General features: G+C 40.5%; 1 protein-coding gene across 5 annotated transcripts; it reads right to left on the bottom strand.

The window, feature by feature from the left end:
• Positions 1-74,016: 74,016 nt before the first annotated feature.
• On the bottom strand, positions 74,017-187,672 carry FUT8 (fucosyltransferase 8). 5 transcript variants are annotated; one of them, XM_064144467.1, is made up of 13 exons: positions 187,402-187,672; positions 166,106-166,215; positions 162,468-162,544; positions 141,773-141,859; positions 133,147-133,566; positions 123,674-123,789; positions 123,379-123,544; positions 114,095-114,209; positions 109,328-109,565; positions 86,844-87,090; positions 85,439-85,615; positions 78,928-79,078; positions 74,017-74,962 (listed from the first exon to the last, which is right to left on the bottom strand). In XM_064144467.1, exons 5-13 carry the CDS (start codon positions 133,347-133,349, stop codon positions 74,645-74,647), a joined length of 1,731 nt encoding a protein of 576 aa, XP_064000537.1. In that variant the 5' UTR covers positions 133,350-133,566; positions 141,773-141,859; positions 162,468-162,544; positions 166,106-166,215; positions 187,402-187,672; the 3' UTR covers positions 74,017-74,644. The 5 variants fall into 5 exon arrangements, with proteins under 5 accessions (XP_064000537.1, XP_064000527.1, XP_064000546.1 ...); XM_064144457.1 differs by lacking the exon at positions 166,106-166,215; XM_064144476.1 differs by lacking the exons at positions 166,106-166,215; positions 187,402-187,672 and adding an exon at positions 164,965-164,983.
• Between the last annotated feature and the right edge of the window lie 45,067 nt (positions 187,673-232,739).

A 232,739-nucleotide genomic window follows, 5' to 3' on the forward strand; every position in this document is an offset into this window, starting at 1 on the left:
CAAGCAAATATACACAACTATATGCAGTTATATATAAATTAAAAGTAACACAGAAACACAATACCCCTCCCTGAAACAACTGGAGTTCCCAGGAGGGCTCCCGACCCAAATCCCCTTTCCCATCCCTCTTTCCCTCACTTCAGAAGTAACCAGATCAACCTACATATATCTGACATGATAAGTCTGGAGATCTGAGGAGAGATGTCAAAAAAAAAGACAGCAAGCAGGTTAGAGGAAGAAGGGGTTAGGTGGATTAGAGAGATAAAGGCAGAATCGGCCAGAGACCAGACCGCCAGAAAGAGGGCACAGCCCAAAGTGAGAGCTGAGCAGTCTGTGTGTGTGAAGTGCCTGTCTTATGTATATTTTGACAAATTGCATTTCTCAGCAGAAGAATGGATGATATAGGGCACATGTTTTTCTTCTTTCTTCTCACAGCTAAGGATATAATTTCTCAGTAAAAATTAGCCTCAAACCACTACAATCAGCCTTCCCCTTGCTGCTTTCTCCAAACACAGCCACCAGGGCCCCTCTGACTCAGGAGCTGTGTGAGGTCTGACAAGCAGGAGAACAAAAAGCATTCTCTGCCTTTGCTCAGCATTGGGGCTGATGCATATTGGGAGTAGGGTCCTGATTAGACTGAACTGTTCACAATCCATTCTGCTCTCTGAAAATTCCCCTCAAGGTAATACTGCCAACAACCCCAGGTGAGCAGTTCTGGGACCCGTCATAATTCACTCGTCCATGTGAGAGATACAGCATGGTTACATGTGGTACACTTGTGAAATATATGAGCAGTGTGGTCAGAGAAAGAGGCACAGAAGACACTGCTCATTTCCCATCTCCATCAAGATTCAGCCTGGTGACTGTGACAGCTGTAATCCCAGCCATGTCTGCCCAGAAAGAACTAAACCGAGTATCATGTTCTCTCCTGTGTGAGTCCTGAAAGCTGTACAGGCAGCTTTCCTTCATTGCTGACCTGAAGTAGGTGTGAAGCAGAGCTTAGAGAGAAAGGAACCTCTGCCTAACCCCCAATTTCCCTCAAGATGCACCACAAAACAAAAGGGCTACCAAACACCAGATCATAAAGTACAAGTTCTAGGACTAGAAAGCTGCTCGTGGCATGATTCCACCCTAATACAAATTCTCCATCCTTGTCTGCTGCCTTTGGTTCTCCACTGACAAAGGAAAGTAAAGAAAATACATTTGGCTATATCTCTCCACATGACATCTTCCTCTACTGGAAAAGGAGTGGGAAGGAAGGGGAAAGAGTAGTGGGAACAAGAAGAGAAAATTGTGAAGTGTTTTAAAGTCCCCACAGGATTTGCCAGGAGCAGGTTTGGGTAAATGGGCAGAGAAGATGACAGAGGACTGGTGTGAGTTAAGTGAACACCCTGTGCCATTCTGAGCATGCAAATAAAAGTTGTTACCAAAAAAAAAAAAAAAAAAAAAAAAAAAAAAGGCAAATTGCAGCACAAATCTGCCTGCAACAGTGTATCCTATGGCAAAAAGAAATACATACCATTTCCTACTCGGCAGCAGCAGCAGACATTCTTAGGAAGGAAAGCCCCACGTCCTGCAGCAGCTGGCAGCCAGAATGCTGCTGGGGCAGAAGACAAGGCAAATGAGGCTGGATACACTCATTGTCAGTCTTGGGCTAATAGCTCTTGGCTATCAGACATGATTTTCATGGAATCATTTTAGTTGAAAAAGACCAACCATTATCTAAGTCTAGGAAGTCTGGTGCTAAACTATGTCCCTCAGCACTAGAATTAAGGAGGGAACTGGACCTGAAGGCATTTAGCCTGTGAAATACTTCTGTCCTGCAACCACACTGGAGCTGACACCCTGCTCTGTACAGCACCCAACAGCAGTAACATGTCCAGAACTTGAGGATTAGAGACCTACACAGTGTAAAGGACTCCTTCACCTTACTCCTCCTTGCAGTCTCCTTTCCTATCATTCATTTCAACACACTAAATAGCATCCCAACTCCTTTGATCAGTATTTCCATATCTGGACATAAGGATAAGGGACTGTGGTGAGTTAATCCTAGTAGCCCCACACAGCCATCACTCACCTCATCAGGAACCAGAGGGGGCAAAAGCAGGAAGCCTTGTGGGCTGAGCTAGAGACAGGTGAAGCAAAGATGCACACACAAGCACAGCAAAGCAAGGAACACATGCCCTGATCATGGCCACTCAAGCACACAAGGATGTCTGCAAGGAGTCATCACTGTCACTTTGTGTTTATATTTTGCAGAAGGAGAATTTCTGCACAAAGGAGATCAAGGTAGCACAGGAAGGCAATGCAGATCTGGCAGTGGCATAAACTAACTGGTATTAATGGAAGCCATGGAACCAGAAAATATGTAAAGGATTTTAAAAACCCAAGAAAGCTTAAGGATGCCATCAAGTTGTTTATACCAATAACTTAGAAATGTGCACCAAAGAGGAGAGGCTGTCCTCCTGTGATGAAAACTCTTCTTAAAGGCAATGGTGGCAGGACCGCAGGGAGGACAGTGTTGTGCTAACACAAGGCACTGACATGTCAGAGCATGCACTCCCAAAAACAGCAAACAGGAGAGCTTGGAAAAGAACAGCCCAGAAGATGGAAAAGGAGGAATAAAACAGTAGCTCTGTGGCTGATAGAAAACAAACAGAAAAGGGCAGTCTGTAGATGGCTACTTCTTCCCACACACAGAGACCTGCAGGAAACTGACATTCAACACCCACTATCATTTCTTCTATTTTTTTTCTTCCATTACAATGATCTTCTCCTAGATGATATTTATTATTGGTAGGTTCATTTCAGCACAAGGAGGACACTGCAACTAGAACACTCAGTAGTTATTTTCTCAATTAACTCCCCAATGTTGCAAACCACATGGCAAAAAGAAAAAAAACACATCACCAGATTCCACCAAATTGTAGCCTGCATTTCCTTCAATTGCCATGTCCAAAAGTTGATATTAAATAATAATAAAAAAGCATACAAGATTATCAAACATTTTTGCAACTCAAGCCAAAATGCCATGATCGTTGCCCAAACACTGGGGAAAAGCAACATTAAGATTTATGTGACTTCCTATTGCTGGTGACACATACACAGATACAAAGGTGACTTTTGGATTGTATCTGTCACAAACAATAGAAGCTAAAAAGCAAATCTTTGAGTTCCCAACAGCTCTGGTTTCCCCTTGGAACTCTTCCCCCCCAACTTTCATCTTCCAATAAGACTTTATTCCACTCTTTCCAGAGTTTACAAATTAATAAGGTTGGGTTCTAAGCGTGTTCTCTTTAAATGAAGGAGTAAAAAGATCCAGAGGCAGCAGTTACCTGCTCCAGTCCTTTGGTGGGGACCGAATTGCAATGTTTGTTTTCCCTTGTTCTGCTGCATTTATTTACACCTTAAAACCTTAAGGCACTTCACTCACCAGGCCATGGCTCCACAAGACCCAGTTCTTGAAAAGCAGGATCAGGGATCAAATTTTAAATCCCTTTGAGTCACACTGTGGAAGTGCCTGGAAGTGACAATAAACCCACAGGACAGGCTCTCTCTTTAAAGCAGCTGGTTTCTCAGTCTCAAAAGAGGTCAGGTAAGGACATGGGTTAAAAAACCCAAACAACCCAGCAGTAAATGTCAAAGTGATATTTCCTGGAAGAGTCATGTAAATGTTATTTGTTGTGCCAAATACATCCCCAAAGCAGATGTCTTCCACAGCCTATTTTACTCAGCCACACCAAAACAGAACAGTTGCCGTTCCAGCCTTCTGGGCAGTGTGACCATCCACGGATCCCTGCAGTTCATCCCAGCACAAACAGGGCAAATCAGATCATTTTCCTGTGCTGTCCCTCAGCCTTATCTCAGCTGTACAACACACCTGTCTATTGCAAAGCACCAAGAACCAGCTCTTATATGGGATATCCCATTCTACCCTTGCAGGTACAGACCTCTCCAGAATGTTTGTCACCCTAGATTCTCCTGTCAGAGGCATTCAGCCTAGTTCTGCCTCTCCCTTTGGTGTTGCAATCTCTGCTGCTCACAGGTCAGCTTTAGAAAGTTCAGCATTTGAGTTCAGGCCCAAAAGCTTTGGCATCAGGCATAGAAGTTTGTCAAAACAATGAGACACTTCAAATAAGTGTGATTTGCTTATCTGACAAAGAAGTGACATGTAGCTATCAGATTCATTTCATTGCAAGCAGTTCCTTGCATTGCCCTGCCCCTCATCTATTTTTATATTTAGACTATGTAGATCTTAGGGCAGAGATTTACTCAATGTGAACATTTTCACAGGGCCTTGAGAGATGCCAGACTGGAGTGACAGACCAAGCTGAACAAGTTTTCAGTAAAATATCCTATTCCTTGAGGGGAGTTTTCTGGAGCAACATTTTGAAAGACAAACAGATCTACAAATTCCCATCAGTAAAGCCTAAAGAAAAAATATCTGAGCCAAGATGATACAAAACAGAACCACTCTGATTTTTTTCAGGCAGAATCAGCTATTCAGTTGGGGATGAGCTCAACACTAATCGTCATCTGTTTGAACACTCTGATAGACAACCTTTACCACCTCAGGGCCCTGCTTCTCCTCTGCTACCCAGACATCTTGCACAGTTCCTACTCCCCTTCCCTCCTAAGCAAGTACAGAAGGGAGATGGTCACAGCTATGGGGGCCCTCCTGGGGGCTGAGGTCTAACTACTGAAACCAGCCTTTAGAGCTGCAAGAGCTCAGTCACACGAATATCAAGCTGCTGATATTCTGTATTTGAAGTGTGGCCAAAAGTTAAATTCAAATAAAGCCCCTAAACTAGTCATCATCAGGTCCCCTGCCCAGGAAAGCAAGTCAATTTGCAAACGGATCTACTTAATAATAGTAATAATTAGTAATTTAAGAGAGGACCTCACCTACCAGAGCATGTTATTGCCACATAGACCATTAATACATTGCAGCAGCCTCTCAATTTCTAAAGTCTGCCTTCTTGACTGACATGTGGCTGCTGCATGCATCTACCACCAATAAACCTCTGAAATTAGAATAAGGCAGCACCACAATAATGTTCGTTTGTCCACCCCTAAGAAGCTTTAATCTCTGGTACACTCTCAGTACTCTATGTTGAAATGTGCACCACTCAAGAACTCTTTAGTCTGAAGGTCCTCCTGGCTAGTGGTGTGCAGCCCTGGGGACAAAGTCCCTTTCAATCTGATCAGACTGTTTTCCATTCTTTGCTCTACAAATATCACCTGAAGGGAGTAATACCAAGGAGATCTGCTTGAGTCCATTAGCTTATACTACAATTTCCAAAACAAAATACATCCTGAAGTTAGCGCTAAGGAAAGATCAATGGCCCTGGAAATTCTGAACTGCACAAATGAACAGCATCAAAAAATGGAGCTTCTCACAAGGGTGTGGGCACTGCTGTTGTGGAGTGCAAACAGAGAGGAGATGGGAACAAAAGTTGCCCAGCTTTTTCATCTACCAACACTTCCAAGGCTTTCTCTACAGGGCTGCTCCCCCAACCTGTATTCATGCCAGGCATTGCCCAGACCCAGCTGCAGGACCTTGTATTTGGCCTTGCTGAACTTAACAAGTTTCACATGAGTCCATTTCTTGATCTAATCCAAGTTCCTCTGGATGGATCTTAACCCACAGGCATGCCAACTGCACCACTCAGCTTGATGTCATCTGAAACCTGCTGAGGGTGCACTCAGAATCATAGAATTGTTCATGTCACTGATGAAGATATTAAATAGTGCTGGTCCCAGTACAGACCCCTATATGCCCACCTCTTTTGCCTACTGCAGCAACACTCCTTTACTGTGCCCCTAACTCACCCCTACATCAGACAGCTGCTGTGCACAGGCTAATGTGGCACTGTACAGGGAACAATGTCATGAGACATGGAAGTGAGGGTCGCACTGTAGACACATGCTTACAGGTGAGTTAAAGTGGCACAGCCATGCTTCTCTATGGAAATACTTGGGGCAGCTTTCGTGTTCCTGCTCTTCTCTGACTTGACTGTTTCCAGCTCTGGTAGAAATTCATCTGTATCCCAGATCCAGGGTTTATTTTTGCTTGAAGGGTAAGCTGGGCTCCCTCATGGCCTGTTCTTTATTAAGGAGCACAGACGATATCCAGAGAATTGTCTTGGCAGCACTCTGCTGCGTATAGGATTTTGCAAGATTATGCACAGTGATTTGCTGCCTCCCTCCCTGTAAAGTTATTGATTTCTCTTCCCTCTCTTTCTCCACAGGATAAGAGGACAATTTCTGAAAGGGCTAAGGCTAAGCTTCTCCATTTTTGTGAACACACTTTACTTAAGAGAGAGAGAGAGACAAAACAGGTGCCTGAGAAATCGGATGCCAATGAAAACAAGAGTGTTTACACCTCTGACAAAAAAAAACCCCAACAAACAAACAAAAAAAAAGACGAGCCGGAACCACAGATCTTTCTGATAAAGAAGTGACCTAACTGGGCATTCACTCTGCCCAGCACAGCAAACATCAGGGGCGGGGCAGTAAGGGAGAGACAGAATGAGGGCAGGATCAAGGAGAGGTTAAGTTGTGCATGAAGGAAGGCCACCAGCAAAGGACTCAGCTGCAGCAGACAGCCCTGGCAGGAGCTGAAAACAGGCTGAGGGTTAAACCACGGAGCCAGTGCTGAGCTGCACCTGAACAGAAGCAAAGCTAGCCATAACAAGGACGAGCCCAAGATATGTTGCTGCCCCAGAGGCAGCAGTACTGAAGCACTCCTATACTACCACAGCTGCTAGAAACAGGATCTACTAGAAATGTCTCTTGGATGGGCACCCTATAGCCACCGAAAATCAGGGAAAGAGAGGTTTAGTTTCTCTTAGACTGCTCCCGCCAAACAAAGCAGGCTTTAATTACAAGTACTCGAGCCCTTATAACTGTAGGATCTGGGGGGTGAGATAGGAATTACAGACAATGACAACAAACAGGACCACATTCAAGTATTTGACCTTTGTTGCTCATTAAAAGCTGCAAAACAGCCACTGTGCCCGTGTCCCAGCTTGTGGCATGCAGAGCCTGTCCCCCAACACAGGACAGGGAGGAAACTTCCTCTAGCCATAATGACACACAGGGGAGATGCAATCAGCTCAGAAGCCATCGCAGGGGACAAAAAGCACCCATGAATACCAGCTCCTGAACAGAGGGATGACTGTCATTATCATGGCCCCAACCACCACAGCAACCTAAGGACGGCTGACACAATGCCATTTTAAACAGCGTTAGAAGTTTTTGCAAGTTTAATTGAGCCCCTGCAATAACTTAAAATGCAACAACTAAAGCTTCTGTTCATGCATTAAAAAAAAAAATCTAATCACACCACAGCAGTTCTCACACTGCTCTGATGATACATAATTCCCATCTCCTCCTCAGACTGCATGCACTCATTCGTGCCACTGAGTTTACAGTGATCTGTTTGTAAAGCTGATCTGAACTGACAGCAGTTCCACTGCACAAATTGATAATGCTGTACTCCAACGTGTAACACACACACCCCCCTCTGAAAAGCATACACAGAAGAAATATACACAGGGTCCTTGAGTTCAGCAGTCAATAAATACACAATATAAATGAAGAGTTACAATTGTGTTCCATTTACTAGGCAAATACAGAGAAAGATGAGGAGTGCATGATTATTGGGGATGTAGTATAGAAACTGCTGCTTTTGAAGATCCTGTGGCCCTGTTTAGCCATAATGGAGGTAGTTAAGGGCTGATTGGAACTCAGGCCTTGCTAGATTGTCCATATGGCACTTAACATCCTGCACTTTGGGAGAAATGTGTGGATGGCCACATTAACAGCAAGACTGACCACACTGCTCTTCAGTACACCTTGCTTTAATGCATTGCATTATCCTGAAATGCACTTTGTCACTTTGCTTTTGTCCCAAATAGTCAATGATCTACCAATAAAGAAAAACACACACACACAAAAAAAAACAGAAACAAACCACAAACAGAAAACAAACCAAACAACAACAATAAAAAAGGCAACAACAACAAACACCAAACAAACCAAAACCCAAATAGAACTGTGTCATAGCCTTTAAAGCCCTGGGCACATTTAGGGGCAACACTGGTCAGAGTGGCAGTTCTAGATAAAAATCAGAGAGGATTAGAATCTACAGAATGGAAAAGTTAAATTATATATTTAGTTTACCCTAGAATTTAAATATGGCACTGATTCTATGCTGCTTTTTTTTCAGATCAATGATTCTCACCATTTATTAAAAAATAATATCAATATGAATGAAATTAAGGGAGCTAGAACATATGAACATCAGAAAACAAACATTGCAAGAGTAGAAATACCTCTCAAGGGACATAGTGGAATCTTCCATCTCTTAATTCCTTTATTAGTAGGTTGGATAAGCCCTGAAAAGCCATTATGGGGAGGGTAGGAGAATCCTTCAATGGACCATAGGGATGGATTGACATCATCTGTCTACACCTGTCTTTCCATCTTTGAGGCAATTCTGTGGTGACCCTATAGGCACCACTGCAGGTGAAAACATATTGTTGGTACAGCAATAACTACAGAAATATTCTGCTGTGACGTTTCTGATCAGCTAGGTCTAAGTTTCTGCTAGGCTGCATCCCTGCAACACTTGGCCAGTTGATAACTGATCAGAAGATAATTTATTGCACGCTGGAGTTTAGTGGGCATGGTCACCACTGAAACAACAGATGAACAATCAACCCTTTGGGGAAACAACAGACGCAGCAACATGTTTATACACACAGAGGGAGCTGACATCTCCAATGCAAACATTCGCAAGCAGCTTTTGTAACTACACAGATCACAAGGACTGATGAGCTCAGGGCCCAGCACTCTCAACAAGGGGGACACAGAGATATGCAGCCTCCCAGTCTCACTGGCAGCTCACTCCTCTGGTACACACTGAGCAAGCCTTCTCCTGCTGAGAGAGGCTTAGGCTGTCTACAATGCAGCCCAGTGTGGATTTAAACTGGCTCACCGGGTTAGTGGTAGCTATGCAGTTGTCACAGCATGGACTGCAAAACTAACACAAGCAGCTGAATAAATCCTTCAGGAATTGTCCTGGGTGGCTGCAGCTCATTTGGCACCAGCTCTGACTGAAGACCTGTCTGTCTAACCCTAGCTTTTGTGATGCACTCTCAAGAACTTCAGTCCAGGCTGATCTTCAGAGTGCCACATCAACTACTGGAACCTGCAGTGGGCAAAAGATACCTCATGGCTTTGAAAATAGGTGAAAGTCCTGGGTACACTCGAGTTTTCTTCTGGTAGCTTTGAGACATTTGGGGTTTTCTGTATTTGGGGTTCTTCTGAGTGAAAAACATTCCCACTTCTAATGCAGCTGCTTTCAGAGGCTAATTTTGCCCAGTGAGTACTCTGGATGCAGAGTGCTGTGTTGCTATTAAGTGCACAGTGGTAGTCGATTCAAACTCACTTGCCATGAGGGGGAAATAAACTTGCATAAAATCTGCTAGAGAGGTTTACAGTTCTCAAATGCACAGAAGCTTTGAAGGCAGAATCACTTATAAAACTACCTGGAAGACAGCAGACAGTTCAAGCCATGCTCTTCAGGTAACACAACTAACTGGTGCTGTGGCCTCATCATAAATTTATCAGGAGACGAATGCACTTCCTAATGACCCTCACTAAATCTTTAAACAAACATCTTTGCAATCTTTTCCAGCTGTCTTCAGAGAAATTCATTCTTTTTACTATAGCATTAGCTAAATTGAGTATAACCAAAGGCAAAATGCGTTCAACAAGACCCAAGCAGTAACAGAGCAGAAGACAGACAAGCCCAGAGCATGGCCCAGAAGCTATTAGCTAGCCTACAGGTTCAGTAAGAACAATCTTGATCTGTGTGAACAGCCTAGAATGTAATAAAAGGCAAGCAGCAGTATTTTTATTTACACTTCAGGTTTTTAAATATCTTGACAAAAAGTAGGCTCCAAAGACCACTTAAAAGGTTTCATCCTACTTGCTTCTCTTAAGACCAAGCCAAGCAGTAAAACAATTGAGATGCATTAAGACAGTAGGACAGGAAACCACAAAAAATGTCTTTAGACACTAAGAACCCTGCAGAGATAACTGCAACTAGCAGCATCTTCTTTGACAGGAGCCTACATCAAGACATAAGTCTTTAACAGAGTGCAGCCCAGATCCAACAGGTATTCAAGGCAAAAAAGTGAAGGTTTTTTTTAATACCTGTAAAACTAGCCTTGACTGTTACTGGAGAGAAATCCACAAACAGAGGTGGCTTGAGTATTCTCAGAAACATAAGTACCACCAGAGGAGGAGAAGACAGGTCTGGGTTACCACCAGAGCAGGCAGGGCAGAAGTGTGATGAAAAGCAGAGCTAAATATTTGAGATGAGCAGCTTTTTGTCCATTGATTTTCCATTACCTAGCTTTCACTACCAAACTGTACATCCCTACACCTCTGTCAGCAGCAGCTGATTTCACCAGGTCCGGCACTGGTGTAAAGCCAAGCAGGCAGCACTCTCCATTTTGCCTACACCTACAAATAGGGGAAGGCACAAGCAGAAGGAAAGTACAGAGATAACTGCTCTTTGAAGGAAAAAAAAATGAAGAAAAGAGACAGAAGAATTAAGAAGGCCAGTAAGGAGGAAATGGACTTGAAATCCTAAGCTCTACCCTTTGGAGCAATTAGGCAGCAGGTCTCAGGCTCATTCTCAGGCCTCAGCAACTAAAAAGTCACATTAGCAAACAGCATCTAAGAGAGAGAGAACTCAAGAGACAGCACTCCTTCCACTCCAGTAACAGCACTATGCAATTACCTGTCCCAGGCAACAGAGCACCTCAAGGCACTTACATGATCAAGAGAAAGGGAATTTTGATTATAAGAACAAACTGATAGCAGCTATCTGCAAAACATGCAAAGAAACACCAAACCTCACACACTGCCCAGCACTTTCCTCAGCTCAAGTTCAAACAGATGAGCAGTCCTTCCAGCTTGCTAACCAAGCTCACAAGCATCCACCCCTGAGCTTATTGAAAAGGGGACATGCAATGAGCGAAGCACAAGAAACAGGAGTGGACAATATGAAGTCCCAATCAGAGAAGGTAGGTTCTTGTTTTCACTGCTGTATGGCAGCTGGTCACTTTGATTTGCTGTAGCTGAGGGCTGAAGATAACCCTCCTCAACCCCCTCACCCCAGCTGCACTGTGTCCACTGTCTCCACAGGAGATGTGCTATGTTATTTGCTTAGCTTTTTCTTTTCCTGATACTGATCTGAGAGTACTTTTGCATTTGTGTCTCCAGAGCCCTGAGAGGAGATTTTCTTGCAATTTAAATATATATTGCTTTTGCTTTTAAAGATTTTTTGGGATATACAGGTTTTCTTCTGCAGCCTTTAAGTTATTCTGCTCTACTTTCTAACCAAGATTTTTAACAGGGCATGAGATGATTTTTACTTGCCTTATGCAAATTGCACATTCCAACTTGAGCAGCAGACATCACTTGGCAAGGAAAGCAGGGCCATGAGGTCAGTGTTCTGACAGAGCACTGTAAAGAAGACAGATAAAACAAAGTCAAAATAAACCCCACAGAACTGATGGTTAATCTTGGCAGGAGAAGTTAAAACGCTGAGCAAACACAGCAGAGTAAAACTGGGATCACATAGTAAGGACATGTTTTAGGTCCTCAGGTCCCCACAGGAATTGTAAAAATGCTTCTGAGGTCATTAAGTGTTAACCATTTCAATAAAAGCTGTGAAAAAGAGCTAAGATATAGACTTTATGGATCAAATCTCCATGGTTTTACACTGCTTTCAAGGAGAAAGTCCCCATACTTGCAGGCAGTTAAATCAGTTTTATTTCCTGTGAATGTAGACAAGGCCAGTGAGCTCAAAGGATGGCACAGCATCTCTGCAAAGTGACCCACCTGCTCCTTTTCTGGATGAAGCTGCAAAAAATGAGATTGAGAAGTATATTCAGATCCTTCACAGTTTTGTATTCCCGATAAACATTTACATCTCTGCAAAGAGGCTTTAAAGATCTGCTGGAGCAGTGCAACTGTTTCATACAAACTTTGTGCACAGGCAGCTGACCACCTGTAGCACTCAGGAATAGGAAGTGTGGCTGTTGTGCACACCAGCCATGCACAATGCTCAGAGGGCTTGAACTCCTCTGCTGTGAGCTGGGGTTCTTATCCCAGAGAATAGAGGCCTTCAGGGAGACCTTGTGGCCTTTCAATGCTTAAAGGAAGCCTATAAGCAAGACAGGGAGGGACTTCATCAGAGAGTGCTGTGACAGAACAAGGGGTAACAGTTTTAAGCTGAAAGATTTAGATTAGATGTAAGGAAAACAATCTTCACTGTGACAGTGGTGAGGCACTGGAACACGTTGTGCACAGAGGCTGTGGCTGCACCATCCCAGGAACTGCTGAAGGCCAGCAAAGCAGACAGGCTAATCCTGCTGCATCATTTCCATCATACTACTGCTGCCCCCAGAGCAGAAGGTTCTTAAGGACACGAAGATGCGTACACAATGATCATGATGTGATACAAAGAAAGAAAATCTTTTCACTGGTCCTTAACATTCTCAACACTCAGGCATTTTCCCCCACATGTAGCATATTTACTCATTCCTAGGGATTTCACACTTATTAAGTCTTTCAGTATTTGGCTATTCTCTTTCTGCAGAAAAACCTGAGACATCCATTTTGATCAGGTCCAGTGAGGAGCACTGCAGAAGACAACTGCACTTCCAAATGAGTAAGTAGGCTACAACTGTGCCGTGTATCTCTGCAAGCCCTGTTTGTGCATGCTCAAACATGCTGCACTAGAAATGGTGTTCACTGTTCAGGTGAACTTGCTGCCAAGAGGGACCCAACAAGCTGTCTCCAGAACAAGTGCTCTCTCAGAACTGCAGCACCTACACTCTCACTAGCTGTTCTTCCCATTCAGACAAATCCAGAAATCTCCATCCAGTCTTTAACCCTTAACTGCACATCTAGGGGCACATACCTGGATATATTCAAAGTGAGGCCTGACAGGGCTCTGGGCAGCCTGATCTAGTAGAGGATGTCCCTGTTGACTGCAGAGGGGCTTGGACTAGATGACCTTTGGAGGTCGCTTCCAACCCAAGCTGTTCTATGATTCTGTGATTATCTTGCAGCTGGCAGAGAACTCCTGCACATCACTTCCTGCATGTTTGAATTCTAACCTCTCCCATGACGGCAAGAACAACGGCACATTTCCAGTACCAGGATACATTGCTAAGACAACCTCATTTAACATCAGATAGACTTCTTTATTATGAATAGCTCCTGAATCTCTCACTTTGCTTTGATGTGAAGAGCCCATAAATTATGCTGAAGTCACTCCATGTGTAAGAAATGCTCAAATTCATCAGCTTTAGTCTCTGTGCTTGGTGAAACAGGGTATGCCCACAAGGCACTGGAGCTGGTAAGGTGAAGCTTTAAATTAGGTACATTAGATGCTCAGGGCAGGATGTAAAATGCTCCTGAGAAGGAAAGCAATCCTGGGTCAAACTCATTGCAGCCACCTCCTTGGTTCTCTCTGTGGGATGTTTTGCAATGTAGAGGTACCTGCAATTTCAGGAAGTGCTGGGCCCAAGCTTTGTGTTCTGTTAGCTGCAGACTCCTCTGCAAACACTCTTCTCCATAAAACTCAGCACTGCGCTGGCTGGATGCTCCTCAGCTCTCATGTCAAGTCCCCACCTCTTCACCTGCCCCTTCTCTGCACACTGCCAAGAGCTTTGATTACAACATGCTTCTCTCTTTGCAGGTGGCACTGCTATAGTAAGTTGGCTACAGGCAGAAAGTTGCATCTCCATGTGTTAATATCTCATCCTTAGCTACTTAGGTGAGACTTTTTGTTTCTCATACAATGAATGTGAAGAGGCACAAACTGAAATCTAACACAGGAAATCCTGATTTAGAGTTTGAAAATGAGCTTCTGCCTGTACATTGCCACATGGAATAAAGAACAATTTAGTGTCTGTCCACACTCTTCTGATGAGTCTTTCATGCATCACCTCCTAACTTGAACCTCTGTACAAAGATCTGGGACATTTAGATATATTATTCTAACCACAGTTGCCCATCTTGACCTGAGCAGAACACCCTTGAAGGGCACACGTGGAGCAGAGCTGATTGCTCTCTTCAGACACACACCCATTACAGCAGAGCTGCCCTGCTCCAGCCCTCTGTACCCTAGAAGCATCATCCCTGTGAGCAGCCTTACCTGCAGGGAATATCTTTTCAGTTTTCAAAGTCAGAGGTGTAATAGGTCCTGCCCATGGATGCAAATATATGGGGAAGCAGAGGATCTTTTGTGGTCTTTAATAGCCCTGTTTTCACTACCTGCGCTGAGCTTTCAATTACTTATGTAAAACCCAGAGTAACTTAAGGAACATGCATCTGCAAGAAATCTGGTTTAATCACTCTGGGAGAAACACAAAGAACCCCCACATATAGGCACTATTTGTTTCAAGGGCCACCACTCAGCACAGGTAAAATTTTAAAGCCAGCTACGAACCTTTTGAAAAGTATTCTCCTGAAAAGATTATATTCTCTGCTTGTATTTAGCAACCTTGAAAAACAAGTCATCAATGTGATGTTATTTCCTGTCTACCCACAAAATCTTCCATTGTAGAAAAACTGTTAATTCACTTTCATTCAAGACATTCCTCCCCCCTTGCACTTATCCTCAGAACTCCCCAGGAGAGAAATAACACTTCACTTCTGTCTTTTTAACTTGCCTGATTTACATAACTCTTATGATATTTAACTGCTTTTGGCTGCACTTTCCTTCCTTTCTCCATTTCTTTATTCCCAAACTCTCGAGGCGGATGAAGTAACAGTTGGCAGACTCTTGCTCATTGCAGTGTTGCCTCTGCTGCTCTCAAGTCACAGCTCCATGGTTGCAGCTGGCTGAGAGGATCTCCAGTCCTCCCATGAATTCCAGGAATTTGGGAAGCCTTTTCTAAGTATCATCCCCAAATAGGGGAAAAGAGATCTTCCTTGGAGTCATACTGGTTCCTCAGGAACAAGGGCTGGAGGAGAGCTGAGAGGCGCAGATCAAGCCAGCTCCGGTTCAAGCCTGACCTCTCCTCTTGTACAAGCAATGGGGACATGTCCTGTAAGCCTTTCCACACCATCCATGCCAGGTATGAGAAGACACTGACATCATCCTACTCAACAAAGCCAATGAAGAGAAAAATTGGAACAAAGCCCAACAAAAAATAACAGGACCGAAGAGATGTGGAACAGGACAGATTTGGATTTGGAGATTGGATTTATAGGTTGGACATGGCAGAAGTGGATATCAAAAATGGATGAAAGGAATCTCAGTAAATCTGTCTGATCTTCAGCTATGCTCATTTCCCTTATTCCCTAGGGCAAAGAGTTGGGTGGTGACCTCAGATCATGGCTTTTAGGGATGGGTACATACTCCACCATCAGCAGCTGATACCTGACCTTGCTCAATATTCAGCTTTACTTTTTGTTCCTGTCTGGCACATGGTAACTTTCCATTTTCTTTTCTCTTTACACAAAGGAACTTGAAGGATGGGAAACAGCAGTGACTGTTTTTCTTCACTGCTTCCCTGACAGCCCATGTGGGGAAGAAAGAAGCAGAAAGCCGTTCTCTCTGTCAGTCCCAGTGCTGTGCCAACAGCCACACAGCTAGACAGTTTCTGCTCTTTGTGCCCTCGCCGCACATGCAGGCAGGAGATGAGCCTCACCAACCCCTGTGATCGTCTCCAAGTGATGCTTTCCAAACGAGCATGCGGACCACTACTGATTTTTAAACTGTTTAAAGTGCCATTGCAAAACACCCTCCACAGTGCCTAAAAATATCTTTCAATCCATGCTATCTTCTCTTCAATTTGGCTGCAACAGCCACATGCCACCTTCTGCACTGAAGCCTGCACGGTGGTAAGAGCTTCTGCTGTTACCATGATAAAGCACAACTCTTCCCATCATGAAGATCCAAGCATGTTGCATCCAAAACACTAGAACTACTCAACTTCTTTTGCTTCACAGAGAACAGGTATAAGAGACTCAGGCTTGCAGCAGCACTCATCCAGGGTTTCCTTAAACAACAATGCCACTAGAACAGAACAGCCACTGGGAACAGTGACATTCCCACAATGATATCCTATCACAGACATCACATCTATTTGCTTTTAACAGCTCCTCCCCTTTTTTTAACCCAGACTTCCCAAGAAACATTTAGCATTTAAAAATTCACAGCTCCATTGCTATCAAACAGCTCATACAAATGCCACCTTCTAGCAGAGGGTGACAGTTTTCCATGAAAAAAGTAATACATATACAGACTGATATTTTCATTTTACAGATTACAATAGCATCTTCTAAGCATCTGTGAGGACTGGCCCACTTTGCGTGACTACATTTAACCACTACAACCATCTCTCTCAGAAGTTTAGCTGGAATAGGACACTACAGAGTGTTCTCCACATTACCTTTTTGGCCAGTGTGAATTTACTGTTTAGTTTAGAACAGACCTCTGTGGACACACTGGAGAGTCTTTTATTTCCATGTTAGAGGAAAGAAGTCAGAACAATCATGTAACCAGACCCAGATATTAGCATGTGACCTTGAAGCCACAACAAAGGTACAACCAGAGCCATCAGTCACACCATGTGCTATAACATGACCCACTGATTGTCTCTTCCCATGGTGAAAATATGCAGTCCTTTGGTTGAACAGCCTTTGCACTGCTGCATGTTCCCAGATCAAGGGGAACCAGAAATCAAGGCCTGAGCTACAACAAATGTTTTGTTTTGCTGTGGTGTGCTTGTTTGTTGTAAAAAATATGGTGCTCTTAACAGATTGCAAGTATACACACATCCTTGGTTATCCCTGGATCACCTATACTGTCATCTCCACAGCTCACATTTTAAAACAGAAGCATTTCTCTTTTCCTGTCTCCCAGATCAATTCCCTTCTTGTCGCAGCAGATGGCAAAATGCTGCCTGGGTGCAGACTCCACCAATTCCTGTGAGCACATGAGCAATTTTATGGTCCAGAAGCATAACTAGGTCTAAGCAGAGCTTCCAATAGTACCCTGAATATAAATATCAAACTTCCTGCCACCTCAGAGCTCCTTACACCTTCTATTGAGAGTTAATATAAGCCAGTTTTGACACGTCTCAAGCAATCTTAAAGCCTCCAGCAACCCATCTGGCTGTCAAAGCCATTGCACAGCCTCCTCAGTGCAGCACACCATCAGCATGACATTGTCTGACCTCACACCCATCTCCTTGCTGACTTGCACAGAGCAAAGGGTTTATGGCTCACAACAACATTTCAGCACCTATGGATCATAAAGGTAGAAAGGGCTGGAACTCTGTGGGCTCTGCAGTTCTGCCCCTAATACACTTTCACCTCCTCTAACAAAAGAAGACAGAGAATTACTAATCTGAGACCCAGCAGCACATGTCTGCAAGTACAGTCTTATTGCTTAAATTATTTTTTTATTATTTAAATTAAATTGTCTACCTATTACTCCAGAAACTGGCTAAATCCACCACATTCTACTACATTTTCATTTAAAGAGCTGTTTCTTCCTCACTTCCAATCCCCATTGTTTAAGCAGCTGCCACAGAACATAGCAGGAATTATGCCCACCCTTAAGGACAGGAAGCAAAGCGGATTTAGTGAGAAGATCTTCGGACTCCTGTGGGGTGGATGTTACCATAGGACTGGCAGACACAAAGATATTTTTAACAATTCCTGTTTTGTAATTAGGGAGAAGGAGTTTTTTTATCTCCTTTACGTCCTTCTCATCTTCCTCTTTCACTTTTGTTCTTGGAACTACAGCATCACACAAGCCCAGCAGGACAAATTGTTCTGGTGAAAAACTGATTTATTCTCTCATCTCTGACAATCTAAGATGGAAGAATTAAATGATGATCCTCTAATCTCCCTTCTCCCTTGTCTCCGCACATACACTTTGCTCTTGCTGGCTTGCTGACCACTCTTCAAATATATTGCTTGAATGGCCCCATTCCATTAGGGAACTGACATCTCTCACTTCAGAGTGTTATTAATATCAGTCCTTGAAAGCATTTAACCAATGACAATCTAACATTAGCTCACAATGGGATTTAAAGACATTATGGTTCATTAATTTATAGTTTAATGCTGGCTTCCTCCAATCTGTTGTCCTTTCTCATTACAAACGGCAGAAAAACAAGCTATAAAGTCCACAGTATCCAGCATAAACTGCCACATAAAGGCTTCATTTATTTATTTATTGGTATGATTTAAACATAAAAACCCTCTCCCTCTTTTGCAAGTCAGTTGTCAAAGAACTGCTGCTGGACTTCTGGCAAATACTATTTTTGCTTTGCTTCCCCTCATCATTTTTCTTCCTGTACAGGCAATTTAGGCATTCCATTTTCCTCTCCCATTAAATCTCAGTATAATATGAGAAACATAATGCACATTTCAATCAAGCTGAACTGAATAAATGCAAAAATATTAGTTAAACCTTTTGAGAGGATATTCCTGATTAGGAGGACAGGTCAGAACTTACAACTGACTCAAGAAATGTAGAGAAAATGATGTTCATTTCTGTCATAGCTCTAGCTCTTTGCAAAATTGGCTTAGTGTAATTCACTTTTAATGATTGTTGGATGAAAACAGAAAGGACAAAAATATGTCAAAATATCTTGTTCGGAAACTGGAATAAAATATTTCACGTCTTCGTTTCACGATCTGGATTTCCTTGGCAAGGTCCTGGGAGCCCCAGTGGACACCACACTTAACAGCATGCTCTGCCAGCAATGGCAGCCAAAAGCATCCCAGGCTGTTAGCAGCAGCACAGGCAACAGATCACATAAAGGGACAGATTGCCCCTGCCAGGCACACGCAGACCACATCTACAGTGCCACATCCAGTGCTGTCTTGCCAGGAAAGATGAGCGAGTTCAGCAGAGGGCCACCAAGATGACTCGGGGCTGCTTATGAGGTGGCTGGGCTTGTCCAGATGGAGAAGTAGCAGCTTCTAGAGGCCAGCACCTCTAGGAGGTGATGGGAAAGACAGACAAGCTTTCCACAGTGCTGCACACTGGGAGGACAACAGGCATGAGCTAGAACAAGAGAAGTTCAGGCTGGATACAAGGCAACACCATTCTGCACGAGAGCAGCCAGAAACAGGCTGCATTGAGAAACTGTGTGGCCGTTGTCTACTTCCCAGTCCAACTCCATGTCTGACCTTGACCTGAGAAGGAAGTTGGATTAAATACCTCCTGTGGTCCCTTTCAGTTTGGATCGTCTTGTCATGCTACAAACATAGCTGACTTCCCCATCCTGTCACATATATTCCACTGATAAGACTCCAAAGAAGCAAGGCCTGGCACTAAGAATCAATTTCTTTGATAAATCAGTAACATACTCTGGAGTTCCAAGATCAGAAAGAGGACATAACTATCCTTGATTTGTCCTTGACTACAAAGTGTCATTTTTTCCTCTTAATTTCTTCTTCACTGTGAGCAACTGCTGTATTAAAACTTCGGGAATCAAAACCCTCTGCTTTTGTTGTTGTTGCTGTGCAGGGATTTTTGGTTGGTTGGGGTTTTCTTTGGTTTTTTTTCAGTATTTGAATTCTGTAGTTAATATCCTTAATATTTAAAAGGTAACAAGGAACATTACAGACTATTGTATGGCCAGCTAAGACGTTAATATGCTAATGTAAGCATTAGCAATATCAGCCATAGGCTGTATGACAGAACATCTCCCTGAATTAAGATGCTTAAAAATAGCCAAGAGGTTTTTTAAGTTGATACTAAAGCATACAATAAGAAACATATTCAGTGTTACTTATAAATACATTTAAAACATATTTTGTATTTAAATAAGCCTCTAAATTGATGTACCTAAATAAAGAAAACATTTTGATTGGAGGAACGAGGTTATTTAGCAAGGTTTAGATGTGAAACAAAAATCTGAATGGTGATGTGGATCACTGTAGTGTAACTGTGCCATTTGTGGAGCACATTCAGTTCATACTCAAAACTCCAGCTGCTCCCCAAGAGATCAATAACGTGCACTACTTAATGGAAATGCTTTTTTCTCATAAAGAAGCAGTAGAATACGTTTGTGGGCGACCTGGGGCAGTCTCTTAGGTCTGCAGTACCTTAGCAAAAATGGACTCCCATACAGGTTCCATTGCCTTTATTGCTGTTTTTCTTGCTGTTTATTGTCTCCTGCTCTGATTGAAATACACAGGTGTAATGAATAATTTATAGCCCCACACATTTACTCTTCCAGAAGATGCAAATCGTAACTGTGTCTGTATTGGTGATAAAATGGGTAAGTAGCTGTGCTAAAAAGAGATATACAGCAACTGCTTGCAGAACTTCACCAAAATTCCCTGCCATCCATCCTTCCTAACTGGCTGTACGGCTGTCACTCACCATTGATTCTTGGAGAGCCACAGAGCTACCCAGATCAATTGCTGCAAATGCTGTGACCAGGCCAATCTCCTTTCAAGACTCTGAACACAGCCAAGGTGAGACTGTAAAATGGAAATTTTTATATTCCTTTTAGCAATTCCCTGACCGTACAGAGAAGCCTGAGCACAGTCTACACCTAAGGTCTGCAGGAACAAGCTGTTTTCCTTTCCTCCTTAAGAGCTACACAACATTCTGATTTGTTTCTTTATGGGTGACTCTAAAGGCTGTTCTCTGTGAGAAAGAGAGGACCATAGAAGAACAAGAAGGAAAACAAAATATGCTCTGTTTACTAGAATATACAGCATGGCCAAACCCAGACAGGCACAAAGAATATGAAACCTCCATCAGGCCTGCAGTGATTCACCAGTGTAAGGCTTGCCTAAGGCTTGCTAAGGCAGTCAATACACACTGCAGCCTACAGCAACAATGTATTAGCATATCTTGCTGTTTTGATAAGAGCTGTCCCTTGTATCTATCTAGGAATCATTTTAATTGACTCTCTCACTCTCTCCTGGATTACAGCATTCTAAGGTGCTTGATGCAACCCAGAGTCCAAACACATTTTTTTTACAATGTTCTTCCACAAGCTTCATATTAAACCACCCACTTTGTGTTAGAATGAGGCCAAAAGCTCTTGACAATCTGGCAACCCATGAAGCTTTTTTGTGTCCCAGGATTGAGGTTCATTTGCATGTGGAAACTAGGATAAGGTAGGCTACAGCCAGTCGCTTACCACAATGCAAGTCACAATGACAGACCACCCCTTGCAGAGGTCAAACTATTCTTGACTTTTCCCACTTCCACAAATGACACTTCTGTCTCCCAGACTTCTTACAGCAAATTCAGAAATGTTTGGAATCTGAAGAAATGCCACAACACTCACAACCTCAGTATCCATCTCCCACTGGACACTAGATGTCTAATGTGCTTTTTGAGAGAATTTTCAAAGTTTAATTACTGATTAAACAGTAGATCAGAAGATGCTCCAGTAAACTGATCATTTTTAATCATGTGCAGGCTAGAGAAATATGGATTTATTCAACTGTAGTTGATGTTTCCATTGAAAATAAAATGCCAAGATTTGTCACATGTCTGGAGTCAAAAAGGTTCATCACATTAAAAAAATATTGTTACTTGAAATATGAACAAGACTCGTTCAATGAATATTCTATTAATTCCTTCCTGTAAAAGCCAATCCAGAGTACTGGAAATAGAAAATTAAAGCTTACTTACTTCATCTTGCTGACTCAGATCTGATCAGTTTGGTACTGATTCAGCTATTACTACCTATCTAATTTTGTGCACATAAAACTTCACTAAAGAAGAAATATTAACCTCAGTATTGATTTTTTTAAAATGTCAAAGAATTAATACTTTGCATTTTTATAGTTCCACCTATTCAAGAAGTACTTTGTGTTGGCAAGGATCGATACATTAAATCTCCTGTTTTCTCTGTGAGTTAGGTACCTTGCAAGGAGGAACACTTGGCTTGTTGAAGGTTACTTAAGGTGCCTGTAGCAGAGCAAGGAACAGCACTCATATGTTCTGATTCCTCACCCTGTGCTTCTCCTACCAGGTCATCCTGACTGAAACTCTGTTATCTCTGCTTCTGCAGAGTCTGGAAAACATTCAATGTAGAAATTCTCTGTTTCACCAAAAGAAGAAGAATTTCTCTGCTTCACAGGGAAATGGCTATTGGAATGTTCCAGTAGGAAAGTCAGCCTGATCCAGCCATCTGCTTCCAGTCTCCTGCTTTCTTTGAGAGCAAGCAGGAAGGTCTAGGAGCCTTCTGCTGTTTTTCACAGTGAGAAGTTCAGATTGCTCCTGCTTTCAAAGGCCCTGAATTACCTGACAGAATTTATTCCCTAATATCCCAGGGGTTACATGAATGAATGATTAAATTAAAAAAAAATGCAGTCACTTGTTTAGGATGTTAAGTCACTGGAGAAGCAAAATTTTTTAAAAAAAAAAAGAGAGAAGAAACTAAACAGTGAGTGATGGGAGTGTGAAAAAGATTCAGGAGTTCAGGCTTCATTACAGCTGGGATTCCTACACAGGCTACATTGACTTAAATACTCTTAGATCTGGTTTTGTTTAAAAACCTACATGCAAGATGCCCAGGCTTGGGACTGTGCTAACAGCAACCTGACATCCACACAGCAAACCCAGATTTCTTTGTCCTGCTCCGAGATGGAATATTAGGCTTTACATGCCCAGTAACACTTACAGCACTACATCTCTTCCAAGTCATTTTCCCAAGAGTAAATGTGAGTTGTTTGCCACTCAGGACAGCTGGTACCACAGCAAGACCCTCAGCTGCATGGGGAAGTGCAGGTGAAAATTGTGAAATACCTTGAGGCAGGCATTCTAAAAGGAAGTTCATTTTATAAACAATGCTTCCTGATTCCTATACTACATTTCTACAGCTGAGAAAATACAATAAATTCGATATTTACAAATGTAAAAATTCTTCCTTAAACTGTAGGAACTGCTAAAAAGATACTGTCTTCATGCAAAGAGTAAAGCAAGAAAATCTGTGAGCGCTTCTGCTTCATCCAAAGCTGACGAAATAGAAAAAGAGAAAGGAAATTAAAAAGGTGATGGTGAAAGGAATGGGACTGGTTGAAATGACATTGAAAGAGGGGAAAAAAAAAGAAGCTGAAGTAGCTTGAGAAAAGCACTTCAAAGTGGAACAGTAACTTTTGGAATTAACCTTATCCACAGATAGCTTGTCTCAGAGGAAGCTGCTGTGAGGCAGCCCAGTGAGGAAACTTGATGAACAGATGGGAGCAGCTTTAGGGAGAAGAAATCAGAATAGGAGCAATGAGAATCATTCAACCTTTTTTGATCTTCAAGGGCAGGCCTGAGTCAAGATTGCAACCACCTTCAGCGTCCCAAATAAAGTATCTCTGCACTGTAGTACCACTAACCTGTGGAGCTCCCTAGACTTTTTAATCTGAAATGAAGCTTTAATTTGAAATTCCACTTCTCTCTTATGAGTTAAGAGGAGCAATTATGAATCACCAGGTTGAATAAGGTTTACTCTGCCTATATTATCAATGAGGATATCCATTTCATAACCACAAAGGAAACAGGACACCTGCCAAAACCAATTAACCATTCCTATGTAAAAAAGAAACAAACAATCCCCCCCAAACTAATTAAAATATGAAAACAACAAACCAAACCCACAAAGATGAATCAGTCAATATTTCTAGAACATTTCTGTTGTGATTTAGACTCTAAACATCCCTCCTGGCTGCTTCCTTTTTTAGTTATGATTTTTGTACTCGTTCAAAGCACGCGATTCCCATCAGCTGGTAATGAACTCTGATAACTGCACCATAGGACTGCAGATTTTCTAGACTCTCAGCTCATACAAATGCAGATACATGGTTTGCCTCTCTCTCCCTTACATGTTCTTAAACACAGAAAGAGCCTCTGTTTACCTCCTTGAACAGATTTAATAGAGCTTCACACTAATGTTAGTGAGAAAATCTGACATCAAGTAATGGTCTTATAATCAATGCCCCAAAAGGGTGAAAACTACGTATCCACAACATTTGCTTTCTGAACTATTTGAGAATTAGTCTATAAATGCTGATTAGTCAATTTTTGTATACTACTTATGAGAAAGAGAATGTCAGAGAGGGGTTTAGTAACTTACCAATTTTCCATGAGCACTCGTCTTCAAAGTGGGGCTGCCTGGTCCTGGATGCCCATGCTTATCAGCTGTGAAGCATCTATCGCACCCTTTTAATTATCTAGATATAATCAATGGTGAAATTCTTTATCAAAACACACATTAAGAAAACAACATCAGTGAAGAAAAAATACTATTTTCAAGTGTTCTGTATATACAGGTCATGATCTGCAGAAGGCAGCAATGAGCAGTCCACATCTTGAGTTTATTGACCAGTTCTGGGCTCCTCAATTCAAGAGACATGTTAAGATACTGGAACATGTCCAGAGAAGGCCAACAAAGCTGGTGAGGAACCTGGAACACAGCCCTATGAGGAGAGGCTGAGGGAGCTGGGGTTGTTCAGCCTCAAGAACAGGAGGCTCAGGGGGGAATCTCATTGCTGCCTACAACTACTTGAAGGGAGGCTGTAGCCAGGTGGGGGTCTGTCTCTTCTCCCAGTCAACCAGCAACAGGACAAAGGGACACAGTATCAAGTTGTGTCAGGGGACGTATAGGCTTGATATTAGGAGGAAGTTGTTCACAGCAAAAGTGATTTGCCATTGGAATGGGCTGCCCAGGGAGGTGGGGGCGTCACCATCCCTGGAAGTGTTCAATAAAAGACTGTGTGAGGCACTTCTTAGTGCCATGGTCTAGTTGATGGGATAGGGCTGGGTGATAGGTTGGACTGGATGATCTTGGACGTCTCTACCAACCTGGTTGATACTGAAATGCAGCCATAAGGTTTCCCCAGAGCCTCCTCCTCTTCAGGCTGAAAAGCCTAAATTCTTTCAGCCTGTCTTCATAGGAGAGAGGTGCTTCTACCCTCTGATCATCTTTGTGACCCTCCTCTAGACCTGCTTGAGCAGGTCTATGTCTCTCTTGTATTGGGAGCCCTGGAGCTTGACACAGTACTCCAGGTGAGCTCTCACTAGAACAGAGTAGAGGGAAATCAGCAAATGCATTTAGCTGACCTGCTCAGTGGAATAAAGGGCAAACACATAGCAGAGATGGCAAAGTAATCAGCTCTGTAGAATACCACAAAACCGCTATTTAATAGATGTGGGTGCTGGAGGTGCCTGCAGGGCCCACTCTCAGCGGTTGGCCTAGGTAACAGGCTGTCAGCAACAAGGATAAACCACATAAAGTCATGGGGTATCTGAGATAACTCATGGTGATATGACAACTCACCAGTGAATGTATCAGCAAAGTGGAGCATGTAGCACAGTGGCAGACGTCTGACTGCATGGGACATGTGTCTGTGACCCTCAAGACACCCAGATGTGTCAGTGGACAGTCAGGTGTCATTAGAACTTTTACAGTCAGCTAAAGAAGTGTATTTAGCCAGTTGTGGATGTTCATTAACATCTTTTAAAGTGCCTGATGCTGTTTTGTATTGCTGATAGAGCTCCTGTGTGTGTAGTTCAATAATTGCCTTTTAACTACATATCATTAATAAATCAACAGACCACTTCCATCCCACTGGGATTAAACTAATTGAAATGAGCAGTTCTTCCCTTAACAAACACATATAACATTATGTCACTGCAACATTGCATCCCCTCAGCCTCATTTCACATTGAAGACAGAACAGCTTTTTCACTCAATGTTCTCTTTCACTTGAATGTTTCTAGTCTTTTTTTTAACAATGTATGAAATAAAACAATGGAAAAGCTGAACCATGCATGTGCAGGTTTATGACATAATAACATGAATAAAATGTAAATGAAAAAGAAGGTTTGATGACAATGTTTTGGCATAAATACAATTCTTACCTAAAAAGCTCATCAAAGAGGAATAAAACTTCAAAAAGATTTCACTCGCCAGCATGCATTTGGCTTGAAAAACTTCACACTTTGCTTTCAGAGAATAAAACTTTAGTAACTTTGGTCAGTGGCTGGTGGTTTGATGATATGGCTGAAGCAATCACATTGAGCATTACTGCTAAGAGGAACTGTGCCTCCTTCACTCCCAGACATGCCCTCCTGTCTCACCCACTTGCCAGCACGCATCACCCGATTGTCTCTCTGTACAAAAGAGGAAATCTGAACTCTTCGATTTTTTCCTAATGAGTTTAGCTCCCTGAAGCAGCTCATTGTGGGGTATTGAGAGACTGAATAATGAATCTGAATGTTTCTCAAGAGGTCTGTAGGAACTAATCTAGCTCTGCCTCAAATTTTTAATTCTCTCTCAAAGTTTGAGAAACTTCCTCAGTTCATTCCTGCCTCAAAAGTATCAGCTCACATAACATTTCCCTTCTTTCTACAGGTCTGGGTAGACTGCAGAGACTTGCTAAGTTATGATTTTGTTAAGACAAAAGTTCAAATTAAAATTAACTCCAGTTGTACATACAAAGACTTGAACAAACTGACATTAACAGTGTTTGTATAATTTAAACAGTAAACTTCACCTCTCAATAATTGGACTGAAACTTGGGAATATTTAAGGGAAAAGATACGACTTGTTTAAATTGATGTTGCTTCTAATGATAACTCCTAAATGAAACCTTTCCCCCGACTTGTTTTTTTGTTGGTTGCATTTTTTGGAGGATTTTGTTGTTCCCTCCTTCTTTCCATTACAGAAGATAACAATCTTACTTCACAGATGCACTTGACCCACTTTCTCTCCTAGCTCCACCTGATAGCCACATTTGAGGTCTCTGTTCCCACCTGTAACATAGTCAGAGTTCATGGAAATCCGGGCTAAACAGTTCCCACACACAAAAGCAGCCCACTACCAAGTGGCAATTTCTCCTGCACAGAAATCAGAGTCTTTGGCAATCATCACAGGATTGTGTAACCACCTCCCAAAGAACAGAAGACTTATCATAGAATGGACATTTTCTGCTCAGACTGACAGGCACAGATCTGCAGCCTTCCTTCTCTCAGAATCACACATTATAGGATGTACATTTAAAACAGCAGGTCACCTTTTCCCCTCTGAGAACAGAAATGAACTACATGCACAACTTGCACTTCCCAGAATGGATTAGAGAGAAGCATCTGTGCCTCACAGTCCTGTTACCTAGCTTTCACGTGGTGAGTATCAGCTTCGACTGGAGTGCTAGCATCGTGTTTAGAGCAGAACATGTCACCATCTCTGTGAATTGTAGCTCTGGTCAAGGAAACATGCACAGAATGATTTGCTCTGCTTTCAGAAAGTCACCAGTGCTGCAAAAAATACACCTAAGAGGAGTTAACTTGGTGTGCATTCTCACACTAACTGGACAATTAGGGCTCAATTTCACCCTCATGAACAGTTTTAACTCATCTGATTAAAGGATCTTGGTTTAGCTGCACTTAAGCTGCACCTGAAAGGCATTTTATTTTTAGTCAGCCACTGGGTAACAGTGAGGATTATTCTCAGCTAAGGAGCCAAATCATAAATAATTTGGTACATAACAAAGCCTGACTAAATTTTCCTTCATGAAAGGCTATACCTTTAGATCTAACCTTTAATCAGAGGATTCAGAAATGGCATACAAGAGCAGCTGAGAATTATTACCCATTGTCAACACTTGAAGACAATATGGTGAGGAGGCTGGTAGTGATTTTTTTCAGTGTCAGTGGAAAAGCAGAGACTAAACAATGGTGTCCTGAAATTCAAGAGCCTTGTATCAGCTGTTGTATTATATTGCTTTTCTCTTGCCTGTGTGGTCTGCACCTTAGAGCAAAAAAAGCCATAAGGTATACAGTCATCTTGCTGGGGTCTAACTGGCTACTGTGACTCAGCTATGCCACACTGTACATTTACCTTTATTCTGCTCTAAACATGAGGAAATCTGATTTAGTTCAAGATGCCTTCATTGCTGACTAAATCAAATCAGATCTGCTTTATGTTTGCCATGGGCTAAGAATGAACTTAGATGTGAGGTCTCTTCCAACCTTGGTGATACTGTGATACTGTGATACAATACAGCAAGTCCGGTACCATGCAGTAACTTTGTAAACCACAAGACTTTGCTTACAGGGATAAACCCTTATTTTGGGGAGGTAAGGCCTACAAAACCTTACCAAACTACTCCCACTACTTATACTGACTGATCTATCAGTGATCACTGTTTTGATCAGTGTTGGCTTTCCAATGTGTGTATAATGTGCATATATAGCATACATTTTACGTGTGTGTCATGTAGATAACAGGCATAGTCCATACTGTGCCTATCACCACATCACTGGACTTGGCATCCCAGATTTTTATGTCCCTGCAACTTGTAGCTTTACAGAACACAGAGAGTAAATATCAAGGAGGACTCAACAAGATGGAGAGTTGAATATTCACAATATCTATATATTGTGAATATATAGATAGACGAGGCATAAAAGCAGATTTCAGCTCTTATCTTACTGTCTCCCTAATTCACTCAATGTCACCTTCTGGAACCTGTTTTGCTTTTCGTGCTAAAGGATATCAAGAGCTATTTTCTAACTGGTCCATTTTCATCTGCAATAAAAAATGCCTGTTACTCATGGGGTCAGACTGTGTAGGACTCTCCACAGAGAAGCAGCAGAAATTTTGTTTCTTAAGCTCCAGACTGGACAAGCAACTACAGCATGTATTAGTGTGGCTACAGAAGACAAATTAAGTAGGATGCAGGCTTTACTGTCCTCACATTTATGACAGGGTGATTTGGGTTATTCCAGTTACACGATGCCTTCTACGAGCAAACACAAACAGATGTCACAAGAAGACATATTTAGTGTAGTACCAGCAGATGGAGGATAGTCACAGAGCCTGCAAGGTAGGGCATACATTTAATACCAGCTGATGCTTCCTGATCATGTTCAAACTTAGTTTGTATCACCTTATCTGTTGTTTCTCTTACCCTGTTTCTTTTTTGTTTTATTTTGCTTGGAATCACAGAGAATGAATAGTTTAATGTGCTAATCTTCTAGACAGAAGCCATGGATGGAATGCTTTCCCTTTGATGTAATTAATGGACAGCACACTGTCTGGGGTCCCCAACAGTCACAATTTCTATTTACTGGGAGTCCTTTAACTCTGGGTGAGAAGGATCATTATCTGATACTTTACATGTGAAGTGTCTGATGAGAAGAGCATAGTTAATCAGAAAGTGTTTTGAACAGCCAGGCTCTCAGTGACAGACCAATAATCTAAGAGGCAATAGGAATGTGCACTAGAGCAATTTTGTGATTAACACAGACATGATTCTGGCCACTGCTGCACGCAAGGCAAAGTGCTGAGGACAAATGGATGACATATAAACTAAATTTCTTATTTCCATAACTTATCTTGCCTGAACTAGGCAAGAAAAAAAGCTATAATCACCTTCTGCTTTGGCCTATGAGAAAAGTAGATGCACTATCTAGCAAGTAATAAATTCCAAACCTAATGACACTCCTTGTTCACTTCCTCACAGCACAGAACGTCATGTCATAAGATTTTTTATATTTAGTTGCAAGACAAGCTGGGCTAGGCATGGCAAACAGGCACTGATTAGTGCCACTCTGCCAAAAAGAGTCTGCAAAGATCTCCTTGCCAAAAAAATACATACTAGCACTGTGCTAACTTGATCATTTTCTCATACCTATTTTCCTCATCAGTTAATTAAGATGACAGTTTGCCTTGCTGTCTTTCCAGGCAGCCTAATGGAGAATCATGACAGAGAAATGATTCTATTGACCTGGGACGTCTGGAAGGTCTCCAGAAGGTAAATGCTACTGGCATGCTCACAGCTAAAGGCTTCTCTCATGGAAATGCTTGCTGAAACACCACCTCAGAATAGACATCCTTTGAGACTCAGGCTTTCCACTCTACCTTTACAATATGCCAAACAGAATGAAAGAAAAGAATTTTGAACCCAGGAGGCCAGGTGGCAGGAACAGAGTTATTTGAGGACAAGGAGCTTCTCAAACAAGAAGAAAGCAAGGACCAAACCCCCAGAGTTTTGACTTGTTTTGGATCACTGAACTCCTGTATTCCACACCATCTCTAAAACACTTGGTACAACACTTGCAGCAAAAGAAGTAAAAATATGTAATTGCTAAGCTTACCAAAATACATGAATTTATGAAGGAATTATTCCAAGTTAAGCAAGAGTATTCTTTTTTACACTTCAACCATAAATAAATTCCACTTTATACCTCTTTTACATCAGATAAGCTACCCCAGGTAGCTTGCTGTGCAGTAGTGTCCTGCAAGTTTGTACCTTAACTAACACCACCAGAACTTTTCTGTGTGTCATACTATAATAAGTGGGGCTGCAGATGTATGTGTCACAGAGCAGGTCTATACCTACAGGCAGAATTATCTTCAACATTTCCTGCGACAGATCATCCACAGCTGCAATCCTTGCACAGCCCTTCACACCAGGCCACAGGGGGCACAAAACACAGCAGCACTTTTCAACTGCATTGTCTTCATTTTGCCTAGGTGTGAATGATGCCAAAGACGCAGAGCAATGGATAATCTGGTACTTTATAAATATTAATTAGGAAAGAAACACACTGCCCCTTTGTGGTGCTAAGCATCATCATTCCCACTTTACAAATGCTGCTGCAGTCCCAGAATAAGGTTAGTTTATGAGTTCACAATAGCACAAGACAATGACATAGCCAGAAATAGAACACAGGCACCTCACAGCTATTTACTAATCCTGTGGAGCTCACAGTTCTACTTTTTGTTTGCCTTTCTTACTGTGCCTGCTCCCCAAACCAGCTGAAATTACATCACATTCCTTTCTCTTTACCTGGGGAGAATATGTGCAGATTCCCTGCAGCAAAAAGCTGTCAGTGTCACAGTACAACATAATCAGCCAGGGATGGTGGTTTCCCCTGGGACAGTCAACAAACCGACCCAGCAGTTCCACAAGGGTTTTTGTTAAGAAAAAGTTGGTTTTAAAGTAAGTATTGTCATGTTAATTGTAATATTTTCATCAGCTCTCCAATACTTAAAGGCTTATGAACATACCCTGCACAATCTGATGACTGAGATAATAGTATAAATTGAAGACAAATCTCCAAAGATTCAAAGACTTGACTGTGCAACCAGAAATCTTGGTATTTTGATGACTTTTGTTTTTTTTCAACTGTCAGTGCAAAGCGAGCTCTTTTGTGCTCTGGACAGAAATACAGGTGGGGATGAGGAATGAATAAAAATAAAAGCAACTTTACAGGGAAAAAAAGGTGTTTTCTCAGTACTTGATAGTATCTGTCACATCAAGGCATTCTTCTACAAAAGGGACACTGAAAATGAAAGGTTTAGGAGCATAACAAGTCTACACAACTATGATTTAGTCTCCTCCAAAAACCAAATCACATTGCTGTTTTAGAGGTGGTTTGTGAAATCTGTTTCTTCATTTGAGGAGCCTGAAAACTACCCCACTAGAATTCCACCATCAGAAGTTTGCTAATTCCACAAGTAGAGGACAAGTGTGGTGCTGTGCTTTGTTCAGCTAAGCTCACAGCCACGCTTGGTATTAGTAGATGGTTAATGTCACCCTGATGCAGAAACCTGAAAGCCCAGATAAAAGGACACCACAGACCACTAATGAGTATAGGAATTCCTCCACTCCTCCTAGAGCGGAAGAGGACACTATTGTGAATGCAACTTATTGCTGAAGACAGTCTTCTGAGAACTTCTAAATGGCCAAAATTCAATGATTTCAGGTCATCTCAAAATATCCAGTTGCCCATATCTAGTGTGAACTGCTAGAAAAGCCCAAGACAGAATGAGTAGCAGCAGCTTGCTTTCTCACTTCTACAGCTGACACTGAAAATCTCAGCATGGGGTATACAAACAAGTACTTGCCTATTCCTGCAGCAAACAGAAAAGATAACTAAACCTAACATTGCTCACAAGACAAGTAGTCAGGTGAAGAAAGAAAATCAAAAGCAACAGCATTTTATAGCCTACCATCAGTTACCTGACAGAGGATTGTCACAGGAACTCGCATGAAATGATAAACTGACAGATCTGAATATTCATTTCCATTACATTATCACTATGAGTCAAAATTAAATAGTAGGGAATGTGTCTTAGCAATCTATATCAATGCCCCAAGGCAGGGTGCAAAGGAGTCAGGCTCTTTTCAGTGGTGCCCAGCAACAGGACCAGAGGCAGTGGGCTCCAAACTGAAGCACAGGAAGTTATCTCTGAACAGCAGACACCCATTTACTGTGAAGGTTACTCAGCAGTGACACAGATTAGGCAGAGTTTACATATCCACCATCCTTGAAAACATTCAAAAGTCTTCTGTGCTTATTCCTCATCAGCAAGCTTTATATGGCCCTGCTTTAGCAGTAGAGTTGGACCAAATGATTTGCAGGGGTCTCTTCCAACTTCAATTGTTCTGTGAAATATGAAAAGTCCTATCATTACTACCACTGCTATCTGTCATGGTAGGCCTGAATAGGCCAAAATAGGCTTGAATATGTCCTGGCCTGTCCAGACACGCTATTCTACACTCCTTCCTACCATTCTGGGGAGAATATGTCCTGGCCTGTCCAGACACGCTGTTCTATACTCCTTCCTACCATTCTGGGGAGAATATGTCCTGGCCTGTCCAGACACGCTGTTCTATACTCCTTCCTACCATTCTGGGGAGAATATGTCCTGGCCTGTCCAGACACGCTGTTCTATACTCCTTCCTACCATTCTGGGGAGAATATGTCCTGGCCTGTCCAGACACGCTATTCTATACTCCTTCCTACCATTCTGGGGAGAATATGTCCTGGCCTGTCCAGACACGCTATTCTATACTCCTTCCTACCATTCTGGGGAGAAGCAACCACAGGAAAGATGACAAAGAACCTGGAGCCACTGAGTCTAAGGACAAGGTTTGCTCAGATTTGCTTTGCTCCTTTTCACATCCTGTGGTAAACAAGGTACATACACTTGGCTTGTGCCTGCCTCGTGCAAGGCCTATGTTTTCCCAGATTTGAGTAAAAGTAAGCCTATGGCTTCACCTAATAAGGTTAAGTTTGGATAACTGCCATACTGATTAGCTATTCTGTTTCCAAAGGCCCTTTAGTCTCAGGCTGTATTGATATAAAGAGATGAGCAGGTAACACAACATGCTGTACCACTGTATTCATGCTTGCTTGCTGCTGCCTTAGTTTTTGCCTTATCATGCTCTCTTTGCTTCTAACAGGGATTCTGCCATTGCCTTCTACAGCATTACGCTATGCTAAGCTGTAACTTAGCTCTGCCACAAAGTAACAAACCCTGAAACTTCAGGTTTGTCCAGATGGAGACTGCTTTAAGTTTACCAGAAACAGGTGTAAATGCCTTCATACAGTAGGCCTGCATAGTCAGCATGAGACTGTGCTAAGACTACGCATTGCAAGACATCCTGCCTACAGCAAGACAAGGAACACTGGAAGGGACACACAGATTGTCCGGAGGGGCTCGGGTAAGGTCAGAGATATCTGTCCCCCTTCCCCAGCACCCTGTGAAGCCCAGGAAGAATAAGAAGACTCAGTGGCTGGCAAGGCATTGACAAAACTCTCTGAAAGTGTTTGGGTACTGTCTGAAACTGTAGCTAGTCCCAGGGCATCAGGAGATTAATATTTCTGAGTAAATACTTAAAGCCTCTTGTAATTTACTAACTGCCTTCTGCCATAAGAAGAAAGGATCTTCCTGAGATCATCTAGTGGGCAAGTGGTGTATTGACTGCAAGGACCTTCTCTTCCAGTTCAATTAATGTTTGTATTTTTGCTAGTACTTTGTTAAATGTTCTAGATACTATGTTATCTCCGGTGTAATGCTTTCCATGACCACTGCAATAGAACCTGATTATTAAAATTAGTGAAGGGGGGGGCAAAACCCTTGAATATTGAAAATTAATAAACAATATTAATTTTGAAAAAAATCCTATCTCACATCCATTAATTACTCCTCCATTACACTATCAGTGGTTCTTGACAGCTATATGGTCCAAAGGTGATACTCAAAGCATAAAAAGACAGCAGTGTAAAGAGCCATTTATTGGCTCTTTAGAGACACAATGTAAGAACATGCAATGAAGGATTAATTTTTACACCATCTGCATATCAGTTCCTGCATTTGAGAGGAATTTGGTTTGAGAGATGTTTCAACTAGTGTGACTTGTAACAATTTCTCTGATGATCCTCCACTTCCTGGAGACAGTTGGAACAAGAACCCAACTTTTACACAAGAAGATAAGCCAGCTGCTGTAACTTCCATCAGGAACAGCCCTGCCTTCCAACCAGTCACAAATCTGAGAGACACCGATCTTTAGTATTCTGTGCTGCATTTACCTTAAGCAGAATTTCTGTTGGCACAAAAGGCATAATGCATCTGCTGGATACCACTGGAAATATTTTTTGTGGCCTCAGCAAGCAGCAATCAGGTACAAAAGTTCTGAAAATTACACCTGGAAGACAGAAAAAATAGTCAGATTTGGTGGACTCTTCATTCTACAGTTATGCATGTTGTTTAAACTACCCAGTTCAATTTGCCTAAACAAATAAGCAAACAGACAACACAGAATAATGTGTTTCATTCCTGGTGTTATTTACTTGGGATCCCCAGGCAAGTCATTAGAAGAAATGTTTGGTTGTTTCATGACAATGTTCAAAAGCTAAATGTCAGCTGAACTATTAAAATTTCTTTGTTGATCATTTAAGCAGTTTTAGAACATGATGGAAAACAGTGAACAATCCCCAACATTGCTTTTAGTTGTAAAATTCCTGTAATGAGTCAATAAACATTTATCTGAAAAGGAGTAGGGGGCACATTAAAGCTCCAACTAGACAGTTCATAAAATAAACAGCACCTGCAGCAGCAAAGATTAGGTTATCACTGGGGGTGTAACTCAGAATAACAGCCAAACCAAAATACACTTCCCTGGTTTTTGTCCCAGGCATCCAGTGCGTGTTTCATCCAAGTGACTGAACACTGGATCTACCATTTAATTTTTTTCAGCTCTCACCTCGAGCAACCCCTGTGATGTATCTCCTGGGTCTCCATTTGCTTCTCCAATCTGACAGTTTAAAAATGCAGCAGTGTTATCAGTGAAAGATCCTGCATACAAAACATAACTCAAAACTTCATTGAGACTTAGATTAAACATGTCCTGACAATGCAGGAGATCTTACACTGTTGGTTCAATCTGAAAAGCAGCAAGAAAAACGGTATGCAGGACCTGAATGTTTAACTGAGTCTCATTACCGATATTGAAAATGCTCAGTGCACCAACAGAGGTGCACATCATTCCCTGAGGTTACTTAATCCTGCTAAACAATGAAAGCAACAAGGCTCATGAAAGTCCTGGAGCACCTGGCCTATGAGAAGCACCTTAAGAACCTGGGGTTGTTCAGTCTGGAGAAGAGGAATTTGAGAGGAGACCTCATTGCTCTCTGTAGCTATCTGAAGGCAGGTTGGAGCAAGTAGGGGACAGCCTCTTCTCCTTGGCAACAAGCAACAGGACCAGAGGAAATGGTTACTGTAGTGGGCTGAGGAACTTCCCCCCCTAATTAAAGTTACAAACTGTACCAGAGGAGGTTCAGGCTGGATGCTAGGAAAGCATTCTCAAACATTGGAATGGTCTGCCCAGGGCAGTGGTGGAGTCACCATCCCTAGAGGTGTTTAAGCAGCCTGTGGACCTGGTGTTTCGGGACATGGTTTAGTGGTGATCCTTGAGTGCTGGGTCAAGGGTCAGACTGGATGATTTTTGGGGTCTCTTCCAACCAGATATATTCTGTGATACATATTCTGTAAATGCATCTGAAACTTCATTCAAACAATGAACTGAACTAACTTTTCATATACATAGAATACCTCTGCACCACCAAATGAAAAACCTTAAGTGATGGGGATCTGATATGATTCTCTACACATCTACTAGCTAGGATTCTGCTAGCAAAAAAAGATATTTTGATTAAGATTCAAGATCATGGCCTGAGTCTGTCAGCTGCCAGAGCTGTGCTGTGCAATCAGAAGAGCAAAGCAGCAGACTCTATAGATCCTAGTTCAGAGCAGATCAGTCTCAGTTCCTCACTCAAGGCAGCCTACAGAGGCAGGACACTGCTCTTTGCCCATGATCTCAGACACAGGCAAAAAGCCATGGAGTGCATTGGTACACTGGCCATTCTGCCCGCACTAAGAACTTGTGGTCATACTCCATGGTACCTGATAATCACCTCCCAGCTATCTTAACCCTAATACCAGCTGTGACTATTAATGGCTCTTATTTTTCATAAGTTATTAATTAACTTATTAAATAACACCTATTTAATGATGCCAATTATCTTTTTATACTTTCCTTCATGTTTCCTTCAGTACTTGGGAGGTGTCTTTAAATGTCTGTGAAATCTTCCCTGCGTTTTTGTTTTTTTTTTTTTTACATTCACAGAAATCTTCACCTGACTTCAGCTACTAATTCTTATATAGTCTGCTGCATTCTCTTCATATCCTCAACTTCCTTTCTCTTCACCATCCATATTTTTCTTATATTTAGCATGCCTCTTGTAATGGGGAAGATATTCCTGCTCTCAGTTTGTGTTGTTCAGCAATATGATGACAAACTGCAGATTCTGCAGGAAGCAAATGATTCAAACTGCTCTAATATTATTTGTATCATAAAAAACTAGCAAGCAGGTTTGAAAAACAAGAATCAGTGAAACTTCTAAACCAAATATAACACTACTTCATATTGGAGCATTAAACGACATCATATCTACAAGCAGACTGCAACAACAAAACAGAAGTGTTTAATCACACTGATTTGCTAATTCTTTCCTGGGAGAAATGGCAGGGCTGCCCAGTGTTTAATTTTGCAAGTTCCCTATTAGTATCCATCTCAAGAGTGTTTGATGCTGGGTTGCAACAAAGGGTGATGGTACTTTAGAGAAAACTGTGTGTGTCTCTGAGCTGGTGACAGTCACTGATGTTTTGACTTAGGCAAACTCATTCTAGAGTTGCTCTGCATCTTTTATAGCGCTCCTATACAACATTAGAAACGAAACATTCAACATCAGAGAATAGAAGTGGTTACATTTCAAACCTCTGCAAGGAATATGCAAACAGCCAGATAGAAAAGACTCAAGACACATTGTGTCAGAAAGTTGCACAACGCTCTGTGTTGCAGGAAATACCACGTGAGTGCCAGCGACTGATACTTTGAGGGCAATATACTTCTACGTAAAACCACACCAGCACATTCACAGGGCTGTAACACAGTGGAAGGGTTTGGGCTGTCATCTTCTCAGACGCTATTAACTCCCACTCTGGGCTTAAAAACTGAATGATCTGACAGCTTTCCTGTGTCACTACAAGCACAAACCTTACAGGATAGTCAGTCATTTGATGCAGGCACTTTCACTTCCTTTACTAAAAATATTAAAACCCAAACATTGACTTGAGAGTCACTTCAGATTCCCTGAAAAAAAATCCAGTTCTTACCTCCATCCAGGAGCATAAAGAAGCAGATGGTGACCTCAGTGTTAATGGCTCATAGCAGGCAGAACTTGCATTGGCAAAAAACGGGTCTGAGACATTGCAAAGAGTGCGTGGCATTTCAGAGAGCCAGTGCTAAGCAGCACCACAGTGTCCTACTCACTGCACTTAGAGGAAACTCATCAGCCCAGGATAACAGGCTAGAGGCAACATTTTTGTCTTTCTCAGCTCACAATCTCATTTCTACCTTCCTTGCTGCAGTGTAGCAATGCAGCCACATCTCCTTTTCTGCATCTGTGTAACACACAGACATTTAAGGCCTCAATGAATGGTTAGCAGCGAGAACATTGTAAGGCTGTGGCTGAAGTGATCTACTTTCCACCAGTATTCGATCCAAAGGCAAACTGAGAACTGTGGATTCAATGGTACAGCCTAGCACTACGTTCAAATTGAGTAACACAGCAAAGAATGAGGATTAACTGCTACACAAACAATGCATATAACCACAAGAAGCACACTTTTGGAAACACAGCATTGCTTCTCCACAGAGATAACCTTCACCAACAACAAATGCTGTTGATAAAAGCAGCCACCTCTCAACAGAAGATGTATTTTCAATACTGAATTAGTAACAAGAGGACCTCCTTAGCTCCCTACTGACATGGCAAGGAAAGGAACAATAATGCTGTCATTGTGATTACTCATTCTTCAGCTCTGCATTGCACTTACTCAATATTCAAACATTTAGGGCCTCTTCTCCTGCCTCTTCTAAATGTCATAACATCACTGTTGTTAATGCAATGTAAAAATGGTTATGTTTTCTGAATTTAACTTATAGTGCGGGTGTTGCACAAGTATTGTGACTAAGCTCAGTGACAGACCATAAAGGAAGGAGAGGGAATTTTAGTTCAGACAAAATTAATTTCACTCACTCACATGCATGTATCTCATTCATTCCTTTATGATCACACTGAAAGAGTGGTCAAGCATTGGAACAGGCTGCCCAGGGAAATGGCAGTCACGATCCCTGAAGGAGTTTAAAAAATGTGTAGACATGGCACTCGGGGACGTGTTTTAGTGGGTATGGTGCTGTTAGTTTGATGATTGTACTTGATTATCTTAGAGGTAATTTCCAATATTAATGATTCTGTGATTCTTTCATATCCATCCAGCACTAAGTAATCTGGCCATGATGGACAAGGACAGTAGTTGTCAAGTCCTCATAACGTCTTCCCAGAAATTTTACACCAGAAATTATGGCGTAATGCTTGGATATGCCTTTCATACCCTTGGCTTCAGGTTTTTCAACCTGAAGAATGACAACGACTGTGAAACATTGTCTCTTTGTGTTGTCCTATCCACCTGAATCAACAAGTAACACTGATGTAACTCACAAGTAACTCACTGGGTTTTGTCACCTTTTCTGGGTGTTTCGTAGCTCTAATTCTTTCTCTTCCTGCCATATTGTCTTTAGATAAGAAAAATCTAACAAGAATATATTTAAAGATGAGGCAGAGCCCTTTTTGAAAGGTCTTGTGAAGGGAGCTTTGCAAAAAACCAACAAACATTAACACATGGCTCCAGCTCAGGAGTAGCCCATGGCTGGAAAGGAGTCAGGAAGGAAGGATCCTGCTGCTTCAACTCCGATTTGTTCATAACAAGAAATGGCAGGTTTTATGCTGCCGTAGCTCCCAAGCACTAGGGCCAGATGCACTGAGCACTTGCAGTTCTGAGACCACCTGCCAGCAATAGAATAACAGTATCATTTGCTGAACACGGCAGGGGCACCTGCTGGTAAAATGCACTTTTGCATAACAAGTGACTACACCACTTTCCCTGAAGACCTACATAATCTCACAAGCAAAAAAGCTACTAGTAATGATTCATCCAGATCATCTCACTTGTGTGTGATTGTGCAGGTCTGTGAATGCAACTAGTGGGTGTGAGAAAACTCTGAACTGGGCAGCAAGAATTGCAATGAGCTGGGGAAAAAAATCCACCTTAAAGTGGCAGGATGAGTGCTTCTCTAGTCCCACATATGGCTGAGAAATCTACCCTCAAGGCCTCCATTTCCTCTCATAACCTACACATCCCATAAGATTTTATAATCCTGCTGCCCAAAATCAAAGTCAACTACATTGCTTAGGTTTCTTCCTACTTGCACCACAAAAAGAACTATGTATTTCAAACAAGCCATGTCTTCAACTATTTACCAGCTTCAAGCACATAAGCAGAAGAGCTGCTAAGAAAAATACAGAGGTCAGAAAATGAAACAATATGCATTTTCCAAAATAGTCACCCCAAACCAGACATAACCTTAGTGCAGGAGGAAGCACTAAGACAGCAGAAGCTGCAGAGCAAAGGTTTCATTTTCAGGAAGTTATTCTTAATTCCATTGCCATGCCAAAGCCAACAAAAATCCACCCCAAAGATCAGCTTAGGGTGCCCTTTACAGATAGGAACTATAAAAGTCATGAATTCCCAGGAATTATTGCTTTCTGTGAAGCTAGCATTGGTCAGAGATTTGATCTGGATTTGCCTACACTTCTTTCTACAAAGAGATAAAGTAAGAAGACTTAAACAGAAGAAGGGACATACTATATAAAAAACATAAGTAACCCAGCTTTTAAAGTGTAAAAATGCTCAAAGTGACCACATCAGACAGAATGAAAAGGGAACTGCTTCCTAAATGACTAACTTCCCCACTCATTTTGTCCTTGGAGACAGGTCCTTGCTTGCAGGCTCAGCTCTGGATAGTTCGGTGGCTTTCTGAACTGCATGAACATTTGTCAGCCTCCTGTGATCCCAAAGGAGTTCACTTGGCTATCTCCAGGTTCTGCTGAGAGCCCCTCTGAGCAGCTGCTGTCTCTGTGGGCTGCAGCCTTGCAGCCTCATGGTAACTCTCTTCCAGCCAGCCCTTGCATCTTCTCCCCAAAACAGCCCCACAGTTCCCTAGAGCCGCACCCAGCCCCTGCTGTCCTCTCCAAAGGCTCTCCTTTTCCAGCTGCTTGCTGAAGGGACACAGCATGGAACTGAGCACATGCACACAAAACAAATACCATCTGTCACATTGGGGGATTTTAATTTGTGTATGCATTGACCTGAGACAAGCTCTGTAGGCAAGAACAGAGCCACATGCAACGTCTCTGGCTAAGCTGAGAGGAAGAGTAATAAACTTGCTTCCTCCAAGCCACTTTCTTCAGCTCTCCTAGTAAATACAAGGAGCAAACAGGTACTGTAAACCTTATACTCTGCAGGAGTGACATATTTTTTGGAGCAAGCAAGCTACATAGACTTTGGTGGAAACACTTAGGGCCAGATCTCCTCATTCATCCTTTCTTTCCTAAGTGGTTAGGTCACAATTCTGTAAAGAGGCGTGGCCAGACTCCACCAGGGCAGCAGCAGAATCTCCCTTTATTACAGACAGAGCTACTTTTTCATACTGTAACATGAACAGGTATGATGGTTTGGGAGTTACCTGACTCCCCCCACCCCCCAAAATTAAATCGCCCAGACTAGATTCAGCCAGCTGTAAGCTAATGAATGAAGCTATATTTACAGTTTAGCACAATTTACAAGCAGATATATACAATATTTACAGTTATATATAAGTTGAAAGTAATACAGAAACACAATATCCCTCCCAGAACAATCAGATTGCCAGGAGGGCTCCCAGCCCAAAGCCTTCTTCCCCCCCCCCCCCTCCACCTTTCCCTCCCATCAGAAATAACCAGACCATTCCCTGTATATCTCATGTGATAAATCTGGAGAGATCTGAGGTGAGATGTCAAAAAAGACAACAAGGAGGTTAGAGGAAAAAGGGTTAGGTTGGACTAAAGAGTTATGGGCAACCACACAGACCAGACCACCAGAAAGAAGGAACAGAACAGAGAGCTGAAAAGTCTGTGAGAAGCGAGTGTCTTATCTATGTTTTGACTAGTTGTGTTTCTTAGCAGAAACATGAGGGATATAGGTTACTGTTTTGTTTTTTTTTCTTCTCACAGCTAAGGATTTAATTTCTCTCAGTAAAATATTCCAATTAGCCTCAAACCAGCACAACAGGACATTAAGATAATACATGACATACAACCCTGTTTTCTAACAGATTCTTCCCCTCCATGCCTTGGTTTTATCTCCTGGGCTGTTATCCTAGCTAGTCCTTTACCTCTTCCTCTATTCTTCTTCCACAGAAGAGCCTCTCTAACTCCTGGGAACCAAGGCCAATCACAGCTCTACACATCTCATTACTTTTCTTTATTGCATTTCTCCTTTTTGCATTCTCACACAATTCCACTCCTGCTGCGTTCCTCAAAGGTCGTGCAGGAGACTGGGAAGACACGAGCTTATACCAATATGCTACATAGAAGGTCAAACTGTTTATTGAAGCTAAGAGTGATACTTACATAGTGGATTTGATACGTATGTATGTAATTCTATTAGGCTCCACTAACAGCAACATTTCACTTGCTCCCAGGGCTGACCAGCCTGCCCCTCTTCAAGGCCCCCTTGCACAGCTCAGCTAGAGGTATCAGCTAACTTTCTCAGCTTCTCTTCTAGCCTCCCCAGGGCCACCTCCCTGCAGCTTTGCTTCTTATCAGAGTGACCTTAGCCTTATCCTGCCTGTTCTCCTTATTTTTCAGACTGTTCAGTTCTGCTCAATTCTGCTCAAACCCCGGCACACTCCAAATATCAGCACATTCCACATGCTATGATGATCATGTAACAGGCACACATCTAATGGCACAATGAGTGTCCCAATATTGCAGCTCAACAATCAACCAGTCCTCTTATATAGCCAAATCTATATCTGAACTACAGCTGTAGGATAGCTGTCACTTCAGCCATTAGTTGTGTGATGGCAATGGGGGAAGCAGAGCGGGCAAGGCTACTGAGCAACAGCAACAGGGTGACAAAAAATACACTGCCAGTACAAGTTATTCTGCCTATAGTCTACTGACATCTGGTTTCCGAGAGGCTTCTGAGAAAGAGACTGGTGGAACCAAGCCAGAATAATTGTTCTGGTATGACAAGTTTGGTTTGCATGACAGAAGCTTCTCATCTTACCCTATGGTGAAAATGAAAGTGCTATAATTCAGTTTTAATTCCCCGTGTTCCAATCACAACAGCTCCCCTTCAAGTAATGAATTGTATTAAAGGTGACAAAGGGAGGAAAAAGCACCAAATCACAGACAATCCTGAAAAGAAGATAAACAAATCCATCAGATTCAGGAGCCAGATTCTCATAGCTTGGGAATAAACCTGTGCTCAAGGAACAAAAGATGCTGCTGCTCCTGGAGAGCTGGGATAAGGAAGTCAGTTCCCTTCTGGAAGCTGTAGCTGGAGGCACACCTACATTTTTATAAATTAGAAGACTAAACCTTTGTCACGCCCTCTTCCATCTTGCAAGCTGTAATCTTGAGTTTAAACACTTTCATCTTCAGGTTGGCCAAAGAGGTGATCACTGCAGGTCCCTTTCAACTGAAAGTTTCAAGTCTAAAAGCTTTTGTCAGGAGTCATACCCTGATTTCATACTGTAGCACAGAATTATAAAGGGATAGCAACTTTTATTACCTGTCTGATTTCTGGTCACTGAGACACCTTTAGCAAACAATCTGGATATCTTCACTTCCATCAAACCTTTTTGCAATTGCGATCTTCTCATCTTTAGAAAAGAAAAAAAAAAGGTAGCAGTAGTAAAATAAAAAGGTAGATGACAAGAATCATGCAGGAAAACTCCACAGGGGATCACACAAATGGAACTCCAATAGAAAAGCAAGGCCATTCAGAAGTGTTGGTGAAGTAATGGTTCCAGCACATGACTTTCAGGTCTGGAGTATGAGAAAACTGCTGTGCTGACCTTGTGCTTTAAATACAGATACAGAAATATGGCGATATTTTTAACCTATATCTTTCACATAGATTTAAAATATATATAAAAGTACAAATATATAAAAATATCTTAATCAATAAATGCAAAGAGGAACTGCAGTTTGAATTGAGAAGCAATCTTAATCTTCATTTCCTCCTGGAATCTCTACTGAGACAGCTGTCTACAACAGCACTTCTTTCCAATTACAGATTTTTCCAGCATGATGACTTGTGTGGTAGGTTATAACTCTCCTCACATCATTCTACATAGAATATTCAACAAGCCATCACATCTGTAAGTCAGAAGAAGTGAGGACCTGACTTCTAACCAGGGGATTTAGAGGTAAATTTGTCACATTTGTCATTCTCAGTACTTCAAAATGCTGTAAGATACTCTGAGGAGTCCCATTAACTATGCAGCAGAGAGGTTTCATCAGCCCTCTCTTCCCAAATATTTCTGTTTGAAAGTCTGTTCACCTTTATCACCTGATAACCACTACATAAATTAGATAGAGACCTGGGTAACTGCTGCCATCCCTGTTTCAGTAACAATCCTATAAACACTCATGAACAGAGACAGACATCAGCTCCTAGTTGGTCAAAGTATCTCAAAGACCAGCTCTCAGAGAAAAGGCCTCTGCTTCAGACAAGCCTTTACTATGACAGCTGGATGACAGTGCTGAGGCAGCCTGTATGTTGCAGCAGGACTGAAGATGGATGATTCGACAGTCTGCCAAGCAGCACCAGTGATATCATTCTTCACTATGGACTGCAACCAGCTAGCATGACTCAGGAACTAGGGGAGATGTAAAAGGACCCTTCCATCAACAGCAGTGCTATGAAGAGCCACTGCAGAGGAAGTGTATTACTAGCATACCTCTTCAAACCAGGACAGCTCTGTTAATTAAGAGCTCAGAACACTAGTGAGAGAGAGAGAAATCAGTGTTGATCACAATATGCTTTGTGCCCATTTTGCAATTAATTACAATTTTCTATGATAATTTTTCTGACTCTTGTTCAGCAGCTGTGAACAGAGCCACAATACTCCACAGCGAATCCAGTGCCTCCTCATTCAGATATGCAAAGTTCCATGTCAGGTGACAAATATGACAGTTACATTGATATTACAGCCAGATGTGATACAAGTAGCCCTGCAGCTAAGACTGCTTTTCACTTGTTACCCTTTCTACTGAACAAAAAGCCAAGGAAAATCTAAGACTGTCCTTCTATCAATGAAAAATTACAGACTCATTCAGCAATTTCTTACAGCTCCAGTGCAGTGTCAGTACAGAAAACAGGCAGGTGGCTTGGCTATCCAGTTCTAATTAACCTGCCCTCTGGCATCTGTTAGTGCTCTGAGAGAACTTTGTATTATGGTTTGTATAAAGCACTCCAAGATGTATTGAATGCGTAAGCAATTCTTCACTGAAGGACATTTGTGTGGCAATCCCTAGCCATGGGATAATTATTTCTTCCTTAAGTGTTTTTTAAAGAATATCTGGCTTCAGAAATTCAAGAGTAATATTTTGTCGTCACTCAGACTCATGTTATTAGATTTCTTTGGTCTTTAGAGGAGAGTAAACAACACATACAATCCCATTTCAAAATGGAACTGAACCAAGTCCTTTAGGTTATTACGCCAATGTTCATTCAGCTACAAATTCCGGGTTAATTTAGACAGAAAAAGAAGGTAGCTCCCTCAACTGAAACACCAAAGAATATATTCAGGGTAATGTTATTTTTCATTTCCACAACTGCTTCCTTAATAAACAGTAAAATACTGATGAGAGGGAAGAGATGTACTCCATGAAGGCACTTCTTTTGCTCAGCTCTGGACTTCCCTAAGTCCATGTATAGGGTTAACACTCCTGGGGGAGTGACCCTGAACCTGACCCTAGGGGTCTTGGCCCCTCCTCAGGGGTGGGCCACACTCCAGGTGATGGTTAGCCCACTTCCCCCACTTCCTGTGGTATAAAAGACAGGAGTTCTCCTGTCTCTTTCTCTTTTCGCCCTCTTTTCTCCCTACCTGCGTTCATGACCGCACACACACACTGATACTGCATACCAGCCACGAGGCAGAGACACCATCACACTACTCGGGTTGTATCCATCCCTGTTTTGTATTTTGCTGTTTTCCCTTCCTTATCCTTTGTAAACTCCCCTACCTCCAATCCCTTTTTTCTAAGTTATTGTTAAACTTTTCCTTTTTTACTTCCAAATCGAGTCGAGATTGATTTATTGGGGGTGTCCCTACCTCTTATCTCTCTCCCTGTCTTTTGGGGAAAGGAGGGGGAGGAGGGGAGGGCACTCTATAAACTCTATAAATCCTATAAATTGTCATTGGGTCTACCAAATTTATAAGAGTCTCTGGGAACCTGCATTTGAACCCAAAACAATTTATTTGGCGTCTCAACGTGGGGCTAGGTAGAAAGAATTCTTTCAGAGAAGATTTGGAAGTTAAAAAATGGATATTCTGAAAGTCTTAATCATTAACGCATTTGCATGGCTGTTGTGGGGCTGGCTGTTAAAGTTTATAAGTTACCATGTCTTCTGGATTGTCATTGATATGCTCTGGGAATATTCTAAGCATTTGCCTGCCCGAGTCTATGCCTATTTCCTGAATTCTGTTAGTAATATCACTGTGTTTAGAAATGTTTCTGGAACATGGAATCAATCTGAGTATATGCATTGGAGCACAGAAGCTCCAGATATTTTGGGGGAAAAATGGTACTGGATAGCTGTTATTTCACTGTGTGTAAATTTGGGTTTGGGAATTAATAAGATAGCGGTGAACTGGGACACGTGGAAATATCGAGTGGGCGCCGCCATTAGGGTGCTTAGGGGGAGGGGTAGTCCTCACTGCCCCAGCTGCAGCTGCGGGGGATGGGCGACAGGGCAGACCGGGCAGACCGCCCCTAGCGCGGCTCCGCCCCGAACTCCGCCTCCGGTCCCGCCCAGGGCAGCCCCCCGGACCCTGCCCCCTCAGCCCAGCCCCCTTCACCTGGCGCCAATTACGACGCGGCCAGCAAGATCAAATCAAAACCCTCCCGCAGATACCGATCCAGGGCAAGGGACCTCTTCGGGAACCAGCACCCCCCAGCAACAGCAACCAGCTGGAAATGGACCTGATAATGGAGTGATCCTTATCAGCTCCACGCCCAGAAAGGAAATCAGGCACATAAGGCAGGAGTATGCAAGGGCAAACGGACAGTCCCTTTTAGCCTGGCTTTTGAAATGCTGGGATGCAGGAGCAGAAACAGTGGACCTAGATCACAGGGAGGCGAAGCAGCTGGGATCCTTGTCGAGGGATGGAGGTGTGGATAAGGAGCTGGGAAGGCTCGATGGTACCCACTCACTTTGGGCCAGGCTTCTGATAGCTGTGAGGTACAGGTACCCGACTAAGGATGACATGATTTTCCATCCCCTTAGATGGACAGATATGGAACAGGGTATCTCATACCTGAGGCAAATGGCGGTTCAAGAGATAATTTATGGAGCCGACCAGAGGCCCTCGGACCCTGATGATGTCCGCATGAAGCCAGCCCTCTTAAAGAAACTGACTCAGTGTGCCCCTTCCACATATGCCCCCACATTGGGAGCACTGCTGCTGGGCAGAGACCCCAACAACCTTCCCACAATCAGGGAGTTTGTGAATGACCTAAGACAGTTTGAAGACAGTTTGTCGAGGAAAACCTTAATTGCCACTGTAGAGACCCTCACCCAAGAAATGAACGAGCTGAAAGCCTCTTTCTCTGAAATGCAGAAGGCAGAGGATGACTGCTCTTCACCTTCAGAATGGGTGCAAGTCTCAGCTATAAGGAACACACGCCGCCGTGCTCCTCCTCCTCCCCGCAGGAGACCAGCCCAGAGCAGACAGGGTACACACAGGGGGTCACTCTGGAGAACACTGTGTGACCATGGGGAAAACATGGACAGATGGCATGGCCAGCCCACCTCAGCTCTATGGGCCAGGGTAAGGGAACTGCAGGGGACAAACACAGGGAATAACTCCTCCAGAAGAGGGGTTGCCCCAGTGTCCCGCAGGCAGCCCTCTCGCTCAAGGGGTGGTGAAGCCAGTAACTCAGGTCCATGTGCCTCATGCAGTCACACTGCTCAGAATTAGAGGTGCCCTGTCTCCAGCCAGGCGGAGGCCAGGGATAACAGAGTATATTGGGACGTGTTTGTGAAATGGCCTGGCACTTCTGAAGCCGAGAAGTACAGAGCGTTGGTAGACACCGGTGCCCAATGCACTCTGATCCCCTCCAGCCACAGGGGAACAGATACTGTTACAATTGCAGGAGTCACAGGGGGGTCTCAGGAGTTGACTGTGCTGCAGGCTGAGATAAGCCTCACCGGGAATGTGTGGGAGAAGCACTCCATAGTAACTGGCCCTGATGCACCTTGCATCCTGGGGATTGACTTTCTCCGGGAAGGGTACTTTAAAGATCCGAAGGGGAACAAGTGGGCTTTTGGCATAGCAGCTGTAGAGACTGCAGACAAAGAGCAGCTGTCTATCATGCCTGGCTTGTCAGATGACCCTTCCGTGGTTGGTACCCACAAGGTGGAAGATGTCAAGTTACCTATTGCTTCTCGTGTAGTTCATTGCAGGCAATACCGCACCAACAGAGACTCCCTGCTACCCATACAGCAGCTGATTCGCCGCCTGGAGCAGCAGCTTGTCATCAGCAAGAGCCACTCGCCCTTCAACAGCCCGATATGGCCAGTGCGAAAGGAGACAGGGGAGTGGAGACTCACGGTGGATTTCCGAGGCCTGAACGAAGTGACTCCTCCAATCAGCGCAGCCGTGCCTGACATGTTGGAGCTGCAGTATGAACTGGAAACGAAGGAGGCCAAATGGTATGCCACAATTGACATTGCTAATGCTTTCTTCTCCATCCCCATTGCAGAAGAATGTAGGCCGCAGTTTGCCTTCACCTGGAGAGGAGTCCAGTACCACTGGAACAGACTGCCTCAAGGGTGGAAGCACAGCCCTACAATCTGCCACAGCATCATCCAGACTGCACTGGAGAAGGGTGGAGCTCCGGAACATCTGCAGTACATCGATGACATCATTGTATGGGGTGAGACAGCAGAGGAGGTCTTCCAGAAGGGTGAGAAGATCATTAATATCCTGTTGGATGCTGGTTTTGCCATTAAGAGAAGCAAAGTGAAAGGTCCTGCCAGAGAGATCCAGTTCCTGGGAGTTCGCTGGCAGGATGGCCGACGCCACATCCCTATGGATGTGGTGAATAAAGTGGCCACTATGGTGGAACCCACTAACCGGGAGGAGACACAATCCTTCCTGGGGTTTGTGGGCTTTTGGAAGATGCACATTCCCGGGTACAGTCAAATTGTGAAACCCCTCTTTGACGTTACAAGAAAGAGAAATAACTTTGAGTGGGGACCTGAGCAGCAAGTGGCATTTGACCAGATCAAACGAGAGGTGGTCCATGCCATGGCCTTGGGACCAGTTCGAACCGGCCCAGAGATTAAGAACATTCTCTACACTGCAGCCGGTGAGAATGGTCCTAGCTGGAGCCTATGGCAGAAAGCTCCTGATGAGACAAGAGGCCGCCCACTCGGGTTCTGGAGCAAGGCGTACAAAGGCTCAGAGACCAAGTATACCCCCACAGAGAAAGAAATCCTAGCTGCCTATGAGGGAGTCAGAGCTGCCTCTGAGGTGATTGGGACGGAGTCACCACTCCTTTTAGCTCCAAGGCTTCCAGTCCTGACTTGGATGTTTAAAGGGAAGGGTTCGACTCCGCACCATGCCACAGATGCCACTTGGAGTAAGTGGATGGCTCTGATAACTCAGAGGGCTAGGATGGGGACTCTCGAACGTCCAGGCATTGTAGAGGTCATCACCAACTGGCCAGAGGGTACTGACTTTGGAAAGCCAGCAGAAGAGAAGGCAGTGACCCGTGCCGAGGAAGCCCCCCCATACAGTGACCTCCCTGAGGAGGAAAAGGCATATGCTCTCTTCACAGATGGATCCTGCCGCCTGGTAGGCAGCAAGCGAAGATGGAAGGCTGCCGTCTGGAACCCCACACGCAGGGTTGCAGAGGCAAGAGATGGAGAAGGTGAATCCAGCCAGTATGCTGAGGTGAAAGCCATCCAGCTGGCCCTGGACATTGCAGAACGAGAGCAGTGGCCAATGCTATACATCTACACCGACTCATGGATGGTAGCAAATGCCTTATGGGGGTGGCTGAAGGAGTGGAAGAGAAATGATTGGCAGAGAAAAGGGAAGCCTATTTGGGCTGCTGATCTCTGGCAAGACATTTCTGCACGCCTGGACAAACTGCCAGTTAAAATCCGCCACATCAGTGCTCACATCCCAAAGAGCAGAGCCACTGAAGAGCAGCAGCATAACCACCAAGCTGACCAGGCTGCCCACATCTGCCAGATTGACCTGGACTGGAAGCACAAAGGTGAACTGTTCTTAGCTCGGTGGGCACATGACTCTTCTGGTCACCAAGGAAGAGATGCCACATACCAATGGGCCCGAGACAGGTCCGTGGACATATCCATGGAGGCCATAACTCAGGTTATCCATGAATGTGACATCTGTGCCACCATAAAGCAAGCCAAGTGCATGAAGCCTTTGTGGTATGGGGGAAGGTGGTCAAAGTACAGGTATGGGGAGGCCTGGCAGATTGATTACATCACTCTGCCTCGGTCTCGTAGTGGCAAGCAGTATGTGTTAACCATGGTGGAGGGAAGCACGGGGTGGCTGGAAACCTACCCAGTACCTCATGCTACTGCCCGTAACACCATTCTGGGTCTGCAGAGCCACATCCTGTGGAGACACGGTACCCCAGAGAGAATTGAGTCAGACAATGGGACCCATTTCAAGAACCACCTTGTAAGCAACTGGGCAAAAGAGCATGGGATAGAATGGGTTTATCACATCCCATACTACCCACAGGCTGCAGGAAAGATTGAGCGACACAATGGCCTGCTGAAAACCACCCTGAAGGCTATGGGAGGTGGAACTCTCAGAAACTGGGAGAAGCACCTTGCAGAAGCCACTTGGCTGGTGAACAGCAGGGGATCAGTTAACAGAGCTGGTCCTGCTCAGTCTGCCCTACTGCCCACAGTTGAGGGAGATGGAGTTCCTGTGGTCTGTGAAAGGAATCTACTGGGAAAGACTGTGTGGGTTGCTCCTGCCTCTGGTGGGGGAAAACCCATCAAAGGGGTGGTATCTGCAGAGGGTCCTGGTCATACCTACTGGGTGATGATGGAAACTGGTGTTATCGAGTGTGTCCCTCAGAGAAACCTCTCTTTAGCTGAAAAGGTTTTGAAATCTCAGAGTTGATTCCATGTGTTCCAGATACTTTCAGGTTATCTTGTATTATAGTTGTATAATAGTTGTATCATAGTTGTGCAATACTTGTATCATAGTTGTGCAATACTTGTATCATAGTTCATAAGGGGTTACAAGTTGTTTTTGTAGTTATACCCTCACCACTACACGGCGTCCAACAGAACCTACATGACAGCAGCAGCTATCCAGAGTCCTACAGCATCGCATCACACCACGGCGTCCAACCAGAACCCTGCATCTGATTCGTCACTGATGCCCTGCAGTGAGAGACTGTTCCTGATTTCCCTCCAGAGGATGTCTACAGCCATCTCATCTACACCTGTTCCCCTGATGCCAGACATGAAGAGACTGTTCCTGATGTTTTCTTCGCAGAGGGAAAAGACTCTTTTCCTGAGTACCAACAAGAACTGTTCCTGATTCACTGACTTTTCTTCCGTTCCTGCCCTGCTCACATCTCAGCAACCTGCACCGGACCAGAGGAACACATCGCCTTGGGATACAGCCGGGGACCAAGAAGGACTTCACGAACTCTTAACCCATGGACACTTTTCCCATCTTTGGAGAAGAAGACTGTTCTTAGGAAGGTGGAAGTGGTCTAACCAAGGGGTGGAATGTATAGGGTTAACACTCCTGGGGGAGTGACCCTGAACCTGACCCTAGGGGTCTTGGCCCCTCCTCAGGGGTGGGCCACACTCCAGGTGATGGTTAGCCCACTTCCCCCACTTCCTGTGGTATAAAAGACAGGAGTTCTCCTGTCTCTTTCTCTTTTCGCCCTCTTTTCTCCCTACCTGCGTTCATGACCGCACACACACACTGATACTGCATACCAGCCACGAGGCAGAGACACCATCACACTACTCGGGTTGTATCCATCCCTGTTTTGTATTTTGCTGTTTTCCCTTCCTTATCCTTTGTAAACTCCCCTACCTCCAATCCCTTTTTTCTAAGTTATTGTTAAACTTTTCCTTTTTTACTTCCAAATCGAGTCGAGATTGATTTATTGGGGGTGTCCCTACCTCTTATCTCTCTCCCTGTCTTTTGGGGAAAGGAGGGGGAGGAGGGGAGGGCACTCTATAAACTCTATAAATCCTATAAATTGTCATTGGGTCTACCAAATTTATAAGAGTCTCTGGGAACCTGCATTTGAACCCAAGACAGTCCAACATCACACCTATTTCTGTCCTCTTTCCATATCATTAACTGGGTCCTGTTAGTAGAGCCCTAATGGTATTGTTTAGAAGTGTTCCACTCCCATGATTTTCCTTATTAGATCCATTGCCCTCTGCAGAATTATTGGTGTGATTCTAATTAGCTTGCAATGCCTTCAATTAGAGAACTCATAGTTGCCCCAGTTAAAAAACATCGCAGATCTCATCACTTCAGAGATTAATAAACTCTCAGTATTAATTCTCACTGTCTGCTGATTTCCAATGTAAGTTGTATTTGATGTGGAGAAAGGAGAAGCATGAAGCCACAAAAACTGCGCCAATTCAAGTGGCTGCAGCACACACAGATGAAGTGGCAGTTAAACAGCTCTGATAAATTTCAGTGTTTCAGAAAGGTCATCTGTTTTATTTCTGCTAAAGCATAGGCAGTTTGCCTGGCTTATGTAGTAGAGAAAAAGGAAGTTATATTTTACAGTGTGAGAACCATCTAAAGAAGGGAATAACCATTTAGCATGTCTGCCAAAGAGAAACACCAGAGGAAATATTTCCATGAACTATTTCATATACTTCTCTGCAATTATATTTTCTTTAACAGGTGCACTGCAGGACAGAAGTGTTCTGTCAATTCACTCTAGACTAAAATCAATAAATCAGACTGCAAATTCTCTTCTGCTTGAGCACTCCAAATTCCTTCCTTGTCCCCACCCTGTGAGTTTGAACGTGGAGGAGAAGGTGGCAAGAAAACTGCTTTCCTCCCACTGCAGGCTTGAAGTGGAAACAGCAAAAGGCATCTTTTCCACACATGTACTGACCGGTGTGGAAGGCCATGCTGGGAACTGGGCTGGTGGCTGGCTGGCTTTTTTGTGCACAGTATGAAGTGGAAAATGGACACTTCGTCTAGAACAGCATAAATAGAGCAAGGGAAAAAGGCACGAGGTTCCTGCCTTGAAACGGCTCCCAACAGGACAAGTTCCTGCCTTGAAAGAGTTCCCACCATGACAGAGTTCTCACTTTGGACGATCCCCACTTTTGGATGGCTCCTACGTTCTTATTCAGCTCTTGGTTTCTGCACCATCCCTGTTCTTGGATCGTTCTTCCCAGTTTTGCGCCATTCTGTGCAAATATGCAAGCTTGGCAAGTCCCGGGCTTCTTTGAGAGCGAGCTGCCAGCAGCACCTGGACCCAACTACTCTCAGAGCATGCCACAGCCTTTATTTCCTGGCTGCTATTCCGAGCTGGGGAGACCCTAGCAGTTTGGCTCTACCCTGCCACTGCTGAGGCGGCATCGCTTCCATAAATCTCTGTCTTGTAGCAGCCATGTCTCAAGACATTTCTGAGTTTGGCATTTTTTCCATCCACCTTGGACTTCTGCTGCGTGGATCCAGACTATTGGATATTGCTTGCAGCATCAGAAGGCTGCTTCCACAGAGATATCTAGAAAGGGATCATCTCCAAATTCCTATCTCACCTCCATGAGTAAAGCCTGTTGTTCCCTTAGATTCTCTGCTCAGTCTGATTTATAGTGGGGTAAAGTTGTGTTTGTAGCTTTCTGACTTCCTAAATCTCTAAATTTGCCCATAGCAGCCTGTGAAGATTTTTCCAAATTCAGTTGAGCCTGTAAATGAACCTGAACTAGGTCTGTGTATAATTTGGGGGTGGGATTTGCAGGAAAACAAAATAATTCTATTTTTACAATTCCTGTCTCAGCTATGTTAATTCCCTGACTCCACAACAGGTATGTCTGTGTCTCTGCTGCCTATCTCTCAAACATGTTTTGTTATTCCTCACAAGTGAAACTGTGAACACATTTTGTGCTTACCCAACAGGAGCGTGTCAGGCTAGACCAAACCTGTCAGAAAGTTTATGGTGCAGAACTGCATCCTTTTAAATTCACAACAGCTAAACAAAAGAGTTCATACCCTGCCTGTCCTGATGGCCCCTCAAGGCCTTGGGCAGGGGTGTTCTAGAGATTACAACAGTGGATACTGCTGCTGGCTTCCTTCTCCATAATCTTTACCATAACATCTTTAACAACTATTTTCTAGGTGAATTTCTGTATTTCCCTTGTTTTTCCTCTACTAGAGATTTAAGGTGCAGTTGGGAGAGGAAAATCAATGAATGACTGTCTTTATCCTTTTGTTTTTAAATACAATCCAAAGATTGAATCTGATGAATACCTGTCCTCCTGGTGTCCACTCCTCTGTACTGTAAGGCAAAGTTTCTGCAGACATTCACTTTCCCATTTCTAGTTTCCCATTACTGTTAGCTCTGGAATCCTATCCTGTCCTGTGAAGTTGATAGCTCAGAGCAAGCAGCACTCAGCTGCTGAGGAGATTTGTTTATCAATGAGACAATCAAATCAAGTAGCATTCAACAAAACACTGAGGAGAAATTGGTTTTGGAATTGAGGGGAATTACAAAACCTAATTCAAACCAAACTGCTATTCAGAGAGTGCTTACTCTCACAGCTTCATAAAGCAGACACCATTTGACATGTGGATGGACCTCCCAGAAGTTCACTGGCTTGCTACCCATTGTACCTGGCAATGCAGCTTGAGCAGACTCCTCTCCATTCACACTCATATTATCTCCAGTGCATTTGCCCCTCAGCTCCACCATTTCAGCTTTTCTCCTTGGTATAGGAAATATTTATCCAATGTGGTACAGGGAATATTTATCCAATATGAACTTGAAAATAACCATGGCCAAGTGTTATCTTTTATGAACTGCCTGACAATGTGCCCCAAAAACTCAATAGAAGAAGGGCTCTGAAAAACTGCACACACACCCCTGCTTTTAGATGACTCTTTACAATCTGTTTACCATTGCCATAATTATTACTTTACTCCTTAACAAAACTCTCCCCAGGTAGAACAGTCCACTACTTCTATTTGTAACAAGCGAGTTATGGAAATAATCAGAAAACAGGTCAGAGCAAAAGGTAAGCAAACATTGCCTAATCATTCCTTCACATCACATTAAGGTCCTTTCTTTATTATTACATTGTTCAATCTCTTATTTTTTTTAGATCTGTGACAAAATCATTTACATTATGTATTCTGGAAGGTAAAACGCTGAGTAAAATGAGAAAGAGAGTATCAGTGACTTTCAAGACTATTACCTTGAAAAGGTCAGAAATCTTTTGGCACACCCACACTACCATGGGTACTTACCAGAGCCTTTGTTTAAAATCCAGGGTGTGCAAATCAATGTTGCTACCTTCTGACTTTTCTTCAACTCACTGAGAGCCTCTAAGTTACTTCAGAAGACATGTGAATGGTTCTGTAACAAGAACAGAGAAGATGCATCAGGTACAGGTAGGTAAAGATGTTTACAGTATTGCTGTTGGTTCTATACTTTATTAAATTTTCACATTAACAGTGTCTCAGATGGAAGAGGAACAATTCAGACATGGACAAAAACTGGCTACTGATTTAGAACTACTACAGATACTTTATGTTCTCTAAAGATGAAAACAAAGCTGCTGTGGTATATATAACCTAGATGAAAGTGGCATTTGCTCAAACGCCAGCTATTTAGTGTGTTATGGATACAAAAATCAGGAAGGTTAAAAACCTAAAAGTTACTATTGTAATGCTCAGTCTCACAAATGGCACATTAACAGGTAGCCATGAAAATCAGAAGAAAGCTTTTTTCTGATATCAATGTAACATATGAAGCACTCCCACTCTCAAGCCAGTGGCAGGAGAAAGGTCTGTCCACACAACTGAAAAACACTGCTGGGCCTGCCCTATGTATACACAAACTGAGAGAGGAACTGTAATTGGCCTATAGCTCCCATGCAGCCATAAGGTACCTAATCTTATGTAACACCATCTTAGCAAAGAAAAGTAAATTATATTTATTTTTACTTAGAGGAATTTACCTGGAAAGGTTTACGTTCGTTTCACATCAGAGGCAACTTTGCAAGCGTCTTTGACAGCTTAATTGGGATATTTAGCAGAAAAAAATCCCTATTATCACCCCAAAGCAAACAGCTGAAAGGACATCCAGAGAAAGAAACTAAGTGAAAAGCTGGCTCAGTCACCATATGGCTGTTAATATTAATGAAGTCGGGATTTCACCCACTGATACAACAGAACATACAATGTCTGTATATGACAGTGCCCAGGATTATCTCCTCTGTTATAGGAGAGAATATAGATGAAATAACATGGACAGAATATGGGATTTTCGGGATAAACTGAAAATCCTGCAGAATTTAACCAGTCTATTTGCATTTAACATTTGCAAGTATCTTTGATATCCTTCAAGTGGAAGGCACAAAGAAACAGAGCAGAAGACTGCTTACACAGGATGTGCGTTTGTTAATTACATATGCATGGCGAGTCGTAGTGTTATGATGCATGCTCATTAATCAAGTGGATTACATTTTAATCCAGTGAGGATGCCCAAGGGGCAGAATACTATATTGGTCTTATTTAAAACATTCTTCCTCCAGAATCTGTGAATTATGTTAGAATGGCTGGGAGTTTTTTCTATTTACCACTTACTCCTTATAGAGAGAGTGAGTCAAGACATTCTTACCATATCAGTAGTGTCCTGCTGTGACAATTACGCTGACTGGACAGGTTTGAACAGCAGAAGGAGGAATTACCCAGAACTAGGTTTAATTTGAAATATACAAGTCACTGCAGTGTCAGAATCTAGCATCAGGGAGGCTACCCAACAACTGTTTATTTTTAAACAAGCTCACATTCTCAGTTGTTGTGCTCCCTGAAGTCAAGCCAAGCATTTCTGCATAGAAATATACATGCACAGATTGTGTATATTTTTTATTTCATTTGGAAACCAAATACAACCTGTTTAAAATCATCATGTTTTTGTTTGGGTTTGGTTTTCTTACATGAACCATACTAATACATTACTTTTCTAACAAGAGTGGACTTGTAAAGCATGATTATGTGCCAGTGCTATCTACAGTAGCTACAGGTAGCACCTACAGTACATGTTGAGTTACTGTAGTCCATGTTCTTATTCATCTTAAAATTTATAGCCCTGTGCAGCCCTATATAAGCACACACGTGTGGTCTGATCTAAATCTGTAGATTCTCTTCAAAGTCTGCAAATGAACCGTAAGAATGAGATCCATATCATCCTTTCTTCCACCTCAAAACTATTCATACAGCTTTGCTCCATGGCACACTGACATTCCAGTCCTAGGACTACTACTCTAGAGTGTGCAGGTCAGTAAGAACAAATGACATAATGATTCTCAGAGGCACACATAGCAGCTCTGTATCAACACCACTGTATTAGTAAAAGATAATGAACAAAACTGTGAAAGAACAGACCCTGCAGTCGCTGAGGATAGCCCAAATTCCAATAAAAAATATGAATAAAATGTCACTTAGGAAGCTTTGCAAATACTCCAACCATTACTGTATACCCTGTTGTTTGCTTCTGCACTGCTCTCTCATCCAGCTTCTTTCCCATACAGCTAAGCGTTGGTTCAGTATCACTGACCAAGCTGCAAAGACAGCAGAGCAGGCATCACTAAAATGAGCACAGCCAAGTATCAGCACTTGCTAACTGCATGGCTGATGGACCTGCCATACACATTTCTTGCTTTATATTACCAGCTGGATCAGAAAGGTTTTTCACCACACTGATCTACTTGCACATTTGACCTCCATCATGTCAAATCCTCTATCTATTTCAGAATAAACACAAAACCCACACAGAATTTATCATCAATTACTCAATCATCACAGCACGTGTCAAAATCAAGAGGTAAAAGTAACTTTGCCTTAATTAGTGCAAATAATATATGATAACAAACCTCCCCATACTGCATGCTGTCCCTGCTTAGATCTCGGCAGGTGTTTGGCAGTTGTCTCTCATTACTTATAGGTCCAACATGATCAAGCAGTAGGGAATCCTGACAGCTTATCCATTGCTTTGCTGGCATTCTCTGCCTCACAAATACCAGCAGCAACAACCAAACCTGAAGATTAAAGCACCAGACACAATCACATACTGGTCTGGCTCAGTGGACACTGCCTGGTTTCAGAGGACTCTGCTGCCTTTCCAAGATGTTTTGGTGCTCTAAGCTTTGTAACTGCAGATTAGTAGGGGGAAAGTAAGTATTTAAATATGCTCATGTAAGCATTTAATTGAATATGTTTTCAAATAAATTGCAAAATTTTAACAAATATATGGCTGTGTTTGTCTGTACATTTCTCTGATTTCCAACTAATAGAACTTACTATATATTCACTAAAAATTTATGATCCTGGTATTTAGAGGTCTCATTACTTTCAAATGTTTATAATAATAATGTACCCTACTACCATACCCTTTTTCTTTAAATTCTCACTAACTGCTGTTTCTTTTATCTTAATACTCAGTATTTCCTTCCTTGCCCCCAACTTTTTCTCTAAAGCAGGTTTAGAGAAATCAAACCCTTAGCCTGCCTATCTCTTCCTACATTTTCACTCTCCTTTGTGGCAATATTCTGCATAATTCTGAAACTGGAAAAGTGGCAAATGTTGTTATGCAGAATGATATTCCTAGTAGCTTGGGTTACCACATCTCTGGACTATTTTCCTTCTGGGAAGCAGTAAACCTCCCAACTGAACAGTGACTCTGTTTTGTAAAAATAATTATGGCTGTTATTTTCCTCATGCTGCCTCTTCCTTTAGAATGGGCATGTTAAGCAAACAGTAATACTCTCTTTACATTATTAAGTCCTTCTTTACATTAAATGTTGCATTAAAAATAAAACCTTGTAGAAAAAGTTCCTCATCAAGCTTTACCTTTTTCCCTTGTGTAAAAAAAACTTGTGTAGTGAATGATAGAAAATTCTAAACTAACAGTAACTCGATCATGTAATTAACAAGTATGCTACAATAGAGATTCAAATTAAAAGAATAAAACTGACATCAGCAACTATGAAGATACTTTAAATGAACAAAGTTTTTAGTACTAGACTGAATGACTAGCATGTCCTGTGCTTGGTCTGGTACCACAGAAGGAAGTACAAACTCTTTTACCCATTGAGCAGCCTCAGGAAAAATGGATGCACTGTTGAGTCAGATGATCGGTCGTGAATCCACCACACTCTGCTTCCAGCATTGTTCCTCTCTGGCGTAGGTATTTCTGAATGCTCCCAGTGCACACTGTTCCATCACAGCAGCAGCAGGGATGTACAGTCTCTATATTCAGTCATTTCTGACAGCCTACAAAAACCTCTTTCAGAAACGCAAATGAAAGAAGGACAACAGTAATTTGTAACATTTTTTCAATACAATGGAAGTCTCAAAAGATTTACAAAAGACCTGTCTCTAGCTGCAAGTCTTTGACACTGACAACCTTCAAAGGCTGGTGAAAACAATAAGGTATTAAAGCTTTGAGGGAAAAAACCCAATGCATTACAAAAACTTAGATAATGGACAAAGTTAGGCAATCCAAAGAGAAAGCTTTCTATCATCTCTCTGAATACTTATACCTCATTCCTTGTTTTGTTTCTTTCATAACTTAATTAGCAGTTCAGTGTTCATTTTTACTTTCTAGCTCAATAGGTCTATTCTTTGCTGGCAGTTTAAAAAATTGAAAGCCTTTTAGAAGTCTCATTGGAATATGTTGAGTACATGCTTACACAGTAAGGACAGAAAGAATTCAGGGGTTTTGGTCTGACACTTCATCATGACACTAGGTCACTGTAACTGTCCAACAAAGTTCTCTTTACTCTGAAACTGTACTCATGGGTTTATTTCAGATTTCTTTGAAGGAACTAAAACCTCTGCAAAGCACTGACATATTTTTGTTGCATGCAGACACAGTTCCCAAACCCTAGAGGCAAGCTCCTAGCTGTTCTCACAATGGTAAGGGGCCTGTACTCAGTGTGTTTTGTGAGCACACAAGGATATCACACAAAGCCTTTTCCATTTTCTTTCAGTAGTCCTACAAATGCCATTATCACCATTCATTAATATGTTGCTGCTTTATTTATCCATTGAAAAGACCATATTTTCTACTTATACTTCCTGGCAATTGCTCTGCAAACTACTACAGGAAAAAAACCCAAGAGTATGTGAAGTTTTTCAAATTAAATCCCAAGTTGTATATTTAAGTGAAAATGACTTAAACACTAAAACGCATGCTAAAGAGCTCTCCATTTCTTTCGCATGATCAGTTTTAGTTTTAGTTGAAAGCACACAGGGAGAAGATAGCTAGTACTGGAACATTTCCTCTTACTAAAACAGTGAGATGAGTGCATATGTTAATACCATTGAAGAAGCAAAATTTGTGAAGTGGAAGGAAAGAAGCAGATCCATGCGTCTATGGAGAAGCTCCAGCTTTAGATAATGATTTAAGAGCTTAATAATTCTGGTTCAGAGAGGCAAAAAAAAATATGCTACAACAAATGTCAGAACTGCTCAAATTTCTTCTCTCAGATACATTATGTTCAGTACACAATGAAATTTAGGGCAATACTCTTGTGACCAGAACTATCTGAAAGCATAAAATCCACTACAGATCTGTGGAGTAAGCAAGCTTGTCAGCCGCATCATTCAGCTGAAAGCAGAAGCGACCTAATGTGGAACTATGCACAGCTAATGTGAGCTGAAGCTACACAAATTATCAAACCCATCTGGACATATTCAGGGGTTTTCGGCATTACCAATGTCTTTTGGTGACAATGGACTGACTATTTTTCGAGACTACACTGAGGACTGTATTATACAAGTTTTCACCAGTGACAATTTCTTCTAGATTGTCTGGCATCAAAAGGAGCTTCAGCAGCAAGGTACATCATCTAAGTGACCTTTTTGGATACACAAGGGCTTACAAGGACTGTCACGATTACAGAGTGGAACAAGCTACAGCTTGCAACTCCTCTCAATGACAGTCTCATGAGGATTCAGCAACTTTTCCATCCTGGTTTTGAAGACCTTAAAATCATTATACCTTTACAGGCAGGCATCAATATGTGTCTTTTGTTAAGGAAGATTAATACTTTTTTTTGTTTTTTTTTTTGCTTTAAAATATCTATGCTAATATTTTCCTGACATAGTCAAAACACGGAAAGAAATTCTATTCAATCCAAAATAAAACATGAAACAGTCTTAACTCCTCCCTGAGACATTATTTTCTAGAGAGCCTGCTGTCACAAGTGAAAAGACTTGAAAAACTTTCCAGTTTCCAATGAGAATGCTGGCTAAAGATCTCTTCACAGGAAGGACACAATGCTGCTTGCCAAGTTCATCTGCTAACATATCATTTTAATTCACAAGAAGAAGAAAGGAAACAAAAGCCTCTCCCACGGTTATGATCTGTTAATTAGGCCATAATTTCTAGAATATAATGGCTTGCCAGCAGAAAAGGCTAACATTGTGAACTGAGTTCAGTAAGGCTCTCCATTCCAGATGATAAGTAACTTTAATTAGCATTTAAGCACTCCTAGATCACCAGATTTGGATAGGGCAGTTTTCATTAGGTTTGATAGCCATTAGGAGTTTAAAAAGTATCTCACATTCATCTTGGTCTCCAAGACATAGTCTCAAAACAGCAACTAGTGAACTCCTGAATGGAGATTCAGCACAACAGTGCATCTACAGCTAGGACACCACTGTTGTGTAGGTACGTTTCACCTAGAATTGAACTCAGTGAAGGTATAATTAGGCTATGACAAGTTTCACTTTAGTTATGGCTAAATTGCTGTTACCCTCACTGGTGTATTTAAACTCTCTGACATATGTTTGACTATATTCTGCAGGAGCAGCAGCAGCAGACCACTGAGCCATGGACATACACAATGATCAGGACTTCACCATCCTCCAGCTCTTCTGGACTAAGGCACAACTAAAGCAAAACTCAATTAATTTGTAATTACCCGGCAATAATGATTATGTTTTCTTTTTTCTCTGAACATCTGTCATGAAATGTTTTCATCTTCACTGAACATTAGTCAAACACCTGCTTCTCTGAGCTGTGATGCTGCAGGGAATCATTCTCCAGCAGGGGTTTAATATGTGCTGAAAGGGGAAGGACTATCTGTGCCTTAATTAACAGGGAAAAATGTAGTAATACAGAAAACAGCTAACACCTCTTGGAAGCTAAAACATAAACATAAGGTCTCTCTCAAAGTAAATTAGATGATCCACTTGAAGTCAGTCCAAAATACAGATCAAGAACCAACAAGAAGAGAATTTATGTGAAATAAAATGCACTGTCATTAACCTTCAGTTTCCAGAATCATTCCTCCTTTTTTTCCCCTTGGACATATTTCATTTGCTCTAAAGTCAGAATACCAATCTATCAGAGTAGTTTAAATGCTTTTTGCTTTTTTTTAGCCATTATTCAAGTCTTGATTTCCTGTTCGCATTTCTAATACAGAAATGTGGCTTCATTTTCACAAGAAATTGGAAATTACTTGGACTGAAAACAGATAAAATGTACATGACTGAACTCAGAAAATATTACTGTTTTGCTTGACAAAAGTATAAAAATATTAACATCAAGAAGTTGCTACAGTATGAAGTTGAATTTGAGTTTCTTAGATTTCATGTATTTTCAAGCTTGTATTACACACTGGTGGGTTGGAAGCTGAAAGCCTAAATTATGTCAGGGTAAAGGCTAACAGAGATCACCACCTGATAGCATCTTTATTTGTAACTCTTAGGTCAGTTAGTATTAGCCTCTGCTCAGAATAAATATGTTCAAATTAGGATCATCTCCCAGCTGGTACAGCCCTATCAGTGTTAATTTCTGGAGACCAACACAGTCCTTGAAAACGGAGAAATAAAGAGAGAGCTTCAGCATGTTATATGATAATGCAGGTGAATAAATGATACTGAAAAAGCAGTGAATCAATCTGAATACGACAGACTGTGACAAATTAAGTCAAGAAATAATCAAGCTGCAATAGGTGGTTAATATCCAACTATGGGAACAGCCCATCATATCTACAGGTTACACATACTTTAGGTCATAAATTAGACTTTATTTCAGACATTTTATTCACTAAAAATTAACAGCCTGCTGCATTCACATGCACACCAACTTTATATTTAAAGGTCAGGATGGTTAAGTGACAGAGTCCTGTGTTTCACTCCCATTCCTTTATTCCCTTTCTTCACTTGAGTGAGTCTGTGTAATACTAATTTTTTATTCCAGACTCTTAATAATACATGCAACCCCCCAAGGCTTTCACTAAATATTCTGTTAGGCTTCAGCTACCACTTCAGATACTACACTGCCCAATATTTGTCTTCCATCACAAGACTACCTCTGGCACCATGTATGCATATAGCCATATGGAAAATGAGTATCTGGGATTTCTTCTCCAAGCACAATAGATGGAGCTGTGCTGGATGTGGGGGCATACTTCTTGCACAGCAAAGCAAACCTCTAGCATTTGGTACATTCTTAGTGATATGACAACGGTGCAGCTACAACCACAGCTCATACCTAGCTGACACTGATGTAGACTGAATTCTGCAGTACTGCAATTACTTGGAGCAAAATCTGGTGCTAAATTTGATTTCTAATCCAAAATCTCGAGACCTGCAACTCAGGTCTCCTTAGTGCCTTGTGATAGTATTATTTGCTTTCAAGAAAACAACTAAGCAAGCTCCAAGTTCTGGCAAGATCAAAATGTCAAGCTTTAGGAATGTCGAAATGCAAAGGATCAGAGCTAAATGTATACAAACACTTATCATTTACACTTCTGTGTGCACATCTGGAGTGGTTACCACTGCTTCTGAATACCTGGACAATAAGGGAACAAGTTCTAAAATTAAACTTCAGGTTTCTCCTAAAAGCATCTAATTTGCTCTAACATCATTATCTCAAAATAAAAAGCCTAAAAATAAAACAGACAGGAGGATAGAGAGATAACATGCATAAATAATCCAGGTGCAGTGACGGCTAAAAAAACAACGTTCAGTTATTCCATTTCTAGCCAACATTGAGAAGCACTAACAGGGGACTGGTCAGCTCTTCTTGCCCTAAACCCTCACCAGCATTAAGAGTTGTATAAGTCCAAAGGAAGAGTGGCTGGTAACTAAAACACCCAAGACACCACATACTGAAGAGTAGAACTGCATGCAAGACGACTACTGAGCAGATGCACAACTCCCTCAGTATTAAACCCTCAATCACTGAAAAAAAGATACCCATATGGCAGCTCAAGTTTTCCAGTTGTATCACTGATGTGTGTGTTCCACTGGAACTAGGCATGCGTTCCTGCACCCAAGGTCAAGAAACTGAGACCCTTCAGTCTATAAGTACACTTCAAGTACTTGCAGTGTAAAGGAACCATTCTGCTTTCATTTCTTTTCCGTTGCAGACTTCATGAGGTATAAAGAAAATTGGAGCAAAAGACAAAGTTGGAAAAAAAGTGCAGTACAGATGAGAACAGCATGTGACAAAGGTAACCTGAGAGATAGAGGCAATTAAGTTTTCTCTTTCTTGATGTTTAATCCTATTCAGTTGCCATTTTCTCCCAAACAATAAATGAATGAGGTACTAAAATTGGTCCTCTTTCAGTGCTGATGAAAGGAACGATTTGCTACAAAACACACTCAGAACAACACTTGTTTAAAATGTCTTACAGAAGGTCTATGGAGAAGTCTGTTATTTTCTTGTGTTTGCCAATGAGCAATGCTTATGGAAACTGTTGCACATGCTGGGATTACCCTGAGCATTGTTGTCTCCAACCATTCACAGCCCTGCACTCTGCAGCCTAGTCTGAAAATTCCTGATGCAAGCCAGAGAGCTTGTCAGTCTCTCAAAAGACACACATTTTGGACAGCTTCACTCAAATACAAGTTGTGGGCCATTATGAAGCCATAGCTGTGGGCATTTATCATCATTTTTAGACTTTCAGAAGTCTGTTCTAGCTGTTTCACTCTTGTGCTATGTGTGTTGAATTTCAAAGAGAAGAGCAAAAGCAGCACATGCAAGAAGCACATGGCCTAGATACTATTTTAGACATTTTATCAGTCTTAAAACAAAGCAGACTACATTTAAAGGATAAGACTTCTCACTGCTGGAAAGTGCACACAAATTAACTCCTAAGAGCGGTCCAAAATTTGCAAGCTGCAGCCATTATCATCAGTAGCTGCAATGGAAAAAAACAAACAAAGTCTTCATTTCCTTACCTAATTTTTCTTCACAGATTTTTTTTCCCTGGCATTCAGATTTTTTTGAGCATAGCCTGTATAGGTCAGAAATGAATGCAAAAGGTACAACTTACTAGGTACAACTGAAAAAGTATTAGTTTCACATGCCAACCTATGTCACCAAAAAAATACTTTGTCATTACAAAAAAACTACTAATTTTTGCCAGAAATCTGGCATAAAATTTGAACAATGCAGTGAACCAGGTCTGTCTTGTCTCTGTAGAAGTTACCAGTATAAAGTGCTTTAGCTCATTTTTTGGTAAGTCTCAGAAGCAAGAGACAACATAGTTTATGTTCCTCATTCTTCAGTCACTGATGGTGCACCAGAATGAACAGGCCTCAAACCAAAGCAACAAGGAAACCTGTGGTTAGTCACAGGTAACTACTCTTTAATAAAAACACCTCAAGTAAAACGAACAGTGATTCCACAAATCATTTGTCAGTCACACTGCTGCGCAGTAGGCAGTGGCACAGTCCATCCTGCAACGGAAATTTAAATGAGTTAACAAGACACATGGCCGGATTGCCCTATGCACAGACAGCTGCTCCTTCTCTTCCCAGACAGATATACTTAGAGCTCTGCTGTCCATGTTGTACACCACCCACTAGTAGTTATCTGACAACCACAGGGTGTAAACATTAAATGCTTTAACAGAACATGAAGGTAATTCTGTGTTCAAATTAAAAGTGTCTTGAGATGGAATTTCAGAGAGTTGCTCCAATAGGCAGTCAGCACATTTCAGAGCCTGTCCAGGTCAGCAGATGCTAGTTAATGTCCACTCACAGAAAAGCAGCAACTCAGACGAGCTTGTTAAATCAACAGAGGGGGGAAAATTACAATCCTGTGTCTTACTCTGGCATTCAGAATAACATTCCATGCAGGAAACTAATGGGATTTCTACTTTTCATTATTGTTGTACTAGGCCCAAATGATCTACTGCTTCTGGAAAAGCTTTACTCCTTCCACAAATCTCTTTGTCTTGTATTTATTGTTTCAGGACTCAGAACAAAATCTGAACAAAGTAATTTTTTTTTGAGAGGACTCAAAATGTGACATACAGAAGATAAAAATGTGATAAGAAAAGTAGATCTGTTGATAATTTGATTGCATTTAATTTTCTGTTTTCTTTGTACATTACAGGGTTTTTTGAGAACTGAAGACCATTCTACTCTTTAATACGGAGACAGTGAGGAAATCAGCCAGAAACAAAGAAATTAAGTTGGCACCACTGACAGAGAAGTGGCTGGAGACGATACTGCATACATGGAGAGATTAATAGGCATTGTACCTTGCACTAGCAGCACGCTTAGAAAACTCATTTACAACTGCCTCTCAAGCACAGAAAACACTATTGCCCTGCAACTGCAAGATAAATTCTAAACCAAAGTAAAGCTGGATAAAAAAGATTTAGGCAGCAGTAGATCATGTAGGCAGAAAAAAAAGTGTATCACATAGAATTAGCTCAAAGTAGATTCTGTGGATTCATGACTAGTGTTGGGGGCATCACCACCCTTTCTCAGACAGTGACAAGACCCAGAAATACTTGCAGAAGCTTTAAGCTTACTTTCAGCACCGAAGTGTTGGCTACAGCCAACTGTAGTAAGCTACTTGCCACAGAAAATAAGCTGAAATCCACCTTTTGGTTTTGCAGGTCAGTAAAGCAAATTACAGCTATATAAAAAATAAAATATCAGACCCAAACCAGCAACGAATGATACTGCATTCCTTGTTTTGTCAAACATTACGTATGGCTTTACCAAAAGGAAATGCATCAAGGACAACCTTTAAGGGAGACCAACATCTCAGCTATATGCTGCACTGAGAACATCCAGACCATTGTAGTAGCAGTGGCTGAGCAGAGCCACCTGCAACAATAGGATGCATCTTAGCAAAAAGATCAGCATGTGCTGGAATCCACCCAGCACATCTGTTAAGTGAACCCTGAGGGCAGCACAGCACAGGAAAAGGACAACCTCCAGGTAAACACATCGGCAGGTAAACCAAAGACTGGAACACCTTCACATCAAGTTAACTATTACCTTGGCTGCATCATCTTCTTCCAACGTTTTCTTCAGGCTCTTCCACAGATTTGGTCCCTACAAAGGATACGTAACTACAGTGTATGCACCTATCTCTCCATAGCATGTTCCTGCAACGTATTACCTTAAGAACAAGAAGGGCCATCGTCAAATTCTAGTTCAACAAAACATGACAAAAGCCTCCTATTCCAATGGTTCTTACACTTATGCTCCTACATTCCCTTTTAAAAGCACAGAAATGAAGGGCATATGTTCATATTTACTCCCAAAACCTTCACTGTCTCGTACACACCAACCTAATCAGCAGTGGCATAGAGGTGGACATGTTCCAATTACCACTGAACAGATTCAGCACTTGTGTGGTCAGTCCCAAGAGAAGAAATAAGAGCAAAGTGCAGAAGGTAATTCCTTACATCACTCTACTGCTTCAGACCCAAACATACAAATGTACTATCACTGAGTAAAGGTCATCAGCATGCAGGAAGATATTGGGAATACTTTCTGAGTCTGACTTCTCCAATATCTGGGTTTGGAGATTTTTTAAAAGACTTCCTTTTCATATAAATAAGCAATGTATATAAATAAGGAAAGCAATGATGGACCAAGTAAGTATAAACACTATGAAATCATATTGATTTTAACATTACAGATGAAACATTAAACCATTTTATGACTACAATTATTATTCATGCTACTGTATTATCTAGGAACTCTACTGAATGACAAGAATTCTGATGTTACAGAAGTGGTGGAAGCACACCAAAAAAAGAAGACTGCTGAATCACAAATCTTATAATCAAACCACTGGGCAAAAAGAGTGAGCAACACTCTCAGAAATACGAGCACATGAGCTAGTATGAATCAGTGTAATAAAGAGTCACAACACATCGGTGCTAAAGAAATACATTCTTAGCAGACAGATACTGCCTATCACTTTTTAGTATTTAGAAAACATTTTTTCCTGCTGTACATGAGGAAGAAACTTAAGCAAATTAATTCATCATTCCTACACCTGTCACATGCTGGCTCATTACTGCTAGTCTCTATATAAGCTCCAGTGACAGAGAGGTCAAAAGAACGGCCAAGCTAGCCTAACAAAATCTCTCTTTGCCAAACAGCTGAAGTTTAGTCACAAGCAAAAAGCATTCTAAGAAATGCATAAAGAACTCGATTCGGAGCCAAGAAGAAATACTGTCAGTTTAACATCACAAATCAAAACTTATCCTTGTGTAGAACAATTTTATTCTCAGTGAAAACAAAGTTCTGTAAATGTTACAAAGTGACCATAGATTTAAAATGATAACTCATCACAGTTCAGTCTCCAGCAATAAGCTGAAGTAGCGAGGCAAACAACTCCCAGCAATTAGTCAACCACTTTCCACTGTTGTGGCTGGACGCAACAGATGGCCACCTCTTTCCCGTTGACAAAGAAGGAGGTAGAATGCCATGGGTTGTGGTCATCTTCTTTCAGGTTGCTAGTCTGGAAAGATATCAGTGAACATACAAGGCTTCTTTAAGAGATGGATCTTTTGCAGACAGCCAACCTGGACAGCAGTTACTATGTTCAGTGGCTTCTCAAAAACGTGGCTCTGCTGGTGGCACAGTAATTGAGGATGCTGCAGCTCTATTATACAGAAGAACTTGCCAAACAAAGAGCAGGAATACTAGAACTAAGATCATGAAAGATTCAGGACTCAAGAGAGGAAAGTGACCTATCTCTTATGCAAATCTGAGGGCAGTCGACAGGACCATAAGTTACAGGCATTAGTTTACAGTAACTGCCAAAAATGGATAGGGAATGCTCTGAGAATATATCTTTCATCTGGTTAAGAAACCTGCCACAGGGTAAGCTCTTCATCTTGCTGGATAAGGAACTTCTATGCTTCACAAGCCTCCTAAACACTTACTAGGCACATCTGACAAAGCAGCTTTCTCATTAAATCTTGACTATACCATTTGGTCTGCGAGGGACCTATAACCATGGTAGATCAGCAAGTACAAGTAGGCAGCAGAGCATTAAGATGTCATACTCTTCAACAAACATCAATCTAGATGATTCTATTTCTGTGACTGAAGAACATATTTGAGACAAGTTAAAGTGAAGGAAGTGATGTCTGATATATTTCTTGAAGAAAATGTAGGATATGCGAGACTATCTCACCATGCTAAAATAAAATCTTGAGTTTGTAGAGAGTTGAAAAATCATGCAGAATGGAAAGAAAAAACACTACATGTGCCCATCAGTAGTACAGTGTAGCCCAGTACAGGCCAGGAGACAGCTTCTTCCCTCAATAGTGTTTCCTCGGGAATCAGCCTAACAGCATGAAGTCATTTCTGAACAACAGCAAAGATATTTTCATGCAAACAACTGGCATGCCTCTGCATGAATCCAAACATGCTGGTCTGCAAAGGCAGGACAATTCTACTGACAGGGAAGTGGAGTCAAAAGAAAACAAGCATACAAAATGAAGGTTCATTCCATTGAAGAGCAAACATGAGCACTGCTAGGTACTTGTATATACCACCAAAAGTCCAGCAACCTCAGTATAAGGGGTGCTCAGAGGACTGCACTAATGCTCTGTCTTACGTAGCTTGATTCTGAAATACTCTTGTACTTAACAAGTATTTGCAGCAGGCAAACAGACTTGGCAGTTTTTTGACAGGCCTGGAAATTTTGTAGTATCCTTTAACTTGTACCATGCAGAGCCACATCTCAGGCTTTTTAGGAATAAGCAAGATGCTGCAAATTCTAACCCAACCTGGTAGCAATTGATACTTACATATAACTCAAATTTGTTTCAGTCTTCCTTCCACTAAGTTTTCAGGACACTTGACAAAAGTTGACAGAGTTCCAGTGGAGTCTTAAGAAAATCTAATTTTGTTTTAGTTTTAAATGAGATTTTAACTCATCTGAGGAAGAAAAAGTTTGTACCTTTTGAGAGCATGGTCCCAAAGCACCCAAATACAAATCAAACTGTAATGCAGGGTCAGCAATTTGCATAAGAGCAGCATGATGTGCCCCCCAGTTCAAGAACAGAGAACTGCTTGAGAGAGTCCAACACAGAGCCACAATGATGATTAAGGGAGTAGAACACCTCTCTTACAAGGACGGACTGAAGGAGCTGGGGCTCTTGAGCTTGGAGAAGAGGAGACTAAGGTGTGACCTCATTCATGGTTATAAATATGTGAAGGGTGAGTGGCAAGAGCACAGAACAAGGCTCTGCTTGGTGATGACAGATGACAGCACAAGGGGCAACCGGTGGAAGTTAAGGCATAGGAAGTTTCATGGAAACAAGAAGAATTTTTTTCACTGTGAGGGTGACAGAGCACTGGAACAGGCTGCCCAGGGGGTTGTGGAGTCTCCCTCTCTGGAGATATTCAAAGTCTACCTGGATGTGTTCCTGGGTGATCTGGTCTAGGTGATCCTGCTCTGGCAGTGGGGTTGGACTAGATGATCTTTTGAGGTCCTTTCCAGCCCCTGACATTCTGTGACTGTGTGATTATACGTGACTGAGACTAGTACTATGCAAAATTAGAAAAGGGATAGGAAACTTTATGTATTTTTGGCCAAAAAAAACAGAATAGTTTTGTTGGAAGAGGTCCTTAAATCTGCAAGGTTTATTTGTGGCTTTATAAATTGATATAGCAACTTAAATTAAAAATACAGTATCGTGTCTTCTTATTAAATGCTCTCTTTCTCACCTACCAAACTAAGCAAATGATTTTTACCTGGTTTCTTCAGACACTAGGAAAATTACTTTGCAAAGAAACTTAGGACCTGCAAGAACAAAGTTCAAATCATGATTTTAAGGAAGTTCCAAATGGTGGGTGCTATTCCACTGACATGAAGGAACATCTCTCTCCCCTTATCAGGAGTTCACGAGGAATATTTTCTATTTTATATTCCATTGTGTTCCTAGCTTGGAAGGTAAGACCTTTATATCATAATTGCACACCAAAGACACATCAAATCCATTATGAAGGAAACTTGCACACTGTGAATCTCTCTAAGCAAGGTATCATCAGTTCTCTTCTCTGAATCACTTAACTGGAAGTGTTCTTTAAACTTAGTGGTAGAAGGAGTAGACAAAAGACTTCTTTGAAGGTAGATGTTTAAAAATGTTTGTTAAGATAAAACCTCACTCTTCCTGAACAGATCTGTAACATGGTGAAGTTCACAAGGACAGGGTGCGGCAGAAGGGGACTGGGAATCCCATGCATCTGTTTGTAGACTGGAGGGAAAAAATCAAGGAGAGAACTCAGGCTGGGGTGACTGCAGTTGCGGCAGCCCACTGCTCTTGCTGACCCAGTCTCCAGGTGCACTGATGGCACAGAAGACTAAACTACTCAGACTAGATTTATTAGTCCAGGTGGTAAGAAGCAAGAAGACAGTCTGTTTCCAGAGTACCTTTACGTGGCACATAAGTTATTACAGAGAATGTGACAAAGACAATGCAAAAGACCAAAGTACTGTTGATTTTTTTTTTTCATGAACACCTGCACACACACACAAATGCTTCTTAAAGAAAAAGAATTTAATTAACCATTAGCTTAAGGGGGATGGAGAGCTGTTTTTGTTTTACGATGTCAGACATGGTGGTTTGGTATGAGGCAAGAATTACATGACTAGCTTGTTGAGCTACAAGGAGAACAGAAGAAATGAGAAGTGTCCTTGCTTGCTGGCATGCTTTCTGGATTGCACCTTAATGAGTTCACAACTTGCAAAAGATTCAGCTTGCTGTCAGGTATTTAACACAGAATTCTTATTTTCAGTTGTTTCACTTTTCTGTGAGCTATGATAAAAATCTGGGCCTCTCATTTTCATTTACCATGGATTCTTCCATATTAACTGGATTCTATTGTAACAGAGAATAAAGTCTCCAATATTAAATTTGTTTAATGCAAAACAAATTCGGTTTTCATGCACCATGGTCCCAAGATTCCAAGAGATAACTAACTGATAGTCTTAAAGAAATCAAATGCATGTAGTAAAAAGGCTATTGCTAGGCTTCCTCCTCTAAGAAGTACTGCATTACAAGCACTAGGGGATCACAGGGCTCATGGGCATAAGGTCACCGTATCTACATTAGTACATTTCTTAATTATTAACTTTGTAATTTCATACTGTTTAAAGATCATTTTCTCAAAGATGATAAGCTAATTACTCATTGAGTACTTAAAAATATGCAAGGAAGCACATGTACCTTGCCACTATTTCGTCAGATAGAGTCTGCCAAGGAACTGTCACATACACAGCTCTGTCTTCTAGAAGATGAGTGTTATCAGTCCTCACACTGCTATATCAGAAGAGCTGCTCTTGCCTTTGGGCTCATCTCAGGTGTTCTGTTATCTTCTTTAGTGATATTTGCAACTGAGTTACCTGACTAGGAAGGAATTTTTGTATGTTAATTCATTAACGAATGCTATTTCTGCACCAAATTACAAAATGAGATAGAAATTACTAGCTCTAAAGCTGGAAAAGCTTCAAAAATACAACATTTTCAAAATCTGTAATTATCAAATAGATAATGTAGTATTTGTAGAGAAATAATTGTTTTTTTCCCAACGATAAAGTGCATTGTTCTAATCCTTGTGGAAGAAATGCCTGTGGGTTTGGGCTTTTCTTCCAAGATAAAAAGGAAAGCAGCAATAGCTTTGCATGTACATTTCAAATTTAAGTTTTAAAAGCGCTATAATTTAGCCCACATTTGTGCCTTTGAAATATCCCAAGTTTGGCTAAGATAGTGACACATGTATCAGAATGACTTAGACGGAAACGTACACTTAACAGCTTCCTCAGGAGTTCCAAAATACAGGAACAACAGTCAAGTCTAGTTATCTTTAGCAACAAAAATTCATCCTAGTAAAGTAAGAGAGAACTACTTTGTTAATTCCTTGACATTCCCATCAAGTTCCATCTTACTCACCCCTACTTCAATTGGAAGACTGTTGCTCAACTTCACATCACCAGAGACTTCCTTCTATTTTTCAGCCTAAAATGTATTCATGGTCAAGTGCATTCACTTGTTATGTCACCACTGTCCTTGGTCTGTTCATAAACAGAATTAAATATCTTTTAAACTCCTGCTTTGTTAAGGTCAACCAGCTATGCTATCTTAACCTCTACCCATGTGGCACTTTCCCAGTGTCTGAATAGTAAACATTTTCTGCATTTCCAGTATTCTGGAACGGATTGCACTAGAACTGTACAAAGCTATTAATATTCTATTTGAAAACTATCTCTTGCAATCTTGCACATCATATATATGCACACACATAACCCCCAAATCTTCTAATTTGTTTGAAAAATCCTTTTGTAGATTATCTCATTTCTTTATAAAGAGCAGACTGGCAATAGATTTTAGTGCACACAAAGAGCTACTAATAAATCTGTCATACATAAAGTCTCATTCTTGTATTTTCTTCAAACCTACTGGTTTTGGAGTAAATTGTTATAAATTTGTTTTCAAAGTACTCTAGATTGATGGGTTCTACAAATGTGGTAACCTGAAGTATTTTACTTAAAAGTAACTATGTGCAATGCTAAAATGACAAATAGCTATCTACAATACCTTAAAATGAGTATTTTCAGAAGAGAAACACAGAAGGTAAAAGAACAGTGCTAGAGAGTACATGCAAGAAACTGAAGCCACCCTGCTGGCACCCACTACCCACAGAGCTGAGCAATGCTGTGCCACTAAGCAGCCGCTGTACTTCACAACCAGTGTTTAACAATTCAATCAGACTCCAGCTACCTTTTCCTTCGTGCATTTTGTGGCTTGTCTGGGGGTTGCCTGGTTTTGGTGGTTTTTTTTTTTTAAATAGAAGGCAATGTGCAGAAACATCATTGACCCATACCAGAGAACATGCTCATGGCATCATTTTACAAAACTTCCTAGCAGACAGTGACTGTTTTATTGTTGGATGTAACCTTTATTTTATTAATGATAAGAAGTAATCAATGGAATGCTAAAAATAAACCTGTAAAGGAATCAGGTCTGTGATCTGAACCTGTTGTCTGAAGCAAGTTCAGCAGTCACGGAACACCAGTTGAAGACTGACTCTTGCCCACTGTGAGAGAGGCATGGCTCTTCTAAAAAGGTCACAATTTTTTCAAATATAGGCACCATGTTTTAAATTTTGCACATACAAAATATGTTCATGTCACTCAATTACACAATGTGGCAGTGTTGTAAGTCTGAATATTATTGTCAATTAATGGCAAAGGAAATAGCCCAAACTTGGGTCAGACTAATGACTGGGACAAATCTTGAAAAGAGACCAAAAGTATAAAACAACCATTTTCCTGCATGTGTGTTCATGTGTGCATGTGTGAGAGTGCATATAACAAAAAATGGGTAAGTTCAGAGAATAGCCCATCTGTTTGTTCTCAGTTTCTTATCCAGTTTCATCGCTAAAGGCTTTGACTCTAGCTGCATGTAAAAATGCAGATCAAATCCCATATAAACCGTTAAGTTAGTGAGCTGACTGGCTGACACCAATCAGAACTGAGAATTACTGCCCAAAGTCTTGCCTTTGCCTACTTGTCAGCCTCAGGGTATGTAGGATACTTGACTGTCTCAATTTTCTCCTTAACCTTATAGGACGGGTACAGGCCTGTTCTTCCTAATTTCCTGTTGATGCCTTTTGAATAACCATCCCAGTGGTTTCCAGCCACTCCAATTACATCTCCAGGTTCCATAGGAATTTCCTCAGCAGTTCGTGGGTGATGAGCATAAATAGCAATCTGGTTGTGGGCATTCTGTCCCCCAAAGTAGTAGATATCATCCAAAGAATGGAAATATGCTGAAGCATCTGGATGCAAAGTCTGCATAATCTCATAGGCAACACGACAAACCTTAGAAACAAAAACAGAAGAGGAGGTATAAATATAGTGTTTACCGGCAGTGTACCATAGAATTCAGCAATCCAGGTCTAACAATTACATTTGCAATGAGTAGGTGACAAAAAAACCCCAAGTATTTCACCCCCTACATACCAAAAAATTTACAAGAATTATACAATTTTACAGCATTTTAGTGAGTACTTTGGTGATAGGCTTTGGTAAATAAGACAAGAGATGAATAACTGTAACAGTCTACTTCTCACTAAAATCTCACACTGCCTGAACACAAGCCATCCTGCTTGTTAAAATGAATGCTGTGTAGCAAATAAAACGCAAACCCAAATCCCTTTTCCTCCTCTACCATTAACAAAAACTGCATTTTACTTGCTCTGGACTTTAGAAGTTAGTTTCAACATTTATTATACAAGAATGAGGCTTCACATTTACTTTTCTAAAGGAAGCTCCAATTTTCACAATCAAGCAGTTTTACAAAGCCCAAGGCTTTAAAATGCTGTTAATGTTAAAAGAATGTCAGAATTGTGACTGTTGGTAGCTCGGAAGACAGCTACATGAAAATGAATTCCAGCAAAACAATAATGATGTTAGTGAGAAGAAAGAAGCATTTTGAAGTGTCAGTTAATGAAGAGAAATTTCTTCAGACTGAAAACAGTTGCCCACACTGGAATCATACTGTATCTCTCAATAGCTGCCAGAAACACAAAAGGTTGTTGCTCTATTAAACAAAGCTCTTGTCAACAGTTGGCAAGAAAGCTCTTATCTGTCAGGTGTATGATTTGGCTGCTGTGACCTTTCTAACACCTCATCTACATTACTATATCTTCCACTGATTCTGTGTAAGCTTGATAAAGCTGATAGTAACAACCCAGCAGTTCTCTTCAGTATGAAGAAGCATTTGAACTTTTTCATCAATTCACTATATGTAACTATAGCAAAGCTTGACTTTTCCTTTCTTTTCTCACTCTGAAGATAAGGTGAAGAGAACTTTGATCAGTCAAACTAGACATATTTGTATTTTCACAGCTTCTTTGTGAGAGGCATTTGCTTTAAAAATGTAATAGATTTCCTTTTATCCCTCTCCATCTTTGAAATAACTTTGCAGAAGCAGCTTTCAGAAGATCAGGCTGCAGTTAATTATCTTGAAGTAGTTATGTCCTAGAATACAGAAACTAATTTTATTACTCATACATTGGCAAGTTATTATTTATTTGATAACCTCTGTGACTCCCTGTGATGTTTTTGTCTCAGGATGTGTGCACACCCCAAGAGGAGAATAATCACACAGTCTGCAAAAGATTTTACATCTTTGCAGTAGAAATCCTTTTAGTGAGTGCCCTGCATACCTGACACAAAATACACATCTTCGCTCAGCAACTGTTTCCTTTGGAGCACCAAACTCGGGTAACTAAACTGTAAACCGTCAAGAGCAGCAGGTGAAGAATCCACACACGGGACTCAGTTAAAGCCAGGCTCCCCTTGTCTATTCACAGATTCAATTGTTTTGCAGCCTGTAAACTTCCATGTATAATGCAAAATATAAAGGCTAGTAAGTCCTGGAAGGAAATGAGGTTATCAAGAAAAATCTGTCAGGCAAAGGGAGCTACTATTTCATCTAAAAGAAGACCAAAAAGGCAAAAAGACCTCTGTGTTTTAATGTGCCATTCAAACTGTGCTGCTGAGTTATGGTTTGTGTAATTGCCTGCCACATGGCTTTTCTATACATCTCAGTTAATGTGATATTGCTGAAACAGTGTGCCAAGGTAGGCTGTATCCCTTGACTCCACAGCACTTGATGGGCCTGATTTCATAACAGCATTTTAATGAAGTATCTATACCTCAGCTTGTATCAGTATTCACTTAGTTGTGAGAGCACAAAAATTCATGTAAGGGACTTTGTGAAGTGCCTGATTCTATTTACGCATAAGGTGGTCTTCTCTCAAGACTTCTAGAGTAAAGTTTTGATTCTTTTTGACAAGGAAAAACAATAGTGACAAAACTTGCAGTAGGCTCTAGAAAGGTCCAATACAGAAAATCAATGAAGAGATTCACATTGTGGCATGACTGGCAAAACTGGTACTAAATTAATTTAGTTCGAGGTGTTGAGATTAACAACCTAACACAGGTTTTCCTAGAATTTAGTAGAATTTTCTGCAACTCTAGAAAACCAAGTATATCATTCAGCAAACATGACTACTGTCAATGCAGAGAGATGCAGAAGGAGATTCAAAGATACCCTCAAAAGAGATTGTACCAGACAACCTCCAGAGGTCACATCAATCTTTATCACTCTACGTCAAATGTATTTTAACCTGTATTTTTTTCTTTGAAATTACTCCAATACTTACTGTATTCTGTCCAAGCCACATATACCTAGATTAAACATGTTTCTTCTATGTTTATATCCAGCATTTTATTTACACAAGCATTTATCATTTTTAACACAGCTATAAGAATAATGAAAATGTTAAAGATTTTTTTTGTTTTTATTCAAGAGCATGTCATTCGTTCTTCCTTCAGAGTATGAACTGTTTCTAACCTCCTATATTGCATATGTGTATCTGCAGACACAGCCATAGATCTTAGCTGATGATCAGATTTTCCACTGCAAAATGCATTCAGCTGAACAAAGTACTGTTGTAAAGATGGGTGGCTCCCCACAAAGTTTTCTTGGTGAGGATTTTTACTTTGGAGTCTGCTCATGCCATGGTCTGAAGAACTTTATATTAATATAGATTAATATATGTTATAAAATACAAATTTTTTTACAGGGTTTTTCACTGTGAACAGTGAAAAAAAGGTAACCATGAGCATGATTGAAGGGAAAAAAGTTTTTTCTGCATTTTTTTCAGGCTTTGCTGTCTTCTTGCTACAGTGATGTTATCAAGAATTTTGGCTCTCAAGGTCAATATAGCACTTTATTGATCATGTTATTAATATTAATATGAGGCTTAGTACCTATCTAATTTGCATTACAATACAGAAGACTATTTACACTTGAGGCTGTGGAAAATCTTTCTTTTTAACTTTCAGTTTTGTGTTTACCTCCATCTAATGGTACAATCACATGTGACTACCATTCATCTATCTATCTAATAATATCCACCTATAGCTGAAGTTTTCCTAACCAGGAGTACCACCTGAGAACATAGGTGACAATGGGAGGTAAAACATTCATTCTGATTTCAACCTTATTTTGTCATACTTGAATTAGGTCTATCAGTGTATGAGTCACACAATATTGCCTCATCATCTTTTAGAATCTGATTAGGTATCAAATTAATATACAAAATGACATAATAAAAAAGAAAATGCCAATTATTACAATTATATGATTGGATTTTCATACTCCAACTTGCCTCATCAGACCACTCAAGAAAGGAAGTTGGCAGCATTCAATTATCCACAAGAAGAAGTCTCTACGGATTACAGTGGTCAGAACTCACTTTTACTGTGCTGATGCTGGAGTGCTGGAAATGTAATAGCCTAAAGAGAAATTAAATGTCTGCTCTCTTAATTCTCTTCAATTCTCAGAGTCAGCTAAGGCAACAGCAATCTGAACTGCAGCAGAGTGCAATGTTGCATAAAAATGGTCAGACACACGTTAATATATTAACTTTATGCAAAATTACCATGTTAAACATGTTAAAAATAATTTTTACTCATTTTAAATGCCTTAATTAAGCTGCACAGATATATAAGTTACACATTAGCTTTATGCAAAACAAGGAAGTCTTAAATATGTTTAATATTATTCCTTATTTCAAATGCCCAAATTAAGCCATTAACCTCAACTGAAGAGACATAATCAGCCAGTGTTTACAGCCCTCTAAATGTTCATGCAGCATTCCAAGTCTTTAATTCTTCCCTGAAATTTCCATGAGAGCACTGAGAACAAGAGAATAGGAGCATGTAGAAAACCATCATGTATACTCTATATTTTCTTTGTACTATAATTTTACCTGGGAGGAGAACGTACAGACCAGAAAGTCGGCCTGAGACAAGAAGTGGATGTCCAGAATAACTCCTCGCAGGGAGTTCTCAGTGTATCGGTTATGGAGCCCTGCTGACCAGGATATGGAGTTATCGCTAATAAATTCATAATTGGGATACCTGGGGAAACACAACACACTGATAAAGCAAAGTCTTACTCCACTTTTTTTCCTTTGTTTTTAAGATGCACCACCTTTTCTGCAAGAGAAGGTAATCTGTTTTCTGCTTTACAGAGAATTAATGTCAATTTTGCTGAACACTCTGGAATGTTACTGCTGCCTCCAAGCATGCCCTCTCTTTATCTAGGAAAAAAGATCCTGTATCTCTGAGAACTGACACTGTAAAAAAGTGAGAAAGTGTCAGGAAGCATGTATCAGATTCTCTAATGATACTGATTTTTGATTAAACATACTCAGATAACATCACTTTCCCTACTACTAAAGAGCACATGGGACTCTTGTCTTTTCTAGATGACATTTTGTGTATCATTGTACTCTCTATTTAGATACTGAACATGACACTGTGTAAGAAAACCAGTCACCTGTGGAAAGGACAAATTGAATGAATGAATCAAAGACAACCAAAATAATAAAACAGTCTTCAGTTAAGGTTACATGCATAACAAATCTTGCAACTGATTGGTCAAAAGGAAATAAAAGCAATGTAACATTTCATGTCAATACACCTTTCTTGACATACTATAACCAAGATTGTAACACTAACTCCATATAATTTTAAATATAAACCCTTGATTTATAGAATTGTAAAAATCAACATGTTTAACATGTAACAATGGCTTAGAAAGAAAATGAACCCCATTTGTAAAATGTTGAAAAAGAGTGGTGTTTCTCAGAACACTTGTACGCCTTACCAGGGAACTGAAATCAACTGCAAAATGTACATTTTCAGTTAGACTCCTACTAACACTGAGTTCTATATGAAAAATTCAGGGTAGACAGAGCAAAGATAGTAATTACTGTTACACAATAATTATACTTCAAATATGAAGCGCAACTCACACAACTAGCCTGCCAACTACAAAATAGTTCAGATAATATCTATTTTTCAAATTTATAACTTCATTGCAACTGTGAAGCAAAATTTCACAGAAGACAGTAAGACAGCTAATATTGCATCTGTAACAATTTGTCATTCCTATGCTGTTTAATAAAGCACGACCTAGAGCAGGCCATAGTGCTGGAGCAGTAACTTAAGCCTGTAAGTAGATGGTTCAATGCCTGATAGTTGTGTGCTAAACATGCATGTAGGGTTCACACACAGAAGTTCCTGGGAAGCAACAGCAGTTAGCAGTACTTGCACATCACTATGCAGCACATGCAGACACTCCAGACATGCTTATGGCAACCTCTTTTAAGAGTATGCCTAATTTATTCCACTGTAATGTTAAAATATGGGAAAACTGTTCTCAGAAGTGAAACAGGCAAACACAGGAGGCTTCTCCAGCTACCACTGGCTAGCTGTGACCACCAAATCTCATCTCAAGAACAAACCAAAAAGCTACATACAAAGCTTCCACATCTGAGGAGGAATCTTCATTCACTTTCACAGTGACTTCAACAGAAACATCTACTCTAACGAAAAATAGCACATGCATGGTACATTTCCCAGAGTTGACAACTTTAAAGGAGCATCTGATCATAATGTCATGCAATGTTCATGGAACATTAGAAACAGGACATAACAAAAAATGAAAAATAAAAAAAGGAAGAAAAGGTAGAAACATAACTCATTTGGAATAATTGGCAAGACCTCTGAGCAATTACAGAAGCATATGGATCAAGAAACAGTTTTTTCAACATGAACTCTAATCACACTGATCATTTCCTTTCTTACCTTCTAATGTTTAGCATTTTTGTCAACATTTAGCCAGTATTTGTGTTCCATTGCGTGAAACACATTAGTACTTTTGTGAGAAAAAAGACAACAAACAAACAGACCAAAGTCATACACCGCTGTGAAACCTAGCTGAGGAACATAGGTGGGCACCTGTCTTACTGCACTGACACAGCTTAGAGAGGAGCAACACAAAGAATGTTTATCAGAAGATGCCAATTGTAATGAGAGTGAATGTAGTTAGGGTATTTGAACACCCCTTTGCAAGTTCTTGGCACCAAGAATACTGCTAAAATGAATCACTTCAAATATCAGAATCCACATGCCTAGCAGACCCAAAGAGCTCTTTCTTGAAGAATCTGAATTCTTATCAGCAAAAGATCAGTCTAACAACAAATGAAGCAGATGTAAAAAAGCATTATATTGGATTTGCAAAACAAAAAGTCAGAATTATTTACTCATACATTTAAAATTTTCTTCTTTCTCACTTTGTTCTGCAAAGTGCTCTGAGATGCTCCATTTCATAAAGGTGACCTGCATTCACCCTAAGAAAAGTTTCAGAACCCACTTCTTTAATCCAGTGATCCAAGCTCGGTGTTTATCTAGTCAGATATCTAAGTTTTCAAACAAGCATTTTTACATTGGTCCCACACACACTGCTATAGTCACATCTGGGAAAAGGAGTGTAATAGCAGCCATCCTTGGTGTGACCAAAGAATCCTCTAGTCAACCATCCCATCTCCAGCACAGGCTGAAAGGGCAGCACCAAAGAACAACACAGAAAAAGCCAATCCTGTACTTCTCTCTAGTTTAGCTATGTGTGTCATGCCGCCTTCCTGCATCAAGTGAGGGTTAACTCTCCTTCCCACTCACTACAGTCTTTCAGATTCTATTTAAAGCTATTCTTACCACAAGGACTACAAAGAATCAAGCAAGAGGAGAAAAAAAAACCCACAACAAAAAAAAACCACTTCTAAAGCTCTATAGTTTGGTCTTGCTTCCTTTCAGTCCATCTGTACTTGTATTATGATTAATTTAATGGTCAGCTTTTGGGGCATTTTGCTTCTTTTTAAGCAGAGCTGAGGCAATATCCAATTACTAGGATTCCTGACAGTGTGGTAAATGAAAAATAAATAGCAAGTCATATTCCTACTGACAGAATCACCTAAATAAAGTATTTCACAGGATCCCTCCTGGCCTTCCAAAGAAATTACCCACACATTCTCTTCTGACAGGAAAACGCCAGACTGTGCAGATATAACACAAGAATGGAAACTGGCATGGCACTGTTTTCTTTGTACTAAACTACATATATGTGGTACATCTCCTTCCATAGCTAAACACAATATCTAATTCTTCTAAAGCTACTGAATTGATTCTGTAAACCTATATACAAGTCTATTTTCTTTCCCTAGGAAAAAGGGAAAAGAAGAAATCATAATAAAGTGGGAAGAGGCAGTTTAAAGCCTTTCCTTCCAGCCGCTACCAGCCTCTGAGAAGGACACAAACCAAGCACAGTTCAGACGCTACTATTTTAGCTTATCACTACCCCCTTCAGCAGATGCAAACTACAGTGAGCCACAGGCTCTTGCCCTTAACTGACCTGGACTGGATAAATGTCCTGAATGGGCAACGCAAGTTTTGTTCCCTCAAAAGAAGAGCATGAGCATGTGTGCACACAGACGGAGGAAGAAATCATGTGTTTGCTCAGGTCTTGCTCTAAAAAGAATGGGCAATGTTTACCAGGCTCAAGAGCTTCGAAGCACTACAAATTCTATGTACCTGACTTGGGGCAGGAAGACCTGCAACAGCTAAATCACAAATAGCACACAGGAAGAAAAGATATTAACTTCTTGTTGTGTAAGCAAATAAACAGTGGAACAGGCTGGGGAAGAAGCTTTCAGAAGTGCTGAAAAAAAAAACCAAAAAAACAACAACAAAAACTCACAAGGGAGAGAAAGTACTGCCAAAAAAGGGAAAAGCAAATCAGAGATGACAGATAAACATCCTGAAACAAAGAATGTATTTTATTGAATTTTAGTGCTCATATGCATGAAAGATATTTAAACAAATTCATATATAAACCAGAAATGTAATAGATATGGACGCTTACTAATTTATGTGCCTATACAGCTGTGTTATTTTGAATATTATGCCTTAAAAGGGAGAGGATGGTGTAAATATAATAGCATTAGTATATATACAGTATTATAGAAACAGACATACTAGAAATTCACAAGAGTGTACTGAAAACTATTCAATTGAAGAATTTACGTCATCCTAACATATCACTTAGCTAAAACAAATGCCAAGACCTCTGCTTACCAGAAGTTGTCAGGTGTATTAACCCCATGACCAATACAGCTATTCAACTCTCAGCTACGCTCCTCTAATGGCATTGATCCAGTTCATCCTAATTCTGACAACATATCACTTCCATCTTTTGGAAATTAAAACTAACAAAAGCACTCTACAAACTGATAGTATTGACTCCACCATGTGTAATACTGTACTTGCAGCTGGCAGACATCTGACTGCAAAGGAAGTTTCCAAAACATTTCTGCTTTCATGACTGAATAGTTTGAAATGCTTCTCTTAACAGAAACAAGAGGCCTATTCATGTGCATACTGGCTCAGTTTTCACAGTTTAAATGCCAGTACTGTTTGACAGCCACTCACTCTCACGTGAAGAGAGAGATAATACCTAGTATTTACTAACATTACTGCACCCAGTAATGGATACATTAGCTACTACAATCGACTGTGACACCTGCTTCTATCACAGCTTTGCAGCTCAGTGTGACTAGAACTTCTTTGACAGAAATGTAAACTATTTTGTAGTTTTCCTCACAAGACGAAGAAACGTTCTCGATTCCCAGAACCTGATCTTGTTCTATCTTTATACGCCCTTAAATGCTGAAACATCAAGTTGCAATCCTGTCTTGCATGAAATCACAGAAAGTGTTAAACACCTTTTATTTGATTGTAAGTAGCAGTAGGGTGCAAGCAACACAGGAAATTCTTCCTGAGTGTAAACTATGATCTGAAAACTCAGTGGCAGCAAATGAAATATCCTTTTTTTTCCATAGATTCTATAGTTTTCATTAAGAAAATGTACAAAAAAGTATGCCACACTAATCACCTGTATTGTACATGTTAGTAAAAGTGATTTAGAATGGACTTTGATCTGCCACAGAATGCAATGTTTAATAAAATCAAATATTGTTTTCCTGAGCAAGTCACAACTCCTCCATTAGGTTCTGTATCTACCTAAAACCAAACATCCTCTTCCCATAGGTAGTGATCATTTTATTATTCATAAAGCTAAAGTGTACAGTGCTAGGATTGAAAACTGAACAGAAATAATGAAAAAAAATAGTTAAGACTGTAACGAAACAATTCACTATGACTCTAACAAACAGCAATTAAGCTTCTCTAGGAAAACGTAAGGAACTAAATACTATAACCTCACTATTGTACTAGTTATCTTTTCACTGTTCAGATTTGCACTTTAAATGTTTTTTACCATAACTGTTTCTGCTACTGTTCTCGTCTCTACAAACACAAAAAAGCAATGACTAGATTGCCATTCTCTGGAGCTGTGCATGGTGCTTGAGGTTTTCAAAACTCCATACATTTAAACCACAGTCCTTTATAGATACCAAAGGAAGACAGAAACAGCACAAGTAAAAAGCACAGTTCAGTGATGTTGTAGAGAATTCCTACTCTATAAAAATAATACTTTGTGCTTACGTCTTGTTTGACAAAAAAAAACATTGTAATCCAATATGCTAACTTACACACTTTTCCAAGCACGTCTACCAAGAATAAAGACTTCCAAGATGTGCCATTTCTGAGTTACCTAGATGTTTAAAAGTGTTAATCTCCTTGCTTATATGAAAAGAAATGGCATTCTTCTGCTCAAAGGAGATAGTCTGGAAACAGAAACAGGTGCTGCTCAGCAGACTGATAAAAAACGGTATACAAAAGGAAAACATGCCAACACGTATAGCAAATACACTCAAATTCAAACTGATAAATAAATGGTATACAAAAGGAAATCAGGCCAACATGTATAGCAAATACACTCAAATGTGAGAACAAACTTTAAAATCATTCAACATGTAAGGTGAAAGCATTTTATGCTGTCAATAAAGAAACCTTTCTAAAAGAGTCATCAGAAGATTTTCTACCAACTCATAAACATCACTCTGGCAATTATACACAGGAAGGTACTTTTTGGACAGCTGAAACTTCTACACATAATCAGTCTTCACAGTATTTCTAGATAGTCTGAGTTTAATATCTACACTCTGGAAGAAGTCTGGAGTAGTTAGTACTTGTATTTTTTACTTCTCCTTTACAGCATTGGTTTGATTTTTAAATATCCACAGGGATCTTGCTCAACTTCTGTATTTTGTAACATTAAGCTTCAAAAACATAAACGTGAAAAAAATCATCCCAGAAAGAGGATATCTGAGAGAAAGACCAAAAGCAGTGGAAGCTGAAATACCATCTTAACTGTATAAATGATAACCAAAATACTGACACCAAGATCTGTGCACACAATGAAATCACAAACCTACCAGAAAGAACAAGCTGTAATATAAAAGTAATTCATCTTACTTGGATTTTGCCTCTTGCAATAAAGAAGGGTCGTCGGTGGCCAAATAGACTCTTTTTTTATCAACGTGCATTCTGCGAGCAAGAAGTTCAAAGCGCTCCTCAACGTGTACCATGTACTCTTCAATGGGATGAAATGCTGCCTCTGTTCCTACTTTGTCTGTTCTTCGAACATGAACTCTGGAAAAAGGCAGAAATTGGGCATGTCACTTAAAAATACAACACATACCTCATCAGTTTAAATTTCATCTTGTAATTTCATGCCTGTGCTTTTAGCATGCATATTAAATCCAGTCCCTACAGAAACCAAGGAAGGACTAAAGTTCCTTGGTGTCTATCAAGACATGCTGACAACATGGAGCTGTCAGTCTGCTCTTGAAGGCTATAGAATAGTCTTGCAAGGCAGGCAAAGGGTAACTGGAAAAAAAAAAAAACCACAACAAAGGAAGGAGATCTCATTATTGCACCAAAGGTACTCCATTCATGCAGGTTAAGTTGGTGCAGCTAGGCAATGCTTCATTGATACAACAGGTCAAATGCAAAAGAGATATATTTGCATCATGGACATACTGGGATACCAACTGCAGTGCAAGGTTTGAATAGAGGTAGCTAAAAATGCATCTTTCCAATCTGCTGGGAACTTAACAAGTGTTCCAATACACCAGTGCTGAACTGGACTAACAACTTCATGGTCAAAGTCAGCTAACATCTAAGGAGACCTAGTGTGTACTCCTACAAAAACAGATTAAGGATTGAAGAAAAATTCTGGCTAAGGAAGCAATTAATATTTGCAGATTCTAGTACAGGAGCAGCAAAATTTTTCATGTTACAGTAAAACCCTTCTTCTATAAGTTGCTCTTTATTTGCCATAGGTGCGTTCCTTTCTTCTTCCTGTATTTCCCCAACACAGACCTTTCCAGCTCAGTTACTGCTAAGAAACAAGAGTGAAAACAGCAGCAGCAAAGCAAAAGGCAGACACCACATCGAGGTGCAGTGAACAACAAAATGAGCTGTGAACTGTGGCATGTAAAATGTAGGCCTAGTTGTTAGGGGTTCAAAAAGAAGACCAAGACAGAGAGTGTCTGGAACACAAGCTGTAAGGCAACTACATAAATTAAACTCTCTATCACTTTACCAGATATAAAAGGACATATAAAAAGACCTTCTATTGAACTGCCATTTACATGTCTGTACAACTGTAGGCAGGCAAGTATGCTGAAGTGCCTGTAATCAACTTGTATTGTGCACAGTTAAAAAAAATGACAGCTTCACCTAGAAAGCACTTTCTCTCCCCTCCAAATGCTTAAGGCTTTTGGATAGCCATCACAAATTGATTTGTCCTAGACAGGGATTGCTACAGGTACATATTAAAGCACAGACAATAAAAAAAGGAAAACTAAATACCCACCCGATCACTGGATGTTTGAAACCAAGTTTCCTTGTGGCTTCCTCTATTTCTTTTTCTAACCAAGGTTGTGGACGGATCAAGTATTTCACAAACTGCGAGACCCACCACACTGCAGGATCCCCATGCACACGAATTAGCCTATCGGCCAGGTCTTCAGGGACAGCCAGTGGTAAATAAGGTGGCCGTGGGTGCAAGCTGTCAACAATGGGAAGTTCCACCACCTGAACATCCTTATCATTAGCCTCACCTGTTTAAAATACACACTATGATCAGTCAAGTCCATCACTTCATTAATGAGCTTTATCATTGTCAAGTAACATCCCAAATACATCGGCTAAACTGTATTTTCAACTTCAAAAAAACCACTTAACTCCTGCTCTACTTTTCCAAAACAGCATCAAGAATAAAAACCAGTCTTAGACTACATTTCTGTACATACTGTATCTAACAATGCACTCCAGTGGAACAAAGTTGAAGATACTCAAATTCTTAGCACCTGGTAGTTTACAAGACATAAAAGGTTTTCCTTGTTTATATAGTCATATCTTTTTATAAGCACCTACACCATGACTGTGAGCTAAGGCTTATTGCAATAGACTTGATAGCCAAAATACTTAAGATCCAGCTACCTGTTTAAGAAATAAATATTTTAAGGCATAAGAAACTGTTTAAATCATAACTCTAGAGCCTCCTGCTCTTCTAAATACATTTTATGACAGTAAAGCTCCACATTTCAGACATCTATCATAACCACTGCATTAGCCACTCTACTGACAGAAGAGGAGAAAAGACAGAGAGGTAATTCCTGTCTTTAAGAAATTAAACTGTAAAGATTATCAGCAAATGAATACCTAAAGGAAAAAAGTACCATGTGATTGGTATATATATACACAACCATGTGATTCACATACAGGTGAGAATTTATTACATTCCAAGTACTAACAGAAAGGGAAGATGTTTTAGATGTGACTTCCATTCAAGGCTCAACTGCCACTAAGCATTTTTAAAGAGTTTTTACAAATAACAGAAACATAAGTGTCACCATAATTGACAACTCCAAGCTATCTTCATATACTGCAATAGGTTCTAACACATAGAATTGTAGAATCAACCAGGTTGGAAGAGACCTCCAAGATCATCCAGTCCAATCTATCCCCCAGCCCTAGCCAGTCAACTAGACCATGGCACTAAGTGCCTCATCCAGGCTTTTCTTGAACACCTCCAGGGACGGTGCCTCCACCACCTCCCTGGGCAGCCCATTCCAATGGCAAATCACTCTCTCTGGGAAGAACTTCCTCCTAACATCCAGCCTATACTTTCCCCGGCACAACTTGAGACTGTGTCCCCTTATTCTGTTGCTGGTTGCCTGGGAGAAGAGGCCAACCCCCACCTGGCTACAATGTCCCTTCAGGTAGTTGTAGGCAACAATGAGGTCGTCCCTGAGCTTCCCCTTCTCCAGGCTAAACAAGGCCAGCTCCCTCAGTCTCTCCTCATAGGGTTTATGGTCCGGGCCCCTCACCAGCTTTGTCGCCCTTCTCTGGACATGTTCCAGCACCTGAACATCTCATCACATTTTTGAAACACTGAACATTTTAGGTAAGGTTTTTAGTGTGCTCATTTCCTCCTCCTTGGCAGAGTTTACTGGCATCATCCAGTCTTTTTTTTGAACACCTCCAAGGACGACGACTCCACCGCCTCCCTGGGCAGCCCATTCCAATGGCAAATCACTCTCTCTGCGAAAATTTCACTCTTTTTGTGACCAAGCCATTAACATATGACAACTGCATGATTAAAGTCACATTGCCAGAGTGATCCAGTAACACCAATGAGTCTACCAGTGAAACTAGTCAGAATTCAGCAGTAACTCTGAGATGTGGTTCAATTAAAAAGGAATGTCTGTTATGACCAGGGACGTTTTTCCATTAATTTTAATATATTTGGACAATCTGTCATCATAGTTTTATCTACATATGTATATATATAGTTACATCACTGCACTGTGCAACACCTTTAGCTGATGGCCCTTTCCAGGGTCTTCCAGAAGAACAACCCATAGAATATGTACTGCAAGTATGCATGACACCTTTTCATTCATATAGCAAATTTATAGTTCTCCTGCCTATTATATAATCCTTACAGGAAATAAGATAAATAGTGTTTTATCGGTATGTCTTCAGAAAGCTGCAGTAAAGAAGCCTGAAGCCAGAGCACTGCTAGATCTGGTGCAGGTGTCCTCAGAGGTCTAAACAAGAAATGTTCAGTCTGGTGATGGTCTGAAAGAGCACTGGAGGTTCACTCTTTCCTACCCTTTTCACCCAGCTAAGAGCAGGGAAAGAAACAGGGAAATTTGCTGCAGCTCTTCTGAAGAGGAAAAACAGTGATGCTGAAGTGCATATAAAAAAAAGGTATATTTCTATTAAGTGTGGTGCCCCTGCCAAGTTTTTAAAACTTCCTTCTATCACTGAAAAATAACTCTATGTTGTTGCATAAAGACTGCCTTTTGGAAAGTCCTGCTATTGATCAAGCTGACCAAGCCACTCTGTCATTGACCCTGAAATACACTCAATACACTTCTCCATACTATTCAAAGAGAAGCACGTACTGTTGAAAAACTCCACAGACTGTCTCAAGACTTTGGGAAAACAAGACTGGGCAGCTAACTAGGAAAGCTCTCAGCATACAGCAACTTTAATTAAATACACAAAATCCACAAGAATATTAAAGAGGATTGTGGAAAAAAAAAACCAACGCAGTTCATCTTTCGACTGTATGTGATACGTTGTTTGACTAGTAACAAAGTCGCAAGACTTGCTGTGAATCAAAATCAGAAAGAAACAAAGCCTGTTTCATTAAAGCAAAACAAACAATATGGTTTTGCAAAATTAATTCCTAGGTCAAGTGTGAATGAGTGCACTTTGAGATATGGAAAACCATTTTCCTCCCAGGTCAAGTGTTAATGAGTGCACTTGGAGATCTTAAAAACTACTTTTGATAAGAAACTGAAAATATTATATGGTTATTTCACAGAAGAAAAGTTCTTTATTTTGTAAAACAACAAGAGGAGACCCAAAAAACTACTGGAACTGTTACTTGACAGTATGGGTAGCAAGTGAAAAGTCACAGAATTCAAAAATATGAACTAAAGAATGTGGTGTTTATTGTAATATAAAAATTTTACATGGTTACAGAAGCCCCTCATGCTTCAGACCTTTTCACACACAGTGTTAAGATAATGCATTGTTTATTAAAAAAAAAAAACACCACATAATTAAAAATCAAGCTATCAATAGGGTCATCACTGTTTTCAACAGTATCCTGTTCCGCTAATGGTTTACATAAAATCAGAAGCAGGCAAGGTGCATAAGTGCATTTAATCCACACATACGAACTTCAGATAGAGCACTGCCATCTGACGTTGCTGCTCAAAATGTCTGCACAATAAAACATGCAGAGGGGAACTATTCTAGGAACATTCATGACAGTTTCCTAGATTTTACTACCTTTATTCCTGAACCACGACAAAAAAGTTTCCCATTAGTTTTTGTTCACTTTACAAAGTACAAGATAGTCGATGTGCAAACAGGAAAACTTAAGGCAAACATTTGCTTTCATTCTGGACAAACCGAATCGAGTAATCCTTCAGCAACCTGTAGAAGTAAACACAGGGCGAGCAACAGCTTTCTTACCCTACTGACCTTTTTTTTTTTTTTTTTTTTTGTTCCCCAGGCTTGACTGGAAGGTTCTAACAGACAATTTTGTACTGCTTTCAACATATACAGAATGTATATGTAGCAGGGTATTGGGTTAGCTTACTCAGAAATAAGCTGCAATCACAATCAATGACACAGTAGCTAACCAGAACTCACTCACACTGATGGGCAAGCACAGACAACACAAAAGCATGAAGTCAGAATTTTTACTGATATGAATTGTTGAATTAAAAATACAGAAGTATTTTTTTCTCCACACATCTCTTCAGTTTTTAGCTAGGTGTTTTCTGAATTCTAAAATATTTCTTCCAACTGTATTTAGTGAAATAATGGATAAGCCATAAAAGGTAACAACCTCTTATACTTACTTTCATGGTGGTAATTCAAATCACAGTACTATCATGTCCATCAGGTCAAATTCCCTGCTTGGTGTAGGTCCAGCTGTTGTATTTGTTCACACAATCACATAATTATTTAGCTTGAAAGATACCTCTGGAGTTATTTAAATTTGAGGGGGTTTGTAATAGTCTAAGTGTTGTAACACTGGTAACGCTCATACTTTACCATAATGATGTCCTCTGGAGGAAAATCACAGACTGTACAGAAACTGTTTTGTATTTAGATGCCAACTGCACCACCCAGGTGGGATTTACCACCAGCTTTTGGATATGTCTAACACTAACAAATTGGTAACATAGTTTCAATTTCCAGGAGCCCCACTGACTGGATTTTAAACATCAAAGTGAGCCATGTGCATTATAAAAAGCATAACTTTGCTTCCCTGCACTATCCCAATTTGCCTTACTCACTTAAGGCTTACATAATTTTTCATATTTGGCAAATTTAATATTTAATATTTCTCAGATTTAATATTTTCCCTCCTAATTCAAAGATCATTTGGAAACTTTTACTACTTATATCTTTCATATCAACTTCTCCGAGGCCAAACAAATGCTGGTTTGGCTCAGAATGACCTTTGGAATTCATCACTTCATCTCATCTTAATTCCTGACATCTGAACACTGGCTCAGACCTGCCATTGAATGGGCATTTCCATTGGGTGTTCATTACTTTGCATGGCAAAAGTCAGTCTCATTTCTCAAGTAACAATCAACACTATCACAGTTAACTGAAAGCCTGTTTGAGCACTTTAGTCATTCTCCTATCATTTCAGAATTCCACAACTAATTTGAAAGTGTTTCTTCAAGAAGCTGTTCTTAGAAGTATGCCAAGGAACACTGTGCTAAGGACATCCTCGTCATATAAATGCATCTAATTTGTCTGTGTTGCGAGCAACACAACTGAACAGACTCAAATGAAAATGGAAGTTTCACCATTTTGCTTTTCTGTAATACAAACTTATTTAAGCTGGTACCAACTAGCATAGACCAGTTACAGCTCTACTGAACTAAGCTCTCCAACCTGAACAACTCATTACCTATTTGGAACACTGAGTTCAGAATTGTCCCACCTGGGTGGACATTTCTGAATTCATTCATCACACAGGAGCCTTCAGCGCCAGGAATGCAGTTAGACTAGCACAGATAATGGGGACAGGTTGAATTATCAGCAGGCTTCTCAGCATTTTGCTGGTGACTCTTCTATACTGCAAAGACAGCAGGTTCATGATTCATCAGTTTCCATACTCTTTTTGCAAAGTAGACAAACAAAGCATGGACACTATGCAAAGTTACAGTGTGTGGTGCTGTTTATGAACTCTCGACTAGCTCAGAAGAAAAGTATGCTTTTATCTGTTCTGTGCTGCAGGCTACATCTCTCACAAATATCTTTTGGGCCTTTCCAAACATTGTCAAGAGTCAGCAGGTAGGGACTTTATGTTATAGATAAATTATTAAACTTTTAAACTAGCCGATGTAAGATACAACGTATACATCCAAATGATTTTCTCTCTACTATTTTGCTTTGTACATTTTCAACACAAATTTTTTGAACTTGGTTGCTGATTGCTTTCTCACTAGTGTTCCACAATTCACATTTTTTATTCTTGTACCTTATCAAATCTTACAAGGCCAGAAAGTATTGAATAAATTTGGTGTAACTCAGATTTAAAAGAAACTGAAAATACAGTTGGCTTCTTTTCCAGGTTTTATATGCTATATGGGCAGTATTGTCCTATTTATACCCCAAGAGGCTAATCCTTGACAGCTTCATATGGGAATAAACTAAAACATTTCCAAACACGCCAACACATCTTTTATTGCTTTTCTCAGCACAGCCAGGGCTTCTTCTCTGAATCCTCCCTTCTTTCTTGTTCAACTCTTGCAACTACCCTCAGGTATTCCCATGTCTCCCACTGCTGTCCGCACTGTCTGCCTATGGGAAGTGGTTAGTTACCACTTCTCACTTGCTGCTCTGCCTGAACCTTGACTTCAGCAGCTGTATACAACTATCAGGCTATTTTGAGGATTTGGGAGATTTTAGCAAGATCTATCTCTTCTGGTCAAATTTGGCCAAAATTCATCCAATATTCAAAACTTGTACTAAGTTAGGATTAAAAATAAAGGAGTGGACAGAATGGTACAGCATGGTGGCAAAACCTTTGCTCTCACAAGAAACTTGGCTAAAATAGTTCTCTGTCAAAAGTACTATTTTACCAGATTCCACTCAGAAATCAGGACTTGGATGGTAGTCTTATTTCTGGGTTCACTTGACTTTCCATAGCATTGATTTTCCCCTGTTTCTTTGCACATCAAAACCACAATGTAAAGATAAACAGTGCTCTTACTGTCCTAATACAAAACAAGGTTCCAGTGAATGCTCTCCTCCCTTCTGGACCTAGTGAAAGCATGAACTGAACGTATCAACTTCTGCATTTGCAATAGCTATGTCTCTGACAAAACTAAAGCAGCAGCATCTACTGATGCCTTCAGGGCTTCCAACCCCTTTTTAGTGAGCCTAGGTGAGCTGAATTGTAAAGACCTCCATTTCCGCTTCAGTTCTCATGGCTTATTAGAGGCTTTTTACAGCAACTGTCACATTGCTTTGAGATAACATTAAAAAGTAAAGATTTTTCCCTTCTTCAGTTGTTTAGACATCAGCATGCCAGCTGGGAAGTTTACAGACAGAGTGTGCGGCTGCACAAATTGACTTCATCTAACAGTCAGCAAAGGCATTTTAAGCAGACTGTCAAACTAAGTAGAAATCAAGAAGCTTACTAGTAATTTATTTTTCCTTTTATCTCTCTGTATTCAAACTGCTTTGTAACAATGCTCTATTCCACATAAATAGCCTATATGAAAGGCATACCTGCCTGTGAAGAGATCCAGCTCCCTGACTAGCAGGAAATATCACAAAATGTATTTGCAAAGGCAAGTTTACTGCTATAAATTCAAGGGTTTTTTCCATGCTATCCAGACTTAGCGATTTATAACAACCAGAGCTGACAATTTAAAAGCAAGATCTTAGTAAGGATAGCTGAGAAAATTTAGGAAAACCTATAGAAAAACAAAACCCAAAGCTTTACAGCAATATTGAAGAAAAACTAAATTTTTGATTTGAAGAAACTTCACTTAAGCTTAGTCTCTGTATCAGCCCAGTGTTAATTACTATATACCTGAAAATACTTCCAAATACTATTTTTTAACATCAGGTTGTCTTTTCTGCAACAGAACATAAACAGCTTACTTTTATAATACCGTTTCAGCAGCTGTAGGAACTGATCCACAGGGACTAATCTCTGACTTGCATATGCTACCTGGACACAGGACATGCGTGTAAGCCCGTAGCAAGCTTGTATAAGCACACAAAAAACAAGACAGTCTCAAGATATCTTAGGAGACTGAAAGTTTCTAACAGGTCATGAGAATGGAGCTAAATATTTTGAGATGGCTGGCCAAGTGTTTAGCATAGAAGGGTTCCCATTTTAGAGAAGACTTTTACTGCATTTTTGAGTTTGTGGTTTTCAACTTGAGCTCCCAATTTCAGTGAATTAGTAAGAATACCCTCATTTGAGAGTCCAGATGGAACACAACCCTCAAGGTGCACTTAGACAAAAAGATGCTTTAGTTGGCTATAAAACAGCTGCGCATTCAGAAGTGACCTCAAGGATCAAATTCAAAGCAAATTCAAGGTATGCCTCACTTTAACAGTGCATCCAATAGAAACAGAGAAACAAGGAGACATGTCACTTCATACATTCTACTAACCTAAGAAGGGGATAAACAAGACGATAAGCCTGCAGTCACTGAAAACAATTTTCTGGTCTTCAGTCACAGTCACACTCCTCTGTCACTCCCCCTATCTGTCCTTCCTAAAGAGCCTGTATCCTCCCATTCAAATACTCCAATGATAGGAGCACCACATCTCCACGATGCTAGTAAGATCACAGACCTTCAGGCATGCACATGCCTCTAGCTCCTTTTTTTCATTCCTCATCCTAACTAAAAGGTAGACATTAGTCCCTTAAATATCACCTTGAATTACCAGCTGGAGTGGCTGGTATTCCTTTGTGAAACTCTAAGTGCTCTCCTGATGACCTGAGAGCCTCCCTGTTTACCACATTTCCCACTCTGCTCAATGCCCTTGCCTTGAAGCTGATCAACCCAGCAATGTGCACCTGTAGCCCAGAAAGCCAACTCTGTTCTCATTGCAAATCAGCTAAGCCACCAGTTTCTTTAGCAGTACCACTTAAATAGGCACTCCACTGCTGACATCAAAATACCAAACAGCAAATATTCACCACACTCAAGTGTAAGCACAAGATTGTAGGCAAACACATTACAACAGTACACTGACCACTGCATGTGCTTTCACATTTCCTAAATAGCCAATACATAGTGAGATCTCACCACTGAATATATAACTGTGGCTTGTTCTTACTCATTACCTGCTCTTATCAACATGCATTTGTACCTGCTGTCATATTTCACAGTCACTTAATATACCGCAACAGCCTTCTGTAACCATTCACAAAGAGTTCTCATTTTCACTAAACCAAATACCTCATTATCACCAGAAATCTTGCCAGCTCACATTCTATCTCTTTGCCAGATGATACATGAATATGTTGAAGTGTAAAGTTCACATTCACTCTCTGCTGGTGACTTACACCTCTAATGAATACTAATCACTAACTTCTACCCTTTTCCTCTGATGTTCCCTTTAACCCAATTTCAGATACATCAGGAGCTTCTCTTCTGTCTCATGGCAGTTTACATCTGAAGAAATCTTCCAAAGCACTTTCTTGAAGTACAAAATATTAAATCAACTCAAGTCTTCCATGTCTACTTCTTTTTTGTGTTTTTCAAATAAATCTACTTCATTTATGAGACACTAAAAACTCATTTGGTCTTCTCCACAACAACATTTTTCTATTTATTCCCTAAATTGATTACTTCTCTTGTCAATTTGTCCAATCTGTGATGTGCTAGAACCCTTTTTGAAAACTGGTGTTCCTCCAGCGATCCTTCACTGCTCTGTAGAACACAATTATAAACAAAGAATTATAAAATAATGGTAATTGTAAACAAATTCTTTTGTTGTAACATCCTTTCAATAGCACTTGTTTGAAAAAGAGCACCCAAGGTGTCCCCTGTGAAGAAAGAATCAGGAATGAGACCCTCTGTAAGCTGTTCTATAATGAGTATGGATAAGTATTTTTACATTTCATACTACAGTCTTGTCTTCTTTCAGAGCTCTTTTCATCTCTTTATCATCTGCTGGCCCTCCAGACTTTCTGGCAGGCTTCCTTTTTCTGATGTGTTTGAAAAAGGATTTGAGATCAGGTTTTTTGCCTTAAGCAAGCTTCTTCTCAAAATCTTTTCTGGCCTTTCTTAGCTTGTTTTCAGATGTAATGTGCTAGTAGAAATTCTATTCTTCCCTAGTTTTCTCATTTGTATAAAATTTGAGGTTTCACAGGATTTTTTAAAAATGCCTTTTAACAATATGATGTAACTTCATCATATTTACCTTTTAAAAACAAAAAGTTTTTGACAGGGTGATAAGAGTTTGGTTCCTGGGTTTTCTTATGTAATCTCCATACTGCTTATAAGCATTTAATCCCTGTTTATAGGCAGTCTCTGATTTATTTTTCATCCACTTCTATTTTTTAAAAGGAAACACTGTAGGGGACTGTGTGGATTCACTGTATTTACTGTTATTTATTTGCAAATTCAAGCAGATGTGGCTATACCTTTGCTGCATAATATCACCAATCTCCTCACATAAATGTCTGTGAGTACTGAAATAAACCCTAAACTCCCAATATGCTGTTTTGCCTATAACAACCACTTCAAACAAGGAATTTTAGCTTCCTGTTTGATTTGCAGACTTCTGTTTCTTCTGGTACCTTCTTACATCCTAGCAGAAAATGTTGCTCCTCAAAACAACAAAAACTGCAAGCTGAAGACAAGTCTATGATATCCTTGAAAATTTCAGTCATGTTTCTTTCTCTCCCCTAGAAGAGAGGGCTCTGTTTCTGAGTCCTGTGAGGTAGTGTTGCACGTTTAGCATATATATAACCTTACAAGTGATACACAGCATCCAACATCTAGAAATTCCTCCCCCTCAACTCTTCCTCCTCAGAAAGGCTACACTTGATATACATGAATTAGCTTTCTAAAATAACTTTTTTTTCCCCTTAGGCATGTGGGTGGTCACTTCAGATTTGCTTTCTTCTAATTCACTTACCTGGTTTCTCCTGTCTAAGTTTACATTATAACTACAAAATGTTGAAGAGTGGTATACAACAGAGAAATACACAATGTACAAAGAAATTTGTATACAAAATGTCTGAACATGTTCCCAGGAGAATATGCCAGCAATTGACAAGATAATGTATGCAAATGCATGGGAAAAAAAAGAAATCAAGAAAATCAAGACTGTGAAATAGCTACAACCTGCATATATTATCTTTCGAGCATACATTAGACTAATTTATCTTTTTTTAAGGTAACAGTAGCTGGTTTTCATGTCCAACAGCAGGGAAAAAGAAAACTGACATGCCAATTGGACTGCAGACTTAATTAAATACAAACTTTGAAGTGAGTTGCAAGAGGTCATGACAGACACTGCATTATCTAACCTCCAAACCGCAAGGCTTTCTAAAGTGTTCTTTGTAATTCTCAGGTCTCTGAACAGAACAATGCTGTTATTTTTCTAAATCTGCTCCTGTATTTCCCTACTTGATCCTACTTCCCACCAGCTGTAGAAATTACTGTTCAGAGATTTTCATCCTTCTGCTACGCCTGCAGTGCATGTTAGGCTACTGAACAGCAGGGCAGGATTGTAACTATGAATAACTTTCCTGCATACTACACTTAAAAATTAAGCCATGAGTCAAATATCTTCATGGGGATTTCACTAGATAACAAAATTTCTTGCCACACTAATATCTTCTGCTATATCCATCTCACTGGTCCTAATTCTGACGGCAAGATTTTACAATCTGTAATTCTATATCCCTGGAAAGTACCTGTCACAAGAGAACTGTTAGAAGGTGCTGTAACAGAAACAATTATTACAGATTCCTTTTTTTCGATTTTCAGACAACGACCTGCATTATGTAAAGGCAGCTATCACAATAATATAGTGTTAAAATTAACGGTAACCAGGCACTTTTTCTGATTTTGAACAGCCACATTTTTTAAATAGCAAGAAACTGTAGAAAAAATTGGAAAATATTTTAAATAAGTACAGAAACTTTGAGGCTACAATTTAACTTATTCTAGGGCAAAAGGAAGCCTGAGCTCTTCCATTTTGCTGCAAAGGAAAACAACCTATGCAAATATGCCCTTCCTTAAAAAGGACAAAAAAAACCCCAACACACTACACAGAAATATACCTGAACATTTTTAACTACACATGGGTGTTGGAACTGAATTTAGTTATATTACTGAATATCTTCTAAAAACAACTCTCTACAGTATTCTGAAGATTTTTAAATTTTTTTACATATGTAAGAAGTCATTTTTTCAGCAACTATTTTCTCTGGGAATAGAGTTTAGTAAGAATCAGTACACAGCAGGAGAAACTACAAACTTTTCTATCCAGGTTTCAAATCAGGATCATAAATCATCTTTCAAATTACTTGTAAAGCTACAACAAAGCAGGCTGTTCAGTTTCTGGGATCCAGAAAGCATAAGCCTGTATTTTATATGCAATACAACATTTCAGCAAAAGCAGCACTATGTAGTGCTGCACTCACACTGGCCTTGCAATGGGCAGAAGTGTTGCGTGCCTAATTCTTAACATCAGAAGTGTCAAAACTAAAAAAAGACATGGAGCACTTTGACCTGGTTTGCTGGTTATAACATTACCATACACATAGGTCACAAATAAAAAATACTCACCCAAACAAACCAACTTCTACTTATGTCTCGTGATATCAAACTCCTATCAGGGAAGTACAAAACTGCCTTTGAAATACACTGAAATATTTGCCTCATTAGCCCTGTGCAATTTTCAATTCACGGCTACCAGTTCCATTTTTATTTCTGATTATTATATACTCAGACTGTTTCTGACTCAAAGATCTCTAATCATAAGAGGATTTAAAAACGTTCCAAAGCACTTTAACCGTAAAGTCAATTTTCAACCATTAAAAATTATATTTTGTCCAGAATTTAGAACTCTCTCTTACTCCTGATAGATCTGCAATGACATTATGTATAATAAAGTAGGCTCACTAACACAAATCAACCTCTCTCCCTCCATCCCATTTCTCTATAGAAAGTGTTCTGCTTTGCTGTAAGATCAGCTAGTTAAATGAATTTGACTTCTATTTGTCTCCAAGACTTGGCTGCTTGTATTCTACTCAGTTCTGTTAATGAAATTAAGTGCTGATACGGTATTTGAAAGTGAAAAGGATTGCCATCTGCTCACAGAGATGTAACATCTAACTCTGTAGCCATACCTCATGTTTCTTTCAACAGAATGACTCACCTTGCTCACAGTTTAAAAAAAACACATGAACTTATTTTTCCTTTTGTTTATCTGCCTTTGCAGTCTCGTGAGTAGCACCTGGTACAGGATTGTTTAAAATAAATTACTCTACCGATGCCTGCCCAAAGCACAGCTAACTCCACTGCTGTTGCTTCATCCAGCCTTCCTCATCTCTGTCTCTTCACTGCCTACCAGTTGACAGCACAGCTGGGTCACCGAGTCACAGCAACCCTCTTTAATCTTGTAGTGTAAAGCAGATTTCTCTGGCTACCTGGAGAGAATCCCTTCCTATTTATCAACATCCATTCTAAAGCCAGGTAACAAAACTACAGCGTGTGCTGGAGCCTGGCCATGGCTCTGCAAAGGGAAAACAATTTTTTGTTACCATTCCATAACCCTCTGCTTAGACACAAACCAGGATCACATTTTGCCACTGCACTCATCTGAAAACTAAGACTGACCTCACTTCGGCTCTAAGGTCCCTCTAAGTGTTACCACTTTCTAAATATTTGTACATGTTTACATATACAAGCATCTTCACCTAGAGCATCTTACAGAGAAACTTCACAACAGAAAATACGCACTGTGTCAGTAGCTTGAAGACCTGACATAAAGGGAAAACACACAACAGACTGCTCTTCTGCTGACTTCTCTTAAACCACCACTCCCCTATATGCCTCGCACTAAATCTGTTTGAATGTTTAATATGTAAATAATGAAAGTCACTGTATATAAAGATATTAAGAATTATAAACTTATCTATTTTTTCTGCAAGATTTTACTGAGAAGATAGAGATCAGGGAGTAAACTGTAATTCACACAACTGCAAGTTATGCAAGTCAAAGGGTTTTTTAGGATAATACTAAATATTCCTCCAGTTTACACAGAGGAATTGCTGCCAAGGAACATCTAGTTCATGGACTGTAACTTTTTTATTGATTGCTATTAATTCTGCAGAACTTGTACATTTAGACCTTTTGATTACAGTTGCCTGATTGGCTTTAATGAATTAAAAATTCATCCCATGTACCCACTGTATCCCCTTTATTGAATTATACATATATACATATTAGTTAATTCATATTTTAAGATTATAGTTCAATGAACAGTTAAAAACTGGCACTACCATCAAATGAAGAGCTCTGCCATTTTTTTTCCCTTCTGAGTATCCCTGCCTTGAAAATATTCACTTGTCAAAACAGCTAACAGCAGCAATACCAGTATTTAAAGGAAACTCCAGGAAACTGAGTTCCAAGTTTCCTTTTCAAGTTCTCTTTCATCTTACTCATTTTCAGGCCTTAGGGGAAGGAAAAAATGCTGCTACTTACAACGGGCAGATGGACTCCTCACCTCCACATCCTTCCCTTCCTCACCACACAATATAGGTAGGATTTCTAACCATATATTAATCTGTCTTTTCTTTTCCCATTTATTATACAGGGGTTCATTTGTTTATCTCATTCATTTCATGTATTAAAATTTCTCCTTCAATGGGGAATGCCACCAGGACATGATAAATCAACAGGTAAAAAATGGTAGGGAGAAATCTACTCTGGTTTAGCTGTTGCAACAGTAACTTTACGATCTGGTAATGAGTAATACTAATGCTCAATGTAACTAACTTTTTAAAAGAAAATTAATCAAAAACTTAATGATAAATGTGTCTTCACAAGTTTTCTGACTTTTAGCTCTTATTACCAGGAAGTCATACATTCTTCTTGTAACAGTTCCTCCCTGAATTATTCCCAATAGTTTGGCGAGAGATACCAAGGAAGTACAAACCACAAGTTAAGTGACAAATGCAGGCAGAGTGTAACTTTGAAAATAAAAAGAACATGTATACAGCCATCTCTTATTAAGATCTTTTGTTCTTTAGGATAACATTATGAAAGTGAGTTAAAGGAAAATGAAAAATTATGCCACAATGTAAAATAACTTCCACAGAGGTTTAAATCTTTTAATGTATTTAGGTAGAAAACCTGATTTGCAGAACACCCTTGGAATCAGAACAGCTCCTGCCTCAGATGATGAGGGATGAGATGACCCCTACTCTCTGCACAGCTCAGAATATGCCTTACTTGCCTTTTGCTGTAAGATTAACCTCAGCTTGCATATTAAAGTTCATCCTACTCGCCAAATTCCTAAACCATTCTCATTTCATATGACCCAGACACATTTAGCTTTAATGCCTAGTCAGGAGAGGACTGGACCAATAATGATTTAAATATATATATATTCTCAGCTTGTATAAGCCTCTTATTTCTTTGTAGAAGAGATTATTATCTGAGCTGTTTTGATGAAGATAGACTACAGAAACATCAAGACTTTGTTGTTAATAGAACTAGAAGTGTCAAGCAGAGGCAATTTAATTAAGAAGAAGAAAGAGAGAGAAATCTGTAGATTTAAACGACTTTGTCACGAAGCAAAACTTAGACAATTATTGCCTATGCAGGTTAGCAAATTACATGGAATTAGTTCTTCAGGATGATATACAATTTTCTGACTTTTAGGTCTATTGCTGTAATTTACACTGATATCTTGTTGTAAGTGTTCACTTGTGTGACTATTTCTGAAACATAATTAAGAAACAACTTTATTACTAAAAACCCATCTAAGCAGCATAGTAAATAGGCTACAGAGGAAAAACTATTTTTTAACGAGAAAAGGAAATTTTCACTTATAGGTGAATTCCTGTTGGTTTAATTTGAAAACCTAGAAAATGTCACATTGATTTCAGAAGTTAGAGAGAAAAAAAATAAAGGTGTGGTTTGGAACCAAACTATTCAACTACAGTCACGAACTTCAGACTTCTTTGTCCCTGTAACGGTACAGGGAATTAAAAAAATAAATCAGAATCTATAAACTTGGAAAGAGATAAAATACAAGACAGAACATCTTTTAAATGTACTGGCAATTGAGTATCCATTCAGGATTCCTACTGAAGCTAGTAGCAGAAATCAGCTGGCAAAGCCATTCTTCCTCAGTGATGACACCACTGCAGAAGACTGGCATTTGACCCCATACAGGCTAACAAGCGACTCTTTCACACCTGAACACCTGTGCGCTGGTTTGAGGCTAATTGGAATACTTTTAATGAGAGAAATTAGATCATTGGCTGTGAAAAGGAAATAACAGTAATGTCTATATTACTCATTAGTTTTGCTGAGAGACAGAAACAGTCATAACAGTAACAAAGTCTCTCACTTTGGTCTGTGTGCCTGGTTGTGGCTTGTCTTAACTTCTTTGCCTGAAAACCTATGTAACTCAATCTAATCACTTCCTTCTAAACCCTTACCAGCTCTGGCATCTCATCTCTGTGTAAGTGCAAAATTAATCACATAAGCTTTCAACAGGGGCTTATTTGGTTATTTCTGAGATAACGAAGGGTGGGAAGGAGAGGGGAGTAGTTGGAAACCCTCCTGGGCAGTCTCACCATTCAGGAGGGATTTTGAATTTCTGTATTACTTCTAATGTGTATATAATTGTAAATACTTGTGTATACATATGCTTACTAATTTTGCAGTGCTGTAAATACAGCTTCATTTTAATGTCCAACCATCAGAATTAGCCTGGTGATTCCAAGTGTGTGTGGGGGAACCCCCAAACCACCACATCCTTAACTTTGGCACCCAACATGGGGCTCGATTTGATTTATTGCTAATTAGGTTTGGAAGCTAAGCTGAAGCTGTTACCCAGGCCTTGACTTATTTGGTTTTGTTACAATTTGTTTACCATTGAGTAACAGCTCAGATCAGTGCCTTGATTGTATGTATAAAATGGAGAAAAGTGAAATCCAGATTGGTGAATTTTGGTGACTGTTCTTTGAGCTGGATTGTTTTTAAAGTTGCCAATTCCAGTTTTACTATGTCAGATAATGCTACCATTTCCTTTGGTCTTATGAGCATTATATTACCCGTGAGTCACCTTCCAGAGCCCTGTAGCAAGTTCTATGCACATAGCACTGTCATCAGCCTTTCACGTGTAATTTTAGTTCTAGTTTTAGGACTAATTGGAGTTATGTGAGTAAAAGATTTGTGTCTCTCTGCTTTAAGAAAGAAACTGGTTAAGGGTAGAAAACAGTACACAGTACATGCAAACAACTTCTGAAACAGAGACAGGGCTAGAGATTCAGGGTCACAGAGAAGACAAACAAATTCTTTCTCAAAAGAGCTCTCAGAATCCTGGGGAGGGGGACAAAGGGAATTCATCTCCCAGAGATTCTATGAAAGATGTCAAAGTTTATTGACAGTAACATGGCAGACAGCCAAAAAGCTTCTTCTAGTCAAGCCACTCAAGTTTCTGCTGTTTCTAGTTCTGATCCTCATTCAAATTCCAAGTCAACAGCATAGACCGCCAATAATTCGGGCCCTTTGGAAGGGACCTCCAGGCTTTTTTAGTCCAGCAATGACACAAAGAAAAATTAAAATTCAGTTAAGGAGTAATTTTGAAGAGGTGCCGTGCTAGTTTGAAGCAAGCTGGAATGTTTTGGTAGAAGAACTAGATAACAGGCAGTGAAATGAAAAACAATTGTGTCTACTTCTCTCACAGTCACGCTGAGAACTTTGGGAAGAAGAAAGACTTTTTCTCCATTTTTTGTTTCTCACTCTTGCTTTTGCCTTAGACCTGGTTACATCTCATTAACCTTGCTCCTACTAACCTTGCTCCCTAACCTCTTGGCTGCACCTCTCTTCTTCCTGAGAACTGGGGTAAGGTTGAGAGGGCCGGGGGGAGGTGTTGGGGTGGTTTGAGAGCCCCTCCTGGGGACTCAGGTTTCTGGGAGGGGAGTTGTGCTTTTGTATTGTTTATCCTTTGTATATTTCTGTATATAACTGTATATATTGTAAATAGCTGCTTGTAAATTCTGCTAGCTGTAAATAAATTGCTTCATCTATATTCCCAGGGTCCGTCTGAGTTAGCTGGGGCAAATTCAAAAGTGTGGGGGGGCGGGGTAACCCCCAAACCATCACAGGTGCAAATGTCCTACAGGTAGGAGACAAGTCTGCAAAGCAGATAGGGCCACTTAAAAAGAGTGGAATTGACAAATACATAACAAGCCCCCTCAGTAAGGTTACCATGTGGACATGCCTCCTGTTGGCTGTGGTAATGAGATATCCTTCCTGAGATGTCTTGCCATGGGCATCTAGGAAGTGGACTACAATTGAGCAGGGAATTAAGCTTCCGAAGGAGTTTGCTGTGAAGGAAGTACTTTATGGAGATCATGGGAAACACAATCCTGTTGACATTCATGTTAGAACAGGTCTTATAAAGAAGCTTATTAAACTTGCTCCTCCATCTTATGCTAATATCTTGGCTAGCAGATTTCTAACAAGGAATGACAATGGAAGCCTTTCTACCATGGGTGAATTCAATGACAAAATGAAGCAGATAGAGGACAGTTCGTCACACCCAATCATAGTGTTTGCCACTAAAACTGGCTAGAGAGCTAAAAGATACCATGAAAGAACCAAAGGAGGAACTTAAAACCCCCATATCCATTCTTGCAAAGGATAACATTCCCTCACTTTCTGAATGGGTAAATGCTTCTGCCACCAGAAACAGAGGTTCACCTCCTGGAAGGCAATTTCAGCCCAAGAGAAAATTCCACCTAGACACCAGCAATCACGTGGGGCACTTCAGATAATCCTGTGTGACCAATTTGGTGAGAACAGGAACAAGTGAGATGGTCAACCTACTTCAGTTCTTTTGAAAAGAGTCAGGCAACTGTAGAGTGGCATAAACAGACACAACAATGCCAGAAAAGTATCTGTCATTTCCTCAGCTCCCCAGAGCAACTGTTGCAATTTCTCTCACCATAACACTAATCATTGTGTGCACCCTACATGCCATTGTCAGCCTTAGGGGGACCCTGCCTCCAGCCAGGAGGAGGAAAGGGATAATGGAGAGAGAAAATAGCATCTGTTAGAATTTATTCATTAAGTGGCCTGGCAGCTCAAAAGTTCAGAAATACAGGGCTTTAGTTGACATAGGTGCTCAGTATACTCTATTGCCATCAAATTGCAAAGGGACAGAGTCTATAACTATTTCTGGAATCACTGGTGAATCTCAAGAGTTAAGTAAGTTGCAGGCTGAAATTAGTCTAACTGGTAAAGAGTGGAAGAAACATACTACTGTAACTAGGCCTCATGCACCTTATATTCTGGGAATTGACTTTTTGAGGCAAGGTTGTTTCAAAGATCCCAAAGGTCATAAGTGAGCTTTTGGAATAGCATCTGTAGAAACTGAGAGTAGTAAATTGAAGTTGCCTATTACACCTGAACTTTCATATGAATCTACACTTGTGGTATATCATGGCATAGAGGATGTGTACCAGTGAAACCATTTACTTCACGGGTGGAAACACAGCTCAACAAACTGTCACTCAGTGATCCACAATGCATTGGAGAAAGGTAAAGCTCCAGAACACATACAATGACATTACTGTGTAGCCAAACTGCTGAGGAAATCTCAGAGAAAAGTAACAAACTAATTGACATTCTGTTGCAAGCAGGTTCTGCCAAGACGACAGACAAGGTCAAAGGACCTGCCAGAAAAATTCAGTTTCTGGGAGTACAGTGGCAGGATGGTTGCCATCACATTCCACAGGACGTGATAAACAAAGTCTCCACCATGGCAGTTCCCACAAATAAGAAGGACACTCCATTCTACGCAAGCTTGGCAAGTCCTGGGGTCCATTTGAGAGAGCTGCTGGCAACACCCTGACGTGGCTACTCTCAGACCATACACAGCCATCTTCCTGGCTGCCATTCTGGACTGAGGAGACCCTAGCAGCTCGGTCTCCCCCGCTGCTGCTGAGGCAGTGGCATCTCCACAAATCCCTGTCTTGTGACAGCCATGTCTCAAGACATTTCTGACTTTGTTGGCTTTGCTACTCACCTTGGGCTTCTGCTGCATGGATCCAGACTACTGAATATTTCTTACAGCATCAGGAGGCAGTCAAGCTGCAGAAAAATCCAGCAAGTGATCACTACCGAATACCTATCTCGCCTCCGTGAGTAAAGCCTGCTGTTCCCTTAATTCTCAGCTCAGTTTGATAGATAGTGGTGTAAAACTGTGTTTATAGCTTAGCCTTTTCCATTCCCTGACTTCCTAAATTTCTAAATTTGTCCATAACATCCTTTTGAAGAATGCCCAATTGAATCAGAATCTGTAAATAAACCTAAACTAGTTTTGTATATAGTCTGGGGGCAGGGTTTTCAGGAAAATAAAACAATTCTATTTTTATAATTCCTGTCTCAACCACATTAATTCCCTGCCTCCACAACACAAGGTCACACAGTCAGCCTTCAAACTGATTTGAAAAAACAACCAAAGTGAGCTAAGGGGAACATTATCTGTAACTCATCAGCAAGAGCCCATATTGCCGGGAATCATCACCTATTGGAGCAGAATTTCATGACAACACATACTCCTTTTAAGCTGTGTGTGCCTAAGTGCTCCAGAACACTGGTTTACAGGTTATTATGCTGAACGCAAGGCTCACCAAGCTGCCTGTGACTAGATTCTGGTGTCACACAGAGCAGCCTGCCCAGAACCATGCCCAGATGGAATGGTGGTTTCAGTTGCTAGCTTTGCCAAACAAAAGTAACATTTCATCTGAAGTTTCCAATAACAGTTTTCCATTCCTACATATTTTTCAAATTAATTCATTTCTCAACTGTCCACTGCACAGGTAATTCCCCCATTGCTACATAACCCCTGGGCACAGTCCTTCCTAAACCGCTCATCAACCAGGTAACAAAGAACTCTAAGTCCTACTGGATCCAACATGAGTAAGAAATGTTACTGATTCTCTGGAAAAACACAAACATTCAAGCACAACACACTGCTCTCAAAAAAGAAAACTGAAAACTGCAGCACCCAACAGAACTCACAATAATTTTCAGTAGGGAGTAACGATAAAGCCATGAGGTCAAGAAGTACAACTAACGATACAGACACTTGGACTGTATGTAACTAGAAACACCTGAAAAACATCAGTTCTGTCTAGAACTGACTTGAACACTGTAGAATTTAAACTAGAGAGGCACAGACACTCTAGAATGAAAGCTGAAATCTGAGACCCATATAAGAACAAACAATTTGTCCCTGTCTGTAAGTAGAGATGGAACATGGCCACATGTTCCACCATTTCAAAGACAGAAAGACAGATCAAGTGAAGGAACAAACATCAACAGTTTTCTTCTCAGCATTTACGTCACTTTCCAGGCCCACTGACCAGTTCAGAGCTCTCCTGAAAGACAGTGTACCCCAGCACATGTTAGAAAGAAAGGGAATATTTCTTGTGATTCTAGGACATGGGGTACAGTCTCTGATGACTCCAGGAAAACTGTATGCTGCAAGAATGTCTCAGGAATGCATTGTCTCTTACGGATTAATGCATCCACGTAATGATCTGCCAAAATCCCTACACAACTTTCAAGAAATCCAAACCATGACTGTTGCTCCAAATATGTCCTTCAGAACATACTGGAAAGTCTTGGGTCTGTAGGCACAACTAACATGAAAAATAAGGCATAAATCCTTTTTATCTGTCTTTAAGCAGAGAAGAACTGAGCCAAAATTCCCTCAGAGATAAGATTAATGTGCTACATGCCAACAATCAAAGCTTGCATCAGTGCTGATCAACAAAACAGCTATAGCCTGCAAAGTGGCACAATATCTCCCTTACTGTCCCACTGTAATTGTTTTAGTCCAGAGCTCAGCACACTCTCTACCCTTTGTTAGGCTTATCTACTCTTCCAGCAATTATTATGTGGGCTACGATTGTCAGTAAAACAATATACTATTAAAACTAATGTTCCACTTCTAACCCAATCATTTAACTCTCTTCTTCCCAAGTTTATCCTTTAATCAATGAAGACTACATTTACCTACACTCAGGTCAGAACAGTTTGTTGTATTCTCCTTCATCAACTGTATCTTCCCTGAAATTATTTTAATGTTTATAAATTCCCACTACAGTTCTAATGAGACTCCAACAAAATAAGAAAGCTTATCCAAAGGTGAGTCAATAAAATCTGCTTTAATATACATTACTTAAGCTGAAATTCAGTTTAAAAAAAAAAAAATCTTCCCAGTCTTTACAACTTGAGAGCAAAAAAAGTTATTACACTGCCAGCCACTTCCAATGGTGCTCAGTTTTGGCAAATACCTGAAAAATGTTTTAAATATATAGCAAAACTTACAACCCATACAGATAGTACTAAATCCTCAAGATGCTGGCAGTGGTAACTCAATTAAACAAATGCTGTTTTCTGTGAGACAAAGCTGCCTGATCCTCCAAACATGGATGCCCATCCAGTTATCCTAGCAGGATTGCTCAGCCCAGTGTAAGAAGGAACCAATATGTAAATAAAATGCTGCTTAACATTGCCACTGCTTTTACAGTCTGAACTTCGAGTGAGCTCAGCTTACATTAAAATTGTTTCAATGCCTTAATTGTTCTGTCAGGTAGTGAATGACTACTAGATACAATTTCCTTTGAGTTTCTTTTGCTCTGTATTTGAAACATTTTTCACTGTTTGGAAGTTTACCCCCAACAGCCTCTCTCAATAGTCTCTTCCCAAAAAAACTGTGTCCCATTTTGGCATGCAACAGTGGCGGACTGCAACTTAAGTTTGAAATGCAACCATTTAGTATTAACAAATCTCTGCCAGAGCACAAAAATATCTTCATAAGGCGTGTGATTTTTTTCAATACAGTGTAAAAATAAGATGGAACAGATGCTTATGTATAGAACTGCAGTTATAGTCAATAGGCTCCACATAACACTAAAGAAAAAGGTATCAAAACAGGTCTGTGTGATCGAATCTATGAAAGCAAAGAGAAAAGTTTTGAGCCATGAAGCCTCACCTGACCAGTGCCCAGTGGTGGTACCTGACCTGTCAGTACAGGTCTCACTGACAGGCCTGAACACAGTCTCCCAGCCACCAGTGGCGTAGCGCCAGTTCTGAGACTCCAGGATGAGCGTCCGCTGCGTGCCGTAGGCAATCATGAAACAGTAGACCACATGATGGAGCTGGCAGCCATAGCCACAGCCTTTGTTGATATTACAGACTAGTTTCTTGGCTTTGCTGCAGTCCTTCGGGTTCTGCAAGGATGGACGAAAAAGTGAAGCTGAAGAGATCTACACAAAGGCACACTTTCCTCTGAAAAGCTGACAAATGTCATAAATCACACAAGCCAGCCCGCCACAACACATCTCACGTTAAAATGGATGAGCAAGCTCCAGCTCCATGAAAATTTGATGTGAAATCTTCCCTGCAAACATGAACAGTTTTTGAGCATACTTCACTGTCCTAATGTAAAACAGAAGACCTTCAAGATTTTAAATTACTTTTCCATTTGTAAATCTGTCAGAATAAGCTAACGTTTGGACTCAAGAGTTCACATTTCATCAACATGATTCAGTGGTGGAATACTTTTTCCTTTGGCATCTCCCCAAGTCTGTTAGTTCTCTTCCAGTGCACATGCATGTGAACCAACTAAAGACACCTGCCACCTGCCTACAGGACACAAAAGAAATGCTTGTTCACAGGCTGCTTCCCAGACCAAGCAACCATGTACCCAGTACAGCACAGAAAGCACCTTTCTTAAGCAGACTGATAAACATGGTATTTTAATCAGCACCATTCTCAAGGAAATGCACCACAATGCCACAATCCCAGAGACAACAACAAAGGAAGCAAACATCTACACCATGTCAACACTATGTTTAGCTGTACAAACTATAAACTATTTCCAGCTATGTGGATGACACATCAACAGTTTTTCTCTCTGGAAAACATAGCATTGTACTGTATACATCCATACATACATGCCTCTAGATATACTTCTGCATTCCAGAAAGATTCTTTAAAAAAGCTCTAGGACGAAAAGTCAGTTTTCAGTTGAGCTGCAAGAATACTAATATTTGACTGTCAATATAAATTCTATCTAAACAGCTTTAAATCAAATATTCTGCAAACTGGCAACAAATCAGGTCTTTTAAGCAACCGTTACCATCTGGAAAACTGACATCCCAACTTCAAGTGATAATCTGAATATTGTGATTCAGACTTTTGAGACATTTTAAATGTTTATATTTTAAATAAAGCACACAAAAAGGAACAACAAAGGTCAAGGAGGCCATAAAGCACGTTACTAAGACTGTCTTCAAATTTTTCCATGTGGCAAAAATTGTTGTGGGAATTGTTATTCTGTACCTACTTTTGAATAGATTGTCTCTGAGAATCTTTAGAAAATAGTAACATCTAACATTTCCTATGCTTTCTATAACCTTCAAATCACTGTGTTCTCTGGAAATGAAAGCAATGAATTGCTGATATCATAGAATCAACCAGGTTGGAAGAGACCTCCAAGATCATCCAGTCCAACCTAGCACCCAATCCTGTCCTGCCTCATTCAGTCTTTTATTGAACACCTCCAGAAATGGTGACTCCACCACCTCCCTGGGCAGCCCATTCCAATGTAAATCACTCTCTCTGGGAAGAACTCCCTCCTAATATGAAGCCTATACCTGCCCTGGCACAACTTGAGACTGTGTCCCCTTGTTCTATTGATGGTTGCCTGGCAGAAGAGACCAACCCCACCTGGCTACAGCCTCCCTTCAGGTAGTTGTAGACCGCAATGAGATCTGCCCTGAGCCTCCTCTTCTCCAAGCTAAATAACCCCAGCTCCCTCAAAATCATCACACTTTGGTAAGGTGTGCTGGTTTGAGGCTAATTGGAATGTGTTAATGAGAGAAATTAGATCATTGGCTGTGAAAAGATAATAATAGTGATGTCTACATTACCCATTGGTTTTGCTTAGGGATGTAAAAACAAGAAACAATAACAAAGATAGTCTCTGTCTGTCTGCTTTACTATCTCTGCCTGAACCTACGTATCCTGAACTAATCATTCTTTTTCTAACACCTCTTGCTCACCTTTCACAGCTCACCCTGCATGTAAGGGGGATCCTCAGATAAGAGACGGGGCTTGGAAAGGAATAAGCAGGGGAGTTGGTCTGACAGCCCTCCTGGGTGTCTCTGCTGGTCAGGATGGGGTTTTGTATCTCTGTATTACTTTAAACTTGTATATTAGTGCATATAGTTGTAAATAACTGTTTATGTAAATGTATATACTGTATATACATATATGCTTGTAAATTGTGCCACACAAAAAATATAGCTTCATTCCTTAACTTTCAGCTGGCTGAGTTAGTCTGGTGAATTCCTAGCCAGGGGTAGGGGACAAGTAACTCCCAAACCTGCACATAAGGTCTGACCTTTTAACTGGCAAGTTTCACATAGAAGCCTGCTACCAATATTATGAAAATCAAGTAGGATGTACTTTGATACTGTGACTTCTTCCCAGTATTAATATAATGCATCTCCTTGAGGTTTACCATTCCTTGTAGAGTTAACTAGAAAGTACATACACCAGTATTAGTTTGTGACCTCAACAGAAAGCTAGTTAAGCTCATTTCTTTATGACTGAGTAGTAGGTGTGTTTTCAAATTGCTATGCTCATATGTTAAGATGACTATCTATTTGAGCTTCAATCATTTATTGAAAAGTTAAAAAACAACAGTAAAACCTATTCCAGCTCCCACTGAGATTTCCTGAAAAAGGTGGAATTAACAACCCATTAAGGAGGATGAGAAACAATGACTATCACATTGCATACACCAGAAGAGTTTGTGTGTTCCTAAAGCCATAAGTGCCAACCAAAGCAAAACATGATTACATGCAGCTGGTAAGGGATAATAAGAGTCAATTTCAAAGCCATTGAACTTTGACATATTTTCCCTCCTGGCTTCAAGTCACAGAAAAGTATTATAAACTTCTAATTTGAATGAGTGGTGCTCTCTGTTTTCATCCCTGACTACACTGCGCATCAGATTCATAGCCAATGGAGTTGTCTACATAATCAAATGGTTGGCAGGGACCTCCAGGATTATCAAGCCCCGTAACAAAATGGCCATAGAACTGCATTAAAAATGAACCAAACAAATAAAAAGCACACAAGCAGCAACACTAAATCCCAATCAAGCACACAAGACATACTTCAATATGTAGTAAATCAGAATTCTGCCTACGAATGCTGCAAATGAAAATAATAACTTTTCACAATTGTAAGATGGTTAAAAATATCTACTTCTGTGTAAGAAAATGTAGCATGTCATGTAAAATAAAAGTGGATTTTTGTAACTGTCTAAAGGGATTCAGAGTCTTTCATCATGAATAACCTGGGCATATGCTGTGGCTCTCACAAAATTCATTGTTTCCACTGAATTGATAAGAGTTAGACTAAAGGCAATACACGACTAATTCATACTTGTCAGAACTGGCAGATCCCAGCTCCTGCTTCCCTCAAGAAGTTTTACAGTTCTTCAGGGTGCAAATGACCTCTCTTGCCCAGGTTACAGGTTAAGTATTACACCCAGGTCTTCTCACTCATTCTCCTGTATTAGGTGAAAACCTGTGTAATGAGGTGTGCAGGCCACATGAGTGTAGTAGAGCTATAGAAGTCTAGCTGACATCTCCTTTACTAATGGAGATAGAAATCACCTGATACTCTGCAGACCTACAAAACTGCATTAGTGATGAGAGAAACAGCATTTAGCCATAGATTTAATTAACATTTGTTGCTTTGCTTGTTTGAAGGAACACCCTTGATTGGCTTCTTTCAAATAACTGACTTGGGTAGCTACTTTCTCCCCCTTAGGTTTATAAATTCGTTTTGCATCCATTTGAAAACAGTTTTAACTGAGACATGCCAAACAGGAACAATCAGCCTTTAAATAAAATTATTTAGAAGTTGTTATTTTGTACCTATGGTTCACCAAAGGAATGCTGCCACTATAAATCTTTGTAAGAAGCCTAACAAGACTAAAGCAGGTTCTGCACTATATAACAGCCTCAAACACCCAAATTTTATTAAATTTATCCTTACATTTAATTCCACAAAAGCAACACAGCATGAGTGGCATACTGAAGAGTGTCTTCTCCAGAAAAGACCAGACTTTCATTCCCTGTTCAAGTTCTCTGCCACACTCAAGGTTCTGTACAGTTCTGTGTCCCTTTCTTTGTTCTCTTAGTAGAGTGAAATCTTCACCTGTTTAATCTGTACTCTCAGAGATACCAGGTTCAGGTATCTGATCCTCCACATGACTTTCATCTTCAAGTTTCACACTTTCATTATATCTTTTCTGACACTAAGGGAGTAGAACTGCACAGCTTATCCTAGAGGCACGTGAATGCTTTAAATATCATTGAGTATTTTCACAGAATTAGCTGAGGCCCTTGTTACTCAGTGCTATTAGTGGACTGTGCACATGCATGTGCATTAAAGGTTGTCTTCCCCATGTACATATGCAGGATCAAAGATAACACAACGTGCATGAACAGTGTAAAATTCTTCCAGTAAATTCAAAAAAAGCCCCACAAACAAAAACAACCAACAACAAAAACCCTAAAAACCGTCTGAAACAAACATTCTATTTGTTTTTTTATGTGATTCATACATACACAAACATTCACTTCACACTACCAGGTAATTATTCTGTTACAAGAATACAGCCAAGTGCCACAGATATAAAAAAGAGTCTATCTTGATGTAAAAGCTCTACTCTTACCTGCAGGTAAGTTATTCTCCTCTGCACCAAATCTGTTAGATCTTTGGCCTCTTTTTCTCGCCACTCTCCTGCTCCATCTGTTTGACTGAGGTAGTACAAGTCGGTCATTATTGACCTGTAAACAGAAAACAGACTTCAAATAAGGGAAACAATCTTTCTAAACTGGAGAATTAGATAAAATCAAAGGCAAGACCTCAATTATAGCCTCAACAGCAGTTTCTTCATGCCACTTCCTACCTCACAATTTGAACAACAGCCAAGAAATACTGTGTTCTCCATTTCACCGACGAATAACAGTATTAAAACTAGAGATGGGTTAGAAAAACCCTTAGGCCTGCTAGAACACATTTGTTCCGGCTATGTGCTAAGAGAAACCGAAGAACAGTTCCAAGAGGCCACAGATGAAGTGAATCCTACAGCAGCTCCTGTTAGAATGCACTGTTATTTAGCCTCCTACAAGTACCTTACTATGTTTGTAGAGATTGTAATACTATAAATGTCTTTAGCACAGACACAACAGTAACTCATCTATTACTTAAAAATAACTACGGAATTTTATTACATAGTTCAGTAAATATTTTTTTCTTATGGCATGGACCTAATTCTGACTCTGGAAGATCTGGAAGTTCTGCTTGCTTAGATTGCCTGCAATCTCCTAGTAATCAAATAGGGGGAAAAAAGGTAAAAATCCCAAACAGACTATACGGCCACATCACAAGTTTAAACTACACACTGAATTCTGAGGAACTATCAACTATTAAATTGAGATTATCCAATAGTGTAGAGATCCTCTTTCTTGGGTTATCACATTTTGGTGGCCAAAGAAGTGGACAAGGACTCCTTGACATAAAAGGAATAATGCTATATGGCATTTATTTGCCAAAATTAGGCCCTAACTTTGTGAAAAACAGCACAAGCATCCAGGAAAAAATAATTTAAAAATCTGTAGCTTTTGGCAAGAAATACAAAACTAGAGGTAAACTGTTAAAAATATCTGTAAAACATTAATGACTACTCTACAAGTAACTGGTAGCCCAATTCAGAACTGGCAATTTCAGGGTTGGCTTTGTAGACTGAGAATATTTAAAGCTGCTAAACATTCCTCCATAAAATGCCAAAATTTTAGGTTTGAACCACTTCTCTTAATTCTTTCATCTGAACTTCAGATGTTGCAATTCATTGTCTGAAACTCTTGATAATCTACAAGTTTGGTCACTGGGAAGAGATGCAAGAGAACAACATCAGAGAAACTTACAAGGTGACAAAAGAGCATGAGCAGAAGACTAGCATTTCTCCTAACAACCTTTGACATGGTCTTGTCAGTGAAGCAATACAAGGCACAGCTGTTGGCAGCAACTGTTAGTACTGGAGTCACAAACATTTAGCTAAGGCTATCCCTAGTAAATAAGCTTAGCAAGTGAGATAGAAGCAGATAACATATCTCTAGTAAGTAACTATTTCCAATGACACAATATTTAAACAGTACATACTGAGATAAAGATATCTCTGTCCTGATTTATCAGCAGACAACCTCACTAATAAGTGGATTTATGGATCTGTACCTTTCCTCATTCCAGTGAGTAACAGTGACACATGACTTAGTCTATCATCTACTGTTGCTGTATTAAACATTCCACCCAAAGCATCCAGCAGCAGTCTTGTTCACCTTGTGTCAATCAATTGCAAGTACCATATTTACATTCTAATCTCTAACTATATAAAAACTGGATTTTCTCTTACAAGGTAACCGAGCTTGAAACACTCTACTCTGGCTTTGAATGAAAAATAAGTGATTTAATGTATCATGAGGTAACTACTTCGAATAACTTTTAGAGACAGAATACTTAAAGTAACACACAAGCACAGTTTAGGGACAATCAGAACAGAATTAACGATGCACTAGATCTAATGCGAAGGATTCTATAGAGACAGCTGAACAGAAAAAGAGCTTTCTCCTCCTAAAGCAGCATTTTTTCCTATTTCTAGACAGCATTACAGGCTGTAGTGCCCACCCAGCCAGTACTGAACACCCCACAGCAGCTGGTTTACTCCTACCCGGGTTGGGGTGGGGAGGAGAAAACACAGCAGTGGGTTCCAAGTTGGAGACAAAAGTCGGCGGGGGGAGGGGGCGGCTCAGCCACCCCTTATGGCCACAGGCAAAAAACAACCTCGGCTTGGAGAAACAATCGATTGCATTTAAACAATGTCATCACCATTTTACCAACTGTATCAACTGACCAGCGCAGGCTCCCCTCTCACAGCCTCCGTCAGCCGCAGCCACCTGCCTGGGCATGGGGTTGTCGCCGGGCTGAGGAACGGCTGCTCTGGCGTGTTCCCTCCCCCTGCATTTCCTCACCGACCTCGGTGTCCTCATGGACTCTCTGCGTCACTCCCTCTGTTGTCCAAAACAAAAGAAACACCAAAAGAGAAGCAGCATCCCACAAGATTTACCCCTCTCAACCACGTCGTGGAAGAGGCGAGGCGACGCGCGGCCAAGCAGCGGGGCCGCCTCAGAGCCCGGGGAGCTTCTGGAAGCTTCTGAGAGGAGCCCGCCAAAACCCACCCCGGCGCTAGCCCTGCGCAGTGCATCACAGAAGGGCACCCGTGCGTTGTAAGGCGGCTTTTAAACGGCGCGCTTCCTCCGATTCAGCGTGCAACCATGTTGCATGTTTAAAGAAAGATCATAAAATTCAGGTCTAAACATTGAAAACATTTTTTTAAAGAAAAACTTTGTGTAAAGCCAGCTGTCCAGACACAGCCACACTAAGCAATTTTCCAGTGTCGTATCCGTTCTTGTGATCAAAGTCATCAACACACTCTCCCTCTTATCGTATGGAAATACACTTATCTTCTGCATTGGCACAAAACAACTGAGAATGCAAAGCCTACAAATAAATTTTAAAAGAAAAAAAAACAAACCTCCCTCTCAGCAATTCAATTGTTTGAGATTTTGTCTGTTTCTGATTTTTTTCCTATTAAAACTTTTTGTCCAAATTTTGGGGTTTATGTTACTGACCACGGTGACCATGTGCAGTTCTGGGCCTCCCAATTCAAGAAGAACATAGAACTGCTTGAAAGGCCAACACAAAGCTACAATGATGATTTAAGGGTTAGGGACAGGCTGGAGGAGCCTGGGGGTCTTGAGCTGGGAGAAGAGGAACCGAGAGGTAACCTCATTCATGGTAAAAGTATGTAAAGGGTGAGTGCCAAGAGCATGGAGCCAGGCTCTGCTCGGTGACGCCCAATGACAGCACAAGGGGCAATGGGTGCAAGTTGAGGCATAGGAAGTTTTGTGAAAACAAGGAGAAATTTTCCCTCTGTGAAGGTGACAGAACACCAGAACAGGCTGCCCAGGGGGGTTGTGCAGTATTCCTCTATGGACATATTCAAAACCTGCCTGGATGTGTTCCTGTGTGATCTGCTCTAGGTGATCCTGCTCTGGCAGGGGGGTTGGACTGGAAGATCTTTCAAGAGCCTTTCCAGCCCCTGACGTTGTGTGATTCTGTGACAAAGCAAAGGTAGTGGGGGAGTGGAACACTGCAACAGGTTGCCCAGAGAAGTGGTTGAGGCCTCATCCTTGGGAGATATTCAAGGTGAGGTTCGACAGGGCCCTGTGCAACCTGATCCAGTTGAGGCTACCCCTGCTTATTGCAGAGGGGGTTGGACTAGATGACCTTTGGAAGTCCCTTCCAACCCAGGCCATTCTGTAATAATAATCCTTATAAACAAAATATACTTTTCCATTATTTTTGAGTTAAGAGAAATGAGAAGAGAACCCTTGCACAGCCTCAGTGACTGAACAGGTTAGAGAGTGGCAGCTTTGCTCACTACAAATGATATCGACTGTTATCAAATAATGGGTGGAAGATTTTATGAGTTCTTAGAGTTTGCACAACATTTTTCTATTATTTAAAAAAAAAAGACTCTTATAAAACTGCAGTAATCCAGGAACTGAAAAATTCATGCAAATTATAATAGGGTGTAGTGCAATGCTAACACACTTTCAGTCACGCAGACCACCTTTTTTTTGGTTGCTGCTGCTGGGAAATGTGCATTTTTCAGGTTTCTATCTGCTAGGTTCTCTTGAGTGTGACCGACCAAAATGGTTTACTAATACAGATTTAGGAGGAACACAGACTAATTAATAGCAAAGATCAGAATCAAGCTCCATGTGAGAGCTAATTAGATGGACCGGTGATCTAAGAACCCGAGGCAGCAAAATGCAGACAGAAGATGAGCCCACAGAGGAGTACTGGAGGCTACTGTGGGTTATGAAATGGCAGAAAGAACTTCAAACAGCAGCACTGCAGATATTTAGTACATGAAACCTGATCTTTCATTGTGTTACTAACCAGCAATATCAATATGTGGTTGTTATTTTTGTTTCATATCATAAATTAGATCTTGGAGCTGCACTTGGAAGTGCTTTGCTCCTGGAAAGCAGATGGGAGTACAGAATCTGGCTATAAGTTTAATCTGAATTTGATTGTCACAAATAAATGGGGGAGGGCAGGCATTTTTAACACATTTTTGAAGATCAGTCTAGACACTGATTCCAGCCATATGTCCAAATTACATTTAAACTTCATAGAAATTTAACAGATAAAAAAAAATAATCAAAGAAAATGAAAATTGCTGTATGCTCCACCAAATTCAAAGGAAATATTATGAAAATATGCCTGAACACTAGGCACCAAATCTTGGGCAGCTACCATCAAAGCCCTGAGGACAGCTGCTCCCCAGGAGGTAAGGACTCTCACTACCTCAGTAACACCCACTTAACAAACAACATAATACCCATATATGAAACAACTGTGACCACTAGGGGATTGACGTGTTCTAAAATTAAGTTTCTCTCAACAACTTTCTTCTCCATGGGCATCTACAAGAATGCAATTCCATATTCCACAATGTAGGAAACTGAATTAGGTCACACTGTTTTTTTAAACAGATTCAGTAGTGAAAGCACCTTTACAAACACCTGCCATTCTCAGAGAAAATCAGTACAACCCCTAAGACCCAGCCAAAAAATAGTGACTTAAGGCATCTGACAAGAGAAGCACTATCGTATCTGTAGTATCAGCATTAAGATTAGAAGCAGAATTCTCAATTCTACTTATCCAGAGGCACAGAAACTGTCTTTAGGTTTAGAATTTCTTTAAAAGCAACATAACAAGCTTTCCTCAAACAACCAACCAAAAATAAACATTACCACTTTCCTCACATAGCTATCTCATCATTTGACTGCCACCCACCCCTTTGTCTGCTTTCCCATGAGGGCGTCACAAACTTCTTTAAGTATTTATAATTAGCACTAATCTTTCTCATCCAAATATTAAGATTACAATATATACTAAAATATTAAAAAATATGTTTACATCTATATATATGAATTAGTAATAGCAGCTTCATATGCAGCATTCCATTTGGCAACCTAAATCCTTTTACCAAAAGAAAAACAAACAAAAAACCTCAGACCCCCAAAAAACCACACACACAGCAAACAGACAACAAAAAATCAAAAACCACATCAGAAAACCCACAACAAAACAGACAAAATTGTGATTCTCAGAGTGCAAAAGAGCATCTGATTTGCTCACTCTCAACTTCTGTTATGTTCCTTTTGAGATGTGCTAGTTTGAAGGAGAAGAGGCCAGATGGATTCTGTAAGGGGAAAAGGAGACTGCTCCTCTGGGAAGCTCCTGTGCATCCCAAGGAAAAAGAGCACCCTGGATACAGCAGTTTGTCAGGGGGCAAAGCATGTGCATGCAACGAGTTGGGAGTCTTCCTCCATCTCACACAGCTAGCCCAAGAAATTAAAGGGAAAGAACAGCATGACCCCAAGGTGAAAGAACAAACTTCCTCAGGACTAGAGGAAGAAGAGCAGCATTCTGCAACATGAGATAAATTTATTGCCCAAAGCCAAGGCTGTAAATACACCCAGGACAAAAGCAGAATATTGTAGAAACATTTCTGTATCTGTTTTCTGTTACACAATCTCTTGAAATTTCTACTTGGAAAACAAACAAACAAACAACACCCACCCTGTGTTTTATTTTAATAAAACCCAGTTCCTAGCTGTTTGGTTTTAGCTGACACTAATTCAGTCTTCTTTGGGGACCTCCCCACACAGGCAGGTCTATACAGATCTACTGCAAAGGCACAACAGACTCCAGGACACTCAAAACCATTTGAAACATTTTCAAAACCACTGTGAGAGTACTTTTATGCAACAATGAATTTTTTAAGTGAAGACAATAAAAAGAGCAGCTGTGATTTCCAGCATCATATATAAACTTCATCCAATAGCACAGTGCTTTCAGACATCTACAGTGGGATTTATCAACATGAGAAACATGATCTTTATTGTAAGAGTGAAAGAGCATTAGAATAGGCTGCTCAGAGTCTGTGGAGTCTCCCTCTCTAGGGCAGACTTGCCCTAGATATCCCTGCTTTGGAAAGAGTGTTAGATTCAAGAGGTCACTTCCAACCCTTACTAGTCTATGACTATCTCATAACTCTCAGAGGTATACAACATAGACTTTTATTATTCAAAGCAAAAAGAGTATGCAATTCTAGCATGGGTTTCATCTCCTTTTGAAGTGCACAGAGATGTGAAGGTAGAGCTTCACCATGGGAAGCAGGAACACCAAAACCTCTGGCACTCACCATACACACAACATCATCCAAGGTGCCACTGTGGCTGCTGCCTGATGTGATCCTGGCTATACAGAGTAGGAATGTGTACAGAAGTGGGTCTGTTTCCATGACAGACATCAGTTAGTCTGGCATTATAGAATCATAGAATCAAACACATTGAAAGAGACCGCCAAGATCATCCAGACCAACTTAGCATCCAGCCCTATACAATCACCTAAGACCATGGCACTAAGTGCCCCATCCAGTCATTTTTTGAACATTTCCAGGGCCAGTGACTCCACCTCCCTGGGCAGCCCATTCCAGTGGTAAATCACTCTTTCTGGCAACAACTTCCTCCTAAAATCCAGCCTAGACCTCCCCTGGCACAACTTGAGACTGTGTCCCCTTGTTCTATTGTTGGTTGCGTGGGAGAAGAGACCAACCCCACCTGGCTACAACCTCCCTTCAGGTAGTTGTAGACAGCAATGAGGTCACGCCTGAGCCTCCTCTTCCCCAGGCTAAAAAATCCCAGCTCCCTCAGTCACTCCTCACAGGGCTGTGTTCCAGGCCTCTCATCAGCTTTGTCGCCCTTCTCTGGATATGTTCCAGTATCTCAACATCTCTCTTGAATTAAGCAGCCCAGAACTGGACACAGTACTTGAGGTGTGGCCTGACCAGTGTTGGGTACAAGGGAAGAATAACCTCCCTTGTCCTACTGGCCACACTGTTCCTGATACAGGCCAGGATGCCATTGGCTCTCTTGGCCGCCTGGGCATACTACTGTCTCACCTTCAGCCTACTATCTACCAGTACCCCCAGGTCCCTTTCTTCCTGGCTGCTCTCCAGCTACTCTGCCCCCAGACTACTTACTCCAGTTTTGGCACAGGGAGTTTAAAAGGTACATCAGGAATCCATGACCTGAAGTCAAAGAAACCAGGATGGAAGCAATTTTTCTGGAGAACAAGTATTTGGAGAAGAGAAGACTGAGAGGGGATTTAATAAATGTCTATTAGTACCTGAGGGCTGGGTGTTGGAGGGAGCGGGCTCTTCTCACTTGCTCCCTGTGATAGGACAAGAAGCAATGGATGCAGCACAAGAGGCTTCACTTCAACACAAGAGGGAACTTCTTTACTGTAAGGATCACAGAGCACTGGAACAGGCTCCCCAGAGAGGCTGTGAAGTCTCTTTCTCTGGAGACTTTCAAGGCCTGTCTGGATGCATTCCTCAGCGACCTGAGCTAGATTGTATGGTCCTGCTCTGGCACGGGAGGTGGCCTCAATGATCTCTTTGAGTCCCATTCAACCCCTGAAATCTTGTGATTTCTGAGTGGTGGTAACTACTGAAACCAGCTGTTCAGCGAAGTGTCAGCTTCTCTGTCACTTGACTGCCTAGCTGAAGATCTCAAGTCTTTTGGAAAATTCTTTCTTGGCCAAGCACTACTTTCATGTCAGTCAACATCCATAATCACAGTCAGTAGAGAAATAATTGGATTAAATTTAATGGCTTATTTCAAAAAGATAATAGCTCTCAATAATTGAATAGTCCTTTCCTGCTTTAAACCACATCAGTCTGAGAAACTGGGTTATGAAATAGTGGGATATGAAATTACAGAATTTAATTGACTATATTATTTGCCCACATTAATATTAAATTCATATTATTTTAAAACTATGTTTTAAACAGTGTTGCCTTGTTTCCAAAGGACTGAAAACTCTGTTTTTTTCCTTTTACTACAGTAATAGTTTCAATGGCTCATAATTTACTTCTGATGTTCACACATGCAGATCTCAGCTTTTCTCAGAAAGAGCTAATTGTTAAAGGTAGTGCATTCAGTTAATTCAACTATTTTCTTAACAGTTGTTTACTAATGAGACACAAACTGCTACTGCAATCTTGTCGGGAACAGAGTAATAAATAGAATAAGCTTACAGACAGATTTTACTGCATGTTTAATACCTCCTGGATTATTTCTGTTCACCATGAACAAAACTCATATTGAGTATTTTAGCACAATACAAAAGCAACTTCAACAACGGGGAGGCCAACAGATCAAGAACAACTGAAAATGGACTTCCAACACATCTCTGAACAACATCATAATGACAATGTAATTAAAGATCATTTCTGTCTGAAAAATTATGTTAAATTCTACTTACACAAGAATTGACTTTTCAGAATGACAGTCCTCAAATTAAGATGTTACCCAATTTTAAAGGAATTCCACTTAACACAACATCCCAAAAGTCAGCGTAACTTATATCCTATTATTTACGACAAGCACAGTGAGATACATAAAATGAACTTCTGAAGGCTTTTTTAATGCTTTTTTCCTGTGTACAAATATGCACATACAGACAGATGCAGCTGGAAAGCAACAACTGGCACCCAGGAGCCAGGTCTGCTGATTTAAAAAAAAAAAAAAGATTTGTCAAGGGTGAAACTCTACGCTGTTGTGACATAAGATTGATACATGCTTTATGTCCCATGAAATACGAGTAGTAATTTTACATTCATGCCTCAGACATGGTCTTTTAGCCAACAAAACAATCATTTACCCTATGAGACTCCTAAGTGGTATATCAGTAGTTTACTCAAATCAAGCCACAGCCCTCACAGCTTGTATTTAAAATTAACTAATACAATACCTTTCCTGATGACCCAGATCAGACAGAAATTCATCAATGCGTCTTTGCAGTTCACTTCCTTCTAGATTTTTCAACTTCTTCAGTTCACTCTGGAGGAAAAAACGAAGTTCCTTAGCCCCATTTTCAATCCTCCTCCTCAATATTTCATGGTCTTTTCCGAGGCCTCCTATTAAAATAAATGAATGACACAAAAACATCAGCACTTGTAGCTGAATTATTTGCTAAGAATCTAAGACATTTGTGATATGGAACAACAAAACTTGTTCTAGAAGTAAAAGAAAACTTATCTACCAACCATCTCCTGTCCGCTTCTTATAGTTTTCTATCTGTTCTTTGGCCTTTAGAAGTTGCTCCTCTAAAGCATGTACCTTTCCTGCAGCTGGTCCCTGATCAATGGGACCATCTGGTATCCTAGGATATAAAAAAATAAAGAAAATAAATGATCTACAAATATAACCATCATTTGATCAATTATTTGCATTAACAGTTCAGCTCTCCACTCGTTTTTATTCCATGTTGTTGTGCTGATAAGCCTTCTTGGAGTTTTCTTAAAACCAAAACAAACATATTAACAAAGATTTATAACCTCAGTCCCATAAGAGAAAAACCAACATGCAACAAAGCTGCAGAACACAAATTCAATCTGGTTGGTGTTAAACTGGGTTGTTTTCAAGAGTTCAACTCACAGGGAAGACTAGTCTGAGGCACTGCTGGTGACAGTAGTATTTGCAGCAGCTTAATGCAGGCCATTTGTTGGACTGACTAGCACACAAGCAAACATCAGTCAGTGATGTGACTTCATGAGACTCACATTCTGGCTTCATATAATATTCACATGTGAAATACACTCTGGTCTTGAATGTTCACAATGTATTCTTAGAGGAGCAGAGCTCCAGCAGTGGAATTCCACTACTGGTCGAAGTCTTCCTACATATGGCCACGAGATGATTTCAGTGTATTTTCTGGACTCAGAACAAGATCCTAGCTTCGAATTTTTCTAATGATAACTCTGCTATCCTAAATTGCTTGTACCTAAAACAACATCAGCAAATGCAACACCCAGTTGTGAAATCTCTGTTATGTGAAAGGTATTGAAATATGTATCCTGAAATCTAGGAGTTAGAAGTCAACCCTGGGGGTATTACTGAGGGTTTGCTCATAATCTCAACTGGAATCCACATATTGATAAAGAGAAATGATTAAAAAGTACAGAAATTATATACTATCTTCTGTTTGCCTCACAAATTAAAAACCCCCTTTCACCCCTATAGAAATGACACTTCTGGTGCATTCAAGGGTTAAAAATAATTCTATCTTTTATGAGACTTTTGTAAGAGCTTACCCTGAGAAACAAAAAAAAAAAAGAGGAAACAGATGTGTAATAAAATGTCTGGAGAACTGTGAAGAATATAGAACTCTTCGTTAGCAATGGAATAGGAGCATAAAAACAAAGGGATACTCTCTTCATGCATGCATACTCAAAGTTACAAGGCCCCACAGGGGAAGACCCCCTGTCAGGTGAAAGATGCCTCTAGTGTAGAGAAAACAGTGTTTAGAGAGAGTATCTTCACTCTGATCCAGAAACGACAACATTCTAAACAGCCTATTTTACTATAGCTGTACATTAATTTTACTGTGTCTCAGATCTGGATAATTAAATATCAATAAAAATTTAGGAACTGATGAACAGTTCATTTTCACTGGAACATCTGAAGGGAATAAATACCGACCATAAGCACCAGAAAAATGTAATAGAGGAAGGATAATATTTAAGCCCTTTTTTTCAGAGGTGGGAAGATGGAAGAGGAAGCTACACAGCCTGACAGAAGTTCAGTGAAAAATTTTGCACTCTTAAAGCTCCCTATCTGAAAGTAAATAAAAGATAGTAAATCATTGCTATCATGATAAATAAAAGACAATTACCAATAACTGCTCATACATTTGCTTTTTTTATGCACCAAGGGAGCAAGTATGACAAAATTAAGGAAAATATTAGAATCCTAATCATGGGTACTCCCTAAATATCCTCCATCTGTATGGGCAATCCATTTGTGAATTTGATTCTATCACAAATATATAGTATGATCTCATACTGAGGTCAAGCATGGTACTGCTATGTACAAGAGCATACAAATAAACCTTTATAAAGCATATTGAAACACATTTAAGCTTTGCATTAGTTTAAAACAAAGGTTGAAGTAAATTTATCATCTGCCAACTTTGTATCACAAGCATGACAGAACTGAGGAAAACACTCTGATCCTAAATGTGGGCACTCTCTCAGTACTCTTCCCCCATGATAGTGACAGACAAACAAAACACAAAATAACCAGGAAAAATGGCTGATCTTGTACAAGTAATGTTCCCTAATGGCCCAATTTGTGAAGAGCAAAAAGTAAAAGACACAAAATACTGGTATGAGAAATCTTCAGGTAGCACACACATCTTCTGAACATGAGAGGAGTCTGTTAAAAGAAGCAGTTACATGGTCCTACAGAAGGATGACTGTAAATGATAGGAAGAAGCACAATAATTCTGACCATTTAATATAATAAAGATTTTTAGAGGAAAAGTCCATGCTATTAACATTCAACTTACCTTGGCATACTGCAGTGAAAACCTTTACTATATTTAGGTTATAAAAAGGAGCCAAGATAGGGGAGGGGGCATTCTCCTAAAATACTTGTTTGGACTTTCAAAAATTACATCATTATAGGTCAAAACTGAAATAACTTTTTCTTTCTGTAGTTTTGTCTCTACAGCTATTACCTCAGACTTGCAACTGCTGTCTTCCTCAATGTACCAGGTTGAGGCTATAGGGTTAAATTTTTTTTTCTGGGACTAGAAGATTGTTATTCAATCCCATAATTCTGCTATCTCTTTATAGACTGACAACAAGGTCAGTTCGTTCTCCTTTCCTCCTCCTCCTGCCCTGAGCGTGTGGGGTGGGAGCCAATTTATCGGGGAACATGTAAGCAGTAGGCCTCTTGGATGGCAGAGGCGTTGGGGGGGAGGATTGGAGCACTGGGGAGTGTAGATACAGTTTTTTTGGGGGATGGGGGAAACTTCAAGGGGGTTTGCCATGGTAATTGTTTTTGTAATGTCTATTGCTGTATTCTCTCTCCAAATAGAATTCTGTATTTTCTCTCCAATTTGATTTTGAGAGTTTAATCTCTGTCGTGCTCTCTTTTTCAAAAAAACCCACACCACTCACTTTTTTCCAGACTCAAAATTAAGGAAAAGGTTCTTCTCTGCAACCAGCACAGCTTGCTCGTTACTGCACTCTACAAGTACATAAACTTAGTTGGAGGCAAAACAACATTTCAGGGAAAGCATTAAAGTCCATATCTCTACTCCTGGCATCATCTATGCAGGTAACTTCTAGTGTAGGATATCCCAGGAATAACGCATACTTATGAATAAGAATGTCTGTTGAAAAACATTTACACAACTTTTCTTACCAATATATATCCTGACAACTGGCTCACTCCTTAAAATTGGAGGAATCTAAAGTTTCTCTAAACTACAACAACTCAACAATAAAAGTATCTAGCACAGAATAGTGTTAACTTATTGCCATGACAACATCATAAAGCTATAAATACAAAATAAATGAAGTAATAATCCACTTACATGGGCAGCCATAACACACTAAATAGTGGTTTGTTTGAATTCTTTTTCTAAAGACTTACAAGGTGTAATTTCTACTCCCTACTATTCTGTAGTAAGTACAGATTATCTTTCCCATAATTAATTTATATTGATAAAGGTATTACTGTATAATGCTAAACATAAAAAAAAATACAGATATAATTCATTTCTGCTCTGTCCCTCATTTATCAATTAATTTGAACTTAAAGATAGAAAAATAATTCTGGGAATATCATCCATATCACCAAAGCCACTTTCTCATCACCTTCAGGTAAAAGAGAGGCAATGGCAAATTAGCGTTCTCTAATCTAAATCTCTTAAGATATAAAAAGAACCATTCACAAATTAAATGGAGGGACATTCAGTTTAGCTGCAAGAACTGCCATACTGTGTAAAATAATTGTGAAAAATTCAAAACCTAATAAATTATAAAAACTATTCTAACTTTTTCCTGTTTCTAAGGTATATAAAAACCTACACTAGTTTATCAGCAAAATGAAAAACACCACATTTCACAAGTTCACACTCAAATATTTTCTGCTTTTCATTTAGATCTTTCTGAATTCTGTGTGGAGTTGGATGGCTCATAACTGACCAAAGCCTATTATGATTAGGTTTTCTTCTTTCACTTTTTTCTTCCTCCCAAGAAGAAAAGTATGTTTAATTATTAATAACCACTAACATATACAAACAAAAATAATTAAGTTGTCACTTCACCCTTCCAAGATAAAACCTCCTCAGTAAATATAGCTTTCAGCATTACCTGAAGATGAAGAGTGAGCAGCATCCCTTATCAATTCCAACTAGCACAGCCCTGACCAGTGCTGCTGTACAAACCCTGGAGATGTGTCCCTTCCCCTGATTCAGTGCTGCACAAACCCCAGTGGAAAGCACAGAGGTACAAACCACGGAGCTCAACAATTTTCCTTCCTCACACATTAGCCTGCAGTACCCTCAGCTTCAAAGCCCAAGTACTTTGAATACAAGAATAGAGAACGGTCCTTCAAAACAATATTTAGTTTTCCATCAACCAAAGATGTGCTTGTAACCGTGTCCCTTTCAATGCTTACTACAGGCTTACTGAGACAAACAACTGCCCAGAGTAACTGACAGAAGTACTTTACTACATTTATTTCTGATTATCTAACCCTGATTTAGATCCTATAATGTAGCTGCCACTGCAGCTAGTAAAGCAACTGTAGTGCTCTTTCAAAACTGAACTGTTGTGTCTTCTTTCTGAAGCTACATTCAGAACTATGAGAATGGTCTAGAAATACTGGCGGATTTGGTTTTATTTGATTGAATTTTACCCTTTTCCACTTCTCTTCTACTTTATAACACATGACCCTGTTCAGATAAGAAACAGGTTATCACAGTTATTTTAGAAATGGCAGGTTCTCCCAAGTGTCATATTTAGCAGACTCCAGAAAGTCAATGTGTACAGAATGTGAAGTACATGTAATACGAACACAATCTGTGCACACTGAACAAGATTCTCTATTTATGAGAGCTCAGATGCTGCTGGACCTATACTACCAGGTATGTCTTCCAGGAGAAGGTATTGCTAATACACCATAAAAGATAAAGGTTTGGCTATCACCCAACAGGACACAAAGCACCACATGAAATACCATCAACCATCCACATACTGCAAAAACAGAAATCTAGGATCCAGCTGAAGGCACACAAACAACTTCTCCAGTTTCTATCTACGAAAACCAGTAATTTTAAGCTCTTCTCATAAAAGCCTTGCATCATTTTGATGCAACAGTGACAGCCTTTAGCAGCCATATGGTGATCCCACTAGGACTTAAAATTTTCAGGTAAAACTACATTACTGGCAAACAACGAAACATAATGTAGCACTTCAAGTACTATTCCCTATTGAGTTTCCCTTTTAAAAAACGTAGTAAAGATTTCTCTTTTGGCTGGAAGACCTACATCATCTGTAAGAAGTGTCCTTGAAAGGGCTTTTCCAATTCTTCTGGATATAGAACAGTCTGTAAAAAGCTTGAGTTTGTTACTGTTTTGCACTAATGGGATCTAGGCTGCTTCTAAAATCAGCCCAGATTTGCTCTCTCAGTATTGTTCATAAACATGGACAGACTGTGGTTAACTCCCCAAGTCTCATTATGCCACAATATTCATGCACGTGATTTCTAGAACTCAGACAATACAAAACACCTTTAATTCCATTTATCTTCTGCATCACTAATACACATCTGCGTCCCTCTTTTATAGCCCAGAAGGAAGGTTTTACAAAGCATCATAATGGAAAAAGAAAAAGCTACAGTAACTTCTCACCCAAAGCTTTTCAATGCACTGTAAAAACCAAGTGGTGCCTGAAGTCATTTCCAGTCATCAGAAGAGCACCACAAAAGTGTACTTAGTTCCTAAAGAAGTATTTTTATTTCAGGCAATTTTGAAAAAAGATGTCCTAAAAGCTATCTCAAAATAACCTCACCAAAAATCCTTAAAAAATATAAACTACTCCTAACCAATATGGGTAATAAAGTACAAATATTAACAAGTCAGAAGGACACGATGAAGCCCATGAAAGAAAACATACAAATGTTGGGGGGAAAGATAAAAACATAATCAAACAACAAGGAAAAAAAGGAGAGGAAGGTAAAGACAGACAAAAAACCCCACAGGATCAAAACAAAACCCCTTTTTGCCCTAAAACCTTAATTCTACTTCTCAAAATATCCTGTGTGAAAAGAAGCAACCAGGGGAGCAATTCCAAGATCAAACAGCAAAAAAGGGCTAAGCAAGCTTTGTCATAGACACGACTTTGCTCAGTTTTTGAATGACTGATTTTGCATGCATATAAGGTCTGTTTTTCTTCTTGTTGTCTTTGGGGATGAGGAGCTGCTACAGGAGCTGGCAGGAAAAGAGTAGCCAGATCTTGGAGAGAAAAGGCTGTAAACGGGCAGTCATGGATGGCTGGGTGTGACTAAGCACAGCCCAGCTCCCATGTGCACCCATCCCAGAGCTTACACTTTGATCAGGTGCAAATGAAGTCACAGATGTCACAAGAACCTTTTTCGGTGGGCAATGCTAGGCCACTGAAAAGTGTAAAATACATTTCAGTATAACCATATAACTAGGGTCTCAGTGCAACTAAAGACAAAAGTCCCAGTTTTCTCTAAATGCAAAATAGAAGTACAGATTGTTGTGAAAATTCCCATTAATCTACTTAAATCTTGTAACAACACCATTTTTTCCCTCCCTTTCTGCCCAAACTACCTATTATTTAAGGCACAGTGAGATAAATTCCTACCATTCAAAGCTTCTTAGTCCACCAAAATAAAGTTTGCTGACTTGGAGGTTTTTACCATCTGAAAGCCTTAGGTAAATAAGTGAAAATACTTTAACTAGCGTAGTTGATCTGATGCTTGCCTTTTGTTACAATTTCCCAGGCAGTCACTCTCCTCTTGCTTAAACTCCTCTCAATGTAATCTTAGAGGTAAAACTGACATGTGCTTAAATTCATACATTGGCTTAATCCTGTATCTTCATTGCAAAAAGTGGGATTTTTTTTCTGTTAGAATAAACCCCCTCTAGTTCTCTAGCTACAGATTCTTAGTGGAGAAGGGCAGCAAACCCAAGTTTTTACATCAGTGTAACAAAATCCAGCTTGGCCACAGCTTTCATGTTTGAAAGCGACATTGATGTAAAGACTATAATCTTAACCACCCAGATTTCACTGCCAGCATCAGTACAGTTTTCAGTACACACCACCCCCCCCCCCAAAAAAAAATCTAGCAATTAATTCATATTCAGCATTTCCATCTTTGATCAGAAAATCCTGGGAAAAAAATGTCTTCACTTTCAGACATGAACTGGAGAAAAAGTAATTTTTTTCCGTCTAATTCCAATTCAATTTCTGAAGCTAAGCAGTGTTTTGTTTCTTTAATATATGTTCATAGCAGCAGTGATCTCATGGAAAATCAGCAGCAGTATAAGCTATTATTTAAAACTTGGCACAGAAAATGTCACATTTATCTGAATACAGACAGACTGGGAAAACAGAGAAAGGTGTTTAGAAATAACATCACTGCCCAAAAGATAGCTTAGCCTGTACCTATGCATCTCCTATTTCTACTGTCTCCTTGAGAGGAAAAGCGTACTGTGTCAGCAGCAAAATAAACAACATTAGTCCCTTCTAGTCACTCTGTAATTTGAAATGGTTACATTTCAGTGAGTGTGGAATACAGCCATTATTAAGTCAGCCAAACATGGGGGGCTGAAAATGTGTAGAGTGGTAATCATTACATTCAAGGCCAAATATTCCCCACTTTGAGGCAAGAAACCCTAAGGATGACTATTCTTGTCTAACAGTAAAAGAATTTAAAGATACCTTATTTATTGAAATACACATTCTTGTCTAAGTTTCTCTGCAGCAGCACACTAGATTGCACCATTTGGTCAGCAACAATATATTAAGCTTTCTGCCAATGCTGCTATTATCTTGTATGAATAAATTCAGCTTAGAAAGCTGCAGCCTGCTCAGCCACTGATGGCCGTATTACTCAAGGTGAAGATTATCTTTGCTTAGTGTAGAGAGCAGTGGGGTCATCATGTCCCCCCCACCTTTGTGTGGCACCTTGGGAATGCACAGGTACTTCTCCAGGTCTCACCGATTCAGCACTCAGACATTTGATTTTTCTCAGCTAAGAAGGCTCACAAGCATGCAGCCGTATTGACAGTGCACTCCAGAAAGCAGGAACAGTGTGTCATGACAAGACACTGCACTCAAGAAGGGAATTGTACCCAGACCACCAACCAAATAGCCCTGGCTGTGCACAAAAGGGAGAGGAGGCACCAGATGAAACATCAGAGCAGGCTCCAGTGAAAACGAATACATGTCACTGCTAAAAAGTCTGTATGTCTGACTTAATTTGAATGAAGTTTTCATTCAGTGAACTGACTGAAAGATTAGGTAACAAGAAAAGGACTAGAACCACAAAACAGCCCACTGAGGAAAACCAAGAGATTTGTGCAATTCTGTTATTCATACTGCGGTTTATAAAGTAAAATGGCAAGGAAGAAGATCCAAAATAGCATCTGCTCATGAAGGATATTAAAAGAAAGTCCAAAATCAGTTTCTCCTTGCCATGCAAGAACCATCTAAGTGACATGATGAAGAGGTACCTGCCAGTACCCCTTACTGTCCATGTTCCACACAAGTGATCCTGGCCAGGACTCTGCAGCACACACGTCCTGGTCCTTGCGAGTGTGTAGCTATGAAAGAGATCACCAGTGAATTCAGCCCACTTGGGAGATTTTAGAAATAAACACCACTCTCCCACATTCTGCAAATTCCATACTGAACCTTGCTCTTCTCTGTCTTCCTACAACATATCTGCATTTATGCCCATGATCCATCAGCACTTTCAGGTTACGTGAGGTGATGTTGACATATTTGGGTCCAGTGTGACTCTGGCACACACCCTGTCTAAGCAGCTCTCTCCTGCAAGCTCTTAGGAAGGGAGATACCAGAAGTTAAAAGCTGCCTGAAATGGTGAAAGAAAGCACTTTGAATTGTAATCATATCCATCTATACTGTAAAGTAATTATAAAAAGGGAGATGATCCTGCTATTTTATAAGAATTGCTACAAGTTAAGCAGCACAGCAAGGAAAAGAAACATCTTAGTTAAAAGAATTCATATAATGCAACAGCTAACTGCAGCTCGTCTTCAGCAGGTACTCATTTATGTTCACCAAGCTGTACAAGACTTTTCAGCACTTTTGAAACCAGCTCTTCCAGTTAATACATTGAGACATGTAAAAAAGTGATTGGTTTGCACTGAGGAGTAATCACCTACATAACTCTTGTTACTGTGACAGGAACACTGGGACACCACTAAAGAATGACTGTTAAATAACTACTATATTAGAACAAAGCTAAATATACATTTAAGGTTTTGCAATGCATTCTCAGTTAGGTACAGCACCAGTTAAGACACTTTTCCTTTTAAATGTTAATCATTTTACTAAAAAAATCTCCAAACTATCAAACCTCAAATCCAAACCTCAACAACTCTTAGAATTTCTTTTCTGGCATTTCATATTTGAACCATTCTATGGAAAGCTGTAGTTTTAGACTCTACCTGAGAGACTCTGCCATCCGTCTTAAGTCTTCATTTTGCTGCTTTAACCGTTCAAGTTTAGCAAGTATCTTGGATAATTCACGACTAGAGTGATCTGGGTGCTCACTATCTCGTACCAGGTGTCCACCAATATAAAAAAGCAAAGTTCCCCAAGCAAAGAGGATGAGCATAATCCAACGCCAGGAACCAGTCCATGGCCGCATTTTCAGAAGTTCAATTCACTCCAGAACTGCTTCTGCTCACAAAACAACAAACATTTTAAGTCCTTGGCCTGTACAGAAGTGGACAATTTCAGCTTCTCTGCTTCACCACATAGTACCGGAGAAAAATTACTCTGTATCTCACTGTAACTCCTTCCAGAAGATCCTTGTGGAGCTGTACATGGAAAGCATTAATATTGCATCATTCTTCATTTACATTCTGTGAAAAGACAAAACAAAGCAAACAAAAAAAACACCTGAAATTATAATATTGGTAACTATATGGGGTTGTAATTAAGCTAAATGCATTGTCATGAATACTGAAGAATGATGAAAGAAAATGTTACTACTTTGTACCAAGCAGCAAAAGAAAAAAAGCAGCTTTTAACTTTCCACGAAAGGAGCCAAGTTCAAGATCAAACCACATAAATATTATGCAATTAATTCTGGGGTTTGAAATGGCCAGAAGAAAAGCTGGGATTTATAGAAGAAATAGTCACCAATTTATGTGTCATTTCACACATTAAAATAGTACCAATATCCTTCTGTAGTAAGCTCAATAATCACCTTTTCTATGAACAAAGAGCTTTTATTCAATTATAAATTTATCTTCATTTCTTTCACTTTTACAAACTCTCCTCTCCATTTTTACTGATTCCCACTTGCTAAGAGAAGGGTTACAGCCTTTCTAATTACACGTTCTGCTATTTGCATGTAGATTGGCCCAGTAGCAGCTATAATACCAATTAAGCACTGAATAATTAAGAGGCAGAGGGAGATTTCCAAAACTCATGTGGCACTGCTGCACGCACATATTTGAAAATCAAGCATGGCATTTAGAAACCTGATTTCTGATTTTTCTTCTGCTTATAATTTTAATAATGTTAGATAGTTTCAAAAGATAAAAAAAATGCTCTAAACGGAATGTCTTCTCTCACCTAAAACATTGCATCATCTAAAAAAAGTACAAAATCATCTCAATTCATTTTCTGCTTGGCAAAACCTGCCAAGTAGAACCTGCTTCTGTATCTGGAACAGACTTTAAAGATATAAGTGACCAGTATTTCCAAAATGTTTTTAATACTTCTCACCTATTTTCCTCCTTCCCTACCATGTAGCATTTCTACCTCTTTAAAAGATATATTTATCCCCAATTTCCAAAATAACTCTCAACTTTCTACATCCACCATATTTCCTCTGAAATTCTATGTACATCCACCATCTCAAATTATTCTTCTCTGTTTAATTCTTCTTCCACCTCAACTTCTATTTGAGGAATTGGAGTTTTTATTCTGTTTCAAATTTGGGCAAAAGACCTCCCAACTTGCAGTAGCTTCTAAACTCACCCAGTCCTGGAGATACACCTGAAGCATGCATTTCCGGGTGTAAAAATTGTAATAGAGTATGAAAAAATGCTGGGAAGTTTCGCTAGTTACTCTGCAAGAGGAGTTTTATTTGTGTCTTATTGAAAGAAGCAGGAAAAGAATCACTGAAGACTAGCCAGATGTGTACACAAGATAAACCATTTGAAAATTGATTGCTAATGAAATTTAGCATCTCTCTGGGGCTTTTCCATCTACTGCTTCTGTGACAAGGCAGGTTATAAGAAGATTGGTTTTCTTTCAAAGTAATGTCAGAATGCCACAGTAGGAGCATGTCATTTTCTACACATTTCTAGGAATGCTTTAAACAGTTTTTGCTGTAGCTGGGTAAAAGCATGAGACTGCTTCAGGAAGACAGTGGTTTCTTCCACAAGCTTTACAGATCACAGCACAAGTAAAAAGAACCCACATGATGTGAAACAGAATAAGCCATACCCAACCCACAGAGGACTGCTGCTGGAGGTGAAGCAAGCGAGGTTACTTGCAGCAATGATTAATATAAAACCCCAAAGGACTGACGGCTAAGGTTTAAGTGGGAAAGTGTATTCTTATATCCATACTACCAATCACCCAGAAAATGGCTGAGTGTGACTGCAACACACTGAGGGAAATCACAATCTGTGGATACAAAGGAAAAATAAAAGGAGACTTGGGTATTATGCTGTAAATTGCAATGGGAATAAAGAGATGCTACTGACGTCATGAAGTTACTGCCTAAGAGGAAAGCTGCTCTTGGCTTAATTACAAGCAGTCTACAGAACTTAGATCAAAACAGTTCTGCTAGAGGACCACTCGATAGCAGTCTGCATAATATACTCAGATCTGATCTCCTTCTGAGAGCAACAAAGTATGGAAATGTACTACAGCTATGATTAATTTCCAAAAGAGGAACTGTTTTAAAAGAGAAGTGGACTCCATGCCACCTGGAAAGATATCATGGCCTTAATTAAAGCAGCAGGTAAAGATGACTATTATAATTAGCAAAGAAAGAATGCTTTTTAAAAAGGTGCAAGCTTGAGCAAATGATTAGATAGACAAGATTGTAAATTCTGGTACATTGAAGACATAGAAATTAATACTAAACTTTTTAGCCCAAGCAGACAGCTTACTTGAGACTCTATCAAAAAACTACGATTATGTAAGAATTGTTTAGAGGATTTGGCAAGGAGAATACTTTGCCTTTTTTCAGTCTATTTTTAATAACACAAGAGTTTAAGTAGGTACCTGATTTATAAGAGGAAGTGTTTATTCTGTCTCAATGGTGATGTGTTAGAGGAACAGGCTATCAAACAAACGCACAAAATTATGATAAGTCATCAGGACTGTGTCCAGATCAGGGCTGCTCAATTCAAGAGAGATGCTGAGATACTGGAACATGTCAAGAGAAGGGTGACGAAGCCGGTGAGAGGCCTGGAACACAGTCCTGTGAGGAGAGGCTGAGGGAGCTGGGGGTGTGCAGCCTGCAGAAGGGGAGGCTCTGGGGTGACTTCATTGCTGTCTACAACTACCTGAAGGGAGGTTGTAGCCAGGTGGTGGTCGGCCTCTTCTGCCAGGTAACCAGCAACAGAACAAGACACAGTCTCAGGTTGTGCCAGGGGAGGTATAGGCTGGATGTTAGGAAGAAGTTCTTCACAGAGAGAGTGATTTGCCATTGGAATGGACTGCCCAGAGAGGTGGTGGAGTTGCCACCCTTGGAGATGTTCAAGAAAAGACTGTATGAGGCACTTAGTGACATAGTCTAGTTAATTGGACAAGGCTGGGATATAAGTTGGAGTGGGTGATATTGGAGGTCTCTTCCAAGATGGTTGATTCTATGATTCTAGGAACAGACTGTATTCCTTCAACAGCACTAAAGAAGTAAAAAAATACAACTGTTGAATTACATTAATGTGTAACCTCTCACTTATCATCATCTTGTAGCGCAGGAATAGAAAATGAAAACAGTAAACTGAATTTCTTGTAAGGGCTACAGCGAGGATCCTGCAACTTCAGGCCAGAAAAAAAAATAATCATGTCAGGCAAACCAGCAGAAATAAGACAACAAAATAAAACCACAGTAAAGTATGAATGCAATCAAAGAGAAAAAGTACTAACACAGCTTTCAGAAGGAGAAATTGTGCCTTGTGAATTTATTCAGGTTCTTTTGAAGATGTAAACAAATACACAGGCAAGAGAGATCTGTTCTAATTGTTCCTACACTGATCTAGTCAGTGTGGATTTCCAAATGGCATTCATCAACAAGGTCCTCAAAATGTTTCAGGGAGACCAAGTTGCATGGAAGAAGACAGTTCATAATGTGAGTCACCACCTAATTAAGAGGAGAAACTAACGGTAACAGTAAGACTCAGCAATCAGTTTAAGTGGAACAAATGATCAAGGATCTCACTGGGACTTCATGGAGTTTATATATTCACAAGTGATTTGGAAAACATGGTGAAAAGAGAGGTAGTTAAGTCTGCACATAGAGTACAAAATCTGACAGAAATGATCTGGAGAACAGTGAGACATTGTCTAATGAAGAAATCAAATGAAAGATGAAAAATAAACAGTTTGTATTAATGCATAGAGGTGTGTATAATGACCTTTGAATCATTATCCATTAGAAATGAACTTTAGCCATGATAGGCAATTCTGTATAATGTCAGGTCAGCATGAGACAAAAAGCAACCAAGGCCTCACAGATTTAAAAACAAACCAAACAAAATCGCATAATCCCAAAATAAATCCCACCAGAAATGATTACTGTGATGTCATTGTATGCAATCACTGTGCCAGGACTTTGATTACCACATATTGTTTTGATTCAAGCAAGTCAAAAGGATATGGTAGAAATGGAATTGATGCAGGAGAGAATTATAAATCGAGCGGAGAGAATGGCCTTCAGGAGCCACAGGTGGCTAAAGATGTGAGCGGAAATGACAGCTCAGGGATTCACATGGCAAACCTTTAAAAATCATGATGGTGTAAGCAAGTAGTGTGTAATTGTTACTTCTGGTGCAAGAGGATGAGTAAAACTTTCTGGTTTCAAGAGATTCAAAAGAAAATAAAGTATTCCTCAAAACATGCAATTCCAGCACAAAACTCATTTTGATCAAATACTGCACATATTAGAAGTTTACATTTCAAAGGTCATTAAAGCGTTTCAAGGAAGATTAAAACTCACTAAAGGCCACCCACAAAGATACCAAATCTTCTCAGAATCCCTGGCCACATATTGCTGGAAACTGGAGAATATACTCCAGTGAGCATCACCACAGTATCCTGGTCCTTGCAGATTTCCCTGTACAGCCTTCACACCCCAATCTCAGCGATCCAGGAGGCCACATGAGCCTTCGAACTGATGTGGTGTGCATGCTTCAACAATATTTAAAATGTTAAACAATATTTTAAATGCTAAAGGTTTTGTGTTCTCAAACACAAGACCACCATATTTTTAAAGGACTAACTATCCTACATTCACTTTATGAACACAGATTTCAGAACTCATTATAAATGAAAAAGTAGCTTCTTGAATGTTTGGGGTTTTTTTTCCAAGCTAGGAGCAGGTGTCAATCTGTTGGAAGGCAGAAGAGCACTGCAGAGGGATAGGTAGGCAGAGGCCTGACATTTAACAAGACTAAGTGCAGGGTTCTACACTTTGGCCATAACAACCCCAAGCAGTGAAACAGGCTGGGGACAGAGTGACTGGAGAGCATCCAGGTAGAAAGGAAGCTGGGGGTGCTGGCTGATAGTAGGCTGAACATGAGCCAGCAGTGTGCTCAGGTGGCCAGGAAAGCCAATGACATCCTGGCCTGTATCAGGAACAGTGTGGCCAGTAGGATGAGGGAGGTTATTCTTACCCTGTGCTCAGCACTGGTCAGGCTACACCTTGAGTACTGTGTCCAGTTCTGGGTTCCTCGATTCAAGAGAGATGTTGAGATATGGAACGTAGCCAGAGAAGGGTGACGAAGCTGGTGAAAGGCCTGGAGCACAGCCCTGTGAGGAGAGGCTGAGGGAGCTGGGGGTGTGCAGCCTGCAGAAGAGGAGACTCAGGGTGTCCTCACTGTTGTCTACAACTACCTGAAGGGAGGCTGTAGCCAGGTGGAGGTCAATCTCTTCTCCCAGGCAAGCAGCAACAGAACAAGGGGACACAGTATCAAGTTGTGCCATGGGAGGTATAGGCTGGATGTTAGGAGGAAGTGCTTCACAGAGAGAGATATTTGCCATTGGAATGGGCTGCCCAGAGAGGTGGTGGAGTTGCTGTCTCTGGAAGTGTTCAAGAAAGACTGGATGAGGCACTTAATGCCATAATCTAGTTGACTGGATTGGGCTGGGTGATGAGTTTGACTAGATGATCTTGGAGGTCTCTTCCAACCTGGTTGATTCTATGATTTTAAAAGGATATATAGCCACTCAGTCAGGAGAAATATCAGACAAGCTTCCTAAGAAAGGAAATGGAATGATAATTTCATCAAGTACTACTCTGTTGTTTTGAGGACAAGACTGGTCAAGTACTTGTGCTAGTTTGAGGCTCACTAAGATATTTTACTGAGAGAAAGTAGATTATAGGCTGTGAAAAGGAAACAATGGTGATGTCTACTTCACTCATAGGGTTGCTGACATACAAAAACAAGAACATAAACATTGATAACAGAGTTGCTGTGTGTTTCTGGCTGCCTGCACTTTTCTCCCTAACCTGCTGTCTGTGTAACTAATCCGTCCGCTTTCTAATCTCCCTGGCCAGTCCTCCAAACTCACATTGAACATAAGGCAAAGCCTGGGATAAGATAGAGAGGTGGAAAGGAGGTGAAAGTGTGGGTGGGAACCCCTCGTGGGGACTATGGTTTCTGGGAGGGGTCTTGTGATCCTGTTTTTTTGTTTACCTTGCATATTTCTGTATATAGCTGTATATATTGTAAATACCTGCTTGTATGTTGTGCTAAACTGTAAATATAAAGCTTCATTCTTAATTTTCAGCTCAGCTGAGTCTAGTCTTTGTGATTTCATAAGAGTGAGGGGAGTGTAACACACAAACCATCACAGTACTTCTGGCTCTCAAGAGCCTATGAAATTTTCAAGAGTGTATGGGAGAAACGTAACTAATGCCATTTTTATTTACATGACTGGACATCTCAAACAATTAACAGTGTACAGTAAGTATTTTCAAGTACATTGTTCTTGTGGCACCTTCATATTGCTTTTATGCAGTCATTTTGAAGTAGAGACATCTGAAATTCAGCTTTCTGTAACACTGAGTTGAGTTTCACTTCTCAAAAATAAAGTCCTATCCAACACAATTAATGGACTTAACATTTTAAGCACCAGAGTTCTGCCACCACTCTTAAACACTTTACATAACATGCAGAAGACAACATGTTTAGCTGATTCCTATGAATCGCTGATGTCACGGCTCTTTTTATAAACTAGGTCACCATACAGTTAAACGTAAAATGAAGATGCCAAACTATCAGAATGAATAGGAAGAGCATTCTCAACTAACATTAAACAGCCAGCCTGTATCTCAAATGTGGCATATCTAATTATACTTCAGTTCTAACTACTCCTACCTATTGGCTTTATACCCTAATGTGCCTTTCATATTTTTTTTCTTCTGTGGTTTGGGGTTTTTTTCCCGTACTGTTCTGGAAACACAAAATGTCAAAGTATTTCAACATCCATGCAAGACCTTTAAATAAATTCAATTATTACAATAAAGACTGGCAGAAATTAAAGAACAAAAGGGAAAGGAAAAGGAAAAATGATCACATTTTTAACCTGTCTAGTTTCGACAGCGTGCATCAGGTTCCTGAAAGACCTCCACCTGCAGACATCCCACAGCTACCTGCCTCACAAAAAGTCAAGAGGTAATGTCAGTACTTATTTTCCTGTAATTTTATATAGCTGTACATGAGTTTTCATATTATAAACTAAGCTCAGGACTGCCAAGACGCAAAGCGGGAGCCTGAAGTCAGAGAAAACTCAGCCCACACACTCAGTAATTCAAACTGAGATGAATCATAACATTCACAGTCATTAACATCATCTGACACTAAACATCCAAATAAGAACCTACCAAACTTAAAAGGCGTGGGAGAGCAACACTAATAAATATATTTCATGAAGCAAGAAAAATATGTAAGCAACAGAGTAGAGTTATTATTAAATTCTGTTATTATTAAGTTCTGTTATTGAATAGTGAAGATCTTTACCTAAGAGTATTATGTTACTTTTCTTTTACCACAGCAAGCCTTGTATTCTAATTTACCAGTTATCCTTGGAGATTCACCGTGGTTTCTTGTCTTACAGCTGATTGGATTTACCCATACCCTCACATTTCCCAGTGCATAAGAAAGTCAAAACATGGTATATTGACAATCAGCTGATTTGCATTTTCTTCCCTACAGTTTTAGAGTTTTAGATTAGTTCTTTTCTCTCTTCTAGGGGATCCCAAGAGTAGCTGACTACGTTCTTATAACATCGCCTTCCAAAATAATCTAATAAAATATCTCTTTTATCTCTCTCTAAGTGCTCACCCTGGGTGTTAGGGGTGAAGAAGAATGTATTCCTCTCTTCTCACCAACAGCTCTTGGAATTATCCTAACAAGAGTCTCTTCAGCTAGTTTTCTTTTTAAATTTCACCACTACATTCAGTTAAGTAGTTCCAGTGTGATCTGTCAGGGACATCATCTCCCATTCCTAAGAACCTAGCTTCCATCCACAGAAGTCCCATCACAGCACTGCTGTAGGTGCCAGGTGTGGATGCAAGAAGAAAGCTCAGAAGATGCAGCAGCAGCACACAACAGCAGAGTGACAAGAGGCTTTAATGCTAGCATGGAGATGGGGCTAGAGATTCCAGCACTAGGTGCCTTCAGTCATTCTTGACTTTAGGCTGGTAAAGACAGGGCTTTTAGTTTTCATACAATAAAGCAGTCAAGGCTTACATAAACTGTGGAAAACCTTCCACATGTGAACACAAACATACAATGTGTATGAGCTTTCATACAAATGGCAGTAAATATTTAAAGTTAGTTGATCACTTTATGACACATGTCAAGAACAGCTTACCATCCCCATGACAGCAGGAAAGAAACAACTGCATCACAAGCCTGGAGGTTAGCAAGTAATTCCACTACTGCAGCAGCTGGAAATTAACTGTTTAAAAGAGAAAAAAAAGGCTCTTCAGTTTCACATTCAAACAGAAGTGTTTCATTCAACAAGATCTTCCTTTTGCTTTGCCTTCATATTGCAACACCAAGAAAGAACCTAATAGTCCATCTTAACACATCACATCATCTGCTTATTTTCCAAAGATCAATTACTTAATCAGAATATTTTTACCTACAATCTTTCATTATATCTAGATTAGATAAAATACAATCTAGTAATCAAAGAATGGTTTAGGCCCCCAGTCTCACAAGCTCCCAGTTTCCCTTGTTAATATTTGCTTACCTCAAAATGATGTTTCAAGTTGAACTTATTAGTATTTACAGATACTAACAAATTTACAGCTGAAAGATGTCACAAATTTTGAATGCAAGATAGACGTCTGCACAAGCAATTGAAGTAACTAAGCCATTTACCAGTTCTGTCAAATAACTGTGTCCCCATGTCTATATCTAAGCATTACTCTCTGTTCAAAATACCAGTCCACATTGTGTAATCAGGGTGAGGGAGTGGAGGGGAAATCAAGAATAGAGTATTTATTTTTAACTCTATCTTTTATTAAATTAACAGACGAATATTCATATTCTCTCATTGAAAGTACATATATAAGGAAATATCAGAAAGAAAAAACTTTTTCTTGTAATTAAAGTATTAGAAGTCACTGGAAATAACTGCTTAATTCATCTGGAGAAATCACACATCCAGAGATAGGGAGAAATCAAAAGAGAAATTAATTTAGTAGCCCTTTAAAAGACCTCCATGGCAAAATAATACAACTCTAAAAATGCCCCCAAAATTGCTACTGTTGTGCAAAAAGCATAAGCTCTCTTTGTAAGATCTTAACCTAAACTCACTATTCAGCTCTCAGAACAAAATTCTTGGTTCAGTTTTGTATCTAGTAGAGACAACAGACACACTGTTCCAACTCTAGCCTTTATACACAGCTTCATGCTTTCTAGAAGTGGCCTCCACTCTTTCTGACAGATGGTGTGAGGGGTAGAAACATTCTGGGTGCTCATTCACAACCATTGGAATGATGCTTTCAGATGAGTAGGTCAAGGAAGGAGAGACAATCCTCACTTCTTGAGGGTATCATGGCTATGCTCAGGTCTGGGAGGTTCAAGAAGATGTACGAGGTGACTCTCAAGAACATCTCAACAAAGCAGCTTGCAGCAAAATATCTGCAGTGAGAAGCAAGAAGCAGGCTACTTGAAAGTTATGACCAACTTAGTGTCCCATGACCCTGTGCTTATTGAATGTATTTTCATAAAATAAAGTCCAGAAAGCAAGAGAGAACAAAATATTACTACTTGTCCTACTCCAACTATATTCCATCTGGTCAGATACCAGAACAAACCCAAAGAAAGGTAAACCAACAATTGAAGTAATTCTGCCACTGAACAAGCATTCTCCAAGTACTTCTATATGAATAGCTCAGGTATCTCAGCAGCAGCATTTCAGAGCTGTGCCCACAGCACCAAGGGTACACTCGGAACCATTGACCTTGAAATGGTCCAGCAGCAGTGAATAGCTAATTAGAAGTAAGAACTTTTTCAAACTAGATAAAAGATTGACATCAATGCTAAAATCAAATACTCTTTGAAAATATTAAGCACTCCTTTGTTTCAGGTAACAATAAATACATTTGATTACTATTTCTGTGACATATTACATCTAAAAGTTTAAAAAAAGATGCAGTCACTTCTGAGTTTGTTTGCTTTTGATGGAATTTTAAACAAAAGAATGAATTATAATATAAAAGAGCATCTAACTTGTCAAGTGCATGCAAGAATTCTCTGCCAAACAGTCAGATAAACAGTAACTGGTGAATTTCCTCTTAGAAAGATAAAAGAGCCAATTGCAGAAACAACACACTCCCCTCCATGGAAATTATACATATAGACTTACTTTAATAAAGAATTTATAAAGCAGCCTTGAGCCTGACAGTCCCTTTTAGCTATTATGATATAAACCAGAAACACAACAAAGAAGTTACCTTTTTTCTTCTCCGAACTAACCAAATGTCTTTGTAAGTTAAGACATAAAATTACCATGTTCATTTGCCACAATAAAAGCAAAGCTTAATTTGTTCTTGTTTGCTTACTGTATTGACTCCATACAACCCTCATCTAATAGAGTCACAGTCAAGAATTAATAATCAACATTCAAACATCAACTCCAACATGAAGCATGATCTTCCTCCAGAGTAGTAAGTTATAGCATAGTAATAAGGAATGCTAACAGCATAGTAATAAGTAATACTGACAGTCCTTGCAGATACCTCATTCCAAAAGAAAATACTGAGGAGTTAATATGTGTGGAAACACTATACTAAGAGAACAGACTGCAGAATTTAGCAGGACATAACTCATGTTTAGGAAGAATTTCTTCAGACGCTTATAATAAAGGCACAACAAAATCTAGAGATTAGGAGTTTAACCCAGGGAAATTCAGCTCATGAGGACAGGGGAAAGAGTTTCTAAACATGTAAGTGCCTAACAGATAAAGGAACCAGCTAATGAAAAAGTTATTTAATGAGGTAATAGATGCTAATCCCCTTAAATTGAAGCACCAAAGCTGCTTACAAAAGATGTATAGTACTTCAATCAAGAAGTTGAAAAGAACTAGAGTTTCTGCCCTACGTTAGACAGATGAGAGTTGAACAGAAACAGACAATCCCTTTCTTAACAGAACTCAGAACTCCTCGTGTGGTTAATAAGCACAGAACTGAATACCCTTAATTCCGTGAAATACTTCTGGAGGTTGGTAAAACTCTAGAATCAAGAGGGCAAACCTCAGCTCCTCAAGCTGCATACCAAAATCTTAACATGGTCAATAGCCACATGGCACAGCACAGACCCCAAAAGATGGAGTTCTCAGAAGCTCCCTTGAACAAGACTTGGTGGGACATCCTGCTGAACTGCACTGCTGCCAGCTCCAGTAGCTGGGGATTTCTATTAACCAACAACCCCCGAGTCAGTATGACCCACTACTGTTCGCTCGATGTGCTTCTGAAACGTGAGCTGCAGTTAAAGGACATGCGAGCTGCGGATTTGCTGCCACTTCTGCAGAAGAAAGGACCCCAAGGCACTCTAGTGTGCCCTAGTTAAAATATATCCCCACATGCTTAGTGATCTGGCTAATCTTTCAGACAACCTTTGAGCCACAATGGCCTAACTTTTGATTCTTTGTCTCCAATAGCCACAAAAAGCCTGACATTAAAAATCAGCTAATGCTCTCCAAATCTTATCAGATGTTTTTCCCTTTAAATCAAGCTGACCTTCTCAGTAGAAGCTTAAAGCAGAGAACAGCCAATTTTCTGGCATCACTTTGAACACCCAACAGAAAGGTAACATCTTTCATACTGCATGTGGTTCCCCAGCTGAAATATTCACAACATTAAATGTTGCCCCCTCCTCAAGACATTATTTTGTTTGATAGTTTTGCAGTGCAATCCAAATTTCTAAGAATGAGATATACAAATGCTTTTCTTTCTGATTCAGTGCTTTGCTGGCATTGAAGTACAGATGCCTCTCCTGTTTGGTGGAAGCAGAACTTTTTATCAGTAGCATCATCTAGATACCTTGGAGAAGGAGGAGAGTGGGACAAAAAGATGCACGAAGTTTAGGTACAATTTGACCTTTCTATTCTTGCTGATGCTGAAACTCTCCACCAAATCTTCCATCACCTTCCCTATGTCATTTCTCAATGGCTACAAACATTAGAAGCAAAATCAGAGGTTAAGATCTCCCTTTTGTCATCAAAGCAACACCCAAAATCTAACAACCAAGAACCTTAACATCAGCCTGTTCACAACTCAGCTGGATGTTTCTAAGCCAAGATGAGAAACGGGCATCTGCTGAGTGGGGTCAGGGTTATATAAAAATGCATGACCCTGGCAGCCATATGTAAATGGGAATGCTGTCTGCAACCAGGAGGTTCTGCAAACTCAAAGCATAGCCAAGTCAATACAGTATTCAGAATTCAGGAAGGGGGGAAATAAAGCATCATAGAAGTGAGCTAAAAGCCTTCCTTGTTACACATGAGTGATGTGGTGCCTGGGTGATCTGACAACCTGGTAACAGAACACAATTCTGAGAGGGTTCAATCAGGGAAAGAATGTGTGAAGTGATATTCATCTAAATAATCAGACTTGCTTTGGATCACCATTTTCTAATTTACACTGACCTGCACTTTGTACACTGCTGTTATTAGAGTAAGACCTTTCGCTAAAGGTTGTAAATACTACTATTGCCATATGATAAAGTACTTGCCTTAATTCTGCTGTGCCACAACATACATATCTTAACCTGTAAAAATTCTCCTTAGCATTCCAATTTTCTCTTATACACTGATCTGTTTTCACAGATTAAAAAGCCTTTTACTTTAGGACACAGAACTTTATGCACTGCAAAGCACAACGGGAAGATCTAATGAGCTAAGTATGGAAAGCTATTTATGTGCATCAGCATTTAGGTTCATGCTGTCTAATTTGCACTGGTTTACAGCTTTCTCAGAGCTCCATGCCACCAGAAGTCGATTGCTTCCTCTGTCTGATCTTCACCATCACCATGGCTCAAGTGCACTCGTCTCAGATCTGTTCTTTTATTTAAAAGTAAAGGAATTGAAAAACTCAAAGCACTTTGTACAATAGTAAGGCTATGAATAAAACAGGGCTGTGAAAGTTGCAAGTCAAGACATCACATAAAGCTGCCAACAACTTTTCCTCTCAAAACTGGTGTGACATATTAAGGAAAAATGACACGAGTTTAAAAGTTACTGAGTTTAAAAGGCCTTTGAAGGTATTAGCTTTAACTCCTTTTATGTCAAGTATTAAGAGCACATTTTTATTTATAACATAACTATCACTAACTCATTAATTTGCTGTCAAACCAGAGAAGAGTGTCAGAAACTATCAGCCTTAACTAGAGAGCTGTTTTCTTTGGTATGCAAGATAGGGGGGTTAGGTGTCTGTGTGTTTGTATATCTAGAACTTTTAAACAGAAACACAACAAAGTTGTTTGTCTTTTTAAAATGAAGAATATTTTGTTTCATAAACAGCGTTCTAAAATAAGACCAACTGATTTGTCCTAGTCTGCTATGATCAAAACAACACAAACACTGTATAATAAAAAAAATGTAAATTTGCCTATTTTCTCAGATGCAATTCTAGTAAAATCCTATTCAGGTATTTCAGAGTGGCAATAAAGAATATAATGCAGGGCTTGAAACAGCCTGTTTTAAAAGGTCAAGCACTAGGAAAACCCTACAGTTACCTGTTTTCTTACTGTTTCCTAGGCACACCTAAAAAACCTATTCACCCAGCAAACCCCTAAATTCATAGAATCATTGCCTACAGGCTCACTGTTTGGGAGAAAAGCAGCATTTCCTTCATGGTGAACACTCTGTAAGAAGGATGTACCTGTACCATGGAAGCTGCTTTGGTATTTAGCAGACTTCTAATAGCATCTCACAACTTCATCACCTTGCAGATTTGGCTTTCCACATTTACTGTTCTATATCAAATAGTATCTTCTTGTTGCTACTTTCAGTTTAGTGCCTTTTAGATCTTCCTTTCAACTTCCTTTATCTGAAGAGCTCAGCCTAACTTTAGCAACCACACCTAGAAGAAATAAACGACACCCACTGCCACCTGGGTTGGAGTTTGACAGAGCTCTCCATGGTCCTGAGTCACCCTCCCAGCAGTCATCTGCTCCAGAACACCTGCAGTAGAGTTTAAGGCTTGGCCACAGATCACATATCAATGGCCAGTCTGATGGATTCCTGTTTCAGCAAAGTAAGTCTTGTGAGAGAATGCCCTAGAAAAGTAAAAGAGAACTGGATGGCATTACAGTTGAGCTCCACATGGAGAAAGATAAAAGATCTGTACTCCTTGCAAGATAAAAAAAACACCACACACCAAAAAAAAAAAACAAAAAAACAAAAACCACCAACAAAACACCACCAAACAAACAGTGAATCAAGAAAAAAAAACCACATTAAATCCACTGTGGTTTATATATAACTAACTTGAGGCGCTCAGAAGTTAAGGACTGGGTTTTTAAGTCAGCTTTGCTAAAATCAGAAGATTTTTAGATGGAGATGTAAACTGAAAGGACTATTAAAGACCTTCAGCCACTGTCTCCAGGCTCATAGGTCAAGGGGCAATGAGGAGAAAGAAATTTTGGAGACAGAAATTGTCCCATGGATCTGACAGTAGATGATAACAACATGATTCTTACATGGAGGTTAACATTGTGACGACAAGGACTCTAGAAGATAGAAGGCGGTGGACTGTAAGGCATTAAAACACCCCCTATGTAAGATAGCAAGATGTTTCACACCAGCAAGGGCTCTGTGGTGACATGACTGCTAAGTGCAAGGATGGAAGATTTTATAACTAAAATAGACAGTTGTTTAGCAAACACTCAGAAGGAGCTGAGGACTTCAAGTCCACACCCACTAGCAGAAACAACACAGAAACAGCAGAAAAGAAGCCTTTGGAGCACAACTTAGGCCACTTTATAAGATTACAATGACCTGGGCTTGCTCCCTGTGACATGTAAACTAGCCAGAGAGGTGGTGATGTGAATTAGAAGCTACAGAAATGTTGAGAGGCAAACTCTTACATTCACTAACATCATGGGGACTATTTATGCTGTAACAATTTCAAAAGTGACTATAAGGAAGCTGGCTAGAATGATGTATAGTGCAAATATACCAGTTTGGAAGTAGGCAGCATGAGTGAAATTCTGCAGATACAACACAAACCCACACTGCTGGAGAACTGAGGGTCACCCTTGGCAAAATGAAGTCTTAATGTGCCAATTCTAACAGAGATGAAAAGTTAGCAGAAAAAATAAATTTTACTTTAAGACCACCTTCTCTCACACTCTTCTTTTTACTGAAGGCAGCAGCAAAGCAACAAGCCACAACATGTGACTAGTCACGAGAAACCAGGAAGAAAACCAACCAACCAGAGAGGGGATACCATACAGACTAAGCAATTCTGCAGAAGAAATGTTATGGAAGTTGTGTGCATGATAAAATAAAACATGAAACACAACTCTTTACCTGTCATTTATAAAATGGCGTGTTTATGAGTATCAGGGCTTACAGGAAACCAGCTATTACAAGACACGTTTTGTCTGACAACTTTGTTCTGATCAGAGAGCCAGCCATTCCTCGTAGCAAATTGATTGGAAAATCCCCAAAATTAGTTTTGTAAATGCAGTAATTATTATGTTCTTCTACGAAATAATAAAGCATTAACTGGACAAAACCAGTTAAGAGCTCCAAAAAGCAGTCTACTCAGGAAACAAGATCCAAGAAAATTTGTAATTGTTTGTTTCCAACCAGTACAGTTTCCCAAAAGAATTACATCATTTGAAACACAGAAGCAATCAAGTACTACGGAAACAAAACCTCCGGCAGCGTAATATATAGTGAATGTGTGAAACGAGGCTATTTCTTCCTCGACAGTTCCTGCGGTGCTTTAAAATACCCTTTCTGCAGGCACACAGTCACTCACAGATCAGTCAGGTTGTTCTGATCATCATCATAAAATAAGCACACACTCAAAGCCATATCATGTTTGAGCAGGAAGGTTGAATTAGTTGGCCTCCTGAATTACAAGAGGCGATTTGTATATGCTACTGGAATCTGCACACATGAGCACTTTGCGTTTACATTTGAATTGACAAATCACTCCATTCTGTGTGCACAATTACAATTAAAGCCAAGGCAGAGTGTACTTTTCAAAACAGTGCAAGAAATAAAACTCTGCTTACAGTGTATGAGTTGCTGCTGGCATAATTGGGTCCTCCTGTATTCCAAGGACTGCTCTGCATCCCTCACTCGGCCCCTAATCGTCCCACTGGCATTCAAAGAAGCATCCCATACACACCCAAAGTGTCAGCTGCAATCAGTACACCAGAACTCTCAGCAATAAACAAAACAGAACTCCTGACAATCTATGTGAGTTCACACAGTTTAATTTTCCATAACTGCTCCAAGTTATTTCTGTACTTTTCAGAATGACATTCTGTCATCAACGTGGTGAAGAACTATTCATTTTTCCTTTTTATTTACATGCATTTGTGCAAGTCATGTCAAATACTATTTAATAAATTGACTTGTTGAGGGGTAAAACCCCACAGAATACCAGCATTGCATTCTCAGTGCAATATACACATTATATAGAGTAAAAGACTGAGACTGCCAAAGCATCAAAATCCACAGGTTTCATTTAAGTAATCATGAAGCATTACATTTCAAGTCTGTCAGGGAGGAAAATAAAGTAGATTAAGATGACCAAGTCTGGGACTGATGCAACCACCCCTAAACTCCTCTGAGGCGTTCAGAAAATAGTAAGGTCCACTCTGAACATTGTGACTTAGCGCAAAGGTCTCCCTTACCTTTTTGCACTTCCAGACTCAGTGCAAATCATTGTAAATCAATCCTAACTTGACTGTCCTTTGCATGTTTCACAGAGTGAACCTTGGCAGTGAATGCTGTTAAATCAGACTTTTATAAACTCCTGTTAAAATCGCTTTTGTCAATACCGTTGATGGTGATTCTGTAAGTGATATGAAACTCTCCATCTGCAACATCTCCCCACTTTCCAACCATCCCCACAATTTTAACACAACACTACCAACATAAGCACTGGAATTCTTTCTCCATAAAGGACTCCTTATGCTCAGTTGACCTTTCCAGATACACCAGTTCAACAGCTTCTGCCTTCTGCTAGAATGCATACTTTAATAAAATCAGACAGCAATCACCATTCTGACTGAATTGTATTTTACTATCTTCTTGCCCTCAACCTGCAGTATTTGTAAACATCAACTTGTAAAGACACCAAAATCAGAATACCTAAGCATATCTTTATACTATCTTGGATGCAAATGTAATTCGGACTCTGCTCATATTCAAACTTGAATAATCTTGGACCATGTACATCTGCCATTTTCAGATCTCTCATGAAGGCATCAACTTGAAATTAAATGTGATACTAATTAGAACACACTGGTAAGATTTGTTCCAGTTTTTAAGGTGCTAAGCAGTAACAATTTCACCTGTACTTGAAAATGCTATGATAATTAGCTTCTCAAAAGAACAGGTTTATGGTTTCTTAAACCACCTCTTCAAGTGCTGATTAATACCACATAAATGACATCATGAGTGTTAGTACCCATCCAGAACAAATTAAAAAGTGCTACTCCCCTTCATTAAACTGGAACACCCAGGTTAAAACTTTGCCATTTTTACCTAAGGTGGCATTGCTAGTCACTTCTGTTATCACTGTCCTACCTTTCACTACAACAATATGTGCTCCGCACAAATGAAATTCCTACCTTTCACTACCACAGTATGTGCTCAGCACAAATGAAATCTCATTGCTATGGTCAGTATAACACTCTTCAAAATACCTGCAGGGCTCATGGCAAGGAATTCTACTTCACAGTAAGATCATTGGTCTTCAGAAGCATGAGTGGTGATGGACATAACAGGAGGTCAAAACCGATGTAAGCTACAAAAAGGAGCTACTCAAATGTAACAGCCAAATGGATTTTGTTCTCTGTTTACTAAATACATGTCACATCACAAGCAAAGGCAACAGCGCTACGAGTGAAGAGAAACATGGCCAGGCACACAAAAATATTCATGCAGTATGAAGACAATGTACTACTGTCATAATCTAGGGCATTGTCATTACCTAATGGTTTTCAGAAACTTGTTTTCAAATACCAGGTATTTAACAGAGTTTTGTTTTCCTTTAAAAAAAAAATTTAAAAATAAGTGGTAGGCATAGAATTTATGACTGCAAACTACCACTGGGGATTTCACAGAAATAGTTATAATGTTAGAAAAAACTTATTTAATGGATATGTACAAGAATCAGGACTTCCAACTTTATAAATGGTTTTATATTAAATGGTCTAAATACTAATAGATTTATTAAGGTTTCTGAAGAAAAATCTCTGTGCAGCAATGGATGGAAGAAAAATTGCATACACTGAGTTTACCACACTCTGATTTGATTCTGTGGCTCCACTGAGAAATACAAGATGTTAGATCCAATTCTTAATAACCCCCCCAAAAAAAACCTTGAATTTGGGAATCTTTTTTTAATTTCAGTCTTAGACAAGTTATCTTTTAAAAGCAGACATGCAATGAAAGATGCCTTTTAAATATCCCAGTATACCTTGCTGATATATTAGCTCTAGGTGACCAAAACCTCAACTTGGGTGTTTTTAAAAACCCCACTGTCCAGATTTGCTTCTAATGGATCTGTTAACATTCTCCAAACTGCTAATGGAATTTCTGATGCTACTGACAACCAGATCTACAAACAAGCTGAATGGTTCCGTTTGTTTCAGATTACAAAATAAGTCTTTAAAGACACTCAGGTGTGCATAAGTATAAAAATATTTCTGTAGTGCTAAGAGCCAGAACAGGCTTTTAAGAAGTCAGTATTAGAATAATCATATCATATGAGACCAAAAGAAGTTTTATATGCAATAAACAACAACTACTGCCAGATAAAAGGGTGCTTTACAGATCTTATTCTTAAGCAATGCATATTAAGATCAGAAGCAAGCAAATTAGAACATTTAAAGCCATTGTTTTGAATTATACCTTTGATGCAGTGAGTTTTAATTTAATTCCACCTGAAAACTCACCCAAAATCTTAGTTTCCTTTGAATCAGAAATGAACTTAATAAAGTATTTTAACATTTGCTAGGCTGAAACAAGAACAGACAACTCAACTGAACAATTTAAATGCACATGAAAGTCATGACATTCAAGACGATGAGGGGTGTAACAACTCCTTTAGTACCCAACCCAGCTTTCTATTTGCAGAGTATAGAATAGTTCTCAGCCTTTTCACACAGCATTCCAACAGCCTTACACACCCTGTACAGTGAAACTCAAACAGCCATAGCTTCATGAAATGCTATATACACAGGTTCACTTGGTGCCATTCAAGTATCTTGTATTCCTTAGCTTACCACAGGAAGACCTCTTCCCAGGTCTCAATACACACTTATCTCTAACTTCATTCACTCCTAATCTTTGTTGGGATTGTGCACAAAAATCTACACTTAAAAAGTGTAAATGTTATGACAGTATTATTTAGTATTGCATACAATGCTGAAGTTTCCTACACAGATTCTATCAAGAAGAACTCAAGAATAAATTACCCAGAAAGCAGTCTCTCATGATGAGCTACCCACGATGCTGCACAGTTCCTTAGTAAAATGAGATGAATCCTTGCATTACACTGCTTCTATTATGAAAACTATCCATGTATTCCCGGTTTTCTATTCCCTTATGAAGTTTCAGACTCACAAAAAGACTGTTTCTCTCTTCCAGCACTTTCATTTTTCTAAAAGCAACCACTGAAGAGCCTTGCCAAAACAAGCCAATTTAATTATACCTTATTGATCAGCTCACCTCAGCAGTAGCTCTTCTTCAATGTTGCACATGTAAATACAATCTTGTCACAGTTTCTCCAAGATTCGCTTAGTATGAAAGTTAAACTTAAAGATCTCTCACCCCAGAGACTAGCTTTGCAATTCTTATAAAATCAGGTTCTATTAGATGTGTCACCTTCTATTTTTCTAGTACAGAAACCAACGGAAGCAACAGTTACAGGGCAAAGACAGTACTATATATACACATGAACAGGATTTGTTCCTAGTATAGTATTAAAGCCAGCTAAGATAAAGCTGTCCTGTGAAGGAAGCACATTACCAAGGAGCAGGGTGAGCCATCACTTCGGTTCTTCTCAGGAAGCTTTCCCATATGCCACACAGGCCTTTGCAAGAGTTCAGCATAAGTTTTTTCTTAGTTTCTTTTTGTTAGTTGGCTTGTTTGATAGTTTGAGGTATTTTATTGCTATAAGTATTATGTCTTATCTTCTCTACTGTCTCATTCTCTCAGTTTTCTGCTTGACCAGAAAGTGTATTATAAACCCAAACCACTAAACATGAGGATATAAAAAGGCATGAAGCCAAATAAATCATTACAATCACACATCATCAAAACAGTCTTGGCATGTTCATAGTTCTGATGATTTTTAGCAACTAAAATAATTTTCAAATGTTTAGGAGAATGTTATCAATAATAAAACTAAGTGTAGGAGGAAAAAAAGATCCCAAAATAATCCTCATATTTGACATTAAAAAAAATACATTAAGTTTAAGCAATGACCTATTTTTTCGCTTGCTGTAAAATTGCTTGGCTTCCTTGCTGGCTTGGGAAAAATATATATATATTTATAGGTAATTTCTAATCTTGTTTAATTAAATGAAAGGCAAGAAAAGATTAAACAAAAAAATAAACCCTAAAAGCAAAACCAGCAACAAAAAAACACCCTCCATGCACACATCAGAGAAACCTAGAACCCTCTATGCAATTTAACTGCATGAACTGGTCCAGAAAAACAGTAGGACTTCTTGCCTTGGAGAACTCTGAACAAGAAGTCACACTGAGCAATGCAGCTGCTGAAGAAAGATAATCAATTCATAAAGAGAACAATCTTTCCAGATGAAAGCAACACTTGATTACTCATAACAACAGGCCAGGAATTAGACTAAAAAAATCAAAAGTTACATATTTGAGCAGAGTAACAGGACAAATACTGTAAGTGTGTACAAAAAAGGAAAAAGCATCTGTTTACACTATGCTGATAAAAAGAATACAGACTAAATAGGGGACAGGTGGGGAGAAAAACACCACAAACTGTTTCCTGCATGCATTTGGGCACAGAGCAGGACTAAAGATCCTGTTGAAACACAAGACAGTAACAGAAGATGTCTAGAGGGAAATGAGATCTTCAAGAAGCATATATGCATGAAAGAACTAAATTGCAACGAAGTTCCAATTATTTTCTGTATCAGACTACCAGTTAATTCTTCTGATGCTCCTTTAAAGATTGGTCTGGGCCTCAGCACATACAGAGCTAGAGAAAACCCAGAGATTTTAGGAAATCACACAGAATCTGCTCCTAATAGCTGGCAGGCACTAAGAAAAGATCTCACACTCTCAGCCATCAACACCATCTCCAGGTGAGATGTTTACAACAGTTACAAACTATAAAAAGTTGATGCAGCAGGCATAAAGAAAGCACAGGCAGTAAGCAATCCTTCAAAATAAGGCAAATGGGGAAAACCCTCCAATACTGTCAAATCTGAATAGTTGCATAGTTGAAGCCAGAAAGCTTGCTGCTCCAAAGAGGCACACGGAAGAAATAAGAGCAGAAAGAAGGGTGGAGAGTGTAGGTTACTAAGGCACATTCTGAAGTCATTACAATGCATGAACTACACTCTACTATTTCTGAACAGAGCTGGAGTTTTCTTATCCCTTGACCTTGCTTTGTGCTATGCTCACTGCTCTAGGGAGACATCCAAATAATAATCCACTCTAATACATGTTGCTGTAAAATGCTCCCAAAATCAGAGATTATTTTTCACTGATCACATCCTAGCAATATTCCCTGGAATATCACTGTTGTACTGAACAGCCAAAACTAAACATAAGCTGCTAGCTGAGAAATCTAGGGATCAGTTGAATAGTCCTGATTTAGTGATTCTGTAATAAGTTGAGAGTTATTTTTGATTTAAAGCTTGTGCTTCAGAAAAGGCAGCTTTCAGAAATGCTCCATTTCCAATACATTATGAAGCAGTGAATTAAAATGAATCTTCCATTTTCAGTTCTTGCAAAATAACTCTGTAAGCATCAGCATTAATCAACTTTTCCCCTCCAACAGAGCCCAGTAATTCAGATTCATCATACAAATAATTTTATATAGCAAAATATATTTTAAGAATTATCTATTTTTTTTAGTGGCAACAGTTCTAAGCTGAAAAACAGAAAATCTATATACATATATATGTTAATATTCTGGAGTATCAAAGGGGGAAGAAAAAAAGGATACAACATGACAAAACAGTAAGAAAAAATGAAGATAATCAGATGAAAACAACTAGATGAGTTATTTGAATAGAACTAGTGGGACAAAATTAGGATAAGCATCTTTACTCCAGATGTTAATTTAAAATAGAAGTGGTTTACTAATAGAAATACAAACATCATAAAATAGGTGTTCAAGAAAAGACTGGATGAGGCACTTAGTGCCATGGTCTAGTTGACTGGCTAGGGCTAGGGGATAGGTTGGACTGGATGATCATGGAGGTCTCTTCCAACCTGGTTGATTCTATGATTCTATTTGGGGCAAAATACCTTAAGAACCTATTCTAACAGCATTGTTACACTAGAAGTTTCTATTCTTGAAAGCATGGATGTCGTGCTGCTGCACTGCACAGTACATACAGGTGTTTTGTAAACATCCTGGCTTCTGTTCACAAACCTTTGTAACTACAGAAAGGTGCACATCATTGCCCAAGAGATGATTAATGGCTTGGCTTACAGTGCTCTGAGATGCTCATCACAACACTCAAGAAATTATGAAGCTCGCTTCCCACACCTCTGCTTGTGGATTTTACTGTCCCCTGTTTAACTGGGGCTCAACACCACAGATTTCATCCCTCCAGAAGAAAGATCAACTATTCTCAGAGCAATGTCACACACACAGAGCAGCAGATGTCATTTCTCCGTGTTTGTCTGACTTCAACAGCTACCAAATCACAGCAAAACGAAGGCAAGATAACCAAGAAAAAAGGATGCATGATACAGATGGTGTGCAAAGATTACCAACTGCTGCCAGCATTCACAGACCAGCTGCAGGGTGCTGAGTGCTGCTTTCAGGTCTGTGAAAATAGCTTGTCCCAACACAACTGCCACATAACTCCACCGACCATAAAATCCATGACACTGACAATGGGGCAAGACAGAATAATGACTCCCCAGAAGAGTGCAATCCCAGACTGGCCAGTGGGCAGACCATCTGTTTGAAGGGCAATATGAAGAGAATGGCTATCACCACTAAAAGCACAACCTCCCGCACAGCACTGCAACTCAACTGTACTACACAGAAGAAAGTGCATTTTAAGTTGAAGGAGCATCTGAAATGCAAGCAACGAAGAGGCAAGGGATGTACAGCAGTTCTGCCTTCCTAAGCCAATGTTAATCAGCAAAGAGAAGGAAGTACATCTTTACCATTCAGAAAAGAATGTCAGAAATATTAATACAGTTGGACAGGAAGGTGCAAAAAGCAGTTTTTAAAACCTGGACTTTGTGAAAATATGACTCTTCTTCCTGGAAAGGCACATATTCAGCAGCAGAACTGCAATGCCAATATTTGTTTTGACAGATTCTACCTTTAGCCTGACATGTGAAATTCTACTGAGTGTCTGAAGAGGAAAAAGAATCAATAAAACTACTGAAGAAGATGCAACATGACCCTTGAATACACATTTGACTGGCTGAAAAGGGCTTATAAGGGTTGTCAAGCTCTGGAATACGTTGCCCAGGGAACCTGGCATAGACGGGCCGAAAAGCTGTGTAGATATGGTGCTGAGTTACATGGTTTAACAGTGACCTGGCAGTGCTGGATTGGACTCCGTTATCTTCGAAGTCTTTTCCAAGCTAAATGATTCTGTGGTTCTATGGCATGACAAAGGCATCTGCTTACAACTTTCCTGAAATAACACATGAAAGCAAAAAAAAAAAAATCATTAAATGCTTTTATACTATTCATATTTCCAGGTTACCTCCCAAATCTTGCTTAAAAATCAGTTTGTTTGGCTAACCAATTACTATCTTGCTTACAAAGTGCATTTCAGATCCTCAGTAATCATAGAATTGCTTAGGTTGGAAGGGATATTAGAGATCATCTACCCCAACCTCCCTGCTCTGTCAAGGGATGCCTCTCAACTAGACTTGGCTGCTCAAGGCCTCATCCAACCTGGCCTTGAACACTCCTGGGGAGGGGGCATCCACAACCTTCCCAGTCAGCCTATTTCAGAGTTCCACCACTCTCATACTGAAAAACTTCTTCCTAAGATCCAGTCCAAATCTACTCTCCCTCATCTTAAAACCATTCCATGTTCTGTCACTAGAAACCCTTATAAAAAGTCCATCTCCAGTCTTCCTGTAGGATCATGTCAAGTCATGGAAGGCACCTGTAAGATGCCCCCGAAGTTTTCTCTTCTCCAGGCTCCACAACCCCAGCTCCCTCAGCCTATCCTCAAAGCAGAAGTGCTCCAGCCCTTGGATCATCCTTGTGGCCCTCCTCTGGACTCACTCCAACAGGTCTTTGTCCTCCTTCTAATGGGGACACCAGAACTGGATGCAGCATTCAAGGTGGGGTCACACAAGAACAAAGGAAATGGGCAGAATCATGCTGGCTGCACACCTCTTGATGAAGTCCAGTACATGGTTGCCTTCTGGACTGTGTAAGTGCACTGCCAGCTCATGGAGAGCTTCTCATCAATCAAAACACCCTAGTCTCTTTCTTTAGAGCTACTCTCAACCCACTCTGCATCCATCCTGTGTTTGTGCATGGACTGGTCCAGCCCAGATGCAGGACCTTGCACTTTGACTCACTGAACCTCATGCAGTTGGCAATGGCCCACTTCTCAAGTCTTTCTTTCATTTACAAAACCATTTTAAGTATAAGATTTGGATTTAGCAGCAGAAGCTGGATTTTTAAGCCAAAGTATGGCAAAGTTAGCATTATTCTTACAAGCCAAAGTGAAGTATCAATAGGAGCAATTTCAGGTGAGGTCCCCTATAATTAACCTAAGTCCTTATTGGTTTTTTTCTACATACTGGCAAGAGATCTAACTTTTCTCATCCCCTTTAGACATGGGTTTTAAGCATATGTTGAAATAACCAAGAGACATCACCCAAAAAATCCCCAAGAATGAAGTGCAAACAAGTAAATTGATATTGTCCTACGCTGACAGGTTCCGCCAATTTCTAAAGTATTTATTGCCACTATTCAACATAATCCAAACACAGACACAGTAAAGAGAGAATTATCACTGTAGTAGGATTGCATTATTAAAAAAATGCAGCAATAGCAAAATAACTGCAGGCTAGGAACTGGCTGGAGGGCTGAACCCAGAGAGTGGTGGTGAATGGTGCCACATCCAGCTGGCGGCCAGTCACTAGCAGTGTCCCTCAGGGGTCAGTGCTGGGCCCCATCCTCTTTAACATCTTCATAGATGATCTGGATGAGGGCATGGAGTCAGTCATCAGCAAGTTTGCAGATGACACTAAGCTGGGGGCAGATGTGGCCGGGTTGGAGGGCAGAAGGGCTCTGCAGCGAGACCTTGACCGCCTGGACAGATGGACAGAGTCCAAGGGGATGGCGTTCAATAGCTCAAAGTGCAGGGTGCTGCACTTTGGCCACAACAACCCCATGCAGAGATACAGGCTGGGGTCGGAGTGGCTGGAGAGCAGCCAGACAGAGAGGGATCTGGGGGTGCTGATTGATACCTGCCTGAACATGAGCCAGCAGTGTGCCCAGGTGGCCAAGAGAGCCAGTGGCATCCTGGCCTGCATCAGGAATGGTGTGGTCAGCAGGAGCAGGGAGGTCATTCTGCCCCTGTACTCTGCACTGGTTAGACCTCACCTTGAGTACTGCGTTCAGTTCTGGGCCCCCCAGTTTAGGAAGGACATTGAGATGCTTGAGCGTGTCCAGAGAAGGGCGACGAGGCTGGGGAGAGGCCTTGAGCACAGCCCTATGAGGAGAGGCTGAGGGAGCTGGGGTTGGTTAGCCTGGAGAAGAGGAGGCTCAGGGGTGGCCTTACTGCTGTCTACAACTACCTGATGGGTGGTTGTGGCCAGGAGGAGGTTGCTCTCTTCTCTCAGGTGGCCAGCACCAGAATGAGAGGACAGAGCCTCAAGCTGCGTCAGGGGAGATTTAGGCTCGAGGTGAGGAGAAAGTTCTTCACTGAGAGAGTCATTGGACACTGGAATGGGCTGCCCGGGGATGTGGTGGAGTTGCCGTCCCTGGGGCTGTTCAAGGCAAGATTGGACGTGGCACTTGGTGCCATGGTCTAGCCTTGAGAATTGTGGTAAAGGGTTGGACTTAATGATCTGTGAGGTCTTTTCCAACCTTGTTGATACTGTGATATTTCTATAGTGTACATACAACCTTGGCATTTATCCACATTCTGCTGTTCTCTCATGACAACAAAATCTGGGCAAGACAAACACCTCCCACCTACCATTTTATCTACAACGATGATGTCATATACAAGTCTGCAACTCAGACAATTCTGATGAAAGTATCTTTTTAAAAAAGTCAAGCAAACAAACAAACACCCTCTAGCACAGTGCCTCACCTATTTAACTGAAGGAACCTGCAAAGTATTGTGATGGTTTGAGTGTTACCCGCCCCTCCCCCACTTTTGGAAATCACCCAGACTATACTCAGCCAGCTCTAGAAATTGATTTAAGCTTATTATTTACAGTATATACAGTTATATACAGAAATATACAAGGTAAAAGGTAATACAGAAACACAACAGCCCTCCCACAAACCTGAGTACCCAGGAGGGGCTCCCAACTGCCCCTTCACCTTCCCCCCTACTCCCCTCAACCTTACCCCAGTCCCAAGGAAGAATGGAGGTTTGGCCAGGGGGTTAGGAAGCAAAGTGGATTAGTCAGAAGCTAGAGAGAGATGCAACTCAGCCAGTTCTCCAGCAGAAGTACCTTATCTATGTTTTGATTCTTATTCTTATACATCTCAGCAAGCCAACGAGTGAGGTAAACATCAGTCTTGTTTTCCTTCCACAGCCTATAATCTAGTTCTTCTCACCAAAACATTCTAGCTAGGCTCAAACTAGCACAAGTAGGAAATGCAGTCCATACAAAATACTCATTGCTATTTCCTCTGATCTTGTCAACACTTAGGTCAGTGTAACAGTCTTATCTCAAGACTTTTACAATGGTGTAGACTATCAACAATATTCAAAATTACATTTTTCAGTAACTGAAAAAAATACTATTTAGCTATGAATTAGTAATATCCACAAAGACACCATCTCTAATTCTGCCAAATTTACAGCCAGTGTTTTAGATCTGGACTATTAAAGTTTTTATTTAGATGTATTTGAGATCAAAAGTTACTTGTCCATTGGAAAAAAATATTAAAGCTAAAAATAACGTTAAAGTAAAAACCTTATTATAACATGCAGAAGGAGATTCTGAGCTGCCTCTGGGCAGCTTCCCAAAAGTTGTTCTCCCCATGCTCTGCTCATAAAAGATATACTCAATTACGAAAACTAAACAAAAACAGCCGAGCTAGAAACTAGACATTAAAACATACAATGTATCAAGGTTATCAGACCGTTCCTTTAAGACGAGATCACACATGTTCAGGCCCTGCTGCTTTCTATGAACTTTCAAAGGCAGCCATAGACTCTTCCCAGTCAATTGCAGTGCTTGGCACACCACACTGATCTCCCCTTTTGGAACATCACAAAACAAGATCTACAGCAGTAACACTTGCTCCCTGTATTAAATTAATCTGGATTTTCTAAACCTCCACTCACAGCTCTTGTATCACGTGCTGTTATTGTCAGTGTTACTGTCTTTTGGACTCACCACCATGGCAAGAGAATTTTGGTTTGTTTGCACATATTAAGTGCATGGCTCAGACCTGGACACACTGAACCAGTTGAGTCCATTTCTACCCAAAGCTGAGCAGAAGGACTTACAGAGTATTTTACAGCAGTGTTTCTCTTTATTTTTCCTGATATGGTGATATATTTTCAGAATTATTTTTGTGTGATACTGTCGGCTTAAGGTCTTTTCTGCAACCAGCAACAGAACAAGGGGACACAGTCTCAAGTTGTGCTGGGGGAAGTATAGGCTGGATGTTAGGAGGAAGTTGTTGGCAGAGAGAGTGATTGGCATTGGAATGGGCTGCCCAGGGAGGTGGAGTCGTCACCATCCCTGGAGGTGTTCAAGCAAAGACTGGACGAGGCACTTAGTGCCATGGTCTAGTTGACTGAATAGGGCTGGGTTGGACTGGATGATCTTGGAGGTCTCTTCCAACCTGGTTGATTCTATGATTCTTCAATCTCTTTCAGAACACTCAGCCATTCCTTTTTCTGTATTTGTCTATTGGATTTCTTTTGCATTCAAAGGGCAAGCTTAAAATACTGCTTTGATGTTTGTATCCATTTTTTTCCTCAGATCCTTCTAATCTGCTGTTTCCTGTTAAATTTTATTCCAAGTGTTCATCTTCTCTGCAGTCTCAGCCCAGGATCATTTTCCACTGCAGTAAACATACAAGTCCGTTGATACAAGACTTACCTCTTTCCCTAAGCACAAAAAAAATATATGGAAGACTGCTGTTTGTGCTGTCGCATCAGAACTGACTTACCTAGAACACACTGTTAATAAAGAACACATCTGAGAGAGCCAGCCAAGTAACAAGCTGTCTTTCAAACAAGAATCCAAGCTAAATGACTACAAGGATAAAACAGTGAACTGAAACCAAATGGCAGAACAAGAAACAGACTTTGCTTTTCCCAGCTCACAAGGATTTATCAACAGAAGGGCAGTTTTCAGTTGCTGTTTAAGTAACACCAGTCTTCAGCTAGTTTGTTTACGTCTAGGTTTTGTCTCATTGAAGGTAACATCACAGAGGAAAAGCATTACTTACCCACAATAACTACTGTTCAAATCAATGCTTTTGGATACTCTTCTTCTTCACTTTCATTTTGAAGCCTAGGTGATTCTCTGAAAGTAGGAGAGGAAAAGAAGATTATTTGTTTTTATCTTTTTTTTAATCTTTACCCATGTTTTTCACCCATTACTGTTAGGTGTAGCATTGAAGAGATGCATGCAAATACTAAAAACATTCCTCAGAATTTTATATGATGACTTGTACAGAAACAAAAATCTATACATATGAACAGCCTCTATGTATACTGAAGTCCAAAAAGAAAAACAGAAATTGTCTACTTCATTGCCAAAAAAAACCCAGCAAAAATATAGCCCCTCAAGGCATCTATAAAAATGAACTATGAAAGTAGGGGGGAAAAAGCAGTGGAGTTATTCCTGGGACATATATAGACAAGCTTCAGGAATTACACAATCAAGATCCTAAAACCAGATGCCAAAAATTAAAATAGTAAATTTCACAAGCTGAAATAGTTGCCATCTGGGAAAAAAAATAAGCTTCTGCTTGAAAACAGGCAGAAGCAAGCTAATTGCATCCAGTTCTAGAGCCCCTATTACAAGAGGGATGTGGACATACTGGAGGGTGCCCAGAGAAGGGCCATGAGGATGATCAGAGGGCTGGAGCACCTCTCCTATGAGGATAGACTGAAAGAGTTGGGGCTGCTCAGCCTGGAGAAAAGGAGGCTCCCAGGTGACCTTCTTGTGGCCTTCCAGTATCTGAAGGGGGCATACAAAAAAGCTGTGGAGGGACTTTTTAGGCTCTCAGGGAGTGACAGGATTAGGGGGAATGGAGCAAAGCTGGAGATGTGAAGATTCAGACTGGAAATGAGGAAGTTCTTCACCATGCAGATGGCGAGACCCTGGAATGGGTTGCCCAGGGAGATGGTTGAGATCCCATCCCTGGAGATGTTTACGGTCACGCCAGATGAGACTCTGGGCAGCCTGCTCTAGGGTAGGGTGTCCCTGCCTGTGGCAGGAGGATTGGAACTAGATGATCCTTGTGGTCCCTTCCAACCCTGACCTATTCTATGATCCTATTCTATGATCCTATGTTAGTTAGTACCATGTGTTTGTGTAGACTATACATAACAGACCATACATTAAGATAGTAGATGATTTTAAACAAAATGTTACTTTTGGGTTATCAAGGCATGGAGTTGCTACATTTTAGAACAGTGTTCTCACTAACGCAGAATGGCTGTATACTGCTGAACTAAGTGTTGATTCTTGGCCATTTAACAGAAAAGCAATCAAAAGCTGCACATACCAGATTTGGAAAGAGCAATAAATTGGGTGTTGAAAAAAAGCCAATTTGTGAACCTAACTTCAAGAAAACAGATAAAACAGGGAAAGAAAAATAAAGAGGAAACCAATTAAAGCAACAATAGTACCAGGAGCAGGAGTGAAGAGCAAATGATAAATACTTTAGATAATTGTCTTTCAGTGCAATAAGAATTCTGCAACATTAGTCTTAGTTTGGAATGAAGATTAAGTGATTGTCTATTTTAAAGAGCAGCTTCAGCAGCTGTACTGTTGAATGAACAAGGTGAACTGGCCACTCAAAAAAATCTTAAAAGCAACCACATTGATACAAATTAAGAAAAGACTGAATTCTGTGTTCTCTTCTTCATATAAGTTATTTCAAGTAATCAGCTTTTATATGGTCAGAACTTCCCAAGCTGGAAAAAATGAGATGGCCTGTTTCCATTTCCACTTGAGACAGATGGCTTGGGCATGCTTCAGCCAACTCAACTCTCAATAACAAGGCTGTAGGTTTTTCTGTAACAAAAGATCCCAGAAACTCCAAACAAAAATACACCACACAGTTACCCCAGGTATAAAAGAAAATCATAAATGATTTAGCTTTCCAGAAAAGCTACACTAGTTCTTTCACTATTCCTCGCATCAAACCACCTACATTTCATGTTTCACAAAACTAGAAAGGTGAAACACTGCTGAAGGGGAGTTAGGGGCCAGAGCCCAGCTGATCCAAGAGCTCACCCTACCAGGAACTCATCAGAGCACAGTCTAGGTGAGGGTTACTCTTCATATCAGATGAAGCATTTTGCATTTTCTTTGAAGTCTGTACTTACAGCCCCAGTCACAGTAGAAGGCAGCACATAAGTGAGCCATATATATGAAAAAAAAGATTTAGACAGACTGGCTTATAGTAAACACAAAGTGGAAATGTTTACCTTCCACATAAAGAGAAGAATTTCCACTACTTGATCTAAAAGCAACAGAACTACAGGCAGTGCCAAAAGGCCAGAGTCCTACCAGGCTGGGCAACTCATCATGCCATGCAAAAAGTCCCAAACATTTTTATGTGTGGTGCCTATATAAAAATACACTGAACAATAAAAAAGAAAGCATGAGTATTTGGGTCTATTGCCACACTAACATACAGAGTGAAGCAGCGACGTAGGAGTTGTTGACAAAGCAGAACAAAAAAGACAAAGTTCCAAGGTAGTTTAAACCTCTGCTCTTAGAAGAATCTGTCCACACTGTGAAAATTTTAGAAAGAAAAAAAAAATTATCTATACACACACATCTATAAATATATACACGCTACAAGTTATTTGTAGCTCCAGTTAATAGATTTTCATCTGTATAACAATGGCATTTTACCCTGAGTTCAGATATTGCTTTGCAAGCACAAGTGCTCAGGTTCTAGAATGTCTTTTTGTAGCTCATAGTCTGCTCAGGGTCACTCACAAAGACATAACTGTACTGAAACTAAGAGACAAGACACCAGCAATATTTTTTCCTCATCCATAAATTTATTGCTAAGAAGAATTAAATAAAGCCTTTTGCTTTGAGATCACTGCAACTCGCACAATGTGACCATTTATTCCAGTATCTCTTTATGGAGCTGTGGAAAAAAAAACAAAACAGTCAACCTACTCCAAGACATTCAAAACTTTAAAACTACCCATAACCTTACTATTGCTAATGTATCCCTGAACACAGAATTCCATTTATAGCGTAAAAACTACAACTATCTACAAAAAAACTCTGCATTTGTTGTTCAGCCACCTCAGCAGTACTTACAATTATCACTAGAGTAATTAGACAGTGGTGCTTTTCAGATAGGTCAGCCCTGTTCACAGAGATTTTTGGGAGATAAAGGTCATGACGCAGCCACAGGGATGGGGAAATTTTAGTTACATGCCTAGTTCTGAGTTTGAACAGGTGGGTGAACATGGAATAGTCAATATCAGTTATTTTTAGAAAAATTAATCTTATTTTAAAAATGTACTGTCACAGAGGGTTCAGTACCACCACTCAAAAAATGAAGTCCAGCACACGTCATCACAGTTCATGTACCTTTAGTAGAATTGCAAGAAGACACAAAACCTGAATGCACAACAGCAAGAAGACAGAATTCAAGGATGCCAGCCCACTGCGAGCACCTGCAACCAGATCAGGCTTAGATTAAAACACCTCCAATTCCTCAGAAATAGAAGGATGGGACAGAGGGATGGAAAAAGGAAATCCTTTCCCCACTCCCTTCCCCACCTAACTGGGGTAAGCTGATTTAACTCTAACTCACATGCCAGGGCTGGGCTGCTTTCCCAATACCACAGGAAGAATCAGACACTTCACTCACAATCTCACCTTCAGCAACTGCAAAACACCTCTGCTTCAGAAGGTCAGCTACACACAAGAAGAGGAGAGTAAAACAATAACTACTCCCCTCTGATCTCTACAGCATGACAGTGGCAACCCTGAAAAAAGGAATTTGTGACATTAGAAATTTCATGACAAATGACAGTTAAATACTATACTCTTTCTCCAAGATTTCTGTTATTTCAGTACCAAGAAATCTCACATGGTCTTTCTTAATTTCTGCCTCCATGATTAACCTTCTCATCTTACACGTTCTCTTTACACAAAAATATACACCACCACCTTGAAACACTCCATTTCCTTTTCTCCATTACTGATACTGTTACAGTAAACCTCACCATCTGTTTTTTAAACAAGATGTGTTATTAAGTTTATGCTTCTCATATATTTATGTCCAGTTGCCTCTCTCCCATGCAGACCCTCATGCCCAATATAGACTATTCTTATTTCTTCCTAGGGTCTATTTGCCTGATTCTTTCATTCTGCTTTAATAAGGCAAGATCAATTTCAGCATAATGAGTTCCTTCTTTCCCAAAATTCGGAGTGTGACTGTGGGGGCGTTTGGGGGCATTTCCAACAATCACTCCTAAAGCCACAAACCAGCTGCTCCGTTTTAGAGTTGCATTACTCTCACAAGACCACATCATCCGACAGGGACACAGATCAGGATCTGGATCACACCACAACCACCTCCCTCTGATTACCAGCCTAGTTACACCAAGAGTTCTTGTCAGTGTTTGAGTATGTGAATTTGCAATTTATTTTTTCTCTTTCTCCAAACATAAATCATCCTATAATACTTTATGACAACCTTGCCTTCGCTACTACCAGCAAGTTCAGAAGCACACAGACCAGCTTTTTAGTGATGTCACTTGCTTTTTGCAGTGCTGGTTGTACAGTTTCAAGCAGCTAGCAGAGAAGTAACTGAATCTATGATGAGGGAAATAATAAAAGAACCCATTTAAACAACAAAGCCACTTAAAAATCAGCTAAAATGTTACACAGAATGTTTTTTTGATGTTTGGTAAAGAAAATGAAAACTTATTCTCTCTGTAAGCAAGTGCAGCTCAGAAGATGTGTTTTCCAGTTTTAACACAAGAGAGAATGTGTTTTTTCCCATGAAGAAACAATTATTGAGCTGAAAAAACAAACTTATTTCTTTGATACTTATCAATCCATCTGTCTGGTGTCAGTTAGTTGCCAGTACTAAGCAAGTTCCGTTAAATACAGAAAGAACTAGCATTCCAGGGGAACAGAGGGAAAGACAGTCTTTTTAAAAGATGTTTGGGTTTTTTCCATTATTTATAAGAGATAAAGACATCTGGAACATACTCTGTCCATAACATGCAAGAATTAAAGCCAAATCATCTAACATATACTGCACACAAAAGAGGGGATCTCAGGAACTGGCTGCTTCATGGTGAAGTGCAAAGGATTCTTTCTGTAGTTCAATTTCATGGAGAACACTTCCCTTCCAACAAGTTTTCATTTCACTACAACAGCAGAAGGACTTTAAACAAACATTACTTCTCAAAATAAGCCTAAAAGATACATCTCACACTTGCCTTTCCTTATCAGTATGACTTTACCAATTGGACCATTTTTAATGGCACATATAATAATTAGGTGGGAAATCCAGTATCACTAAGTACATCTCCATAGTGGAGAAAAACACAAAACAGTTCATCTAAGGCATAAAATCCCTTCATGATGTGAAACTTTTACCCATAATGGTATCTCAAGGCATCAATCAAGACCAATACAGTACACAGAACAGTGAGTTGCTGACTGATTTCTTTCATCAATATAGTGAACAGCCAAACTAAGCTATCAAATAACATGCAGAGGAAAAATAAACTGCACCAGTACAGACTGGGAGGTGATCTGCTGGATAGCAGCCCTGTGGAGAGGGACCTGAGAGTGCTGGTGGATACAAGTTATCCATAGGACAGCAATGTGCCCTTGTGGCAAAGAAGGCCAATGGGATCTTGGGGTGTATTAAGAGCAGCATGTCCAGCAGATCAAGGGAGGTTCTCCTCTACCCTGCCCTGGTGAGACCTCACCTTGAGTAGTGCGTTCAGTTTTTGGCTCCCCAGTTTAAGAGGGACAGAGATCTGCTGGAGAGGGTCCAGCAGAGGCCTACGAGGATGATAAGGAGACTGGAGCACTGTCTGATGAGGAGAGGCTGAGGGACATGGGACTGCTTAGTCTGGAGAAGAGAAGATCGAGACGGGATCTAATAAATGTCAGGGCTGGGGTTCAGGAGGGGGGTACAGGCTCTGCTCACTGCTCCCTGGGATAGGACAAGGAGCAATGGATGGAAGGGATAGAAGCTGTAGCACAGGAGGTTCCACCTCAACACAAGGGGGAACTTCTTTACTGTAAGGGTCACAGAACAACTGGAACAGGCTGCCCAGAGAGGCTGTCGGGTCTCCTTCTCTGGAGGCTTTCAAGGCCCATCTGGATGCATACCTCCTTGACCTGAACTAGATTGTATGGTCCTGCTCTGGCAGGGCAGTTGGACTCTGACCTCCTTGGATCCCTTCCAACCCCTGATATCCTGTGATCCTGTGATACAAGAAGGCTGAGAAGGGACTATTTACAAGGTCTTGTAATGATATGATGAGGAGTAATGGGTTTGAACTGGAAGAGGGGAGATTTAAACTAGATTTTAGGAAGAAGTTCTTTACAGTGAGGGTAGTGAAATACTGGCATAGATTGCCCATGGAGCCTGTGGATGCTCCCTCCCTGGAGGTGTTCAAGGCTAGGTTGGATGAGGCCTTGAGCGACCTGTTTTAGTGAGCAGTGTCCCTGCCTATGGCAGAGGGTTGGAACTAAACTACATTTGAGGTCACTTCCAACCTAAACCATTCTATGATTCCAAATACAAATGCACTTTCAATCTGTTCACTTGCTCGAAGGCAGGACACCAGGATGTAATAAACCAACATGACTCAGTGCAGTTCTCAAGTACACTCTTGCTCCCCTTCTTCAAGATACATTGGCCCAACCACTTGATGAATTTTCCCTTTTATTTAAAAAAAACATGTGATCCAAGATGACACAGCCCCAGAAGAGAGGTGACTGTTGCTCAGCGTCCCTAGCCCTAGATTTTCATGTGTTCTACAGTGACACTGCTAATACATTACATACTTGCATGCAGAGTGAAAATTTGGGGAGAATTTGTGAAAATACTACAAGCATTGGTCCTCTCTTAGCTCTCTCAAATCCAGGAAAACATACGTTAAGTTTCTTCTCCCCAGAGACCCACTTCTCAGCCATGTGAAGTGCCATCTGTGCTTCCCAGCCTGGCATGCAAAAAAATCTGCTGTCATTTGTCTCACCAGTGAGCAAATTAAAGGCAAATGCTGTCCTCTTCAATCAGATTTACAAATGGTAATCTAGACCACAGCTCCAAAGTGATGAATGGGGAGTATGGTTAGTGAAAGGGTCCTAGGAAGGAAAAGGTGGCAAACAGACTGTCTTCAGAGATCACTCGATCTCTGCAGACTAATGCAAAAGCTCTGGGAAATAGAACAAGAGTAGATGGAGATATCATAGAATAAGCAAAAATAGGACTCCAGCGGCACAACACATTTAGTGGGATACCACACAAAGTTAGAAGGCATACTTAGCCCAGGAGGGACCGCTAGAGAAGGTGGGGCAGGAAATGTGTGGAATGTCTAAGGTTGTATGTTTGTTCAGAGATTCATAATGCTGCAGAAGTCAAACACTCCACATAATTTTAAAATGAGAAAGTTACAGTGACAAGGAAATTTAAGTGGGACTGTTGAGAGGTATATTGAAGGGCTCTTTTTCATTCTTTTGTTTTGTGGTTGGTTGTTGTGGGTTTTTTTCCTAGACAGATAGCAGAATTATTCTAAACACAAGATTTATTATTAGTGATTAATAGGAAAGGCCTTTCAGGAAGAAGATCATAAACATGACTGAGTTAACATCTAGCTGGTAACTCGCTTTACTATTGGCTTTACACAAGTCCACCTACAAACAGCAATAGCCTAATGCCTGAAACTTTCCCAGACCGAAATGCAAATCATCATATAAGAATAAGTCCCAAAATACTTTTGATAAAGGCCAACTGCACTCTTCCAACCCCTGAGAACAGTCTAAGGGTTATTTGATGACTGGGAACACTTCCAAATGGTACTGCGCATGCAGCTACCTGTTTTGAAGGCTGAGAGATTAACAGAAAGGGCAAGACTCAATCCATGCCAGCTGTCCTCAGTACCAGACAATGGTCCACTTCATTAGTGTTGATGCTGCCAAAAGGGATTTGAAATCAAACCAGCTTAAGGAAACAAGAACTAAGTGAGGATAAAGTCTGGAGGAGTACACAAAACTAAAAAAAGGGGAAAGTAGTAACCATCTTTAGAAATGTAACCAACAGCATGAGGAAATCTAAAGGCAATGAAATCACAGAGAGAACACTCTCACTAGACACAGGATACTGAAAAAACGCTGAAAAAAGTTGTTGGGAAAGCCCAATTAAGAAATCTGTTAAGTGAGAGCACATTCAACATGAAGAAGAAATAAAGGCAGAAATGCTGGCAAAACCTATTCTCTTGAAATGAGGTCAAGGAACTCAATAGGAAATGAACCTGTGTTTGAATTTGAGGAAGGAAATCATTTGTACAATACAGCCTCATGATTGTTATGGGTCAAAAAAATCGGTTCAAAAGAGAAAGCCTATACTCTCAAAAGACAAGGCTATGAATACAGTGTTTGACAGTCCCAGGGAAAAAAAAAAAAAGAAAGAAAGAAAAGTAGTAAGATTTAAATCAGCGAGATTCACAGAAGAGTCAGGCATGTCACTGAAAAATAACTGTGACGCTAAAAACACAACAAAAAGGAACATGGTGGAAAGACAGAAAAGATCTATTTTGTTTGTATCTCATATTTCTATTAAAAAGCTAGAAGGCTTTGCTATGACTTACATGGGATTATTTTAAACTGTGGGATTTAATTCAGGCTAGCAAACTTCAGAGAAAGGAGATAAAGTTTTTGAAACATAAACATACACCTTACTACCCACTATAGGTACCAGCTGTCCTTACAAGTACCATTACTCAGTCTTCTAGAGTTATGGAAGTAGAAGTGAACACACAAGAGAAATACCAACACTAAGAGAACTACAAAGGACCATTTACGTATCAAAATAATTCATATAGTAGCAGATGGAAAGAAACAGCATCTTCTGTTGCACTTTAGATGTCTATCCTGTCTCTTCCTCCACTTCTTTTTTTCACTTCCCTTTTAAACAGGTAAGTTCTTCAAAACTTCCCACAGTGAACACACAGCTGGATACCACTACAGAAATTACACTAGGAACTCATACATAATTCCATCTTTTGCTTTCAGCTTTTCAAGCAAGAACCAAATAAAAACCACAGTGTTTTATTCCAAAGTCTACTGCCAACCAGTGTAAGTGACCCTGCTCTTACTGACTGATAGGTCAAATAGCAGTAAGGTGACATTAACAAGACCATGGTCAAATCCACTGCTGTGACTGCTAGCCACACCAGCAGCTGTGCAGATGTCCCAAATGGTATCAGCTTCATGCTGCTGGTGCTCCCTGGAAAGGCTACCAGCAGGCACAAGCAGCACTTGGCATCCAGGAGCTGAGAAGAAGGGACAACACAACAGTGCTTCCCTTAAGGGTAAACAGTGTTGTAGCCTCATGTTTATCAAGGACAGGCTAATGAAAGGGAGATCTTCAAACAAAGGTCAAGGAGACTATCAAAGCTCAGATTCTAGCAATTAAGACCCAAGAAGCAGTCATCGAGTTTTGACGAGAAAAATGTGAAAGACCTTTTTGATATTTGCCTGTTAGGCAGCTGATGGTGCCTGATAATGAAAAGCTGAAAACTGCCAGTGAATACAATGCCATTAGCATAAATATTATACCAAAAAATATGCTATTTATGTATTTCAGTACACAAGAAAATGCCTTTGAAACTATTCCTCAGTACTAAACACCAAGCTTCATAGAGCCTAAATGTTAGAGAAAAAAACATGTATCAGTACTCTGGTATATTTCATTTCAGAGAGGGTTCAGGTCTTTTAAGTTGCTCATATTTGAATAATTTTTGACACATCATTTCCCTGAGCATGTTTCTCCACAAACAGACTAAAGCAGTGCGAGATTAAGAAGAGACTATTCCTAAATGTATGCACAAAGGCTCACCCTGAACTGGTTCTGTTATTTTCCTGCCACCCATGTTTACTATCCATTAAGCAATCTTGCATTCCTCTCTTCTTACTCTGATACTTAATTTATGAAAGAAATTTAGAAAATTATACATCTGTCTTCCATGCTTAGTGATAAAAAGCAAACATCAGTTTTAAAGTTACATGTCTAATCACACTGAATTTCATCTATCTCTCACAGTCTGTAATGTATGACAGAATGCAGACTCAGTGGAATCAATCTGATGTGGATTAAAGGCTCTGCAACCAAGAGTTCCTCATTCATTCCCAAAACCAGTATATACTGATAGCAATTCAGGTTTCCCTACACTAACCAATGACTGCATTACAAGCTGGCCTATGTGACTAGTCTTAGATATACTCTAGTACAATTATCCAATTTCGTATATGTACATCCATTTATGTGTAACATGACTATATATAACCTATACTATATGTACAAGATAGTTGGCATAAAGCAAAAACCTTCATAAATTATACCATCATCACTTGTATTTTTCTCCATCACAACAGCTGCACCCTGCCAGATAACCCTGCCCTGCAGCAATCAAGAGCTGCTGACAGACATCATGCAAAGAAGGCACAGCAGTACTAAAACACACAAGGGATACAGAACCATGAAACAGGATTTTCCTCTAAGTTCTGATCACAGTAGGAAAAGAATGCAGCAATACCAAAGAACTCTAGGAAGCATGAAAGAAAAAACACGGAGATGTAATCTTAAGCCCAGTGTAAAGCATATTTTGCAGCAGGTTGCACTATACCCACAGTTCTACAAAGACAAGTTTGACACTGGTGCTGTCAACACAAAACTCATTAGATTTCATGGATAAAGAGAAGTCTGAAGCAGAAGAGCAAGGGGGAAAAAAAAACACACCCCAAAAACAGATGAGACAGAATGTTTTGTTGAGGCTCAAACTGCAACCTCAAGAATTGATGACTCTACCTTCCAAAGTCCTTTTCTCACATACTGACCAAGTAACTGCCCCTGATTAGAAGCACATAATTAGGGCAGTTTAAGCAAGACAGGCCCCTACAGGAGTAAATGCGTCATCAGGAATCACTGTGCAGAAGTCCATGTTTATTGTTGGTTTGCCACGTTCCAGTCAGAAACTTTTCAAGCTGATGTGTACAGCTGACACACCTGTCATGGTATGCCTGAATATGCCAAAATAGGCTTATACATGTCCTGGCTTGCCCAGACATGTTTATCTGCTCTGCCTCCTTCTGCTATGGGGAGAAGCAACCACAGGAAAGAGGACAAAGAACCTGGAGTCATTGAGTCTAAGGACTCTGGCTTCCCCAAACTTGTTTTGTTCCTGTGGTAAACAAGGTACACACATTTCACTTCCTGTGAAGCCTGGGAAGAAGTCTCAGCACCTGACAAGACGGACAGAATTCCCTGAAAGCATTTGGGTATTGTCTGAAGCTGCAGCTAGCCCCTTGAGTCAAGAGATATTTTGTGAGTAAATACTTAAAGCCTCTTGTAATTCACCACTGCCTTCTGCCATAAGCAGAAAGGGGCCTCTCAAGTCCATCTAGTGGACAAGCAGTATATCGACCACAAGAACCTTCTCTTCCAGTTCAATTAATGTTTCTATATTTTGCTAGTTATTTCTAGGTCTAGTTATTGCTCTGTCTAATGTTTCCATGACCATGTAAAGAATCCATTATTATTAAAATTAGCAGTCAGGGGTAGTGAGAGTTTTGAATATTAAAATTAATAAACAATATTACTTTGGGGAAAATATAATCTTTCATTAATTAGCCCTCCATAACCACACCACAAAAAGTATTTCCACTGACGATTTCCAAATACTGTAACACTGTATTTTGGGGTATTTTATGTTAGTATGTGCTAACTGTGCACACCTCAGACTATCCACCTTCAAACTAACAGCGAGTCTTCACACAGCACATCAAAACACAGTCAAAGCATTTTCTGATGGGAACCTACTGTTCACAGCACTTTTCTCTATAATCACATTTGACCCAACACAAACAAAAAAAAAAGCCATAATCAAAGGACTCTGAGCTCTAGACACCCTTCAACACCAGGTGATGGCAGTTAATAAACAGTGCAGTCATGTAACACTTTCAAGCAACAGCCAAGGCAAGAACTGTCCAAAGGAGTGTTCCATATGCTTCTATTCCAAAGCACTTACAATATCAAAAAGCAGTTACAGCTATCACATCTTTTGATAAGATATGTCTAAGATAGATAATGGAATAATCCATCTCCTTGTGGTTGTTTCTGCCAGGCAAGGTAAGGAATTTATGCAGCAATCTGTAAGAGATTTCAAGAGAAAAGCCACTAACAAGGGTTATCAATCTACAGATTTTCTATTTGTTTATGATTTGGAGGAGTACTTGGAGAGCAGAGGAACATTAAATACACAAGCAGTTCTGTACTGTCCTAGAAGTCAGATTGATGGAAATCCTCTTCCTAAATGAAAAAAGTCAGTAAACATGTTTGCCTTGCAGATGTCCCTGAATTACACCCACCACTTACCAACTTCTTGGCCAGAAACAATGATTCTCATGCATGCCCAGGATGCACCTTTGCTGACTAACACAGTGGGAGCACATTGCAACATTTCACATCAGTGTCATCAGAAAGTGTATTTAAATAACCAAAGTCTGTGAAAGCATATTTCTGTGTCTACACTTGCTGTATCAACAGTGAGAATCAGAGGAAGACTGTTCACAACCTGCAATAGCACTTCTGAGATAACACTCTGAATTTAACACAATACAGTTCTGCTTACTACTCTTCACATTTGTTTTCAAAAATAACCATGTTATTGATACCTTGGTTAACACTTCTGAGGGGACACTAAGCCATATCTCCAACTATTAGCAGAGATTTTTGGAAAAGATTAGTCATATAAATATATATATATATATCTTCTTTTTTTTTTCAATCAGGATTGTTTTCCTAAACAATCTGTAGCAAACCACGCTCAGAATACCATACAGATGCCTTAATCAACATGGCATGGCTTGATGACACCTGAAAAACCTTTACTATGTTGTATCATATCCAACTTTATGCTTCTCTTCTAAAACACATCATTCTTGCACAAATCTCATTTTAAGGAGAGGTGCTCTGTCTGCAAAAGCAGAACTGTACTCAACTAAGAGCAAACTTGGAACCTACCAGGTCAAAGTACTACAGAATCATAGAATAATAGGGGTTAGAAGGGACCTTGGAGATCTAGTCCAACCATCCCTGCTACTGCAGGTACACTTCGATCAGGTTACACAAGAATGCATCCAGGTGTTCTGAAACTCTCCAGAGAAGGAGACTCCATAGCCTCTCTGGGTAGCCCGCTAACAGTGCTCTATCACCCTCACAGGAAGCAAGTTTCTCTTTCCGTTGAAGTGAAACTTCTTGTGTTCTAGTTTGTACCTGCTGCCCCTTGTCCTAAAACCACACACCACTGAAAAGAGCCCAGTCCCATCCCCATGACCTCCACCCTTTAAACATTTATATGCATGGATAAGATTCCCTCTCAGTCTGCTCTTTTCCAAGCTGAAGAGCCCCAGGTCTCTCAGCCTTTCCCTTCAGAGAGATGCTCCAGTGCCCCCAGCACCCCTGTAGCTATCTTCTAGACTTTCTACAGCAGCTTCTTGTCTCTCTTCAGCTGCACAGCCCAGAACTGGACACAGTAAGTGCCTCACTAGAGCAGAGGGGGAGTATGTTACAATATGCAAAATTAATAATCGCTATTAATGTTGATATCCAGGCAGAGATTGTTAGTAACTATGCAAATTGTTTATTAACATTAAATGTCACCATAAAATTTATTTATAACGTTTGAAATGCATTTTTAGATAATAGAACACTTTAAGGAAAAACTAGCAAATGCAAACATTAAAACTGGAAAGAGGTTCTTAGTTTCAATTATACTTCTTGCCCACCAGAGGACTTGAGAGGCTCCTTTCTACTACTAAGGCAGAATGACACAATGGAATCTAGTTACACAATTTCTTGGAGAGAGGCTTTGAAATGTTTACTCATGAAATAGTATCAGGCAGTACCTAAAGCTTGAAGGGAATTCTGTCAGTGTCTTGGAAGTCATTGCAGGCAAAGCAGAGCATAATGTGGCAGAGCAGAGCAGGCAAAGCAAAAGTTAAGAGTGAAAGCATACATGTGGCAGGGCCTATTTTTTGTTTTGCCTGAATGTAATGGCTCCTTTGACTACACAATTCCACCAATCAGAATGGCATTTGCCAAACCTGACCACATCAGGTGAAGTCAGACGCTTGCTTTCCCCTATTTGGAAGGAACAAGTCTGGGCAAGTCTTGTACCCTCAAAGTGGGCATCTCCAAGCCTTTTATCTTCTCCCTGCACTCTGCTTCCTCCCTCCCAGCAGAGGGAAGGAACCATGGGATCATGCCTGGGCAAGCCAGGACACGTATCTTCCATGACAGAGAAGAACCTCCCTCAACCCGCTGGCCACTCTCTTCTAAATGTACCCCAGAACACCATCAGCCTTCTTGGACACAAGGGCACATTGCTGGTTCATGGCAAAATTGCTGTCCACCAGTACTCCCATATCTGTCTTTGCAGAGCTGCTGGTATCCTTGAAGTTAACAAATCAGTAAAGTGTATGTTGTATTAAAGGACTGATCAAAGACTAGGACATGGGAAAAAAATACACATCACATCTACAAAAAATGCAGATAAAAAGGATTTATATTTCACCTTTTTTCAAGTGTCAACTTGACATAACAAGTTGGTATATGTATCTTAATGAGAGGTGAAACTCAAACTAGTGAGCTACCTAAATCACCATCCAAAAGGAACAGTATCCTTGTTCATGTTAATGTCAGGAGAAAACCACAGACACTTAACCTGAAAATTCAGTCAAAACTCCACCAATAAACAACTGTGTCAAGTAAAATCATCAAAAACACTGAAATTATGCTTTCAGGTTAGCTGACAAAACACTGTCACTGAAAAAACTATTTTCAACATTCTACTTAACACAACATGATAACATTATGCCTGTAGAAGTGTTACCTGCTACCCATCAGTTCTCTGCTTTTTACAAAGCTGTCCCTAGCTCCAGAACACTTCACTCGGCTACAGCCAATAGTCTAACCTAGCATAAAAGGTCCTGTGCAGTTATTACAGCTGATGAAAAAAGCATAGGAAAAATCAAGCCCTATTACATGTTACTGTGTTAATCAAACATTATTTCAATGAGAACTAACCATAATTGCAAAAACTGCCAACCAATAACCACAACTCTCTCACACATTCGGACCTTACATGCCTCGGGTATTTGGACTCATAGTTCTGGGCTCCCTCTGTCCTCTTAACTCATTTAACCCTTTCTGCTGTTTTCCATCCTGCCTCTGATGTAAGGTGAAGAACACAGTGCATCCTCAGATTCTTTCAGCAAACTAAACAAAAAGCAAGGCTATGATAGAGACAGGACAATGGAATTAAGCTGACAGGTATCATAAGACCATTCAGTTAAAGACAGAATGATTCCTAGCCCTTACACAATGAAAAAACAAAATGCCTGTAGAAAGCACAACTGATGCAGAAGGCCATTTTGCAATTAAACTTTAAAAAAGCTTAAACCCTAGTGACCTGCATGTTCATGAGATGAGTAGTTTCAATACTGGGTTTGGCATAACTCTTATTTTTTATTCCTGTGTCAGCCACCAGGAAAAGTGTTCAATGCCAAGAGAAGAGCACCCTTCCTTGATAAAACAAACATCAAACCACAATACTGCAAAGAACTTGGAAACAGGTGAGGCGAAAAGGACCTCTGGAGGACAACAACCAGCACTCACCCCTTGATATCAAGCCAGTCACTTCATCACAGAGTGTCATCGGAGTTGGTAAAGCACAACTTCCCCTTGGTGAGTCCATGCTGACCACTCCTAATATGGATGGACAACTGCCTTGTCCATCATTTGCCTAGAAATGGCTTCCGGAATTAGTTGTTCTATCACCTCTCCTGGGACTAAAGGGAAACTGAAAGGCCTGTAGTTTTCTGTGTCCTCCTTCTTGCCCTTCTTAAAACAGGGGTGGCATTTGCTTTCCTCCAGTCCTTGGGCAGCATAATTAGTCAAAGATCATTGAGAGTGGCCTTGCAATAATTGACTTTCCCAATACTGCCTAGATATAGCCAAGAAAATAACCTGTGTAAGGAAAGAGAGCTGGTTGCCAAAGCACAAAAAAAGCCTTTATAAAAGGGCAGCACACTCAGGCCCGTAATATGCAACATTTTCTGGTTAAAATGTTTCAGCAGGCAATCAACTCTAACTGTGAACAGATCAACACTGGAGACATGCATCCAGCCAACTAATCCTCTTACATATACAAACCTAGTATTTCCCCTTCTTTACCTGTGAAGTCTACCCTGAATAGCCACAGCATTCAAAGCATGAACCTGAGATCAATACAGCTGGAATAGTAGACATAATCAGAACCTGCATAAGAAAAGGTGCCACGAAAGGCAGTCCTGGAACTCTAAACTGAGAACAGTTGGTAACTCTTTGCAAAGCAGGGACAGCAGGATCTGATCCCCTGCAGGACTTCAGAAAACAGTAGACTTGGAAGTAGGCAAAAATCAACGATCTGTAAAAAGATCTCTCAAACTCATTCTGTGGAGTCTATCATAAAATCTCTCTGGCTGTGAGATACCAGCATATCCTGTTACATCTCAAGGTGTGGGTTTATGACTTTACCTTCAGATTTCAATACTCAGAATATTTCCTATTCTTGGCCCGGCCACTTGAAGATACTTGAGGTGTACCAGAGACGTGTTCAGCGTGCCTGAGGGTAAGTGCAAGCAAGTGATTTTGTGCACATGCATAGAGAGGTCTGGAGAGCAATCAACTGAACAATGTTCTCTCAGCAAACCTATAGACACAGAACCTGCAGAATTATTTATCATTACCTGCATGACACTGCAATGTGTTGCACAGGAAAAATCAAACCAGCATTTTAAATTACAATGCATCTATCTTAGATGCATGTCCTAGCTCCTCTAGAGACCAGTATTTCTTGGCTCTCAGTTACACGGAGTCCCTCATCCTCTATGAACACTACCCTTTGTGCGTGGACAGAAGGCTAAAAGGGCTCTCCCACATGCATTCCAAGGGTCCTTGTGCCATTGGAAGGAAAAAGAAATATGTAAGAAGAAACCATCCCCTGCTCCCTTATAAGGTGTTGTCACAGGGTGTAATGCAAGCTGTCATATTACCCAAATTGCCATCTACCTGGTAGGCAAACTTAGGAATGTTGAAACCTTGCCCAGTAACACCTCACTGAAGCTAAATGACAACAAACACTGAAGAAAGAATATCCCGAGTGCTGAATAGGTGTCTGCAATGAAGAACAACTCAAGAACATTGTCCAATGCCACTGTGCCCTGAACAGTGAGCCACATCAGGAAGGAGGAGGCATTCAGACTGTCCTAACAACACAGCAAACAGCAAATAGATCAAAAACTTAGATGTTGCACTCTTAAAAAAATCCCCACAGAACATGGAAAGAGATTTGTTTAGTGAACAGAAATGTAAAGACATGCATCCAGAAGACCACAAAGTAAGCAAGTCTTTACAAACCTCTTCAAAAGCTAAAAACCAAGACCACAGAAGGAGGAAATGCAAAGATTAACTGCATAAGTCAATCTTTGCATGGCACAATATCATCCAGTAAAACAAAACCGTGAATTGGGGAGAGATTTTTTTTTTTATTAATTCAAACTTTGCCCTAAATAAGGAACAAAACATGTGCCTAGGGATTGAGAGAAACTGAGGATGCAACATTCCCAGCCATGAATGGCCTTGTACAAGTTGCAGTGGGAGAACAAAAGGAGACACCAGAGACTGTCAACACCCTGCATACACTGCAACAGTAAAGAGACTTTAGTCTCAAATATACAATCACCTACTGGGTGAACATCCCTACTGGTTGTCAGAAGAAGCTGCTTAAACACCCAAAAAGAGAGATGTTGTCAGCTAAGTGTAGCATATCAGAAAACCTCTTACACATGCTTCAGATATGTCACATGTTTTGTCATCATCAATTCAGGCACACAGCTGGAGACAAAGGTTCCAGGCAATGTGAAAGCTTACATTTTGAAACAGGTCACTTAGTCAACAGAGATATTCTTATAGGAAAAGAGTTTAAAGAAGACATTTATGTAAAAAAAGTACATTTTATAAACTGTTGAATGCCACTGAATGTCAGGTAAATACACACAAAAGACACCCAACCAAAAATCTGACAAAAGTACTTGCACTCATACAAATCAGACCTGCCAAAGCTTGTTGTGACACTGTGCAAGTTTTCTAACCAGATTATGGTGAAGTTCATCATAAGTAATTTAATACACTAGAGATGAACACTGGGAGGTTGTTGGAACAGAATTCCTACTGTTCTTCTACAACCTTTTGGAAGAGCAATGCTTTGAAGAAAGGGTTTAACATGGAGCAAGTCAGAATTAACTGCCATAAAGATATTCACAGCGGTGTTCCAGGAGCTTCTAAAAACAGCCTTTACCTTGCAGAATTAATAATGTCATGGTGATATTCATTGCTATTAACTGTCTCACAAAAGACACTCTCTAATATTACAGAAAATTATTCACCTTACCACTATACGGTTATGAAGCAAACACATAATAAAAGCAGACTCCTAAAAAGCATTTACATTCAGAATTAATATTGCTACCATAAAGCAACTGCAGCAGCACAAACTTCAATATATTCTAGAATTATCAATATCTGAAGTGTTTCATTTCAGTCTGAATGCACTATATCTGAAAATAATTACGTAAAATATGCTTTAGTAATATCTCATATTTGACAGAACTATACAATTCACTGGAAACCACTTTGCTACAGAAATCCCTGCTTGTCTGAGGGAGGATCCCTAAAGACTGCAGGTTAGCAAATACAAATAAAGGGGCAAACACTCAGAAAATGGTCATTTGACAATTCTTCTTGTAGCATCTTATACTTGAATAACAAAAATTAGAAGTACTAAAAGTAAGATCCACATTCTGCCATTTAACACTAGTTCTTTGCTACAGCCAGCTCTTCTAATGTTAAGACTCATAGCTCAGAGTCTTCCAGAACAGTTACTGGGCTCTTCATATCTCAGGACTGCTTAGTACCCACTATTTGTTCCACATCCCCACTCTGAAAATGTGGAGGAGCAGGGAGAGACAGGAGAAAAGAACATGAAGAAACAAAAATCATGTGAGGGCACTAGCATATCATGTATTTAGGGAGAAAATGAATCAGAATTGATTGTAATTGATTTAAGTCAGAAAATCACCACCTTGAAGTGATGCACTGTTGAGCTACATAACATGAATTTATGTACACATCATGGCAAACGACCCAGAAAGATCACCTATTTTTAATGCTGACAGACAATTCCCTGTAGAAGATTCATTTTTCAGTTGTTTTTTTTAAGTTGCCAAAGGCTTTCCAAGATGTCTCAGTCTTTCTGTGCCAGGTGTCCATGCCGAAGCTGAGCTACTTCAACGCTTTCATTGCATGCAAAACATTTTCCCCCTTTTCAAGCCAAACTACAGAAAAATACATTTTTGCCCCATTACAAAAAGCCGGGTTTTCATTAGAAGGTTCACTCAAGTGCTCTAAGCTCCACAGGTGTCCTAAGAGACAGCAAAATGCATGTCCTGCCACACAGATGATGCTTGTCAAGCTCACCATAGGTTACTGCTACTGACTTTGTTGTGATATGTCATAGCTGAATCTCCTACACATCCCATCTGTGCCAGCTGTGTTCCAGTGTAAGGCTTCTGGAAGTTAGGCATCCACAGCTGTCAACTCACATGCCCCTAATGTAAGTTCTTGCTGAAAATGAACTAGATCAGATCAGGTTGCTCAACTTTATCCATTCTCGCCTTAACCACCTCTGAGAAAGAGGCCACACAGCTTCTCTAGACAATCTCTTCCACAGCTTGACTATGCTCATGGAGAGAAAGTTTTTCCTTATAACCAGTTTGAACCTTCATTTCAGTCTGTCCTCCCACCATGCACCTCATTAAAGAGCCTGACTCCCATCTTATCAGTGATCTCTTCAAAGATACCAGCAAGGTTGTTGTTAGATCTCCCTGAAGCCACCTCTTCTCCAGCTGAACAAACTCAGCTCTCTCAGCCGCTCCTCACAGGGCAAGGGCTACAGCTCCCTCGTGGTAGTCCTCCACTGAATTTACTTCTGTTCACTGATGTCTGTCCTACATTAAGCATTCCAAAAGTTTGTGAGGTACTCTAGATATAGCCTAATAAGTATCAGGCACAGTGGCATAATCCCTTCTCTCCACCTACTGGCTATGCTCTGCTAATACAGTCCAGGATGTTGCTGCCTTTCTTTTATGCCAGGGTATGGTGCTGCTGGCCCATGATCTGAGTGCTGCCCACCAGGACCCCAGGTTTCTTCAGCAGAGCTGCTTCCCAACCAGGCAGTCCTCATGGGGTTCTTCCTTCCCAGCTGCAGTGCTTTGCGTTTGTCCTTTAATTTCATAAGGCTCCAGACAGGCTTTGTGCTCATAGCACCAAAGTCTCACTGAAGGGCAGCCCCATCCTCAGGCATATCAACCACATCCCCCAATTTGGTGCCATCTGCAAGCACAGGAGTCGTCTCTACCACCTTCTCAGGAAGAACCCCTCTAGCATCCCACTCATTACCATCTCTCTGTAAGAAACATCAACCACCACTTTCTGTGTTCATCTGGATAGGTAAGAGACATCCACCCAGCTCAGACTGCAATGTCCCAATCTGGACACAGGAAGACTGCTGGAGACACAGCTGAAAGCCTTGCTAAGGTCAAGATAAATGAAATCCACCCTCCTTTCCTCTTCCAAAACATTCCCACATCCATTTCACCACAGGAGGCAATCAGGCTAGTCATGCATGATTTACCTTTGAGAAGTCTATGCTGATTGTTCCAAATCACTTCCTCCTCCTGCTCAGAAACAGGTTCCAAGGACACTCATGCCCTTATTTTCCCAGGGGTGAGAAGGAAGCTAGCCAGCTTTGTAGCTACTTGAGCTGTAGTTTGGCTTTTTGAAAGGTGCAATATATGCCTTTCTATAGCCATCACAAAGCTCCAGCGATATCCAGGATGTTTCAAAGATAATGGGAAGGAATCTCACTGCAACTCTGGACAGCTCTATCAATATCCTCAAGCACGGTCCATATGGCCATATAGATTGTGCAACTTGTGGAATCCCAACCATCTCCAACTCAGTACTCATTCACTGCTGCTGACACTCTTCTCAAGCCCTGCCCTGAAACACAGAGGCCTGGCAGACCCTCTTCATGAAGACTTAGCTCAGCCTCACCCATGTCCACTGTCACCAAACACAGCACTTTTAGAAAGAAGCCCATATTTTACTTTTTTACTATTTACTAAAGTACTAGAATAAACTCTTCTTGCTACCCTTAACCTTCCCTGCCAGTGGCTCTCTTGATGTCATCTATACCAGGACAAAGTTTCTAAATACTTCATAGCCTGCCCTAGAGTCCATAGCTTGTACATCACATCTCTGCTCAGACACAAGTTCCCTGCTAAACCAAGCTTATCACTCCATAGACCTGCTAGCTTTCTTGAGCATCACAAATGACCACTGGCATCTACACTGCTTCTCAGTGAAATCCTGCTGGACCCAGCAGGCATGAAAAGGTATGCTACCCACATGAACAAAAGCATGGAAAAGAGGACTTGAAGAAAGAACTTCAAAAAAATCTGAAACACCACCAAAAACTATCAATGGGCAATCTACTCCTCACTACAGGATTGGTCTTAGTATCTCAGGGTTAACATAGCAGCAGATCCAAACCTTTATACTTGCAGTGTAAATCAACAGACACCACACTGCAACCCAAGCAGGTAGGTCCTCTCTAGTATATACATTCACGGATCCCTGTGAAGGGATCTATGAAAAAATAGGAACAAAAAGCCTAGTTAGTAAATACATAGGAGACAGACCTTCATAAGAAAACATTTTAGAATATGCAAAGCATTAAATTGCTGACAGATAGGACAAATCCCATCATAAAGGCCCTAAATCAGATATGCAGCATGAAGGGACCCATAACACATCTCTAGAGGCTCCTCTGAAAATATTACTAGAGCAATGTGCAGGCACTAGAGACTGCAGGTAATGAAAAAGCAGAGGAGGAAATTAAGAAGACACGGTATGAACAGCATATAACAAACTGTAACGTCACACACAGCAAAAGGATTCAGAGATGCTTACCAAAACCAATTTGTGTCATCCTGTGCTGTATACTGAATGAAACACTGCTGGGAGAAGTGGAACATTTAACTGTGTAACTACAGTCCAAACTACAGTTTTGGCAAGAATCCCTAATTCTGGCATTTTAGGATTTGATCTTGCAACTTCAGAGTTCTTCAAAGATAGTTTCCATTGCATAATAGCAAAACATACACACAATTTCCCTACAAACACACATATCAGCTCATTTGCAGATTATATCCATCATCTGAGAGCAATGCATATTAATGCAATCACACATAGTATGCATCATCTGCATTTGTTTTCCTTATTGTATCAGAAATATATTCTGTGGCCAAAGAGCAAGCTTTTGAATGAGTCCAGAATAAAATTCAGTCACACTTGGCTTAGACACTAGCTCCCCCTCCAGACCAGCCTAGGGTTATAGTAATTATATTTTATTTCAAATCTTGATTCTCTAACAGAAATAAAATATTCAACTTCAAATCTTCTTCATCTTTACCCCCTTACATATCAATAAACAGACTGATGATATAAGATGTATGTAAAACTACCATTAGTTTTACTGTACATATATTCCAACACTGGGAAAATTGCTTGGTTTAAACAGACCCAACATAAAGCTATACAGCTACAGAGAAACAGGAACAGACTTGAAATACACTTTTTTCAGATGAATACTATGAATGCTCTTCAATATTTGTAATATATAAACATTCCAAGTCTACAATCAAGCCTCTCAGTGTAGTCTCAATGAGACATTTATAAACCCCAGGTACCAAATCAAAAGGAAACCCCTCTGTGGTTTAGCACCATCTTTACTACTTCACTGCAGGTGAATTACATTCATTTCCACTTCAGGAACTCTAGCTAATGTTTTCTTCTTTTTCTAGTATTAGACAGAACTAACATCTTTTCAGTTGCTCAAAATGTTAAATGTTAAACAAATGAAGCCACAAGAGTAAGGAAGAAAGCAAACTACAGCTTCCAACCTGACCCTCTGTATCTCACAGCTGTCAAATGTCCTGTCAGCTACATCACTAGAATTGTGAGTTTGCACCACTGAACACCCCAGGTTGACTTCTGGCCTTTCCCCATTACTGAGCTGCTTGCTCAGACAACATCAATTAATTAATTATACTTTCAACTCTGAAAAAAGGTTGTCTCACTATGTGTCATTGGAAAAATATGCAAGCTTTGCCATATGCTGGGTTGCCAGTTTAAGGGACATATACATATGAAATCCTAACAAGTATCTGTAACAATATGGCACTAAAAATACTTGAAATAACCAGAGAAAGAAACACTACTGGAAATACACCAAAACACAGTCACCAACTTCCAAGAACCTGCTTCCTTTGACAGTAGAAGAGACTGTAACAGTGTTCTGCAAAACCACCCCAAGCAGCAGGACAAGCAGTGTTGGCCATTTGTCTGCTTCTGCAGTTCAGACTTTTCTTAAGTTTTTGACAATTTACAGTGTAGAATGAGTTAGAAAAAGAAAAAATACTAATACCATAAAATAAAAAAATCTTTTCATGCTTAAGCATTCTTTTTGAAGTATTTACTCTTATTAGCTTTCAATTAAAGCCTAGGCATCAAAATGCTGCACCTGGGGCACATAATAAGTGTACATGTGTATGCTGACACACATACATTTCACTGACATGTACTTTCAGCACATACACATCCCAAGAAGGTTCTAACAGAAGATCACAAAGTAAAGAATATTCTGAACACAAGGTTGTTTTCCACATCCACACGCACAGCATGCGGAGCACAGTGTACCACTGAGGACACTAGGACAGCAGGCACTGCCCCGAGGAACTTACAGTCTAACAAGCGATTTTCCAGCTGATGTCTACGCCCATAGGCTTTCTCGTACAACCTCCACTTCGGCATTATAGTCTCTACCTATTCTTGTATCTTTAATCAAGAGCTTCCGAAAGCAGAGTGTCACAGTCCGGTCTGTGGAGAGCATGTAGAACATAATAGGTACACGCTCGAACACACCTGTGAAAGACCTGAGCATACATGAAGTACAAAGTTTGGCAGAGGAAAAAAAAACACCGGAACCCTATCAGTATAGAATCCAAGTACAAAGCGGTGAAATGCGCCAAAAAACGGTAAAGGACGCCGTGGGAAAAGCCCCAGGCAACAACCGATAGCTCCGCACCCTCGTAAGACACGCACTTCCCGAGCTGCCAGCTGGCCCCAGGGCGTGGAGTTCGACCACGAAGCCCTAGTCTCCTTGTGTTACCCTCAACCTAAACCAAACATCCCTCCGGGACGGTGGTGCCGGGGACGACAGAAGCTGGAAGCTGTCCCGCGGCCGCGGCGCACGGGACGGCGGCTGCTCCGCGACACGAGAACCCCAGGGCCACGCCGCGCCCGCGGACGCACACGCAGTTCGTTCCCCCCTTCTTCCCTCCGGGGCCCGGCCCGGCTGACGACGGTGATGCCCCAGACACTCGCTGAGCCCCAGCCTCTCCTTCGGGGCCCCCGCGCGCTCTCCGGCAGCTTCAGACCCCACCAGCGCCTCTCAGGTGAGGCAACCCGCGGGAACGCCGGCACATAGAGGAGGACCCCGGTACACGGCGCTGGACCGATCCCCTCCCCGCCACCACCACCCCGTCGGCGACGGTTGCCGAGCAGCGCCGGAGCCGCAGAGGTGGCGGCGCCAGGCCCGGAAAGGGATGGAGAACCTGGCTGAAGGAGCCCGCTCTCGGCCGGTATTCGCTTCCCCGCCGCCGCGGCACCCGTTCAGCCCCCGCATCACCCTTACCCGAGTGCCAGCGCCGCTGGCGGGGCCCGCGCCGCCGTCGCCGAGGGAGCCGGGCGCGGGAGACGCCGGGGGCGAGCGAAGTGGGAGGGGGACGGGAACGCAGTGCCGAGGGGACGGGGACGGAGACGAGAGCCCGCCGCCGCGTAACGGGGCCGCCGCCGGCCGACTGAAAGGAACAGGGCGCGAGGCACAGGCAGCGCGCGCGCGCGCGCCGAGGGCGGGGAGCGGCGCTCGAGCAGCTGACAGAGGGCAGCGGCGCGCGCCCAGCGCTCCCCGGCAGCTCGCGCGCCCCCTGCGAACGCCCCGGGAAGAGCTGCGCCGCGAGCGCGCGCCCGCGGGGGCAGGCAGCCAATAGCGCGCGAGCCGGGCTCTCGCTGCCGCCGCGGCGCCCTCGTCACCGTGCGCCGGCCCCGCGCATGCGCGCCAGGCTGCCGGCGCACGGACCCCTGTCCCCGCCCAAGCTCCGTCCCCACTGCCGGGTCGGAGCGGTTGTGGTGGAGCCTGCGGGACGGAACTGGCGTATTCGCGTCTGCCGGAGCGGCGGGATGGGGAGCAGCGTGCTGCCCAGTCCCTGCTTCTCCGGCCATTCCGAGAGTCAAGGGCATGGAGCACTGGGAGGGGGGCGCTGCATAGGCCCTGTAGGGTCAAGCCCTCTCCGCAGGTTCACGTCTTCCCTCTGGGGTCGTCTCTGTGACCTGGGCAGTGGTTGGTACCTGCGAGCAGCGTTGGTCGGTGCCCGCTGAGAGCAAGGGAATGGGGTAGGCGATGTCCCGAGCCCCTGTGGTGCTCGCTGAGGGGCGGGCATAGAGGCAGGTACTGCACCGTGCCTTGCTGGTGCCCGCTGAGAGCTGAGGAAGGGAGCAGGCACTGCCACGGGGAGTTCTCTTCCCGCAGCGCTAGATCTTGCCCAGAGAGTGCCTTGGTATGGGTGGTTTGGGGTTTTTAATGCCCCAAACCCAGAGATCTCACAAGGTTTTGTGTTAGGAGACTGAATGGTCTGGGAGAACAGGCCTCGGGGACGTGGTTAGGGATCCCTGGAGATACTCAAGGTCTGTTCTGCCCGAGCACCCCAACTGATCTGAGAGTTGCTTTAGCACAGACTTGTTCTGCTGCTGCAGTTGACCAGAACACTCCTTAAAACATTACAGCAGCTGCAAAGTTTCAGGGCATTTAATGTAACTATGATTTCCTCACCGTTCACCTGGGAAAACTCTACACGCTTCCAAGCGTGTAATGTGTGCTGGGAGGGCTTCAGTGTCCCTAAGAGGTGAAATGATAGGTGCAGGAAGGTAGGACGTGAAATGTCCTAGTCACAGTGTCAGTCACAAATGTCAGTGTGCACTGATTGTGTGAAAAGCAGAGCTGGCAGGGATATAAATTTGTGACTACCGCATCCTTCCACCCTTCGCACTGTTAGGAAAGCTGTCGTGTGCATCGGTGCTCTGTCATGGATTTGTTCACATTTGTCTTCACCAGTTTGTTCTGTGGGCCCTCTGTTGTCTTTTGGGGTTTTTTGTTTCTTTTTTCTTTTTCTTTTTTTTCCACCAGAACTAGCAAATACAAATGTGTTCACAAGGTCTATGAAGTGTCCCTTGGTTTTCTTCTGACTTCCAATGTTATGGGTCAGTTCCCTGCCAATATAGAGCTCAGGGCATTTGGGGGACAAAGCAAATAACAGTTGGGAGACTCGGTGCCCTCAAGCCAGACAAAAATCAGGGCTAACTTAAATGGGTTATTTTATTAATATGCTCATGGTGATTTCAGTTGCAGTTACTATGTTGTGAAATTAAATGCATCTCAAGTGAGTCCTTACTGCAATGAGGATACTACTTCTGGGTTCTTTGCTTTCAGGTCCATGACAGTCTGTGTTATAGGTATACTGCTTTAAAGAAATCAATACAGTGCTTAGTATCCACTGAGATCTTGGTGAGTGAGATGTGATCCATCTGCACATGACTTGGACAGTCATGAGTAACTTCTATTTGTGCCCTAGTACTAACCAAGCTGTGGGAGCTCCTACTGTCAGCCACATTTTTATATTGAGGACTTGGTGACCTGAGCAGTGCTAGGCCATGACATAATTGGAGAAGGAAAATGGAATCACCATTGAGAGTGATGAAAAGCTACTGAAGGAAGTGCTTCTACAGAACACCAACTTTTCAGCAATGCTAAATACAGCAAGTATGTAAGTTTAAAAGTACATTTCCCAAACTAGACTAAGAGCTAATTTTATTTTTTCACCACAAAAAGCTCATTGTTAAGGGTAAGACCTCACTTGGGATTCCAACACAGCAAGGTCAGAGCCTTTGTTTGTGGATGCTCCTAAACCCTCCAGAAGGAAATTTACAGTAGGGGAGGCAAATTGCAGTAGAATGTTGTGATACTCCTATGATTAGGAAATACATTAAACATTTCTGCAATTGCAAGGTGGAAGCTTTTCATGCTAGCTCTCCAGTGCACATTGTCTAGTGCTTCATCCCACAACCCTAACAAATTGCTTTTCACCAATGCAGACTCACAGACTACTAAGTCAGGTAATTCCTTCCATTTGGCAAGAAGCACTTTCACCTAGCAGGTGGAATCTCAGCAGGGCAACTCTAGTTTCACTGTGATGACATCCTGCCACCTGTCTCAGAAGTTACTCTGAGTAGCAACTCTAGTTGAAATGTAAAGATATTTTACCTTTGTCTCTCAGATATACAAGCACATACTAGAGTTCTTGTTTAATCCTCACAGGAAACAAAATCCTGCTTCTGTGACCTTTTTTCTTTCTCTGTGCAATGTTAGCTGTCTCCTGCTCTCCACCGGTTCCAGTGCCATAAGCAGCCTTAATGGTATTGTGAAAACACCTTACTTCTTAATCTTTTGAGTTGAACAATGGAGTCAAAGCCTTCAGAAGCAAATTCAGGTCTTAACTATCATAGCAGTAGAAGTGAACTTGAAGAATCACCAGAGTTGGAAAATTATTTTTTTAAATACTTACAGAATTGATATGGGGATTTTTGTTACGCAGCAATTTTGATTTTTGGTTATGGGTTTGCTAAGCACTACTTATTTATTGCAATTGAAATGCTCTTGCAAATACTTACAAGTGATGTTCCATTCTACAGTGACACCAGAGTTAGGTCACAGACTCACTTGAGTTCCTCTGTATGCACCTCAGATTGCAACATTTACTTGCTTCACGCCAGGTATTCTGCATTACCCCTACAAACCCGTATGTCTCAAACACCACTAAAATCAGCATCAGGAGAGGGCTACAGGCATTTTCTTCTGTACCTGATACAATGAATACCATTTCTAGAATGATTAACCCAAGCTTTATTTTTCAGTACGGAGTAGGAATAAGGCAGGGATAAGAAGAGCTCTAGAACCAGTATATTGATGAAATAAATGTAGAAATTGCATGTGAACAAATGAAACCAAGGTGGGAGGATGCTATGTCTTTGTCTCTCTTAATTAAAGACTGTATATACTGGGGAGGAGGATGAGTTGGGAAGGAAAATGAACATCTAAACCAGTTTGTTTATCCTCCATTTAGAAGTCAGCTTGTTTTGAATACTCAGACACTGCACCAGTCAAGAAAGCTGCCTGCTTCTATCTGCACAAATGCAGCTGGAACAGAAGAATTAAAGAAAACTTGTCACCAGGGTTAATGGAAAATCAACCCACAATAGCAGGGTGATTATAGAAACTTTCAGTGGTAAATATAACTTTTTAAAATGCTAGGAATATTACCAGTCTTTTAATATAAAAGCAAAGTTCTTCAGTTCTAAGAAAAGTTTGAAAGAGTCCATTGAATATTTCATTCCTAGCCCTCAGAATGCTTTCTCCATTCCTGCTTTCTCTGCTGGTTTGAAATCTGATCTTGCACTTGTTAAGACTCAGTATGAGATAAAACAAAGCTTCAAGTAATTGAAAACAAGCAAACAAAACCCAACAAAACACACAAGTTCTGATGTTATAACAAACTTTTAAAAACATTTATCTAAACTTACATCTTTGTCCATTAAAGAGTATCACCAAAACCCATATTTTTCAGTTTCCAGGAAACACCAGCAAGTACAAGTGCAAACCAAGGTAATGGCTCCTCCTTCACAGGAAAAAGCAAAAAGCAAAACAAAAAATGAATTACTGAGAGGCATTGCTGTTAAAAGATTGTTAGAAATGCTTCAGCATAACATACAGAACTAGTACTGGCAGCTGCAAAGCAACACAACACTTTTGTGTCCCATTTATCAAAACATTTTCCTTTTCCAGCTTTAAGCAGGTGAAACCACAACAAACATTGCACAAGGACTGTTTATCTGTATCCAAAGCATTTCAGCAAAGTGTTTATATGAATCAGTGTAAACTTATTCTTTCGGGACACCTCCCCTTTACAGTGCTTCACTCTGCATTCTGGCAGGGCTTGGTGTGGCATTCCACTTCGTTCTTGTTTATAGAAAGCAGAGAATGAAAGGTCAAAAGGAGTGAAGTGCAAACACTATTGAAATAAATTGAGCAGGTCACGTAATCACAAATCACATTGTGGATGTTCAATAAACAACAGAAATGCCTGTGGTTATTTGGAAAATACTGGTGCACTGTGGTGTCTCTTCTGGGTGACTGAAGCAGGAACAGCTTCGCTATCCCAGCAGCAGTCTGTGGTCTCAGCAGAACATAGACGATGTGTTCGCAATACTGCAAAGACAGTACTGTAAAGGCAAGGACAAAAGGATGTCCAAGCCACAAACGGTACAATTATGTAAACAAAATCATTTGTCCCTGCAGAGGAGTAAACAAAATACAAAATTATCTTAAAGGTGTGATTTGGATCATCCAAAACTATGCACAGAAAAAGCTGCTTCCATATTAAAATCCAGTCATGCAACTTGCATTACAAACTGCACTTGCCACTGTAGGATCCCCTTTCAGTTGCTCATTACAGGAATACTTGATTTCATAAATTGTCATCTGGCTGGACTAGCTTCAAAGCTCTGTCCTTTTTCTTTCAAGCACTCTAAGTTTTGGAGTAAGAGTTTCAAGTTTGTCAGGATTATGCTGATTATAAGGATGTGCCTTTCACTTTCATCTAAAAACCCACTCATTTATCCAGGCTATTGGTATAAGGAGCCAAGGGGGTATATAGCTTTTAGAATCAGGTTTTTCACACCCTCAGAACCATTGTATAAACAAATTGAGTTTTGCACCTATGTTTTCCAACCAAATTTCCCAAAGATTATAAAAGCATTGCATCTACAATCTACTATTTCAGTAGAATCTAATCTGAAACTCCATTCCCGGTCAACTTTTCTACAGAAACTAAAAGAAGGAAGTCTTCCCTCTGGTGTTCCAGATCATCTCTGTGCATCTCTTACTCCTGGAAAATCTAACACATCCTTACAGACAGACAACTCATTTTTGCACTGTAAAAGACTAGGAGAGACAGCATTTCTAGAGCCAAGTGGTAATTACAAACATCTGAATATGCTGATGTAGCATCACTAAGATGTTAATTGCCACAATATTTCAAAGTATCATCACTCAACAGAGTTCTTGTGTCTGCATTGTTTGCATAGTGCATTAAGGCTGCCCGAACTCTCTCCTCTGGACACGATTTCCCTCTGGAAAAGATGTGCTTTTTCAGCATCAACACATTTTTACAGAAAATTCCTGAGCCTTACTCAGCTCCCGTTTCTACCACAAAAGCAAATGGGAGCATCATGATTATTATTCAATGCTTGACTGCAATATTGTTTCTTCAGTGTAGGTTTTAGGTTGTATACACCCACACACTCACAGGCAAATAAACAAAGCTAATAGGCTGACAGTATTTTTGTACACTAGGTCACTCTTCCTTGACCCTAGGATTTTGGATTCTTCCCAGAGTGGGTTATTTATCTTTGCATTGGATTGGACACTGTAATTTCTACTTGCTGATTTGGCTGCTCAGGTCAAGTTCCCTACCCCAATAAACTGTCTTAAATAAATTTATCATTTCTTGTATTGACACTCTAACAATAACATTATCAGATAGTTTTGAGGTATTCATGTCCCATGGAGAAGGAGAACTTATCTAGTGCCCCATCTGTGTGCACACAGGGTGTGGTGACTCCATTAGCTTTCTGAACAATGGATTTCCTGTGAAGGTAAACTTACACTTGAGGACAGCCTGGTCTAGTTCGCAGCCTGAAATAGAACTGTGGAACACTTTATCTGTGGCTTATAGTGAAAATACTGTTGCCTCGTCAAACACTGACCCCAGCTGTCCTCCTTCTCAGCACTGTCTTTGCAAATCATTTATGCACACACTCTCAAAGGATGATCAGCTATTAAAAGACCTGCCAGAGGAAGACTGTCTGAAGCACCAACTTAGTATGTTACATGAAACTCTGCAGAGTTCTGGACATATATACTGCTATAAACCAAAACCAGACAACACAAACATATCTTAGTTATGCTTAATTATTTTGTTTTGCTTTAAACTAATTTCTGTGAATCTATTATTAAAAGAATAGTTGCAACTGAAACAGTTCTTAAATATCCCAAGGGTATTCCAATGTTACTGCATCTACAGCACTTGGCACAAATGGAAAAACAGCTAATAAGCAAGCAAAAGCAATTTATCAGTTCTGTTCACTTATCAGTCCATTCTCGAATCACATGTCCCACATGTAACTTGAATGACCAGTTTTTCTTTCCATTAGCAAGTACATTAAGAAAAAGGATCTACCTCCTAGCAAGTGCCAGATAAACCAGACACTGTATCCCACCTGGAAATATGAAAGTTCCATACAGGGCCTTCATTTGAATTTCTCTCCTGTTTCCAGCAGCATCAGCACAAAGCGAAGACTGTGGCTAACAAACAAGCATAAAGCATGACTTTGTATCTCATAAAATAGCCTCCCTGCAGTCATAAACTATCTACCAGAGTAGAAATACAGCCTTCACCTCCACCAGCCCCCAGATAGAACAAGCCCTTCTACAACTGGGGTGCAGTATCTACTTGCAGCTCTGGGAATGGGTCTTGCTACAGTGACAGATATACTCAAGGCCTACTTTCTGACTTATTAAACTCCTATATCCCTTGAAAAAGCTCCAGCTGGTTCAGAGTATGCCAGGTCTTTTGGTGAGCACAAAGGGCTGGAGAGCTCTTGTGAGCATGCTGCTCTGGTGTGCCCATCTGGATTGGTTCTCTGCCAAACATCAAGGTCGTTCAAGGCTTTTGGCCTATCCTCCAGCATTCCTACTGGCAGTTCCATTGTAACCAGGAAACTATGGGGAGAAAGCTCAGGCTCAGTGTCACAGCACTGATCACAGCACTGTTACCAGGAACTGGCTATCTCACTTCTTCATTTTCTCTGGATTCTTTTGATGATCACTTCTAACCGCAGAGAAGGAAACTAAGATTCATTAGAGCTAGAGAAGCCAAATTATTTCAATTATTCATTGAAAAATGTGAAAAATGTGAGTTTCCTTACCAACCTTTCAGCTGTCCTAAATTAACGTCCAAGTGATGACTTCACAGCATCTCTGACAATCACACAGGTTTCTTTTTGACATTGGTAGTGTACCATTTTGAAAAGTCTGATGCTTCTTAGACGACTTGTTTAACCATCACTTTAAAGCTGCTTTCTCTTCTGCCAGTTATGCTAGGTTAGGCTGACTTGTGGCAGTGCCTTTAGCAACAGGAAAAGTTGCAGAGCACTGCCTGGTTTAGGACTTCATTACTACCAAAAGCAGGTACTGAGCTGGCCATTGCTGAGAGGAGGCTGTCAGACCCACTTTTGCTTTCTAGCAAACATATGTTTGACTACTGTAGTAGTGTTTTATTGGCACTAACAAGCTACCACCTGCATGTGAGCTTTTTTCACTTCTGAAATACAATTTGGATATGCAGCTGATGTCAGATTAGTATCATAGTATCATAGTATCATCAGGGTTGGAAGAGACCTCACAGATCATCAAGTCCAACCCTTTACCACAGAGCTCAAGGCTAGACCATGGCACCAAGTGGCAGCACAGCATTTTCATTTGCACAGAGCTATGCCCAAATAAATGCAGTATGTAAGTGAGGATTCTTGTCTCATTAGGACTGAACATAAGTGGACTTCTCTCTTTGTGCTCTTTTCTTCCTGTGTACCCAGCAGGAGGTTGGTAAACTGGACTAGAAACACATAAACAATCGATCTATCCTTACATTAGCAAAGGTAAACCAGAGTTCATTACCAGTCCCATCTAACTGAACTGACCTCTGCTGAGTGACCCAAAAGGTGACAACATATTCTCCACTACCCTCTGCCCTGGTTAGAGAAGCAGAACAGCCTTACTCAGCCTGAATGCTGTGTATTCATATCATGTTCCAATGAGTACCAATTTGTTTGAACTCTCAGAGCTGCCTCCAGGGAAGGGCTGTAGACAGCTTAGCTCTTCTGTCACTGGAGACATTGAGAACAAAAAGTTTACATGATTTTTCACAGACTTATTTTAAAACAAATTATTTCCCTTTGAAGTTTCTATTTCCTGTTGATCCTACAGCCAAGTTCCTATGTGGTAACAGAAACAGGAGTGCCATGAGAGGGAACTGGTAACAACAGACCTATGCAGACATGGGTTAACCACTAAGAAGTCAAAAGCATATTCATGGCAACACAGATATTTGAGCAGTAGGATTTATATAGCAGCTTTTCATCATTCTGAGGTCCCTCATCTGCCACTCCATAAAGGATAGTCACTATGCAGGGTGTATTCACACCAGGAAAAATTAAATTACTACTAACTTTATTTTTCTACTTTTTCTTTCACTCTTGTGTAGCATAAAACCTCACACAGAAAAAAATAATGCAGTTAGGGAATCAAAAAATAAATTGTCTTGCTGTGAAGCCCATATACATGTATTTCTACATACTGTCAATCAGTCAAAGCACAAACAATATTTGAAGGCATAAGCAACTAAGGAGTGCTTCCTAGAGGCACAGTCTTAGAAGATGACCAATAGCACTTCTTAGAAAGAGATGCATGTGCCCACTAGACTGACATTAGGTACTGCATGTTCAGGAAGAGCAAAGCAGCTTCTGTTCCCACCTAAACAAATGATGCAGATTGTGTCTCATCTGCCAACAGCTTCCTCTCAGTGCTGCATGGCAACCAGCCATACCTCACTCTCTCACCAGCAACACAACCATAAATATATATACCTAACATTTGGCCATTTCACCTCTTGAGACAGTAGGGCTGTGGTCACAAACAGACCTCTTCCTAAATATCCTTCATCAGAACATGCACACCGAAAAGAACATTTTAAATCTCTACTGTAATAGTTTCAGATGTTTCAAAATGTCCATGGGAATGAAACAAATAGCTGCTGCTGCCAGAATTGTTATTGGTGGCTAGTGCAGGAAATCTTCATGCTGTTTTGTCACTCTAAGTGTCACAGTCTTCTTCCTGTGATACTGAAAAGTATCCAAATTGGCTGAAAGCTAAACACATGAAGTGGCTTTTGCTACTTTTGTGGAATAATCATGCAACCTATCTTTCAGCACAAAACACTTGGCATGTATTAACCTGGCAGGACGAACTTGGTGTTAGATACACCTTACAAATGTAGGTGAACACAGCTACAGCAGATGAACTGGAATGAAGACATTTCTTCTACTAGCTCTGCTGTTGAGTTGTTGTGTGAACTTTGATCACTTTATTAGTCTGTCTGTCATTACCTCTCCTGCTGTCACCTGCAGAGTAGTGAGATTACAGTTATCTCCAGGGCAGCCAGCTAACATTTGCAAAGAGCTCCCAGATCATTAGATGGAAGGTTGCTCTCAGGAGACAGCAATGGGATGTAACAAGCATTGGCACTCTAGTTTCTCTTTACATGATATTGAACACTAGATTTTTGTCAGAAGTTATTGCAAAGTTCTATTTCTCTGTTGGCATGACAAACACTGCATTGAAGATTTTGGGGTTTAAAGTTTAAACCTTCAGCGAATGTAGGTGAGCTACTTTTTTATCATAAGATTTCATCACACACCCTAGTCCTGGGAGCTCTTTCTGGCTGTTAACAGGCTCAGTGATTCAACTCTCATCTCAGTAGATTTTGTATTCTCTGGTAATGCCAAATGATTTCAGCTTTTACTGAGACCCACCCTATGCAGGCTGTGACTGCAGGTTTTATTGAATGGGCGGAATATTTACTCAGCTGCAAAATTCAGATGTTACTTATTTAATAAGCCTCAAACAGTGCTCAGTAAATGACACTTGTATATTATTTTGGAAAGCACTCTGGGATCCCGCAGGGTTAACATATTTGTTGTTACACAGATGGCATTGCACAACAGATCTAGGACACTACTGACTTGAGCTAGAAGCTGGAAGAGAATACAAGGCTACACTTCTCAAAGTGCTGCTGTGTGAGCACCAAGGGAAAACTCCCTGGCTACCAGCTTTCTTAAGGAAAATGGCAGAAATGTGGGCATGGAAGAATGTAACTATAATCCCAGTGTTCAGTGTGAATGGCACTGAGCTCCATGCAGCTGTTTCCAGCTGGCACACCATGCACAACTTAAAACAAGGGCTCACAAGTTAAAAGATCAGGTAGCACAGAAGGCAGCTCACTGCAGGAGACCATCCAGCTTGCTTCCAGCTAATGGTGTGCTCTTGGCAGGACTTTTGTAAAGAATTGATCCTATTCCTTGACATCAAAAGGAAGATGTGAACTGGAATCCATGCTGAGGTGTGAGTGAGTGACAAATCATTCAGAAAAGTTTTGCATCCTATGCCCACACAGGGTTGATGGAAATTGGTAGAAAATGATTATTTGATAAAACAGCTGATGGCTTAAGTAATCAGTGGGCAGTGGCATAGGCCCCAATGTCCAAAGCTAGCACTGCGACATAGCCCAGCAGTAATGTGACTGCTTTGGAAGCATTTCACCCAACACCCCATGCACTGCCTGTGCTGTGGCTTGCTGCAGCATTCTCTGTGTCTGCTGAAACAGTGCTGAAGGCTCTGCAGTTCCCTGTAAGCTGAGACTCACCGAGGTATTGTAAAGAAACACACTTGTTCTGCTTCTGCAACGCAGAAATACATTTCATATGTCTACAGAGCACAGGAACCGTACAATAGATATTTCATAGGAAAGCCTAAGAAGGTTCTGCAACTAGCAGCTACCAAATAACCTGCCTCCCACAGCAAGCATCTCCAGCCAATTTTCTGTCATTAAAGACATTTAATTAGTGAAGTACAAGAGTCTATACCCCGATCAACCTTTCATTTCATTCCTTTTACAAAACCATCTGGCTGAACTGAACCTCTGGATCTCCAAAGGAGAGGAAACTACAGCATGTCAGCAAACTCTTCAGGCTGCCACTTTCTGCCCAAAGCTTACTAGGCAAAAAAAGAAGCTAAAATCCAGTCTCATAAAGGCATAAAATCTGACTCATGAGGCAGCCAAGAATGACAGAGTTGTTTAATGTGAAATACAGTTTGTCACATGGCAGGTTTCTACGCAAGAGTCACTGTGTTGCTTGCTTCTTGTCCAATACTATCTTGATCAGAATTTGTGACGCGTCTCCATTGCTGCCTGATTGCCTTGGATGACTCAAGCTACTGAAAACCTGCACCCATGTAGATCAGAGTTAATGTTTACATAGAGAATGGCTACAGTAAGAGTATGACCAGCTTCACAAAGCACAGTGAGCCCAGCTGTGTGCTCCATGGGTTGATTTGTTAGCTGGTGCCTGGATTGCTGTGACACTGCAGCACAAATATTCTCTGAAGCTCCAACTGGCAGTTCCAAGGCCTGAAGTAACAAGCCTTGCATATATGGAAGGCTGCCCAGCCCTGAGGTAGTTTGCTTGGTTTGGTTTTGACTTCTGCATAAACAATTTGCGTGGTAGTTTAAGGGCAGGCTATGTCTACACCTTTTCCTGTTTCTTCCACAGCCTCTTTGGATAAAGCATTTAGTTGGCTTCACTTTGCTCAGTTAAAAATCTTTGTTTTGGTTCATAGAAGTTCACATTTATTTTGAATGCTACTGAATGTTCCTCCTAAATATGCACAATTTAGAGGACTTTTCAGTCATAGAGGTTATTTGTCCACCCCAGCCATTGCTGTCACACTCACACAGAGGTATCTGCTATTAAAACATTCTTGTGTTCTTAGACTATCCATGGAATAAGCTGTATAAGGCACTTCTAGTGCACATACTATTTTCACAGTCCAAATTCTCCCCAAAGCAGTAATGCTTTAATTGGGAAGCAGGCCTAAATTCAAAGAGAAAAAAAAAAACCACAAACTCCTCTAAATTCTGTCAGGAATTCTGAACATTTAAGTCATTGATTATTTTTAAGATGGGATACAAACACCGAAAAAATGCTCAAACACTCATTAAATTTACATCATGGGCAGTAAACAGAAAAACAGATCTTGGGTCACAGCTTCATTTGGTCTAAACAGAGCTTCTTTCAATCAGCAGACTTAGAGATGTGCACCAGTTCACATCTGAGTCCGGCGTACAGAAATGTACAAGAATACACTGGAGTTAAAGGTTTCCACAATAGAAGTTGTGGGGCAGTTTAAAAAGCTACTGATTTCTATTATCAAAAAGCAAAAAGGTCTAATTTAGCAGCAGCACTGAAAAGCAAAAGGAAAGATTACCATTCAGAAATATTTAAACTAGCTAAGGCCCTTAGGTGTGGCAGCAGTCAGGATCAAAGTAAATAAAAAAGGTAGTTCTTCATGTGACAGGTGGTGGACTTGGGCAGCTTCTCACCACAAAGATGTTGTAGATAATAAAGTTCACTTGAGCTCAAGGAGAGGTCTTGTAAAGGTTACTGAACACTTCAAAATCATTCCAGCCCCAAAAGTGCTGGAGCTGAAAGCAGCTGGAGTACAAGAATGAATGTAACAGGGAGAAGTATCACTCCTGTTTGTCTTCTTGTTCCCCACTGGACGTCTGTGGAGACAGTACTGGACATGGAGCACAGGGCCAACAGTGTCTTTTGTCTAACCGAGCACACCCCATACAATCCTGAAGTGATGCATTTTGGAGCACAGGAAGCTTTGCCTCCTCCAGTCCCTATAATATCAAGCGTGACCATCTCTCCCTGCCTGGTCTAGAGCAGCAGGCCACCAAATAAACCTGCTTCTCAATTTGTTGCTAAATCAGCCCTCACAATCACAGCATGGCAAAACTTGGCAATGCTCATTTTTCATCAAATAAATTACCTTCAACTGCCAATATGAAACACCAGCAAACACCTTGCCTAGGCGCCTCGCAACTTTAAAATCCGGATAACAGATTTCTTTGCAACCCCAAAGAGTTAATCGTTTTTTGAACAATACCAAGAATATGTTACACTTCAGTACTAAAAGGTGTCATCACCTTAAGTTTATCATGGTTACATTATTCATGGCTGAGTTATGCAGTTCCACAAATACAGGTAAAACCTTACATGGTAGTGTGGTATAAAAACATTGTCATACCCTGCCAGGAGAAAAGACTGAGGAGGGGTAAATACATTTTCTAGGAAAGTTTTGGGCTTGTTTGGAGGTTTTTCAAATGCACTGGGACTGATTTTTCAAAGAGCTTCACTTGTAAAGTGAGGTGACTATCACCAGGAGCCCTGCTGCAGAGGGTTCTGGGGAAGCCATAAACTCCCTCAAGGAGATTAATGGGCTTGTCCTCAAGGGGTGATCAGCACACAATAAAGCAGGAGATCAATTCAGAATGTGCTAGCCAGCTTACAATAACCATTATGGTCCATTTCCACATGCAGGAAAAAAAATAATATCTCAGTATCTTATACCTGACAACTTAGACTTCTCCAAAGTTATAAGTAAATGACAGACACTGCAAATTTCATCATGATCTCTCCTTTGCAACTACCGAAGACCTCTCTACTGCCTAAAAACCATCTTGAGTCACACGAACTCTTCTCATCTTCACGGACAGAAAAGATTGTAGTTGCCTATATGAGGCACTGGGCAGAGGTAATTTTGAGAGGAAATTCCACATATAAAGAAGCAGCATTTTTCTTTAAATACATAGGGAACTAGTGACTGTAAAGTTCAGGGATTTACCTGAACTGGTGCTCAATTTACCTGAAAGAATGCACAAGTCTTTAGAAGTCACTGCGATTGTCTTTCATTGATGATTCTTCCACAAATTACATAATCATACACAGAATGCTTCTGTAGTAATCTGGGACAAGAACATCCACTACATCACTAGGAATAGGTAGAATGTCCAGATGCACAAAGTCAGTTGTCTTTGCAACTCTGGTGAGTTTTCAGGTGAGATGCAGAACCTGGTTCTGCCTTCTGCCAGTTTTATAGATGGACAATTTCCACATGCTCTCTCAAGAAGCAGATGTCCCACAGACTCTACAATGTCTCTTGAGGATATCATCAAAATCAGCTGAGCAGCTTAAAATGGAGATTAGACAAAGATGTTGTGATGATACTGAGGCAAGTTCAGCAGTCTGCCTGGTCCCCATATGTTCCTCAACAGTCCAGACAGAAGTAAGAACAAAACAGTTAATTAAAGTCTTTGCCCTTCTTCTGGTACAATGTGATAGGAGCCATAACCTTCTTCATAAGTATACAAAAAAAATCAGTCATTTTACCTTCCAGTCAGTGAACATTTGCAGGTTAGCTGTCAAAACCAGCTGTATAGAGCACACTCTGTTAACAGACTCTGTGCAAACAAGCACTGTTTAAATGATCCTGGATAACCCTGGCTCTTGCTCAGCCTGCCAGGTGAAACAGCAGCTGACAGTGATACAGTGCTATCAAACAGATTATTTTATATCTCCATTTAGCTAACTGCAGTTCTCAATTCCACATAGAAACTTCACCATATTATGGCCCTCTGAGGACAATGGCCCAGAGAATCCTTGTGAAGGAAGCACACGGCATGCAAGGAAATAACAGCAAAACACTGTGCTTCAAATGCTGTTGAGTGCCATTGAATTCACCGCATTGGGCAACAACTCTGGCTTGTGCTCCAGTTCACAGCAATAGTTCCTAGACAGAGATTATGTTTCCTACAGTGTCTTATCGCATGATATTCTATGAATACATTCATGTGTTCGAAGAATACAAAGAAGGGCTCGTTGCCAAAAAAAAAAAGACAGAGGTAATAAGCACAAGAACAAACTGCTGGGTCACAAAGAGGAGAAATGCAATACACATGAGGCAGAATTCAATGTGAAAAGACAGAGCTGCCTGTAAGAGAAAAACCTACCACAGGGAATAATTCAAAGCCAGGCACCCAGACAATGCTAGTTCATGGAGTTAGAATTCCTGGAGGAGAATCAGTTTATAAGGCTTTCTTGTATCTACAGTAAAATAGACTGTAAGCAATTTTGAGTAAATAATTTCTGATTTCCTCCAGCATGCACAGTAATTGCTGCAATTGTTTTTAATTAATCAAACAATCTGAATTTTAAATCTAGGAAACAGCCTTTATACAATAACAGCATTACAGCAGCTTAAACTTTCAACTGCTCCAAGTTTACTATAAAGTGGTTGTGTTCCATTTTAATTTACTGTTCAAGATTTCACTATAATTTTGTGCAAACAGGCAATGAGGGACTACTAAAATATAACTAGTGCTGCTGGCACAACTCTGCAATGAATTTAACAGAAAGGTCTGTTCCTCTAATGCTAATTTAGTGAGGTTATAAGATGAAAGCAGAAACAGATTTTAATTAGATAACAGCAGAGTTTTACACTGCTTTTATTTTCTGCTACTGGAGATCTGGGGATAAATATTCCACCCAAGTGGTCACATTTCACTTGTTTTCCTTGAGAATTTTATTGACTAAAATCCAACATATTCAAAGAGAAATGTTAGCAGTCTGGAATCCACAAATAGACAACTGAATAAAAGCAAAATAAATCAAGTGAGGGAAGGCTTGACATTTAATCCAGTGGCAAGGGATGATTTGGGGAGATCTAAGAATTCAAGGTAACATGGCATTCATGCTTCTAAAGTGTTTGCACTACAATAGTCTGGAAAGAAGACTGAACATTGTGATAACTGAGGTATAAAATCAGTGCTCTTGAGGTGATATGAAGCAATTTACACTTTTTCCCCAGTAGCTGATTCAGGCTGTCTGCAATGTCAGGTGGATGTCACTTTAAATGTTCCTATTTGGAAGATCCTTAGTGACAAAACAGACAGACTTTTTGTTTGTTTAAAACTAAGCTTAAGCATATCCACAACTGCTTTCTCTTCCTCCTGCATGTTTCACATAGTTAATGTTTCTTGTAACTGATACAGGCATTTTAAAACTACTTATCTGTAGTCTCTAGGAAAATAGTGACCTGATGAAGCTCTCTAGATCTCACTGCAATTATATAACTGGTGCACTTAGCCTCAACTGCAGCCTGCTTCCATAAGCTATTTTATCAAAGACTGATAATTTCATACCTCCCTACAAACAGTGCACTACAGCAGATTGTGACTTAGCAGCAAATATCTATTGGACAAATACGCTGCAGTTTGATGGCCATGACATGAAAAGTACACATCAAGGCAGCCAGTATTATGAATTTAAAGCATAAACTGCTACCTACACAGTAAGTCTTGACACATTGTCAGAGACTGAGATAAACAATATGTCCCAACATCTAAGAAAATAAACTTGGTTTGAGATAAGTTTCTGAGAAGTGATAAGTGAGCATCCTTTTTGTACTCACTGTCCCGAAGATCCCCTCTTGCATGAGCTCAGACACCCAGGAGCTCCCCAGTGTGCAACAACTGGAACGCAGAGTGAGCTTGTTCATGCTAACATGGGACCACCTGCCTGACTGCTCAGCTTGCATGGACTGAAAGACCACCATTCTGGACCACCACACCTGAAACTGAGCTCCTGTCACCTAACACACATAGGAGGTGAAGGCTTCCTGTTGTGACAGGTGGTGCTGATTTTCAGCCAACCACAGTCTATCAGCACCTGATTTACCAACAGCAGTGGTCATTTCGGAGAAACCAGCCGGACAATGGAGGCTTAACTCTGGAAACCCCCTATCACACTGAGCATGCCTAATACAACTGGACAGTGGGCCTGGCTAAGCAAACCACTCGTGAAAAATGCTAAATGATTCTCAGAAAAACATGCATATTCAATGAGGCAGCCAGGTAAAAGCAGAGAAGCTCTAATCTGCAGACGAAGCACTCCCCACCCACTCTCTTCAAACAGACTTTTGGGATGCCAAATGACTCCGAGGTGACCTTTCTTCTCTCTGCGTGGGGGTATTTCTTTCTTTTCTTTCTCTTTCCTCCCCCATCTCTCTTTCTCCTTCCCTCTCCTCATCCCTCCCTGTCTTCATGTGTGTGCAGTAAAACCAGCCTATGCATCTGACACTGTTTATGCCTTATTTCTGTGCTCAAGAATCTGAACCTCCCATACCCGGGACTCCTCTGGACTAGGACACACATAATAAACAATGTTTTCTAGAAGATTTCTTGTCCCAGCTTAGGCATGGCCTAAATGTCAAATCTAGGTAATGAAATTGATGTTTCACAACTCTCCACATGTTAGTCAGAGCTGAGGTTATTGCCTATCATGTATGACATGCCCATCTGTCTGATGGCAGCATAGAGTCATGGTCTGATCTGGTTGTATACAAGTCGACTGCAAGTCCCTTACCCCTGTTTGCTTGATTTTTTGTTGCTTGATGTAGACGTGAGGCTGGGAGCTGCACCTCCTGTCACTCAGGAGCTCTTTCTGGCTGTTGAAGAGAAGCTGGCTGTTCTGCAGTGCTATACCGGTGATACTTCACAGGCTCAAAATTACCAACAGAATTTTCTGCAGACACTGTTGAGGGCAAAATCAAATTCTCACTTAGGACAGGATCTTAATTTCACTCCTATGCAGGCAGTTGTGTGCGGTCTCTGGGATTTATGAAATACGGTGATTGAAAACTCTGCTGGAGAGATGGCTCTGTATGCTCCCAGATTGAAAATGAGGAGCATCCCTCATCGTCGGGCTCGCTAGAGCACACTTTTCTTCTCTATTGCCTCTCCTTATCTGTCACTCAATTATGAAAGACTTCTAGCCTTGATTTCTTGCATCAGTTGTATTTTTATTTAGGGATGTAAGAAATTCTCCCTGCAAGTCTGTGATTTAGGATCTCACGTCTGAAGAGCTGACTTTAATTCATTGCTGGTATTTCTGACACAGAGTGATACCTTGAAGAAGATGAAGTCAAGATGCAGAAATAATGGGTTCACAAATGGAGGTCAAACCAGAAAACTGAGTAACTCTAAATCTGTATGATACATTTTGATTAAGGAAGTCAACCAAGATAAAAGTAATTTTGAAATAAAAAAGAAAGACAGACCTCAAAGTTAAAGAGAGAAACACTGAGCAGTGTGAAAGAGTGGAAAATGGGCAGTTTTGTAAGCCATAGAATTCCTTATGTCTGGTTTCCTACAAATTTGTGTCTTGTGATTTAATTTTCTGTTATCCAAGAAAATGTCAACTTCAACCAAAGTTTTTCCCTACTAATAATTAATAATCATGCATTCACTGAAGCCAGTGCATGCTGCAGGCTTTCCAGCAGAAAAGGCAAATGCAGATCTTTCTACTTCACCCAGTCATCAATCTTCCTGAAAACTGCAGGAAATTGGTATTTTGAAGACCTTCACTTTGTTATCACTGAGGTTTCAGCTTACCAGTGGGTTCAAAAATGGGTCATTAGATTTAGATGCTCACATAAACATACACATAGCTGGATCAAATAAGCCTTAAGAAACAGCACAAATTGAGTAGAACGAATCCCGGAGGAAGAGCAGTGGTTGAGTAGAAAGGGATGAATGAGGCAAGACAAAGAGAAAGCTGACTTGTGGCTTTAGGACACATGGTGGAAGAGGAGGTAAGATATACTGAGACAGCGTTTAGTAGAAGGAGAACTGGGAAGAAGGCAGAAGAGAGTGATTTATTGAAAAGCATGGGAATAAGAGATGCAACGTGAAAAGGCTGTGACTGGCAAGTTCTGAAGAAGGAAGGAGAAGAGGAAGCTGCCAGTCCTTAATGACAGGCACTATGGAAAAGAAGTTGAAGGCAGCAGAGAGCTCAGTAAACTGAAGGAGAAGGTAATGAGATGGGAAGAAAGGTGGGCATATGAAGCAGTGGGAAGTACAGTGGCACCATCTGACTGAAGGGACAGAAGGCAACAAGTGCAAGCGGCAAAGGATAGAGATGTAGATATGGGGAAAGGATAAGCTGACAGAAGGATGAGCTGCATGAAGAAAATTGAGTAATGTGCATTAGATCGCTCCTGCCTTGCAACTGTGTGCCAGAGCTTGAGGAGGAAGGCTGGAAGGGGCTGGAAGCCTGCTTAGCTGTTCTGCGTTGTGGACGCTGCCAAAGGGGCAGGTGGAGCATAACTGGGAAGTGCTTTGTTCATGACAGAAATATTGAATTATGTGTGATAATTATATAGCAAGGGAACCAAAGATAATGATGTGTCTGTACATCAGTGTCTCTGGGAGTATTGATTAATCATTGCACCAGTCAAAGCTGGTTGTGAACTCTCCAACAAGACATGGCTTCATCTGGTATCAGCACCAGGATCAGCATCTTTGATGAATCATAAGGCAGGATTCCAGAGGACTGCCAGGCATTCAGGCTCTGTAAGCAAGGAAGCCAGCTGGCTCAGGGGCCTAGAAAGTCTGAAATCACAGTGCAACCCAGAGGGCAGATTCATCCCAGTCACCCAGACCTGGGAAAGGAGCAGACACTGAGCAGAATTAACACAATCATGAAAGTCACAGCTGCTGGTCAGGAGGCGGGCAGCACAGAGCATGATGAGCACTGTCACAGTCTCCAGCAGCAGCTGCCAGAGATCATACTTCATTTCAGAGATCTCACGTGTTGGTATTCACAGACTTTCTTTTAAACAGACATTCCAGCTTTCGGGAAACATCAGAAAACAATATCTTTCCCAGTCCAAATAGAACATATCTGCCAATTTGGGCACCATCTTTCCAGACATATCACTGATTTGATAATGGACATAAAATCTTTCCACCATGACTTGACTTTCCTGAAATGAAGTTCACATGAAGGGGAAAACACCGTTTTGCCTGACTTTGGGCCATAGCAGCGGAAGTATAGAGCAAATAAGCTGCAAATATTCATCATTGATATTTGGTGAGTGAATGTTTGTTCCTCAGTTCAGATGAAGTCTTGAAAATTTCAGCTTACAAGCTACTGCATTTTCATTCCACCACCTGTAAAAAGGGAACAGGCTTCTATGCTCTGAGAGGCAACATCAATATTTTTACTGTATACATAGGCCAGAAAATGCCTATGGGTCTTTTCCTGGAAACAGCATGGGGGAGAAATGTAACCCTTCCTCGTTTGGACACGGGCTTTCTGAACATGCAAAAGACAGCACAAAATGAAAAAGAGCCGCTTTTCTTCTAAAAGCTTTCTTCAGCTAATCTGTTCTCCTTCTCCCTATTTATAGCATCCTGTTGCTCTGTCATGTTTCTCTGTCCTGAGGTTACTGGCACGTCCTGTCCTTGACACAATTCAAGGTTAACCATGCTGACGATACAGCAGCCTGTGCAAGGACGATAAAAACCAGATTTGCTTCTCTGTCGGCCACAGCCAAAGCACAGATGTTGAAAAGTGTTTAAGATCATAGAGTTTGTTTCTTGTAGTGACAAGCTGGCAGGAGCTTCTCTCCTTGATTCTTATCAGAAAGAAGTTACCTGCTTTTAACACAATCTCTCCTCACTGTTGTCTTAACTGTTCTCTCAGTATCTTTCTGAGAAAGACTGAAGTGTCAGCTTATCATGTCACATTGTAGTTTAGAAAGAAATATTTCTAGTGGAAGAAAAATATTTTATTGTCTGTTTTCAGAATGCAAGCACAACGGGGGAAACACAGAAGAAAAGTTCAGTCCTTAGCTGTGAGTTTATCTTTACCAGTACCACTTACTGCCTACCACTACTGTCTCACTTTTCAGTTATCTCCAAGGTATAATCATTCCAATAAACATATGCCTTTTCCCTATGTCATTTGTATATATAGACTTACATATAGATGAGCTCTGGGACAAGGGGTTTATAGTAAGTTCCTGGTTTATGACAAAACGGAAATAACGAAGTGTACAGTGCATTGCTCAGAAAGGGCCATCTGAAAGACATTAGTTTGCTGAAATAACCACTTGTGCTTTCTCTCAGGAGTCTTGCAATCAGTTCTAGTCATAAATCTGCAGCTCAGGATTTCATACATTTAGGAGATAGTTGTTTAACGTAGGAAAAAAAACACAACAACAACAACAGTATTTACCAACAGACAGCTCAGAGAAAGACACGATGCTGGATGCAGTCTTGATAGTCTTGTTCAGTATGCAGCTTGGATGGTGATGCTCCCCAGGGAAGGGAAGGTCAGTCCAGAAAGCTCTAAGAGAAAGAGAAATGTGATGAGTATAACTGGAATAGTGACTAAGACTTTTCACCTGTAATTGGACAGAAGTGTTCCACCTGCCACTAACTCTGCTGTTTTCCCTCCTGCTCTCAGGCAGTGTGGATCTTGTGATCAATAAATAGATAGGACTTTCTTTGCCTGCAAGAAGCACGCACAGCTGTGCAGGAAATGGAGATGGAACAATATAAACCCCAGCTAAATGCAGTTAAGACTTTGGACTTCTGGATAAACTGGGTTAAGCTCCCTGAAGTAAGTCACAAGCAACTAGTAACAAGTCTGGAAAATCAAACAGGGAACAGATGACCACACCAGCCAGTAGCAAATGAAGTGATTAATTATGTGCAATCATAACACTTCACAAACAGCACCTTGGAGGAGAATGAAGTCGCTAAATATAATAGATTAGTGTCACACCTGCTACAGACTGAATTGTTTTTCTCTTTGTTTTGGAGATTACATTAACTGTATTATATATAAATAGACTAAACTGTAGAAGTCCTTTGCCTACAAATAGCACAGACAGTTCTGCAAAAAGCACCTTGCTCATGATGGTCTGAGTAAGAGAGAATTTGTCTTATGAAATGGTGAAGAGGACAGTGGTGACAGTTGGTGGTTGCTGAAGCTGAAATCTTCCATGAAACCACAGATCTGTGCCAGCAATGATACTAGCTTCTCTACAGACTTTGCCACTGACCTCATTCTACACTGATCTGCTTGAGGTAGTTCTGCAGGTGACAGATATGCCTATAAACCTTGCCATCTTCTTTCCTTGGTTACCATATGTGATTTTGATACTTCTTCTAGTGTCTGCTTACCAGGAAATGCATTTCACAATCACACACTCAGACAAATATATGCCCTCAAGTAATCTAACCTGCTGGAAGAAAATGAAGCAGTTGAGAAAGTACTGAAATATTTTCCAGCAGGGGTAAGAAGCCACCTTACTCCCAGCAGCTGGCAAAAACTGCTCAGAAAGAAAAACAGTGTTTACTTTTAATCTTGAACATATCTTCTCTATCGGCACTTTCTGTGAACCTTCTGCTTAGTTGGGTCTGATATTCAGCTCCACACAAGATCCCCTAATCATTCCCTGATAGCCAGCATTGTCAGAAGCCACAAACCTCTTTGAAGCTATGTTTCTATTTAGCAATACTATTCTTTCCCCCAGCATCATGCAGGAGTCTTGATCTGCCTTTCAGCTAGACGATGCTTCAAGAACAGCTTTCTCCTTCATCAAAACAGCAGTAATGTTTGCCTCTTACCCCACTTTGGGACAGTTCAGAATTCCATCCTTTCTTTCTCCTCCCTACACTGTTTAGCCCTCTTACTCTACCACATTGCAGTAGGTTGACCTCGTGGTCCAATAGCATGAGCCAAGCAACTCAGTGTGCTGCTCTCTGCAGCAGCATTAGGAGAAAGACCTTTTACCCAGCACAGTGGTTGGCAAGCTTGTGCTCAACCATAAGGGGAAACAACACCCAGCCCTACACAACCACACTACAGACTAAGGAAAGATGGGCAGCACAGTCTGAGTCGGCTGCATCACACAGGCTTTCTCTCTCAGTAGGAGGCAGGTGACACTTGGTCAGGGAAAGAAAACAGGTTTTCATCTTCCATCTCTCTCCCTCCTGCAGAATGGTGAGATGAGCTTCAAATGCTGCCTTCATACTGGTGTCAACCTCTTCTTAACCTTTGTCTCACTGGCATTATGCTCTGCTAGAAAAATACTACATTTGTTTTACACTTCAATTCTAAAGGCAGTGAGGAAAAGTTTCCTGAAGAAGCACAGCTTCTCCTTCAGTTTAAACATCTGTGACAGCAGTAGTTTCTTATTCGTTGGAACTAGTGCTTCATAGAGACAAAAGTGCTGTCTATTTTCATTACTATTTTCATTGTGATGCAAACAGAAGATTGTGTGATCTAGAAAGCAGATAAAATTTTTCAACCATTACAAAGCAGCAACCTCAATTCACTATATTTGGATTAAACATCACTCCTAGATCATGGCACGTGGCAGTGGCATCATGAAATGTTCTCAAGTTAGTTAAGGTTTAGGAAATGACAAAAGTAAAATAAAATGATCCTGTGCTAAGAAAACTGTCGAAATTCTGAAATTAACTTATTCAAAACTCATTTTCATTTTATTTGGTCTCCCTGAGGATTATTTGAGTTTATAGGAAAGGGTACTTTTGAAATACTTTTCTGCCAAGCTGTTTTAATTACACTTTCTGGCCAATTCTACACTTCTAGAGGTCTCTCTGGTATTTCACGTCACAGATCCTTATGTGAAGTGTCACATCCTGCAAGTGGAGAAATCTTTCTAGTTGTATTGAAATCAGCTGTTCCAAATTTGGAGGTTGGGAAGGTCACTAGAAGCTAAATAGCATTTTTGCCTTTTACAGGCAAATGATCAGTGGCAGCTCTTATTTCATGCCAAATTCAAATCCAGGTCCCAGGGAGCATCTACTACTTGCAGACACTACTCTGAAGGTGGTGAAGCTCCCAGCTCTTGGTTCTGTAGCAGCTCTACTCTACCATTTGAAGTATACCTCCACAGTCTCATTAGCACCCATCTTAGAGGCAGGCGACCTGTCCTGGAGGTAAACTGAGGCATAGAAGTGGTTATCTTTCTGAGGTGGTAAACAATACCCTGGAATTCCAGAAGTCTGACAATATTAGTGTTCTTTTTAGAGAAGGTATGAACACAAGGTGACCAAATAGTAAACAAAAGTCAGGACATGTAACAGCAAGAGAGTATTCAGGACACTTTTGTCCATCTTCTTACCCCTTAATACCTGGTTGATGTGGGATGTGAGGAAAGCAAACAAGCTCCAGACATACCTGAGCTCTAGCATGTCTCCACCATGGAACAACTCAAGCTTCTACCACTGACTGACTGACATCCTGCTGACTGTCCTCTGAGCAGGGCTGAATTTTTTTTACACACACACAAAAAAAAATGTATTAATAAAAATAATTCATTGATCCCTGAATGGAAATGTTTTAGGCTGTAGAGATGTGCACTAATCAATGGCTGATCATCTGGAGGTCATCAAGTGGCCTCAGTGCTACCAAATCCATAAGTATGGAAGCATCAAGCCATGCCAGAGTATGGCATAGCCCAAAGAGCGTGAAGCTAAGGTTCAGGGTCCTAAGTGACACAGCAGTCTCACAAGGCAGACCAGAGACTGCAGACTCTTGGTCTACCTGGAGAGCAATATGAACAAGCAGTAGGGAATCCCTATGGTTTGTACTCTTGGGCTATTTTCAGGGAAGACAAGCAGAATTTCAGCAGTCTTGGCAGCAGCTGAGTAGGACATCCTTGTTCCCTCTAGAGAAGTGTATCACTACAAAGGTTTTCAGTAGCCTTCCTTTGACTGGGATATGTCTCTTTGAATTTCTCTATATTTGGAGTACCTACACTGATAAAACCAGCTTATGGTTTAAATCAAGCCTCACTCCAAGGCAAAAATATACTGATGTAATCCCAAGAGGTCAAGAAACTCATTCGCTGGATGACAAGAGTTACCAAAAGCTCTGTGTGGCTGCTCTTTTATCATTTTTAGGCAGGTACTCTTGCCTTCATAAAGATCACTGCAGCTTCTGTTTAATGCAGTGACCTTTACAGAAACAATGGCAGAATTATAGAAGAGCACAGAGGCATTCTTGCCTGCAACTATTTTGAGAGAGTCTTGCAACAAACTCACTAAAGTGAAAAAGAGTAAAGATGGTACAAAATAATATCAGCACAATAACATTGACCATTCTGTGTCCCAGAAACTATGTGAATACACTAAGCATTTTACCCTCTCATGGTGGGCGAGCGAAAATGTTATCCTCGTGATGAGAAGAGGAAACTACAAAGGGAGTTGTAAACAAAGCTGAAGGGATCCTTTTCCCACAGGGGGGAAAAAAACCTGAATCTCCTGAGGTTTTAATCTCAGCTAGTGCACTGCTAGTTTGGGATTCTACATTTCAAATAGCATTGTAAAATGTTCCACTACGATGTCACTTAATGACATCAGCCAGGATTTGTGAGAGGTCTGTATAAAGGCAGTAGCATTAGACCAGCAATTCAAACCTCTCTTGGAACTGTGAAATTCTGGTTTTGCAAATTTTTTGTTCACTGGGTAATTGTTTTCTGTGATGTTTCATAGAGGAGAACACAAAGGACAAAGCCGCACACAGTCAATTATTCTTTATAAGATTGACAATCTTTATCACTGCTCCATAGCAACATAATATATCATTTACTTATTTGGGTCAAGAGTTAAATGACTTTCAGTTCATAACATCTCTTTCACATTTAACAGTTACTTAGACCTAGGTGGATGGACCAGATCCTGACACGGATTCTCTGCTGTGGTAGGAACAGCAGTAACACAGCTCCAGAGTCACCCTATTACCTGCTTTACCAAAGCCACGGTGGGAGTCACACTTCCCTCTGTCAACAGTCCCCGTGGCCACCCACAAGGTTCTGTCCTCCCAGGCGTAAGAAGCTGCTTTGTCAACTGATTTTCTGCCAGGAGAGGACATTGTCTTACAAAGTGAAAACCCACTGAATAATGTCCTCCATAGTTGTCCTGGCCCTGGCCAGGTCCCAGGAACTGCAGCACTGGTTTAGCTTACGTGCCTTGAAAGGCAGGAGCTAATGTAACTCACACTACAATTGCTTCTACTCCCGGGTGAGGTTTTATTGTCTTGTCCATGCTTATGTTGACAGAAGCTGACTTAAACAAGGATTAAAAATAGTTGTGCCTCAGTATGACTATTCACATGTACAAGGAAGGTGATGAAAAATACATGAAGAGTGCATTATAGTTTTTTACTCTGTAATACATTTTAAAGCTGTCTCCCACTGCTGTTTCCATTTTCCAAATACAACTGGAAGCCGGGACTTAATTCTCCCCTGCCTTACATTTAACAGGGGAGAAAACACTGCTATCACGGAAAGGCTGCAACTCCCAGTTTTAAGGATGTAAATACAAGGGCATCACTGAGAATCAGACCTAAACAGCAAGATTTTTCTCTGAAGTCAAATCAGCTCTGCTGATTTACCCAAAGCGATTACCCAGATTTGGCCTTCACTAGAAGCTTAACACACCTCCTGCTTGAGCTTCCCAAAGAAACCTGGCAGTAACTGACTGGCAAGCCCACAAATGCATAACAAAGCAGCTTGCACTTTTCATCTGAAACCATATTTAGCTAAGGAAAGCAAATTCTTCATTCATGTGAGCTATCCTGAAGAGACAGAGAGCAGTTAATACAAAGAACATCATGGGCAGCTTTTGTCACATATCCATTTAACTGTCGCTTTGAAGGTGGATTTGTGTTTAATTACTGCTACAGTCATCATTGATTCATGCCAAATATTTTCCCTCCAGCCTTCCAGATACTTTTGATGGTCTTCATCAATTGTGATTAACCAGATAGTTGTTCCAAAACACTGGATACCAGTGAAGTTGAATGTGTCCTGTTCGTAAACACATTTTTTAACCCCTCTTAGTGCTCACAAATTCCACATAAATGAAACTTCACAGCTGTGCTACACATAATGATTCACAAAAACAATTCCATTGTTTGTATGCAGGAAAACTCAAGCATTTTTCAGGTAATCATCAGGGCTGAATTCTGACCTCACATGTACTAGCATTTTGCATTTCTTTTCTCCATCTCGTCCCATTTTGTTTCTCTGACTGGAGAGAGATGCTTTCTGAGGACCTCACAGTACATCCCCGTGGGTTGCATCAAAGTGCAGGATGACTACAAAATGATCCAGATTTACTCCAACAGATTAAGAACATGAAGATAGTATCAAAAATACTGATACCAGAGAAATTCCAGGCAGATAATCTATTTGGCAAAGAAGGACTCTGTAACTGAGGAAGAAGTCATAGAGTTTGCAAGTTTGAGTGATTTTAAACAAACGTCTCCAGCCAATCACTCTATAAAGACAAAATGGTATATTAAAAAAGCAAGGCTACTCACAACTCTAGAGCCTTTGAAGAAAAAATCTCTAGTGAAGAAGCCAATCAAGGATGTTTGTTGCTGCAAAAGCTAACATGAAACAGATTTCAAGATGTCGTGATTGTAACATAATGAGGGAGGTACTGGGTGACCTCAGCAAGACAAAGGCATTGTTAAAGACAGACTCCTGAACAAATGGATATGCCAGTAAGTGCTGTAAAAAGTCTGAGCTACAATCAGCTCCCTGGTTGTAAGAACACTTCACTCCTGGGTGACAGAAGGTTTGCTGATCATCAACTTGTCAGAAAGATGCAATTTTAAAACTCAAACCAAACATGGATTTTTTTTTTAAACCCACAGTTTTAGAGATCTCCTTCTTTAATGAAAATGAGTGAGTCTCAAATGCTGCTACCTAGAATTGAACATAAGAATCCTTAGATGGATGAAACTGCACCCGAAAGGCTTTGTGAAATGTTTGGGTAACATATAATAGGATTTCTCCATATGGAACAGCACAGAGAAGAAAACTTTAGGAGTTTAGCTATCAATGATAATTTTGGAGAAATTATTTTGAGAGATACTTTCAGATTAGGGTCAAAATTACCTATAAAAATCCTCTGTCTTATTCTGGAGGGGAAAAAGACTGAAAAACTAAACAAAAATTAGGAGAGCAAGATAAAAATGCCCCTTGTTATCATCATGATTTGAGTTGGTTACCAAATCATTATCATTAACAATACTGAATAAAACCTATGAAATTAGCACAATGAGCACAGAAATCATTCTTAAAAGCCTGTAAGTTATAGTTGAACAAACCCCCCTTAGCAGGTGTGCATTACAGTACTCTCATCTTGGGTCCACAAAATACCTAGAAAAAAAAAATGCCTGCTCTACACAGTCAATAATAAAATGAAATATTTAAGCAGCAGTTCACTTCTGAAATTAAATATTAAGCTGCTCATTAAGACCCTGTAGCTCAAGCAGGTGGAGTCGTCTAGTAAAAACCAGAAACTTTAACATTAAACTTCCTGCTCCTCCCTGGTTGAAACAAACCAATCAAGGCAAAAAGTTAAATTTAAATAAATAAATAAATAAATAGATTCAGCAAGATTCCAATGGCCAAGAATAAAGAACAGGAACCTAGAACTCATAAAAGGAGAGGATACAGAATGGAAAACCCAGTGGTAGCATATTTCAAACAATATGCTAGGGTCATGTGTATCAGCTTCTCTCTGGGATGAGGCATTAACAAGCAATTATGGCTGGATAATAAAATGGCAAACTAACTCTCATTATGGCAACTACAAGACTTTTCCTCCAAAAATCCTGGCACCCATGAAATATCACCTGGTAATTAAAATTGTATTTGCTAATTAGTCACAGAAGAAATAAGCTATTGAGATAAAACAATCAGGTCTCAGAAATGGACCTTATTTAGAAGGAAAATAAAAATTGTCTTCATATCTTGATTGAAAGACGCTGAACTAGATGATTTCTTACCATGAGGAAGGGGAAAGGCAAAGGAAGAAGAAAGGGGAGGTTCAATCTAAATATATACCTTTTGCTTGCTTTATTTATAATATTCCAGACAAGAAACAAACTAGGCTAGCTTCATTAAAAAGTATAATGCCAAGGCTGAAGCTTCCATGATCAAGTTTATGTCTAGAATACATGATTCATAGCTGGTTTTAAAAGACAAACTGCATAAAAAACTATTAAGTTATTTAGCCGAGACTGTAAATATGAAATAACAGCAACAGATTGAGGTGAGATCATGCAGATGATAAATACTTGCTCCCAGACTAACCCTCACACAGGATTCAGCACTGTCAAGTTTATAGAACATATATTTCCCCATCCGTATCTCACAAAACACACAATATTGCCCTAGATGTTTATATGAAATGCAAAACACTCTGGTTCTCTTTCCTACATACAACAAGGGAATGCTAGATGGTAAAAATATTTTTAAAATCCATCTTGAAAGCAATAAACAAATTGGTAGAGACAGAACTTGAACAGGTCTTATAGAGGTGTATTGGGATTTAGTCCATTCAGAAGATTTAAGATGGTCATGAGGAAGCTACTCTTGTTGCTTCTCTTTGTAGGAAATAAAAGAGCAATCTTAAAACCATGAACCCAGGCAATGGCTTGCACTGCATATTGCTGGAAAAACTATTAGTACAGTATCTGAGAGTGAAAGACTTGACAGATTCTGTGAGAACAGTGCCAAGCAAACTCTCCAAAAGGGAAAAAGGAGATACCTTGTGAAGAAAACACAGCAGAAACACAAAGTTTGTGGAGAAGCTTTGAGACGGATAGTATAATCTCGTGAAATTAAAAGAAGAAAAGAACACCCCAAGGGAATGATTCACAGATTCACAGACTGCAATTGGGTTGGAAGGGACCCTCAAAAGCCACCTTGTCCAACCACCCCAGCAGTAAGCAGGGCCACCTCCAACTACAGCAGGCTGCCCAGGGCCACATCAAGTCTGATCACAAATGCCTCCAGAGATAGGGCCTCAACCACATCCCTGGGCAACCTGTTCCAGTATTTTATCACTCTTATCCTAAAGAACTTCCTCCTAATATCCAGACTAAATGTACTCTGCTCCAGTTTCAAACCATTGCCCCTCATCCTATCAATACAAGCCCTTCTACATAGTTCCTCCCCAGCCTTGCTGTAGATCCCCTTCAGATATTAAAACGTAGTTGAGATCTCCCTGGAAAATTCTCTTCTCCAAGCTAAGCAGCCCAAATTCTTTCAGCCTACCTTCATAGGAGAGGTGCTCCAGCCCTCTGATCATCTTTGTAGCCCTCCTTTGCACCAGCTCCAACAGGTCTAGCTTTTTGCCCAGTTTTGATAACTGAACTGGCCAGCTTTGGTAACTGAATTAAATACTCCTTATCCTCTAATCTTCTATGCTACTTCTCCTCCAAAGCATTTTCACCTCCTCCACATTAGTAAACAGATCCATGATCAGCATCTCAGAAAGCTAACAGAAATGTTAAATATTCAGACCAAGTTATGGGAGTATTCATGTAACTTGAATACAGGACAGCTACACTCAATATACATAGTTCTGTATGCTTAATCATCTGGAAAGTCATCTTAATGCCTGACACTGACTACAATGGAAATGCTTTATTTTAAGTGGCTGAAAACACAGACCTTTGATTTCAAAAACATTTTGTTTTCGAGTGCTGATTTGAAGCTAATTGGAATATTTTACTGAGAGAAATTAAATCCTTAGCTACAAGAAGGAAGAAAAAAACAACAGTACCCTATATCACTCATTTCTCTGCTAAGAAACCCAACTAGGCAAAATATAGATAAGACACTTCTCACACACTGCTCAGCTCTCAGTTCTGCTCCTTCTCTCCGGCAGTCTGGGTTGGTGTGGTTGCCTCTGCCCTAACTCTTTAATCTGATGTAACCTTTTTTTTCCCTCTAACCTCCTTGTCATCTTTTTTTCTTTTTTTTTTTCTTTTTTTTTTCACATCTCCATCTCACCTCAAATCTCTCCAGATTTATCATGTGAGATATATGGGGACTGATCTGGTCATTTCTGAAAGGAGGGAAAGTGGGGGGAGGAGGTTTAGGTCAGGAGCCTTCTGGGGACTCTGATTTTCTGGAAGGGGCATTATGTTTCTGTGTTACTTGCAACTTATATATATATATATATATATATATATATATATATATATATATATATATATATAACTGTAAATATTGTGTATATGTCTGCTTGTAAATTGTGCTAAGCTGTAAATATAGCTTCATTCCTTAACTTCCAGCTGGCTGAGTCTAGTCTGGGTGATTTCATTGTGGGGGGGCCAGGTAACTCCTCTAACCATCACATTTTGTTTCTCAACTACAGCATTCTTTTCTTGGTTTCTCTGTTTTTTTCCTACTCATGCGCTTCAGCTTGCAGAGGACCAACAGACAGTTCATATACAAAGAGAAGCAAAGAAAAATTAGTTTAGTGGGGCAGATCCAAACTAACTTCCTTCTCACACACCTTGGCTAGTCAGATTAATTTAAGACCATGTTATTACATGGGAGAAACTGTGCAGAGGTACAACATCCTTATTTATTATGAGATTTGAAGGTGTAAATTGCAGCTGTAGATATGCTTGCAAAGTAGTAAGTATAAATCCAGTCAGGAAAAGTTCTGTAATTATTCAGGAAATTGATATGTGAGATGGAAGGAAATAAACACAGCCTGGCCAAAAAGCTAGACAAGGCTAGCAGAAAGACAACTCTCATTTCTGTCACTGGAAAGCACATTTGACAGAAACTTATGCTAATTTTTGTTGAAATGATCCTTTTAGAACTAAGTTTTCCCAGCTGTGATCTTACCTTCTCTAAGTCAAGAGGAGCAGAAACATAAGATAATTGAGGATGGAAAATACTTCTAAGATCATCAAGTCCAACTGCCAACCCAACACTGCCATGACCACTAAACCATGTCCTGAGGTTCCACATCTACAAGTTTTTTGAACAGAGTAGCCAACCAGAATGGCAGTTATCCAAGCTTGACCATATGAGGCAAAACCATAGGCTTGCTTTACCCAAATTTGGGAAAAGCATAGGCCTTGCACAAAGCGGGCACAAGCTAAGCATGTGTACCTTATTTACCACAGGAGAAAAACATGCCTGGGCAAGCCAGTACGTGTATAAGCCTATTTCTGGCCCATCAGGCCTACTATGACAGGGAGACAGCATCAGGTCTTGGTTAGAATAAGTGCAGGGATTAGTAGAAGCCCTTTGTATTGGGCCCAACCTCTTAACCTGTGAATTTGACTCCCAGAGGCATGAAAAGCAAAGAAGAAAGTCGAGGCACCTCTGTTCTGCCACTCTAGTCCAGTGAAATAAGGAATCAGCATCACTTTCACATTTGAAATGCAGTTTCCCAAACAAGAATGAGTAGCGCTGGGAACAACACAAAAAATCCCACACAGTATAAATGTAATCTCCCAAAGTTCTCCTGTTTTTACAGTCTACAAATTAAACATCAATATCAGCTTTTAAATGACCCTTTCACACAGAAAGAAACCCAGAAAGAAAAAGATAGTGATCCACTAAGGAACTAGACAACAACATATTAATCAATTTCAGATAGTTTCCATGTCTTGAAGTACTCTGTGTTTCAAAGCACTGCTGAAGGAGCAGTGCTAAAGGTAAGGCAAAAAAAATTATAGTTTTGTCTAAAACCCCATTCAGAACTGAATGGGAAATAGTGTATTTTCCCCTCTTTCAGTTTCTTTCTGTTCAGGTGAGACCAGCATTGAATTCAGACTCCAAACCATCTTTGTGAGATCAGATTTCCATTCCCAGTTCTGCTCAAGAACTGTGGCATCATATTGAGCAAGTCACTTTTCCTCCTTGTGTCCTCAACTTCTGTCTGACCACAAGTGGTATTTGTTTTGGAAGGCCAATAGGCCTAAAACATGTCCTGGCTCACCCCACCCTTCTTCTGATGGGAGAAGCAAGGGCAGAGGGAACCAAAGGCTTGGGCCATTACGTCCCCTCCGAAAGTGACAAACAGGTACCCACAAGTGTTTAGGTACTTGTTGGTGTCTTGCCCAAATAAGTGGAAGCAAGCCCTGATTTCACCTAACATGGTCAGTTTGGCAAAGTGCCGTTCTGATTGGTGAATCTCTGTGGACAACGGAGCCATTATACTTGACCAAATAATATAAATGGAGTTAAGTTGCAAAGAGTGTGCTCTGCTCCACCCTGCCTCACTGCTCTGCTTGGACAATGTGCTCTGCTCTACTCAGACAACGTGCTCTGCTGTCTCAGCGTGTTCTGCTCTGCCTCATGCTTCAGAGCAGCTTAGCCCTGATGTTTTGGGCTTGAAGCATTTGGAAACCTAAGTGCCTCAAGTTTACCAGGAGAAGACATTAAGTGCCTCATGACATGGTGAGAAGTGCCACTGACATCATGCTCTCTGCGCATCTGCAAGACATCCTGCCTGCATCTATGCAAACCTCCATACCAAGAGGAAGCAGAATCAGGTCAGAGAACATCTGCCTCTTTCCCAACACCCTGTTAGAGCCTGGGAAGATCAAGAAGCCTCTCAGTGGCCATACAGACACCAACAGAACTCCCTGAAAACTGTACTTAGCCCCAGGAATCTGGAGATAATACTTTGTGAGTAAATATTCATAAGCCTCTCTATAACTGAATTCTATTGTGCCTTCTTCCTTAGCAGAATGGAACCTCTTAGGCCTCCCTCGAGGGTGAGTGGCATATTTGCCACAAGATTCTCTTTCCTAAATAGTTAATGTTTGTTTTATTGTTTCTAGTTATTTCTTAAGTGTTCTAGAGTCCCTGTTTATTTCCCTCTCTGTAATATTTTCCACAACCGTGCAAAGAACCTAATATTAAATATTATGGTCTGTGGTGAGATTGCTAAATATAAAAATTAATAAATTATATTATTTTTTAATAGATTCCACCCATACTGTTACAGTATTAAGATGTGTCATGCTCACCTCTGCATTATTTATTACACTTTGAATTGCAAGGCACAGACTGAGTCTTTCTGCATGTTGGTGTAGACACACAAACCAATCCTCTTTTGTATCTTGATGCTATTCAGAGTATTTTGTTGTCTGCTGTTCCCCTGTATTTGTGCTTAGAGCCTGAACAGCAAGTGCTGGGATGAAAGCTTGTCTCTCAGCATTGCCAGCCTGCCTAGAACTCACATCTAGAATCACATTAAAACCTCTGCTCCTGTTTCTCACCCTCTGTCTTGCACATATGTGCCCACTAACCCACCAAAGCTTCCAAATTCTTCTGGGATTGTCTGAACCGTATCTGTGAGAGCTTCATCTCAAGAATTTTATTACAAGCACAATGGTTTAAGAGTGCACAAACTGCAAGTTGCCTACTGAACAGACCGTCAAAAATAAAAAAGGAATCCAAAGGGTTTGTGAGATCCCATCTTGTAAGTGTAGTGCATTCTCCACCTAAGCACAGAGCTTATCTGCTTCAAGCAATGAGACACATGTTCTGAAGACAATTAAATGGATGCAAACAAGGAAAATGACTGTGGAAAACTGATGCAAACAGCAAACCAAAGTCTCTTCCTCATGGCACAGTATTGCAAACTGTGCTTTAGAAAACAACCCTGCACTAACAATTGGAGTGTGTCAGCATCTTTCTCACTCACTTCTACTATTCTATTGATCAGTGAAGGGATTATCACTCTTCCATTGTGTCATTCTCAGCTCTTGGACTAAAGGTTGTCCATCAGTATCCTTCAGGATACCAGTAATCCTATCCTACACACATTCTTGATATGCAGATCTGAACCAAGTTCATACACAGCTTAGAAATATCTAGAACAATTTCTAATATAATGAATTCAGCACAGACTTCCAGCTGTTCTGCAACACAGAATTAAGAACAGGCGACCTTGTCACAGGGCTGCTTCAAGACAATTGTTGGTCAAGAAGCTGTTCATAGGACTGTTATAGACATAATATCAAAGATGAGGGGAGAAAAATCCCTTCTATTACATAAAAGGTCAAAAATAAAATAGACAGTTTATATTCTTTCCCTGCAGTTTCTTTCTGTTCGGGAAATGCTGAATGACCTTGACAACCAAACTCCAGACCATAGTTGTGAGATCAAGTTTCCTTTCCCAGCCCCTGGTGAAGAATTGTAAGATTTAAGAAGCCTCTGCTGTTGCACAAAGATTGAATTTCATTAACATGAAACAAACAACCCAGGGTTCAGAATGCTGCAAAGCAGATCAAAAGGTTAATTCTTCCTTTGATGGAACAAAAAAGAGCTTTTAATCCTTCAGCATACCCCCAACACTGACAGTAATAGCGGATTGTGAGTTTGCCAGTGGCAGACTGAAAGGTGATAGCATTAGCCACTTAGAGGAGAGCTGAGCTGAGTCCTGCCGGGTGACAAAAGTCTGATAAAGCACTTCCACTGACAAACAGCAGAACGCATAAAACACATGAAGATTTCATTGCCAGAGTACAATATTCTCAAACAGAAATAATAGCTCTCTGAAAGAAGCTTTGTGCTGAGAAAAGAGCCCCACTGGGTTTGGGTTACTCTGCTGGCGCTCTCTCAGTGTCTACAAGATTTCATCCCATGCAGACAAAGCCTGATTACAGGCTGCCTTTTTCCTATTAACCTTTTTTTTTTTTTTTAAGAAGAAGAAATGCAAAGTTGCCAGAGTTTTTTCTAAGACCTGTCTATTAGTTGTAGAAGTTTCCCCGCAGTGTTTTTGTCCAAGTTGCAGAAACGCTTTCTGAAAGACCATTAGTTCATCTCTCTCTCATTTGAACACAAGCAAACAGAAGAGTCTCCTACTGCAGTAAAGGCTTGATCAAACACTGTATCCTTTTTGGATTATTTTCTATAAACACAATGCCATTTGGATTTTTTGTCATGGAGAACCAGGGCTTCCAGAATTGCCAGACTAAGAATATTCCTGCTTTTTTTTTTTTTCTTTAAGATGAAAATATTAAACCTTTCAGTGTTCCTGGAGTGAAACCTTAGCTTCAGATCCACAAAGCTGAAGCAGAGTATTTCGCTTTATCTCAACACAGCATCAGGCCAGAACTCCTTAACTAGCCCATGACTCCTGCCTACATTCTGTCCTGGACACTGAGCTCTCCAGAAACCTACACCTTCCGTGAGGCATAGTGACCTACCTAGTTGCTCTTTTCCATAGTACAGGTAGTATCAAGTTCAACAGGCAGATCCATGGACTGGAAAGAACTTTATATATCCATTTTATTGCTTGAAAACAAAAAGTTCAATCATTTGCTTTTTTTGCCCTCAATGAAAGCTGTCTGCAAAAAGAAATGTAGCAAATCTGTTTAGTTGAAAACCTCTTTCTCCACCAGGTGTTTCTTTTAGATTTCCCATTAGAGTCCTGGATTTATTTTGTTACTTCTAGCAAAACAAATGTTGTTACTTTTAGCTTATATTACATAAACTCTGCTTAGACATGGCCCTTAGCTGCTAAGCTGTCAGAACAGCTTGGGGACAGGACAGGACAGAGGGGAAGTCTGCTTTAACAACATGTCAAGCTATTTGCACACAGAATATTTACATCTCACATAGTAGTTTAGAAACCAATTGAGAAGCTTCTATTGGGCTTACTGAGAAAGTGCTTCTGTACTTAATGTATGGTGTATGTGGCTGCTTCTGCTTGGTTAGACTCCAGGTTCTCCACTTGAACATGCACGTAGCACCATACACATGGAGGACTGTGGTCTTTGCAAACTGCACTTTGTAAATACAACAAAAGTTGCCACCTGCTATATCTTTTTTTAAAGCACTAACTCTTGCAAAGTAAAATATTAGTGCATATGCTGTGTGCCAGCCTGAGAAAAGGCAGAGAAGAGGGAAGTTCTCACAAAATAGTTTTTAACCTCTCATCTTAGGTCCTTCCTAGCTTTTAACCTTAAAGTGAGCAGGAAACACCTCCAGTTCAAAAAGCTTCAGAGCACTCTGTTCACAGACTCCTTTCAAACCATTCTTCTAACCTGCATTGTGTCCTAGCTCCAACCACTACTATCTTCAATACATTCCTCAAGCCAAAGACAGAAGTCAGCAATAGAGTCTCTTGTGCATATTAGAGAGTCGTAGACTCGTTTGGGTCAGGAAAGACCTGCAAGATTATCATATCCAACCATAAACATAATGGTTCCACTTGACACTCAAATAATTTCGGCACAGAAACCACAGCTGGCTGGGAGGCTGGTATGGAAAGCACCTTTCATGTCACTACTTGTGTTCAAGGGGATCTTGCTGAGGACTGACCCTTCATTTCTAGGTATAATTCACTTTTGAAATATATTATTTCCCAGTGGAAAGATTTCCTACCTAGATCAACCTTCACACTGCTGGAATTGAAAAAATGGGTGAAAAGCACAGATTCTTACCATAAAAACAATTGAGGTCAAGCACAGTGGCTGATCATGCCCCAAACTGTGCTGGGCATCTTACAGTACTGGCCTTCTGCACCAGAGGTCTCAGTGGTACCTCACACCAGGTACAGCACTGGATCAGGAAGCAGTGGGAGGAAATCAGATGGAAACAGTAAGAATACAAGTGCAACCCATCAGATAGGATGTGCACACAGCAGGGCTTGTTGCTCATGATGAACCACAACAGAGCTCTGGTTGACTCTTCTTTGTGGCAGGTACTGTTCTCATGGAGAGATCTGAGCATGATGAGTGACAAGAGGAAGGTATTCTTACTATGTTGAGTATACAGCCATCCCACTGACTACTGTGCATCACAGAGGTATGTCCAGGATTAAATTAGCTGCCCTGGGCACAGCATGCAGTATTGATCTTGCAGAGCAGAGGTCAGAACAGCAGCAAAACCTAGCTAAGGAGCTGAAGGAAAGGAGCTTATGATGGGCTCTTTGCTGCACTGGACCAATGGCAAAATGAGTCAGTTTAAACCTAGCTTGGATCCATCTCTGAACATGGCATTCATTTGAGGGCAATGTAAACATATCCTGGCTGAGGTACACCCAAAGGACAAAGAGATGTCATTTCTCCCACCTCTCACACCCAGGTGCATACATGATTTGAGAAATTTGCATCTTCCTTACACAGCTCTTCCTTATGGGCATCACTATTTGCCCCACAAGACAGAGCTGTGGCACAAGTATGTCTGGACAGTTAAGTCTTCTTTATATGTTTGCAGAGACGTCTCTCTGGAACTAGGGAGCCTTGCAGGTTGTTTTTACCTTAGCAGCTTTTATTAGGCAGGGCACAGATCTATACCTCTTCCAGCTAAAGGGTCGTGCAGTTGCGCCATGAACTGGGGATCACAGAAGCTTATTAAAGCAGAAGTCACACAGCACATGAGGTACTGGTATTTCTGATGAGTTGTTTATTCATTCACGGAGAGCCACCTTCTGCAGGGAAAGCCCCTAACAGCTGCAAGCCCTCGTGCCTTTGAGTTGTCTAGGCCAGTGTAGTGGGTTATTTCTCCAGCTCTCAATCTGGCCAAATGGCAATTTTTCAAGTAGTGGCCTCATTAACCAGAGTGGACAGTGGGGAAAATATTGTTTGTTCCAATAATAACAAAACCTGGTTACCTAGTGCTGGTCTTTTAAAATCTAAGTGAAGGACTTCCAGAGGGAAGTGTGAGATTTCCCTGTAGCAGACTTCTCAAAATATAAATGTAGACTGTTTAATGTTAGTTTCTGACTTGAAAAATATTGACTTCAGATAGAAACCTCACAGGCAAGATCAAAACCAAGAGTGCAGTATTCACATCTTGTTGATGAAGTATTCATATCTGGACATTTCCTCTTGGCTACTGCACTCCCAGTAAAAGTGTTCTCTAAGGTTACCCAGCAATTGCACTACAGGCCTTTTACTGATTAATCCTGCAGGAGTTTGAAGGACACTGTCAAAGAGTTATAAAAATTACAAGCCTTATTAATTAACATCCTGCCTCTATGTCTGCCAAAGGAGGGATTATCTTCTTCATTCTTTTTTCTGGGGTTTGACTCATCCACTTTTAAAATGGATGAGGAGATCCTATTTTATTGCAAAAGAGCTCTAATAAATGTTCCTTTACAGCTCTGGAGAGTTAATTCCAATTCTGAGTTGCATCTACAGGACTGCAGCCATCAACTAGAAACCAGTAAAAGACTTTTGAGCTCAGGAGCAGCTATGCCTCTTTCCATGATATTCCCCTCTTTTACTCCTTGTCCTTCTTCCTTTCTGATACCATCTACAGGAAAACAGGATCTATTTAGCTGCTCATCTGCTCCTACTGCATAATCCTCTGCAAAACACTGCTGGCAGCTGTGGGGATAATTATGTGACCAGGAAGGTTCTGGCAGCAGATAGTGCCCAGTGGCAGGAATGAATGAACTTGAAAGGAATAGTTTATTTCCATGCAGAGTCCTTCTAGAAAGACAAAGGAATGCTGAGAAATCAGCAGGAAGGAATGTCTCTTCAACAAAACCGCAGAATTTGCAACCATTATCCCAAATCCCTCTACACAGCACTGTCACAGCACTTTGACCAAGCCATTTAACTTTGCCACATCTCAGGCTTCTCAGCTGCAAAGCAGGGATGAAGCACTCCTGACAAGGGTGTTCTACTTCCATCTCAACTCAGGGCTTGTAAGATGCTAAAGCATTTTCAGACTCGAAGAACTAGGTTTAAATGTTATTAAACACAAAAGACAGCTGAATTCCATAACAGAATGTGCTTCCAACAGGGTTCAGTGTTTTCTTAAAGGGTCTTTGTATGGTAATGTGACATTTTACAGCCTACATGTAGGCAATTATCTTGGAAAGAAAAATGACCACTTCTTTCTTTTCTTTTTTTTTTTTTTTTCCTGAGAAGAGGCTTTGATTAAAACACATTACTGGGGGAGCAGATATGTAAGGATGGAATGTGGCCACAAAGCTTACACAAGATTTGGAGCTGTTATTAAATGTACTAGAATGAAGTAGTTTGAGGCCACCTTAGGTGCAGACATTCAGACAGCACCAAATTGACATAATCTAGAAGCAGTGGGGACTAATGCATCTGCAAAATATTTTTCAGTACCTCCTAGAAATTCTCCCCAACTAGACTGCTACATACCAACGTGATTCTAAGGGAATAACATAAAAGAACTATTAGATGAAATGTTGTTGCTGCTTAGCATCTTTACTGTCTAAAGAGGACAAGCAGAATTAAGCATTAATAATATCTGGTTATATTTGTTAATAAGTCTTATTGTCCTCAGAAAAGAAGTTGTTACTCCTTGCTACTGCAGCAATGAAGCCAGCAGAGGAGGAATAGGTCTTACAGACAGAGGCAGTACAAAACAGGCACGTGATGTCCATCCATACAGTGCTTTTGCTGTGTGAGCAGCAATACTTGTTTTTCCTCTAAATCACAACCAGCACTAGTTGTCCCATATACATCATTTCTGTGTGCTGTATGCACCATGTCACTGCCTGCTCAGGACACAGGTGATCAGCTGCATTCCCAGATCATAAAGATCTGACTAAACAAGACCTTGGGGAACGTGGTAGCCTCCACACCAGGAACATACAGCCTGTATTCACAACCACTCCTACCAAACTCATTTGGTTTTCCACCTACATTCTTTTGGTTGTAATTTGACATTCATGTACCGTTCCCATATTCCACAGTTACACCAACAAAAGAATAAATTTAGTCACTTCAAACACTTCCTTCAGCCGCTCCCTCCTTCCATACTTTCTCTTGCACATAATAGCTACATTTACGAGTTTATGATTATGAGTGTTTGTCACAGGGATAAGGAGGTAGGGAGACAGGTTGGGCACCAAACTGAAAAGTCACGAAGGAAATGTTTTTAAAATTGAGCATTTCAGTGTCCATGCAACATTTTTACCATCTGCTTCCTCTGGTTTAAAGTCCAGGAGGTTTGAAAGATAACAGAGGCTATATTTAAAAGCATAAAAATATGACAGCTAGCCCCTTTCTGGGATTTAGGCTAGTCCCATGTGAACACAAATTGCAACCAGTCATTTGTAAATTAAAGGGGATTAAACGAAGACAAACTCACAAATCAGGATTTTAAAGGAGTTATTTTTCCTTTTGAATGAAAATGCAGCCAGATTCTGGGCAACTTCATTCATGAGCCTCTGCTTGTAAGTAATAACTTCAGTCAAGTACAGTAACTTATTAATTCTTCTCCTTCCACCTTATGTTTCCTGGATTTGTGTTTCTTAGCCCTACAGATAAAGCGTGAGCCAGAGAACAACCAGTACCTCTCCCCTGCCAAGAAAGTAAGCTGCTCAGCTTCATTATGGAATCGTTTGTTTCTTCCTGTGCATCCAAAGAGCAAACCAGCTTGACAGAACAAGGACTCCAGTGGGGAGCAGTAGGCTGCTTACGCAATTGCCCATTACCAGAGAATCTGTCAGAGCAATGAGGTGTTTATTCTACTGGAAATTAGATTGGGTCTGGTAGTGCTTAAACCTTCCAACTGAGTCACCCCTAACATAAGAAATCTATTCCCTTAAAAGCTTTGGGGTTTTGGTCTGGTTTTTGAAGGAAATGAGTCGATGTCTTCATACTGTTACACTTCTCTTACAAAAACCTCTTGACCACTTCCAACCAAACCCATCAGAGGGTATAGGTGTTGTGAAACCAGTGAGGCAGAGAAATGCAGCAGTGCAGCTACTGAGCAACAGACAGCAAGTACCCTCTTTACAGACATCAAAGGGTTTACAAGAAAGTCCTGCACTAACACCTCTCAAATATCAGGTTTCATTGCTTCCACTGCTGCTGGAAGAACTTACTTGACGTTTTATTGTCAGGTGAGAGACAAAAATACTGTTAAAGATCCCTGATATTTTAAGAAACATATAGTACAGCCTTCTCCTAAACTGACCACAGTCCATCATAAGATCATTTGTGCTTCTTGCTCCACAAGTCCATTTGAAAGGCCCTCCAAGAATGTCACTTTTCTGATTGTCAGTAGTCTGGAAAATAGAAAGAAGTTCTGTGGGTTTGTTTTGGATTTTGGGAGGGTTTGGGGGGTTGCTTGTTTGTTTTTTTTTCGAGTTTGTATTATGTGCTCTAAAGCCAGCATTACCCTTCAGTTGGAAGATCTCTTCTTTTCTCACATCTGCCTTCCCTATACCCCCTCTGTGGGCTTCCAGAATCTCTGCCCTCTCAGCCTTGGCTTATGGAGGCTAAACCAGATGAACTCTGTTAATCTCCTTTGTATTCTAAACTCTCCATCCCTGTCATAATCTATTCTGCTTTAATTCTTGTCTCCTGAATGAGCCTGCTCAGAAGTCTACACAGGCATGCCTTGTACCTTACTTCTAGTGCTTTATTTTTTATGTCACTTGCTTAATGCAAGTAGATTGCTGTTACATTTTTTATGGTTCTATAACACTGGTAGGTCACAGATATCCCACATCTTTCTCCTCCTTTGTCATTTCCAACTTATGAACTTGAAGCATGTCCCCTAATCTCTGATTATTAATTGTATACATGGTCTCAAAACTTTGAAATATTAAAAATCAACCTGTTTTTCAGACAGAGATCATTTAAAGTGATTTGTTTTTTCTGTATCATATCCCAGGTAGTTCTCTGATGATATCTCCCTCCTTTGGGCCACCAGAAATTCATCAGCATAAATTTTGTTTTGTGTCAATATCCTAAGGAAAACTATAAATTGGATTGGTCCCAGAACTGATCCTTCAGAAGCTCCATCACTAATCTCCCTCTAAGCTGGTTCTTCCATCACAATAACTTTTTATCCCAATTTTAATGGATGTACAGTCCAGTTAATCAGTCTCCCTCTCTTGCAAATTTTTGCATATTCAAAGATTTGTGCCCTTTTCAGTCTTTCATTTAATTCCATGACGAATTACTCCCATATATTAACACTTACAATAGTTCCAGTCTGTATCTGAGAACTACATCAGTCACACTGGCCAGTTTTACATTAATAGGATCCAGCACAATCTCCTTGCCAGCTGCAGACGATAATTAACATTTTTCACCTCCACAGCTATTGATTGTGCAGTACAGGCTAAGAGGACCCTAAGGCTTGCATTCAATGGGAGTGATTGTTATTGGGGAAGAGTGTTTCCATCTGAGCACTCCTTCTCCATAGCTTCATTACTGTCTTATCTAACTGTAACCAGAGCCAGCTGCTCATCTCTTCAGGGCAACTGAACGCTATGAGATTGTGATGGTTTCAATTAATACTAGGCAGCTAAGAATGGGGTGGCATCCACAGAATACTGGGACTTCAAACTCTCACCAGCGGTCCTAATGTTCCCATAGCTCTGTTCCTATGGCATCTGAGAAAGAATGAGCAGGGAACAGAACACAGGCAATGAACGTGACAATCCAAAAATGAGAGGTGAGAGGAAGCATACATAAAGAGCATGGATAATAAAACAACTAAATAAAAGCAGAATTAGTCTCAATATTCTTCAATGTCATTCAGCTTCAAGAGTCCTAGGAGATGCTTACTAAGGATTGTTGATTCTTAAACAGAGTAATAATTTTTGAGGTTATGATTCCATGTGACACGTAAGGTCAGTTATCTTGCTAAGATAACTTCTCAAACTTTTACAAGGAAAAGGGAAGACAAAAGGTTGTCCTTTGATAACATTCTCTATTAACCAATCACACACAAGCATTCCTCTCACACTAATTGCTGTTGGGAATTCACACAAGAAGTAAAATCATAAGGAGGATCTATCTTTAATACTTTTGGACAGCACCAGAGTGCTCAAAGGCTGAGATTACAAGGCACTTTTCTCCAACAGTCAATAAGCACTGGTTTCTCCAAAACTGCTCTTAAAATCCAGCCTCTATTCCGAGACCCAGAAGCTGATTACTGTCTCTATGTACAATGGGAGCTGTACATGCATTCAGGGATTGAAGACTGACACTCCAGTAAATTCTCATTTGGTACAGGGATTTCAAGGATCAATTCATCTCAATCACAATTAAACCAGCTTTTTCCTAAACAGGAAAACACATCAAAAGATGCTCAACTCCTCCACTAAACATACTCCTCTTCATAGAGGAGAGTATGTTTTAATTTATTGCCACAACTCATTTATGTTGTCCAGTCACTTGCAAGGTCACCAGCCTTGTCTTTAGCCTAAGTAGCATTTATCTATGACCACTGATTAAGTTAGGATATTGACCTCTATGGACTGACCGGGTGTGGCTGGCTTTATGTTCTTCTACTTACATTATTAAACTCAACACTTTCTCCTCAGACACAGCAAGCTCCATCCCAGTGGAGCAGGAGCACCATTAATGTTGGAATGTTGTACTATAACTGCACTACACCAACAAAAAGCTTCTATGAGATGAAAGTCAGCAAAGTCGCAAACCAGATTTAGTCACGTTGACAGTTACACTGATTGTCTGAGAAATTAACATACTTGCAACTTAAATAAACCCCTCCAACTTATGTTCTGTAGAAAGCCTGATTAATATTTTATGGTTTATTACCATTCTTTTGGTAAATTATTCAAAAGCATAGCTCAGCAAGGCACACAGGAAGTCCAGAGTGTCAGGTCAATTAGCTGTTTAAGCATTATGAAGAATTTCAAGTGTCTGTTTCCAATTACACCATATAATTGTTACGACTGAAGAACAAGAGGAGGTGAGGTGGGCTAAATATGCTCCTTTTTTAAAAAAATCCACTTAAATATTTGGGATGAGTACCCCAAGGGTTAGACATCTCCCTGCCACTGAAGTTCTTGTAGCAATGGTAGTTCTGAGGCAAACGCCTGGGTTGCTGTGTGCTAGCTGCAAAAAAATAAGACGTGTAACCAAGGATTTCATTTCTGTATGACTTTATCATAATTAGGTGAGCAAATTGTCTAGTTACAGAAGCAACTACTCTGTTAGGGATCATTTAACAATCTCTCCCAAAATTTGTGGGCAGCTTGTAATTTTGGAGAGTGAGAAAACAGTTGTTTGCTGATGCATTCCAGATCCCTGCCACTGTGAGATTGTTCTCTGTTGTATGTTTCCATCTGATCCCTCCAGAGCACTGAAGCTTTTGAAGTCCTATATATAAGGAACAATGTCTGCCTTTGAAGGCTGCTTACAACACAGCAGAGCTCATCAGGAAAGACAGCCAGCACAAGTATTACTCTTCTTAATTGAGTCTAGCTTCTCATGCACAGCTCTTCCATTCTAGAAATAGTCCTGCTCTTCCAAGCCATATATATGTAGCATTCTGCTATGTAAACACTCAATGCACTTAGCTGCTCTTAGTTACTCCACTGATCTCACTATAACCCTGGGTGCTCCAGTTCGGGGCCATGCAATGCTTCAGCATTTCATGGGCAGCAAGATCCATAATTATTCTGTTTTCCTTAATGACTCTGTGACAGTCTCCTAATTTCCTCTCAATCTTTGATTACTCCTTTGATAACA

Source organism: Pogoniulus pusillus, chromosome 1 (genome assembly GCF_015220805.1).
Source record: "Pogoniulus pusillus isolate bPogPus1 chromosome 1, bPogPus1.pri, whole genome shotgun sequence".
NCBI classification, from domain to species: Eukaryota; Metazoa; Chordata; class Aves; order Piciformes; family Lybiidae; genus Pogoniulus; species Pogoniulus pusillus.

Bases quoted from the DNA above. Each gene is read 5' to 3' on its own strand.
- FUT8 (XM_064144457.1), bottom strand. From the start codon at position 133,349: ATGCGGCCATGGACTGGTTCCTGGCGTTGGATTATGCTCATCCTCTTT. The intron at 123,790-133,146 runs GTAGAGTCTAAA...TTTATATCCTAG, and splicing joins CGGATGGCAGAGTCTCTCAG to GATACCAGATGGTCCCATTG. The intron at 85,616-86,843 runs GTGGGTATTTAG...GCCTTTTTCCAG, and splicing joins TTCAAACATCCAGTGATCGG to AGTTCATGTTCGAAGAACAG.